General features: G+C 43.7%; 1 protein-coding gene across 1 annotated transcript; it reads left to right on the top strand.

Moving 5' to 3' along the window:
• The first annotated feature begins 109,764 nt into the window (after positions 1-109,764).
• On the top strand, positions 109,765-111,038 carry ARL4C (ADP ribosylation factor like GTPase 4C). Its single transcript, XM_063430012.1, has one exon. The coding sequence runs from the start codon at positions 110,188-110,190 to the stop codon at positions 110,767-110,769; it is 582 nt and encodes a 193-aa protein (XP_063286082.1). The 5' UTR covers positions 109,765-110,187; the 3' UTR covers positions 110,770-111,038.
• The last annotated feature ends 177,320 nt before the right edge of the window (positions 111,039-288,358 follow it).

Raw genomic sequence — 288,358 nt, 5'->3', positions numbered from 1 at the left:
TGTCCAACCAAGTAAGTGGCCACTGAGGGTCAATATCTTGGGGGATTGAGGAGAAACTGCAGCGCTGCAGTGTTTAGAGTCTGGTGTTGAGTTAAGCGAGGATCTCTCCTGTGTCTCTTAGCCTATGCCGCTAACGGGCCAGGTGAGGAAGGGTGTATTGTTACCCGTTTGAGTCCCAGATTTGAGGCTGTGCTGGTCTGTGGTCAGGGACCCAGCTCTCCATGGCTTCCGAGATGTGATGCAGGGCTGAGGCTTGGACTCCAGCAGTTCCCACCTTCGTGTTGCTGATGGCTGTATTGGGCTCTGCTGCTTGTGTGCTGGTATAGCCTTCGCCTTGGGTGCATGCTGTTGTGCCCTCTGGAGCTTGTGTGGGATAGTGTCGAGGTTGGCGGTCGGCCAGGAGTTAACCAGTGCCCTCACGCTCCAGGCCTGTAGCAGGGCCGGCATCTTGTGGCCACGGACTCGGGAACTACTAAAGGCCGAGTCCCTCCCTTTCGGGGTCGGTCTGGAGATCCTGGGATTGGTGGTGTGCCGCCGTCGGCGGATGGGGCTCCACCTGTGTGGTCGATGCTCCGGGGTTGATCCCCTGGTGGCCCTTAGCCCAGATGGGCTGGTGTGGAGATACTTGGGCTGTACTGTCATGGCTTTGCCCGAGGGCAGTCTGGTCCCCCTCCGGTCGGTATCGCCTTGTTGGCCCCCCGTACCTCCGATCTCCGGCAGTTTGGATCGCTCTTCCTTATGTCGGGCCGCGATCTTTGCCCAGAAGCCCTCAAACAGCACGTCCAGGCGGGTAGTGAGGGAGTCGCTTGTGATGGGGCTTTGTAGTGAAGGCCCAGACTGTGCTCGGGACTTCGTGTCCGCCATTTTGTTACTATGTGTTGCTTGCGAGATCGGTGTGTGGATGGGGTCGGTGTCCGCATTTAGAGTCCACAGAGGCTTGCCAGTCGAGGCGATTGGGACCGGGATAACCCCCACCGGTCCTAGGGGGGGGGGGTAGCCATGTGCTGCGGGTACTGCATGCGGTTATGGACCGGGAGAGCGGCCGCCTCTCCCTTGCCCTGCTTGGTATAGGCCCCAGGCCTCAGCTTGGTCATTCCGGCGTTATTTCTGGGCATGTGTAGTATCCCCCTGTTCGCTAGTGTCTGTAGAGCAAGATGCGGTGAGTTGGGGATCAGAATTATGTAGTTTGAGCCCATTTTTAGTCAGAAATCGGCCTTAGAACCAGGAGCTCATGGTTTGTGCGTCTGCACAGCTTCACAGTCAGGCCACGCCCCAATAGTGAATTTTCAAAGACCACCCATGTTGAAAATCATTCATTTCATGCAGCATCCAGAATTTTAATATAGTTAAAAACTGTGACTTTCTCTATAGTGGCTCTACACAATATTTTTTTTACTTTGGGTTGGCCACTTTCATTGTAAACCTTCGTCCCTTCCAATACTCAAATTCCAAAATGGGTATTTTTGAGGAAGGCAGAAAATGAGAAGGTGGGGTGATGGTGGCCTGACCAAGTGCTTGATATTCAGCTCGAAAATTGTATTGATGCCATCTGACATGCACATATATGAATTGCTTGTCCCTTTCTCATTCTATAGTGTCGTCCTGTTTACTTATATGTTTATGTATTTTTCAATTTTTAACCCATCTTTACTCCTGTTACTCTTTTCTATTTTTTTTTCACTTTTACTAATTTTAGTATTTGTTTTCAAATGTGGCTTATTTTTATTTAATTTGGTGATTTGTATACAGGGGGACACTTTTTTTTTTTTTCAAACTGTGGAAAGATGAACTAATAATATCTATTTTTTTCTTACTTGCATTTTATCAACCAGAAACCAATGTAGCATATATAATGCACACACTAAAAAAGGGTAAATCCTTCCTGCAGGATGCTCCAGAAACTGTGGCCAATCCCTGGAGGCATCAAATGGAAGAAAAAATAAATATCCAGGCATACCCGAGGTTTCTTTTAAAAGGCATTCTTTTATTGGGAACAAAAAAGTGGAGACAACATTTTAGCTCCTCTCTGAGCCTTTATCAAGTCTGAGACTATGTTTTGGCTCCTCTCTGAGCCTTTATCAAGTCTGAGACTATGTTTTGGCTCCTCTCTGAGCCTTTATCAAGTCTGAGACAACGTTTTGGCTCCTTTTTGAGTTCAGATGGGAGCTGAAATGTTGTCTCCACTTTTTTGTTCCAATAAAATACTGCCTTTTAGAAGAAACCTCAGGTGTGCCTGGATATTATTATTTTTCTTCCCTTTTAGACAACAAAGGCTGAATTGGAAATATGTTACATTTTAACTAAAATGTGAGATTCTGATTGAATTGATTTTGAATTTCTGACAAATCACAAATCGGGAAATAACCCTACATTTTATTTTTGACATGAGATCAGCCAACATGCTTAAATAGTTCTAGTCTGAGGATATATTTGTAGATTATTGAAATTTACTATGTACTCATTATTGGATTGATAAAATAGAATCTTGATGCCTATGTGTCAGGCCCCGGCTGCTTGCCTGGCACTCCCTCGCTGGGTCTCTCCACGAGGTGATGTGCCAGCCCACTCCTGAGTCCCAGACAGTGGCAGCTTGGCAGGTCCTCCTGTATGATGCTCTTCCGAGTAACTGATGGTAACTTGGAGTAACTTTTTAAAGTGTGTATATATATATTCGAATCTCACATTTTGGGCAAAATATCCAAAATTGAAACCACAAAGAATTTTATGTTTTTTTCAGCATACATTTAAATTAGTTTATAATTTTTTTTCTCACCCGAGAGCACCCACTATTATCTACTTCTCATTTTATGATTTAACCGTCGCATTGCCCTTTGATTGGTCCCATGAGATTCCACACTAATGATCAGTTTGCTGCATAAGACCCTCTAATCTGGTGTTTTCATAAAATTTCATTTAAAAATAAATGAGACTCAACCAAGGTATGATCTTACAGCATTTCGTACAATAACCTGTTCGAGAACTACTTTGTTAAAATAACAGCTATCTAAATAGTACTGTTCTTTAAGCCTGGCAAGTGCATTGGTAGTGGATGAGATTATAAAGCACTCAAAGGCTTAAAAGGTCAATATTTTTGGTCACATCTAGGTAGTCTACAGTCAATCTTCCCATTCATATTCATGTTGTGAATACGATCATTTTTCAGTACAGAAAAAAAAGTAGAACTTTATACAAATTCTATTTAGATGTCTAGAGAACTGTAATAAAATTCCTTTTCTAATTAAACAGTTCTTCCTTCTCCAGGTGTGATTTCACATCTCACTTTATGTGTTATTATCTTACACCTCTCACAAATTCACACCATTCAGAAATATACCCTGATTTTCCAGCACTTTTATAATTTACTGTTCATCATTTATGTTTCTGCTACTGCACCTGGGGAAACGTTCCTATTTTTTTCCTGTAAATCTCACCAAATCAAAAACTTGCTGCAAGTCAAAGAGAGGTTACATAGGAGCTTTCATTTAATTAACCATCAGACATTTTGGGGCATAGTAAAAATAAAAGTGTAGATGTGTATAAGGTTATCATATTCTATAAATACATTTTTTTCCACAGTTGTCATGATTCATACTTTAGATATTTAAATTTTTTTACAATTGAAACAGAAATTGCTGGTGGGGATTTTTAAAAGGAACAAGATTATGCCAGTGGCGTTTTATTCTAATTACATCAATCGTGTTTTTATTGTTAAGTTACAGTTGCTCAATGCTCATTAACCTGTGCAGTCATTGAACTGATACCTTGACATTGAGATCTCTTGTTGCCTTGTTGTAGGTTCTTACTCGATCGCTACACATATCATAGGGATTAAAGGATATGCTTTAAGCTACCATGGAAAATATTGTGAAAGTAACTATTTGCCGCAAGACGGGAAGACCAGGGGGGGAGGGGGGGGGGGGAAATCAACTGTCCTTTCTACTTTCACCTTTTCTCTTTGATGCTTTCCCATCTGATATCAGCTATGGGGGGTGATATTGGTAGCAAATGCCCTCTTGCCCGTTGCATCTGTCTCACTTTTTGGAAGAGAATATAAGAAGGCAACATGAACTGTGGGGTGCGAAACAAAGGATTAACGATGAGAGGGGTTTCAAAATGTGGAACATATGGTGTGGGAACGGAGGGGAGTATTTAAAAGGTAAAGAACGGAAAAAAAGACAGGAAATGTTTTTTTTAATGTTTTGAGGAGACTGTGAAGATGGTTGGAGGGAGTTTTAAAAAAATATAGATGGAAGTAGAAATACAGTGCTGTGTGCCAACATAACAGAGCACTATGAGCATAGTAAGGGGGTTAATTGTTGGAGTTTAAAATTTGGAGCTGGACAGAAGGGTTTTAAATGACAGGTATAGCTTCTGTGGTACCAGCTCACGAGTACAGGCACTGGTGAAAAATAGAAAACTAAATATAGATTTTACAGGACTGTTACTTGCACTGGCAAACCTTTCAGAAGAAACATATCCTGCAAAAGGGCGCTATAGTCATGTGCCCACGTCCCAATTATTTATAGATTATTTTTGTTTTAAAAAAAAGTGTGTATATATATATTTATTTATATATTTATCTCAGTGACTATTTTTTGATTTATTATTTGTTGTTTAACCCCTTAAGGACCGGACTTTTTTTGCGATGTTGTACATTTGCGACCAGGCATCTTTTTGACACTTTTGTGGTGGTTGTGTTTAGCTGTAATTTTCCGCTCTCTCATTTACTGTTCCCATACAAATTATATATTGTTTTTTTCAGGACAAAAGGGGCTTTCTTTACATACCATTATTTATATAATCTCATGTAATTTAATTTAAAAAAAATGAAAAAATATGATGAAAAATTGAAAAAAATACATGTTTTTTGACTTTTATGTAAAAAATCTTTTACTCATCTACAAAAGCGAATGACAAAAACTGCTAAATAGATTCCAAATTCTGTCCTGAGTTTAAAAATACCCAGTGTTTACATGCTTTTTGCTATTTTTTTGCATGTTATAGGGCTATAGGTACAAGTAGGATATTGCGGTTTCAAAACCTATATTTTTAAAATGTATCAATAGTGACATTGTAACACTATTATCTGTCATAAATCGCTAAATAACACCCCACATGTACATCTTTTTTTTAAAGTAGACAACCCAGGGTATTCAATATGGGGTATGTCCAGACTTTTTTAGTAGCCACTTAGTCGCAAACACTGGCCAAAGTTAGCATTCATATTTGTTTGTGTGTGAAAAAAGTAAAAAACTAAATTGAACGCTAATTTTGGCCAGTGTTTGTGACTAAGTGGTTACTAAAAAGACTGGACATACCCCATTTGCAATACCTTGGGTTGTCTACTTTTGCAAATGGTATGCCATCATGGGGGTAATTCTCATTCCTGGGCTACCATACGCTCTCAAAGGCAACGTAACCAACCTGGCCATTTTCAATGTAAAAATATGACCCATATATTTGACCCTGTAACTTTCAAAAACGCTATAAAACCTGTACATGGGGGGTACTGTTATACTCAGGAGACTTTGCTGAACACAAATATTAGTGTTTCAAAACTGGAAAATGTATCACAACAATTATATCATCAGTAAAAGTGCTGTTTGTGTGTGAAAAATGCAAAAAAAAGTCACTTTCACTGACAATATCATCGCTGTGATATGTTTTACTGTTTTGAATCACTAATATTTGTGTTCAGCGAAGTCTCCCGAGTAAAACAGTACCCCCCATGTACAGGTTTTAGGGTGTCGTAGAACGTTACAGGGTAAAATACAGTGATAGCAAATTAAATTCTCTGGACTTTCGGCCTGGGTTGGCAGGCAGGTCCCTTAAATTGCAATCAATAAAATAACTTAATTATGTAAAAATATTACATAAATACGCACGTAGAATTTAAATATATATGCATATTTATATATTTGAAGTCTACGTGTATATTTATATAATTATTTATGTAATTTTGTATATGGACATATGAATAGTTCGTATTCTTTTTATTTATTTATATATACATAGATATATATACAATTTCATTCTAAGTGTATTTTGATATAAATATATATATATTAATATCAAAATACAGTTAGAATAAAATTTCGTATAGATATATAATTTTTTAAAAATTTTTATTATTATTTTTTATCGTTTTAGTTTAATTTAAATTACTTATTATTTGTAGTTTATAATAATATATATACAATATATATAGTTATTATATATATTATATATATACACGTGTGTAATTTAATTATAAGTGTATTTTTATATTAATATATGTACATATTTATATAAAAATACACTTAGTATGACATTATATATATGATATTTAGACGTATATTATATATATATAATATACGTCTATATATCATATATATATATATACACATATATAATTATTATTTTTATTTATTAACTTTAAACTTTATTTTTTTATGATTTTACACTAAGCAGGGAGACTGCCTGTCAGCACAGACAGTCCCCCTGCAGGCAGAGACTAGGACACCTATTGTGACCATGTGGTCGCCCTGTTGGGCGATCACATGGCCACAGGGGTCCTAAACCGCCATGGGGAGACTGTCTGGGCTGCAGGCAGTCTCCCCACACCGGGAGCACCGCCGATCGCCGCCGGGGGAACGACGGCGATCGGGTAAGTACATTGGACCGTTAGGACGGTTCAGGACCGTCCTCGGTCGGCAATGCAAAAATGCCGATGACGGTCCTGAACCGTCCTCGGTCCTTAAGGGGTTAAAGTATATCATCCTAATTTATTTTAGGATAAATGGCATTCTCGCTTGGTATGGCGGTATGGCTATTTTAATGCAAGCATAAGATTTGGTTTTATTTATTTTTTTGTTATTCTTTATTTTAGTTGTGCATAGAGGCATACATGAATTGACTGCAACATTTGGTGTGAAACAAAACAAGTAGGGGGCTGGGCCCGACGTCCACGATGGCAGGACGTGTACCTCTGTGGCTGCTGCTAAACTGAACTATGAATTAGCCTTTAACACTGCAAATCCAGCTTCCAGAGGCTGACAGATGGGAGAAGGCTGATGTTACTGGCTGGTGCCTCTTGTCAAGTCCGGACCAAAGTCACGGACCAAGCAACACTCTTACTGGCCTGTCCGACCTACGAAGCCTGCTCTGGCGGAGTGGAGAAACATCCGATCTGCCGACGTCGTGCTCGCACCCAGAGGTGCCCTATCATAGCCCCATTCCCTCCACCCCCCCCCCCCTCTAGACCGGCGGGGGTTATCCCAGTTCCCACTGGAGTTAACAGAGCCTGGAGGAGTTATTCTTGCGATGGGAGCCTTGATTTCCACGTGACGTGAATATTACCCGCCTAGCAAGCGGGTAATTTCAAGATATTGTCAGATTAATTAGCCATGTTTGCCTGATCATTCGGCTCCCGATTACTTCCTTTGGAGATATCTGATGGAGCGGGTGTCCATGAGAAAACAGCGTACACTTGAGCAGCTCGAGGAGAATATCCATGCAGAAATTTCAGCACTATAGCCTCAAACATTAACCAGTGTTATTAACAATGCAATCGAAAGAGCTTGACTTTGCAAGGTGGCAAATGGAGGTAATTTAAACGATGTCATCTTACTTAGTCAAACAAATCTCCATACATTAAGCATTCATTGTATGTAATATCATTGAAAATGGTTCATTAATAAAAAAAAAAAAAAAAAAAAATGATTGACTCCTCAAACCCTTTGCTGAATTTTGGCACACCCTGTAGAATTGCATTATTTTAATTTTTTTTAATATTCAGATTTTTTGTTTTTTTATTGCATTAGTCTTTCATTCTGTATTTGCATCATAAGGATTGCAACTCTGTGTCTACAATATAGAGTATAAAAGATGTGATTTTGCAACCTTTCACATTAGTTAACTGGTATTCTACTACACATTTTATAGTTGTTATCCGTTGTATCAAACGCCCCTAGGCATTTCAAAGTTTCTTAGCACTAGCTGAGCATCAACAACACCCTCTTATGTGAAAAGAAATTGAATATGTGTTCAAATGCTGTTTTAAAAGTTAATTATATTCAAAGCAGCATACTTTTTTTATTTTTATTACTTTTGAAAAACTTTATAGAACTACCGGCTGAAGAGTACACAAGGTGTGTAATCCCAGTGGCTAATCAACAAGTAGTCAATAGTAGTTCCTTGAATGAGGAGATCAGGTGGCACTTAGATTTAATTTCAGGAACACAATAGTTCTTTCGAAGATATTTTTGTAATCTCAATATAAAACAACAGTATTAACAAATAAGCACAGATGTATTTTCTACAATATTAGTATAATGTTGCAATACAAACCATATTGGCCCCGGAGGCTTAGATTTAGAAACAAACTTCACTACTCAGTATTATTTCACAGTGAGCTGCACAAGGGGTGTAGGAATTAAATGGACCAGCGATGAACTGTTTCCACTCATATTGTACCTAGTGTGCTTGGACCTTCACTGAGAGACTAGGTAGCTCAGTTTCTTCTGAGGTCTTGCATGGAAATGCTTGAAGAGCCCAGGTAGTTCATTGTGGTATAGGAAGGTATACAAGAGGCGGGGAGATTGAAAGACACATGTGGTAGGGGTGGAGAGACATACAAGAGGTGGCGGATTGGTAAAATATTCAAGGTATTACGATTTTTTGCGACAAGAAAGACAGAAGCTGGAGAAATTTGAGAGGAGGTCTTTGACTATAAGACAAAATGTGTTGCACTCTAATTTGATACACTACAGACTAAGTAATTTGGAAAATTAAAACTCAGAAGCTCAGATAAGTAACTTCACCAGAACCGGGATCATGAGGATCTACTCACAGGGATAATTGGGAACAAAATGGCACAGTGGTGAAGGTCAACCAGACTGCAGAATGGCAAAGTGGTGAAGGTCACTCAGACTGCAGAATGGCAAAGTGGTTAAGGTCACTCAGACTGCAGAAAGGCAAAGTGCTGAAGGTCAGCCAGACTGCAGAATAGCACAGTGGTGAAGGTCAACCAGACTGCAGAATGGCAAAGTGGTGAAGGTCAACCAGACTGCAGAATGTCAAAGTGGTAAAGGTCACTCCGACTGCAGAATGGCAAAGTGGTTAAGGTCACTCAGACTGCAGAATGGTAAGTGGTGAAGGTCAACCAGACTGCAGAATGGCACAGTGGTGAAGGTCAACCAGACTGCATAATGTCAAAGTGGTAAAGGTCACTCCGACTGCAGAATGGCAAAGTGGTTAAGGTCACTCAGACTGCAGAATGGCAAAGTGTTGAAGGTCAACCAGACTGCAGAATGGCAAAGTGGTAAAGGTCACTCCGACTGCAGAATGGCACAGTGGTGAAGGTCAACCAGACTGCAGAATGTCAAAGTTGTAAAGGTCACTCCGACTGCAGAATGGCAAAGTGGTTAAGGTCACTCAGACTGCAGAATGGCAAAGTGGTTAAGGTCACTCAGACTGCAGAATGGCACAGTGGTGAAGGTCAACCAGACTGCAGAATGGCACAGTGGTTTTCTACATATCTTTACTTCTCTGAATATCTGTTATTGGTTATCCAGGTAATATATTAGACAATAATAGATCAATTCTGCTTGAAGTGCCCTGGTAATATTGTCTGCATATTGAATCACCCATTAAAGTAAATAATATTGTTTCAATACAAAGTACATACACCACTTGAACAATCAATCAGTTTGTTTATTATAAAGGAAAATACAATTCAGTATAACTAGTTACGAATTAAGTATTGCAAAATTACTCATAAATATTGCACAGCAGTCAATTCAAATACACAATGTCATAGTACTTAAAAACGGTGCATAAAACTTTGTTGTTGAATGAATATTATGCAAATAAATATTTGCACAAAATATTAGCATTAAAACATCAGCATAAACCATATATTTATGGACCTTTAGTCATTCAGATGAGAAACAATGCCCCCTTGCCCCCTCATCCCTCCATCCCCCCCAGTAGGATCTCAAACATATTACTATAAATGGCATACAAAGAACAATACTTTAGCCTAAAGGCAACACTACTGGGACTCATATCTAGCAGTTTATATTCATCTCTGTATATTTTATTACCATAGAGCTTTGTGATACACTCCTAAATATCACATATCACTGAGTTTGATTGTTGCATTACTTAGCTATAATTATCATAAAGGGGATCGGATAACATTATAAAAGCATACACCTGGTACTTACAAATATCTCTGGTGACATATTTATTAACAAGAAAGTACGAATAGGGCAGAAATTGATCTATGGAACTCAGAAAAGATATGGTGTCAAAACCAATAGGCACATAACACTAGCTGGATGTTTCTTTTCTTTTAAAAAAAATAAAAAAAATAAAAATAAGCCGTACATGAAAGATGCTATTAATAAGATATACTGTTCTAGAGAAAATTTGATAATCTGTAGTCAAGATGGACGTTTTCTTCAAATTGTGCTTTACTCTTCAAGACCTGTTATTTGGGCCTCTTTTATTATTCAATTTTTTTTAGAATTTTTTTTTTCAACTGGGGGCCTGCTCTTCTAAATGCTATATGGTAATCCTAAACTACTTAATAGCTTTGCATATGTTAAACTTGGCAGGACAGTCACAATTTCAGGATCCTGTCCTGCAATCCCAATTTTGTTCCCTAGTGTCCAACATTATTATTATGTTATTATTTATATAGCGCCAACAAATTCTGCAGCACTTTACAGTGGGTGAAAGAACAAACATGTAGTTGTAACCAAACAAGTTGGACACACAGGAACAGAGGGGTTAAGGGCCCTGCTCAATAACTACATGCTAGAGGGAGTGGGGTAAAGTTACACAAAAGTTAAGGATAGTTTTAGACTAATGACAGTTGCAAGAGAGGAATCCGTCGGTAGCTATTAACAGTTTAATTGGTACGCTTTTATGAAGAAGTGGGTTTTAATGGTTTTTTGAAGGAGTGGAGACTGGGTGAGCATCTAACGGAGGAGGGAAGTGAGTTCCACAGGAACGGTGCAGCCCTCGAGAAGTCTTGAAGGCGAGCATCAGAGGTGGGACTACAGACAGAAGATACACGTAAGTCTTCATCCGCATATACCCCAGACTCCCTCTCTTCTCTTCTGTCAAGATGTTGCAAAGTAAAGAGATCTTCCAACTAGACATGTGTAAATCTGTCAGGCATGCGCAGTGTACTTTTCCAGCATTCCGAGGGATAGGGCACTGATTGGTTAGGAGTGTGTGTAAAAAGCATGAGAAAGAAGAAGCATGTGAATATAAAAAAATAAAACATTTGAATAAAGTTTCTCAAACGTGATTCATGCCCCTTTAAGTGTTTAACCCCCACCTCCCACACACACACTTTTCAGGTTTAATTGCAGTATTTGATGTTTGAGATAAATAAGTTGGTTTTGTATTGCATTTTGAGCATTAGAGCACACAAAGGTTCACCGTCACTTGCTATAGGCAGACTGGACAGATGTTGGAGTTGTACATGAAAAAAAAGTAGAGACAGAGGCATAACTAGAAACAACTAGAACCCCCTCCCCATGTGTCTCATTCCTCTCCAACCCTTCTATGTATCTCATTCCCTCTCCCCCCAGCACTTCCATTTGTCTCATTCACTCTCCCCCTCAATTTGTCTATATGCCCTCTAGCCCCTTCATTTGTCTCATTTCCTCTCTCATCCACAATTTGTCTCATTCCCTCTCCCCACAGCCCCTCCATGTGTCTCATTCCCTCTCCCCTCCATGTTATTCCCTGCCCCTCTATGTGTGTCAGTCCCTCCCCCAAACTTATCCATGTCTCATTCCCCTTCAGCCCCTCCATGTGTCTAATTTTCTCTTATCCCAGCCACTCCATGTGTCTCATTCCTTCTCCCCTCCTAGAGTCTCTTTCCCCCTCCCCCACCCCTCCACTTATCTCATTCCCTCCCCCTCAGTCTCTCCATTTGTCTCATTCCCTCTCTCCCCCCTATTTTTCTCATTACCCCTCTCACCCCTCATTTAACTCCCTCTCCCTTCCCCCAGCACCTCAATTTGTCTCATGCCTTCTTCCCCAGCCCCTCCATTTGTCTCACTCCCTCTCTCACCCCCCCATTTGCCTCATTCCCTCCCCCAGTCCTTCCATGTGTCTCATTCTTTCTTCCCTAGCCCTCCATGTGTCTCATTTCCTCTCTCGTATCCCCTCCATGTGTCTCATTCCCTCTCCCCCTCCATGTGTCTCATTCCCTCTCCCCTAACCCTCCATGTGTCTCATTTCCTCTCTCGTAACCCGTCCATGTGTCTCATTCCCTCTCCCCCTCCATGTGTCTCATTCCCTCTCCTCCTCCATTTGTCTCATTCCATCCCTCCCCCCAACTCCTCCAGGTGTCTCATTCCCCCAGCCCCCACATTCGACAGCTAAGGAATATAGGAAAGCAGGGTCAAATTATAACTTTAAAACAATTCAGGGAAAGAATGGCAGACTGGGTCATAACACATAAAAATGCAATACATTTTATTGAGACACTTAAAACAAAGAGTGAGGTCTGATAGCACCAAGAACCTATCCAGAAGAAGACTCAATACTTAGTAAATTCCAGACCGATGTTCTTCACCTCTATGGCAGCAGCTCACAACATCATGGACAACAATTTAACATTACTGTTCCTTAAATTTTAAACCAAGCCTCTCCCGCAAAGGATGCCAGAAGGAAGGGCATATTGGCATTAAAAATGCCTCAGTAGTGTTGTAAGCAGACATTCTCATGTGATTGAGTAAAGGCTTAGGGAAACACAGCAGATGTCATGGGGCATGAAGTGGCATGTGATTATTACGCTAATGGTGATGTGGATATTGTATGTCTATATTTATTTTTTTGTGGCCCCACGGGAGTCTCTCTTCTGCGAAGGTCCTCATTACTATAGAATCATTTATACAGCTCAAACCAAGGGCTTTGTGCATCAGAAGAATAAGTACTTCTTCAATATGTCACGCTTGCATATAATGAGAACATTTCTATGTACATTGTGATCCCAATTTTTAACAATTGCTGTTTAGGTCCAAAGCTGGTTAAACAAAAATAAAGACGATTCTTTACAAAAACTAAATAAACTTAACATTTTCATTGACACTGGAGCCCTCTGCTGGACAAACAAACTGCATAGAACCTTGTATTTGTTCACAAGCTAATAACATGCACATAGCACTCAGAACTTTAAATATTTAGTATTTTAGTTTCTTGACACAGCAATTACTAGAGAGTATCTATCAAGCTCTTCATTGGGCAATTCATGAATAATCTGAAGCTGAACTGCAAATTAAAATTCATATCTTCATAACTAAGAGAATTCAGTATCATGTTCAATGTTAACCTGCAATAATGATTCAATGCACGCCTATGGGATGTGTAATAAAATAAAACTGTACTAGAAAATGTCAGAATTTAAAGTATAGCTTTTGGATATTTATCATATATGTATGGCATCAGAACTGACCCAAAAATTGATCATTGGACCTAACCACCCTAGTTCCTTATCTAGTATGAAAGATGAGATAAATTGTTCACAGGACACGGTGAAATGCTGGATTTTCCTGCTAGGAACGGGATCCCCAAGATATTTCTGCAAATGACTATTAAGGAGAGTCATAGGGCTCTTTAAAGAAATTACGTCATTATTGGCATTTTTGTTCATATGACTTAGTACAGCACATATGACAGGATTTAGACTCCATGAGTGGAAATACCCTCTTAAAAACGTCTTAACATCAGAATGGGTGAAATGTATCTGCGGGATTAAATTATTTGGCAAGGACTCCTCTAGAAAGAAATTAGTACATTTGTTGAGATTAGCCAGATTAACCTTTCTCTACGTTTAATCATAAACGCTAAGCTCCCCCCGCCAAATTTATTTTCCAACCTTGAGCACAGGCACAAACTCATGACTGTCATCTATCTTTAGCATGAAAACCAAAAGATACCTGAAGTTATCAGCCACACTGTTGTGTTGGGGTAATCGCGTCACAGGGAGGTTAACATAGATGGAGAGAGAGAGAGAGAGAGAGAGAGTTGTGCATTTATAATTCAATCTAGATCTAGTCATATTACTTTTGGTTCACAACTACTGATCTTCTGGGCAATACTGCCATCCTTGCTAAGCTGTCACTTCAGCTGCCAACTGGTATCAGTGTCTATGGATATCGCACCCATGCAATACCATCAAATCTGTAAAAATACAGACCAACTCAGAAAGACATAGCGATAGGATGATGATATAGCAGACCTAGACAGATCAAGACAGAGAGATTAATATTGGGGAGTTAAAATGATGAAAGTCACTTTTTTTCATCTTATCTCTCATCTCTTTCTTGTCTTTTTTATCGACCTTATCTCAATATCACTGTCTTTTTCTGTCTCGTGTCTCCCCCATTTTGTTTCTCTCACTCTACATATTTCCATTCATCTGTCTTCATTATTATTATGAAACCAAAATATGGGTCAATCCAACTATAGGGAAATAAAAAGTAACAACTCTTATTGATATATGTTATATTGAGATATAACTCTCTTTGATATATGTATAATAGTGATATGTGCCAAATGGATCATTCACACTTTTTCTGTAAAAACAGGGCGTATCACAACTCCTTGTTGTTCTCAGGAATTTCTCTGATTTCAAAATTATTCAATCTCATTAAAGGACCACTCTAGTGCCAGGAAAACATACTCGTTTTCCTGGCACTAGAGTGCCCTGAGGGTGCCCCCACCCTCAGGGTCCCCCTCCCGCCCGGCTCTGGAAAGGGGAAAAGGGGTAAAACGTACCTTTTTCCAGCGCTGGGCGGGGAGATCTCTGCCTCCGATCCTCCTCCGTTCCGCCCCGTCGGCTGAATGCGCACGCGCGGCAAGAGCTGCGCGCGCATTCAGCTGGTCGCATAGGAAAGCATTTACAATGCTTTCCTATGGACGCTTGCTTGCTCTCACTGTGATTTTCACAGTGAGAATCACGCAAGCGCCTCTAGCGGCTGTCAATGAGACAGCCACTAGAGCAGTGATGGCGAACCTTTTTGAGCCCGAGTGCCCAAACCGCAATACATACCAACTTTTTTTTCCTTAAAGTGCCAACACGGCAATTAAACCTCAATACTGAGGTTTAAGTTTAGAAAAAACAACTCGTACTGTTGTCCGAACTAATTAACAACTTTTGTTTTAAAAGAACACAACAGCAGAGAGTTCAATAATACAAATTTTAAATAATGATATAAATAGATCAAATTAAGCTTATATTTATTAGTATCTCCAACAAATGCAATACATACACACAGAGACTGCTGAATACAGAGGCTGCTGAATACACACACACACAGTCTGCTGAATACACATACAGACAGACTGCTGAGTACACACACAGACTGCTGAGTACACACACACAGACTGCTGAGTACACACACACAGACTGCTGAATACATACACAGACTGCTGAATACATACACAGACTGCTGAATACATACACACAGTCCGCTGAATACACACACATACAGTCTGCTGAATACACACACATACAGTCCGCTGAGTACACACACAGACTGCTGAATACACACACACACACACACAGACTGCTGAATACACACACACACACACACAGACTGCTGAATACACATACACACAGACTGCTGAATACACACACAGACTGCTGAATACACACACACACACACACACACACACACAGACTGCTGAATACACACATACACAGACTGCTGAATACACACACACACACACTGCTGAATACACACACACACACACACACACACACACACAGACTGCGGAATACACGCACACACACAGACTGCTGAATACACACACATACTGCATTGAGGCGTGTAGTTTAAGGGGCATTGAGGGGTGCTGTGTGTGTGCTGTGTGTGGGGTGCTGTGTGTGTCTGAGGGTTTCTGTGTGTGCTGTGTGTGTGTGTGAGGGGTGCTGTGTGTGTGTGTGTGTGTGTGTGTGAGGGGTGCTGTGTGTGTGTGTGTGTGAGGGGTGCTGTGTGTGTGTGTGTGTGAGGGGTGCTGTGTGTGTGTGTGAGGGGTGTGTTTAAGGGGTGGTGTGTGTGTGTGTGTGAGGGGTGGTGTGTGTGTGTGAGGGGTGCTGTGTGTATGAGTGGTGGTGTGTGTGTGTGTGTGTGTGTGAGTGAGACAGGGGTGCTGTGCTGTGTGGGAGGTACGACTGCTGTGCAGGGGTAGGGGTGCTGTGCTGTGGGGAGTAGGGGTGCTGTGTGTGTTGTGGGGGTGCTATGTGCGGGGTAGGGCTGCTGTGTGTGGGGGGGTAGGGGTGCTGTGTATGGGAGGTAAGGGTGGGGAGCGATGCTGGGTGTAGGGGAGGGGAGGGAAGCTGTGTGTGGGGGAGGGGTGGGATGCTGGGTGTGGGGAGGGATGCTGGGGGATAGGGGTGCTGTGGAGGGGTGCTGTGTGGGGGGCAGGGGTGCTGTGGAGGGGTGCTGTGTGGGGGGCAGGGGTGCTGTGTGGGGGGTAGGGGTACTGTGTGTGGGCGGTAGGGGTACTGTGTGGGGGGGATAGGGGTGCTGTGGGGGGTAGGGGTGCTGTGTGTGGGGGGAATGGGGGTTGGGGTGCTGTGTGTGTGGGGGGTAGGGGTGCTGTGGGGGGTAGGGGTGCTGTGGGGGGTATGGGTACTGTGTGTGGGGGGTAGGGGTACTGTGTGTGGGGGGTAGGGGTGCTGTGTGTGGGGTAGGGGAGCTGTGTGGGGGGTAGGGGTGCTGTGTGGGGGGTAGGGGTGCTGTGTGTGGGGGGTAGGGGTGCTGTGTGTGGGGTAGGGGAGCTGTGTGTGGGGTAGGGGTGCTTTGTGTGTGGGGTAGGGGAGCTGTGTGTGGGGTAGGGGAGCTGTGTGTGGGGTAGGGGTGCTGTGTGTGTGGGGTAGGGGTGCTGTGTGTGGGGGTAGGGGTGCTGTGTGTGGGAGGTAGGGGTGCTGGGTGTGGGTGGTAGGGGTGCTGTGTGTGGGGGGGTAGGGGTGCTGTGTGTGGGGGTAGGGGGGTTGCTGTGGGGGGTAGGGCTGCTGTGTGGGGGTAGGGGTACTGTGTGGGGGGGTAGGGGTACTGTGTGTGGGGGTAGGGGTACTGTGTGGGGGTAGGGGTACTGTGTGTGGGGGGTAGGGGTACTGTGTGTGTGGGGGGTAGGGGTACTGCTGGGGGGTAGGGGTACTGTGTGTGTGGGGGTAGGGGTACTGTGTGTGTGGTGGTAGGGGTACTGTGTGTGTGGGGGTAGGGGTACTGTGTGTGTGGGGGTAGGGGTACTGTGTGTGTGTGGGTAGGGGTAATGTGTGTGTGGGTAGGGGTACTGTGTGGGGGTAGGGGTACTGTGTGGGGGGTAGGGGTACTGTGTGGGGGGTAGGGGTACTGTGTGTGGGGGGTAGGGGTACTCTGGGGGTAGGGGTGCTGTATGGGGGGTAGGGGTACTGTGTGTGGGGGGGTAGGGGTACTCTGTGGGGGGGGTAGGGGTACTCTGTGGGGGGTAGGGGTGCTGTATATTAAATTAGTCCCCCCCTTCCTCCTTCTTACCTCTAATAAAGGAAGGGGGGGACACAGCCATCCCTGGTGGTCCGGTGGTGGCAAGCAGTCTTCCGGGTCGGAAGGCAGGGAGAGGGATCTTTGCAGCAGCTCCCCTGTCCTCCCGCGCGATGCTGTGTGGAGCGTTGCCATGGTAACGCGCGGCAACGCTCCACACAGCTTGCTCGCGGGAGGACAGGGGAGCTGCTGCAAAGATCCCTCCCCTGCCTCCCGACCCAGAAGCAGAGTAGGCGCCTGCCGTTTCGGGTAGGCAGGCGCCTACTCTGCATTATTGGCGAACCTATGGCCGCGTGCCCACAGAAAGGGCCCGGCGTGCCATCTGTGGCACGCGTGCCATAGGTTCGCCATCACTGCACTAGAGGATTTGGGGGAAGGCTTAACCCATTAATAAACATAGCAGTTTCTCTGAAACTGCTATGTTTATAAAAAAAAATGGGTTAACCCTAGCTGGACCTGGCACCCAGACCGCTTCATTAAGCTGAAGTGGTCTGGGTGCATAGAGTGGTCCTTTAATGGAGAAAAATACAAGAATAAAAGTATGAAAAAGTAGAAAGGCTTATGCAAAGTACAAAAAACATTTATTACTTACACATAGGTAAGAATCAATCAGCATAGGATAAAAACTGCCCACAATGTGTCCAACGCGTTTCTTCCCACTTCAGGGACTTCCTCGGGGACCTTGCAGCAGTGTGACAGGTTTAACAATGAATAAAAAACATTCCCTCTCCCTCCCTCTTAAATACACCCCACAATCAATAAGTAACGTTCATTCACAGGTTCCACCGATGAAGTTCAGCTGTTCGCAATCGGAATGCGATCACTTCCTGGTTCCGGGTATATGACGTCATCACGTTCCGTTGCGTGCGTGCGTCGTGCGTTCCAATTGCGTTCCATAGATTTTTTTCTTGTTTTTTCGATGGATCTTTATTACTTATGTTTCACAATCAGTCTGTCAAAGTGGGACCGTTCAAAATCGATATTTTATGCATTGTATAAGCATGGAGGGGAGAATAAAAGCATGTTTTAAAAGATACTTTGCACATCTCCCCTTCTGTACATAAAAATATGCAATAAAAATATGCAATATAAAGTTCCTACAAGCAACCACACATAAACTTACAAAGAGCAATTTTTTTATTTTTTTTCTTGCTTCAGTCCTTCTTTTTAATGTAAAGAGTTCCGCCTTGCAATCACACACATATATATATATATATAGAGACGAAAAAGGAGACAGGAGCACTCACTTGGATTTTCAAAAAATGTATTTCAATAAATCACCTCCACATCAACGTTTCGACCCTTCAGGGTCTTTATCAAGATAATCATAGTGTCCAAAAATACCATTATATACAGTGCTAATAAATAAGTAACTTACCCCATCTGTGTAAAATGATTTCTATCCGATTCCGTGTTCGGTGTCAGTGCGCATGTACAAAAACGTGGTCCGGTGCGTGATGACATAATCATAGTGCGCCCGGTAAACCCAGCGTGCTGACGTGATAATTGTGCGTCTCGAAAAATAGGGTATCGTAGCCATAGCAACACCCACACCTCCGTGAATGCTCTACAAGGAGAACCCTTAATTGTTAAAAATAGAGTGATAGGACCAAATGTAATCCGCTATACAAAGCGGACCAACAGGACAGGATAATGTTGAAACAGTATTACTAAATTAACATAGATAATGTATCTGATGGTTACCCCATATGTCATGTGTAACAATAAAAATAAGAAAAAGTGCATAAAAAGAATGTATCTAAAGATGTGAAGTGCCTATGCTAACTACAAAAAAATATAATGAAAATAATAATGAAAATAATAATAATAAAATTTAAACAAAAAATAAAAAAATATAAAAAATAAAAAAAGTAGGACCCTTAAAAAACTTTTTTGATGGGTAAAAAAAATTTTCATATAAGATTTTTTATAGAATAGTCTGTTGATGGTAGTTTATTGACATATTTGTTACCATAGGACAGGTTTATTAAAAACTTTTGATAGGATAGAACTCCCTCTTTTCAGTGTTGTATCATCTTATGTAGATTTGATGTCAGATGGGTATTGTATATATTTGGATTAGACATTATTGTAGGGTTAGGTGGCAGGTTAGATAGATACATACACCAGGCTTGCACATCACTATGTTTCATCACGTTTTGCATCACTATTTATTTATTGTTTTTTTATGAGCACTGTTTGTTCTTTACCTTTAGGATTTACACGTTGGGGTTAGGAACCATGTTTATATTTATTTTTGGCATCTTTTTATTTATTTTTTCAATTTTTTCAATTTTTTTTATTTTTTATTCTTTATTTTTATTTTTATTTTTATTTCTATATTTTTTTATCTTTATTTTTATTTATTTTTTATTTTTATATTTTTTTATTTTTTGTTTCAATTTTATTATTATTATTATTATTATTTTCATTATATATTTTTTTGTAGTTAGCATAGGCACTTCACATCTTTAGATACATTCTTTTTATGCACTTTTTCTTATTTTTATTGTTACACATGACATATGGGGTAACCATCAGATACATTATCTATGTTAATTTAGTAATACTGTTTCAACATTATCCTGTCCTGTTGGTCCGCTTTGTATAGCAGATTACATTTGGTCCTATCACTCTATTTTTAACAATTAAGGGTTCTCCTTGTAGAGCATTCACGGAGGTGTGGGTGTTGCTATGGCTACGATACACTCTTTTTCGAGACGCACAATTATCACGTCAGCACGCTGGGTTTACCGGGCGCACTATGATTACGTCATCACGCACCGGACCACGTTTTTGCACATGCGCACTGACACCCAACATGGAATCGGATAGAAATCATTTTACACAGATGGGGTAAGTTACTTATTTATTAGCACTGTATATAATGGTATTTTTGGACACTATGATTATCTTGATAAAGACCGTGAAGGGTCGAAACGTTGATGTGGAGGTGATTTATTGAAATACATTTTTTGAAAATCCAAGTGAGTGCTCCTGTCTCCTTTTTCGTCTATTTATTGCTGGGAAGCACCCGGGTTAAGTTGCATTGTGAATATTGGAGGTTGAGTGCCAGAGATTGGACATTTATATATATATATATATATATATAAATACATGAGAAAAAGAAAACAAAAAAAGAAAGAACCAACAAACTAATATATAATTCTGGTTATAGATTAAACAACCTTACTGATACAGACAAAAAAAATATTTACATTACAATAAATTGAATGTCTGAAATATATCAAGTATATCTCTTTAAATAATAAAATAATTGCTTTTTCATTCTCCCCTCCATGCTTATACTATGCATAAAATATCGATTTCGAACGGTCCCACTTTGACAGACAGATTGTGAAACATAAGTAATAAAGATCCATCTAAAAAACAAGAAAAAAAATCTATGGAACGCAATTGGAACGCACGACGCAATCACGCAACGGAACGTGATGACGTCACATACCCGGAATCAGGAAGTGATCGCATTCCAATTGCGAACAGCTGAACTTCATCGGTGGAACCTATGAATGAACGTTACTTATTGATTGTGGGGTGTATTTAAGAGGGAGGGAGAGGGAATGTTTTTTATTCATTGTTAAACCTGTCACACTGCTGCAAGGTCCCTGAGGAAGTCCCTGAAGTGGGAAGAAACGCGTTGGACACATTGTGGGCAGTTTTTATCCTATGCTGATTGATTTTTACCTATGTGTAAGTAATAAATGCTTTTTGTACTTTGCACAAGCCTTTCTACTTTTTCATTCTGGATGTCTTTTCTTCTTGTATTTTTCTCCATTAATGAGATTGAATAATTTTGAAATCAGAGAAATACCTGAGAACAACAAGGAGTTGTTATACGAAAAAGTGTGAGTGTGAGTGATCCATTTGGCCCATATCACTATTATACATATATCAAACAGAGTTGCACTATGTTACTTTTTATTTCCCTATAGTTGGATTGACCCATATTTTGGTTCATGTTTATATGGAAGATCTGAGGATATCTTCGGGTTAAAATCTACTATTTAGAGGAAAGTCTTTTTATTCATTTACAACACCTGGTGTTATGTCACATTGGTGAAATTGTATTATCACAAAGCTATACAGTGAAAGGGTTTTGTATTTTGTTCTTCGTTATTATTATGTTATTTGTAATGCACCAATAAATTCTGTGGCGCTGTACAATAGGTGGACTAATAGGAACAGAAGGTGATGTCGGCCCTACTCAAACAAGCTTCCATTCTAAGGGTAGTGTGGTAAAATTACCCAAGAATTATATCTGTGTCTATAAGTAATTTTACATCTGTTTATCAGATGTTTCTTTATCATTGTTATCTCCTCTTTATCTCCCATTGTAACCTTTGCGTGTTTCTCCGTTTTCTTCTTTATCTCTTTCCCCCATTTATCACTATTATACCTTTCTGTCAACACTCCACCATTATACCTAAATAAAAGTTACCCTGTTTGGTTATCAAAGCAGACACTTCTTCAGACTCCCTCTGCCAGTGTCCTATCTGCTCAGCCCAAAAAAGTTGAAAGAAATGTATTCCATCTGTGTGGAAAAGGTACCGTCTTGACCCAACTTAAGGGTCTTTGTCACGGCTTATATGACCTTCTAGTTGAGTAGCTTATAGTCTGCCCCGTAATAATATGTTCTGCTAGAAGAATGCATGTACTATCTGCAGAGAATGGAAGTATAGTAGTACGAACATGAAGACATTTGTATCCAGCAGTGTGGAAGGTTTCTTCGAACATGCAGGACATAATAAATGCTGTGTCTCTCTCAACCCAGACCCCCTTGAATGTCACTATCAGCCCCCACTTCATGTCAGGTTTCATATCTCTGTCTGTCCCTGAGGCAATGTCATTTCTCCTTCTGTATCTTTTAGCAGACCATGTATTTAGTATCTTTTGGCCTAGCTCTCTCTTTTGCGTATCCTCCACTCTTTAGGTCTCAGTCCCCTTTCTTCGCATGTATTTATTTAAAGAACCATTAAAACTTTAACTTTTTTAAACTTTATGAGTCCTACTTGACAATGATAGAAATGAGAAAACTTAGGAATCAAATGCACCTTCCCCTTTGGCCACTCTTCCTCTCTTTGTTTATCTTCTTGTCACTCTAAGTGTGACCTTTAAGAATGACAGCACTGAGATATGACATTCATGTCTATCTTTTATCAAGCTGAGGAAAGCATAAAGAGTGATAACTATGCAAAACGAGTGATAAGCGAGGAAGTTCTGGTCCCTTCTCCAGACACTGGGTATATCTGATCTCCTGGCAGCTCTGGGTTGTCTGTACATCCATGTTGTATACCCTCTATACAGCCAGCCACCCAACAGTCAAGCCCAACAGTATGTGTATCGGGGGCAGTATGTGTGTATGGGGGATGACAGAATAATAAATATATATTTTTATTTTGATTTAAAAAAATAAATTATATATATATATATATATTTATGGTAACCGCGGCAACACTCCAAGCTTGCGGGAGAAGAATCCGGCGGAGCTGCCCTGAGGGAGGTCCTCTCTCCCTTCCTCCCCTACCGGCTGCAGCATTTTAGTGCTAGCGGGCCAGTGAGGGAGATCTTATGTCAGGTGTGCCCTGCACACAGTTTGGGAACCGCTGGTCTAGACACTCTGAATGTTAGAGCAGCTATCCCAGCTGGACCAAACTTTATTGAATTTCGTTAACATGCCCTGCATTCTACAAGTCATTTCTTCATACATCTTCATGGCTTGGAGTGGTTGTAACACTAGCGACGCTGAAGGAGCAGTTGTGGTTTTCCAATGTTTTACATTAATTTGGCTGCTGTAAGGACATTGGGTGCTAAGGCTCGGGGTACTGTGTGTAATGACGTAAGTAGCATGTTTAGGATAAATGCTTGCGGTTGGGGAGATAGTTGTACCCCCCCCAAGAGTTTCTGTAGAGTGGTCTGGAGGCCTGACCAAAACAGCAAAACAACTTAACATCTCCAGAAGTAACATCAGCATTTTGTTTTAAGCTGAGGTATAAATGTGCTTTAGACAAGTACCACCTTAAACAGACCTTCTGCTTGTCTTCCAGAGGGATGAGCATTTTGATACAACCTTCATACCTTTCAATGTTTTGGTCTAATCTTCGACTGAAAATTACTTACCGTATATACTCGAGTATAAGCCGACCCGAATATAAGCCGAGGCCCCTAATTTTACCCAAAAAAACTGGGAAAACGTATTGACTCGAGTATAAGACTAGGGTGGGAAATGCAGCAACTACTGGTAAATTTCTTAATAAAATTAGATCCTAAAAAAATTATATTAATTGAATATTTATTTACAGTGTGTGTATATAATGAATGCAGTGTGTGTATGAATGCAGTGTGTGTGTATGAATGCAGTGTGTGTATGAATGCAGTGTGTGTTTATGAATGCAGTGTGTGTGTATGAATTCAGTGTGTGTGTATGAGTGCAGTGTGTGGATGAATGCAGTGTGTTTATTAGTGCAGTGTGTGTATGAATGCAGTGTGTGTGTATGAGTGCAGTGTGTGTGTATGAATGCAGTGTGTGTGTATGAATGCAGTGTGTGTATGAGTGCAGTGTGTGTGTATGAATGCAGTGTGTGTGTATGAGTGCAGTGTGTGTGTATGAATGCAGTGTGTGTATGAGTGCAGTGTGTGTTTGTGATGCAGAGTGTGATGCAGAGCCTTGGTGGGGGGGTGGGCAATTTATTTTTTAAAATTATTATTATTTTAATATTATTATTTTTTTGTTTTATTAGTAATATTTTTTTATTATTTCATCTGATTTTCGTCCCCCTTTCCTGCTTGTTAGCTGGCCAGGGAGGGGGGGTTCTCACTCCCTGGTGGTCCAGTGGATGGGCTGTGTAGGAGGGGGGCTGGCAGAGAGCGTTTACTTACCTTTCCTGAGGAGAAGGGAACTGACAGGAGCTGCAGGAAAGGTAAGTAAATGCTTCCTGCCAGCCCCTTGTCTGTATTATGGCAATGTAAGTTGCCATAATACAGACATTGACTCGAGTATAAGTCGAGTTGGGGTTTTTCAGCACAAAAAATTTGCCGAAAAACTCGACGGTATATACGGTAATTGATTTATGAAGGACGGCTTCTGACGGGTATTCATGTTTAGCAGTGCCTGATAGGATATAAATAGTGTTTTCTTGTGTTTATTGGTTCCCATACAGGATTGAACATACATTGAAAGTTGTCGGTTGTCAGGTAGTTGGAGTTTATGAGATTGAAGTATGTGTTTGGTGCCGAAGTAGATAAAGATTTCCTCATTTGGAAGATGGAATTGAGCCCATATTTTAGGGAAAGGTTACATTTTGTCTTGATGCATCAAACTTCACACCGTGGATATGCCAGGGTGGAGCCAGTTTTGTAGGTGGAGGTCCAGTGTGTAGTTGCGAAGTCTAGGAATTATGCACATTTTTACAAATACATCCTGTGTAATACTATTATGCCAGAAGCGCACCATCATATAAATTACATATATTTATTATTTATAAGTACAGCGTATAATTTGTGTGAATAGGCAGTGATATAGTGCACAAAAAACACTTTCATTAGTTTATTTATTTATTACTGGTATTTATAAAATGCCAACATATCCCACAGCGCTAAACAGTTAGGGGAGAACGTAGAATATACATAGACAAATACAAAAGGTAGAGAGAGCCCTGCCTGTAAGCTGAGATCTAGCCAGTGAAGCTCTTTTATACAAAGATAGCACGTGAGCTTACAATCTAAAGAGTTGACTTGGTTATGGTGCCTAGTGTGCTCTTTTAAGCAATAATTTTCTGCCACAGTTTATGGAGCTATTTATTTATTTGGTTTAAGATTTCTAATTAACAGTAAGGTATACCTTACCTGAGCTAGGAGTCTAAAGCGTAGAGATGTTTGCTCACCCTTGCAGATAAACACCGTCCAAGGTGACCAGGTAAGAAGCCACCTGGACTGTGAATCTGTGCACAGGGGCTGTGCAGGGAAGGTGCTCCAATACACAGTACAGACAAGGTCACAAGCAGAAGGATAGTCAAGGTGTAGCCAAAGTCAGAGGATGTCAGAGGTCAGGATAAACGATGAGTGGAGCCAAGGTCAGAAGCATATTGTAAGTGATACAGGTCAGAGGAAACAGATTGGGTGCAAAAAAAAACTCAACACAAGTGACATCAAGAGCTTGCAAACTTTGACCTCCTTGATGAACTGGAGTGCTACAGATCAAACACGGAGGGAAAGCAAAGCAGGGAGCTGCTGGCCTTGATGCCAAGATTGCACTTCAGGATGTTTTTTTGCACATATGAATTTAAGAGTTTTTAACCAGATGTAATCAATTAAAGCTTTGTCAGTATTACACCATTAGGAACTCTTGGGTTCTTTTCTTATGTCCAACTACTAGAGATTTCTGCATAGGGGAAGAAAATAATCAATCCACATCCCTGGAATATTAAACTGTTTGTGAAATGTGAGTGCATTATTATAAATATTTAACACTCTTGAGTTATGTTATATGCGACAGTGCCACTTTCTTGCACCATATTTGAAGTGTATGCACAGTGTAGAAGTATTGCTATGAGTGCACAAGACTTGGTGTCAAGGTTGAAATGTTACATTCCATAGTTAGTTTTTTGTCTGTCGTCCTCTTGGATCAAAACCAATAGTTTATTTTTAAAAGCATTGTTAAAAACAGTGCTCCCTTGCTCCAAGAGTGCATGCAACGTGAACTCTAAATCACAGTTTCTGCTCATTTGCATGTCAAGCTGAGAAGTCTGGATAATTCTGGAAAAATATATATTATGTATGCAGGGTTTAACCCTTTAGTGACCAAGGACGTATCAGGTACGTCCGACAAAAACGTTCCTTAAAATTTTTTAAACATTTTAACCCCTACTCTCCCTCACCATGTACTTACCGATCGCCGCCGGTCTTCTTCTTAGGGGGGACTGTCTGGGCTGAACCCCTCTACAATTTAGGACCCCCAGGGGTCAGATGGCCGCAATTGGTGTCCATAGTGCTGCCAGCATGGGAACTGCCTGAACTGAACTCCACCCTGGAGTTAAGTTAAAAAAAATAAAAATAAAGTTAATACATTTAAAAAATATATATATATGTATATATGAAATATATATATTGGAAGGCATGGCCTGAAGTTGTGGGAGGGGCTATAGACCTACATAAGGGACTCCCCCTTTCCCTGCTTACCTTTGTGGGTCAGACGAATAGCCCCACCTTCCACTCCCATTGTTCATATTTCCTCTATGTAAGCCCACTTTTTACCGGCCTACAGCATACGTCGGTTTCGGCACATCTCAACCGATTATTCCTAAAGCTACATCGCTACAACCATCTTATTCTATATCATATGAGAATGCCCCGAACACAAATATACATATATTATATCTATATATAATATGTATATAAATATCTTATTTATAACGTCATACTAAGTGTATTTTTTTATTAAAATATACAAATTACACACATAAATATGTATAATATACATACTAACTATATATTGTATATATATATATATATATATATATATATATATATATATATATATATATATATATATATATATATAAAATATAAATTGAAAAAAAATGAATAAATTAATAAAATTGAAAAAACAAATAAAAACGCTAACTTTGGCCAGCGTTTGTGACTAAGTGGCTACTACAAAAGACTGGACATACCCCATTTTGAATACCCTGGGTTGTCTACATTTGAAAATGGTATGCCATAATGGGGTTATTTCACATGACATTATTGCACAGTCGTTATTCGGCATGTGCCAACCATAACCTTAATAACACACAGACACCAAATTTTCTGTTGGAGTATAACGTCCACAGCTTTATTAATTAATATCAATATATAATTTAACAATTTAGGGTCATTGTCAACAGTACTTCTTTCGTTACGCTCTCTCCTGTATCATACCCCCGACAATGACCCTACCAAAATAAACATTAACATAACCAATAATATTTACACGTAACTCAACGGCCTACCAAGAGGCCCCACCTCCATTTGTCTAACTGCAGGGGTGTACCCAGACACCCCTACACCCCTTGGTTCGTAGCCACCGATGGGCTCGAACCTACCTCCATACTTTTAACTTCCGGCCTACTTTTGCCTAGACCTTGGCCTACCAATTTCTTAACCCACCAAACTTCCAGTTTAACCAAGACCTTTTCCGCCACATCACTTGCCTTGACCCCTTAAGGACATGTGCGACCCCCACCACACAGAAACAGGGCTTGTGCTATCCCGTCTTGCAAACCTAAATAAGTGTGCCCGAAAATAACCAGGTAACCGTTCCTCCAATTCCCGATGCCGCACCACCACTCCTCCTAGCCTACGAATGAACACCGACATGGTTTTGTTCACCTTACCCCGGCATCGAGAAACAGCCTTTACATCCCTGGCGTATCTCCAGCATAAACGAGGTACCATCTCTGACCATACCACCTTCACGCCCCCTTAGTTTATCCACATCCTGCTTCATACGTTTAACTAGTTCACGCTGGGGAACCAAGCCTAAATCGTTCCCGCCCCCGTGAACTACCACCACATCCGGTAAGGCCCCTTCTGCTACCTTCCGAAACAGTGCCGTACTAATGTGCTGCCAATCAAACCCCCGATAACCAAACCAGAATAATGCCACCCGGTCCACAGGAAAGCCCAGTTGTGTTCCGTCTCTTCTAACTGCGGCCCTCCTCGGTGCCCAGTGAATATACGAATGGCCAATTATCCACACCGTCCAACCTAAAAGAAAACATAACAGTGATGAAGCAGCACATACACCCCCCAAAACACATCCAATTTCAACCCCCACCTCATACCAACCTATCCGGCCGTACATAAGAGCGAAATCGAAGCGATTCCCATCTCCCGATCCGTTTTATCCGCTCATCCCCTAAGCCCAAGCGAGCCGCTTCGGTCGCTGCACCAATGCGGAATGAATGTGTACCAAACTGCATGGGCTCCAGACCCAACCTCTGTAAGCCCAAACGGAAAACACGCACAAATTGGAACCGCGACAGCGCCGTACCGTCGGCATGTATGAAGAAACATCCGCTCCTTAATGGGCGGAGCACCAAAAACCCATTCCCGCTTGCCACCGGACACAACCCTGAACCCGGCAATTCAAATAACGTCACCGTGTAACCTTTCCCGAAGACGTCCGTCTTCGATCGAACCAGTCGGATCATCACCCTGTCCCCACCAACCGTCACATCCTCCAACTTAAGCCCGCCAACCCCTTTCTTGTTGGCACTAAGCAACTCACCAATCCGAAACGCCCCAAAAAAGGCTCACGAAAAGGCCACCGTAAACAACGCCACCTCGAACCCGGAAAAACATATCTCAGGCAGTGCGCCTAACAACCCTTGCAACACTGCAAACGAGACTGGCCGTCTCGTATCTTTCGTCTTCTTATCCTTCCTAAAACCCCGAACCGCCTGCCTCACTATAAAATGTTTTGTGAAATCCACCCATCCATTAAACTTAAACATAAACGCCAACGCCGGCAAGTGCCTATCCACCATCGATGGCGACGCCTGCTTAGCGAACAACCGGCATAGTATCCATAACAGTACGTCCAGCCGAGTATCCTCAGAGCTCCCTGCCCTAACCTCCTGCATAGTATCCTCCCAAACCTGCCAAACCTTAACATAGGAAAACCACGTCCCAGGAGCCAGAGACTTCTTTCCGTATTCCCCAAGCAGGACGTCCCGAGCTCCCACATCTCCGCAGGACAGGCTAGGCCCTCTTCCTCCGCCTCCGGCGCCGCCTCCCGAAAGCGCTCCCACTGCAAGCGAGACAGCGCTTCAGCAACAACATTGTCGAGTCCCGGAATATGCCGAGCACGAAACACAATATTACATGACATGCACAAGAGGACCAATTGCCGCAACAGCTGTACCACCGGCCAGGAGGAAGCAGATAAACCATTAATAGCCTGTACTACCGCCATGTTATCCGAATTGAACACTACCCTTTTATTGGCTAACTCCGGACCCCATAACGCCACCGCCACCACAACTGGGAAAAATTCCAAAAAGGCTAAGTTCCTAATTAATGGGCTCGCTTTCCATGCCTCCGGCCACTCCTCCGCGCACCATTTACCTGCCAAGTACGCCCCAAAGCCGACGCTACCCGATGCGTCCGTAAATAAACCCACGTCCGCGGAGGATCCCACCGGATCCCGAAAAAACACTCTCCCATTAAACTCACTCAAAAACCTCGCCCATACCCTTAAATCATCCTTCATGTCCACCGAAACTCTGACATAATGCGACGGCCACTCGTCGCCCGTGCCAACCAGGGCCGGATTAACATAGGGGCTGATGGAGCTGCAGCTCCAGGCCCAGGCCCATGGAATAGGCCCATTTAAAAAAAAAAAAAAAAAAATAATTTTTTTACACACTACTCTTAGGTTTGCAATACAAATGCAGGTATTTTTCTCAGAATAAATGGAAATTACTCTGCAATACCAGCACCGGTAGGGGTCACTGTGTGTGGAGAGAGGCAGGTATAGGAAGTTACAGCATATCCCTGCCTCTCTCTACTACTCACTGATCCATGAGGGAGCAGCAACACAGCACAGAGTCCAGACAACAGCTCTACAGTAAGTGAGGGATGGGGGGAAAGATAGTAGGGGACATGGGGACACTGAGACACTAGGGGACACATGGGGACACTAAGGGACATATGGGGACACTCAGACACTAGGGGACACAGACACTAGGGGACACTGAGACACTAGGACATATGGGGACACAGACACTGGGAGACCTGGGAACACAGACACTTGGGGACACTGGAAAACATGGGGACACTAAGACACTAGGGGACACTGGGGACACATGGGGATGCTGAGACACATGGGGACGCTGTGAGACATAGGGACATTGGGAGACACTGAGACATTGGGACATGGAGACACTATGTCCCCATTTCTCCCATTGTCCCCATGTCCCCCAGCCAGTGTCCCAAGTGTCTCAGTGTCCCCAAGTCTCTCAGTGTCCCCAAGTGTCTCCCATGTGTTGTGTCCCATGTCTCTCAGTGTGCCTAGTGTCCCCATGTGTCCCTATATGTCCCAGTGTCCCCATGTCGATGTCCACAACTGTCCCCATGTCTCCTAGTGTCCCCAAGTGTCTGTCTCCCAGCCAGTGTCCCCTAGTCTCCCAGTGTCCCCTAGTCTCCCAGTGTCTGTGTTCCCATGTCTCTGTGCCCCTAGTGTCTTAGTGTCCCCAAATGTTTCAGTGTCCCCATGTCTCTCAGTGTCCCCAAGTGTCTGTCTCCCAGCCAGTGTCCCCTAGTCTCCCAGTGTCTGTGTTCCCATGTCTCTGTGTCCCTAGTGTCTTAGTGTCCCCAAATGTTGCAGTGTCCCCATGTCTCCCAGTGTCTGTGTTCCTAGTGTCTCAGTGTGCCTAGTGTCCCAATGTCTTCCAGTGTCCCTATATGTCCCAGTGTCCCCATGTCTATGTCCACAACTGTCCCCATGTCTCCCAGTGTCCCCAAGTGTCCCCAAGTGTCTGTCTCCCAGCCAGTGTCCCCTAGTCTCCCAGTGTCTGTGTTCCCATGTCTCTGTGTCCCTAGTGTCTTAGTGTCCCCAAATGTTTCAGTGTCCCCATGTCTCAGTGTCCCATTTCTCCCAGTTTCCCTAAATGTCTCAGTGTCCCCATGTCTCCCAGTGTCCCCATGTCTGTGTGTTCCTGGGTCTCTCAGTGTCCCCATGTCTCTCAGTGTCCCCGGGTCTCACTGTGTCCCCAGTATCCTAGTGACATGGGGACACACTGAGACATTGGGACACTGGGAGAAATGGGAAAGTCGAGGCACTCCAAGGTACAAATCAGGCAATTTTATTGAACCCACTCCATCGCAACGTTTCGACCTACACGGTCTTTGTCAAGCTACTAAGTGCATGTATACATTCATTTTTATAGGAATACAAGTGATTAACAATTAACAAGATCCCATCAAACAATTAGTTAAAATTACATCCATATACAACCCCCAGAATGGCCACATTGACAGAAAAGGCTAACAGCTGTGTCACGAGTGTCAATTAACTCAATTGGAAGCCTTCTCAATCAGTACCATCCCTGGGATATGGAGACAGAATTAGAAAAAAATTAAAATGTAAATATCACAGTAATAAACAATAAAATGAATCAAAGCCAGATCGAGTCCAATTTCTCCTCAAGCATTACTATTAATAACTTTAGTATGATAATATTTGATTCTCTGACATATATAATATAGAATATATACGAATGTAAAAAAAGAAAAGAACATATATAAAAGTGCTAAAGATAAACAATCAGTATATGTGTTCCAAAAGTTATATGTACACACATAAAGAGACGTGTTGTATATATAGAAAGGTCTACAGAATTTGGATAGACAGTGTACATGTTAATAGACAGATTCCAAAGCTGTGAGTAGTTCTAGTTCATAATTATATTTTAAGTGTTGAAGTGTATTATATGAAATATCACAATAAAAAGTAACTATATAACCAAATATAAAAAGCAGGTGTAAAACCCATTATTCTAAGATAAAGTGCATAAAGTGAAAAACGATCATATTAAAGAATTTATTCAATAAATCTATCAGAGATCTATATTAAGTAATCAAAGTCATTCAATTTTAAGAGATAAAGACCTGACTGGTCCAGAAATCATTTATGTGCATTTAGTAGATATGTCCCCAGCACCAGTATCACAGACTAAGAATAATCTGCAAAAACAAAAAAATAGTTAAAATCCAAAAATTAAAACCAATATGACAATGTCTATAATAACGGATTGAGATCATAATAATTAGGGCCTATTGAAGTCAGGGTTTTAAATTCCCTAATTTCCAGTGAGCTTCTCTGAATACTAGCCTTATGTGTGTCCCCATTAACTGACTGTTTAACTCTATGACGCAATCAATCCCGTCCAGCATCACTATAACACCACCCCTGTCAGCTGGTTTAAAGACCAAATCCTGCTTAAGTTTAAATATTATTAAAGCTTTATATTATGCTTTCATTAAATTATTAGGGTGTGTATACACACCCTAATAATTTAATAAAACTATTTTTTTGTTTTTGCAGATTATTCTTAGTCTGTGATACTGGTGCTGGGGACATATCTACTAAATGCACATAAATGATTTCTGGACCAGTCAGGTCTTTATCTCTTAAAATTGAATGACTTTGATTACTTAATATAGATCTCTGATAGATTTATTGAATAAATTCTTTAATATGATCGTTTTTCACTTTATGCACTTTATCTTAGAATAATGGGTTTTACACCTGCTTTTTATATTTGGTTATATAGTTACTTTTTATTGTGATATTTCATATAATACACTTCAACACTTAAAATATAATTATGAACTAGAACTACTCACAGCTTTGGAATCTGTCTATTAACATGTACACTGTCTATCCAAATTCTGTAGACCTTTCTATATATACAACACGTCTCTTTATGTGTGTACATATAACTTTTGGAACACATATACTGATTGTTTATCTTTAGCACTTTTATATATGTTCTTTTCTTTTTTTACATTCGTATATATTCTATATTATATATGTCAGAGAATCAAATATTATCATACTAAAGTTATTAATAGTAATGCTTGAGGAGAAATTGGACTCGATCTGGCTTTGATTCATTTTATTGTTTATTACTGTGATATTTACATTTTAATTTTTTTCTAATTCTGTCTCCATATCCCAGGGATGGTACTGATTGAGAAGGCTTCCAATTGAGTTAATTGACACTCGTGACACAGCTGTTAGCCTTTTCTGTCAATGTGGCCATTCTGGGGGTTGTATATGGATGTAATTTTAACTAATTGTTTGATGGGATCTTGTTAATTGTTAATCACTTGTATTCCTATAAAAATGAATGTATACATGCACTTAGTAGCTTGACAAAGACCGTGTAGGTCGAAACGTTGCGATGGAGTGGGTTCAATAAAATTGCCTGATTTGTACCTTGGAGTGCCTCGACTTTTTTATTTTGTTATTCAGCATTTTGGTCTCTGGTACTGAGACTGTCTGAGTTGCACCCAGCTACATACTGCTTAAAGGGATAGAGTGCAGTTCCACACCCTACCATAACTACTGGGAGAAATGGGGACACAGACACTGGGAGACTAGGGGACTGGGCGACATGGGGACACTGACACTGTGATACATAGGGACACTGAGACACTGGGTGACTTGCGAGACTGAGACACTGGGAGACATTGGGAGCAATCCATCTATACAGTAGAATCAAACTGTGAGTAGTTTGTTGGTGATTTTACAGAATTTTTTCTGATGTCACTCCTTGTGAGTATAAAAATGATTAAGGCTGGTATTTTTTCCCAAGAAAGGTGGCAACCCTAACTACTCTTCACATACTCTTGCTTAAAGGAGCACTACAGGGTCAGGAACACAATCATATATTTCTGACCCTATTATGTTAAAACCACCACCCTGGCCCCTTCTTGCCTCCCTAAGTATAGTAAAATATAACTTGTATTCAAGTCTGCAGCTGCTGGCTCTGCCTCTGAACTGACTGTCTGCTGACATCATCAGAAGTGGTGGTCTGAGCAAATTACAATACTTGCCCATAGGATTGGCTGAGACTGTTAACTAGGCAGATCAGGGGCAGAGCCAGCACAAGTCCAACATAGCCCTGGCCAATCAGCATCTCCTCATAAAGATAAATTGAATCAATGCATCTCTATAAGGAAAGTTCAGTGTCTGCATGCAGAGGGTGGAGACACTGAATGGCAATGCTGCACACTAGGCAGTACTGCCACAGGAAGCACCTCTAGCAGCCATCTAAGGAGTGGCCAGTGGAGTTATTTTCTCTGAAAAGACAGTGTTTACTGCAAAAGGCCTGAATGGAATGATTCTACTTACCAGAACAAATACAATAAGCTGTAGTTGTTCTGGTGACTATAGTGTCCCTTTAAGTTTGGAAGCTTAATAGGGATGTATGGGAACAAAACCTGTGTGGACTGGCTGACAAGAAAATTAGTTTAGGTAATGCTGTTGGTCTCTCTAACACTGTGGTATGTCCCCTCCTTTCTTCTACACTCACTACATACACCGTTTCTCTGTCTCAGACTGTATACCAGGAACTTCTGCCTGCTAGTAAGAAGATAAGGAGACAAGTGGACCAGCGAGTGCTAGGGGACAGTCCTTAGAAAGCATGGAGTGAGCGCATCATTAGACGCATTTATGTCAAGCTCAGAATGCTGCCTGCATAGTATGCCCTTAGTTGGCCAGCCTGCAGGATTGGCGGGCAGCCTGACATGCATTCATGCCAGGCTGTCCTTCAAATTCTTTGGACAGACATGCCCCCTTTTTGGGCATGTTCTCCCCTTTTGGCAGGTCTGGTGACGTGATTCGCACCAGTGGCCCACCCTTTTACCCCGCCCATTGACTTCCTGCTTCACTGGACACTGCTGTTAGGGGGTATGGATTTACTTGAAAGATGAAAGCATAAATTAGAGAGAGATTAGCATAGAGTATGCGTTTTCTTATAGCTGCATCCTATGAGTTTCCCTCCAACACCATCTCCATCAGATACATGACGCTTGGGAGGTATGACCGTTTTAGTGTTTTTGGTCGATAAGATTCTGTAAATAGGCCCATCATAATTGTCAGCACCAGGCCCACTGGGCTCTTAATCCGGCCCTGGTGCCAACCACCTGCAGAACACCCTCCCCATCGGAATGACCCGGCACGCAAAGTTCAAGCTACCTATCAACGATTGAAGCTCGCGCAAGGTCACCTTCCTTGCCTTCTCAACCATGTCCACCAGCCGCTGAAGGGCGTGTAGCTTGTCCCTCGGCAACCTACACTCTCTCCTCACCGAGTCGATCTCCAACCCCAGGAAGCTGAGGCACGTGGTGGGCCCCACCGTTTTGTCCTCGGCCAACGGCACCCCAAACGTGTGCGCCACCCACTGAAAGGTCTGTAACACCTGGCTACAGCGTTCCGTGTGGGGCGGGCCAACGCATAGAAAATCGTCGAGGTAGTGCACTATTGCACCCCGAGCCGACTCCCGCCGTACGACCCACTCCAAAAAGGTGCTAAACCTTTCAAAGTAAGCGCACGATATGGCACAACCCATAGGCAAGCATAAATCCACAAAATACCCCCCGTCGAAATAGCACCCCAATAAGTGATGACAATCCGGGTGTATGGGAAGCAGCCGAAATGCCGCTTCCACATCCAACTTCGCCATCAGTGCCCCCTGACCTGCTTTCCTGACCAACTCAACAGCCCTGTCGAATGACGTGTAGGAAAAAGAACACAGGGCCTCGTCGATATCATCATTAACTGAAGCCCCGTGCGGGTACAATAAATGATGTATCATACGGAATTTACCCACCTCCTTCTTGGGGACTACCCTGAGTGGAGACACTCGCAAACCAACCAACGGCGGGGAAGGGAATGGCCCCGCCATCCTCCCCAATTGCACTTCCTTACATAACTTATCTCGAGCTACCCCCGGATGTTCCCCCACGGACCGCAGGTTTTTACACAACGCTCCCGAAGCCCTTTCTTGAAACGGAATCCTGAAACCCTCTGTAAAGCCGAGCAGTAAAAACCTCGCCACCTCCTGGTTATCGTACATTCTTAACCAAGGCAGCATCGCGCCTACCTTCACCGGTGACGCCCCCAGCTGCAGACGCAGCGGCGGATGCACCGGCGCCCCCCCCTCCCACGTTTGGCTTACCCTTCCTAAAGCACCTGGAGACTCCATGATTGCCCCCGCAACCGGAGCACTCATGTGTGAATCTGCAGGACGCACCCCACTTGCACTGGCTCTCATTGTAGAGCCAGCAAAAACCCTTCTTCTGCCCCGCCGACGCGGTACCCGAGCCCGCGCCAGCCGCTCCGAGAAAGGGGGCACTCTTCTGTGCCATCATCAGCCTCATCCACAAAGGCAGGTCCATCTGGTCCCACCGCATGGACGGATTAGCCGCTAAGCGCTGACGAAATTGTTCGTCATACTTCCACCACGCTAAACCCCCGTAGGTCCGATACGCGTCCCCAATCCCGTCTAAATAACAAAAAAGCTGCGAACAGCGATCAGGGTATTTCTCCCCGATCACGCTCGCCAAAATACAAAAAGCTCTCAACCAGTTCCCAAAGGACTTGGGTATCTTCCGATACCTCCGCCTCTTTTCCTCCTCCTCCTTTTTCGCATCCTTCTTATCCTCCTCTTTCAAATCTAAAAACTCCTCCAGGGGAAGCAGGGAAAATATTTCCACAAACTCCCCTCTCCAGATCTTATCCTTAGTCTCCACCTTTAAGTGGCACCCCAGCGGCCCCGCAAAAGACACATGGACATTCTGCCGTGCCGCATCCGTTACCTCCCCGCAGAGATCGACTTGATCTCCTTCCCCACCTGTCGCTCCCTGACCTGGTCTTGTGGTGCCCTCACCCCCTTTTGGCGCTGCAGACGCTGCGGCCTTCGACCCCGCCTCCCGACCGCCCTCCGCAACCCACACCTTCTCAAACTGCGTCGGTGACCCCCCGTCCCCCGACCATGAGTCTAACAGTGATCTTAAACACCCCAGTAAACTCCCCGAGTGTGGTGCAGTTGGAGACTCACCACTCGAGCCCCCGGCCGCTGCTGGCCGCGGGGGCGCCATCTCGTCCACAGCATCAACTGACCCAGAAGGAACCAGTGGACGCCGACTCCTGCCCGCCTGTTCGTGCTTTGCTCCCGTGGGCGTCCTACTCATCGACCTGCAAGGAGAATACAGCCTGGGTGATCTGTCCGACTGCAGTCTCCCCCGCCCCTCATCCCCGTGATCAGACCTGACATCCCCACCCCCACGCCTGTAACGTCCCTCCCGCTCGCTTCTCCTCCTCCTCCGTGCGGCGTAGCTCCTCTCTGACGATCCTGACTCACTGCGCCTGCGCCTCGGCCACCTGTCCTTGGAAACGGACCTCCTCCCCTTGTTCCGATTCCCCACTGGGCTCCTGTCCCCTAGCCTTCTACTGTCTTCAGATCTCCGCATGCTGTCCCTCCAATCTGCTCCTCCACGCTGACGTCCTCCGCTGTTCCCACTGCTAGCGCTCCTCCTATCCCGCTGATCCTGGGAGCGACCCATAATGGCCTCTCGCCCACTGCTGTCCTGGGTGCCACCGTCCTCCCGGCCAGCCACCCGCCGCCCGGTGCCAACTGCGCCTGTCTTCCTCCCCGCCTGCACACCTGCACTCCCGTCTCCACTGCGCTCCACACTGCCGCTCCTTGCTTCACTAGAGATCCCAGCTACACCGCTGCTGCGTCCGTCTCCCCTCCTTCCTACGCTCCTGGTCATGCTCCTCCGTTCCTTTAAATCTGCAGCGCCATCCCTCTTGCCCCTAGCTCCAGCCGCTTCCCGCTGCGCCCTGCTGACCTGGTCCCCCTCCATGTTGTGTGAGACCGCTGCCCTGTCACTGCCAGTACCTCGCAATCCCCCCTGCCCCTCAGCGCTGCCCCCAGGGGGCGACTCACCGGGACGTCTTGGGCTGCTACCGGACCCTTCCGCCGAGTCCTCTCCGGCAGGGGGCGCTCGACAAGGGAGGCCTCCTCCTGGCCTGCAACCTCACTGCCCCGGCGTTGCGCCTAGCTGGCGGTCCCGGCCGACGGCTAGCTCCCCGTCCTTGCTTTCCGGCTGCTGCCACACTCTGCCTCACACTGCCTCCCGCCGAGCTCCTCCTCCGTCGTGCCGCCGGACCTGCTCCCGGACTCAGCCGTTGAGGCGGCCTGGCTCTCCTCTCCGGTCTCCAGTCTGGAAACGCATGGGGGGGAGCAGACGTGCTCGGAACCCCCAACTGCTCCTGCAGCCACGCCATACCCTTCTCCTTCACCACGGACCGCACACCCGACAAGATTTCTTCTAAAGAAGCCATGCTGCACCTGAAAAAGAAGAAAAGAAGAGCCTAGCCGACCTGCAACAATTTACAGGTAAGAAAGGCTCAAATTAAAATGACTTACCCTAAAATGGCCGCTATTTAACCTCCCCTCTAATACACGCCCCCTAGCCCAATCCTTAGGACAGCCCCTTGACCTAAACTTCACCTGCCTACTCCTGGCTCTGTCAAGGCCCACTTCTCCCTGCGTTGCTCCGTGGTTTCATTCCTGGGCTACCATATGGTCTCAAAAGGCAACACAGACCCAGCAAACCAATCTGGCAAACTGAATTGACCAAGCCCTATATTGACCCTATACCTTTTCAAAACACCATAAAACCTATACAGGGGGGTATTGTTATACTCGGGGGACTTCGCTGAACACAAATATTAGTGTTTAAAACAGTAAAACTTATCACGGCGATGAAATTACCATTAAAAGTTTTTGTGAAAAGAATGCAAAAAACAAATATGAAAGCTAACTTTGACAAGCATTTGTGGCTAAGTGGCTACTACAAAAGACTGGACATACCCCATTTTGAATACCGCATGTTGTCTACTTTTACAAATAGTATGCCATGATGGGGTTAATTTTCATTCCTGGGCTGCTATACAGTCTCAAAGACAACATAGGCCCAGCAAACCAATCTGGCAAATTTAAATGTGGAAACATGGAAAATGGAAAAACCCTATATTTGACCCCTGTAAGTTTGCAAAAACCAATAAAACATGTACATTGGGAGCACTGTTGTACTCGGAGAAGTTGCTGAACACATAGTGGGGTGTTCTTTGTCAGTAACACATAACAGGAACTGAGAAAAATAACACAAAAAAATGGCTACCCAAAAGTTTGACAAAGACTGGTGGTAGAATTAGTGCATGGAAAGTGTTAAAATACCACCATTTGAAATACCCTAGGGCAGTGATGGCGAACCTTTTTGAGCCCGAGTGCCTAAACCGCAATACATGCCAAATTTTTTTCCTTAAAGTGCCAACACAGCAATTAAACCTGAATATTGAGGTTTAACCCCTTAAGGACACATGACATGTCTGACACGTCATGACTCCCTTTTATTCCAGAAGTTTGGTCCTTAAGGGGTTAAGTTTAGAAAAAACAACTCGTACTGTTGTCCGAACTAATTAACCACTTTTGTTTTAAAAGAACACAACAGCAGAGAGTTCAATTATACAAATTTTAAATAATGATATAAATAGATAAAATTAAGCTTATATTTATTAGTATCTCCAACAAATGCAATACATACACACACAGACTGCTGAATACATACACACACACACACACACACACACACAAACAAGACTGCTGAATATAGAGACTGATGAATACACATACAGACAGTCTGATGAATACACATACAGACAGTCTGCTGAGTACACACACAGAGACTGTTGAATACATACACACACTGCAGAGTACACACACACACACAGACTGCTGAATACACGCACACACACAGACTGCTGAATACACGCACACACACAGACTGCTGAATACACACACACACACAACCTGCTGAATACACACACATACTGCATTGAGGGGTATGTGTTTGTGTGGGTTGCTGTGTGTGAGTTGTGTTGTGTGTGTGTGTGGGGGGGGGTGCTGTGTGTGTGTGAGGGGTGCTGTGTGTGTGTGTGTGAGGGGTGCTGTGTGTGTGTGAGGAGTGCTGTGTGTGTGTGTGAGGGGTGCTGTGTGTGTGTGAGGGGTGCTGTGTGTGTGAGGGGTGCTGTGTGTGTGTGTGTGTGTGTGTGAGGGGTGCTGTGTGTGTGTGAGAGGGGTGCTGTGTGTGTGTGAGAGGGGTGCTGTGTTGGGAGGTAGGGGTGCTGGGTGGGGGTAAGGGTGCTGTGTGTGGGGGGTGGGGGTGCTGTTTGTGGGGGGTAGGGGGGAGGGGAGGGATTCTGGGTGTAGGGGAGGGGTGCTGGGTGTGGGGGAAGGGAGGGGTGCTGGGGAGAGAAGGGGTGCTGTGTAGAACCAAAATACCAGCAAGTTCTCTCTGCACAAGAGTTCCAGCAACCCAGGATGATTATTTCAGACTTCTTTGGGCCTCGTCAGAGAAGGTAGGGGTACTGTGTGTGTGGGGGTAGGGGTACTGTGTGTAGGGGGGCTAGGGGTACTGTGTGTGTGGGGGAGGGGTACTGTGTGTGTGGGGGGAGGGGTACTGTGTGTGTGGGGGAGGGGTACTGCTGGGGGGTAGGGGTACTGTGTGTGTGGGGGGTAGGGGTACTGTGTGTGGGGGGGTAGGGGTACTGTGTGTGGGGGGTAGGGGTACTGTGTGTGGGGGGTAGGGGTACTGTGTGTGGGGGGTAGGGGTACTGTGTGTGTGGGGGGAGGGGTACTGTGTGTGTGGGGGAGGGGTAGGGGTGCTGTGTGTGGGGGGGTAGGGGTGCTGTGTGTGGGGGGTAGGGGTACAGTGTGTGTGTGGGGTAGGGGTACTGCTGGGGGGTAGGGGTGCTGTGTGGGGGGTGGGTAGGGGTGCTGTGTGTGTGGGGGGTAGGGGTGCTGTGTGGGGGGAGGGGTGCTGTGTGGGGGGGAGGGGTGCTGTGTGGGGGGGTAGGGGTGCTGTGTGTGTGGGGGTAGGGGTACTGCTGGGGGGTAGGGGTGCTGTGTGTGTGGGGGTAGGGGTACTGGGTGTGGGGGGTAGGGGTGCTGTGTGGGGGGGTAGGGGTGCTGTGTGTGGGGGGGGTAGGGGTACTGCTGGGGGATAGGGGTGTTGTGTTTGTGGGGATGGGGTGTGGGGGGGTGTAAACATTTAAAAAAAAATATATGTTAAATTATTATCTTGTCCCCCCCTTCTTACCTTTAATGAAGGGGGGGACACAGTCATCCCTGGTGGTCCGGTGGTGGCAAGTATGGTTTCCGGTTTGGGAGGCAGGGGAGGGATCTTTGAAGCAGCTCCCCTGTCCTCCCGCGCGATGCTGTGTGGGGCGTTGCCATGGTAACGCGCAGCAACGCTCCACACAGCTTGCTCGCGAGAGGACAGGGGAGCTGCTTCAAAGATCCCTCCCCTGCCTCCCCCTGCCTCCCGAACCGGAAGCAGAGTAGGCGCCTGCCATTCCGGGCAGGCAGGTGCCTACTCTGCAGTGATGCCGAACCTATGGCCGCGTGCCCACAGAAAGGGCCCGGCGTGCCACCTGTGGCACGCGTGCCATAGGTTCGCCATCACTGCCCTAGGGTGTCTACCTTTCAAAAATATATGGTTTGATGGGGGTAAATTACATTGGCCAGCTTCAAAAATGTCCCAAATAGGACATCGGTGCATGATGAAATATTTTTACATGGGAAGGGTTATTCAGGGATTCCTGAATTTTCCTTATTCCTTATTCAGGGATTTTGAAAAAAGTGCTACTTAGCCAAAAAAAGATAAGAACATATCAACATTGGGCATTTCTAAACTCCGGACACAATTTAGAAACTATCTAGGTGTTTTTTGGCGGTTGTAGATGTGTAACAGATTTTGGGGGTCAAAGTTAGAAAAAGTATGTTTTTTTTAAAAACATTTCAACATATTTTATAATTTGTTTTTATAGTTAATTATATGATATGATGAAAATAATGGTATATTCAGGAAAACCATTTAATGGTGAGAAAAACGGTATATAATATGTGTGGGTACAGTAAATGAGTAAGAGGAAAATTACAGCTAAACACAAACATTGCAGAAATGTAAAAAGAGCCTGGTCCATAATGGTAAGAAAATTTAAAAAAGGACTGGTCACGAAGGGAACGCCGTTACGGCGTTCTATGCCGTCGCGGCTTTAAAGGGCTTTAAAGCCGTTGCGGCGGGATAGAACGCCGTAACGGCTTGCAGCCCCAGGAGCAGAGGTGCACTCACCTCCGCCGCGATCCTCTTCTGGGGGGCTGTCTGAGAGCCCAGGCAGCCCCCCTCCGGCAAATGAGGCCCCCGGGGGCCATGTGATCGCTCTCAAAGAGCGATCACATGGCCCCCTATAGCTGGCTATGGATCTGCCAGCAGGGGGACTGTCTAAAATATTAGACAGTCCCCCTGCTGGTAGGTAGTGTAAAAAAAAAAAATATTAAAATGTTATAAAATAAATTAAATGCCTTTTTATATATATATATATAATATGTATATATATAATATATATAATATATATACATATTATATATATGTAACGTCATACGTAATGTATTTTAATATTAATATTAGTATATATATTAATATTAAAATACACTTAGAATGACGTTACATATATATAATATGTATATATATTATATATATAATAGATCTACATATATATATTATATATATATATACGCATAATTACAATAATAAATAAATAAAATAATTAAATAAATAAATAAAATATTGAAACAAAATATAAAATAAATTATATATTCATATGTAATTTCATTCTAACTGTATTTTGTTATTAATATATATATATTGGAAACAGAATACACTTAGAATGACATTCTATATATATATATCTATATATAAAATACAAATAACCGCAAATATATATATAGAGATAAATACATATAATTACATAAAAGATTACATTAGTATACACGTAGAATTTATATACCTATAAATGCATATATATTAAAATTCTACGTGTATATTTAAGTAATTTTTTAACATAATTATGTCATTTGATTAATTAAAATTTGATTGACATGCCTGACAACACAGGGAGAAAGTGCAGAGAATTTAATTCGCAAGCACTATATTAGACCCTGTAACTCTCCAAGACACCATAAAACCTGTACATAGGGGGTACTGTTTTACTCGGGAGACTTCGCTGAACTCAAATATTAGTGTTTAAAACTGGTAAATTGTATTACAACGATGATATTTTAAGTAAAAGTGAAGTTTTTTGCATTTTTTACAAACAAACGGCACTTTTATGGACTATATTATTGTTGTAATATGTTTTACTGTTTTAAAACACTAATATTTGTGTTTAGTGAAATCTCCCGAGAATAACAGTACCCCACATGTACAGGTTTTATGGTGTTTTGGAAAGTTAGAGAGTCACATATAAGGCTTGCATTTCATTTTTTTGACATTGAAATTTGCCAGATTAGTTATGTTGCCTTTGAGACCGTATGGTAGCCCAGGAATAAGAATTACCCCCATGATGGCATACCATTTGCAAAAGTAGACAACCCAAGGTATTGCAAATGGGGTATGTCATTTTTAGTAGCCACTTAGTCACAAACACTGGCCAAATATTAGTTTTTTGCTTTTTTCACACAAAAACAAATATGAACGCTAACTTTGGCCAGTGTTTGTGACTAAGTGGCTACTAAAAAAAACTAAACATACCCCACGTTCAATACCTTGGGTTGTCTACTTTTTCAAATGGTATGCCATTATGGGGGTAATTCTCATTCCTGGGCTACCACACCGTCTCAAAGGTAACATTACTAATCTGGCAAATTTCAATTTGAAAATGGAACGTTCTATATTTGACCCTGTAACTTTCCAAAACACCATAAAACCTGTTAATGGGGGGTACTGTTGTACTCGTGAGACATCGCTGATTACAAATATGTGCATTTTGTTGCCGTAAAACCTAACAGTATTATGACATTTACAGCTAAAATGTGAGGCGGAACTACAAATTTAAAAAAAAAAAAAAAAAATCTCAGTTTTTTTTTATTTTATTCATAATAAATTGTTTCAAATACAAATATTTTATATGAAATGAAAGCCCTGTTTCTCCTGAACAAAATGATATATAATAAGTGTGGGTGCATTTAATATGAAAGAGGGGAACTACGGGTGAACAGACATATAGCGCAAATTCCAGTTTTTGTTTACGTTTTGTTTTGATCAGAACGTGTACTATTGACTCCGTCCTGAAGGGGTTAATGTAATATTTATTTTATAGGCATGACTTACATTGCGGTTTTTCAAGTTTCTAATCTCCTCTGCCTCCGTCATCAAAAGTGTGTGTCTTTTGCAAGTTTCTCACTAACCAACACACTTCACAGCTACATTAAATGGGAACTATTACATCTGAGGATTTTTTATAAATAAACCTCTGTTAAAATGACAACTGCAACATTATCACTTTCTCTGGTTTTAATATTTATAGATACATGTTTGAGTAAAATTAACAATTTATTTTACGAACTACTGGCCACACGTCTCCCAAATTCCAAATAAAACTCTTGTCCTATTAAGCATTTACTTGCAGAAAATGATAACAGGGCAAAATAACAAAAAAAGATGCAGTGCAGGAGCGGATTCGTGGGAGGGCACCAGAGCAAGGGCCATGCACCCCGAGAAGCCAAGCAATGACTGTGATGTCAGCTCCTAATATCAAGGGGAATGAGGGAGAACTTGGTCTGTACTTCCAGGCCAAGTTCTCCACGCCTTCTACTGCATTAGAGCGTTGCCACGGGTCATTGTGACAACACTATGATACATTTCCCAGCACCAGACAGAAAGAGCTGTCTCCACCTGCCAGGGCTTTGTTTGATGGCTTGTGACCATCTATTGTTCTCTTGATCACATTGCAGAGGTTTTCAATAGGGTTCAGGTCTGAAGATTGGGATGGCTATGATATGCTTGATCTGGTGGTCCCCCATCCACACCTTGATTCACCTGGCAGAGTGGCGTGGAGAACTTATCTTCCAAGATAGCATTATACATGACTTAATTTGTACATTCAGAATGGCTGCGCGGCAACAGGGAGCAGACTGGCTGAGGGCCCAACTGGGGCCAGTCCTGGCGGCGGCAGCAGATCGGGACGACGGTGGAGGGCGCCCGGCGAGGGCCAGGAGGCCGCCGAGACGTCTGAGCCCGGGCGCAGGAGACGGAGATTGCCAGACCGGAGGGGGCGAGGCGGCTGGCGGTAGCCGCGACAGGCCCGGTGACCGCGTGGTCGAGGCTCCGCCTCCCCATGTGCGACCGGGGCCTCGGCGGGGAGCTGGACGACGGGCGGTTGCCCAGGAGGTCGGCGGCATGGCCCCCGGGTTGGACGGAGCCCCGCCGGATTCGGAGGGTGCAGAGGCGGCTGGACGGCCTACCGGAGTGCCGGGCAGGATGGGGCGGCGGCCCAGGAGGGCGCCCCCTGCATCAGTGGCCGGGCCCAGCAAGGAAGCCGCCAGGTCTACACGGAGCAGACCGCAAGGGCACCAGGCAAGTGCAGGGGGTCCCTCCCAGGCCCCCCTTGGCAACCTACATGGGAGTGGGGGGCGAGCAAAGCCAGGAGAGCGGGTTGGGGGTGTAGGGGGTGAGAGGCATTCCCCTGGGTCACGGGTAGGTAGGGATAGGGGGTCAAGGGGGGGCGCAGGCAGCTTCAGGGGGGCCGGTGAGGGGACTAGTGCCACTTCAGCTGCCAGAGGGACCCTGTCAGGTATCCAAGGGTCGTCTGGGGGGTCCTTGGTATCGCCAGGAGTGGGTGGGGAGCTGGTTAGCATTGCCAGGGATAAGTCAGGAGTGGATAGGGGCCAGGGATAAGTCAGGAGTGGATAGGGGCGGCAGAGCGGCGGTGGGACCACTTCTAAGGGGGCAAGGGTGACCCCATCCCGGGGTCGGGGGGTCGTGGTGGGGACCCTGGTGGCCAACGGGCCCTGTCCGGGGGGTCGGTCCCGGGATCAGAAGGGTGGGGGCCCGGGTCGGAGGTCGAGTGTGAGGTCTCGTTCTGGGTCCAGCAGTGTTAGCCCCATGTCTGTCGGGAGTGGGGGCGAGAGTGGGGGGTCACGATGTAGGTCCACGTCAGGTAGCAGGGCAGGGTCGGGGGGGGTCCGGACCCCCAGGAATGGTTCACGGGGGTGGACGTCCAGGAGGGACGCTAGGAGTCGTAGTCCCAGGAGCGGGAAAGTCGAGGCCTTAGGTGCGCCACGGCAAGGCAGGTCACGGCGGGAGGCCTTGGTGTCGGCAGGCGCTCCCTGGGACGGGACGGGCGGGTGGCACGGGAACAGTTCACCCTGCCCAGGCCTTCTTCTCCTCGTTTCAGGTCTCGGAGCCGCTCCTCATCAGTGTTCTCGAGACACCGGGCTGGCTCCCCGGTTGGCTGGAATCGGGTGGAAGTCGTGCATCCAGGACGACCAGCGGATGGCGTAGCAGCCCCGGGTGCCACTGGATCGAGGGGCTTGGTCGGTGAGTCTGGCGGATCTGTGCATCCCAACGCTTTAGTACACGCACTGCAGTCACTACTCCACTCGTTGGGGGGTGCCACAGGGGATCTAACCCCTGTGAAATTAGGCGCGATGGAACCTTGGCTAAGCCTCTACGGTAACAGGGCGGATGCCGAGTTACTCCGGGCTGGGTTTGGGCGAGGGTTTTTCATCCCCTTTTGGGACAGGGGTGGTACTCGGGATTTGCGCAACCTTAAATCGGTGGCGGAATTCCCAGGGGTGGTACGGGACAAGCTTGCTAAGGAAGTGCTGCTGGGCAGGATGGCGGGACCATTTCGGACACCCCCGATGGAGGGCCTTCGGGTTTCCCCTCTCGGAGTGGTCCCCAAAAAAGAGCCGGGGAAGTTTAGGCTCATTCACCACCTTTCCTACCCCAAAGGGATGTCGACAAGGACTTGTGCTCGGTCTCCTATGCGTCTTTCGACCAGGCAGTCGAGCTGGTGAGACGGGCGGGGCGTGGGGCGCTACTGGCTAAGGTGGACATTGAGGCTGCTTTTCGGCTCCTCCCGGTACACCCGGCGTGTCACCATTTGCTGGGGTGTTACTTTGAGGGACAATACTTTGTGGACCTATGGGTTGTTCCATTTCATGCTCCTACTTCGAGAAATTCAGTTGGTTTCTCGAATGGGTAGTACGGGTCGAGGCGGGGTGCAAAGTGGTCGTACACTACCTGGACAACTTCCTCTGCGTGGGGCCGGCGGACTCACCTGAATGCTCGCACTTGTTGCGGACCGTGGCAGGGTGGCAGGCCATTTCGGGGTGCCGCTGGTGGCGGACAAGACGGAGGGCCCAACCGAATGTCTTAGCTTCCTAGGACTGGAAATAGATTCGGTGCATGGGGAGTGTCGGCTCCCGCGGGCTAAGTTGGAAGGGCTGAGGAGCGTAGTTGCCGTGGTGGCGCGGGCGCGAAAGGTGACGCTACGTCAGTTGCAGTCGCTTATTGGGATGCTCAACTTTGCCTGCAAGGTCATACCAATGGGCAGGGTGTTCAGCCACAGCCTGGCAGCGGCTACGGCGGGGGTGCGTTCCCCGCACCACTTCATCCGTGTGTCATCGCACATGCGGGCTGATTTGGAGATATGGGACACCTTTCTTAGGGATTTCAATGGGACGGTATTCTTCCGGCAAGGGGGCGTATCGACAGACGAACTGGAGCTGTTCACCGATGCGTCAGGTAGTGTGGGTTTCGGGGCATATTTCGGTGGGAGATGGTGCACTGAAAGGTGGCCGGAGGGGTGGGGGCGCTCCCCCCTTATGCGTAACCTGGCCTTTCTGGAATTGTTCCCGTTGGTGGTCGCGTTAGCACTGTGGGGGGAGGGTCTCCGGGACCGCAAGGTGGTCCTTTTCTCTGACAGTATGGCAGTGGTGCGGGGCGGGGCCTGACTGCCGAGCAGACTGGTCGCACTGAACCAGAGCTCCGAGAGGAAAACCGGCAAATAAGCATCATTTAACTATAATTCACTAAAATTATCATCCTGAATCCTCTAACACACAGCAGTGGAGTAGTGGGGTGATCCCCGCGATTCAAATTACCGGGCCGATACACTCGGAGAGGCGACCTGGAGCAGGCTGAAAATTGCGGCCTACCAACGCATGCAAGCGCGAGAGAGGCGGCCGACCTCAGCGCCAGCAGACCAGCGGAACAACGCTACAGTCCTCCAGACCCCGTTTCCCCCCCCCTGGCCGGTGTGGGATATCCCGGCTACATCAAGCGACTGGCACGGTCCTTATTTACCTGACCCAGGCAAACTGAAACTATGAGCACACACAACTCGCATACGAAACAGGGCCTCAGGGGTCCAGCCAAGATGGCGGCTCCGGCACGATCGGCGCCAAACTGCACCCTCACCAAGCCACCTGAACAGATCGGGGAATTCCTCGACCGTCTCTGCACTCATATGCAGACCAAGCTCCACATTAGAGGACGGTCCCTACACGTGGCGCTAAGAGGACTGGCGGCATGGATACGTCCGGCAATCCGGCGCCGCCTAGGCAGACACCTACCTCAAATCCCCAGAGCAACCTCGGATACAAAATGCCGCAGGAGTCCCAGACCTGCCTATCAACAAGCGGCTCCAGCACCGGTCGCACCGCAAGGCGCAACCCGACACGGAGGACCTAGCAGAGCTGACAGCGACAAAAACTGCCTTGCGGCAGCGTTGGTGAGTGACCGGCAATACACCTCCACGCGACCAACCGAAACGAGAAGGCGACGCACAGGGCCCAAAGTGGCGGCAGTGCCGGGTAAGCCCAGCGACGTCCCACAACCACATCACGGGGCACCCCCTGCACAAAAGCCGCGACCAAGACAAGAACTCGCAGAGGCACCAGAGTGGGACTGTGATATACCTCTTGCGGGAGTAGGCTGACCGGGACTCTAGACCCTATAGAAGCCCCACACGGCTATTTGCAAATGTTATAGTTTTTTCTGTGGTTTCTTTTTTTTTATTTGATGTTTTTCCCTTATACTTTAATGTTGTACTCTACAACTCACTGTTTAGGCCACCTCTCCATGCTAGCGAGGAGGAGGAGATGTTAACTGCATGACCCAGTGGATTATCAGTCCGCCATAGTTTCTTAGCAAGTCAACCTAATGTGTCAATAATTACTCATACCTCCATACCTAGCTGGTTATCTGAGTTACCAAACTGGATGTATGCAAGTTAGTTATACCTCCCAGACTAGATCACGTTCGGATCACTAGTAGCCAGATTTGACTGAAATAGCCAATATCTTATGCACACAGGGTATACATGACACTAACATAAGCTTGTTACTTCACCTTACCGGGCAAACTACCAATTCTAAGCGATGACAATACTATGCACACACCTTGCATATGTTTTTAACTATATCGCCCAGCAAATAACGCTTCTCATTTATTCTTTAAACCATGCTGTATCTTGTGTTTATACATGCTATATACACCACTAATTATAAGTTACTGGCTTGTTATTTATCGAAAGTATGTGCAACTTCTTAGCTTGATAAACCTAGCGATTGTATTAAAACAAAAAGAAAAATTGTGCGATTATGCATGCCACAGTCAAACTCTTATATATGTTGTTATACGTTGATACACGCTGTTGTGGCGCTTGAAGTACACACCCGCACTACAAAAATAAAGAATTATAAAAAAAAAAAAAAAAAAAAAAAAAAAAAGTATGGCAGTGGTGCATGCCGTCAACAACCAGTCGGCTGCATCCAAAGCGGTGGTGAGGCTCCTCCGGCACTTCATATTGTTGTGCATGTCTCTTAATATAGTTTTTCGCACGCGCCATGTCCCGGGGTATTTAAACGAGGTGGCTGACGCCCTCTCTCGTTTTCAGTGGTCCCGATTTCGGACGTTGGCCCTGGAGGCGCAAGAGGTGGGCCTGGAGTGCCCGGACGAGATGTGGCGACTGGGAGCGTCCTGCTTGACGGACTTGTGAAGGCTTCGCTGGCACCGGCCACTTGGACCGCATACAGTATAGTCTGGAGTACATGGGAGCGTTCCTGGGAGGGGACGGACCTGGGGTCGTCGGGCGAATTGCCCGTGGACGCTTTCCTGTGGTTCACCTTTCAACTCCTGGCGGGGGGTGCGTCCCCGGCGGTGGTTGACAGGACCATGGCGGCAATGGCCTTCTGGTTCAAGCTGCACGGGAAAGAGGATCTTACCAAGGTTTTTGTCATTCGGCAAGCGCTTAAAGGGTACAGAAAGGGTCGTAGGACACAGGATACTAGGCGCCCGGTGTCGGTACGGGTGTTGGGCAACCTCATAGGGGCGCTGCCCAACATCTGTTTTGACGGTTTCGATGTGGCGTTGTTTCGGGCGGCATTCCTTTTGGCTTTCTTCGGGGCTTTCCGCATAAGTGAACTGGTGAGTGCCACACGGGTGGCGCCGGGAGGTCTCCAGGTGTCGGGAGTTCGCGTGCTAGAAGGTTGTTGGTGCACCTGGCCAGGTTGAAAACGGATATTGAGGGTGTGGGCCACGACGTAGCTTTGGGCGCCCTGCCAGGCTCGACGTTGTGCACGGTGGCCGCGGTGACGCGTTACCTGACCCTGAGGCCGACGGTTGGGGGGCCGTTACTGCTGCACGCAGACGGCTCCTCACTTTCTCGTTTTCAGTTCACTAAGGTCTTCCGCTTGGGCCTGGGCAGGTTGGGGCTGCGGGCATCTAGCTTCGGGACACACTCCTTCCGCATCGTGGCGGCTACGGAGGCGACGCATTTGGGACTAGGGGACGATCTGGTAAAATGGATTGGTAGGTGGAAATCAGCGCGGTTCAGATCTTACGTTCGTTTGGGCTTATTGGACTTATAATGCGGGCCGGGGGGCCTACGGTGGGGGGACCGGGTACTGACACTGTTGTCTCCTTCTTCCCCAGGCCGAGTCGCATGGATCGTGGGCCATTCCTTTGTTTTCTGGTCCGCAAGGAGAGCTGCAGCTCGAGCTCGGGGCCAGCAGCTGGGCTTTCCGATGGACCAGTTGACTGTGAGATGGTTCGGGTATAGGGGATTTTGTTGGGGTGACGTATGCAGGGCAATATTCGGAATGGTGGCGGACGGGGGGGGGGCGGACCTACTGGTCCTTCATGCGGGTGGCAATGATCTGGGCCTCACACCGCAGCGAAGATTAGTGAAATGGATGAAGCAGGACCTCAATAAGTTGAGGGATCTGCTCCCCGGGGTTATGATAGTGTGGTCTGAGATGGTGCCACGTCAGTGTTGGCGGCATGCGAGGGACCCGGTGGCCATCGACAGGTGCAGGGGAAAGGTTAACAGCTTGATGGCAAGCTTTGTGTGAAAATTGGGGGGCATTGTGGTACGGCACGGGGTTAGAAGGCGGGTTGCCGGGTTACTACCATGCGGATGGCGTGCATCTTTCCGAGGTGGATTGGGACCTACTGAACTTAGGTTGGCAGGAGGGGATGCAGAAGGCGTTGTTTCTTCGGAGTGGCTTAAGGGGTCAAGGTCTGAGCTTGTGGCGGGATAGGGAGCATAAGAAGAGGAAAGAGGCTCCCCAGGAAGAACGTGGTGGACAGGAAACATTGTGGTCATTGGTGGTTGGTAGGTTTCGAGTCCTGGAGGTGGATCAGAACCTGGTGGGGTAGGGGTATCCGGGTATACCCCTGCCATGGTTAATTATGTTTGGCACTTTAAGTTATTTATGTAAGAGTAAAGGCGAAATGTATATTTGTGTTATTTATGTGGGGTCATTGCCTTTATATTAAAAGAAGGATACGGATGTGAGGGCAGAGCATGGGGGGCAATGACCCATATTACATGTTAAGTTATTATGGTTATATATTATGTTAATTTATAATTATTCTAATTGTTATTATTGGAGATTATTTAATAAAGCTGTGGACGATTTAACCCATATCCCTCAGTGTCAGAGTGTTATTGGGAGTAGGTATATGGGGGTGTTTGTCCTAGATTCCGACTGCCCATATGGCGACTATACACCGGTCATGTAGCCCCACGTAGCCAAAGCACAGCTTAGCGGAGCAGGGCCTTGACAGGGGTTAGGAGGCGGGCTTAGGAGGAAGTGGCCAGGACTGGTGGTTTGTGGGTAAGGGGGTTTGGCTATTTAAATAGGTAGCCATTTTGTAAATATCACTTTTAATCTCCTACCTGGTTAAGTTTGTCCCGCCCACCCTCCCTAGTTATGTATGGGACTGTGGGGTTATCCCGTTTTGTCACAGCGGCGGGATAGGGAGCCTAAGAAAAGGAAAGAGGCTCCCCAGGAAGAACGTGATGGACAGGAAACATTGTGGTCTTTGGTGGTTGGTAGGTTTCGAGTCCTGGAGGTGGCTCAGAACCTGGTGGGGTAGGGGTATCCGGGTATACCCCTGCCATGGTTAATTATGTTTGGCACTTTAAGTTATTTATGTTAGAGTAAAGGCGAAATGTTATATATATATATTTGTGTTATTTATGTGGGGTCATTGCCTTTATATTAAAAGAAGGATACGGATGTGAGGGCAGAGCATGGGGGGCAATGAACCATATTACATGTTAAGTTATTATGGTTATATATTATGTTAATTTATAATTATTCTAATTGTTATTATTGGAGATTATTTAATAAAGCTGTGGACGATTTAACCCATATCCCTTAGTGTCAGAGTGTTATTGGGAGTAGGTATATGGGGGTGTTTGTCCTAGATTCCGACTGCCATATGGCGACTATACACCGGTCAGGAGCTTTATATTTAATAAATATGTAAAGTGTGAAAAACTAAATGCGATGTAGAAATCCACGCTGTTTTACAACTCTATGCTAGCTCTGTGTCAATCATTACTATATGCTTTGATCTTTTCTCCTGGCATTTCTCCTCCTTATTTGCAACACATGCCCTGGTTGTGTCTGAACTAAACTGGAATGTAAGGTCATTTGCTAAACCTTTACTGAGATTTTAAAAGAAAATGAAGCACAATGCAGTTTAGTCCAGATATAGCTGTGTCATGTACAGTATTGCAAATGAGAAAGGGAAATATACACATTTAATTTCTTCTCTTCTCTGTAGTTATTTCTATGCTGGCTGACAGCTGCAAAACACAGAGCTTAGAACAACGACTGACAGCTAAGAAGTATACATTGGCTTCATTTCTTCATTTCTACATTTAATTTTCACACCTGACAAATACGCTAAAATAGTTGATAAGTAAACATAATATTAAAAGGGGAAATGTTCCTTAACACAAGTAATAAGTGCTTTTTATTTTATTTTTTTCATGAGGTAATTTCCAGAAAAGAGAGGTTTTGCAGTTTTGCAAGAACCCCACAAGTTAACACAGAAATGTATTTCTGTGGAGCATTAGTGTGTGAATGTGGAGATATATTCTGTGGAGCATCAGGGTGTGAATGTGGAGATGTATTCTGTGGAGCATTAATGTGTGAATGTGGAGATGTATTCTGTGGAGCATTAATGTGTGAATGTGGAGATATATTCTGTGGAGCATCAGGGTGTGAATGTGAAGATGTATTCTGTGGAGCATTAGTGTGTGAATGTGGAGATGTATTCTGTGGAGCATTAATGTGTGAATGTGGAGATGTATTATGTGGAGCATTAGTGTGTGAATGTGGAGATATATTCTGTGGAGCATTAATGTGTGAATGTGCAGATATATTCTGTGGAGCATCAGGGTGTGAATGTGAAGATGTAATCTGTGGAGCATTAGTGTGTGAATGTGGAGATGTATTATGTGGAGCATTAATGTGTGAATGTGGAGATGTATTATGTGGAGCATTAGTGTGTGAATGTGGAGATATGTTCCGTGGAGCATTAATGTGTGAATGTGCAGATATATTCTGTGGAGCATCAGGGTGTGAATGTGAAGATGTATTCTGTGGAGCATTAGTGTGTGAATGTGGAGATGTATTCTGTGGAGCATTAGTGTGTGAATGTGGATATATATTCTGTGGAACATTAATGTGTGAATGTGGAGATGTATTCTGTGGAGCATTAATGTGTGAATGTGGAGATGTATTCTGTGGAGCATTCGTGTGTGAATGTGGAGATGTATTCTGTGGAGCATTAGTGTGTGAATGTGGAGATGTATTCTGTGGAGCATTAGTGTGTGAATGTGGAGATCTGTGGAATGTTAGTGTGATAATGTGATGGTGTGTGTTTGCGAATTGTCAGTGGCATAACTAAGGTGTATTTTAGTGAAGCAGCAGTGTACGAATGTGGGAGTGTATTTCTGTGAAGTGTCAGTGTGCGGACAAGGGGGTGGAAGCGTCAGTGTGTGAATGTGCGGGTTTATTTCTGCGGAGCGTCAGTGTGTGAACTTGGGTTTGTATTTCTGTGGAACATCATGTTGGTGACATGGGAGTGTGCTTCTCTGGTGTATCTGTGTGGTAAGATGGGGTTATATTTCTGTGGATACCAGAGAACAAACGAGAGACAGTGCTGGAAGATGGTGCTGTGAATGTGTGTGGAGACTGCCTGTTGTTGTATGTGCAGAGGCTGTGTGGGGGGAGACTACTTCTTGTGTTGTGTGGGGTTATACTGCCTGAGTGTTGTGCGTTGAGAATGTTTGTGGCACACTGCTTGTGGTGTTGCACGTCTGTGGGGACCATGCTCATGATGTTGAGTAAGAGGGAGCCTGCCTATATTATTGTGTGTTTTTTGGGAGGCTGCTTGTGGTGTTGTATGCTTGTAGACGTTGAGTCGGCTTGTGGTGTTGTATATGTAGCTGAGGCTGTTTGTGATGTGGTGTGTGGAGAAGAATGTTTATGATGTAATATAGCGTGGTTGCTTCATCTAAGTGTTGTTTCTAAGTGTGTGTGGTTGGAGATATTCTGGAGAGTTTTACAGAAGCTTCAACTGTCTAAGATTTGTGCTAAGAGTTTTATTTTTTACTGTTACAGGTAAGATGCATCTGTAGGAAAAGGTTACTGATTGCACAAGGTTTGATTTCCTGTTGGTAATTACAAGGAATTTGATTTGATTAGTTAGCTACTTGCTATTGATTGCTGTTTAAATTAGCTATTGTTTGCAAATAAGCAGAGGCATACCCAGGTGTTAAACATTCCTAGTGGGTGGTGATTTTAGGAGTATATAAGGGTTGTTGTCATTAGCTTGGCTAATATAGCTTGGTTGCTTCATCTAAGTGTTGCTTCTAAGTGTGTGTGGTTGGAGATATTCTGGAGAGAAACTGGAGGTAATCTGAGTTATTCAGGATGATAAATAAAAAGTTAAGATTTGTTTGATTTAAATTATTCACCTCATTGGAATGGCAGACTTAGTTCAGTGTAATAGTTGCTATGCATTTTTTCCACGTTCCACATTTTGGAGGTTTGGTTGTTGTCTAATCTGTAGACAGTTCTCTATCTTGCGGCAGGAGATTGTATTTTTGAAGTCTGAGATTTGTAAATTATCTGGTAAACAAACTCAGGCTGGAACTGCTGCAAAGCCACTGCCACAGAGACATACTAGGAATGGCAGATGGATTACTGTAGGATCTGGTAGACTTAGAGTTTTGGATAAAAGGCATATTGCACAGTCTGTTGCTCTACATAAGGCTAGTGGTGTTGTGCAGAGAGGCACTGAGGCTAGTGGTGTTGTGCAGAGAGGCACTGAGGCTAGTGGTGTTGTGCAGAGAGGCTTGAAGACTATGGTGAGGCCTAATAGAAAGCAGTTGTTGTTGGGGGATTCCATCATAAGAGGTGTGGAGATGGACAATGGTGGTCTTGTGAGGTGTCTTCCCGGAGCTACTGCTCACAGAGACAGGAGACGTATCTGTAATTTTGTTAAGCAAGCAAAGCAGGAAGGGGAATTGGATGTACTTGTCCATTTAGGGACAAATTACTTGGCTTGCAATGAGGTTTCAGAGGTTAAGGAAGTTTTTAGTGTTTTTGCCAATGATATACGGCAGGTTGCTTTCACACTGTCATTCTCTGAAGTTCTGCCTGTGCATAACACTCAGAATGACAGGCGGATGCGTATTAGGGACTTTAACTTGGCTTGGTGAATGGTGTCGGGAGCAAGGATTTGGCTTTATTGCTCATGGTAGCTCTGTTTGGAATGGAAATAAACTGTACAAAAAAGATGGTTTGCATCTTTCTCAAAAGGGAACAAATGTTCTCAGTGAGCAGTTCAGAGGTGCAGGACAGAAGGTGCCTGTAGCAAGTGTGTTAAAAAATGATAAGCTTAGAGTCATATCTACAAATGCTCGCAGTTTAGGGAATAAGATCCATGAACTTGTGGCAATAATGGCAACTGATAGTGTAGATTTAGTCGCTGTTACTGAGAAAAATATAATGAGAAAAATGACTGGGACATAACAATACCAGGGTACTCTTTATATAGAAAAGACAGGCCTCTCTTAAAAAAAAGGGGAAAGAAATAGGAAAAAAGGGGAGTGGCTATTATAGTGGCCAATTCAGTGAAATTTTAATTATTAAATCAATATGCAGACAGAGAAGGTAGATTCTTAATTGTCATATGTAATATAAATGAAGTTAAATACACTTTGGTTAACATATATCTTCAAAATTTGTATCCGGTGGTTTCATTGAGAGAGATTCTGGAGTTGGTGGAATCGGTAAAAACTGGAGTGTTTCTGATGGCAGGTGATTATAACTGTGTGTGGGACCCAGTTTTGGATAAGAAACTCCGTCACAATCAGGAGGTGAATAACTCTGTAGTTAAAATAGCAAAAACTCTTAGTAAAATATTGAACGAATTAGATCTTTACGATCTGTGAAGAACTTCTTATCCAGAGAGACTGGATTACACCTTCTTTTCTAGAGTACATTATTCATACTCTCGGATTGATATGGTCTGGGGAAATGTAATGGCTATAGAAAATTTGGTGAAGATTGATATTAGAGATAACACATGGTCAGACCATAGTATTAACATATGGACCATGAAAGATCAATGGAAAATTAAAAACAACACGACATGGAGATTAAATGATTATTTACTATACAATGAAAAGAATTTAGAAAATATAAGACTACAGATAGAAAGATATTTTGCATTAAACGCACCGAATGAAACATCTCATTCCAACAACTGGTGTTCGTTTAAAGCCACTATTAGAGGGCACTTAATAAGCATAGATTCAGATCTCAAAAAATCTAAGAGAGCTGACTTAATTTATCTATATAACAAATTGGAGAAATTATCAAAAGAGAATAAGATTAAGCCCTCAAGAACTAACTATGCGGAGATCGCGGAGATTCAAAATCAAGTCAATCAAATCAACATACAGGGAGTGCAGAATTATTAGGCAAATTGTATTTTTGAGGATTAATTTTATTATTGAACAACAACCATGTTCTCAATGAACCCAAAAAACTCATTAATATCAAAGCTGAATATTTTTGGAAGTAGTTTGTTTTTAGTTTTAGCTATTTTAGGGGGATATCTGTGTGTGCAGGTGACTATTACTGTGCATAATTATTAGGCAACTTAACAAAAAACAAATATATACCCATTTCAATTATTTATTTTTACCAGTGAAACCAATATAACATCTCAACATTCACAAATATACATTTCTGACATTCAAAAACAAAACAAAAACAAATCAGTGACCAATATAGCCACCTTTCTTTGCAAGGACACTCAAAAGCCTGCCATCCATGGATTCTGTCAGTGTTTTGATCTGTTCACCATCAACATTGCGTGCAGAAGCAACCACAGCCTCCCAGACACTGTTCAGAGAGTTGTAATGTTTTCCCTCCTTGTAAATCTCACATTTGATGATGGACCACAGGTTCTCAATGGGGTTCAGATCAGGTGAACAAGGAGGCCATGTCATTAGATTTTCTTCTTTTATACCCTTTCTTGCCAGCCACGCTGTGGAGTACTTGGACGCGTGTGATGGAGCATTGTCCTGCATGAAAATCATGTTTTTCTTGAAGGATGCAGACTTCTTCCTGTACCACTGCTTGAAGAAGGTGTCTTCCAGAAACTGGCAGTAGGACTGGGAGTTGAGCTTGACTCCATCCTCAACCCGAAAAGGCCCCACAAGCTCATCTTTGATGATACCAGCCCAAACCAGTACTCCACCTCCACCTTGCTGGCGTCTGAGTCGGACTGGAGCTCTCTGCCCTTTACCAATCCAGCCACGGGCCCATCCATCTGGCCCATCAAGACTCACTCTCATTTCATCAGTCCATAAAACCTTAGAAAAATCAGTCTTGAGATATTTCTTGGCCCAGTCTTGACGTTTCAGCTTGTGTGTCTTGTTCAGTGGTGGTCGTCTTTCAGCCTTTCTTACCTTGGCCATGTCTCTGAGTATTGCACACCTTGTGCTTTTGGGCACTCCAGTGATGTTGCAGCTCTGAAATATGGCCAAACTGGTGGCAAGTGGCATCTTGGCAGCTGCACGCTTGACTTTTCTCAGTTCATGGGCAGTTATTTTGCGCCTTGGTTTTTCCACACGCTTCTTGCGACCCTGTTGACTATTTTGAATGAAACGCTTGATTGTTCGATGATCACGCTTCAGAAGCTTTGCAATTTTAAGAGTGCTGCATCCCTCTGCAAGATATCTCACTATTTTTGACTTTTCTGAGCCTGTCAAGTCCTTCTTTTGACCCATTTTGCCAAAGGAAAGGAAGTTGCCTAATAATTATGCACACCTGATATAGGGTGTTGATGTCATTAGACCACACCCCTTCTCATTACAGAGATGCACATCACCTAACATGCTTAATTGGTAGTAGGCTTTCGAGCCTATACAGCTTGGAGTAAGACAACATGCATAAAGAGGATGATGTGGTCAAAATACTAATTTGCCTAATAATTCTGCACTCCCTGTAGACAAAAATTTAGAAACTCTGGGGAAACTGAAGTTAAAAGTATATAGTACAGGCAATAGGGCAGATAAACTGCTATCTAAGAAACTAAGAGAAAAAAGAGCATCTAATAGAATAATAAAAATAAAGAAGAATGAGACGGTGCATATCTCCCCAAAATATATTGGAAATTGCTTCAATTTGTACTATAATGAATTATACTCCCTATCCACAAAAAATAAGGAGATAGAAAAATACTTTGAGGATATTATAGTGCCGGAAATATCAGATAGTCAAAAAAACGCTCTTAATTCCTTGATAACGGCCCAAGAGGTGGAGGATGTTATTAAGAAGTTGGATAAGAATAAAACTCCTGGCCCAGACAGCTTCTCTAATTTATTTTTTATTTTTTTATTGAGTTATCATATATGATATACATCATTTCCATTGTATAAGAGAACAATATGTATATGTCCATTAAACAGTTACTGTCCTGGGGCAGCCTTCCGGGAAGCATGCCGTGGGATCCCCCAGTGGCTATCTGACATGGGTGTATGTCTCTGTGGACTAATATGACTATCTGGGCTCCTACTGGCTTAGGTAATGTTATAGTCTCTATGTCTGTGGCTCGGGTGGGATTGGTTCGCTTGTTGTGTTGTAGTGTTTGGGGTCCAGCGTCCTGAGGCTCTTCCTCCTTCTGGTCTGTTCAGACTCTGCACTTTACTGGGGCAGGTTTTCGATCCGCCCGCTTGGTGGCGCTTGGAGGGTGGCTCTGGTGTGGGCCTGGGCTGCAGTCCCAGGATTTTGTAGAATGCCTCGGGGTCGTCTGTTGACGTCAGGGTGTGGGATGTGTCCCCCACTGTCACTGCTAGGGACCCCTCCATTCCCCATCGATACTTTATGGAGCAGTCTCTGAGTTTCCTGGCCACCAGTGCTAGTTTCCGTTTCTCCACCAGTACGGAGAATGGAATGTCTCCATAGATGGCTATGGTGCTGCCATCGAATTCTATGGCCCCCTGCGCTCTGGAGCGGCTCATGATTGCATTTCTGGCACTTACGTCGCGTGTTACCGCTATGACATCCCTGGTGGTCCCTTCTGGTGCTGCTGGGGATTTGCGGACTCTAAATGCCGAGGTTATGAGCGGCTGGGTGGTCCCCCCTTCAATTCCCAGGCTGTCTATGAGGCTCTGAGCGTATAGCAGTAGCCTCTCGTTACCAATCGCCACCGGGATCCCCCTGAATCGAATGTTCCTGCGCCTATGTCGAGTTTCCAGCACTGTCACAGTGCGGTTTAGTTTCTGGACCTGTGCGGTTAGGTCCCCCATTTTTGCCACAGTCTCTTGTAGTTGTGCCTCTCTGGCACCTTCTCTCTCTTCCAGAGCTCGGACTTTGGTGTGGACTGTCCCCACCTCAGCCTGTACCACTTTCAGGTCTTCTCTCCACACTCTCCTGAGATCTTGCAGTTTCTTTATGTCCCCCTTCGTGGAGGGTGCTGAGTCTTCATCAGACTCTGATGCAGTGGAATCTCCTCCTGACCGTTGCGGTGTGGAGGGATCTTCTTCCTCTGGGGAATCTTCCGACCGTGTGTTTTCCACTCCGGCCTCGGGCGCCATCTTAGCTTGCAGCCGCGGTATGGGCCTCTCGAAGGAGAGCCGAATATCGGGTAATCGGGTCGTCTCTGTGTGCTGAGCTTTCCGATTTTTGCGCCCCATGGTTCTCTCTGGTGGGGGGTGATGTGTCTGTCTGATTGCTTTCGTTTTTTTTCGGCCAAAATAGCATTTTTGCTGTAGTGCGATACGGAGCCTCTCACTTAGGCGTCCGCTCAGTCTCTTGGTCGGCCACGCCCCAGCCTTCTCTAATTTATTTTATAAAACCTTTGGAGATATACTCACACAACAACTAGTAGATCTATTTAATAATATCGTAGAAAGGGGTCACTTCCCAAAGGAAATGTTAAGGGCAAATATACTCACAATCTTGAAGCAGAATCAAAATCCAGAAGAGGTGGAAAGCTATAGGCCGATCTCCCTTATAAATACAGATGTTAAGATATTCTCAGCAATAATAGCTAATAGGATGAAAACGTGTATAGCTAACATAATAGACCCCGACCAAATAGGGTTTGTCCCGGACAGAATTACCTCAGACAACACCAGATGTATTGTGGATATCATAGATTTAGCAAATAGAACAAGAATTCCTCTGTCAATAGTTACTGTAGACGCAGAAAAAGCTTTTGACAGGGTAGACTGGGAATTTATGAGTAGGTCTCTGTTGAAATTTGGTTTTCAGGGGTGGATTCACCGTGCAATAATGTCTTTATACTTTGGCCCTTTGGCGAGGACAGTTGGTCCTAATATCTGTGCAGATTGGTTTGATCTTCACAATGGAACGAGACAGGGCTGCCCATTATCACCAATTCTGTATATTATAACCATGGAGATATTGGCGATTAAGATAAGATCAAATCATTTAATTAGAGGTATAAGAACTAAACAAAGAGAGCTGAAGCTAAAACTCTATACAGATGACTTGATCTTGATCCTCACCGACTCTGTTACATCTATCAACGCCTTTATGGAAATAGTAAAGGGGTACAGTGAAATTTCTAATTATAAACTAAACGAAAGTAAAACTACTATTTTGGATATTAATTTGGATAATGGCAGTAAGAATCATATAAAGGATAATTATAACTTCAATTGGGCTAAAACAAGTACCCTATATTTGGGTATCTTGTTAACAAGGGAAGCCTCGGAACTAATGCAGACTAATTTTTTGAATAGTTTTAGAGAAATGTCAAAAGCATTGAATAAATGGAAAAAAATAGAAATTTCGTGGTGGGGTAGAATGAACCTTATTAACTCATATCTCCTGTCTAAATGGGCATACTGATTCAGAATGCTTTCCTTAAAAACCCCTAGGCCATGGTTAGACATGATCCAAAATTCATTCAATAACTTTATATGGAAGAACAAAAGGCCTAGAATTAATAAAACACTGTTGTCTCAAAAGGTTAAAGATGGAGGCCTGTGCTTTCCAAGTATAATGGACACCTACTTAGCGCATGAGTTTTTTCATATATATAGAACCCAATTAGATAGTGTAAAAGAAGAAGGGTGGTATATTTTAGAAAGTGAGATCTGTCAAGTTAAAAATCTTAGCTCTATACTTTGGTATAGATCAACAGAATTAAAAATTTGGAATCTTAGACAATCTAATATATGCATTGATTCAATACTAGACATATGGAAAGCAATAAGGAAGAAAGGTAATATAGAGACTAAAATCCCATATAATCTTAAAGTGGAATTACTTCCATATTATATCCAGGATTTAAACATCAGAAGTTGGATTCAAAAAGGCATAATGCAAATAGACCAAATGCTTGATAATGGTAAAATAAAACCTTTCCAACAACTGATATTAGAATTTCAGCTGCCAACTAAGGAATTATTCACATATTTGAGAATAAAAAACTATTTAAATCAAAATATTATGAGCAATCTTTCCGGTGGAACTAAGCTGATATGTTCACTCTTAAATAATAAAAAATGGGGAAAGGTATCTTCTATTGCAAAGCTTGCAATACTGAAAATAGAGGTTCCTCTGAGGATTAAGGCATGTCAAAAGTGGGAGAATGAGTTAAATATTACAATAGACAGGGGAAAATGGTGTGCAGTATTGCCTAGAGCACGGCCCGCCACACCTCGTCATGTGGCCCGTGTAGCCGCCACCGGCTGCCGTCTCCTCTTACCTCTAGAAGAGGCTTTCCTTATCCACTCGCGAGCAGCAGGTGCAGTAAATAGAACTTCCAATGCTGCTCGCGAGTGAGACAATGAGCAGACAGCCGGCAGGAGCCTGGAGTACCTGCAGGAAGGATGGAAGTCTCTGTCCCTGCCTGACAGCCTTCACACACAGGAAGCATGTGACCTGGCAGTCAGGCAGAGCAGGGCAGCCCACACGGGTCTTCCGATGTCTTGCTTCCTGTGTGTAAAGTGCTGTCAGGCAGGGAGTCCTGTGAGAGAGCTGGAGGGAAGCTGCTGGGAAGGAGCAAGGTAGGCTCAGTGAGCAGAGGCTCCCAGGCATTTCATTTTAATTGTACTGATTCTTAGAGTGTTTATATTTGAGGGTGTAGTTGTGAGTGTGTTTGGTGTGTATTTTTAAAGTGTGTGTGTCAGTATGGATCAATGTGTGTGTCAGTATGGATCAATGTATGTCAGTATGGATCAATGTGTGTCAGTATGGATCAGTGTGTGTCAGTATGGATCAGTGTGTGTCAGTATGGATCAGTGTGTGTCAGTATGGATCAATGTGTGTCAGTATGGATCAGTGTGTGTCAGTATGGATCAGTGTGTGTCAGTATGGATCAATGTTTGTCAGTATGGATCAATGTGTGTCAGTATGGATCAGTGTGTGTCAGTATGAATCGGTGTGTGTCAGTATGGATCAGTGTGTGTGTCAGTATGGATCAATGTGTGTCAGTATGGATCAATGTGTGTCAGTATGGATCAATGTGTGTCAGTATGGATCAGTGTGTGTGTCAGTATGGATCAATGTGTGTCAGTATGAAACAGTGTGTGTGTCAGTATGGATCAATGTGTGTCAGTATGGATCAGTGTGTGTGTCAGTATGGATCTATGTGTGTCAGTATGGATCAGTGTGTGTCAGTATGGATCAGTGTGTGTGTCAGTATGGATCAGTGTGTGTCAGTATGGATCAGTGTGTGTGTCAGTATGGATCAGTGTGTGTCAGTATGGATCAGTGTGTGTCCGTATGGATCAGTGTGTGTGTCAGTATGGATCAATGTGTGTCAGTATGGATCAGTGTGTCAGTATAGATCAGTGTGTGTCAGTATGGATCAGTGTGTGTGTCAGTATGGATCTATGTGTGTCAGTATGGATCAGTGTGTGTGTCAGTATGGATCAATGTGTGTCAGTATGGATCAGTGTGTCAGTATGGATCAGTGTGTGTCAGTATGGATCAGTGTGTGTGTCAGTATGGATCAGTGTGTGTCAGTATGGATCAGTGTGTGTCAGTATGGATCAATGTGTGTCAGTATGGATCAATGTGTGTCAGTATGGATCAATGTGTGTCAGTATGGATCAGTGTGTGTGTCAGTATGGATCAATGTGTGTCAGTATGGATCAGTGTGTGTGTCAGTATGGATCAGTGTGTCAGTATGGATCAGTGTGTGTCCGTATGGATCAGTGTGTGTGTCAGTATGGATCAGTGTGTCAGTATGGATCAGTGTGTGTCAGTATGGATCAGTGTGTGTGTCAGTATGGATCAGTGTGTGTGTCAGTATGGATCAATGTGTGTCATTATGGATCAGTGTGTGTGTCAGTATGGATCAATGTGTGTCAGTATGGATCAGTGTGTGTGTCAGTATGGATCAGTGTGTGTGTCAGTATGGATCAATGTGTGTCAGTATGGATCAATGTGTGTGTGTGTGTCAGTATGGATCCATGTGTCAGTATGGATCAATGTGTGTCAGTATGGATCAATGTGTGTCAGTATGGATCAATGTGTATGTCAGTATGGATCAGTGTGTGTGTCAGTATGGATCAGTGTGTGTCAGTATGGATCAGTGTGTGTGTCAGTATGGATCAGTGTGTGTCAGTATGGATCAGTGTGTGTCAGTATGGATCAGTGTGTGTCCGTATGGATCAGTGTGTGTGTCAGTATGGATCAATGTGTGTCAGTATGGATCAGTGTGTCAGTATAGATCAGTGTGTGTCAGTATGGATCAGTGTGTGTGTCAGTATGGATCAGTGTGTGTGTCAGTATGGATCAATGTGTGTCAGTATGGATCAGTGTGTCAGTATAGATCAGTGTGTGTCAGTATGGATCAGTGTGTGTGTCAGTATGGATCTATGTGTGTCAGTATGGATCAGTGTGTGTGTCAGTATGGATCAATGTGTGTCAGTATGGATTAGTGTGTCAGTATGGATCAGTGTGTGTCAGTATGGATCAGTGTGTGTGTCAGTATGGATCAGTGTGTGTCAGTATGGATCAGTGTGTGTGTCAGTATGGATCAATGTGTGTCAGTATGGATCAATGTGTGTCAGTATGGATCAGTGTGTGTGTCAGTATGGATCAATGTGTGTCAGTATGGATCAGTGTGTGTGTCAGTATGGATCAGTGTGTCAGTATGGATCAGTGTGTGTCCGTATGGATCAGTGTGTGTGTCAGTATGGATCAGTGTGTCAGTATGGATCAGTGTGTGTCAGTATGGATCAGTGTGTGTGTCAGTATGGATCAATGTGTGTCAGTATGGATCAGTGTGTGTGTCAGTATGGATCAATGTGTGTCAGTATGGATCAGTGTGTGTCAGTATGGATCAGTGTGTGTGTCAGTATGGATCAGTGTGTGTGTCAGTATGGATCAATGTGTGTCAGTATGGATCAATGTGTGTGTGTGTGTCAGTATGGATCCATGTGTCAGTATGGATCAATGTGTGTCAGTATGGATCAGTGTGTATGTCAGTATGGATCAGTGTGTGTGTCAGTATGGATCAGTGTGTGTGTCAGTATGGATCAGTGTATGTCAGTATGGATTAGTGTGTGTCAGTATGGATCAGTGTGTGTGTGTGTGTCAGTATGGATCAATGTGTGTGTGTGTCAGTATGGATCAGTGTGTGTGTGTGTGTCAGTATGGATCAGTGTGTGTGTGTGTCAGTATGGATCAATGTGTCAGTATGGATCAATGTGTGTGTGTGTGTGTGTGTGTGTGTCTCAGTATGAATATCTACTTGCCATTATTCTGACTATGTTTCTGCTTTCAGAGCTAGTTATTACTTACATTATTACAAAAAACAGTAATAATTGAATGCAGTGACAATAATTTATGATAATAAAGAGTGGACACATAGTCCTACAGATACAACCGGCCCTTTGAGGGTGACCAAACTGCTGATGCGGCCCCCGATGAATTTGAGTTTGACACCCCTGGCCTAGAGCCTACAAAATTATCCATTGTCTGAATTTATTAGAAACCCTATTTAAAGTTATAAACAGATGGTATCTCGTGCCCACTAGAGTAGCTAGTATGTATAGCTCAAGCTCACCAGTATGCTGGACGTGTAAAAAAACCTTAGGTTCTTTCTTGCATATCTGGTGGGAATGCAAGATTGTTGTTAATATATGGCAGGAAGTATTTGTTAAGCTTGAAAATCTAATAGGTAAACCTATCCCTAAGTCCCCTGAGAATGCTTTATTACACTTAAATATTGAAGCGTTACAGCAGAAAGAGTTGGTTATATACACCCACTTTATGATTGCTGTCAAGATAACTATAGCACGAAGTTGGAAGAACTCACTCCCTTTTTCTTTTGATAAGTTGATACTGCAAGTAATTTTCAAGCTGAGAATTGAATCTCAACTGGAGAAGTTACAAGGGGGACTGCCAAAGAAAAAAGTATATAATGCTTTTTGGTTAGACAAACTAAATTGAGAGTGGAAGAAGACCCTGAGTGAAGATTTCGCAGGAAACAGATGTGAAGAAACTGTTTTTCCTGCGTTTGGTTTAAAAATGACCACAGAACAGTGAGAAAAATACATAGAGCTCCCCCAGATATTCCCGTCGGTATGAGAATGGTTATAATGTTTGTAAACCTCATGATGTATATTTAGAGTAGCACTGGATGGGTAAGCACAAGGATTTAAAGGCAGTAGTGTCCCTTTCAAGTGCCCACAAAATAATAGGGAAGCTAGAGCGAACACTTTGGGATTGTATGTTAATATATGTATGAAATGTTTATATGGCTGTTTATGCAATATTTGTCTTGTCGTTATATGATAAAACAATAAAAAATAATTTAAAAAAGACAGGGAAGGCAAAAAAGGGGGAGGGGTGGCCCTGTATGTGAAGGATAGCATAAAATCTAGCCTAATAAAGGTTAGTGAGGCGAACATAGAGTCCGTTTGGGTTACGTTAGAATTTGGTAATCACACAGTAACTCGTGTAGGTGTGATTTATAGGCCCCCATGACAAATTGAAGAGTTAGATAATCTACTTGTTGAAGAAATAGCTAAAATGACAATGAAGGGGGAAGTTATCATCATGGGTAACTTTAATCTTCCTGATGTGAATTGGAAAACAAAAATAGCTACTTGTGCCAGGAGCACACATATTCTAAACTCCCTACTGGGATTGTCTCTAAAACAAGTCGTTGAGGAGCCAACTCGTAAAGAGGCCATACTAGATTTAGTGTTAACAAATTGAGATTTGGTATCAGATATTACTGTAGGTGAAAGTTTAGGATCCAGTGATCATCAGTCAGTGTGGTTTAATATAAGAACAGTGACTGAGTCACACCACACCAAAACAAAAGTTTTAGACTTTAGAAAAAAAGACTTTTCTAAAATTAGAATATGTGTAAAGGAGTCATTATCAGACCGGAGCATTTTAAATGGAGTCCAAGAGAAATGGGATTATTTAAAAGTTGCACTACGGAAGGCAACAGAAAATTGCATTAGGCTTGTCAGTAAAAGCAAAAAATTCAAGAAACCACTGTGGTACTCCACAGATGTGGCCAAAATAGTAAAAAACAAAAAGTTAGCATTTAGTAATTATAAAAAAAAACCAGAGTGAGGAAGACAGAATGACCTATAAGATTAGGCAGAAAGAGGCTAAGCAAGTTATAAGAGCTTCCAAATCACACACAGAAGAGAAAATAGCACAGTCAGTAAAAAAGGGGGACAACACTTTTTTTAGATACATAAATGAGAAAAGAAAAGTAAAACAAGGATTAGTTAGATTAAAAACAAAAGAAGGAAGGTATGTAGATGAGGATAAAGGTCTAGCTGACTGCCTCTCCAATTAGGTGATTTAAGCACGAGAGATACAGCAATCCCAGCTCCCAGGCAATTATTTTAACCTCATGAGTATAGCTGATACCCCTCAAGGCACAGTCGGCACGGCATCCACATCTGGATTAGCCTTTTACCTTAGAGGAAACAAACTGTAAGAGGGTACAAAAGAATACAGAGAATGGCCAACAACTCAAATATCTTGATTTTTGGTATGTGTGTTATTTACCTTTGACATTAGTGTCTTCTATATCTTTGTCATAGAACAATAGTGCTATCAGTCCCATAATCTGTTTGGGTGTTACTTAAAATAACAGTGACGCATTGAAGGTTAAATTTTTGTGCATAATACATGTGCAAATCACAAGGACCTCTTAGGCATTTAAAATTTTAGGTGTGTGTTGAGCAGGAGCTGCCGAGAGTTGTTGCCCTGCCAGCAATAGGTTGAGAGTCAAGTATTTAACAGTTTTCTATTAAAATATAATTTTATTTTTGCACACTAGTACTCAGGGCTGCCATCAGAAATGTTTGGGCCTCTTATACCGTTGCACAAGGTCTGATCCCCAGGGGGCACCACCCCAGTCCGCCCACAGGGCCCACCCTGAGTCCACCCACACAAGGACACAGTGTGTATGTAGTAGATGAAGTGTGTGTCTGTAGTGAATGCAGTGTGTGTGTAGTGGATGCAGTGTGTGTAGTGGATTTAGTGTGTTTATAGTGGATGTAGAGAGTATGTGTAGTGGATGCAGTTTGTGTAGTGGATGCAGTGTGTGTGTGTGTAAAATGGATGCACTGTATATAGTGGAATCAGAATGTGTGTTTAAATAGTAAATTTAGATTGTATGTTTGTTTAATGTATGCAGTGTATGTGTGTAGTGCATGTAGTGTTTGTGTGTAGTGGATGTAGTTTGTATAGTGAACACAAAGTGTGTGTCTGTGTAGTGGATGCAGTGTGTGTATAGTGAAGGCAGAGTGTGTTTGTGTAATGGAGTTTGTGTAAATAGGGTAAATAGGGGGAGGATAAAAGCTTTTTAAAAAAATGTTTTTTAATAAATTTAATTTCATTAGGCTGGAGGAGGAAAAGGAGGTGTGGGGGTCCAGTGGCATTTTCGGCACTCTTATTCCACTTTATATTAACTTTCCTCGAAAGCTAATATATGTTTTAAAATCTAGAACCTCACATAAGCTAATGGCATTTATATATACATTTCTTCTCTTGAAACTCAGTCTATCCAAAACACAGCTTCTTTTCACTGCTCATACACGAACTAACCCATTCTCTTGGTCTTCTTTCTGGTCAGTAGTACAACCAGTAAGCCTAACCGGGAAGCTTGCGATGTCCTAACCGGGAAGCCTGCGATGTTAGGATTTTGATTTCCCTCCGTTTCACGAATCATGTTTAGTCGATTGCAAAACTAACTCTGCTACATTCTAACTCAAGATGCAACCATACTACTTAATCCTGTTCATCACAAATCGTACCTTACCCCAGTTACAGGAGTCATTCCTCATCTGGTCCTTAATTAAAAATGAATTGTAAAATATCCTGTGGCCCCTTTAATGGGGGCCATTGTCAATACATAAAAAAAAAATATATATCTGGATCGTATGCCATATCCTCTACATGTCCAGCAGATGGAGCTTGTCTCCTTAAATAAAAAACGGTCTTGCGTAAAATAATGCTGAGATCCCAGTGAATATTTAGCAGCTCTCAAAGCTGCAAAACATCATTCAATACACTTGGATAAGCAGCAGAACAGTTAAATGGACAGAAAAATAAATGTGCTTGATATCAAGATCACCCTACCATACTAAACAAGTAGCTACAGCTTGTTGTGTCTCAGAAAAGCACCTCCTCTTACAGAAATACATTCAGACGCCAAGAACAGTCTTTGGAGACAGTTTAAGCATTTCCTACATGTGAAGAAACCTCACACCCTTTCACCTGACTATAATACAGGGGTATCAATAACAAAATTGTTGTCAGAGCAAGAGTAAGGGATCCACAGGTGTTGTCAGAGCAAGAGTAAGGGATCCACAGGTGTTTAGGATCACTGCTTTAGGATTCTTCTTTCATAGAGTTAAAGAAAATGCTTTTGACGTGATAGAGGGGGTCTTGTAATTGATAAACAAAGATAAATAGTTATCCCATCTAAATAGTTTAATCACTTCCAGGACCTTCAATGCTAGTGGGGATCAAATGGCCTTGCTTTCTCAAGACTCCATCACTTGTATATACTATAGGCCCAGGGATTAAAATGCAATTCAAGGGTTGACATTTCATGAAGCACTGAATTATTGACACTGTATTTCTAATAATCCCATACCTCCAGAACCTCATCTTCTGCATATTTTCCTATATAGAGCTGGATTAACCTAAAGTGGCCACCTAGGACTGGAACCATGAATTTCCTTAGTCCCATTCACCATACTTATGTAAAGAAAAAAAGGGGCCCGATCCGGTAACCTGCTTAGGGCCCTGAGGGATCTTAATCCTTCTTTTCTCCTAAAAAGCTTAGTTAGCTGCAGTAGTGCCGTGGCCACCCTCCCAGCTTTCTTGAATGTTCTTCCCCACTAGCTGCTGAGTGATCTATGCCACTGTTTTATGTTTAGTTTGAAACTTGTTCATACAACCTTCAATACAAGAATTTACTATAATAATTCATTAGACCAATATATATATTCATTGAATAATAAATGGAATACCGCATTCAGAATAATGCAAAAAAGTAATATATTAGGAATTTGTGCAAAAGTAAATCAAAACCAATATTTCTAATATAATGGAAGGGGAAAAAAACAGTTACTATGTACACTCATAAAGACCATAAGTCACCGAGTCTCTACCTATAGTACATAATGCACAGTGGCCACTAAGTAGTAGTGCATGTAAGAAAGCATAAGTCAGTCAATACTTATAGGTAATACATGCAAAACGGAAAAATAATCACAGATAATGCGCCAGTCAGAATGAGAAATAATAGCAAATGTTTGGATATGGGAATTGTTTACGCATAAGGAGAATATTATAACTAGAATTGAACAAATATAAGCATGTTGTAAATACCCTAGGATTCCCCACAAGCCTGGAACTTTATTGCGGAAGGTGAACACATCCCTATGCACCGTACACTAGCCAACGCGAACCTGAAACCGCTGCGGGAATTGACTGACGGATCCCCGGCATCAGTCATTCAAACTTTCCGATACGCACAACTCAAAAACTTCTATAGGACACTCCCAAATAGAGACGCACTTCATCGGGACCTCACATGGTTTGAGGGCCTCTGTGATAACAAAACTGCCCCTGATAAAACCCTCTCCCGCATCTACCAACACCTCCTGGTCGGCCGACTCGAAACCAAAAATGCGCACAGGAGAAGCTGGGAAAGACTGCTGGACACGACATTCACCGAGCCTCAATGGGAACAGATACTGATTCTACACCATAAAAGCTCGTCCAGTACGTATTACCAGGAAATAAACTTCAAACTCCTAACCCAGTGGTACAGAACACCAGACAAACTACATAGAATATTCCAGACGATACCGAATGTGTGTTGGAGGTGTGGCACGGGCCCGGGAACACTCACGCACATTTGGTGGGATTGCCCCCTTATCGCACCATACTGGGAAGAAATACAACGTGAAACGGAGGTAATACTGGGAGATATGGGCGAATTCGACAAGAAATTGGTCCTGTTACACTCCACGCCAACCCCCATTGGAACATATCGGAAATCCATACTCCGACACCTCCTGAACGCGGCCAAAGCCCTGATACCGCAGTACTGGAAACAAACCAACACCCCAACCATTTCGCAATGGCTGGAGAGAATAGATGAGATCTACACAGCAGAATCGGTACAGGCCACGCTACGAGGATTGGAAGAGAAACATACGGATAGGTGGCGCCCATGGCTGGTCTACGTGGCGAACCGGGCGGCAGAGGAGGGGAGACACACAGGAACATAAACGGTGCGGATGAGAGGCCGGTTGGAAGACCGCCCCACAACCTGACCTGGAGCTCCGGAGGCAGTATCTAGGGGGGAGCGCCCTGAGCGAGGACGGTCCGGATGCCTTCCCTCAACCCCCTCCCCCACCCCCCCCTCCCCCCTCTCACCCCCCCCCCTCTCATCCCCCCCCCCCTTTCCCCATCCCGACTCAACAAGGTCTAAATAGACCACCACCATAACTGGGATTTCACCACACATCCCATACCCACTCGACACGACACTACCTGTCCGCCACGATACACACCACAAATCATACAATAGACGGAAGCGGGGCTACCACACCCCGACACCGAAGGACGAATACAGCATACTGGACAATATTACCTGAGGCAACCCAAAAATGTCATACACCACACCATCTAAGGGGATGAAACTAACATACACCTCCTGAAACATACACCAAACATACCGCCTGTCCTCTCCAATCTAACACCGTGCTAGGACCCAACACGCCCTACAAACCACAGCTCCGACGTCATGACACACCACACCGACCCGTAGCACCTGACCTCAACACAATGTTTCCGCGATACAGCGGCCCCCAACTTTCACTTCACCAATACCCCAGCTAACCTACATGATACAACTTTACTCTACCACACATCACATCTTCCCCCCCCCCCATACTAATCAATATATAGCACTATCTAAGCCCAATGTATGACCTTTGCTAGAGATCTGAGGACCCCAGAGGGAAGGAGGCCGCATACGCGACATATATCTACTGCACCAACACTGAACCCGATGGGTCACTCACATATAACACCTTCCTTCACTGATACACTACGTAACCCCGCCCCCAGGTTACCTATTTGGAATAAATGTCCTTATACCTGATTGACAAAAACGTGTATAAAAAAGGAAACAAGAACTGGACATAAATTTAGGTGTATACGAATATGTATGTATATATCTGCAGCTATATAGGAGTATGTATAGACTTACGAAGAATGTAATTGCGGAACATAACTGAGGGTCACACCCGAACGCGACTAAAGCTACCAAGTTTGTATTGTATTTCGGGCTTGTTGAATCCCACTCTTTTTTTTTCTGTACCCCCCCCCCCCCCTTTAAAAAATCCTAATAAAAATTCTTGAACAATAAAAATTCTTGAACAATAAATACCCTAGGATGCTAATAGCCCCCACTACTTCATCTAACAAGGGGGATCACTAATTATAATAATACATGGGACTCATTCCCTTTTGTGGTACATGAAAAAGGTACCAAAATACAAAACAATTATATGCAAAAAAAAATCGAAAGTTTGTCACCACTTACCATTTAGGTGGCATATGTGAATATTCCAACTATGGGACCCTGCAAGTCAGGTAGCGGACCACGATGGTCAAAAATATGCCTAGTAAAAGATTCGAACCATGACTGGTCTAGACGGGGAAGTGTATAGAGCATATGGTAAAATAATGTGATAAGCAGCATAATAAAAAAGAGGAATACAAAGTATAACGTCACAAAAAATGTTTCAAGTCGTAGTCCTCATTCAGTCCCATTAAAGAAAGAGTCTCTAACGTAGAGATCCATTTCATCTCCTTTTGTAATAAGAGTCTCTGCCTGTCTCCACCTCTCTGTAATGGGGGGACTCTATCTATAATTTGAAATCGCAGTTGATTCACACTGTGCCCATGGGACTTAAAATGCCTGGGTACTGGGGCTTCACATATGTCCCTTTGTAGTACCCCTAATGCTCCCCTATACGTTCTTTTATAGGTTGTATAGTCTCCCCTACGTAGATAAAACCACATGGGCATTTTAAGATATAAACCACGTAATGGGAATTACAAATGTAGTAGTCCTTAACCCTATATTGTTTACCTGAATGTGGGTGTGAGCAGTGTTCCCCCTTGATAACATTATTGCAGTGGGAGCAGCCCAGGCATGGGAACGTGCCTTTCTTAGGTGCTGGAAAGAATCTGGTCTTATCTCTCTTACTGCTCCCAATGTTGGACTTTACCAAAAAGTCTCTAATATTTTGTGCTCTTTTGTAGGAAAACATTGGAGGATTCTGAAATTCCATGGGTAAGTTAGTGTCCCTTCAAAAACGTGCCAATGGTCTAAGATAATTTTCGAATTTCCTTGTTAAGGGGGGTATATGGGACTACAAAAGGAATCTTGTTTAATTTGTCCTCCTGTTTGGTGGAATGTAACGTCTCCTCCTTTGATAAGTTCTGTACCCTCTCCCTTTGTTTAGTTATTATTTCTGATGGATATCCCCTCTTTCTGAATTTGTTGGACATGTAGTCTAGACCTGGCTGTATCTTATCCTCCTGTGAAATTATTACTTTCCCTCTCAATAGCTGGCTGTATGGTAATCCATCCTTCAAGTGTTTTGGATGGAAACTGTTATAAGTCAAAAGGTTATTTTTGTCTGTGGACTTTGTATACAAATCACTATGTAAAATGTTTCCTACCCTTTGGACTTGTACATCTAGTAATGGAACTGTATATTTGTCACAGAACATCGTAAATTTGATATTGGGGTCTAGACAATGTAATTATTCAAAGAACTCTTGTAGCTGGGCTCTCATGCAGCTCCAACACATCATCTATATATATCGTTTCCAGCTGAGGCATTTCTCAAATAGAGGGAGTGTGTAAATAAGCATCTCCTCCATATGATTCATATATGTTCGCATATGTTGGAGTGACATTCTAGTCCCTGGCGGTCCCTTTTATCTGCCTGTAGAACTTATCCCCAAATAAAAAATAGTTTTACGTTAAGATAAAGTTAAGTAACTGTATAATATATTTCCTTGTGTCACTATACTGTGTGGTGGATATATCTTAAGTCCAATTTATGGCTTTCAGGCCCCCACGTCATGGCTAATTGAGGTATAAAGGGACTGGACATCCATGGTAACTATCCAGAATTCTCTGTCAGGTAGGGTCATGCTTTCTAGTAATTGTAAAAAGGAAGTGGTGTCTTTGATGTATGATTGCTGAGTTGGAACATATTTGATTAAAAATGTGTCTAAAATTTCTGCTGGTATTTGTAAGATGGATCCAGTGCCGCTAACTATTGGTCTGCCGGGTGGAAACTGGGGATTTTTATGGATCTTTGGGAGAGTGTAGAAAACTGGGATTTTGGGATGTTTCTGATTCATATATCTGTATTTCCCTTCTGAAATTACCCCTTTAGTTTTTGCCCATTTGTTTAGTACTTCTAGCTCTTTCTTTAATCTTATAGTAGGGTCACTGTCGATGAGTGAGTAACTGGTAGCGTCCCTCCCTCAGCTGCGCGTCAATCTCTTTAATATAGTACACACGGTCCATGATGACCAATGCACCTCCCTTATCCGCTGGTTTTATTATGATTGTCTTATCTTTCCTCAAGTTTTTAATATTAATCCAGTCCTCTTTAGAGAAATTGGGAGTATGTGTCCTGTATCTATGTGTCTTAGTCTGTTTCTTCCTTAGTCTGTTCATGTCTCTTTTAACCAAGTTTGGAAAAATGTCTTTTTGGTTTCAGACCTGTGTTGAGGGGTAAAACCATGTCGTCACTGTCATTGGATGATTGTGAAGTTGTATCTCCAAGTATCCCTCTCTGAGAGTCAGTTCCCTGTCTAAGAGGAACCATAGCGGTGGTCTCTGCAGTAGGGGGGCATGGTGTAACTTCAGTCATGGTATCTGTCATTCAAACAAAATCACCCGTGAAACAAAGTGATTGAAAAAAACTTAACTTAACTTCTGGGTACACAGCTCCCAAGGTTATTTCCCAGTTGATAACCGTTTAGTAGAATAGTATAAATGATAGGATATTTTAGGGATTCTGCTGGTGTACCTAGAATAGAGGATAAAACATAGTGCAAATATTGTTTGATACTCAAAGGTAGTGTACTGATATATATGCACTCACAAATTCCAAATGGTTTAGCGTTTAAAAGGTGCCTCCCCACGATGTGGATGGGGGGTGTCAATCAGTATCCCTCCTCGAGTGGTAGCCACTGGGGTATCAGGGTCAGCAAGATGATTCAAACAAACTCCGACCAAAAGAATCCTTCCAAGGCAATTTATTCACTCATAAAATCAGGAGGTGTACGGAATAAATAAAAACAAATATAAAAATAAAACAGGTCACCGGTCCTACGCGTTTCGTCCTTGTGCAAAAGGACTTCCTCAGGGACCTTTTCAGTAAAACCAGCAGTAACATGTACAATGGCTGACAATGGCATCCTAAAAAACGCTAACACATGAAATCTTATATAGGGCTAGTCCCTCCAAGTCATTGGTGGAATAGTGGGTGTCTTCTTTCTTCTAAATTTCATTCGTTGCCCGGTATTTTTCTTCAGGTGTAGGCTTTTACCGAAGATTTCAGCTCCCTCTCGTGTAATTTTCTATCATTTCCGCATACGTCACGCGTTACGTTCTGGTCACGTGACCCGTATGCGTTCCACACTCGAAAAAAATAACATGGCCGTGCGTTCCACCATAAAAAGGAATAAGTCCGTTTATTACTTGTGCATATTGATGGTGCTTGAGAATCTAAACGAAAGGGCTGTTAGATATTGCGTACAAAATACCCATAATACTGGTAAAATCATTAGTATATCCTCTATATCTCGTAACATAAAAAGAAAACAAAATTAAAGTTGAATGCAACAACTTCCTATCCAAGTGTGCATACAAATATAATTCTAAAGCTATATATCACAAATTCTTATATCACATACCATTAGTAATTATCCCAAATAGTTTTGTGAATTCTTATGATACCTTGAACCAATGATTAGTGTGAATATATAACTATAATTTTAATTTTAATTTTTAAAGTGACATATCCATAATTGCACGTGCATATTGTGTTCAACATAGTCTATTTCTCTTGCCTAGTCACAAGACTAGTGTACTCAAATCTCAGAAGTGACTTATCCATGTAAAAAGAGAATGTGTATATCTCTCTCTTTAACTCAATTAATCCAAAAAACAAATTATGTCCATATCTACATTCAGTCCCCTTGGTGTAAGGGTACCCAATCTATGAATCCAATATGACTCTCTTTGAGCCAAACGCTTTTCCCTATTCCCCCCTCTCCAGTGTGGTTGAATTTGTTCCATCCCCATGCAACGTAAACCTTTTAAAAAGAATTGTGGACAACTGTTACAATGGAGAGGAACAGAGTGGGTTTCAAGTTTTTTCTTGATGTTGTTAATGTGTTCAAGAAGCCTCACTTTTAAACACCTCTTTGTGCGTCCAACATACTGACTGCCACACGGACACTGAAGCAAATAAACCACAAAGTCCGAGCGGCAGCCAATCCCTGACTTAATATGAAACTCCTTCCCAGTGGTGGAACTGGTATATGACATAACTTTATCTGTGTTGACCTGTGAGCAAGCTTTGCAATTTTTACATCCCTTGAAACCTTTATCACTCTTTTTGTTTTTAAAAACATTTTTTAGGGCATAGCTTGGTGCCAATAGATTTTTCAGATTTTGTTTTTTCCTATATATAATTTTTGGTTTCTTGGGCAGATGTTCTCCCAAAATAGGGTCCTCCAACAGTATTGGCCAATATTTACACAAACTCCTCCTAATTTTAGGATGATCAATGTTGTACTGGGTAAAAAAAGATTGTCTGAAATTTTCTGTCTGCCAATCGGGTTATCTATTAAGAAATCATTTCTGTCTTTCTTAGACATCATGTGGATTTCTCTATCAATCCTCTTTTTATTGTAACCTTTTTGGACAAGTTTATCAGCCACATGTTTGGCCTGTGTATGGAAATCTTTAATGTGGGAACAATTCCTCCTAACCCTGGTAAGTTGTCCTTTTGTAATCCCCTTCAACCAAGGTTGGTGGTGACAGCTATGCTTGTGAACATAGCTGTTTCCATCGGTTGGTTTAAAAAAACATTTTGTCTTGATCTCATTTCCTTCACAAAACAAGGTTAGATCCAAGAAATTAATTTCCCTACGGTTCCATATTGGAGAGAGTTTTAAATTATATTCATTAGAGTTCAAATAATTCACAAAGGTCATGAACTCCAGATCTGACCCCTTCCAGATAATGATGACATCGTCTATATACCGCCGCCATAGGACCAGGTTCTCCACCCAGTCATGCCCCAACCTCACGCAGAGGTCCTCCCACCTGCGCATGTATATGTTGGCATAACTGGGGGCGAACCTGGTACCCATGGCGGTCCCCACCAATTGTAGAAAAAACGACTGATCAAAGAAAAAGTAATTATGTTCCAGTATAAACTGGATACCAAAAAGAACGAAGGTTTTAAGCCCTGGAGAAATATCTTCATCCCTATCCAAATAATGGGCAACTTCCTCCAACCCCAAATCGTGACTGATGACCGTGTACAGCGAGGTCACATCCAGTGTGGCCCAGCTGTAATCTTCCCGCCACTCCAGATTTTCGACCTCTTGTAAAAATGATTTTGTGTCCTTAGTATATGACCATGCCTTTTGCGCATGTTTTTGTAGGTGAAAATCCAGAAAGGCGGATAGATTTGCTGTAATTGATTCAATGCCACTGATTATTGGGCGTCCTGGTGGATTTTTTTAAGTTTTTATGGATCTTCGGAATAAAATAAAAAATTGGAATGACTGGATAAGGATTCCAAAGGTATTCAAATTTTTTTTTAGAAATAATATTCACGGCTCTTGCTTCTTCTAAAAGGGTTTTAAGTTCTGTATTAAAGGCTAGGGTGGGGTCCCTTTCGAGCTTTTTATATGTCTTACCATCTGCCAGAATGTTAAAGGCCTCTTGTCGGTAATAATGTTCCGACATAATCACTATCGCTCCACCTTTATCCGCCTCCTTAATAACAATGTCCTTCCTTGAGGTTAGATTGTTTAGTGCTAATTGTTCTCCCTTAGTTAAATTTTGTGCCCCCTTATCTGTATTTCCCTTCTGAAATTACCCCTTTAATTTTTGCCCATTTGTTTAGTACTTCTAGCTCTTTCTTTAATCTTATAGTAGGGTCACTGTCGATGAGTGAGTAACTGGTAGCGTCCCTCCCTCAGCTGCGCGTCAATCTCTTTAATATAGTACACACGGTCCATGATGACCAATGCACCTCCCTTATCCGCTGGTTTTATTATGATTGTCTTATCTTTCCTCAAGTTTTTAATATTAATCCAGTCCTCTTTAGAGAAATTGGGAGTATGTGTCCTGTATCTATGTGTCTTAGTCTGTTTCTTCCTTAGTCTGTTCATGTCTCTTTTAACCAAGTTTGGAAAAATTTCTTTTTGGTTTCAGACCTGTGTTGAGGGGTAAAACCATGTCGTCACTGTCATTGGATGATTGTGAAGTTGTATCTCCAAGTATCCCTCTCTGAGAGTCAGTTCCCTGTCTAAGAGGAACCATAGCGGTGGTCTCTGCAGTAGGGGGGCATGGTGTAACTTCAGTCGTGGTATCTGTCATGTCTGTGGGAGAAAAAGATCTGAGTTTTAGTTGTCTATTACATAGTTACATAGTTACATAGTTAGATAGCTGAAAAGAGACTTGCGTCCATCAAGTTCAGCCTTCCTCACACCTGTTTTTTGCTGTTGATCCAAAAGGCAAAAAAAAAAAAAAACAAACAAAAAAAAAACCCAGTTTGAAGCACAATTTTGCAACAAGCTAGGACAAAAAATTCCTTCTTGACCCCAGAATGGCAGTCAGATTTATCCTTGAATCAAGCAGTTATTACCCTACATTGAAAGATTATATCCTTGAATATTCTGTCTTTGCAAGTATGCATCTAGTAGCTGTTTGAACATCTGTATGGACTCTGATAAAACCACTTCTTCAGGCAGAGAATTCCACATCCTGATTGTTCTTACAGTAAAAAAACCTTTCCTTTGCCTTAGACGAAATCTTCTTTCTTCCAGTCTAAACGCATGGCCTCGTGTCCTATGTAAAGTCCGGTTTGTGAATAGATTTCCACACAATGGTTTGTATTGTCCCCGAATATATTTGTATAATGTTATCATATCCCCTCTCAGGCGACGTTTTTCTAAACTAAATAGGTTTAAATTTGTTAACCTTTCTTCATAGCTGATATGTTCCATTCCTTTTATTAATTTTGTAGCCCGCCTCTGCACTTTTTCTAGTGCCATGATGTCCTTCTTTAGAACAGGTGACCAAAATTGCACAGCATATTCAATATGTGGTCTTACCAGTGATTTATAGAGAGGCAAAATGATATTCTCGTCCCGAGAATGAATGCCCTTTTTCATGCATGACAATACCTTACTGGCCTTGGCCACTGCTGATTGACATTGCACATTGTTGCATAGTTTGTTGTCTATAACAACTCCCAAGTCCTTTTCCTGAGTTGTTATCCCTAATTCACTTCCATTAAGGGTATACGTTGCTTGTGTATTCTTTACGCCGAAGTGCATAACTTTGCATTTTTCAACATTAAATTTCATCTGCCATTTGAGTGCCCAGTCCTCCAGTCTATCTAAATCCTTCTGCAGCAAAGTAATATCTTGCTCACATTGTATTATTTTACAAAGTTTTGTGTCATCTGCAAACACTGAAACATGACTTTCAATGCTGTCTTCAAGATCATTTATAAAAATGTTAAATAGAAGGGGTCCCAGAACAGACCCCTGAGGGACACCACTTGCCACCTCTGTCCAGCTTGAAAATTTACCATTAACGACAACTCTTTGTATTCTGTTTTTAAGCCAATGTTCTACCCAAGAACAAGCATTTTCATCGAGACCGATTTCCTTGAGTTTGAACACTAATCTTTTGTGTGGAACTGTATCAAATGCCTTGGCAAAATCCAAATAGATCACATCCACTGCAACACCCTGATCTATACTTCTACTTACTTCTTCGTAGAACGCAATCAAGTTAGTTTGACATGACCTGTGCTTCATAAAACCATGCTGATTTTTGCTGATAACCATATTCTTCTCAAGGAATTCTTGAATATTATCCCTTAATAACCTTTCAAATATTTTACCAGCCACAGAAGTTAAGCTCACAGGTCTATAATTTCCAGGCAAGGATTTTGAACCCTTTTTGAATATAGGAACCACATCTGCCTTCCTCCAATCCTCCGGAACACTTCCTGAAAGAAAAGAATCTTGAAAGATTAAAAACAGAGGTTCACTTATTTCTACACTTAGTTCCTTAAGTACACGTGGATGGATACCGTCAGGCCCTGGAGCTTTGTTTATATTAACTTTCTTTAGTTGCTGCAGCACATTGTCTTGAGTTAACCAATTACAATTATTCTGCAAGTTTTTAGTAGCAATCATTTGCACATCTATTGCCATGGGTTCTTCTTTAATATATACGGAGGAGAAATAGTTATTTAGAATTCCTGCCTTTTCTTGGTCTTCATTAACTAACACCCCCGTTTCAGTTTTAAGTGTACCTATACTTTCATTTTTGGGTTTTTTGGAATTTATGTACTTAAAAAATGCTTTGGGGTTTGTTTTGCTCTCTTTAGCTATCATTTTTTCATTTTGAAGTTTAGCAAGTTTAATTGCCTTTTTGCACGCATTATTTGCTTTCTTATATCTTTTATAAGATGCATCTGATTTGTCTGATTTAAATGCTTTAAATGCCCTTTTCTTATTTTTAATCTCTTGTTTTACTTCTCTACTAAGCCACATTGGTTTTAATGTGTTTCTTTTATACTTATTTCCCAATGGTACATACTGAGAAATGTACCTTTCTAATATTTGTTGGAAGATGATCCATTTATCCTCAGTGTTCTTTTCACTAAAGAGTTTATGCCAGTCAATATATTGTAAAGCTTCCCTTATCTTATTGAAATTGCCCTTTTTAAAATTATATGTTTTAGTATACCCCATGTACTTTTGTTTTTTTGAGTTTATTTCAAAGGACACTATATTGTGATCACTATTTCCCAAGTGCTCACCTACTTGATTGTTGGTCAAAAGATCAACGTTGTTTGTTAAAACCAGGTCCAGACAAGCGTCCATTCTAGTTGGTGCTTGTACAAGTTGTGACATGAAGTTGTCATTTAACAAGTTTAAAAACCTAATTCCCTTTGCTGAGCTACTAGTCCCTATGTCCCAATTTATGTCTGGGTAATTAAAATCTCCAATAATTAAAGTGTTACCAAGATTTGCAGCTTTCTCAATTTGCTCAAACAGCTGTTGTTCCTCGTCAATATTAACATTAGGTGGTTTATAACATATCCCAACCAATAGTTGGTTTCCCTTCTTTTCCCCCAAGCAGATATTTACCCATAAAGCTTCCACATTTTCCTCATCGCATTCAATTTGCTTAAGATTTGGCTTTAAATCATGGTTGACATACAAACATACCCCACCACCCTTCTTGTTTTTCCTATCCTTCCTAAATAACGTGTACCCATTTAAGTTAACTGCCCAGTCATGTGTCTCATCCCACCATGTTTCAGTTATGCCTATTATATCATATTGTTTAGTGTATGCTAATGCCTCTAGTTCCCCCATTTTGTTATTTAGGCTCCTTGCATTAGTAAGCATACATTTAATATCATGCGTCTCTTGTTTATTTTGTGAATTACCAACATTACCAACATTACATAGCTTCTCTGTTCTGAGCTTGCCCCTCCCCCCGTCTCCACCCTCTAAAAAACTTATATAAGCTTACATCATATTCGTACCACTCTGTTCTAGGTGTAGGGACGAATTGCAAACCTTTATTGAGTGTGGCTTCCTCCTGTTCTGTTAGTGGCCTACTTAATATATTGTGTATTAGAGATGGAGCCTGGATGACAGGGGTCCCCCTTTCTTCTTTCTGTTCCTCTTGTGGTAACCCCCCCTCCTGGTTGGTCTCCATAACGTGTGCCTCTGGCTAAATAAGTCTACCCAGAAAATGAGGAGGAAGACGAGGAGGCTCTCTCTGTGTCTGAATGCCATCCAATTGTCTGTCTCTCTCTGTTGGAGTTGCGTTGTCTATTATCGTTTCTAAAGTACCAGGTATAACCTGATCCTTCTGGTAGTCTATGGTATCCCTATGGAATTTTTTCTTTTTTTATTCCTCATCCTCTTTTTGATATTCTTTGAGTTTCTCCTCTATCTGTGTTTTGAGGGTTTCTAACTCTGTTTGTGCGGCCAGGGCTTCCAATTCACGTTCAATGGATGCTATTTCTTTAATCAGTTGCACCAGTTCCTTCTGTAAGGAATCTATGGTCAGGTCCCCTTCCATTGTATTGGAAATATTGGTTTTGGTTTACTTTTTGTACATATTCCTATTATATTACTTTATTGCATTATTCTGTGTGCAGTATTCCATTTATTATTTAAATATATTTTGGGGGGTTTTAAGTATAGGGTGACCTCAATACCTGCACCTATTTCCCTGCTTAGTGCCATCATCATATACTTTTTTATATATATTCATTGTACCAAATGTTCTGAGGTGCTGATGATCTGATTAAACGTTATCTTCAATTCTGTTGATGCCATCGTTACAATTAAGAAAATACACACAAAAAGAGAATTATCTCCACTGCGAGGTTAATAAACAGTGATCCACAGCAGCAGAGGTTTTGTAAAGGCACAAAGCAACAGCTACAGTACATGTTGCAGAAAACTCTACCACCCAATAGTTTATGTGATATGTTCTATTTAAATACAACAAGGAACGCCGAGACTGTTTGAGAAATTCAAACACTTGTTGGTTTCTACTGACCCTGGGAAATAGCAGCAAGCAATAGATACTCCTTGTGTACCTTTTTATTACATGGTTTTCTTTTTAATGTGTGAGAAACTGGAATGTCCATGTTCACAAAGGAACCATTTTATCACACTTCACATCAACATTACACAAATGGCAGTCACACAACCTTTATATGTAATGTCTCCTGAAAAGCAAACATGGAACTAAAACTAATTAAAGTCTGCATCATAACCCATCGTCTATTTAATTTGCGTTTATAAAATAATAAGCACATGTATAAAAAATATATACATATTTGAACATTTTTAAGGATTTGGAAAGCATTGGGTGAGATATTCACCATCCATGCTATAGCTTGGTAACCTGATTTGGATTGCTACTGCTGAACATTATGGTACATACTCACTACACTTTGACAGGAGTCGCTAAAGAAGACCAGAGTTGACCAGATTAAAAAAAGATACATGCAAACAGTGTGGAAAGGAGTGTCCCATTGACCTATTTCTCTGTTCTTGACGGGCTTACTAAAATATCTGTTTATCTGAAACAGAAACATAGACATGTAGCATTGTAGACATTGACTACTCTGACACTTTGTCATTAGACAATAACTGACAGGAACGTAAGGTGACTTGGAGGATCACCACCAAATAACTTCTTCCAATCTCATCTTTAATGTATAGATATTTCTATATCTCAAAGGGTCAGGGAGAACAACCTGAGATTGTAAATGTATGCCTGTTGTAGTGGTTATGCTGTAAGGATTACTTGGATGCCATCCCCTAGTTTTCTGTCAAACTGCATTTAAGAGGTTTTGACAAAAACATAGCTCTTTCCAGTACCGAAGCCTGGTCCCTCTGCAGCTGCTAGAACATTACAGAAGTTACTTTTGAGCTTTATCTGTCTAACGTTGGTGGGCAATGATATGCTGTGAGCAGAGCTCTATGCTATCCAACTTCTAGAGCTTTCAGACTAGCGTTCCTATAAACGTTTCAAATCTATTGGGTTTTTAATTTTTTATTAAATATTTTTATTAAAAATAAAGGGGTAAAGAAGGAAAAGGTTGTGTTATTTTCAACGTGATAACATTCTCTGCTGCTCTGTACTGTAGAGATTTTGTTATTAATTTTGTTTTTGACATGCGCTATGAGCACAATCTTCTCAAGACACACTTGGATGAAAAAATATATTATTGTTCTGACACATGATTATAGTTACATACAGCATATTGTATTGCTCTGATGCACAATATTATCAAGTTAGCCTAATATATAGACCAGAAAGTAGGTATGAAGGGCGAATAAATAAAAGAAACTTTGCTTTTTATCTAGTGACTGGAATTTCAAAACAACAGATCCTGCTTTCATCACAAGAACAAAAAGTACAACATTATAACTTACATTGAAGAAATTATGAAATATGCAATGAAATATTTAATGAATAAATATTTTGTTTGCCAAACTGACATAACATAATGCTGTGATTGGAATATCGTACTCCTTACTCATGGAGCAGATCGTCATTATTACATTTTGTGTGTGGGTGTGTTACACTGAGAATCATGTATGTATTCGACACAACTCAATGTTTTCAAGGACCAGTTATTGAGCCCAACACTTTAACAAAAGATAACATTTGTTTGTGGATTACCTTGTTAATGAAATTTTTCTCAATCTGATGATTGTTATCTACTCCAGCTGCCATAGATTTTATTGCACTTCACGTTACTGCATGTTGAACTAATTATTATAAATCACAGACACCAACTACACTCTGCCAGTCCTGACTCGAAAGTAGTGAACATACTTTGTGCTTATGCAACACAAGAATTACTATATCCCTTTTTTGCAGTATTTAAAAAAAAGTTATAATGGACTATTGGGCACTACTTACATTTGTCCACCCTCTTTGTTTATTAAAAGACCTTTTAAATAAGAATAAACTTACCTTGAATGCATCGCCAGACGAGGTTATCCTCTCTTGTTTCCACGCCCCATCTGTCGTCTCGCCATGTCACAATCTGGGGTCCAATCATGTTACAGAGAAGCATTTGATTGAACTGATCTCCGGGTTCAGAGAGCATGTGCATGTTTTGAGACAAAAAAGGGAGGTAGTGTGGTATGAACAAAAGGGTTTGCTTTAAATATATATTAAAGAAACAGGATGAATTTAGCAAATGAGGAAGGCTGGGTGGGCTGCGAGGGATCACAGGAGGGTTTGGTTGATTATGTCTGTTGCCAGCACACAATGTCTGCTGACAACAGACATAATTTTTGCACAGATTTAACATAAGCAGCCTAGAAAGGAGTTCTGGGCTGACTAAGTAGTGTGTCAGGGGTACAACTAGTCCCCAACACAAAAGTGCAGATATAAAATTGTTGAACATACAGTTACATTAACTAAACTGCCCAATTCTGCAAACACACACAGTGAAAGATGGTCCATACAGGCAAGCAGGGCAGTTCCCTCTATTTCTTTTTTTTTTGTGCACAACAAAAAAACCCAAAAAACCTAGTGGCATGGTAAAAACTAATGATAAGTGTGCGCTAGAAAGAAACGTGTGTGTCTGTAATGATTTGTTCTGCAGTTTCCTCCTCCTTACTGATTTCTGGAGATACCTTTAAGAGGCTGAGTAATTAAATTTTTTTTTTTTTTTAAACACCCAGTTTCAGGGTATAAACCTCATAGACATACTTAGCCTGCTCTAACAGGATTTCGGATATCACACATTGTCTTTGGATCAGAGCAATACCGAGTCATGCATTACGTCTGTTTTCAGTTCTATAATAACCCATGGTTTGATGCTCATGTGGTTATAGTACTCTGCCTAGCGCATTTATCTGAATTCTGTTCTTTGTGCCCTGTTCCTTGCTATTGATCTTTATCTTCCAGACCTTTGACAGCAGATTTTGACCTTTGAACCTTCGCTGCCAGCTCTGACATATTGGTCCTCCTGACTAAGGGAATGCCTCGTGCCTCCTGGCACTGCACTTTCAATGAGCCTCTGTGCATTTATTAGCTGTCTTAGAGAACTCCCCATCATCAGCTTCCTCAGTCAGTGTCTCTTTGTACAGGTGTGTATTTCCCTCCTTCTGGCCAATTCATGATCCATTTGAGTATCAACAATTTTATTATTTCAAGACCCAGTCAAAATGTACACAAGACATGCAGGGAAATTCACTAAAGTAAGAATTGTTGGGAATTTGAAATTAATTCTAGGTGAATTTCAAGTTTAGGACAAAACAAGCTAAACTGGACAAATTCTAGTGTAGCCACTTTGGCTGTAGATTTGAATTCACTTTGAATTCCTGACAATTCTGACTGGGATGGTCTCATAAACCAATCTCACTCCAAGGACAAAAAACAATATAGAGATCCTATTGCATTGGCTGTATGTGAACAAAAATGGGAAAAAACAACTATTATCAGGATACAATCTAATCTGGGTGCAGAAACATTAACATTTTGTATAAAACATTTTGACGAAAATCTTTTTTTTTTTTAATGCATTTTTTATTGAGGGTGCCATAAATATGTAGTGATACAAAATAGAGTTAGAAGATAAGATTCAGGTGAGCAATAACCGAGTCAACACTATATAACCTTTAACAAACAGTAACATTGTAGGAACATAGGCATAGATGACAAGTTCAGTAGTTTGTAATATGAAGTTATGCTAATTCTCAGTGTCAGAAGGTACAATTAGAGTCTGGTCTTGTGAAAAAATAATAAAATGGTGCCATTATGTCCTTTCTAACATAAAACAATAAAACTAAGCAAACCAAATCATAAGCACGCTAGCCCACCAGGATGACTCTGCCCTCGTCCTCCCTGCCCACTCAAATAAGTGTGTTAAACACTGGAGGTAAAATCAGAGCAGTCGGTTGGAGATGGGGGGTGGGGGATCCACAAGAAGGATCTGGAAGATGAGTGCAGTCTCAGGCACATAGGTATCATAACAAATTGCAAAAGTTAACCCAACACAAAGAACTAAAAATTGTTGCCAGTCCGCAGAAGACACCACCGGTACAGCAGTTGTAGAGACATCAGATAGTGAATGTGTCAGGTTAGGTTGTAGGGATATTAGCCATGAGGTCACAGCTAGCTATCACTCCGGAGGAGAACCGAGCCATGTACTCCAGTGTACTTTTTATTTTTATTTGGAGGGAGACGTAAAGATATAATCCTTCCACATATGAAAATATTTTCATAAGGATTGGAAAATATATTTCATAAGGATGGTTTTGCAATCCACCGCTGCTATGGTGGTGTGAATTTTTTTTAAAGGAAAGGGAGATGGTGGCAAGAGAGCCCAAGACAAAAAGCACCGGGAAGAAGTGCAAGGGAGCCATGGAAACAGACGTTAAGTAACCCTGGACTTCCCTCCAGAAGGACTGGATAATAGGGCATTCCCAAAGGCAGTGGTACAGGTTGAAATAAGGATATTGGCACTTAAAGTTAGTGGCTGTGTTTCTCAAGCCCATGACATAAAGGCAGTGGGGAGGGCTGTAGACATGGTGTGTGGTTTTCATAACCATGTCTTTGTACAAAAAATGGGCAAAGTATATCTGGAGGAGTCAGGTTTGGAAAATGAGACAGCCAGTTGTTCAGTCCAGTTTTGAGTTGAGACCAGTTTGGAACATACCGTATTAGTGAGTAAACATACCGTATTAGTGAGTAAAGATGGAATACAATGGCAAGGCAGTGGAATGAAGGAGGCTATCTAGAGGGTTAGTCCAGTCAATGGGTGAAATGGTGAATTATGGTTTGAAAGTAAAGTCGTAGCTGAAAATAAGCAAACTACCTCCGCGGAAGGTCAGGAAAATGCTCCTGGGTATTAGAGTAAGGATGTAGCTGTCGGTCTGATAGGTAGATGAGAGGTGCCAGCGTGCGAAGACCGTGAGCTGACCACTGGAAGATGTAGCCCTCAACTCCAGGGGGAAATTTAGGGTTGCTGAGGAGAGGGATGTGAAGTGATTTGTGATTTAAATGCCTTTATAGGGATAGCCAGGAGGGAGTTGAGAAGGACCTCAGTAGCTAGCATATCATGAGGTGTGAAGCAAAACTGGCATGGGAATATGGGAGGGCCAGGTAGGATTCCAGTTCAAAGCTGGAAAAAAAGCATGTCTGAGCTGAGAAGCTAAGCTATATTAGTTGTTTTCGGGTAGATTAAATATCCCCTCAAATTTTGGCTGATAAAGTTTAGTGAGACTAAGACAGACTTTTGCTACCTTCCACAAGGAAATGTCTCAGTTTTTTTTGGTTGAGGAGGCATTCATCAGTTTGTGTAAGAATGATAAGGAGAAATTAGGGGTATAACCAGGGCTGCATTTGCCTCAAGGCAAACAAGGCATTTGCCTAGGGTGGCACCCTCGGAGGGGGCTGTCAAAAACTGTGCCCAGGCAAGTGCCTTGTTTGCCTCACGTCCTGGGGAGGGCATGAGGTGGCTGTCTAGCCCCTTTTGGACACTCCCCCTCCCAGCAGCATTCAGGTGCTTAAAGTGTAGATGGGTGGTGTGGGAGCGCAGTCCTCTGAGCTGTTCCTGCTCCCTCGCCTGCCCTTCTTTGATGCCGGGAGCCGGAATATGACGTCACTCTGGCCCTGGCGGTGCGTGAAGGAGCATAGCAGGAAGAGCTCAGTTCCCTCGCCACCTCCATTAAGCACCTTCTGCCCAGCCTGCATAAGCCAGCAACCCCAGGAGTCTGTCCGCCCAGCCAGCCCAGCAAGGAGTCCAGCCAGCCCAGCATCCATCAGGGACAGGACCCACTCCAGTTCTCCCAAAGTTAGGGAGGCTGGGTGGATTTAAGTTTTAAAAAAAATAATAATTGGTGAGTGTGTGTGTGTGTCTGTAAGTGAATGTGTGTATCTGTCAGTGTGAGTGTGTCTGTCTGTGTCTGTCAGTGTGTGTGTGTATCTGTCTGTCAGTGAGTATGTCTGTGTCTGTCAGTTAGTGTGTCTGTCAGTGAGTATGTATGTGTCTGTCACTGTGCCCGTCTGCCAGTGAGTGTGTGTGTGTCTATTAGGGAGTGTGTGAGTGTGTCTGTCAGTGAGTGTGTGTCTGTCAGGGATTGTGTGTGTGTGTGTGTGTGTGTGTGTGTGTGTGTGTTTGCCAGTCTGTGTGTGTATATGTCAGTGTGTGTAGCTGTCAGTGTGTGTGTGTCTTTCAGTGAGTGTATGCCAGTGTATGTGTATCTGAGAGGGTGTGCCTGTCAGTGAGTGGGTGTGTCAGTGTGTGTGTCTGTCAGTGAAAGTATGGGTTGTTTAAACAGTGTGTGTGCGCCATGACTGTGTATCTGTCAGTAAGTGTATGTCAGTGCATGTGTCAATAAGGGCGTGCGTATGTCAGTCAAAAAAGTGGCCTTGACACAAAGTGGTGGTGCAAAATTAGGGGGCTGCTTGAATTTAGTCGTGCCTAGGGCAGCACAAATCCAAGATACACCACTGGGTATAATTTATGAAGCTGATTAGTTTGTCACAGATGTTTTTAATATATTACTATGCCATCCTAATGCACTGAATCACTGAGATGTGCCATCCATTACAATCGTAACATGCAAAAACATCTTCTGGAATACAGGCAGGAATAAAAATGTATTAGGAATGGAAAAATACAAGTTTTAAAGTAGTGACACACTCTCCTTTGGCGAAATACATAAATTGTAATAAGGAGATAGATTACTATTCTGTTGCCGTAAACACCACTCCTAGTTATTACCTTGAGTGCAGATGGGGAGGTACTCACGTGTCTACTGACTTTTTTTCTTGCAGGATCTTGAAGATTTGCCTGGAACAAGAGAAGACAGATTCTTGATATTGTTTCTTGGAGGAAAGAATTGCCTCATTCCATTGGGGATTAATAATCCTTCAATCTGACAAAACAGCAGACCCATGCAGGTCTGCGTTAATATGTCAGGGAAAAAGAGAGAGAGAAAGTAATTTATAAAAAACACCCCTAGAACTGAATGTATGTGAGTGTATACACATGTGTGCACGTGTACTTGTATTTTTATAAATACGGTACATACAGCATTTGTAGGCAAGTATAAAAACCCATAATATTATTAATACATACAATAGTTAATAAATGGGTAAAAACAGTCCATTGGAACTAAGGTATCAGAAAAGGACAGATCTCTTAACAAACTCGCATAAAATCCATTATTGGTTCCAGTATTACAATTAGATATTGGATATATCTGCACATTATTATTATTATTAATATTTATAGAGCGCCAACAAATTCTTGGGAGCTGTACAATGGGTGAACTAGCAGAGAGGTATTTATAACAGACGGGTTGGATGCACAGGGACAGAGGGGGATGAGGGCCCTGCTCAAATGAGCTTATGTTCTAGAGCAGGCAACCTTCGGCACTTCAGATGTTTTGGACTACACCTTCCACGATGCTTTGCCAGTATTTTGGGTGTAAGAGCATTTTAGGGGATGTAGTCCACAACATCTGGAGTGCCAAAGGTTGTCTATCCCTGTTCTAGAGGGAATCCGTGTAAACAGCCAAATAGAACCTCACTTTATAATGAAGCAGACATGATCAAGAAGTCTAATTGTTATTCAACCTATCATTACAATAGGAAAGACAAATGATATCAGTGGCTTTGAAACCAGTGAGATGGTTGGTGCCGTATAAGGTGGTTCCAGCATCTCAAAGAGCTGTCTCACTATGGATTTCAGGCACGGCAGTCTCCGGGGTGTATAGACAGGTGTGAAACAAACAGGAAAAACAGGAAAAGAAAATCCAGTCCAGTGGGCAGATGGTAATGAGAGAGATCAGTAGTCAATGGCCAGTCTCTCTCAACATGTCAGAAAGGCCTCATATATGAAAATAGCCACTCTTTACCATACTGATATTATTATGATTGGCATTTATTAAGCACCATCAAATTTCAAGCAGTTTACGATATTATTAAGGGAACTTTAACCACAAATAAGACATACTTTTACAGATTTTGCCAGAAACAATATGGTGATCCTCCTCGAACAAGCTTACAATGAAGAAGGGCTTCTCTGGACCCAAGTGTGGAACATTTAAGCAAATAGGCTTCAAAAGCAGAGACCATGCTGGGTTCACTTGTACTCCTCTCAGCTAAGTACAGGAAGATGAAGCCGCAAAGGGGGATCATGATGATGATTGTAGGGACAGGATGCGATGCAAGCTGTATTAACCCATTCTGCATTATGTCATTGGTAAAGCCAGTTGTGCCAATGTTGTAAAGGTATGGCTAATGTTCTCTTGACACACAATATGCCCCTCATAGGGTCCATAACAACCATGGCCAGCCATGGTGCCCCGTTTAAAAACATACCTCCCTACCATTCCTGTGATGCTCAGCCTGTCCCAGTATCATGGGATCAGCAGTCCATAGGCATCTTTAAAGGACAAAAACTGGATAGGTTTGCAAACTACAATTCATATAACACCCAAATACATCTATGGACATGATAAAACTTGTAGATCACATATATTATTAAATATCAGGCATTGCACATTTGTGAATTACAATTTCCTAACATCAAGAATTATTGATCACATTAATCTTTATCATTAGCTGCTGACGATGTTCAGGGAGAGCCATTTTCGTGATGTTTTTCCTGCCTTATTTAAACTATACACATGTAAATGAACACAAACTGATTATTTAGTGTAAATATAAATATTACTACTATTTACATTCTTCTTTTACCATAACAGAAATAAAAAAAAAAACATGAACACAGCAAGACTTTCTAAGCTCCCACCCACAATATAGATCTTGCCACCCTTTGAATTCTGCTTCCCCAGTTCCTTGACCAGCACTCAATCAGAGCTGCTCTCTTCTCCAATCTTCCTTCCTAGCTTATGATAAGAGGTTTCCTGACTCACAGCTTCAAATGAAAACACACTACTTTCTTAAAGCGGCAACCGATCAGTGATATTAAGGAAGGGCCCACCCTCCACAAGAAGCAGTGTTTGTCACTGTCATTCTAAGATGCAGATTGTGTCCTTTGCACTATTTGGCCTGCAGACTGGCTCTTAAGGAAATAATTACGATTAAAATGAAAATGTTTGTTTAACAGTGGCATTTTTCTTTTACAGAACACTTAGACAGCAGTATTTGGGAGATAAAGAACTCCTTTGTTTGGTTTTTCTTACATACGCTCTCTCATTCCAATGCAGGAACCTCTGTAGCTGAAGGATAGAAGTCCCCCACAGTTGCTTATTATTGCCTCTGGGCACTGTATGAAACATGCTTCTGTGTTATCTGAGCTGGTAACTACAGTGCTCTGTTTTATGGTTACACTGGCAGTTACAGAGTAATCCACCTTAAAAAAAAGACTCCAATTCATCAAGTTCAACTTTTCACAAATCTCTGTCTCTTGTATAATAATTGGACAGGGGCCCAATGAATGACCCATACTTCTTCCTCCAATCATGGCTAGTGCAGTTGAGGGCAATAATTTTATATGGAGGTCCTCAAACTCCCTACCCAATACTAGCCCTAGAGAGTTTTCAATCTTTCAAATCAAGCTAACTAACTATAGGGCAAACAAAGTTAGTGGCAGAACTAACATAGAGAAGGGTCCTGGGGCAATCATTTTTTGGGCTCACTCCTATGGCAATGGTGGCCAAGTACCACAATGCTTTGCTAGCTGGGAATCTACCATTTGCCCATCATTGCAGGGTTGTACTTAGCATTAAGCAGTGTTTGTGTGTTTGAATGTAAGCTTTTGTTTTGTATGGAGTATGTGCAGTGGTGTATCCTGGTTTTGTGCTGCCCTAGGCAGGACAAAACTCGCACCCCCCTCCCCCCGCACCACCCAAACCTTCCCCCCTGCCCCACCTTCTAAATACACACACACTCACTAACATACACTCACATACAGTCACTAGAAGACACATACATTCACTAACAGACACGCATACACTCTCACTAACAGACACACTCCCTGACTTACACACACTCACTAACAGACACACACACACACACACTCACACACACACTAACAGACACACACACTAACATACACACACACACACTCACTAACAGACACACACACTCACTCACTAACACACACACACACACACACACACACTAACTAACAGACACTCACTAACAGACACACACACTAACACGCACTAACAGACACTCACTAACAGACACACACACTCACTCACTAACACACACTCACTCACTAACACACAATAACAGACACTCACTAACACACACACACTAACACACACTCACTCACTAACACATACACACTCACTAACAGACACACACACACTAACACACACAGACACACACTAACACACACTCACTCACTAACACACACTCACTCACTAACACTCACTAACAGACACACACACACACTCACTCACTAACACACACACACACACTAACACTCACACACACACACACTCACTAACGCACACACATACACACACACACACTAACACACTCACTTGTGTTGTTTTTTTTAATTCAACCCTCCTCCCTCCCACCAACATACACTCACATACAGTCACTAGCAGACACACACATTCACTAACAGACATGCATACACTCTCACTAACAGACACACTCCCTGACTTACACACACTCACTAACAGACACACACACTCACACACACACTAACAGACACACACACACACACACTAACATACACACACACACTCACTAACAGACACACTCACTCACTAACACACACACACACACACACTAACTAACAGACACTCACTAACAGACACACACACTAACACGCACTAACAGACACTCACTAACAGACACACACACTCACTCACTAACACACACTCACTCACTAACACACAATAACAGACACTCACTAACACACACACACTAACACACACTCACTCACTAACACACACACACACTCACTAACAGACACACACACACTAACACACACAGACACACAATAACACACACTCACTCACTAACACTCACTAACAGACACACACACACACACTCACTCACTAACACACACACACACACACTAACACACACTCACACACACACACACTAACACACACTCACTCACTAACACACACATACACACACACACACACACTAACACACTCACTTGTGTTGTTTTTTTTTTAATTCAACCCTCCTCCCACCCCCCCAGCCTCCTTACCTTTGGGAATACCCAGACTGTGTACTCAGCAGTCTTTCTGTGTGTATACTCAGCAGTCTGTGTGTATATTCAGCACACACATTGACTGCTGAATACACACACCAACTGCTGAATACAGACACAGAGAGACTGATGAATACATACATACACACACAAAGACTGCTGAATAAACACACACACTGACTGCTAAGTACACACACACTCACTAACAGACACACACATAGTAACACACTCCCTAACAGACACACTCCCTGGCATACACACACTCACTAACAGACACACACACTCACACACACTAACAGACACACACACACTAACATACACACACACTCACTAACAGACACTCACTAACAGACACACACACTCACTCACTAACACACACACACTAACTAACAGACACTCACTAACAGACACACACATTCACTCACTAACACACACACACACACACACACTCACTAACACACACTAACAGACACTCACTAACATACACACACACTCACTCACTAACACACACACACTCACTAACACACACAGACACACAAACTAACATGCACTCACTCACTAACACACACTCACTCACTAACACACACACACTAACAGACACTCACTAACACACACACACACACACACACACACACACTCACTAACAGACACACACACTAACACACACAGACACACACTAACACACACTCACTCACTAACACACACTCACTAACACACACACACACACTCACTCACTAACACACACACATACTCACACACACTCACTCACTAACACACACATACACACACACTAACACGCTCACTTGTGTTTTTTTTTTTAATTCAACGTTCCTCCCCCCCCCCCCCCCCCAGCCTCCTTACCTTTGGGAATACCCAGACTGTGTACTCAGCAGTCTTTCTGTGTGTATACTCAGCAGTCTGTGTGTATATTCAGCACACACATTGACTGCTGAATACACACACCAACTGCTGAATACACATACCAACTGCTGAATACAGACACAGAGAGACTGATGAATACATACATACACACACAAAGACTGCTGAATAAACACACACACTGACTGCTAAGTACACACACACAGACTGCTGAATACACACACACAGACTGCTGAATGCACAAACAGACTGTGTATTCAGAAGTCTGTCTGTGTGTATATTCAGCAGTCTGTGTGTGTGTATTCAGCAGTCTGTGTGTATACTCAGCAGTCTGTGTGTATAGTCAGCACTAGTGATGTCGCAAACATAAAATTTTCCGTTTGCGAACGGGGAACGCGAACTTCCGCAAATGTTTGCGAACGGGCGAACCGGGCGAACCGCCATAGACTTCAATAGGCAGGCGAATTTTAAAACCCACAGGGACTCTTTCTGGCCACAATAGTGATGGAAAAGTTGTTTCAAGGGACTAACACCTGGACTGTGGCATGCCAGAGGGGGATCCATGGCAAAACTCCCATGGAATATTACATAGTTGATGCAGAGTCTGGTTTTAATCCATAAAGGGCATAAATCACCTAACATTCCTAAATTGTTTGGAATAACGTGCTTTAAAACATCAGGTATGATGTTGTATCGATCAGGTAGTGTAATGGTTACGCCCGCTTCACAGTGACAGACCAAACTCCCCGTTTAACGCACCGCAAACAACCGCACACAGTCCATTTGCACAACCACAAACCTCTAAAACTAACCAAACTACTCATCTATCCACTATACCACTTTATCCCACCTAGAACTAGTGCCCAGTTAAAATACTTGACTCTTACTTACCCACACTCAGTCATGCCACACACATTTCACCACTACTCTCACTGAATCCCTCTGACTATGGCTAAATTCATCTTCTACATCAGAACACTACTCCTAAGATTGGGTTGTATCCATGTCTCGGGTCTTTCATTTAGAATAGGGGCAGCTTCGGTCTCCTTCAACACTGACACTCCAGTGCATATTATTAAAAGATTGGGCAGATGGAAATCCTCAGTCTACAACTGATATATTCCTCATCCCGAGAAAGAAATGAGGAACGCTTTTAAAAGTTTGGCTTTGTAAATTTGATGCAATAAGTGAGTTTTTCTTTAATACCTTTTCAACCTCTTTGCATGAACCCGATTTACATATATTACTAATATGTTTCTGAACATATATATTATATTATTCACTCACTCACTCACTCACTCTCTTGGCCGGCCTAAGACATCATGCTGTCTAGGTCCAATGATAAATGACTATGGGGGATAATGTATAATAAACACAGGTTACTGGCTATGGGGAGGATAATGTATAATAAGCACAGGTTACTGGCTATGGGGGGGGTAATGTATAATAAACACAAGTTACTGGCTATGGGAGGATAATGTATAATAAACACAGGTTACTGGCTATGGGAGGGATAATGTATAATAAACACAGGTTACTGGCTATGGGAGGGATAATGTATAATAAGCACAGGTTACTGGCTATGGGGGGATAATGTATAATAAACACAGGTTACTGGCTATGGGAGGGATAATGTATAATAAGCACAGGTTACTGGTTGTGGGGGGATAATGTATAATAAACACTGGTTACTGGCTATGGGGGGGGATAATGTATAATAAACACAGGTTACTGGCTATGGGAGGGATAATGTATAATAAACACAGGTTACTGGCTATGGGAGGATAATGTATAATAAACACAGGTTACTGGCTATGGGGGGGATAATGTATAATAAGCACAGGTTACTGGCTATGGGAGGATAATGTATAATAAACACAGGCTACTGGCTATGGGGGATAATGTATAATAAACACAGGTTACTGGCTATGGGGGATAATGTATAATAAACACAGGTTACTGGCTATGGGGGATAATGTATAATAAACACAGGTTACTGGCTATGGGGGGATAATGTATAATAAACACAGGTTACCGGCTATGGGGGATAATGTATAATAAACACAGGTTACTGGCTATGGAGGATAATGTATAATAAACACAAACACAAAAAAATAAAAATTAAAATAATAATAACAAAAAAATAGAAAAAAAAGAATGCAGCTTCAGAATGAATCTAAATTGTATGCTGTCTAGGAGGTGGGAGGGTCTGGTAGGGAGGGTATGCTGCTGATTGGCTGGAATGTGTCTGCTGACTGTGAGGTACAGGGTTAAAGTTTACTCAATGATGACAAATAGGGGGCGGACCGAACATCGCATATGTTCGCCGTCCGTGGCGAACGCGAACAAGCTATGTTCGCCAGGAACTATTCGCCAGCGAACCATTCGGGACATCACTAGTCAGCACACACATGCCGACTGCTGAATACATGCACACACTCACCGACTGCTGAATACACACACACAGACGGCTGAATACACACATAGACTGCTGAATACACGCACAGACTGTGTATTCAGCAGTCTGTCTTTGTGTATAGTCAGCAGTCTGTGTCTATACTCAGCACACACCGACTGCTGAATACACACACACCAATGCTGAATACACACACACCAACTGCTGAATACGCACACACACACACAGACTGGTGAATACACACACAGAGACTGCTCAATATACACACACCAATGCTGAATACACACACATTACCTGTTGAATACACACACACACAGACTGCTCAATACACACACACCAATGCTGAATACACATGAATACACACACACACAGAGTGCTGAATACACAGACTGCTGGATAGATAAACACAGTCGGCTGAATACACACTGACTGCTGGATACACACACACAGAGTGCTGAATACACACAGACAGAGTGGGCGTGGGGGTTCTGTGTATGTGAGGTGTCCAGAGTGTGTGAGGGGGATGCTGTGTGTTTGTGAGAGGAGCTGTGTGTGGGGAGGGGAGTGCTGTGTTTGTGTGTGGGGTGCATAAGGTTAAGAGAGCATATGTATTTTTATTCTAAAAATAAAAAAACATTAGTAAAAGCTTTGTGTCCAACCCCCTTCTTCTTACCTTTATCGAGGGAGGGGGACTCACTGCCAGCCCCATTGGTGCAGTGGTGAGTAGTGTAGCCTGTAGCCAGAAGAGCTGCACTTCTCCTGCGAGCAATGCTCCAATCAGCATTCTCGCGGGAGGAACTTCCTCCCAGCTCCCTCCTCCCTCCCTGTCACGGGAGAGGGGGATTCTTGTTCCTGCTGCTTTCCCTAGTGGTCCAGTGGAGAGTGAACTCTAGCCCCTGTGGGGCTAGAGTTCCCTCTCGCGAGATCTGAGCGTTGCCACGGCAAGGCTCAGATCTCGCGAGAGGAACCCGGCAGAGCTGCTGGTTGAGCTCCCCGGGTCCTCTCCTGCCTCCCTCCATGCTGCAGTGGGGATAGAGGCTGAGATCTCCCCTCTCCCCTGCCGGTCTCACTCCGTAGGTGTGCCACGGGAATTAGGGTGTGTCCAGGCACACCAGGCACACCCCGTGCGCACGTCTATGAATGTTGGTACTTTAATAGAGGTGTGCATGTATGTACTGTTGGTGCTTGATTGCTGAGACGTATGCACATATACACATACACTGCCACATACGCACACACATTGATACACATACCTACACTGACACACATGCAGATACACAGACACACAGATATATGGTAGCTGCGAGAAAATGACAGGCACTCACTTCCTCAGGGTATATTAATGATGATAATGATGATGATTAATGTTTTCTGGTGGATAATGTACATCTATTGGGAGCTGACAATGATATATTTAGTTTATGTCTGCAAAGTAAGGGGGAGAAGTTGTTCTGGCAAATTTTCCTTGCTTACTGCTTCTCCTTCATTTGTTTGTTCGGTAACTTTTGAACATTTGGTTGCGTATTTTTAACTTTTGGTATGGTCTGGTGGTTTATTTCTTTATTATTTATTAATTTGTTTTCTTTCTTTCTTTCATTTTTTATTGGTTTAGAGGCTGTCACTCCGTCACTAACTTCGGCCCTGTAGAGGTTTAGAGGCTGTCATCAATAATCTATTTTTGGCATCATAGTAGGAACACCAAATCACCTGTATCGTTTTTTTGTGAGACGTCCATACGCTGCTTTGGCATTACGGAATTCGTATGATTCGCAGATCGGCCAGAAATGCACAAATCTAGTGTTTGTTGTGGTTTAGTAACAAGTAACATACTCTAAGTTTGTGTTGTTGGTTGTTCTGAATGCATGAAATCTGAGCAGTGCAGACATATAGCCAGTGCCTGTGTAAGTTGGCTCAGGCTGGACACGGCTTGATGGCTAAGGGTATGATTAGGAGACTGGCTGGAACTGATGACTAACCAGAAAAGCGCCCATAAAGCTGTGTTGTGTTGCATTCTTCAGTTCACTTCTGCTTTTAGGATAGGAAGTGGGAAGATGTGAATTCCAGGCAAGACACAATGATGTCATGAGGCATGATGAGAGGGCAAGCCAATAAACCCCCCTTCCTGACTAAATTAAACATTATTTGAAAACCAAGTCCAGGTGCTCCTTAACCAAGCACTATGGTTAAAGGTTAAGGTATTACGGGTGATAAATTATCCCCAAATGCTGCTGTAAACCTACAACTCTAATTATGCCTTACCAGCCCTATAGCTAGCATAATATGGGAGCTGTAGTTTTAAAATAGCTGGGGGGTTAAAGTATAGCAACCTGCGGGTTAAAAAGTTATTCAGTCACCAGTGATTTGTGGTGAGTTGGTAAAAAACAAAAAGAAATGTAAACTCAGTACACTATTTTTAAAATCTTAATCTTTGGCTTTATTTTCATAATAACAGTAAAAGTGAGGCCTTAGGTTTATTTATAAAACAGCATGTGGTGATGAAGTTAAAACCAAACTGTAGTGGTCATGGTGCCACACTCCCCCCATTTCCTAATGGTTTGAGTTCTTACCTGTAGCTTGTCGCATACTGGTCACTGCATCAGACAATGAGCGGGTCACTATGACATGCTCTCATCCAATGAGCTGGCACTGCATAGCAAGGCCTAGCTCAGGAGAGATTATGGAAGCTCCTAGCATGAGTTTATTGATCTCCATACAGGAAGTGGCTGGCACCTAGTGGACCCAAGGTAAGTAGTCAAACTGTTCGCAAATTAATTGACTACTTAAATTGCTGGGATGCCAGGGAACTCGTAGCACAATAACACTACAATGTGTTGTAGTGGCTCAGGCCCGGACTGGCCATCAGGCACACCGGGCAAATGCCCGGTGGGCCGCGGTGGCCATGGGCCGAGGCCGGCAGGGGAGGTCCCAGTATCTCCCCTGCCGGTCTATGCAGGGCCGGCACGATCCGAGCGCCGGCCCCGCTGTTTTCCATGAAGGGCCGGTGGGGAGATCAAAGATCTCCCTCACCGGCTCATTTAAATAGACCTGCGGCTGGGGAGGGAGAGGAGGACCCGGCGGAGCTCTATCTTGCAGCTCCGCCGGTGTTCTTTTTTGATAGAACACCGGGTTCCTCTCGTGAGATCCGGCGCGTTGCCATGGCAACGACCGGATCTTGCGAGAGTGAACTCTAGCCCGCAGGCTAGAGTTCACTCACCACTGGACCAACAGGGATGATGTCACCGTGCCGGTCCCCCCTCTTCCACTCACCAGCGTGCCGGTCCCCCCCTCCCAGGCTAAAGGTAAGAAGGGAGGGGGGGACATAATGCCTGCTTAATTCTATTTTTATTTTTTACACACCCCCCCCCACACACACACAATCCCTTCTAACAGTCACACTCAGCACTCTCACACACATCAACCTCAGCACTCTCACACACATCACACACAGCACTCTCACACACATCACACTCAGCACTCTCACACACATCACACACAGCATTCTCCCACCCATCACACACAGCACTCTCACACACATCACACTCAGCACTCTCACACACATCACACACAGCATTCTCCCACCCATCACACACAGCACTCTCACACACATCACACACAGCACCCTCACACCCGTCACACACAGCACTCTCACACCCAGCACCCTTACACACATCATACACAGCACCCTCACACACAGCACCCACACACAGATCACACACAGCCCCCACACATCACACAACAGCACCCCTCAAACACAGCATCCATCGCACACACATACTGCACCCTTCACATACACACTACATCCCTCACAGACACCCACTGCACCAAACACACACACACAATACTTCCGAACATATTTACATTTTATATATATATATATATATATATATATATATATATATACTACAGCACCCCTCACACACATACTGCACTCCTAAACACATTACGTTCCAGACACACACTAGATCCCTTACCCAACTCTGGATCATATACGCACACTAGATCCCTTTAAACACTCTGAATCCATTATATACACACACTCACTAGATCTCCTACACATTCTGGGTCCTTCAAACATACACCAGACTATTGTATACACACACACTGCACCATCTACACACACACACACTCTGGATCCCTTATAAACACACTAGATTAATTGTAAACAAACACATACTACACCCCGAAACACACACTCTCTCCAACCCCTACAAACACTACATCACCTATATATACACACACACACACACTCTAGCTTGTATGCACACACTTACTACATCCCCTACACACACATTCTCTACAGCCCCTAGCCACATATGCATTACATTACACCAAAAACACAACACGACTAAAACCGACTGTGGCGGAACCAACCTCGCCACTGTGCACTGGAGAAGCCTGGTTGCTCGCCTGCTCCCTTTAGACTATGGCCCTGCAGTTCAAACCTGTTATTTTCCCTGCTGAAAGGTTTATTCGTGCCTTTCTGCAGGGGTGTTCGGTAGATTGAACAATGGACCACCTGGGAACTGGAGTGTGCCGTCAATTGACTGCCCAGAAGCTGCGGCTAACCGCAGCTTAATTGACGAACGCTGGGTGGCCTTTATTCGTTTGCCGAACACGTGGCAGCGGCCATTTTAACTCCTGAACGACCATCGGTGTTCAGCGCCCAAACTATGGAACTGAAAATGGACACTTTATTGCGCGAACACCGCTAGGCCACCAGCCTCCTTACCTCTGCATTCGGTAGTGGAACCGACTGACTGTTCATTTGATAGTTTGACCATATGAACAGCATCACCCCAGATAGCCATGCCATGGAGCCTATTCGTGTAACGAAAGACTATGGGAAATACTTTGGCTCCATGGCGATTGAACTGTATGTATGTGATCTGAGCGCCATTCGGTAGTAATGTGTGGGTTTTATGTGATAAAAGCAACCGTGTGTAATTTTATGTCTTTTTACTAACATGTGGTTAATGGAGTTTTGCCTCTGTCCTTGGAGATAACTGGATTACTTCCCAATTATCTCCAGGGCAGAGAAGAGGGATTGTAATGCATTGTGGGATTGTTGAAATGTGTAAGTCTGTGATTGGTTCTTGTATCCTTTGTGTCTCAGTCTCCCATCTGGTCCCCTAGGGGAGTGTCCACCAGGTGGGAGACCTGCATAAAAGCTGGGCAGTTAGCCCCAGTAAACCAGATTCTGCTTGACCTTCAAAACAAAGTGTCGTCTCGTTCTTGGGGGGGAATTGGAGTGTATGCTGACTGCCAGGAGTGTAAACCTTTCGTATGGTTATTCCTGTTCGGCTGTTTCTTGTGTTCGTGTGCTTCCTGTTCGGGAGTTGGAGGATTCGTGTAGTTTGCAGTTCGGGAGATTGGTGCTTGCAGTAGCTACCTGTGCATCTGAAAGGGAAATATCGCCTAAACGGTTTTTAACCTCTGGTGAGCAGATCGGTCCGTTACATCGACCTTATTACACAATACCACACGACAATCAGCTCACTCTACACACACGCAATCCCACAAGCAGGCTCCAAACACATGCACAATACTCTAAACTGGCCCTTTTGTCTCAGAGTATCCATTTATAGAGACACCAGAGACATGTTGCAAGGAAACAGAGTGCAAGCATGTTATTAAATTTGATTGCGCTGTGCAGAACAAATACAGGGCTTTTTTCTCATGCTAGAGCTCTTCGGCAGAGCTCTGCGCGTGGTCTGCCCTGGAAGAGCATTGAACCAACATGTTCACTTTAAGAGGGGGCGTGTTTGTCATTGGTGATGACAAAACACACACTCTCTGCCCCACCCCCTTCTTAGTGGACCGCTGTGATAAAAAAAATGCCCGGGACGAATTTTTCTCCCAGTCCGGCCCTCGTGGTCCATTAATAGGTAAGTTGTTCTAGTAAGCTGAGACTTTTTGACCTACATTTTGCCATTTGGTTTTCAATTCACTACAAGTCACTGCTTAGTGATTGAATCCCTGAAACATTGAAGTGATTTATTCACTAAGGAAAGAAAACTGAATTAGTAAAATGTATGTAAAAGTAGCTGGCTGTGATATTTTCCAACCCTTCAGTTTCCAGTCTCGCTAGAATAGCCTACATTTAGCAAATTACTCGTATTCAACTTCAAATTGTACTGATTATTTCAGTTTTGAAGATTATGGTTTTTTTTGTATATGCAAATAATGGGTGGGAGCACTGTGAGCCATTTCTTAGCAAGTATTCTTTTCTTTTCTTCTTTTTTTTTTTTTTGAGGTCAGTTGAACTGCACGTGGATAAATTTATGTTATGTCCTCTGCACTTACAGAACCTTCTGTTTGGACAAAGACAGCGTCATGCAGCTATGCCTCATGTGTGTCACTCTCCACACGCCTGTAGCGTTGAAAAACAACTGCCTGTTCTTTGAACTGAGTCCATCCTGTCCGAGCCCTGAAGCATGGAGACGTGTTACTATGAGCATAGAAAATTACTGTTCAATTAGGGGAGCATGTCATCAAGCATGCAATCAGCTGACATGAAACAAATATCTATTTTCCCTTAAAAAAAACCCCTCCCTTTTTTACAGTAAAATTAAGGCAACAATTGTGTATATTTCAGCCAATATACACCTTCCGTAAGTTTTAAAGTGCACTTCACATGTAACATGGTATCTATTGCATGTTAGCCACAAATGTTAAAGAGATAGAATCAACAAATATTCACAGCCCATGCAAGATATTGTGGAATGCTGCAGAAATAATGGAATGAGAAGGTCTAATTCAATCACAGCGGCCATCTTGGAGTAAATAGCAGCAAACCAGGTAAACCTTTTAGCATAAAATGGCAAATCTACTACATGGATGCCAACACCTAATTTTTTATAATAGCACTCCGTATCTTCCCACATGGTAGCCACCAATTATGTGTATTGGTTTATCTATGATGAATATGTGTTTATAAAAATAAGATTGTGGTGGAATAATTGGATTTGTGGGGAACGAGTTTGTCAGAGATAGGTTAGAACACGCTTCCCCAAACTCCAGCCCTCCAGATGTTGCTGAACTACAACTCCCATGATTCTATGAATGAAATAGATAGGCTGAGAATCATGGGAGTTGTAGTTCAGCAACATCTGGAGGGCCGGAGTTTGGGTATGCCATTGCCTGGGTTAGAACATCAGTGAAAAACAAAGGGAGCACCAGGATTGGCTGGGAGGGTTCATCCGCTTTCTAGTGGGAGAAGAATTTGTAGCAGAAGCTGCAAAAACAGGGTTAAGGGAATAACATTTATTTGTAATATATTTAGTGTGTTTGCATTTTTATTGCTTTTCAATAAAATGCATTAAAATGCAGAATTAAATTGGGGTCGGCTCCAGAGGATCTTTGTATGCAAAACTGATGTGATGTATATCATTATCAATGAATATGCAGTTTGATGTAAATATGGGACACATATTAGGTTTACAGATCCCGTATTTTTTCCAGTACATATAATTTCTTCAAGCTGAAAAAAAAACTGCCTAGGAAAATTGCAAACTCACATGTTGCAGGAGGAAAATCAATCAGCTAATTAAGGCAGTACTTTTGGGATACATCCTTGATTGATTGATTGATTGAATAGATTTGTCTCTAGCTGTATAGAATATATATAGTTAGCATGATTGTATTTTTTATACGTAGTAAGAATGCCAATTTTAAAAAATATGGCAAGCTTCATTAGTGTGACTCAACAATGACCCTGCACTTATAAGTATGCAGAGCCATTATTAAACATTTTACAATGTTTTGAGCTTTTACAGCACATCTGTGCTAGCAGTGTACAGGCACATAAGTTCCTACCCATCCATATATCTTATGTATCCCGTGTATCTGTGTGCTGGGTGGGTAGGGACTTATGGGACACCCTGTATATGCACGGACGTATTAGCCGCAAGGCAAACAAGGCATTTGCCTTGGGCGGCATTTTCCAGGGGGCGGCAAAAAACGCCGCCCCCAAATGCCCAGGCAAATACCTTGTTAGCCTTGGGGCTAACTGACAATCCGGGCGGGCTGCTGATCGGGCGGCGCTGGCGAGGGAGCACTTCCCCTGAGCTCTCTGCTCAGCTCCCTCGCGCGCCGCCTGCAGAGTGATACCGGGAGCCGGAAGATGATATCTTCCGGCTCCCGGTATCACTCTGCAGGCGGTGCGCGAGGGAGCTGAGCAGAGAGCTCAGAGGAAGTGCTCCCTCGCCAGCGCCGCCCGCCCGACTGACCAGCAGCCCTCAGGGAAAAGGAGACCCCCCCCCCCCAGCATTCCCAAAGGTAAGGAGGCTGGGGGGGTTGAATTTTTAAAAGAAATAGTGTGTGTATATTAGTGTGTGTGAGTGTGTGTGTCTGTTAGTGTGAGTGTGTGTGTATGTTAGTGGTTTGTCTGTTAGTGTGAGTGTATGTTAGTGTGAGTGTGTGTCTGTGTCTGTTAGTGTGTCGTTTAGTGTGTCTGTTAGTGTGTGTGAGTGTGTGTGTGTCTGTTAGTGTGAGTGTGTGTCTGTATGTCTGTGAGTGTGTGTTTGTCTGTTAGTGTGTGTCTGTTAGTGAGTGAGTGTGTGTCTGTTAGTGGTTTGTCTGTTAGTGTGAGTGTATGTTAGTGTGTGTGTCTGTGTCTGTTAGGGTGTTGTTTAGTGTGTCTGTTAGTGTGTGAGTGTGTGTCTGTATGTCTGTGAGTGTGTGTCTGTTAGACACACTCACTCACAGACACACACACAGACACACTAACAGACACACACACTAACAGACACACACTCACACTAACATACACACACTCACACACACACACACACACTAACAGACACACACACTCACTCACAGACACACTAACAGACACACACACTGTTAGTGTGTGTCTGTTAGTGAGTGTGTGTCTGTTAGCTAGTGTATGCGTGTCTGTCAGTGAATGTGTGTATTTGGAAGGCGGGGGAGGGGGTGGAGTGTCGGGGAGGGGGGTCGGTGGCGGGGGGGGGGGTCTGAGTTTTGTCCTGCCTAGGGCCAGGCCAGGCCACACCATATTACACATTTACATAGGCGGAAGACAGACATACGTCTATCAAGTTCAGACTTCTAACATCAGTTTTTGCTGTTGATATAAAAGAAGGCAAAACCCCAGTTTGAAGCGCTTTCCAATTTTGCAGCTAAGTTGGAAAAAATGTGACCCCAGAATGACAAACAGATCTCTCCTTGGATCAAGCTTCTAATCCTAAATAATATGTTTTTGCAAGTGTTCATCCAGTTGCTGTTTAAACATCTGTACATATTCTGATAAAACCATATCCTTATTGTTCTTACTTTAAAAAAGCAAAAACCTTTAATTTGCCTTAGACTAAATCTCCTTTATTCCACTCTAAATGAGGGACCTGGTTCCCTATGCATAGTCCTCTTTATGAATAGATTTCCAGTTTTTACACCAGTACGTAAATTAACTTTATTTTTCTGCTGCACTCTGTCTTTTTTTTTTTGTAACAACAGGGTTATAGGACACCTGGAGGGGAGGGGGGGGGGGGGGGCGGGGGGAGAGGGAGAAATGGTACACAGGGAGGGGAGGGGGAGAGAAAGAACAATGGGACACAGGGAGAGGAGTGTGGAGAGAGGGAACTATGGGACACAGGGAGGGGAGAAAGGGAGGGTATGGGAATGGGACACAGGAAGGGGAGAGAGATGGAGGGTATGGGACACAGGGAGGGGGTGGGAGGGAGAAATGGGACACAGGGAGTGGAGGGGGATTGAGGGAACAATGGGACACATGGAGGGGAGAAAAGGAGGGTATGGGACACAGGGAGTGGAGGGGGGGGGGAGAGATGGAAAGTATGGGACACAGGGAGGGGAAGGGGGAGAAATTGAGGGTATGGGACACCTGGAGGGAAGGGAGGGAGAGAGGGAGAAATGGGACACAGGGAGGGGAAGGAGAAGAGAGGGAACAATAAGACACAAGGAGAGGAGAGAGGGAGGGCATGGGACACAGGGAGGGGAGGGTGAGAGAGGTAGGAATGAGTCACAGGGAGGGAAGGGGGGGAGAGGTAAATGGTATGGGACACAGGGAGGGGAGTGGGGAAAGATGGGGGGTTTGGGACACAGAAAGGGGGGAGAGGTAGAAATGGGACACCCGGGGAGGGGGGGGGGAGAGGGAAGAATGGGACACATGGAGGCGAGATGGAGAGAGGGGGGTATGGGACACATGGAAGGGAAGGGAGGAGGTAGAGAGGGTATGAGAAACATGGAGGGGCTAAGGGGAGAGCAAATGGGACACATGGACATGAAAGGCTGGAAGAGGAGACTATGGGACACATGGAGTGGCTGAGTGGGGAGAGGGAATGGGACACATGGAGGGGCTGTGGGGCAGAGGGAATAAGGTACATGGGGGGGGGGGGCCCTGGGTACAGGAATGAGACACCGAGGGGGAGGGGGATGAGACAAATGGGAGGAGGGCCCAAGGGCAATTTTCGCACCGTGGCCCAGTGGATTCTATTTACGCCTCTGTTGCTAACCATACTTTATACAATGGACACTACAAGCACCAAGACCACTTTATCTCATTGAAGTGGTCTGATTGCAGTGTCCCAGTCCCCTTAACCCTGCAATGTAAGATATTGCAGTTTTAGAAAAATTATTTTACATTGCAGGGTTAAGACTGCCTCTAGTGGCTGTATTGTAGACCGCCACTAGAGGCGCTTTCTGCTGTTTCACTGAGTTTAACTCTCTAAAACGACGCTGGACATCCTCACACTGTATATGAGGATGTACATCGTCTTCAAATGTGGGAATCCTAATGTGCGTGCAACGTTCACTACGCATGCGCATTAGGTTCCCCCTCGCGATGACGTTGGAGGAAGTGGAGATGGAGCCAGCACCAATTTACTTCGATGTTGTAATAGGGGAAGTGTTTAAAGATTTTCTAGCCCTTTTATTGGGGCGGAGAGCGGGATGCCCAATGATAGAGTGACACTATAATGTTAGGAATACAGATTTCCTAACACTATAGTGTTCCCTAACCCAGTGGTTCCCAACCCAGTCCATAAGTACCCCCTAACAGTCTGGGATTTGGGGATTACTCAATTGTGTTTAAGGTGTTTTTAGACAAAGAGAAAAAAAAACACTTTAGAGTTAGACACAACAGGGTAATTCATAAATCCTGTACTGGTAGGGGGTACTTGTGGACTGGGTTGGGAACAACTGCCTCAACCCTATAAATAAATGGTGCAGTATGAGAAAGCTCTCTCTGAATGCAACACTTTTACATTGATAATTAATTATGAATACACAGCACCATTATAGTGTTGCTCAAATTACGATATTAAAAAAAAAAAAAAAAACACTTAATTGGTATTGCCAAACCGCATGAAGAAAAGCTCAGTGTACAAGAAATCATGGTGAATCTGGCAAATTTAGGGACATGGCCACTCATTTAATAAATTTAAAGAAAAATGTCCTATTTTTTTTGTAAAGAAATTATACAAATGACTTCATTACTAATAATGTATCCATAGATGAATAACTCCTCAATCACCTTTAAACAAATTGTTTACCCCACAAAAACAGATTTGTGTTTCAGCAGGCATAAGCCCTCTCTAAAATAGAAACGCTGTATACATAGTATACAGACCATGGGAGCAGTCTACTTGTGCGATAACTGTAGTATGTCATATAAAAAAAAAAAAAAATTGTGCTCCTTGTTGTGGGAGCAATCTTTCCAGTGTGAAAACAATTTTGGCACAAAGTGCTAAATAAGGAACAATCACCATGGAAACTAATTATATGTATTTGAATCTTTAGCACTTTGCCCCCAAAATAGCCCGTTTTGCCTTTGATAAATATCTCCCTGTTGGCATTGCTTCGCAATATTCACAACAAGCCCTCGTTTGTCAGGACATTGTGCAGCATTTTGTGTGTTTTTTTACACCATACCACACAGCAAAATCCCAGTTCTCACATAGGATTATTGCCCTTTTAAGCCTCCACCCCCACCCTTTCGTGGCTGGGCTGGAGCGGTGTGAGGAGGGAGGGGATTGACGGCTGAGAATGCATATACATTATCATGTGAAGAGCTGGAGGAGGGAGATAGATACAAGGTAACAAGGAGAAGAGAGCAGACACGGAGGAGGAGTGGGCTTTCGAATGTGGCAGACACCCTTCTGGTCTCACTCAGGATTTCCCACTGCACACTCACCAACGCCTTCCCCACTGCTTGACCTGCTGGAGCCTCTACCAGAGCTTGGTAGTCCCAAGGACCCATTGTGGAGCTGGCTCCCGGTTTTCAGACATGCACCTTGGGTGAGGCTGCCTGGGAGGAGGGAGCAGACACACTGCACTAGGGGTTTCTCCTCTTGCAAGGGATTCTCCATCCCTCCTCCCTTCTATTGAGAGTGCCCATTGCCCACACTGCCAGGACATGCATGGGGTGACCATCACTGGAGGGCATCACTTACAGGGCATACATTTGTTCTGCTTTTACTGAACCACTCAGCATGGGGAATATTTCATCCAACATTTCTTCCTTCCAGTCCCTGCACATTGTCATGCTTGGACTGGACTCTGCAGGGAAAACCACCGTCCTTTACCGACTCAAGTTCAACGAGTTCGTCAACACTGTGCCCACTATTGGCTTTAACACCGAGAGGATTCGACTGAGCAACGGTGCGGCCAAAGGGATCAGCTGCCACTTCTGGGATGTAGGGGGGCAGGAGAAGCTGCGTCCGCTCTGGAAGTCGTACAGTAGATGCACAGATGGTATCATTTATGTGGTGGACTCTGTGGACGCAGACCGGTTGGAGGAGGCCAAGACCGAATTGCACAAGGTGACCAAGTTTGCCGAGAACCAAGGAACCCCACTTCTGGTGATTGCCAATAAGCAGGACCTACCCAAGTCTTTGGCAGTTACCGAGATTGAGAGACAATTGGCACTGCAGGAGCTGAGCCCATCTACCCCGTACCATGTCCAGCCAGCCTGTGCCATCATTGGAGAAGGGCTGACAGAAGGCATGGACAAGTTATATGAGATGATATTAAAAAGGAGGAAGACTCTAAAACAGAAGAAAAAGCAGCGATAACACTGGACAAGGAGAGGGTTGTACGCAATGCCTACCAAAGATGTCAGTGTTACGTGCCCACCTCATAGTGGACACCACTATTTTTTGACATGTTTTGCCCTTATAGGACACCAATGGTAGGGATTTACAAAAAAAAAAACGTGAAGGGCCTATTTCTACTATGGCTGTGCAGGGCAGGACCCTGCCATTCATTTTCTGTAATGCTGAAGGAGATACTGTGGCATTGCAGAGCAATATATGCAGTCTGATCCTTTAGAACCATGAATATATATATATAAAATAAATAAAATAGAAATGGAATCATGGATGGAACATAACTAACAGATACATTGTTTGAAGAGACAGATGCATAATTCACTGTGTATAGTTAATCATCCTGCCACAAAATAAGGAAACTTGAAGATTATCACTGCAGACTGTTGACATGTCCTTTAAGGGATGGTGCTTGGTTTGCAGGGGCCAATGTGGCTTCCTGCTCTGAACTGATTTCAGCCCCTCTGACATCTGTGCCTGGTGTTCATTTTAATATCTTCACAATCTCTGCACTGTCTCTCCCTCCCTCCATCTCTTGTTAAATATTCATTAGCAGAGCAATATAGTGCTCTGCAAGCATTTTCTCACAGGGAATGGGTTAATCTTGTTCTGAAAGGGATTATGGGTGAGGGGTGTCCATCATGAAATCTTCCTGTGCTCATTCCGCTGCATGAGATTAATATGTGAGATTATTAAGGCTGGCTGCACTGAGCCTCCAATTTCTTTGCAACAAATGCTAATATGACTGTTACATTTTAATTAATCTGTCTTGTCTTTTTAATGTTTAATTCCATTGTTACATCTTTGCCATTCCAATGACACGGGGAACCAGAGACCCATGAGATGGGCAACCTCCATCACTATAGCTCTTACACTACAATTCCCATCATGCTTCAGACATACATTGTACAGTAGCTAAAGGATGTAGGTTGTCTCTCCCTGGACTAGACATTCTGGTTATTTCATTTTTTTTTTTTTGGTTACTGGGGAGGGTCAGGAGGCCTAGCATGGAGCCTGTGCATTATTGGCAGCTGCCTTTTCTCCTCAGTCTCACGTGTTCTTTCTATATGAATGTGTTCAGTTCATTTGGGAGGTGTCAGAGCTGTGCAGCCTCTCCCTGCGTCCATGCTCAGCCTATTTTAGGCAGTGTCAGCAATCTTTCTACTGTGTCCCCTGTGTCCAGGCACAGTCCATTAAGGCGATATCAGTGGTCTGTCTGCTGTGTTTTTATGTCCATATGTCCAGCTGTGTTTACACTGGTGATGAAATAAATAAAATATGTTTTACAAAACAAATCTCTAATTTAAGTACGGTATGTGAACTGCTTCAATGATAACAGGTGAGCATTGCTAAAATGGCTGACTTCAGCATCTTTCATGGTAAAGATTAGAGTGGGGTTTTTCAGGGCTCTTAATATTATGTGTGCCTGAGGTGATAGGGCTCTCAAGTATTAATATTAATGCTTTACCTATGAGTTATGTGGACAATCATGCAGGATTGTGTCATATCAACGTTCCATTCCAAAGAGTATATTTCATCAAGCAGTATCGCTGACTGAGATCTATGTCCTGTTTACATTGTAGGTCGTAGATTCAGCAATGTTGATTCATTTCTGAAGAATTCCAAAATTGACAAACTAGGGATTGATCTAGACGAGGTTATGGTTGTTGAGTAAATGTTAATCAAATCTGATAAACACAATGAAATGAGTATAAAATACATTTAGCAGTTGCCAAGAACAGTGTTTCGGGTTTTGTTTGTTGTAGAGAAATTTTTCCAGCTGAGCTATTCTGGGGGAAGATTTGCAATTCACTTTGAATTCACAATTAATCCCAATTAATCCCTAAATCCTGGACTGGTAGGGGATACTTGAGGACTGGTGTGGGAACCCCTGCTTTAGTGAATATCCCTGGTTACAAAAAGGGTAAATGGACATCTATAAAGGGATGCTAAAGTCACCAGAACCACTACAGCTTAATATAGTGGTTCTGGTGTCTATAGCCTGTCCCTGCAGAGTTATAACTATAAAGACTGACTTTTCAGAGTGTTTACATTACTGCCTAGTAATACCTCTAGTGACAATCACTCAGACATCCACCAAAGTTGCTTCTCTTAGCCTAGTGCTGCACAGCATGCAGCACTGGCATTCAGCATCTCCATACTGCTTGGAGGTGCCGAAAGGTCTCCACAGAGACATAGAAATGCTTTTATTCAATGTATCTCTATGAGGAGATGCTGATTGGCGCAATGCTGCATTTACCACACATGCGCAAATGCCTATCAATGCTTTTCTATGGGAAGGAAATCTGATGATCTCAGCCACGAGGCCAAGGTGAGACCGGTGTGCCGCTATAAAAAAGGCAAGTAAAATCACCATTTTAAAAGGGGGCGAGAGGGGCCGGAGACTTAAATACATACATGTTTGTATTCCTGACACTATAGTGTTCCTTTAAGTTCTGATGTTAGGCTTATAAATTATTAATACTCCTGTCCTCCAGCTCAAGAATTCCTTTCAGCAGCAAACTGAGAAGTGGCCAATTGAAGAACCATAAGGTTCTACATTTGGATTTAGATTTGTACCATATGCTTACCACAGTTGCCTTGTCTCTATATAGGATCTTCATGACATTTGGCTCCTGCTTTCAACTGCTTTAGTAATTTCCAAGGTGCAATTGTTAGGGGCCCACACTCACGGGAGTCCAACAGAAATCTAATGTCAACCTGAGATCAGAACCACTCTTTACTGAAGCAGGAGTTGAGACTGGTTATATGGAATATCGGGTTATATCTGTCATCCACTGGTTCATGGACCATGAAGGTTAATGTTGTAGAAAGTCATTTAGTATAATCTTTCTTCTCTTCTAGGAATTGCCTGCAAAATTGTTGACCATCTTTTCACAGTAGCCTTCCTTGCCACCACATCACGTTTGTCTTCTCATACAAAACAGACCCCTTTTCAAGTTCTAGTGCAGGCATAGGCAACCTTCGGCTCTGCAGATGTTTTGGACTACACCTCCCATGATGCTTTGCCAGCATTATGTGTGTAAGAGCATTATGGGGGATGTAGTCCACAACATCTGGAGAGCCGAACGTTGCCTATCCCTGTTCTAGTGCAATGGATGACATCATACACATATTTTGGTGCATATTTATTCCATAATCCTGGCTATTATGCCTTGCCTCAAAAAAGATATTGTTGACATCTACCATCAATGACTGATAGCTGATAAAAAGGGCAGGGCTAAGAGTTAATGTGCCTTCTTCTGCCTCGTTCCGAAAAAGCCCTACTTAAGACTAAGTAGTAATTCTAAACTCAGAATTATGGTGAACTAAAAACAACAATTGTAAAATTTAGGCTAAAGCAGCCAAACTGTCATTATAGTGGAGGTGGATTTTTAATTTTTTTTATTTCAAAATAGCTGTTGTTGCCTAAATGTTGCTACTTAATTTTTAAATTCACTACAAATCCGTGTTTAAAGATTAAACTCCTGTGTTTATATCTCTAAATTGGGAACAATGGAGATGTGACAAGAGAATAGAAAATTCTAGACTAAAGTAGCCAAGCTTGAAAACAAAAAAGTTTAGAAATTTGGGGTTATTTTAACCAAACTGTGTGATTCCTTTTGTCAGTTCTTGTGAATTACTTATGCCTTATCCCTTATGTCCCATTTCTGTGTCAAAAGGCACAACAGTCTGTGTTCATTTTCCTGTTGAGTGACTTGATTGTCCTGGACTTGGCAGGACAGTCCGAACATTGTTCAAGTGTCCCATTGTTCAGGGTTCTTTTTTCTCCTCCTTCTCGGGAATAGAGTATCACTAAACTGTACATGTGTGTGGTTATTCCAGGGCATTTCAACCCATATGATAATGTTTCAGTAGCATATGAATTGGAAACCTCTTAAACATGAATTTTCCAAATTTGCCTCTTTACACTTTAAATTTACTAAATTTCTCCTAGCAATACAGTTTTGTGATTAGTAACCTAGTATGTTGAATAACATTTAAATAATACACAATATGTATTATTTTTTTTTAAATAAAAAGAAAAAACTTTAATTGGCAAAAAAAAAAAAATCCAAGTGAAAACTATTTTTTAAGGTTTCTGGGTCTCAGGGCATTATTTCTTTTCTGAGTCTTGGTGAGAGCTTTATCCTATTATTCATAGTCCCTCTCTCTTTTTGAAGGGACATATTGTCTGCCTGCTCAGGATAGAATCTACAACCATAGCATTTTTAAGAGCAGGGATCACAGAAGGGAGAGTACTGAGCCCAGAGGAAAAGTTAATTAAAAGCTTCAGTGAATAGACCCCTGCAGCTTGTTTTCAGGAAATCATGTTGTACAGACTGGGGAGGAGCAGTCCATGTGACGGTTACAAGTTTGTACAGCACTTTCCTGGACCTTAATTACTAATGATTCCCCCCGGGGTAGCAAGCGCACTCCAGGTGTGCAAAATCTGTCGGAAGAAGCATTGTGACATTACTTAAGACTGGAAAGCCAATGCAGGAAGTGAGAGGGGAGAGACTGATGTTCTATAGTGGATCAACAATAACTCAATCACAATGAGTGTGTTACACTGCAAGTCTGCTGGCTTTGTGAGTGCCAATTATTATTCTGTAAATGCTGCAGGGCTTTAGCAGGACCTTCTATGAAGCCCTGAAGCCACGTTATAACTATGGTAGTGACTTTATTACAGGGAAACGTGGCTCACTGACAGTGTGTGCTCTGCTGATGGCTTGCATTAAATGAGTCAATGGATGGATACATAATGAGTGCAATATACCAGTGTGTGCAATAAGACCGGATTTATTCACTGAACCAGGAATTGTGGAAACTGATGAAACAATAGACGTTTTGGGAAGAAATATATCTCTGCTGTGTTTTTTTTTTCCTTTCTAATTTGGTTGTTTTGGCCTATAATTTGCAATCTTAGTGTCAAGTTTCCACAAATCCTATTTTAATAAAATGTTCTAATTAATAAAATGTTAAATTAGTAGGTTGGTTTACTTTGCAGTTGCTTACATAGTAATGTGAACAATGATGTAAAACAGAGAATGATTGTGTTTATTCAGCTTTTTAAAAATGTGTTTGTGCCAGCTCATGAAAGGTTATCCTAGCTGCACCTTTTAAGGGTTCACACAGTTCTGCGCTTTCTGCGCCAAAGGTTTGTCGTTCTGCGCTGGCTGCAGCTTGAGGAGGGCTGTGCATCTGTTGCTCATTTTTATTGTAGGAAATTAAATAGCGCCAACATATTCCACAGTGCTTTACAATTTTACTGCATTGTGATATGAGAACACAATTTAAAAAAACAAACAATTACGAATGTTAACAATAAACAATATGTTACTGGGGACCCTACTTGAAGGAGCTTACAATCTAGCTTTTTGTATGTTTGCTGGAGCAGTTGGGGGGGGTGGGGGTGGAGGTGATGGCCGTGCTCTATGCTAACTGGTTGCAGCATTGCATGTTTGCCCCCACCAGTTCTGTGCTGATCGACTGTAAAACTTGAGTTGTCTCTGTTCTGTGCAGGATAGCTGCAATACGTGAGAACTTACCCCTGGTCAGTGATCACAGGCTGCAGCACATGCAGGTTTTCCCCTGTTCTGTGTTGAACTGACTGCCGAACCTCAGGGTTCACCCCATTCAGTGCTGGCTGCATCATATAAGAGGTTGCCATGTTCCATAATGGCTGGTTGTAGCACTGTTAAGGAGGCCTTACTCTGTGCTGACCGGTTGTAATGCATGGTTGGTTTCTGTATTTGGCTTTTTCAGTGGCTATATTTTTGCTGCAACATAGTTTATCTGCTTGTTGCAGCCTAGGCATGTTTGTTCTCTTGTACTGCAGCAAAAGGAGGGTTCCTCTGGGAGGCCCTTGCTGTAGCTTAAATAGAGAAAATAGAGATACTGATTTCCTCCAGCTGCTACTTGTATTTTCTTTGTTCTGTTTGGATGTAGCTTCTGGGGAGCTCTTTTCTGGCAGAAGCAGACTGCAAACTTGGTAAGTGGTGTACCTCAGGGTTCTGTTCTGTGACCACTTCTACTCAACATACTTATAAATGATCTAGAACTAGCATTGAAAGTCATGTTCCAGTGTTTGCAGATGACACAAAGCTCTGTAAAGTACCGTATTTTTCGCTCCATAAGACGCACCTCACCATAAGACGCACCTAGTTTTTAGAGGAAGAAACCCAGAAAAAAAATATTCTGAACAAACTGTCCCATAGTGTTTCTTACTATGGGACAGTTTGTACCGAATATTTTTTTTCTCCCCTGTCCCATAGTGTCCCCCCCCCCTCCCATAGTCTTCTCCTCTCTCCCATAGTCTTCTCTCACCCCCTCCCCATAGTCTTCATCCACCCCCTCCCCATAGTCTTCATCCACCCCCTCCCCATAGTCTTCATCCACCCCCTCCCCATAGACTTCATCTCCCCCCCTCCCCATAGACTTCATCTCCCCCCCTCCCCATAGACTTCATCTCCCCCCCTCCCCATAGACTTCATCTCATCTCCCCCCCTCCCCATAGACTTCATCCACCCCCTCCCCATAGACTTCATCCCCCCCCTCCCCATATTCTTCTCTCCCATACTGTCCCCCTCCCCTTGTCCCATAATTACTTACCTGTCTTGTAGCGTTGGCCGGCAGCACAGGGCGCACCGCGGTAGTGGAACTTGAATTTCATGTTCCGGTTTCCGGCGGGACTGAAAGGAAGTGCGCACTCAGCTTGTGCACACTTCCTTTCAGTCCCGCCGGAAACCGGAACATGAAATTCAAGTTCCACTACCGCGGTGCGCCCTGTGCTGCCGGCCAACGCTGCAAGACAGGTATGTAAAGCTTCATGTTCGCTCCATAAGACGCACAGACATTTCCCCTCACTTTTGAGGGGAAAAAAAGTGCGTCTTATGGAGCGAAAAATACGGTAATACAATTTGAGCACAATATTACTTTGCTGCAGAGGGATTTAGATAGATTGCGGGACTGGGCACTCAAATGGCAGATACAATTTAATGTAGATAAATGCATTATACAAATATATTCAGAGCTAATAAAATCCATTGTCTGGAAATCTATTCATAATCAGAAATATATTCACGTGGGTCCAGCACTCGCTTTCACGGTCTTGTATTTGCCTGGGTGCTTACTACAGCCAAAATATATAATCTCACAGGACTCCGTAGAAAAGTTTTCAAACTTTTATTGTGCAAATTAATACACCAAACGAGTGTCCTAATAATCAGAAATATTCATAGGACACGAGGTCACACATTTAGAGTGAAAGAAAGGAGATTTAGTCAAAGACAAAGAAAAGGTTTTTTTTCACAGCAAGAACATAAGGATGTGGAATTATCTGTCTGAAGAAGTGGTTTTATCAGTGTCGGGACATGTTTAAACAGCAACTAGATGAAGACTTGCAGAAATATAATATTTAGGGATGTAATTTTTTCATATGTGGGGTAATAACTTCTTGATCCAAGGAGAGATCTAAATGCAATTTTTGTGTCAAGAAGGTTTTTTTTTCCTGGTTTGTTGCAAAATTGGAAGCGCTTCAAACTGTGTTTTTGTCTTCTTTTGGATCAATAGCAAAAACATGTGAGAAAGCGCTTGTAACTAGTAAATATATGTGTTTGTATGTTGTAAATTGTGGGCTGTGAAGATTCGTCTCTGCACTGGGCTGGCCCAATGTTAATTCTAATGCAGACTGCATTAGGGTTTGACATTCTTTGAGTGCTTATTATTGTAGTGCTTGTTTTACCGTAGCCCTCACGTTACTTGTGTAAACTTGCCCAATCCTGAACAAGCAATGTTGCATACATATGTTTTCATGCAAAACATTTTTTTTTTCAGCTTTCAGCTTCACACAAATAAAACTTAATGAAAACCATAAAAAAGCTTATTTTCCAGAACAGAACGTTACATTAAGGTGTAGGATCAAGTCAAACTTGATAACATATCCATATTTAAACAGAGCCATAAGCGATATTATGATTTTATGTTTCAATTTTATTTATTAATTTAATGCTTTTTGTCTGTGTAGGCATGTTGCGTAAGTCTGTTGATATTGCGTAAGTCTGTTTTGAGTTAATTTTGGTTATTGATGCTGACATGAATTTGTTTCCCATCCCAAAAACTCACCTAAGTGGATGCACCTACTTTGACATGAGAGCAAGATTATTCTAGAATTAAATAAATACTTACATTCATCCATTTTACAATTCCTTACACTGATACAATAGAATTAAACAAAGTACATTGACATTATTTCTGATTTTTGATTCAAAAGGTGAATAAATTCTCTCTTGATTTCAAAGTGGCAACCTAATTTCTTAATATCTCAACAAACTATTGATAGCAGAATGTAATGTTAAAGCATTGTATACATTACTATTTAAAGAACCCAAACCTTTCTTTTAAAAAAAAATATATGTAATGGATTGACGTCACAACCTCTAGGCAGTGAATTCCAATTTACTTGTTTTTACTGTCAGCTACCCTTTGAATTGCCCGTGGTAAAAAAATGAATTACCTCCGTTATCATCCTATGACCTCTGGTATTTTATATAATTGACGGGTTAACAGAGAACTGTTTTCTTTTTAATTGGTCTTGTATGTATGCTGTCACAATTCATCTTTCAAAACACCTGTAATGTAGGGTAAACTATTTAAATTTAGCAACACCTTGTTCACGAAATTCTCTAAATCTTATTTCATTTTATAGACATAACTTTTTCCACTCCCATTATATTATTTTTTGGCAATTGCTCAAAAACATATAAATTGACACCTCTTACTGATTTATAGATGGGCAAGGTATTCTCAAACTGTTAGGACCAATTTAATGCATAAATTTGACTAACAGTTTGATGTAAGAGTGTTGGAAGGATGAGAGCTTAGAACAGGTAAGTCCATAATGATTTAGTGGCCTTGATTTTATATTTTTGGAGAAGCTTTCCAAATGATTTAATTATTTTAAATACATGAAAAAATATATTTTTTTTAATAAAAAAAATATTAAAATATCAAAAAATATATAAAACAATATTGCGATATACCAAAATCTGTCATTTAAAATATTTTTTATAATTTTGCTTCATTTTAAAGGTTTATCTAAAAATATTAAATCAATTTGAAAGTTTATCCAACAACATTAAATCGAGGCCAATATTAGATCAAAAGGAACAAATGTGGAATTTTGAAAAGAGAACATTTTCAGACTCCTGTATGCGATCCAAAAAAAAAAAAAACCTTCATGTAGTTCTGAGATGTTATATTTTTTCATGTAAGAACTTTGGATGTGCCTTAAAATGTGTACCTGAGTTTCAGGGTTGAGCTACTATTGGAGTCTCCTTTGAATTTGACTGGGTTTCACTTAAGGAGTACATGTGAAAAGTCTCACCTCAGAAGACCATTTACTATAGTATATATTTTTTTTTTTTTTAAATTCTTTATTTTAAAGGTGCATGGTAAGATTACTTGCATTACAGTGACTACGACATTGTTACATACAGAAAGAAAAACAGGTTAGTGGTTCGTCATTTGAGTCTGCACACATTTTCAACTTTTTCAAACAGGTTACGTTACTGGCGAGGTCCCTAGTGTAGGACTGTGCACCCATGTCGTTTGCCTAGCTGCGTTTAGGTACAATTCTGTTATGTGCCCTAGCTCATCTCTTGGTTATTCTAGCATTTTGCAGGTTTGTGACGAGCAGGGTAGGCGCTATAGCCTAGTCTAGTTCGTGTCTGGTTGCCATGGGTTGCTATGTGATGTGCGTTGTGGTGTTGTGTTACGCGTTGGTAGGTACCCCTAACCAAGGGGGTGGCAGGGTGGGGGAAGGGTGAGTGTTGTGCTCTGCGTGTCCCTTCTGAGGCTAAATGTGGGCTGGTGGGCCCAGTCTCCTGCTAAGAGGTATAAACCGACATAAACAAGTGTGTGAACGGGAAAACAAATTGAATACAAAGGAAAAATTGCAAAAATAAACAGTTGCAAATCAAGAGTCCGTTAGGACCTAGTGGACCATGTCCTTGTTGTAGGTGGCTGAGTTCTCATCGATCCGGCTATGGGGTACCGGTTTGCGTCAGGGGGTTGTGTGTGAACTCCCCGAGGGTCGAGGTACAAAGGAGGACGCTGTGGCAGGGTCCCCCATCTGAGACGGGCCTCCTCTATTCCTGTGTGTCTCTGTGAGTCCTAGCGTAGCCAGTATAGCAGGTATGTCCGCCTCCGACGTGGCCTTGTAGGTGTTGTCATTGTGCGTGATTGTCAGGACCCTGGGTGCCCCCCAGCGATACTGCACTCCTGTTGCCCTCAGGCGGCTGGTTAGTGTGTGCATTGTTCTCCTCCATTGTAGGGTTGCCCTTGTCAGGTCCTGGAAAAAAAGTAATTGGGCATTTTCAAAGCTCAAGGGTGTCTTGCCTTTTACTGCCGTTAGTATGTTTATTTTATCTTGTGTCGTGGTGCAGCAGATGATGACGTCTCTTGCTCCCGTGGGAGGCGAGTTGGGCCCAGGTGGTAGGCGGTAAGTGCCCTGTAAGGTGATTTTTCGGGCAGCTTGGGGTGATAATATCGTGTTCAGGAGCCTCCTGATGTAGTGAGGTATTTCGGCTTGGGGGATTGTAGCGGGTACCCCTCGGAGTTTGATATGGGTGCGGCGCAGGTGGTCCCCCTGGGCGGATATCTGCGCTGCCAGCGCCTGTTGGGTCGTTTGTAGGTCATGCAAGGATTTTTGGAGGTGGGACATGTCACCTGTGATTTGTGCTACGTTCTCCTCCAGTGTATTTACCCTGGTTGTGTTTTGCCGTACCTCTGTCTTTATGGTGCTTATGTCCGCGGTTATGAAATCCTGGAGTGCCTGCATCCATATTTGGAGGTCCTGTTTCGTGGCCAGGGTGTGTTCCCCAGTTTCCGTGGCGGATTCTTGAAGGGTTGGGAGTTTGACCCGTTGTGTCCCTTCTGTTGTGGCCGTCTGTGGTTGGGGTGAGGGTGCAGGCTGCATATTAGGTGTAGGTGCTGCCTGTGTCTGGTCAGTGGGTTGACGCTGCGTCGTTGGTTCAGAGGTAGTCCGTGGTGAGGCTGACAGCGTGGGCCGCTTTAGTGCAGTGGAGGGCTCCTCCGCCGCCATCTTAGGTGGAGCCTTGCGTTGCAGCAGTTCCCCGATGCCGGGTTGTTCTGCTGGGGAGTTCTGCCGGCCTTTCTGAGAGCAGCGCGACATTGTTGTTGAAGTGTCCGTGGGTATCGCAGGGTTCCCCCTTTCCTCTCTTGGCTCGTAATGTCCCCAGAAGCCGTCGAGGTAAGTCTCCAGGGTGTGGAGTGTGGGCTGGCGGTAGGCCTGAGGTTTGCGTTTGGCCTTACCGGTTCTCGTGGGCTGGAAGAAGGGCATCAGCTTGTTCCTCCCGGCGCCCTAGATCAATCGGTGTTGTTTTCAGGTTGGTATTTTGGCGTGATTTTGCCTTTTTTGTCGGTTAGAGTTAGTTTTCAGCGGGAGCTAGCAGAATGTGCGTCTTGTCGGGATCAGTCCCTGGCTCCGCCCCCACTATAGTCTATTTTGAGTTAGGATTTAGGTGCAATCCAGTTAAAGCAGACTCAACTGAATTTTAGGTTTATACTTCTGCGTCAAGTGCTTACTTACCTCCAGTGGCCTTTCTGGTGTTGCCTATACGGTACCTCCACTCATGTTTTCCAACAAAGTCGAACTATTTAACTGCATTTTCATGTATTCCTTGTTTTTATTTTATTTTTCTTTCTAGCCTTTGAAATGGACTTTTAATCTCTGCTTTTATTCTAGTTATTACATACTAATAAATACATTTTAAAAAGACTCAAGTCCATCCAGTTCAGCCTTTCACACATTTATTACTACTGATCTCACGCTTCTTTGACCCTGGCTAGTTTCTAAGTTTATTTGTTTTTCTAGTTCTATGACTCTCATCTGTTTACTGACCATGCTCGCCTCTTGGTGGGTATTTTACCTAAAAGTAAAAGAGGAATTTTGTTAAGTCCAACCATTATATGGAGTAATACTGAATTATATGTATTTCAATACCTTTGCTCTGTTTCTTAAAGGGACACACTAAGTGCCATAAACACTAGACTTGTGCATTCAGTTTAAAACTAATCTCGAGTCATCTGAATTTTGGGAGATTGTCGATTCATCTGAATTCCACAACTCTGGTGAGGGTGAATCTTTAAGTGGGGGGTATAACTAATATAAGGGTGTTTGCTAATGACTGGGTAGCATTTTCTGCCAAGTCACTAGAGCTCATTACAGTGAACAGCTGCTGGCTGCTCACTGTAACCTTACAAAGGTGCATTTTAGCACCTTTTTGGTCTGTCCAAATAGTTTTTCCCCGAAACGATCACATGGACAAAATTAATTAGAACAGAAATGCCATATGGATGAAATTTGGTTTGTCTAAACCAAATTTTTTTTGTCAAATCAATTTGCATTCACTTTTCACAAGTCTAATAACCACTACAGTGTCCTTTAGTGGTTATGGTTCCTGGTATGACCTGGTCCCTCCCACCCCAATGTAAGTAGTCAAATTGTTTTAGAACAGTTTGATTTCTTACCTGGGGTTGGCTCATTGACACCACTACAGGTCAGTGAAAACCAGATCCATGTCTGAACCCAGCAGTGCAAAGTAAGAAAACAAACTGTTTTAGAATGTTTGCATATTAACAGTGGGGGGATTCCAGGGAAAACCTGGCACCATAACCACTACAGTGTGCAGTGGTTAAAGTGCTTGGTTTGTTCCATTAACTCTCTTGTTAAATGTGTCATTTCTCAAGTTAAATTTAATGTAGCAAAAATGCCGAAGGTGATAAATCTAATTATTGAATGTTTATTCCAAAGGTCTATTGGACCATTAGCAATATGTATCCATGGCTATCCTTAGGAAACATCTGGTAATTTCAGAAGGGTGCTTGTCCTGTAAACAATGAATAGCTGCATGCAACGTCTTCAGGTGTGATTTCCTAATAAAAAAAAAAAAAGTGTTGAGTGAAACCTAATTTACTCAATGGATCCTGTGTTTCACATTTCCATTAAGACATTTCTCTGGTTCCAGAGTAAAGGAAGAGGAAAATAAAATATAATGTTTTCCTCCTTCCCACTTCTTGAAAAAACAGGGCTTGAAAACATAGGTGATCATTTTTTCGTGTCCACTTTAACAATGGATGTTTATACTGTTGGAATGTGAAGAATTCATAAATTAAATTGCAAATGATACCCTAAATGACCTATAATGGAAAATATATTTGGAAATATTTATTTTTATTTCATAAATTGGACTATTTACCGGTAGGTTCATTCAAAATCTACACAATTTCTTGTTTATTGAATAACCTCTTATGTCCTCCTTCTGTTTTAAAAAAAAAAAAAACACAGCAGCTTGCAGGCTCAGCTTTCGATTGGGTGACCTGAAGTGACCTTGCAGCAAATGGCTTTTCATTTTAGTCTCTATGTGCTACTTTTCATGCACATGGTAAGAATAGAATTCTGTGCAAAAATGAAAACAAGGGTGTCTGTTCTCTAAACCGTGAGTTATGGTTTCTTGAGAAACCAATGTGCAAAAGTAGCTGAGAGGTAGAATTTGAATTTCTGCTGAAATGTGAGTTTTTAAAAAAAATAATTATTTCTCACACATAACAATTTTCCATGTTGAACTCAAGGTCTGCATAATTCACTCTTTCGCGAAGAGGTCCCACTATATAACTGTTTCTGTTTTCAAATATTTGTTTATTTAATTTTTTTTAAATAAAACCTTCCATTGTGAGCATTTTATTTTTAATGAACCAATATTGCTTTTAATGTCTCCCCACTAACAATCTGCTTAATGCCTATGTATATCAAGCATATGTGTGGATGCAATCGTTAAAATGCTAAAGAAGCAACAACGATTCCAAATGGATATGTGAAAACTGCCTTTTTTTTAATGTTTTATCATTTAACAGATTTTGTTATGTTATTTACACAAAACAAAAGAAAATCAGTGAGTTAATTATGCCAAAGAATTCACGCGTGGGCATAGAGGATAGCGTACGCTCTTGGACTCTAGCTACCAGTGAAAACTGTATGGAAAGCCCGACAGAGACGGCGTCTACATTATTCGGTTTTGACATGCTGCCCTTGTATTACATTTTGTTTTATTTTGAAAGTTTTAAAAGAAGTGGGTTCTGCATTACTACCTACCTTCTGCTGGATGTCAGTGTACAGAAAGCCGCCATTACTGTTAATTGTAGATTATACTAGCTTTAGTGTAACTATAATCTTAATTTTATTAATGACAGGAGGCGAATATTTGCTTAAGTCTCTCTTTACTTGAACTCCACAGCAGCACATTAACATAGAGAGATAAACACCAAAGACAAAAACATAAGGTATCTGGATAAGGCTCCTCCTAAGCCACCATTTCCTCTTTCATGCTGCGACAACGTAACGTACACAACAATGACAATAACTAAATAAAAGAACAATATAACGTAACAATGAATGCCATCTTGAAAGACTTCGGATAACGGATGATCTTGATCTTCATCCTGCCAAACAGTCGATTCTATGAACTGAAGTCGAACCATTAAACTGAAACGAAATAAACAGAGTCGAAAAACACTGATTAGTGAACGAAATGTACTGATAAAATATAAATCCCACGATCCAGTACTGATAGGATAAAAAACATGAAATCCAACTCTAATTACCGTCAATACAATATAACAGACACTTCCCCCAACTACCCCCAAACATCACCCCAGACTACCAGACCTAGCCCAGGAACCAAACAATTCAACTGAAATACAATAATCGCAATCCATCCATATAAGGGGGGGGGAAGAAACCAAACTGGGTGGGAAATATTCGCCTCCTGTCATTAATAAAATTAAGATTATAGTTACACTAAAGCTAGTATAATCTACAATTTTATAGCATGACAGGAGGCTTCATATTTGCTGTTTTAACGCTCCGACAGCAAAGCAAAAGAAGCATGGTCCGATGGTCTAAAGTAGAATTGGCGAAAAGTCTCTTCACGGGACCAGTCCGCCGAACGCAAAATGTCCTGAAGGGCAGCACCCGCCAAAAAAGCTCCGGAAGCTGCGGCGCCCCTAACCGAATGCGCTCCGAAGGTCGCATTCACGCCCGCCAGAGTCAAAAGCCATCTTATCCATCGAGCTAGTGTAGGGGACGAGACCGGTTTGTGGGGTCTGACATACGAAATCATCAGCTGCCCAGAATGAGAAGAGCGCAAAGGAGCGGTAACCGCAACATAACGAGCCAGTGCCCTTGGTACACAAAGCTTAGGTGAGTCCTTGAAGTAAGGGTATGATACCACCATCGAATCCGACTTGGTATGTCTAATCACCTTGAAGGAGACCCCCTCTGGAGAAAACGAGAAAGCGTCGACATCGAATGCCCGGACATCCGAAACATGTCTGAACGAGACCAGACACAACAAGAGGGCAAATTTTGCTGAAAGCTGGCGAAGAGAAAGGTCCTGGTTATCAGGCCAATCCCGAAGGAACGCCAAAACCAAACATACGTCCCAGAGGGAAGAATACTTGGGCGCCGGAGGGCGTGCCAGTCTCATTCCACGCAGGAGTCTGCAGACTAGCGGATCCTGGCCAATGGGAAAACCTCAAAGCGGGACATGCGCCGCCAAGATAGCTGATCTAGCCACGTTAACCGAGCGGTATGACCGACCCAGGTCAAAGAGATGAGACAAAAAATTCAGCACACTAGCTACAGGACCCGTAAAGGGATCGGTATCCCGTTCCAAACACCAGCGACACCAGGAACCCCTGAAAGAGTCCAGGCCACCAAGAGTAGGTGGCCGTCTCCCACTAGTGGATGAGGGTTGCCCCGGGAGTCCGAGAGGAGCAGTCGAGAGGACGGTAACAGAAGAGGGTCCCGACAGGAGAGATCCAGGAGCTCCGGAAACCAGGCTTGACTCTGCCACAGCGGAGTCAGCAACACCAAGGACACACGTTGACGTCGAACTTGTAGTAACACCCTGGGAATCATAGCGAACGGAGGAAACGCATATGCTCCCTGCGAAGGCCATTCCTGGAGAAAAGCGTCCACCGCTGTGCACGTCGGATCCGGGAGCCAACTGAAGTACCTCTGGGTCTGGTGATTCGTCCTGGAGGCGAATAGATCCAAGGTGAACGGGCCCCTCTGATTCTCGAGTTCGAGGAAGACGGATCGCAGGAGTTTCCAGTCACTGGCATCCCTCCAATGTCTGGAGAATCAGTCCGCCATCAGGTTCGACTCCCCCGGGAGATATTCCGCCTGTAAGGTGATGTTGCGTTGGAAACAGAAGCTGTAAATCTCCTTCGTCACCTCCGATAGCACTCGAGATCGAGCACCCCCCCAAGTGGTTGATGTACTGCACCGCGGAGACATTGTCCATCCGAAGGAGGATGCAGCAGTCCGATAGGTGGTTTGCCAGGCTCCGAATCGCAAATGAACCCGCAATCAATTCCAGGCAATTGATGTGAAAGTCCGATTCCTTGTCCGACCACGGGCCTCCCGTGGACCCGATCACGCACGTGGCACCCCGGCCCCACAGACTCGCATCTGATTCCAGCACAAAGTCTGGGGTTGGTCCGAATATCGCCTTGCCGTTCCAGGCGGACATATGCAGGAGCCACCAGCGCAGTTCGGTCTTCACGTCCGGAGACAGGGAGATCATCTGATCGTAAGAGGGTCCTCTGCGCAGAAAATGAGCCTTCAGCCGTTGCATGGCCCTGTAATGTAGTGGACCCGGATAAATCGCCTGTATCGAGGCCGAGAGGAGACCTACCACGCGAGCCAACGTCCGGAGGGGAATTCGGTCTTGCTGTAAGATCCGTCTTATCTGCTTCCGAATGGTCGCTATCTTCGCCAAGGGTAGTCGAAGAACGCATTCTTTCGCATCGACTTCGAAACCCAAGAATTCCACCATCTGGGAAGGCTCCAACGCCGATTTCTTCAGATTGACCACGAACCCCAGGTGTTCCAACAAGGAGATCGCATAGCGAGTTTGATATCTGAGCCTGGAGGGGTCCTTGCAAAAGATCAGCAAGTCGTCCAGATATATTATGCAGCGGACACCCTCCGATCTGAATCGGGCGACCACCGGCTTTAGGAGCTTGGTGAAGCACCAAGGAGCCGAGCTGAGGCCGAAGGGGAGGCATGTAAATTGTCATGGAATGCCCTTCCATCGGAAGCGAAGGAACCTGCGACAGTCCTCGGCCACGGGACAGAGAGGTAGGCGTCCTTCAGGTCCAGTCTCGTGAACCAGTCTCCCGGCCGGAGAAGGTCCCGCAGAAGATGAATGCCCTCCATCTTGAAGTGGTTGTAGACCACGAAGGCGTTCAATTCTCGTAAATTGATCACTGGGCGGAACTCCTCTGACTTTTTCTTCACTAGGAAAATCAAGCTGAAGAAACCCCCTGAATCCGGGGCTCTTTGAACCGCGCCTTTGGCGAACAGTGCCCGAACCTCTGTATCTATCAAGGACTGTTGGTCTCTTGCAACGACGGGGACCCTCAGGGGTCCAACCTGTGTTGGAGGGGAGTGGAAATCTATGACATATCCCCGTACTGTCTGAAGGACCCATACATCTGAAGACACCTCCCGCCACCTGTCCCTGCAGTGAAACAGCCTGCCCGCATGCATAGTAGGGTGAACGAAAGTGGGAGGAGGTGTACTCACCTGTAGGAAATCTCGCCCGTCCTCTGGCGCGGTATCCGCGACCTCTATCCGACCTCTGAGCGTAGGGGGCTCTGGAGTGGTAGGATGGGAAGAAGGACGGACCACGGGATCTGTGGCGGCCCGAGGACCAGCCGCGGCTGGAGACACGACTCCGCTGTCGTCCAACCCTTCCAAAAACCTGGGATGTTTGTTACCGAAAAACCTTCTTAATGGAAGATTGAGCTTTATCCAGGGAGGTAAACAGGTTGACGTGTTCCTGTAGCTCCTTAATGAAGGGTTCCCCGAACAGTAGACCCTTAGCCATGGGGCCCAATTCCTTGGAGCCTAGTTCCGACAGTTTGTTGTCCATACGGAACAGAGCTGTCTTCCTGCGCTCAGTGCAGAGGGCCACATTGGCATTGCCTAGTAGGCAAATGGAGCGTAGTGCCCAGTCCCGCATGGTGGCCGGATCCAGGGTCGTACCTTCCGTGTAGGCCTCGTCTGCTTAGGCCAACATCCTGCATAGGGGTCCCAGCACGTCCAGCTGCTTATCCTGCGCGGACCGGAGGCTCCGCTCCACCCCTTTCTTGGGGTCCCGACCCGTCCGCGTCAAACACGTGGCCACCAAGGGGTCAAACTCCGGGGTCGCTGCCACCTTGTCCGGCAGGACAGGTCTTGGGCATTCCGCCCTCAGTTTCTTGCGGGCCTCCCCTTCAAGGGGTCTGCGGACCCAGTAGTGCACAAACTGTGCCAAGTGGTCGGGCAACGACCATTCTGAAGACCTGGGGTGTCGGATAGACCGAGGGTCAAACAGGGGTTCTCCCGTAGCATCCAGAAAAGTGTTGTCTCCCGGCACCGCTGAGGGAGCCTCAGTCCTTGGCGCGTCTTCGTCCTCCCAGCGCCAACTGTGGTCATCCCCACGGTCCTTGTCCCAATCTCCATCCTCCTCGGAAGGCGACTAGTCTGCTCGCCACTCATCCAACACGGCCATAGTAGGAGGGGGTAAGCTGGCCTCTTCCCCTGCGCCCGACATACGACGGCGCCTGGCCGGTGAGGTTGATAACCTCGAACCATGTCGCTTCGCCGGAGCCTTGCCCTTCCGGGAGCGTGGTTCAGGGCCTTCACCCTTCCAATAGCGCATTTGCGCACTTGCCTCCTCTCTTTCCTGAGAGTCTGACTCAGCCGAGTCGTCTGCCAAAAGGGGGGTTCCTCTCGCACCCCTGTCAGTATGAGGTTGAGGCAGAGCCCTCGCCAGGGCTTTCTCCACAGAGGCAGCCAATGCCTGCAGATTTTGTTCCTGTGCAGCGGCTTCCATGACGCCTGAGATACGGTACGTGATACCTAAGGGGACAGAGAACAGGTATCAGTAGCAGGCAGTAGGGGCAGCACCCCTAGTATGGCAGAGGCAAGTATTAACGCATGCAGGCTCAACAAATCTCGTTCCCGGGAAGGAGCTGTCCAGTCAATAGCATGCGTAATATGCCACAGACAAAGCAGGCCAATCACGGGGCACTGACAAAGCAGGCCAATCACGGGGCACTGACAAAGCAGGCCAATCAAGGGGCACAGACAAAGCAGGCCAATCATAAGGGCACAGACAAAGCAGGCCAATACATGGGCACGGGCAGCACCGGCCCAGTGGCAAGCAAAGCAGGAGCGTAGTTCTCTGTGGCAGACGTGCGGGTATATCTTGACATGCAGTGTGTGTAGGGCAGAGGTGCAACCGGGTGCAATGACAGCACATGTCCCATGCAGGAAGCTTGTAGTGGAAGGACTATAGCCACTCATATCGCAGGGGGCATGCAGCAAAGGCGCCCCCAGCAAAGGCATGCAAAATTAGAACATGCATTAAATAAACAGGCTGCAGGCAGGGGTATAGAACCCTAAACATGCCCAGAGGAAACCAGAAAAAAAGGCCCAGAAGAAAAGGACCCCAAACAGGGGCTGAACAGCAAGCCCAACATAAAATAAAATAAATCAAAATAAAAAATAAATGTAATATCCAATGCAATTAATCTGTACAATAACCACAGTAGAAAAGAAGAAATTGACAGAAGTTCCTACATAAAAGAAGCAAAATTGGGGACTGCGCCCTTAAGGGGTAAACAGTATGTGCGGCAGAGACTCAGCCGCAAGCCGTGAACCCCCGTGGTCGGCCACGCGGTCACGGGGGAGGAAAGGCGCCCAGCAGCGGAGGCACCCGCTGGAACGAAGCCCGAAACCCTGCTCCGTCCCCACGCAGCTCAGGAAGCAGCAACGAGTGAGCGGGGATGGGGGCAGGGTAGGGAGGCAATGATAGGATTCCCGCTCGGCGGACGAAGCCGGCGGGCGGGAATCAATACAAGGGACACGTGGGACCGCTGGAGTCTTTCTCCGCGGTCCCGACAGTCAGCACGGGAAGCGGTCAGAAAAACCGCTTCTCGGCGACCGCAAAAGAACACCAGTCCAGGTACAAAATAAAGGAAAAAATAGCCAAAAAATATACTAATGGATCTTTCTTGATGGTAATATTTCCTTACCGCCCACCAATGCTGCAGTAACTCAAATGTTTTAGCGCAAGTGCAAAATATTTTTTAGAATGGAGGGCTTTTAAAATAATATGTACTTAAATGTATCTTTTATTTCTACTTTATGCATGTTTATACAGGGAGTGCAGAATTATTAGGCAAGTTGTATTTTTGAGAATTAATGTTATTATTGAACAACAACCATGTTCTCAATGAACCCAAAAAACTCATTAATATCAAAGCTGAATATTTTTGGAAGTAGTTTTTAGTTTGTTTTTAGTTATAGCTATTTTAGGGGGATATCTGTGTGTGCAGGTGACTATGACTGTGCATAATTATTAGGCAACTTAACAAAAAACAAATATATACCCATTTCAATTATTTATTTTTACCAGTGAAACCAATATAACATCTCAACATTCACAAATATACATTTATGACATTCAAAAACAAAACAAAAACAAATCAGTGACCAATATAGCCACCTTTCTTTGCAAGGACACTCAAAAGCCTGCCATCCATGGATGCTGTCAGTGTTTTGATCTGTTCACCATCAACATTGCGTGCAGCAGCAACCACAGCCTCCCAGACACTGTTCAGAGAGGTGTACTGTTTTCCCTCCTTGTAAATCTCACATTTGATGATGGACCACAGGTTCTCAATGGGGTTCAGATCAGGTGAACAAGGAGGCCATGTCATTAGATTTTCTTCTTTTATACCCTTTCTTGCCAGCCACGCTGTGGAGTACTTGGACGTGTGTGATGGAGCATTGTCCTGCATGAAAATCATGTTTTTCTTGAAGGATGCAGACTTCTTCCTGTACCACTGCTTGAAGAAGGTGTCTTCCAGAAACTGGGAGTTGAGCTTGACTCCATCCTCAACCCGAAAAGGCCCCACAAGCTCATCTTTGATGATACCAGCCCAAACCAGTACTCCACCTCCACCTTGCTGGCATCTGAGTCGGACTGCAGCTCTCTGCCCTTTACCAATCCATCCATCTGGCCCATCAAGACTCACTCTCATTTCATCAGTCCATAAAACCTTAGAAAAATCAGTCCCTGCATCCCTCTGCAAGATATCTCACTATTTTTGACTTTTCTGAGCCTGTCAAGTCCTTCTTTTGACCCATTTTGCCAAAGGAAAGGAGGTTGCCTAATAATTATGCACACCTGATATAGGGTGTTGATGTCATTAGACCACACCCCTTCTCATTACAGAGATGCACATCACCTAATATGCTTAATTGGTAGTAGGCTTTCGAGCCTATACAGCTTGGAGTAAGACAACATGCATAAAGAGGATGATGTGGTCAAAATACTCATTTGCCTAATAATTCTGCACTCCCTGTAGTGTTTTTAACGTTAAGTTAAATGTGAAAACAAAAATAAATAGAAATTACTTTTAACTGGTGATTAATGAGATCCTTGAGGCTGATGCTGCGAGACTAAATATTTAATATCCGGTTCGATTTTCGTAAGGAACAAATGAAGGTCTCCTCTTTCGGTGATATTCAGACGGTTTCTCTGTTTGCTCATAATATGATTAACAGCACTAAAGCCTGATTCTACAAGAAATGTGGTAGGGAAAGGTATCAATACATTGAATATAATTTTGAAAATATATTTGGATATAACGCAGGCATTTTTTTATTTTGCCAGAGTTTTTGGTATCCACCACTGCCGAAATTACATTTACACTCTTCGTCATATTTAAGTTCTAATAGTTCTTCTTGGTAAGTTATATCAACCTCAGCAACATTTGCTGTAAAAGCAAATGTTGCGCACCAGTTACGCACCTTTAAGTTCAAAATATCTTGAAATCGTTTTTCCATTTCCAATTTGAGTTCGTTGAGGTGGCTACTGAACCTTTCAATTTTCCCCGGAGTTACATCATCTTTTATAGATGACAATTCAGGAAACTGATGAAATTCTCTCTTGAAAATATTATGACGGAAAAGATCAAGCTTTTCGATAAATAATGACAATATTTTTGCAACTTATAAGAGTTATATTGGCTCATTGAAGCTGCAAATTTATTTCATTAAATCTCTTGAAAATGTCTGCCAAATAAAAAGGCATCATTCTTTACTGTTTGTAACTGTTCATAGAGACCAGCCTTATTATTACTTTCAAAAAACTGTATGACACTATTATATAATGCAACAAAACGAGACAAGCATGTACCCTTTGAGAGCCATCAAACTTCTGTGTGTAAAAGTAACCTAATAAACTGCTCGTTATTGTCCTGGCACAGCTGTCGAGTGGCACAGTAAACACATTGGAAGCTGTTTATTTGTAACAGATTCAATGAAACCCATCTTAAGATACTCTGGTAAAAAGCCACAAGCATATTTCTTCTTTTCAGACATGGGTTCTAAATGTGTTGCACAATTTAACAAATGCAAAGGCTTGGCCTGCAGTTGTGGGAGGGGCATGTTAGCCTACTTAAACCCCCCTACTCACCTTCCTCCGTCCCGTACGTGCTTTTAGCGACTCGCATGTCGCTATTTCCGGTCGTCGTTGCCTCTCCTTGCCTGGTCCTCGTGGTCCACGGTCCTCCTGGGTGCTGCTCTGGCTCTCTTGTTGCCCCAGGCGCTCCGGCCAGATCCAACGGGCGAGCTTGGCCACTTGTTTGCCGGGTTGTGAGGGAGCCGTGACGGGTCCAGTGTGGAGGTGGGCTCCGTTGGTGTCCTGGCGCGCAGCTCGTCGGTCCCTCCCTTGTTGTCCGGTGCGGTTGCGGTGATCCTAACGGGCATCCTGCTTGCTGGAGTCTTGGAGTGAAGGCGGCGATAATTTTGTACGGTAAATACATTGGACGTATGGGTGGTCCGTTCCATGGGCTAGCACGGTTTGTGGAGCGATGTGTGGGGGGTTGTGCTTTCTGTCCGGAGGGGTGGGTCTCGTCCTCCGCGTCGCACCCTTTGGCCGTGGCTCTCAGGGAGTCGGGCTCTGCTGCGGCGCTGTTCGCCTCCGCTGGTAACACATTATATATAACAGCTAGCTTACCATCCCTGGGGAACTCCGCTAGCCACATCAGGATACTGATAGCCTTTCTCCCAGCCACCGACTGATCTGCACAGATTTGTCCCTTAGCTCATCCCATGACCATGCTGTCATGTGAGTGTCTGTTTGCTGCCTACACTTGAAGTAGGTCGGGTGTCTAGTGCTCACAGTCCCTGTGTTTTTTACAAAGCACCGTGCATACCCATTACCCCTTCTGGCTGGGTCTGTGCATGTACATTAAGCGGTTCTGGGATATTAGATATGTTTTTCTGTTTTTATACATTGACCTGAAGCAGTTATTACCCGTGGGCTTTTCACCAACACGAATTCTATTACCAATTGCCGGGCATGCTCCTTTCGGCCTGACCGCCTAGACTCTGAAGTGCTTACTCTGCATTTCAGTTACGATCGGTCCGGCAGTACTTCCTCGTTCACCCTCACGTTTTTTCGATGCACGTTCATCAAATCTGTCCTCTCTCACGCTACCTTCCCTCCCCTCTTAGTTAGCTGTGGCTGGCTGTCAGGGTCCTAGGTGTCCACTAGTTCTTATTCCCCCTGGCTTCTTCGCCTTAGGTTAGTGGTCCCACGAGGCCAACACCCATCCTCATACTCGGAGGTACTACGCACCTCGGGCTAAATCATAGTTAGTCGCCTCGCAGCGTGGCATAGAGAGGGCCTCACCTGTCACTCCCATTCTATCTTATGTTTAATTGTCACCGGGAGGTCGACACCCCGCCACAATGTTCAGTGGCCAAGTTATCCCCTCGCGCCAACGCATAGATAGAGCCTTTCATGCCGCTTGGCAACTAGCAGGGCCTCACCTGTCACCAAACCTAGTTTTAATTGTTTCACCTTTTTGGCATTAGCTAGTAGGCCAGCACACACTCACACTCCCACACACACACACACACACATCGGGTCGCTTATGCGCTGTTTATTCGTCCCTTTTTCTTGCAGGTCTCCGCTACTAAGCGTGGGCGTGGTATTGTTCCGCCCAGGCTCTCTGGCTAGGTCTGGTACTCATCACACTGTGGAGTTTCGGCTACTCCTACCTTCTTTTTGGGTCCTGGGCTCTTCCTCTCTTCGCTGTGGTTCTCGCGAGTCAACTTATTCCCTCCCTGTCCGCCTCCACGGGTTGAGCTGTTGCTGGAGGGGGTCCCGAGTTCACTCTTGCTTCTCCGTTGTTCGCCCCCCTTGGTTGTTTTCGTTGCTGTCCTCTATGGGGCGGTTTAGGATGGCGGTTTGGGTGACTGCCAGCTGCCGCTTTGGCTGGATCCGAACCAGGCTTCCGGCACCTTTTTTGTACAATCTGTCCAGTACCTCCTCTACGCATTCCTCGTGGCTCTGTCTACGGCCTCTTCCGTAGCCGCTGCCATTCCCTGCGTTTCGGGGGTCTGCTCGCGGGCTACCAGCCTTGTTAGCTCGTGGTTGTCGTCTTTCACGTCTGGCTCTTTCTACTAACACTCACGGTACCTGTGTTAGAGCTTTTCTTCTCTTTTTTGCATATACTGTTACTGTCTCTGTTGCTATGTTGTCAGTGATTGGTTAACGCTTCTTTTGCCACCTCTAACTTGCATCAACTCTACCTATCCGGTTTACAACGTCACATGCTGTACAGGTTTATGCAGTTTTCATGTCCTCATACCAGATTATTACCAAACTCAAGGCGTTTCAGGTTCCTGGGAAATTTCTAATTTTTCAGATTCCCTATCAGCATCCCAGTATTTCAAACTCTATCAGACCCATTAGATGCCTGTCCTTACGAACCGTGCACCAACTTTCAATGTTGGGCTATAACTGCTTGATCCAAGGATAAATCTGACTGCCATTCTATGGTCAAGAAGGAATTTTTTACCTAGCTTGTTGCAAAATTGGCAGAGCTTCAAACTGGGTTTTTCGCCTTCTTTTGGATCAACCGCTTAAAACAGATGTGAGGTAGGCTGAACTTGATGGACGCTAGTCTTTTTTCAGCTACGTAACTATGTAATCTAGTTGTTGAGCCGCTATACCTGCCTTCACGGTTTCTTTGGGTCCCTCATATTTCCCACACCACCGCGTCCATCCTGCAGCATTGTCTCAGGAAGTCTCACCTACTCATGCAGTCTATTGTTTACCTTCTCTACCCCACACTTAGTCTGCTCTAGATGGCCAACACGTTTAATTTACCTTACTTCTCCATTAAGTAAGGTAAATTAAGGTAAAGAGTACCGGTTAAAGCGCCAGGCACCTATTTACTAGCGCTTTCTAATCAAACCTCACAATCACAGACATCACTACTTGGGCCAGTCCTCACATTACGACATACCTACTATTCTTTGGTTCATTGGTCTTGAGGCCAGATTTAATCCGTCCTACTATTCTAGTCACCTCTCTAGGATAGAGTGGTATCCATGGCTTCAAATTAGTTCATTTTGGTTCGTATATTTAATCTCTAGGTCAATGGTAGTTCTCAGCATATTCCTCATTTGTACCACGTACCGTCAAGATCTTTGACAGGCATTTACCATACAGCTAGGCAAGTAAGGTTTTGTTGATTGTTCTACATTTTGGGCATGTTTCTATTTTTGACATCTTTTATCACAGGTCTACCACGACGTCGGTTCCGGCACACCTCAACCAACTTATTTCCCCCTTTACTATGCTACTCTTTGTACACTTCCTATACGGCCTTATTTGCCCCTCACACAACTACTTTTACTCTTACGTTTTGATCTTCGCTCTACACAGTGCTTTCGCCCCCCCTCTTTTCCCTTTTATTACAAACACCAAAAACAACGCTGTATTAGCTGCCAATTTTTATTACGTGTCACCTTAAAAAGAAATTCCCCCTTTTTTTTCTACTTTTCCTGCCTTCTTCTTCTTTACCTTCCTTATATTATATCAATATATCAGGGGTCTCTTTTTCCCCTTTCTCTTTATTCTCTCTTTCTCCTTCCCTTACTTCTTTTCCTTTTTTCTTTCTTTTATTTTATAAGATGACAAAACTTAACTTGCCAAAACATGAGCCCCTCTAAACACTGCTTTCACTCCTCCTTTAATTTATCCCCTTTTTTCTATTTTTCTTTCTTTTTTTAACCCCTTAAGGACACATGACATGTGTGACATGTCATGATTCCCTTTTATTCCAGAAGTTTGGTCCTTACGGGGTTAAAAAACTTTTTTTCATCTTTTCCTTTTTATCTCCTTTTTAAAATTATTTTCTTTTACCTTCCTTATGGCAATGTCCAAAAGTAAGGCTGAGCTAGTTACCTGACTTATTATTATTAGCCAACTACAAGTCTCTCCTTCTCCTGCCTATAACTTTTCTTTATCCTATTTTACAAGTGCTCTGTTCTGCTTCTGCCTGTCCCTGCTATTGTGCATCAGCTCCCACTCCTCCCCTTCCTCTTCTCATGTGTTACACTTGCTCGTGTTGGCACGCTCTTATGCGTTCTCTTGTTCGCGCTCACATGCACGTGTTCTCTTGTTCGCATTTATGCAATCGCACCTGCCCGTGCACTCTCTCGATGGAAGGAGGATTCAGCTTGTTGTGCCGCAGAACCCCATACCACCCACCTGGAATCCTGAAACGCCCACTAGTGGGCGGTAGGGACCAGGTTGACGACCCATGATCTACACCCCTTATAAGAATCAGCTGCAATTTATTTGCAAGACTCTTTCGACACTTGCTTCCTTTGCTAAGGGTACCCTGGTCATTGGTCAGGATTTTAATGCTCTACTGGACCCTAAACGTGACTCTTCTGCTATACACAGCAGCATTTCCCAACATGGTGTCAGATTAATTAGGTCTCAAGGCTGACCTAACTCTAACATACAAACCTAGGTTACCTGGGGGTGACTAAGCTAAGATGCATTGTAGCATTGGCGTCAGGAGAGACTGACTGAGAGACAACCTCAGCTGTCACTTGAGAAGCAAGGTTCTCTAGCTGGGGACAAGGTGTTCTAGTACAGATGTTTTGCAGAAAATTGATCCACCCTGTGATTCATGCCTTCCATACGTGTTTTCAGGAAGCAATCTGTTGCCCTGGGTTTGCTGGGTCCATGGCCTATGTAATGTCAATACCGACATGACCCTAACACACAAACCTAGGTTAAAGCTAAAGTATGGATGTGTACCAGTCCTTTAGAGTGGCAAAGCTAGTACTTAGAATACAAGTCAGAATGTCTGTAAGAAGAGCCAGAATAAACGTTAACAGGCCGAGGTCAAGTATAACCAAAGTAAAAACAAGCAAAAGTAAAAAAAAAAACACAAAAAAACAAAACAGGTAAGTATAGTCAAAAACACATGCTCAGGTAAACAGAAACGACAACAGGGTAAGGAAACAAGGCCAACCAGGAAGTATATATACCCTATATTGGGTTGTGGTTGGTTACACAGGGTGATAATGTCACATGTGAGTGCACATGATCAAAAAGCACAAAGACTGACAATAGTTGTCTAGGGTGGAATTAATGGCCTCTGAAGCTTTGATAGTTCATATAAAATAACATCTAAGTTGGGGTTTGCAACCCAGTGACTCGTGAGAACTAACTATCTGGTATTCTTTAACCATTGATACTTTCTTATTGGGTGAATACAGAAAGACTGGACCAATTTCACCCCCCCCCCCCCTCCCCCAGTGGTGTTTTGATCTTTCCTGCTCGTGATGGGATGACTTTTGTTTTTGCATGTCCATTGCATACTGGTCATAAACAGTGTTGATGGGGTGTTGTTGTAGATTGTAGTATATCTTTTCCTCTAAATCCTATCATCTTATTCTGTTTGTCTTCCTTAATTTTAAAACTAATTGCATCATACTTTATTGAAATTTGAATGCAGATGGGGCCTGCTGACCAATTTATTGCATACACTACTAATCTATTGTTGTGATGATAACGTGATACCCTGCAAAGTTTTATTTCTCTGGGTCATTGTGATGGTTTACGTTATCCCGACGCATCTTTACTGTATATGAAAATTGAAAAGCCTTGAAACAAAAACCTTACAAAAAAAAAAATGCTAAAAATAATTTTGTTCATGCAAGCTTATTCTGGTTCATGTACTAAACTTCACTTTAACTATAATCCCAACACGAGATCAAAGGAAAGCTGTCACCTAGTGATAAAGGAATCAGGAAATCTCATTTGAGATAGCATTGGTTCTAAATTCCAAAGTGTAAACAGAGATCCCACCTAGTGTCATGTACCACTGTTTATGTTTTTATAATATTATCAGTAATTAAGGTACATCAGATTAGGTGTGCCAGAGGAGACAAATGGCTGTTTTGTAACAGTCAACACAATTATTTACATCAAAAAGAAAAAAAATGATGTGCATTAAAGGGATATTTCATATTTAATATTCCACATTTTAGCTCTCTGCATTGAGTAAATGCATCCTAAAAACTCTCCTCTCTGCATGGCCATTGTTGTAAATCAGTGAGTTCTACTCTTCCTTAAAACTAGGGACTGTCTGAGATCTTTCAACCAATCCTAAGATTAACTCAATTTTTTTTCTCTGTATTTGTCACTGTGAATGAAATCAACATTTTATGTCTATTCACTAACCATAATTCATCTTTTTTACTATAAAATATCTATTATTTTTTTGGCACCTTGGACGGAACTCTAGACTGTAAGCTTGTCTGTGAAGGGTCCACATCTACCTATTGTTTCTGTATCATTTTGTAAAAGTCTAATTTATTGTTAAATCTCACAACTTCTATTTCCTTTAACAACTTTTTTTCTAGCGCTACATAGCAATAGTTTGTAGTTTAGTCAAGAGGGGACAGCCAGGTACCCCTAATCCTAAACCCTTAATCATATACCTGTATGCAACAAAGTCTTTAATTCTTTACTTCATTAGCAGTACTACGTTCAGAAACCTAATAAGAATCAAAACATTGTGATGTAAACTAATAGTTATTATAGCATTATTAATCTGATCTAATCCAGGGACATTATTTTTGGATCTCCAAACTGCTGACAAAACTGAGCAATTGTGATCACACCTATGTGTTTTCTTTTATGAGAGAGCTGGAACTGACCTGCATTGAATACAATGGGTGTAGGGTGCACACCAAATTACTAAATTTAGCAATAGCATGCTTTGTCGTGATTGCAATAGGGTGTGAGTGTGTTTTGGAGAGCATGTGGGGTGCAGCCTGTCTTATATCTGTGTAAGCAGCTCTGAGTCGGCTGAAATTGTGGCTTTATGTTGGAATACCGAATTTGCTGTTTAGAGATCACAATGTAGCAGCAACAGAGGAATGTTCATGTAGAGGGGCCTACAACAAAATGCTAATGAGTAACTAATGATGGAAACTGCACATAAGACAGTTTCAATTTTACTCTGTAGGCATTACACCCAGCCTAAATCTGGGAAGGACTGGAGATACACAGGGTTACTGCCCTCCCACGTTGGAGAGAAATTGCCCATGATAAGGATACTGCTCAAATTAAAGCATGCAACGGATATTTCCAAGCCCAGATCAGTGATACTTCTAGTAGAGCATCTGCAATTTAATCTGTAACTCTTAATCTGTAACTCAGTGCTGAAAAGTAACTGTTACGGGGGGCGGGGCCCGGCTGCAAAACTGAATGGTCGCATGCGGCACGAGCTCCATACGAGAAACCAATATTTCAGCTAGATACTCTGATTTTGCACATGTTAACCTCCGCATACTACAAGCTGAGCATCCCCTGACCCAAAGCCTGCTTCACTCCAGGTTTTTCTCAACACTTGTCCTGCGATCTAACCCTGAAGCGTTACTGCGGACTACCTGGAGGTGCGAGAGGGGGAGAGGCCCATTAAGCCTGCTCAGATTTTGCTGCCTAAGCCCATTAGGCCTGCTCAGATTTGCTGACATGCTCTTATCTACTATCATCAGTGATTTCAGCTGCTCCTGAACCCAGTCAGCTCCCTTCCCCTGAGTTGCTCTCTTGATTCCCTTCAGTATGGCTGCAAACACTGTCACTCCTGCCGCCAAAGGATTCCTGTTCCACATCCTTGCCATGATGATCAGTGGATCTGCTATGCTCAGATTCGCTGCCTAGGCCCATTAAGCCTGGTCAGATTTGCTGCCTAGGCCCATTAAGCCTGCTTAGATTTCGCTGCCTAGGCCATTAAGCCTGGTCAGATTTGCTAGCGAGGCCAATTAGGCCTGCATTGTCTGCCATAAAGCCTCTCGGCTCTGCTGTCATCAGTGATTTCAGCTGCTCCTGAACCCAGTCAACTCCATTCTCCTGGACTGCTCTCTTGATTCCCTCCAGTATGGCTGTAATCACAGACCCCTTGATGAACCTGCAAGAGAAAAAGGAATTATTTCAGGCCTAAAGCCACACCAACAGTGCTGGCAACAACAACAAGGTCAGTGAGAAAGCATTAGAATGGGAACATTTTAAGATGGCTGCCCTATATGTATACGCCTGACCATCCCAGATAGCTTGCCAATCCAAACACACTAACTATGAATGCCCGCCTCCTAGCTCTTTCAAGGCCCTATTCAACTAAGCTGTGCTGATCCATGGGCTACAGGACCACAAACATGTATTCCTGACCCTATTGTGTTAAAACAACCATCTAGCCCCCCTGGCCTCCCTAAATATAGTAAAACCTTACTTGTATTCAAGTCTGTAGCTGCTGGCTCTGCCCATGTCTGCTGACATCATCAGAAGTAAAGGTCTGAGCCAATCACAGTGCTTCCCCATAGGATTGGCTGAGCTTGTCAAGTAGGCAGATCAGGGACAGAGCCAGCACATGTCAAATACAGCTCTGGCCAATCAGCATCTCCTCATAGAGATGAATTGAATGAATGCATCTCTATGAGGAAAGTTCAGTGTCTGCATGCAGAGGGTGGAGACACTGAATGGCAGTACTGCAAACTAGGCAGCACTGCCCAAGGAAGCAGCTATCTAAGGAGTGGCCAGTGGAGTTATCACTAGGCTGTAATGTAAACACTGCATTTTCTCTGAAAAGACAGCAAAACGCCTGAAGGGAATTATTCTACTCACCAGAACAAATTCAATAAGCTGTAGTTGTTCTGGTGACTGTAGTGTCCCTTTAACATTATTTTATGAATATATTTGCATAGATATTAAAGTTAAAAACAGCTCCCAATTCGATTAATACATGTTTTACTACAGGTAAATGTGAAAATAATGAGGCGGTTTTTAATTATTTTGACATTTAGCATTTCCAGATTATGTTTTGGTGTCAGTCTGTAGTCCGCAATCTTGAAATATCCAAACCTATGGCCGGGCAAACCTCAGATTTTATTAAAGGACACGGAGGCTCCTGTTATGCTATTCTCTTTCTTTTATTCCTCAGCAGCAAAAGAGAGAAATACTGTAAATATTCAACAAAATTTAAATAATATCATTTACCCCAAAGGGTTAACCATATATAACACATTAACCAATGAGAGTGTTCCTATCCTAATAATGTCCCATGTGACCTTAAGCCACTCCTCTTTCTTTTGCTGCTGTCTCCTCAGCTAAGTACAATTTTACATCTCTCTACATATTTGGAAAATTATCTATTTATCCAGGGCCGTCTTTAATATTGATTGGACCCTGGGCAAAGCATTTGCTTGGGCCCCCTGGTACCCTCTCCCCAGGTGTGCAATCACGTCCTCCACCCCAACGCAGTGGCAGACCTAAAGTAGAGAGGTGCAAGAATTTTTTTGAGCCTCCCTATTGCACGGGTGATTGAAAGGTAGTTCCTCATCTGTCGTGCAACTCCAGCAATGCATTGACAGCTGGGGCTCTACCATTTACCCGTGTTTGAAGGTTTGCATTTAGCACTAAGCTGTTTTTATGTGTTTGAATGTAAACAGGTTTTTGTATGGAATATGTTTGTATGTGGTGTTGGCGTACTTGCATGCATGTATTTATGTGTAGTGTTGGTTTTTGAATGCAGGGGTGTGTTTACATATAATTTTGGTGTGTAACACAGACGTGTGTTTGTACGTAGTGTTGGAGTTTGAATGCAGGGGTGTATTTATATGTAGTGTTAGTGTGTGAATGCTGAGATGTATGCACATATACACACACACATAGATATATATATATACACACACACACACTGAAACACATGCAGACACAGAGATATACACACTGGCACACATGTAGATATACAGACACATATACACATATGCAGATACACAGACACACACGCAGATACACCGAAACACACAAAGACAGCATACAGATACGCACTGATACACATACAGACACACAGATATACAGACACATATAGACAGACAAACTGACACAGACAAACTGACATATGGACACCGACACATACACTGACAGACATGCTGACACACACACACACAGACACATACCGAGACATACTGACATACATTCACAGACACACACAGACCTACTGACAGACACACACACAGATCTACTGACAGGCACACAGACAAACTGACACACACACAGACCTATTGACAGACACAAACACAGACAGAAATAGTGGCACACACACACAGACATACTGATACCCAGGCATACATACTGGCACACACACACACAGACCTACTGACAGACACACACACAGATCTACTGACAGGCACACAGACAAACTGACACACACACAGACCTATTGACAGACACAAACACAGACCTAGTGACAGACAGACTGACACACACACACACACAGACACACACACACAGACTGACACACACACACAGACTTACACACACACACACACACACACAGATCTACTGACAGGCATAAACACACACATACTGACATACACATGGGCAAACTGTAAAGCCCCCCTCCAGTTTCCTACCTTCCCTGGGGTTCAGTGTGCTGCCTCGGGTAGTGGTTGGAAGTTGGGGATTGGCTCTCTTTGCTCAGTCCCCCTCCTCGCTGCCTCTTGGCTCAGCCTCCCTCCCGCGCGGCTCATCATCTCTGAGGGAGGAAGTGACTCGTGGATGTCACTTCCTCCCAGGCTGCCGTGAAGCAGGAGGCCTGGTCGTGCTGATAAAGGGCCACAGCATCCGACCGGGCCCCTGCTGAAAAGTGCTCACCGGGTGGCCCTAAGTGTATTGGGAACCCGGTGAGCCCCCTTAGAGTATGGGCCCCGGTGCAGCCGCAATACAAGCACCGCGGGCCCATGGGTGGGGAGGGAATTTTTCTTATGCAGGCAATGGGCGGCGGGGCCACGGGGCAGCTGCTTTGGGCCCCCCAGGAGTAACTGGGCCCGGGGCAGCTGCCCCGTTTGCCCCGCATTAAAGACGGCCCTGTATTTATCTCTGTTTAGTTTGGTACATTTGCCTTAATTTAACCTTGTTGCAAGGTAAGTTCTATACCTCGACATCTGGCTTCACTAACTATGGTAGGGGGCAGACTGTGTCATTTTGTCACTGCATGGCGCAAGCTCACTGCAGATGCATCGATCCTTCACACTGTTCAGGGATACTCTATAGATTTTGTACACTACCTTGTTCAAATACAACCCCCCAACGGCATGGTGTTTCCCACTCACGACCAATACCTAATATCTCAAGAAATACAAGCCTTAGCCTCCAAGGGCGCTATTGCAGAAATCCTCCCTCTCACACCGGGTTTCTTAAGCAACCTCTTCCTGGTTCCCAAAAAGGGCGGAGGCGTCCGTCCAGTCATCAACCTATGACCACTAAACATGTTTGACACATACCACCACTTCAAGATGGAAGGCATCCACTCTCTAAGAGATCTCCTGCTTACAGGGGATTGTATGGTCAAGCTTGACTTGAAGGATGCGTGCCTCACGGTTCCGATGGCCGAAGAGTGCCAAAACTTCCTACAATTCCAAAGGGAAGAGACCTTATGGCGATTCAAATGCCTACCGTTTGGCCTATCGTCGGCACCATGGTGCTTCACGAAGCTCATGAAACCAGTGGTCGCCCTCCTACGCAGCAGAGGAGTTTCGACCCATAATATACCTGGACGATATCCTCATAATGGCGCAAGACCCTCATCTGCTCCACAAACATTTCTCGTGGACGAGGACTCTACTAGAAAACCTGGGGGTTTCTAATCAACTGGGAGAAGTCGGCCACCAAACCCTCTCAGTCAAAAGAATTCCTGGGATTCACTATAGATGCTGTGAACGGAGCACTCCTACTCCCGACAGCCAAAGTCAAATCCATCAAAAAGGAAATCAGGCGGACTTTAGCATGTCCCATTCTTATCTTGAGACAACTGGCCAGGATTGTCGGCCTCCTCTCAGCGTCAATCTAAGCCATATTCCATGGGCCTCTGCACTACAGGGCACTCCAACGACTGAAAGCCAAATACCTTCGCTCAGGGCACTCATACTCAAACTCTGTTCCTCTCGACTGCACCACCAAAGAGGAATTAAAGTGGTGGCTACAACACATGGAAGCATGGAACGGCCGAGCGATCTTCAGGAACCACCCCAGACATCAGAGTGGAATAAGATGCAAGCATACTCGGCTAGGGAACGCGCTGTGGAGCTATCTACACCGGAGGAAAATGGTTCCTAGAGGAACAGAAACTACATATCAACTGCCAAGAAATGCTAGCAGGATCGTTTGCTCTACGGAGTCTTTTAAGTATATCGACCAACTGCTCCATTCTATTACGCATGGACAATATATCAACGGACGGTATATCAACCACCTTGGGGGCACAAGGTCAACAATACTAGCAGAACTGGCAATTCTGTCTGGACCACAACATTTCAGTACAAGCAGAGTACATTCCGGGGATGTCCAACGTAGTGGCGGATTGGAACTCCAGACACCTACGAGATGCCAGCGACTGGCGGATGAACCCGGTTATCTTCAGCCACTTACAATCACTTTGGGGGCCCCGGACATCGATCTCTTCGCATCACGTTTGAACACACATTTGCCAAAATTCTTCAGCTGGAGGCCGGATCCGGAAGCTCTGGCGACGGACGCTTTCCTCCAACCATGGTCGAAAACCCGCCACTACGTTTTCCCTCCTTTCTCCCTCATCGCACGAACCGCATCTCAGACATCACCGAACCTCCCTGATCCTCATAACCCCCTTTTGGATGTCTCAACCCTGGTCCATAGATCTCCCGAGATTACTACCGGTGACAACCGACCTCATACGGGATTGTGACGGGAACTCACACCCCCTTTTACTTCAGGGACATCTCAAACTCTTGGCATGGCTCCTTTCAGGGGACCCTATTACATCACAAATGTTCCACAGGCAACTCTGGATCTCCTGGCAGGAGCTTGGGCCCCAGGAACAAGGAAGTCATACCTACATGCCTGGAACGCATGGAATGGTTGGTGCATGGAACAACACATGGATCCCATATCTGCAAATGTGAGTCAGGTTCTGAGTTTCCTGACTTCACTTTACGACTATGGTCTGGCATATCATACAATTAACTTGTATAGATCAGCGATCTCGGCGGGCCATCAAGGCTGGAATGGACTCCAAGCTTTCCACCCAGTGGTGTGTCGACTTCTGCGTGGCATCAAGTTTGGACGCCCACCGAGACCTAAATATGCAGCCTTATGGGATGTTGGCCTAGTTCTCAGACTTTTCGAAAATTGGCCAAGAAATGAGGAACTCTCGGTCAAGCAACTCACTACTAAGTTGGTTTCACTATTGTGTCTAATCTCCTGTAAACGTGTCTCAGATGTCGTTTAAACCAGAAGGAGTCTCCTTCAACATATCGAGACGTACGAAGACATCCATTACATCAGTCTTCTACCCAGCCCTTCCACATAACGTTAAGTTATGTCCAGTAGCCTGCCTCAAGGAATATGAGGCAAGGACCGTCTTGATTTGTGATTCCCGGTATCCAGATCGGTTTCTGGCACTCCGACAACCTCACCATCCGGTTTCTACTATCACCATATCTCGCTGGGTTAAATGGATCATGGAGTCGGCGGGCATTGATACCTCCGCGTACGGAGCACATTCTGTAAGGGGTGCTATGGCACCAAAAGCCGTTTCTCTAGGTGGTAGGCTAGAAGACCTCCTCCGTGCAGCTGATTGATCCAGAGAATCTACGTTCCGAAAATTTTATTTCCGACCAATTTCTTATTTTTCAACTTCAGTGATCACGCAGCTTTGAACTAGCATAATAGGAGCCTCCGTGTCCTTTAATAAAATTACCAAATTTTACTAATTTCATGACGTAAAGTCATGATTTTATAAAGGACACAGAGGCGAGTATTATCCCACCCAATCCAGGTAAGTTACGCCCTCCCTGTGAATATACTGTCATGTAATGGGGCACGAGTTGTGTAATAATGTGATATATTCTTTCACCTGATGACTAGTACTGAAATGACAAATTGGTTTTTGGTACATAGGATCGTAATATAATATGGAAATAAGATCCAAGAACGTATTTTACCATTTCATTTCTTTGTTTTACAGCCTCCTAATTGGGTTGTCATTCTGGTCCATGCCTGCCCATACAAGTTCAAGCAGAAGGTTGCCTGTTTCATCTGGAGCCCGTTGCTATAAGTTTCTGGAAATCACGGTTCTTCACTTTATTGACTACATCGTTTTTTTGTTTGAGGAAGTGTTCATCGACAACATCAAAAGAAAGAGGAGTGGCTTAAGGTCACATGGGACATTATTAGGATAGGGACACTCTCATTGGTTAATGTGTTATATATGGTTAACCCTTTGGGGTAAATGATGTTATTATTTAAATTTTTTTGAATATTTACAGTATTTCTCTCTTTTGCTGCTGAGGAATAAAAGAAAGAGAATAGCATAATACTCGCCTCCGCGTCCTTTATAAAATCATGACTTTACGTCATGAAATTAGTAAAATCTGTTAATTGTCCATTCTAAAGGCTGGCAAAGCTTCATGGCAGTAAAAATTCTACTAGATGCTCAGCCCTATGGCACTCCAGCTAATGTAGACTGAACATAAAGGGAAAGGCGGTTTACAATTGCAGCGGTGCTAAAGAGTAGCCATTGTCGTTTTAGAGTCTTGTTCCCTTCCTTGGTGTGGAAAGAATGATGCTGTAACCTGTATTCATCTCACTGTCAATTGTGCAGATAAACAATCCCATGATGCACCTCCTAATCACTCCCCCCTGCATTCCACACAGAGCTGTCAGTATCTACCTACAAAGTCAACAATTATATTGCTATGAGAGAAAACAGGTTCTTCTACCATTTGTGAGAGTGTCCTGAAAATGTTTTTTTTCCGAGCTTTTTATTAATCATTTAATTGCCAGAAATGGGGATCAGGTTTTAGTAAGCCAGGTGATTAAAACATTGGCATTGTCATCTTTCGATAAAGTAATATTATACATTGCTGTAAAACCTGTTACCTAATATTCTGTCTTCTTCTGAATCTCTTATCATGCTCCAGAATTGCATTCTGGATGTGAAATGGCTGACATTCTCTGAGTTTGGACATTTTTCCAACTGTGTAATTTAAATTGTCAATCTAAACATCACAACACTATTGCATGATTGCAAAGTTAAAGGTTTAAAGAACATGTACCGCGCTATAACTGCAGTGATTTTTTTTTTAAAATTGCTGCAGTTATGAGACAGCCCCTCAGAGCAGTCAGTCAGGCTGCCAATATTCTCCGTTCCAGGCTGTTTGATATCAGTTTTGTCCAAGTTATGCATGAGGCGTGATCTATCTCTGAACTGCTGCTGAAATTGTGGTCTACTAAATAGTTGCAGCGGCATGTCTACCAGGACTGGATTTCCCATTTGGCAGAGTAGGAAACTGCCTACAGACGTATGCCTGGTAAAAGCCTCTTCCCTGCCTTTTGCCTGGTGACGACTGTTTGCTGACCGGAACAAAGGCTGCTGGACCCTGGGGTAGGGGTATTCAGTCTGAGGAGCCTGATCTGGGCATGGCCTCACCCCCTAAGAGTAAACACAGGATCTACTGTAGGGAGAGTGAAGAGGACTGGGACAAAAATGGGCAAATCATAAACAATAAATACACACAGCAAAACATACTGTGCACACACTGCTTTCTACTCTGTTAAACACACACACACTGCTAAATAAACTAGTACAAATGCTGCTACCCACACTGCTACTAAGCACTGCTGCACATACACACTCAAAAACAATACTCACACTTCTAAACACATATACTGCTACCCATACCGTCCAGACACACAAACTACTGCAGATATTTCTTCCCACACTGTCCCCACACACAAACTACTACACATGCTGCTACCCACTCTGTTACAAACACACACTGCTGCCGATACACACACTAAACAAATGTACAAACATAAACAGAAATACATACACACAGACATGCACAAAGACATTTACACACACTGCTACGCATGCAAACACTGCTGACAAACACTCACTTTTTTTATTATATGTAATTGTGTCAATTTTTCTTTCATTTGGAAGGTGGGGGCATTGGGGGGCAATTGAGAATTCTGTGCCTACGGGTGCTCTCATTTAAATCTGGTCATGATAGCTAGCAATATATAAAGCAGTTCTAATCATCTTATATTTCGTGCTATAAATTCTCTCACTTTCTACTTTTTATATAGATTGTGTACTCCACTCCACAGTATTATTGAAATAATTAATTAGAGGGTAGTATTGTTTAAAGGAACACTATAGTCACCTAAATTACTTTAGCTAAATAAAGCAGTTTTAGTGTATAGATCATTCCCCTGCAATTTCACTGCTCAATTCACTGTCATTTAGGAGTTAAATCACTTTATTTCTGTTTATGCAGCCCTAGCCACACCTCCCCTGGCTATGATTGACAGAGCCTGCATGAAAAAAAAACTGGTTTCACTTTCAAACAGATGTAATTTACCTTAAACAATTGTATTGTATAATTGTAAATACAGGAGGCTCTTGCAGGGTCTAGCAAGCTATTAACATAGCAGGGGATAAGAAAATCTTAATTAAACAGAACTTGCAATATAGAAAGCCTAAATAGGGCTAAGTTTTTATGGAAGGCTGTGCAGGTCACATGCAGGGAGGTGTGACTAGGGTTCATAAACAAAGGGATTTAACTCTTAAATGGCAGAGGATTGAGCAGTGAGGCTGCAGGGGCATGTTTTATACACCCAAACTGCTTCATTAAGCTAAAGTTGTTCAGGTGACTATTGTGTCCCTTTAATAGACCATTCCATCCACTTTGCAAAAGTTTTCCTTTGTTCTGCTTATTGTATTCTGGTTTGGGAAGGGCATCTGTCAAATGTGCAGCAAGTGCACATTGTTCATTTGTTTGTTAGATTGTAAGAAGCACTGGAGCACTTTTATTACTTATAATATTAATTTATAAAGCAGTTCTTGACTGAAATTGCTCCTGGTATATAACCCACTCATCCCATATGCCACTGCTAGAAAGAGATTAATTAAATAAAAATTAATCCCATCGACCAGAAAAATCAAAGGTTTGCCAGAACCGTAATGATTTCAGGGTCCTGTCACGCCGTCCTAGATTGGTCCTCAGATGTTGGAACACCAGGGAACTGCCACTAATTCATGTAGTGTGAACACATGACACTCTCATGGAGCACCAACTAAACTTGTCAAAAAGAATGCTTCAAATGCGCACTGTATATGTGCTGCCCTGAGTGGGGTTAGCCACTTAGGTTGTTTATCAAGCTGACATGCATCATGCCAGGCTAGCACACAATTTTGGGGCATCACCAGTTACGCAAATCACATCACTGGCACTGACTTAGACATGCCCACCACCTGTTCTGATTTCATACCTAATAATGTTGGAAGTAGTAGCATGCTACGAGAGAGTGAGTGTGTGTGCGCAGGGCTGGTGCGTCCTTTCGGCGACTTAGGCAATCGCCTAGGACGCACTGGCCCGGGGGCGCAAGATTTTAGTGACCCGGCAGGAAGGAAGCGCACAGCAAAGGGGCTTGGGGGGAGTAAGACATATAAAAAGGGTTGGGAGGATAAAGGAGACATACAAAGAGGGTGATAATAGACACACAAGGGGCTTGTAAGAGATAAACTAAAGGGGGTGTAAGACACAAAACTTATTGAAAAAATATACAAAAAAGTATATAAACAAAATAAATATAATAATAAAAATAAAGAGCTGCTCCCCTCTCAGCCCCTATCCTACCCCACAAATCCTCTCTTTCACACTACACACAATACATCCTTACACATACACACATGCACAGAAACATACAATGCATCCCTACTCAAACAGAAACACACAATGCTTCGCTTACACACACAGAAACACACAATGCATCCATTACACACAATGCATACCTCACACTCACACAATGTATCCTTTACACATACACTGCATCCCTTACATACAAAAACAAACAATGCATCCCTTATGCACACATAGACTGCTTCTCTTACACACAAACAGAAACAAAATGCATCTCTTACACACACACTCAATGCACTCCTTACAGTCCTATACACTGCATTACATACACACACAGAAATATACCCCTTGCATCTCTTATACATACAAACACAGAATCACACAATGCTTTCCTTACACACACACACTACATCCCTTAAAAAATTGGTATCCCTGTACACTACATTCCATAAGAACACACACACATTACATCCTCTACAATAACACACAACACATGCACTACACACATACACTCCACTCCCTGTGAGTGAACTCATGGGTGGGCTATGTAGGTGGACTTATGGGTGGGCCTCGGAGGCATACTCACGGTCAGGCCCTAGGGTGCCCAGACATTGAGCTGTTTAAGGGGCCCCAAAAAATAGAGCTGCTTCCTGTTCGTTGATTTTTGTTAGCACTGTTACAAACAGCCTCCAGAGAGCCGGTTCAACACTAGACTAGTGGAGCCAGATGTGTGTCTGTGTATGTGTCCACATTGGGGTGGTGCAGAGGGAGACACAAACTTTTTTTTTTTTTTACAGTTCAGTGGGCAAGGGGTTCCACAATTTGTTTCTATCCTGGGTGCTATGTACCCCTCTGGTTGCATGGTATGTTGGTAGAGCCTTATCCTGGTCTGGGAAAGACCTGCCTGGTGCCTTCTTATTCAATTGTCACTAGCTTTAGAACATTTTAAAAATAATTTTCTTTTAAAGCACTACCTGTAAATTGCTTTAAAACTGATGGTGATCTAAACAGCTCTTTGTATAAACACTTCAAATGGTTAAGGTAATCTTTTATGTATACCATTAAATGGTTTGTATCCATATTTCATACTGAAACATATGACTGGTGATGTCTTCCCATCTTAAATGCATCCTTGTGTAGCGATAATGAGAGTCTGCCTGTCACTGCCTCTCATTATTATTTGAACTTCATGTAATGTGAAGGGGAAGTCTCCAAGGACCTTAGATAATAATCTTTTCAATTTTCACATGCTGAAACCCTACAGGACATGAGGGCAGACAACACATTTACAGGCATGTTACATCAATCAGCAGGAACTATACCAATCGTATTTAAATCATCCGGAAGTGTACTTCTCACAAGAGAAGAATGTAAGCAGTACACCTGTTACAGGTTTATTTACCAAACTGAAAGAAATACCCAGTAACCAAGAATGTGTCCAGTGGCACTATTCTGACATAAAATTGGGCCATTTATTTACAAATACCAGATCAGCGAGTAAATCCTAAAAAGAGGCTAGTAATGCACCTATCGAAGCGTAAGCAGTGATTTCCAGTTTAAATGTGTAATCGCATACTAATATAATTATCATACTATTATTTACTATTCAATAGATTACTCCATGCTAAACCAAACCTATTAATATATAACACTGATAGATGGAACAAACGTGGAATGCCTGGCATGTTATGGCCAAGTCAGATGAGAAAAGGAAAACTCCAAACACCATAACCACTACAGTTTTTTAGTGGCTAGGAGCCCATCTCGCCCTCCACTAGTAACTCTGGAGAGGCGGAAGTTTCTAAGCAGGGCTTAAGTCATTGGCTGGGAGCGTCAGCTGAGCTGTTCAAAAATAGCTTGACTACATACAATGTGGACAGGCGCCAGGGCCTTCTGGCACCATAACCACCACAGCTGGTCATGGTGTTTGAAGTGTTCCTTTGAAACATAGTTTTAATGTTTCAATATTTCAAAACATTATCCCTTGTATGTATTATAGGGGTCTGGAGACTGAGAGACAAAACTAGCTTGCTTTTCCCATCTGATGTTGCAAGTGATGTCCAGAGGGAAATTAATCTTCCCAGGTGATGTGCAGTGGATGCGTATGGAACATGATGATGCAAAAGAACTGAGAGTGACAGGTCCACTTTATAAACCCATTACATGGTTTTGTAATATAGTTACTGTAACATGGAGTGCACTCTGTTTTCTTTATCATAGCTATTGAATTTTGATTAACAGCGCTTTTTCATTTTGTGCTTCTATTTTGTTTTTGAATTGTTTCTTTATCCCTGATGTCTCGTTCATTTGCTTTTTTAAACATTATTTACAATTATTAAATAATAAAAGTGAAAGTAGTTATTCTCCAAACATTGTCATTCAAGCAACACAAGCATAATCAATATTCCAGTTTCTCACTGGTCTCAGTTGAGACAAGGAAAATCCTTTAAATAAAAAAAATATATATTTTTTTAAATTTTAGATGTTAAAACTCATGAGAGTAATACACCCTGCCTGGTTAGGTGGGAGTACTCAGACATTACCTGTAAATAACCATTTATACAACTATGTAAAATTTACTTTAATAAGATACAATTGAACAACGTATCTTATTTACACAGAATGATTTCTAAACACATTTATTGTAATTTAAAGACACATAACTGGCAGTATTATTGCTGTGGAACTCTGTTATTCACTCAGATACATGAAGAATGCAGAGCTTCTAGAAAAGAGGGACATTAGGATAGAAAAGTGGGACAAACGGATTTGGGCCCAAAATAGGGACTGTCTCTGCTAAATAGGGACACTTGGGAGGTATGCTTACATATTTCTATAGAAAATGCACCCACAAGCGTTATTACATTCGTGTGAATACATCCCTCTCACTGTATCTTAAAAAACTTTCCTAACAAAAAAGACAAAAATGTATTCTTTCTGCTCCCTGTACTGTGTAAATAATGCAAATGTCATCTTTAGTACACCATACATTCCAGCTGATTATTCTTTACCTTCCAGAACTAGCATCCACTCCCCCTATGTAGACAAAGAATCACCTCCCCCAACCAAATATCCACTCAATTACAAAGACAGCAGATACAAAAAGAGAGTCACAGAGGCCTGCCCTCCTTGAAACAGGGGGAAACATCCATTATAATATCTCATCAGAAGATTAAACGAGTCACAACATTCTTTTAGTCTATGACCAATCTGAGTTTTAAAATTGTTCACCCCCCATCACAAGAGCAAACAGCAAAACATTTAAACCTGGTTTCCTAGATATTTCTTGGATTTTAATAGCAATTATACAATCTAAGTAAGTGAAATCATTCAATGGCTTTCACCAACACACAGAGATACCGATGTTGCAACTCGTGAAGAAGACCTTAAATTATCGCTTCAACTTTTTTGATCTCTAGAAAGTCTTCATCACTCATATAACTAAAAAATATCTAATTATAAAAAAAATAACAAGGGATACTCTGCTGCCAAAATAAAAATCACCATTAGTAGAATTAGTAAATTACTTGCAAAAGCTGCAGATCTCTTGTCTGAAGCCTTTACAAGCTCTCACCTACTAACTCTGTCCAGACTGTATGTGACTGTCCAATCACAGACCATTCTATGTAGTTCAGTGAGAAGGCAGGTGATCTGGGCAATTGCTGCCTCTTGAGTTTAGATCCACTGAGCTAACCAAAGCAGGAAGTAACATGACTAGTTGTTTGATTGACAGCTGGAGGGGTGTAACAAGGTTAATTTGTGTCAATATCTATTGAAAGCTGCACTTTTTGTAAAACCTGGAAACTGTAGAGAATTGACAAGGGAATTGCAGGTTTCTTAGTCAAAATAACTGAACTTGAAAATAGTTGGAGAATCAGCTTGTCTATATTGGCCTAAATTTTGCAATTCCTTTGTCTGTTCACCATAATACCTAGTTATCCCCATACATTATTTAAAAAGCTAGGGAAAAAAACACATTTGTATGCTCTACTGAACAATAAAAAGGTTATGTCTTTGTGGCAAGGCTACTTTAAGCAATAAATACGTTTCTATTTTGAGAGATACTTGTCTTTGATAAACATGCTTTCTACAACTTTGTTTAAAGTCTGAGTTAAATCTCAGCTCTCCCATTGCCTTGGTCTAGGCATTTGTAAGACTCCCTCTTCCTACTAGAACCGGTTTAGCTCCTGTGCAATCAGTCTCGGTTACACCCAGTGGCTGACAGCCAGGTCACCTGTGGGTCCTTACAAAAAACCTTTGTATTCAAGAGGACCCTGGTTGGGGACAAGATGACATTTCAGACTCTTGCATGTCACACTATACCTGTATTGATTACATTATTATTTTTAACTTGCGATATTTGTCCATTAATGCAGATACAATAAAACTGAGTATTGCAGTATTCGGTAATACCTTTGTTTTATTTAACTATTAGAATATTGAAACAACAAACTTTTAGGAGTTGATCTCTTTATCAAAATCTTTTATCAAAAATCTCTAATCCAATTAACAAATGTATTACAAGATTGTTTGATTTATATTAATTATATATAACAGGACAGACTACCAATTAAGAGAACTTTGTATACTTCCAACATTCCACCCACGACTAAGTATCAAGATTGAATATTTTCCTATACATGTTAGTCCATTCACTGTCAGCAAGGAATTGAAAAATGCATTTAATGTTATTTAATTTATTACAGCTGTGGGAAACAGTTAATTGCAAATAATCTTTATTTTATGGTATTCCCGCCATTAGTTTGTTTTTGATTTTTCAGTGGTAATATATTATTTCTACACAGAAATCCTTGCACCAGCCCTGTTTAGATCCACTGAGCTAACCAAACCAGGAAGCAACAGGGCTAGTTGTTTGATTGACAGCTTGGGGTGTGTAACAAGGTTAATTTGTTAAAGTGTTAATTTCTATTGAAATCTGCACTTTTTGTAAAAGTGTACTTACAAATACCTAAAAGTATATGAAATATTTATGTTTCACCCAGCCATGTGTTGAAGGTAGGTGTCTCTGCTACGAGAATGATCAATTTGGCAGCTGACTGATGAAAGTTTGAAATACATTTATCCACGCCTCCCAATATTTTGAATAACTAAAGGTCTCTTTCATTTTAGATTATATGGTTGGGTGATTGACTAGCAATATACTTACCTGGAATCCAGCGCTAGGCGAAGATCACTGTGCTTGTTTCCACACCTCTTCTGACATCACCGGTCTGTCACGCTGTCCAATCAAATGCTTTCCATTCAATGACACGAGGGAGAGAGGGAAAGTGGGGCGATGTATACTTTCCTTTACAGGAGCTGAATGCAAGGACAGACTTTATGTTTGTTGCCAGTGCACTGTGCGTGCTGACGACAGATGTATTTATTTTTTTTGCACATAATTGATATTGAAGTCTGTTCTGGGCTGCCTAAGTCACATGTACCAGGGGTGTAACTAGCCCTTGGCATAAAAGTGCAAATATCTCAAGCTGAAATACTGCACATACAGATTGCTACTAAAAGCAGAAGTTGTCATGGAGGTTGGGGTAACTCTTTACATTTGAAATTCACTTTGAATTTTCACTTTAGAAAATGATACTGTGAACTTATTGGGTCAAGCACACTTCCACGACACTTAAATGTCAGAGTGAGCTATCAAGTAATTCTCTCCAGCTGAGTTTTTTTTTAGTAGACATATCATAAGAAATCTGCTCAATTTAGTCTTGATTTTGCATTGGGGACGTACAGATGTGTATAATTGGTGATTCCAAGAAAATCAAAATTAAACACTTTCTTTAGAGTGTGGTCACAGCCCTTTAAAGAGAGTATGTGGAGGATGACTTGATTTTTTCTTTGTATAGTGAATAATTGCATACTGCACTATGTTCTAATTCATATTTTTGAAGAAGTTATGAATTGCATTACACAATTCTTTAAGCAGTTAAATTTCCTCTTGCACAATACTTTGTTCCTAATTTGTCTACTGTAGCAGGTGGTCATATTAATATACATGCCTGTTGCAACCAGATGAGACATCAAAATGACATGATAACCCAATTTTAGGTCCCAACACAGGGGTCATGTATCACTAATGTAGATAATGGATTAAAAATATGCAGGCACATGAGTGATTATAGCCTGAGTGATTACTGTATAGCAGGCTCACCAAAACACTAGCCGAATACCCTAAACTTAGTGTAGGGTGAAGAAGAGCTGTTTTTATTGAATGAGTGGACCTGGGTCATCAACAGGGGGGTCACCAGGAGAACAATGGATATTGAAAGATACCGGGTGCTCAGGTGTCTATACCTGACCAGATAATTTTATTAGCGGCCAGACACCTTGGCGCTGAAGGGTCTTTCTTTGATTTTACATTTTAACTGTGGTTCCAGAATCACATCCACAAACAAGTGCCACTACGGATAGCCCTCCCTGGAGTGCCCATGCTTTCCAAAAAGTGATTGGATCGAAGGTGTCTAGCTCTAATAATCTAGATGTAAAGTTTGGACTGGCCTACAAGCATCCACTGATCAAGCGCATGGTTCCATGGTGCTGGGTGGAAAGTCCCGGTTACTTTTAATGATGTTGCTTTCTGTTGTTACATCAAGCTCCCTCAAGTCCATGGTATTGTTCAATGCCTCACAACCTCATCTGTTGCCTCTCCAAGTAGTGCCCTGTTTGGTGGTCCAGGGACCGAGAGCGATCTCGGAGACGCTTTACTGGACAGCGGCAACTCCGCAATCTGACTTAGAGTTCCAAGTGATTAGTAGGTTGCTCCCGGTCAGGTGCACAATGCCTCTGTGGGTCTCATCCGGGGTTGGATGTCTCTGGGATCGCTGGAGAAGGTGTTGAGCTGGAAGGCTTGGTCAGGAGAGGGAATATGTGAGTGATTATAGTTTAGGGGGGAGGTGGTGGTTGGAAGCTCTGTACAAGGGGCCAGGTGGTCAATCACACACAAACAATATTTGAAATAAAAAAGAGATACTCACATTTTCATAAATGCGCTCTCACCAAACCAGAATGTGATTGATGAGAACTTGCATTTCAGCAGCACTGATGAGCTTATCTCATAAGTAGTGTTTAATTGGCACAGCAGGGGTTTCTGAGAGTTGTAGTTACATTCAGTGGTGTATCCTGGTTTTGTGCTGCCCTAGGCAGGACAAAACTCAGGCGCCCCCCTCCCCATCCCCGCACCACCCCTACCCAACCCTTCCCCCCGTCCCGCCTTCTAAATACACACACACACATTCACTGACAGATACGCATACACTAGCTAACATGCACACACACTCACAGGCAAACACACTCACACTAACAGACACACACTCACTTACTAGCAGACACACACACTTACTAACAGGCAAACACACACACAGTCAGAGACACACACACACAGTCAGACACACTAACAGACACACACACTCACTAACAGACACACACACACACACACACACACACACACTAACAGACACACACTAACATACACACACATTAACAGACACACACACACACACACACACTAACAGACACACACTAACAGACACACACACACTCACTAGCAGACACACACACACACTCACTAGCAGACACACACACTCACACTAACAGGCAAACACACACACAGTTAGACACACACTAACAGACACACATTAACAGACACACACACACAGTCAGACACACATACACACGGTCAGACACACAAACACTAACATTAACATATATATATATATATTTTTTTTTTATTTAACCCCCCCCCAGCCTCCTTACCTTTGGGAATGCTGGGGGGGGGGAGGGGGTCTCTTTCTCCCTGGTGGTCCAGTGGCTGCTAGGTGGGCGGCACTGGCGGGCTATCTGCTAGGCAGGTGGGCGGCTAGCGAGGGAGCTCTTCCTCTGAGCTGTCTGCTCAGCTCCCTCGCGCGCCGACCGCAGAGTGAGGCTGGGAGCCGGAAGATGACGTCATATTCCGGCTCCCAGCCTCATTCTGCGGCGCGCGAGGGAGCTGAGCAGACAGCTCAGAGGAAGAGCTCCCTCGCTAGCCGCCTACCCACCAACGCACAGCAGCCTGCACGCCCGCCTAACAAGGCATTTGCCCTGGGCATTTGGGGGCGGCGTTTTTTGCCGCCCCCTGGAAAATGCCGCCCAAGGCAAATGCCTTGTTAGCCTCGTGGCAAAAACGTCCCTGGTTACATTGTCCCATTTTATACAGTAGATATTACAACTGGAATACAAGTGGTCTGGGTGCCAGGTCCAGCTAGGGTTAACCCATTTTTTTTATAAACATAGCAGTTTCAGAGAAACTGCTATGTTTATAAATGGGTTAAGCCTTCCCCCAAATCCTCTAGTGGCTGTCTCACTGACAGCCGCTAGAGGCGTTGCGTGATTCTCACTGTGAAAATCACAGTGAGAGCACGCAAGCGTCCATAGGAAAGCATTGTAAATGCTTTCCTATGCGACCGGCTGAATGCGCGCGCAGCTCTTGCCGCGCGTGCGCATTCAGCCGATGGGGCGGAACGGAGGAGGATCGGAGGCAGAGAGCTCCTCGCCCAGCGCTGGAAAAAGGTACGTTTTAACCCTTTTCCCCTTTCCAGAGCCGGGCGGGAGTGGGACCCTCAGGGCACTATAGTGCCAGGAAAACGAATATGTTTTCCTGGCACTATAGTGGTCCTTTAAGTCATGACATGGAATTTTCTGAAATCAATAAGGAACGCAGTGCTGATTGTGAGGTTAGCCCAGAATAATTGCCATAACTCTAGATCAGGGGTCCTCAAACTCCGGCCCCCCAGGTGTTGCTAAACTACAACTCCCATGATTCTTTGAATTACATGATAGCCAGAGAATCATGGGAGTTGTAGTTCAGCAACATCTAGGGGCCAGAGTTTGAGGACCCCTGATCTAGATTAATATACACATTTCTCCTAATAGTGTGGGCGTATGGAGTGCCACTTTCACATGCTCAGTCTAAGGCTCATCTAACTTCTTTACAAAATAATACAATGGTCCTTGTCCAGATAGGTATGTCATATAAATAATGCAGAACAAAGAGTGGGGGGTGGGTGGTTGCGGTTCATCTGGCAGCTGATTCTTGCAGTTAGAAGAGCTTTTTTCATTCCTCTATATCTGACTCAGCTGGTAACTAGATCCCAGAGTCTGGGAGAAACGCAAATATTAACCCTTAACTCCAAAAGAGGTGGATATAATATAATTACTGGATACGTGGTGCAGAGCTTTCATTTCTAATGTCTTCTATAGGAATTCTGACTTTCTCTAATCGTAAAGCAGAGATGTCTATTCACAGCAGCCCAGATCTTTGTCAACGTTTCATTTAACAACCTGAAATGTTGTTTATAAGCACATACTGTGAATTTTATTCATTAAAATTTGACTTGTCAGAAACATTCACGGCTGAACTGGAAAATTTGCAAATTTTCACGCTATCAGTGTTTTCAGTTGGGCTATATTCTTAGCCTAGAATCTAAAATTCACTTTGATTTACCAACATTTCACATTTTAGCGAATAACTGCTGGTTTTGCTAAGCTATAAAATCTACTCCATGTTCTTGCAGGATTCTATTATTCCTTTTATTATTAGCATGGGCGTGCGCAGGGTTAGGCCCACCCTACAGTATGACCAAATTGTCCACCCTCTCCCCATTTCTCTCTGGGTAATTCTACAAGAATTTGGGTAAGCTTGTAAAAATCCTGTCTCTGAACGCAGAGTTTTTAGAGCAAAATGTGCATTTTGTAACTATTTTGTTATTTTAGAATTAGTAAAGTTGATATGTTATTTCTCTCTGGGTGCACACCCTAATGTAATGTACTAAGCAAACCTATCCTAGTTAGTAATAAATTAGTTGTAACATTTCCCAAAACCCTAACAGGAGAGTCTTTGAAAACTATTATTGACCACAGGTACCAGGCTAAGGTCTGGGTTTTGGTTGTTAAGAGGGAACTTTACCAGAGACACATTAGAAGGTCAGAATTTAACCTCTATGTACAAACAGACCTACAAATCACAGGGCCCAAGTCCTGATAACAAATGTTTGCTCTGGGAATTCCTTATGGATTACACATCAGTGCCCCCTCCCCTCTCCCTGCAGATGGACTTAGTATCACCTTCCCCGTAGTGGAGGCTTTATTAACTCTTTCTTTACTAACCAGTTCCAGTCTGTTACACAGCTAATAAGTAGTTTCATCAATCAGTTACAAAACAAATGGTACTTTTTATTTAAATAACACAGAGGACCTATGCTGCTGGTAGATAGGTGTGAGGTTGTTGGGGTACCATACTGACATTGTTTAGAACTCTTCTGAAATCTACAATATATCAGGAAAGATTTGAAAGTTCTGTTCAGCAATAATTGGAATCCTTGTACTCCCAAGTCTGAAATCAATAATTAATGACATAGATTCCTTTGGGATGCTGGCCATGATTAGTAAATTCATTTGACATTGTGAGTAAAATATTAAATCTAGAGTTGCCAGATCTGCCATGTTTCCTGCTAAGGTTGGTAGATCCACCATGCTTTCCTGGACGCGTATTACATCATTATATTGGTGAGCAGCATTAACAAAATCTGATGTTTAATATGTGTTGAAAGAAAAGTTCGAAGCAGCAAAAAAACGACAGCACACTGGAGTGCCCTGTCACCCCCCTTACACACGCATTCACACTGTATGTACGGAATTGTCTCACTTCTTTCCTGGGGTTGGTTCCTATGTGCATGGATTTGCGGTAAGGCAGTGTAGTCACCTGCTTACCTACACTCAGCCAAGCCCCTCACAGAATAACACTCAGCTACCACACACATCCAACTCAGGTGTATTGCTTAGCGGGAACAAGGAGGGGTTATAACAAGGGCCTTTCTTTGATTCTTGTGCTGCTCACCCACAATATCTCAGCTCCACTCCCACACTTTCAAACTCTGCCTCCCTAGGCCACAGAGTGGCACTCCTCCATGACAGCCCTCAATTCCACTTCTACATGACTGAGGGAGAAAAGGAACAGTGGGCATGCGCAAAACTATTGATGCAGGGAGGAGAAAGGGCACACAAAGACAGAGACCATACGTCACTGTCAGGATCATAAACATGGCAGCGGCTTAGATAGAGATCCAACAACGCAATCAATTACATAATAAAAGGAAACAAATGAGCAAATAAGAAGAAAAAAATACATGGAGGGGATTTAGGACTAAGAGAGTCAGGGCAGACAGTAAAACAAAATAGAGTTGGTCCATGACAGAGCCACTTTAAAAGAAGTTCCTAAGCAGGAACCTCTGGCTCTTTGAAGGCTATAGTGAAGGCAAGGAGTGATGCCCAGGTAAAAAGTCAAACCATTCGGAAACAATTTGACTACTTACAGCAGGGGGTGCAAGGACACTCCAGGCACCATAACCACTGCAGCGGTTAGAGCATTGAAGTGTTCTTTTAACGTGGAGTGTGACCTTTAGTATGATTTATAAATAATGATTGTGGAATTATAGGATTAAATTATTCCTTCTATCATTAGCATAGAAGGCACTAATACTTTTCCTTCTTTTTCAGCATACTTATCGGTGTAGCTGGATGTCTCCTCCTTTGTTGTCCCATTTGGAGTGTATCTATCTAAGTCTAGAGGATTTTTGAACTTCTGAAGACAACTGACACTATTAAAATCATTTTGCATCTCAAGTGCAGAATGCTCATGCACCCCTTCCTCCCTCCAGAAAAAAAACACAATTCTCTGTTGCTGGCTCTGTGAAATGGACAGAGCAGTCCTACGTACGGTGGAAGGGTCACAAATTTGGTTCTATCCTGCTGTCATTATTTTGCTCTTTCTTGTCCTGCATGTGGGGACACCAGAGACCAAGTCACCATAAGTCAGAGCACTTTTCAAGCAGACTTTACCCGTTCGGTATCATTAGTGCTTCAACTCAGTGGCAAAACCACTGAGGTCTGCTCCTTGTCTACTTCTATATCTCCCATGATGGGAATGTCTCTGAAGTGCTGTAGGGTTTAACAAAGTTTTTCTCTCTCGGTCACTTTGTAAAAGTGCAAATTTCTAAAGAAATCAGCTCTTTATACAGGGACAAGACTGCACCGTTCCGTCATTCAGAAAGCCAGACTGACATTCTTCCTAATTGCTTTGTGCCCCAGCACAAAGCGGGATGCTATGCTTCTTACAGAGAAGCATTGAATTCAAGGCTCCTTCATGAGAAGCACTTCATTAGCAGCACAACCATTGTCGTGCATGTGCCCTGCGTCCCAATTCTACTGGCCTAAAGAGCATCAGCATTGATGGTCTTACATTGGACAGAGCTGCTGGAAAGAGTCCTTCTCACCGCTGGATTACAGGTAATATAATGTTTTATTTTAGGGGGGGAAAGGTGGGGTCCATTCATTTAAAATAGTAATACAACACTCCATCTTTACACATAAATGTATTTTTGAACAAGCCTGGGATGTTCCATTAACGTTCAGCTTCAACGGGGGAATATGTCCTTACCAGTAAATCTTGCTTTGCTCAGGGCAATATTGATAAAGTCGTAACAATAATAAATAGTTAATTGATAATATGATGTATTGCCAGATTGCCCAAACTAACAATAAGGTTGTTGCAGACAACATGTCAACAGGGTTTCGGTGAGCAGAACAAGCTACAAGTCAGGTTGCAACAAATCACGCTGGACGCTTCTCAAAGTGGTACAAAGGTTGCATGGAATATAATGACAGCAGAGAATTGGCAACAGCTTCACGTTTGCTGGGGCTCACATTGGGATAATGATTACCATAACTAGACATGGGTATTCATAAGAGAACTATTTGTGTAGAGTTTACAATTATATTTAATAAAACTATGCAGGTCATTCTTTTTATTATTATTATTATTATTATTATTTAAAAAAAATATATATGTTAGACGGTATAGCCAACTAGCAAATTATAAACTTAACAATGAAAAAACAGTCGTGATGAGTATTGAATTGGATAAAAAGTCAAGAGAGGAAATTAGTAATCTCTATGCATTTACATGGGCACCTCAGAAGTTTGACTGCTTAGGAATAACCATTACGAAAAATATAGAGAGAATGATGGAAGAAATTTTTTTACGTTTGTTAAAAAGTACAAACTTACTACTCAAAGATTGGAGAAATGCGCAGATTACCTGGTGGGGTCGTATTAATGTCATCAACTCCTATATTATCCCTAAGTGGAACTATTTATTTCAAATGATTCCACTCAGGGTTCCAGATAGTTGGTTGACAGTATTACAGAATAATTTTGAGAACTTTATTAATAAGAAAATAAGTAAGTAAAATAAGTAAGAAAAAATAGAATAAACAGGAAAATCTTATCATTAAAAACCAAGGACAGTGGATTAAATTTTCCCAATATAAGAGTTATATACTGGGAAAACGTGATTACACATATGTACAGGTCCCAGACGGTGACGGCTAGGAAAGAAAGTTGGTTTTGTATGGAAATGGAAGATCTAGGTCTAAAAAGTTCAGAGGGCATATTATGGAATACAAAACCTTTAATGAAAATGGAGATAGATATTAAAAATAATATTATATGGGCTCAAATGGTGCCAGTTTGGGAGGAAATTAAAATGAAAATGTCTCTAAAACATGCGATTTTGGATACAGCAAACCTGAGAACAATAGAAGTTAATATGAGGGACATCTCTCTAGATAGCTGGCGAACCCAGGGAATATATAAAGTCTCGCAGATATTAGGTGCAGTTAACATATTGCCTTTTGATATTATTTTACAGAAATTCCATCTGTCCCAGCGAGAAGTATTTACGTACCTGAGACTTAAATATTTCCTGCAGAAACACCTTAGTAAAGAACTTGGAAAAGCGTCTATGATGATAAAAAATATTTTCTCAAACCAGACTGTACCAAAAGTCTTAGCTAAAGCAATAGAAGCTATAAGAAACATGAATGAAGTGGTTAGCTTCCCTCAGAAAACTAAATGGGAGAATGATCTGAAATGCCCTTTAGATCAGGATGAGTGGTGTAAAGCTATAAATATTACCCGTCGACAGGTCCAATGTTTAAATCTATTAGAATCTTACTATAAGGTCATCTATAGATGGTATCTAGTCCCTAGTAAGCTGTCCCAGATGTACCCAGGGGTATCCTCTAAATGTTGGAGATGCGATAAAGAAGTAGGCTCATTTATCCATATCTGGTGGAGTTGTTCAAAAATCCAGAGCTCTATAAAGAGAATGCTAAGATTCATAAAAGAGATAGCCAGAATAGAGTTAGAAATGAAACCTGAGATAGTCTTGCTACACATGCACTGGCCAAAGATGGTCTATAGTATCAGATGTTTTGTTATTCACTGCTTTATCGCATTCAAAATTGTCTTAGCACGGAATTGGAAATCAAACCAAACGATCAATTGGGATATGATTAAGGACCAAATCCGTCTTCAGACAATGATGGAGAGAGATCTGAGCATCCCATATTTGAATGCTCCCAAAAGAAGAGACCTATGGCAAAGGTGGTTTAACAAAATTGAAAATCGGCTATAAAGCATATTAGGATTTACCTGAGCTCAGAAAGACACCTCCCTGGACTGACAAGGAAGGGGGGACATGACTGCAGCTAGGATAAGGAGTCTTAAAGGAAGAGCAGATGGGAGGGGGATATATGGATACATAGTTGCTAAGATGGAAGACAGTTATAAGGACAGTGAGGGGAGGGGACTTACCAGTCAGCTCTTGGAAGTGCAGGGATCCTGACTTTCAGATTTTCAGATTTGCATCTGTCTTTCTTTGCTGACCCCTTAAAAAAAAAAAAAAAAAAAAATATTATAGACATTATTCTTAAAAAGTTTTATACTTACCTGTTCCTGAATTTTGAGAGTGATGGACGTTTCCCAGGAATCGTTGGTGGCCCTGTTGCAGGCTTATCGGGCTGCACATGGTGCAGGCTCGTTAGCAGAGGTGTTGGCCGGCATGGATGGCGTCCCCGGTGAAGAGGCTCGACCTGTGGAAGGTGGGCGGCGGGCCAGGCGTTCAAGGCCGCCGTCGCGACTGTCTCCCAGCCCGGTGAGAGGAGGTCGTGAAGGCCGAAGAAGCCGGCGAGCTGGAGTGGCTGGGAATGTGGAGCCGAGCCTGGTGTCGTCCCCCCGAGCGATCCGGTCCCAGGTGAGAGCTGCGGCTGCGTCCGGCAGCCATTTCCAAGATGGCGATTCGGCGGGAAGATCCAGGAGCCCTCCACCTTCTCTTCCGGCGCGGCCGGAAGTGACGTCACGACGCCGGTCGCGCACGGCCGGCGCGCCGGATATGACGACAGCAGCCGGCGACGGGCAAAACCCGGAAGTGGGTGCCCGCGCCGGAAATAGGACACCGGGCGCCCGGAGACCACAAGCGCCGGCGGAAGAAGGCGGCAATAGGGGTGCTGTGAGCCGGACAGCAGCCCCAAGGAGATGGGAGTCCCCAGGACCGGCCGGTTCATGGGGTGCCGCGGATCAGGCGGCAGCCCCAAGATTGCAGTACTGCCAGGATGCCGGCGGTCGGGAGGCCGTGTCGGCTGCAGCCCCTCTGGGAGCTGGGAGGCTCCAGGGGGAGTCCGGTGAGGAGGAGGAGTCTGAGGAGGAGCGAGAAGGTGAAGGAGGACGGCCCCTGCGCCTCCCCTCATTTGGTGAGTCAGCATGCGCAGGCGCCTGGGGTGCTGCAGGGAGTTCAGGTCAGGATAGCGAGGTGTTGCGCCTGCTGAGGATGTTAGTGGAGGGGCAAGCCAGGGGTACTGGTCTAGGGGCTCAGGGTCCCGGTAGTGCGGATAGTTTGAGGGGTCATGGGGTTGGGGTGGGTTCCTTTCTCCCAGGGTGTGAACTGGCTCCCCTAGGTTTACATGTGCCAGCGGAGGTGCAAGAGAAGATTATTCGTGGTGAGTATGTGGATCTCCTTTCTCTCGTTCCGCCAGACAAGGAGTCCGTGGACAGACCGCGACGTGGCGAACAATTGGAGGGAGAAAAGGGTAAGGCTATCCCGCGTACGTTCGGTAATTGGCTGCAAGGATTTAATATCTTTGCCAGCGTACTAGTGCGCCGTTTCCCTGAGAGGGCCCCCTCTTTATTTGGTTATTTGGACTTAATTTGGGGCGCCTACAAGGTTTATGGAGGGCAATGCTGGTTCAAATACGACCAGCAATTCCGCCAGAAGATGGCGGCGTGTCCGGGTATGGGTTTTGGGGTGCAGGACGGCAGCCTGTGGCTGCTACTTATGACCCCGTGTAGACCCTCTCCCTTTTCGGGGGCGGCCGGCGTCCCCACGGGTACGTCGGCAGGTCAGAGGAAGGGAGTCTGTTGGCTCTTCAACGAGAGCCACTGTAAGTGGTTTAGCTCCTGCAGATTCCGGCACGAGTGTGCCCACTGTGGGGGAGCCCACCCGGCTCTCCGTTGTTTCAAGAAGGGCAGACCATCTGCCTCCAAGGGCTCTGGTAGGGACGACGTTCCTCGCAGAGAGGACTCCAGTGAGCGTGGAAAAGATGCGTCCATGGCTCGTCCAGTATCCTAAGAGGGACGTTGCTAGCCTCTTGTTCGACGGTTTCACAACGGGTTTCTGGATTCCCTTTGTGCTGTCGGACGAGGGCCAGTTCGCGGACAATCTTCGGTCCACGCGGGGAAAAGAGGTTTTGTTACAAGAAAAGTTGGAGGCGGAGATTCAACGGGGCCGCATGGCCGGCCCCTTTGATTCCCCCCCATTCCACAACCTGAGGGTGTCTCCGCTGGGTCTGGTACCCAAAAAGGATCCGGGAGTTTTTCGATTGATTCACCATCTCTCGTACCCTTCGGGGTCGTCGGTCAATGATGACATTGACAGGGATGCGTGCAGGGTACGTTATGCGTCCTTCGACTCGGCATTGCTCCTCCTGCGGCGGGCCGGTCGTGGGGCGTTATTAGCAAAATCGGACATTGAATCGGCCTTTCGTTTGTTGCCGGTTCATCCGGATTGCTTTCACTTGTTGGGGTGTTTCGCTAACGGTTGCTTCTATTATGATATGTGTATGCCCATGGGCTGCGCTATCTCTTGTTATCATTTCGAACTGTTTTCTTCTTTTTTGGAGTGGGTCACGTCCAGAGTTGCGGGTTTGTGTTCGTTGACACATTACCTGGATGATTTTTTGTTTGTTGGTCCGTCGGGTTCCCAGGATTGTACAGCGTTGCTTCAGGCATTCCGGCGGGTGGCGGCTGAGTTCGGGGTTCCTGTGTCCGAACAAAAAACGGTTGGCCCGGTGTTGGTCCTTTCATTCTTGGGTATCGAAATCGATACCGAGAGAATGGTTTTCCGGCTTCCGGAAGAGAAGTTGGAGGGGTTGCTGCGGTTGGTGGACTTAGTCAAAGGTTCCAAGAAGGTTCAGTTGCGTCAGATGCAGGGCCTGTTGGGGCACTTGGTTTTTGCATGTCGGGTGTTACCGATGGGTCGGGCATTTTGTCGTAGATTGTCCTTGTCCACGGTGGGGGTGAAGGAACCTTTCCATTACATTCGGATCACGAGGCGCCTTCGGGCGGATCTGGCAGTGTGGAGCTCCTTCCTCAGACGTTACAACGGGCACTCTTGCTGGTTGAGGGAGGCCACCACCAATGCTGCCTTGGATCTGTTTACCGATGCCTCGGGGTCAGTTGGTTTTGGAGCGTATTTTCGGGGTCAGTGGTGCGCGGGGGAGTGGCCGGAGGAATGGCAGTCTTCCCCATTTCGAAGGAATTTGACCTTTTTGGAACTGTTTCCGATAGTGGTCGCCCTGGAACTGTGGGGTGAGGAGCTGAGAAATCACACGGTGGTCTTTCACACGGACAACATGAGTGTGGTCCATGTGATTGCCCGATCGTCCTCCTCGTCCCCTCCAGTGTTGGCTCTTCTCCGTCACCTCGTGCTCCTTAGTCTTCAGTTTAATGTTTGGGTGCGGGCGCAACATGTCCCGGGTGTGCAAAATGTGGTGGCTGATGCATTGTCTCGCTTGCAGTGGGAACGGTTTCGCGAGGCAGCGCCGGAGGCGCGGCGGACCGGTCTGCAGTGTCCGGACTCCTTATGGAAGCTCGATTTCGAGGCCTGATGGGCTTGGTATCGGACTCCTTGGCGGAGGCTTCCTGGAAGGCATACCGGGCAGTGTGGAAACAGTGGCTGTCGGCAGCACGGGACGGGGATGTATCCACGGAAATGGGACGTACGGAGGCGACTCTTGTGTTGCTGGATGACTTGGTCAGGAGAGGTAGGTCTTGCGCAGTAGCGGAGAAGGCGCTGGCTGCCCTGTCTTTCTTGTTTCGATTTATGGGCTGGCGGGATGTTACTAAGGAATTTGGGATCCAGAGGGTGGTGAAGGGGTGGCGACTGCGGCGTCGCCCGGATCGTCGTCGTCCGATTTCGGTGGAAATGTTGCGGCGGATTCTTTTAGTCTTGCCGCGGGTCTGTGGCTCGGATTATGTATCGAAGTTGTTTCGCGTAGCCTTCTCGGTCTGCTTTTTTGGAGCCTTTCGCATCGGCGAGTTGGTAGCCCCGAGCAAGGGGAAGGCCTCGCCTTTGGCATTGTCGGATGTGCGGTGGTCTACTTCCTCCGTTGACATTTTTGTGCGGCGCTCTAAGACGGACCAGGCGGCCCGGGGTGCCTGGGTTCGTTTAGGGGCCACGAGGGATGTCGTCTGTCCTGTCGGGGCTTTTCACGATTTTCTGGAGGTGCGCCCGGAGCGGGGAGGCCCTTTGTTGGCTCACGCGGATGGGTCTCCCCTAACACGCTATCAGTTCTCGGCAATGCTGAAGAGAGCATTGGCCGCGGGTGGTATGGAAAGTCAAGGGTTTTCGGCCCATTCCTTTCGGATTGGGGCGGCTACCCAGGCAAGTGTTTTGGGTTACTCGGCTGCGGGCATTAAACGCATTGGAAGATGGGAGTCGGGGCGTTTTAAGTCTTATGTCCGACCTCATATGCTGTAACCCTCTTCTCGTTGTAGGTGGGCGGCCCCGGTACGTGTGGATACTAGGGCATTCCTACGTGTACTGGGCAGCTAGGCGAGCTGAAGACCGGGCCTATGGACGAAATTTGGGGTTCTCAGTGGACTTGGCCCGAGTCAGGTGGAAGGGCATTAGGGGCCTCCGATGGCAGCAAGTATATCCTGAGTTCGTGGAGCTCCGTAAGTTTGTGTCAGGGCCGGTGGTGGTGGTGGTCCATGCGGGCGGGAACGACTTGGGGGTTTCCAGGACTGTGGACCTTCTCCAAGCGATTCGGCACGACTTGGCGAGGTGCATGGCGCTGTTTCCGGACATGACCTTGGTTTGGTCGGAGGTGGTTTCCAGGCCGTGCTGGCGCGCGCTGCCGCACTCGCGCGGTTTGGAGAAGAGCCGGCGCAAGCTGAACATTGCAGTGGGGAAATTTGTCCGGCGGCTAGGTGGGGTGGTCGTTCGACACGTGGAGCTGGAAGGGGAGAACCAGAACTTAATGAGGAGGGATGGGGTCCACTTAAATGAGATAGGTTTGGACATCCTGAACACGGGTTTGCAGAGTGGGATTGAGGCTGCGCTGTCGGCGGGGGGCGCGATGACGGCAGGAGGCGTGAGGGGAAGTCGTCATCGCGGTGGCGGGAGTCCTGGCCAGCGCAGGCAGAAGTGATGGAGTTGCCGAGGAGGCTTGGGGAGTCGCAGCCTGTTGGGAGCTGATGGCGGAGGCAGGCTGCTCATGGACTCATGGTTTGTGGGGATAGACCTGTCTGTTGGGCAATCACCCCAACAGCTGACAGTATTTATGTTGCTGGCATGGAAAATTAATAAAGCTGTGGCCGATGCCCTTACCCAACTTTATACGGTCTCTGTGTGTCATTGGGAAAGGGGGGCACCGGGTGGGTGGTACAGTCATCTAGACAGCAGTCAAGACACCTCCCTGGACTGACAAGGAAGGGGGGACATGACTGCGGCTAGGATAAGGAGTCTTAAAGGAAGAGCAGATGGGAGGGGGATATATGGATACATAGTTGCTAAGATGGAAGACAGTTATAAGGACAGTGAGGGGAGGGGACTTACCAGTCAGCTCTTGGAAGTGCAGGGATCCTGACTTTCCCGCCCTCCCGCCCTTAGGACATTTGGTTATTGAAGGAATGTGGGTTTTGTTTCTGGTGCTTGTTGTTGGTTGTCTTTTCTTGTTTTGTCACAGCATGCGGGAGTCCTGGCCAGCGCAGGCAGAAGTGATGGAGTTGCCGAGGAGGCTTGGGGAGTCGCTGCCTGTTGGGAGCTGATGGCGGAGGCAGGCTGCTCATGGACTCATGGTTTGTGGGGATAGACCTGTCTGTTGGGCAATCACCCCAACAGCTGACAGTATTTATGTTGCTGGCATGGAAAATTAATAAAGCTGTGGCCGATGCCCTTACCCAACTTTATACGGTCTCTGTGTGTCATTGGGAAAGGGGGGCACCGGGTGGGTGGTACAGTCATCTAGACAGCAGTCAAGAATTAGAGCCATGAGTTAAGGATATATCCCCTCTCAATGCCTGACCCGGCAGATAACACCGTATTGTGTTTGTATTTTGTATTTTGTATTTTGTATTATGTAAATGTGTTAAATGTGTTAATTATGTTAAAACAGTATTGGACTTATGTAGTCCTAGTGTTAAATGTATGTGTGTAAGAAATTAAATAAAAGAATTTATACTGGAAAAAAAAAAGGAATATAATGACAGCAGAGAATTGGCAACAGCTTCACGTTTGCTGGGGCTCACATTGGGATAATGATTACCATAACTAGACATGGGTATTCATAAGAGAACTATTTGTGCAGAGTTTACAATTATATTTAATAAAACTATGCAGGTCATTCTTTTTATTATTATTATTATTATTTAAAAAAAAATATGTGTAGGTCAGTATTTGACAATGTCTTATCAATTTTCCTTAATTAGGACTTGATTGTTACCCATAGGGTGAAGGAGTAATGTTGATATATGATTGCTCCTACTGGTGAGATTATTGTGTACTTTTCGGTAATATTATTAACTAAAACCCCTTAATATTATGTTTACTTAGAGTATATGACAACCATATGACCTTCAAATGTTCGACTATAGACTCCAACAGCTGATAATCGTAAGCAACCTTTAAGATAACAGTTGTTCACTACTGTTACTATAAAAGACTCCACAATAATAATTCAGAATGATGGAAGTTGCCTATTGAGGTAATATATTGTCTAACCCTGAGCTAAAAGGTAGGCTAAAAGGTAGGCAATTTAAAAGAACACTCCAAGCACCATAACCACTAGAGTACACTGGGTCTGCCAGCAGATATTTTGGGGTCCTTGCACAGCTCAAGGCCTGGACCCCTGGGGCCTGCCCCGAGTCTGCCCACAAGGTTGTATCGCCCACCACTCATTCCACCACCATCTTGCATGTACATAAGGCTGCAGTAGGTGAGGTAGTGTGTAGAGGGTGTAATGAGTGACTTTAGGGAATGTATTGTATGTGTTTAGGAAATTCAGTGTGTGTAGGGATGTAATGTGTGTGTAGTGGATGATGTATAGGTGTGTGTCAGGGAGGAAGTGTACGGTGGATATAGTATGTGTATAGTGGATGTAGTGTGTGTGTGTGTAGTGGATGCAGTTTGTGTGTTTGTAAAGGGGAAGCCCAAGTGTGTGTAAGGAGTGCAGTGTGAGTATATAGTGGATGCAGTGTGTGTAAGTGTAGTGGATGCATTGTGTGTTGTGGGTGCAGGGTGTTATTAAGGGATGCAGTTTGTGTAAGAGATACAGTGAGTGTAGAGTATGCATATAGTGAATGCAGTGTGTGTATATTGGATACAGTATATGTTTGGTTAGTGGATGCAGTGTGAGTGTAGTGTATTCAGTGTGTGTATATTGTGTATGTAGAGGATGTAAGGGATGCAATGTGTGAATATAGTGTAATTCAGTTTGTGTGTACAGTGATTGCAGTGTTTCTGTAGTGGATGCAGTGTGTATGTTTGTACAGTGGATGCAGGGTGTGTAAGTGATGTGGTGTATATAGTGTATGCAGTTTGTATAAGTGATGCAGTATGTGTAGTGTATGCAGTTTGTGTAAGGGATGCAGTATGTGTGTAAGGGATGCAGTGTGTAGTGTATGCAGTGTGTGAATATAGTGCAAACAGTTTGTGTGCAACAATGCAGTGTTTATAGTGTATACAGTGTGTGTAAGCGATGCAGTGTGTGTATATATAGTGTATGCAGTGTGTGTGTGTCAGGGATGCAGTGTGTAGTGTATGCAGTGTGTGTATGAAGTGTGTTGGGCTGAGATTGGAGCTGCGTTTTGGGGTTAGGGAGGGTCAGAGTAGTGATTTATTATTTTCTCTTTATTTAATGTTCCCCCTCCTTGCTCTTACCTCTAGTCAGGGAAGGGGACACTACATTAACTGGTGATCTGGTGGTTCGTGGAGGCTGTCTGTCTGCTCCTGCCAGGTTCCCATGCTCCCGGCAGAGTGTAGCGTTGCTATGGAAACCCTCAGCAACACTCTGACAGCAAAAATTAGAGGACCCGGAAAAGTTCCAGGGCTCCCTCTCCAGCGCTGAGAGTGTGCAATGTTCAAGGATCTTCATCCCAATGGCTGGATGTAAATATATATATATATATATATATATTTATATATTATTGTGGCCTTGGCCTACCTGGCCTCTTACAGGTGTACTAACTATACCTCTGTGATGGTGGCACTGAGTACACTATCATTTTAAACAGCTTGACTTCTTAACTGTGGCCCACCAACCAGCATCATACAGATGTACATTAATATGTAGTTGTTTTGGTGCTTAGTGTCCCTTCAACGTGCCAATAAATCACAGATATGAGACTGTCCATGTTTGGAAGCAGTAAGCAGTTTGGTATTTTACCAAATAATTTCTGTCTTGGCTGACAGTCAGAATGTCACACCAATTTCCACCTAAAAGTCCAGACAGGATACACACTGTGACAGACAACAAAAACTAGGTCTGATCAATTTTATATTTTACAGAAAGTAGGGGGGGGGGGGCTATTAACTAAACGGTCCCCCACCCACACTCACAGGACCCTTACATAGCACACACTAACAGCACCCTCACACTAATAACACCCACAAAAATACATCACCCTTACACACACATCACATACACACTAACAGCACCCTCACACTAACAGCACCCACACACACACACAGCACCCTTACACAGCACACACACCACCCTTACACACACAGCACCCTTACACATACAGCACCCTCACACATACAGCACCCACACGCATTACCCTTACACATACACACAAAGCACCCTTACACACACAGCACCCTTACACATACATACACACACACACACACACACAGCACATACTAACAGCACCCTAACACACACAGCACCCTTACACATATACACACAATAACAGCACACACACACACACACCCCCACAGTGCCCTCACACACACAAACCACCCTCACAAATACACACACAGCACCCTAACACACAGCACCCTTACACACAGCACCCTTACACATACACACACACACAGTGCCCTCACACACAGCACCCTTACATACACACACACACACACACACACACACTAACAACACCCTCACATACACACACACCACCCTCACACACACACCGCACCCTCACACACAGAGCACCCTTACACTCACACAGCGCCCTCATACACACACAGCACCCTCACACATACAGCACCCACACGCATTACCCTTACACACACAGCACCCTTACACATACACACAAAGCACCCTTACACACACAGCACCCTTAAACATACACACACACAGCACACACTAACTGCACCCTAACACACACAGCACCCTTACACATAAACACACACTAACAGCACCCTCACACACACACACACCCACAGTGCCCTCACAAACACGCACACAGCACCCTAACACACAGCACCCTTACACATACACACATACACACACAGTGCCCTCACACACAGCACCCTTACACACACACCGCACCCTCACACACACAGCACCCTTACACTCACACAGCGCCCTCACAAACACACAGCGCACTCACACACACACCGCACCCTCACACACACAGCACCCTTACACTCACACAGCGCCCTCACACACACACAGCGCACTCACACCGCCCACACACACACACAGCGCCAACACACACACAGCGCCCTCACACACACACACAGCAGTGTGTGTGTGTATGTATATGTATATGTATATAAAGCACATACACACACGCCCTAAAGCACAAACACACACGCCGCATATATATATGCAATAGGCTGCGCACGCCGATGCAGAGGGGTCTTGGAAACCAGAGCGGAGAGCTTCTCTTGGCACTAGATTTCAGTTACATTTATTTTATAATTTTATAACCTCATCGTGGGGGAGTAGCCCTTCAATTTTGCTTGTGGGTCTTCCAAGATAGTGATTTGTTTTCCTCCTGAATCACTACACTCACTTTACCTAGTTAATCTTTTCATTGAAAATGTTACATTATACACAGTTTTATCATATAAGCCGGTAATGGATACTGTCTCCCTTCTTCACTTGTTGTACTAATTGTTTTATGACTACAATTGTTTGTTAATGATTTACAGATAATGAAATAGCCCTCTCCCCAGTGAGATTAAACCCTCCAGGCAGGGAAACTACAAACCCTGATCTTAAAAAGCACCATGCAGTCCGTCATAGCAAAGCATAGTAACAAAACGCATAATTTATTTTTCAAACAAATATTTTCAGTACTATAATTCCACCATCTTTGTATCCAACAGGAAGTGAGAATCAGAAAATAATAAATAGTAAAATAGGTAAAACACAGAATAAAAGGTGCTACAATCACTGTTTTTATCACTCCAAACACATAGAAAACAGTGAAATATACAATAAATAGTGGTGAGAGCACACTGTAAAATATACAATAAATAGTGGCGAGAAGACTTTTTAAAAATGTCCTTTATTCCAGCTAAATTATATCATTTGAATTGACCAAGTTGTGTCAAGTGAGTGGAATTTGCTCATGGTATATATATACGTTTTTTATATGAGACCCCCATTTATTTTTTAGGTTAATTACTCGGCATATAGACATGTAACATCATACTCAGTAATTTTGCCAAGGTGAAGAATGGAAGGATGAAGATGGGCTGGGACATCCGACAAACACTTCCTGATTAAAGCAGGGATAGACTTGGGGGGTGGGGCAGATTCCTTCAGGGAACTCAAAAACTATAATGAAATTAGGGGTTTAATCTTTTGTTGATGAATGTATTTATTTTGTTTCACAATGCACCTATTAACACCCTGGCTTTTTATTGTTTACAACAATGCTGGAAGATAAGATTTTGTTAATTTGTTTAACAGATTGAGATAAGATAATTGGATGATTGTTTTATACATAAATAAACAACACATAAATAGATGAAAATTAACATTGTATTTAAAATAAAGAAATAAACCAGTTACAATTAATTTGAATATCACATAATGGGACTTCGTATGTAAATTCTATTTACTGATTTGTACATCACAAATACAGCATTGTGCTGTGAACTGTAGTGGTTATAGTACCAAGAGTGTTCAGGCACCAATTCAAAGTAAGGAGCCAAACTGGTTTCACTGGGGCATTGAGATCAGGAAGTTCAAGGACGGGAGGGAAGAGCAAGGCACTCATGGCACCATAACCACTACAGCAAGCTGTATTGTTGTAAACAATTCTACAACGCCTCAATCACAGGGAGACCATATTCTGATTTGCATCCATGTATTCTCAGGGATATTTGATAAACTGTAAATTGTTGGGATTAGTGAATTTAAAATCAAATTCTTTAAAGTCTTCTGTTTCACATGGAGAATTTAAAAAAAATGTAATTAATCTTACAATCCATATTTGAATTCATCACTATTCACAGTTTACAAAATATCCCGGAATGAGTCATACAGACTTTGAGAATGTCAGTGCAGACTTGCTGTGTAAACGTTTTATATAACGATTGACTGTTGTAGATAAAGTTTAGGCCTGAGCCATATATTTAAAGGAACACTCCAATCAGCATTACCACTACAGTTCCTTGTGTCAGGAGTGCCCCAGCATCAACCCACTTTGTGAGTAGTCAAACTGTTTTTTTGATTACTTGACTTCTTACCTGTGGTCTGGTGGATGTTGCTACTCATCTCCATTGCTACTGCCAGAGAGTCAGAAGTACCTAAGCAGCAACAGTAGCATAGTGGTTATGGTGTCTATATTGGACATTTGCTATGTGGTGCAGTTATGCGTTGTGGTAAGTTAGGCATTTATTTAAGAAGAGAGAAATATAATAGTGTATACTGTTTCCCATGATATACAATCAAACACACAACAAAATACAATTAATTTACACACATTTAAATCTTCCCGCATATGCAGAAAAGACAGTCACACGGGATCCCTTTCTTCAATAATAGCCATAATCCGCTACCCATGACGTTGGGTCTGGAACTAATTTCTTCTAGTTTGCCTTGGTAAGTTATTGCACATCTGAGGATTCAGTCCATTGCATCTTCTCGAGTAGTTCAACTATAGTCATCCCACTGACTACGTAACTCCACCTTTTCCACATTACTGCAAATTTTCACGTATCTTCCATGTCACATGATTTGATGTCCTTTGTCCATTACTTGCCCTTTTAATGATGTTAACGCTGAGTTAAATTTCCCATAGGATGCAACGCTATTGTTCTTTACCCTTTGTATTGTAACCATGGAAACCTTTTCTGTTTACAATCCAATATCTAATTAAGTGTAATTACAATAAACATCATATCAATTTAAAAAAAAAAAAAGTTATATTAAAACTCTTGTCAATTCTGGTTTTCCTACATCCGTCACATATTAATAATGTGAGTTTTCAAGGTTCAGGCTGGTTGGTACTGTATATAAACCAAAAGACCACCCAAGTGCAGCAATATATGAGGGATACAGATTAATTACTTCCCTTTAAATCTAGGCTGTAACAAAGGATTCCTCAAATCCTCCCAAACAAATACACAAAACAAGATACACCTAGAAAAAACTAAAGCAGAGAACATTCATAGGGAAACACCGTTTAGTAGAAGTGTCCCTACTGTAAATATTGCACTCACAGAATAAAGGAGTAATTCAAGCCCATCAAGGTTTCTTTAGGTCTTGCAATGAAATTCCTCAAGGGTACATTCAAAAAGAAGAACTGGACATAGTGTAAAATCTTAATAATATAAAAAACACGCTTTTATTGAAAGACACAAGAAGTGAGAAGTAAAAATGCCCATCAAAGATCTGTATCCCTCTCTCCAGAATGGTAAATGGAAGAAGCAGGTAACAGGAATTGCAGGCAAGCATCAAAACAGCTCGTCTATGCAATAGACTTCATCAGGAGCAGCAATAACAAAGCATATAATACAATCAAGTAAAATACATTCATAAAAGTCCTATGTCTTCTGTCTTCTTTTAAAAGTCCCTCTCGTCGTGTTCCACGCCCTGTCCACCAATCCGTGTGCTCCATAACACCTGTTGTGGGTTCTCTCGCGTCCAAATCCATATATGGACCTCCGCCTAGTTACTGTGGAACGCACATGCGTTCCACCGATCCGGAATAGATCTTCCTTCTGTACGCGTCCCTCTCAATGCGTCCTCAATCCGCGGCTGGAGCGCACGTGTGTTCCACCCAAGCAACTCGGTGAAGAAAAAGGAAATAGGGAACGAGGAAATACAAAAATATGTATGAATATATGTCAAATCATAATTACAACATGTAAACATACTAAGCCCACATATATACAAACAAAATTGTTTGTAAAAAACAAAAAAAAGCCTAAAAAGTCCCATTCTACAAACACAGTAACCATTAACATACAGAAACACGTTAGTAAACTGGCAGATGTTGAGATTTCAATCCATATTAGCAATTAAGGCAAGACCAGTTATCACACCACAAAACAATATGGGTAACTGCTATTCCATTTATTTGAATAACATTTGTTACTCAGACCATTTCATTATTATATTTATTCCACATACATTTTGCTACAATGAATTCCATAATACTTTGTTTCTCTTATTGGCCCATTTTCTAAATATCTAGGTGAAAAAAAGGAATAATTAGTAACATAAACCCTCTCATAAACAAAAATATCTGGTGTTTCAAAGTGAAAAAAAAAGTTAAATCTTTATTTTTCTCTTTAAAGGTAATTGTGATCTCTAATTGAAAAAAAATATATATATACAAATACAATACAAATCATACATTTTTTAATAATAATAAAACGATAAAATCTTTACCAAATATAGTCACACCCAGGTCTTATTGCTTCAATCAAAACACCATAAACCCCCCTGGTATTTTCCCTACTCGTTTCTCAGTTTTTAGTTTTTTTTTAAATGAAGGGTATTTAGAGGTGTTCCTAGGCAGCAATGTAAACACTGCCTTTTCAGAGAAAAGGCAGTGTTTACAGTGCTAATACTGCAGGGACAGGCTATAGACACCAGCATCACTACATTAAGCTGTAGTGATTCTGGTGACTATAGTGTTCCTTTAATAACAATATACACAGTATTAATTCCATGCTGATACCTATAGGACCTTTCACAAATCTTCCCTTATGGTGTTTATGTTGTTACTCAACAACTCAAACTGGAAATATTTTAGTATTTTGCACATTTTATACAGAGCCATAGTGTACCTGTGTTTTTATTTCAATTTTATAAAAGAACATTGTACTCCTAGTACCGTACATGTATTCAGTAATATTTATGTTGCTGTGCACATTACTTAATGGGGAATTGCTCATATAATTGCTTACTTTTAAACACCGAGGGATGGCCTTGGTTGAATATTAAACAATATCTTGCCCTGGTGGATTATGGGAGAGGTGGCCAAGCAGGTTTCTCCTCCCTGTCTTTTTTCATTTTCTGTTATTTAATGTATTTATATTGCTTGAGTTGATCTCATCTGTCAGTGTGTTCTACCTCTTAATACACTACGCATCCTAATAAAATACAATGCACTGTTTACAAACATAATAATTTTACATATTTTAGGCTATACAATAAAAATGAAAAAATATCGACCAGCTCCCAAAGACAGAAGGATGAGTCAAGTCTTGCTGGCAATCTTTACCTAGAGACAATAATTTTCAATAATTCTATCCTTTTCCGTAGATAAGGTTTTACATCTGTAGGGATGAAGACACACCTGGAACATCATCAGAAAAGAATGGACACATGGCATGAGTCAACACTTGTGGTCACAATGTCCTGGGTCTGAAGGTTCTGCTGCCTTAAGTTTACATTCCTGTGGATTCTGAGAGCCTCTTCAGCAATTTAACAACAATGTCTGCACTGTGGTTTGAGTAGGGAGGGAGGAAGAAGTGGGTAGAGTGATTAATCTGGCTGTATTATGTATAGATCATTTTTCTGACAAACTATCAGATTACATTGTAATCCAGTATCATCTGTATGTTGAGAACACATTCATCTGCCTTTCCTTTACCCAAACATACTGCCCTCTCCCTTAATTTGTACTAGTTACTGTCTGTGCAGTCTGTTCATAGATGGCATATTACTACTTAAAGGGTCACTCCAAACACCATTACCACTTCAGGGTTTTGAATGGGTCATGGTGCTTGGAATCTGTGTGTGCAACATTTTAGTATGAAATGTTGCACAAACTGAAAGCACTCATCCAACATTCTCAGCAAATACATAACCAGCAGGATCAACATCCGGCTTCTTGAACTCTGTCAAAGCCCGATGCACGCCACTGACATTAGAGGAGAATTGGCACCTGATGGGTCCCAGTTAGGAGGGCAAACCATTGCAAAATGTTTTGTTCCATATTCAGGGAACGGAGTGAGGGCATATAGGCAAGCGCCTACTTTGCCTCGTGGCAAATCTAGCCATGATCGTCACCATGCGCATGTATGGCTTGTCCTATTTTCTGTCCAAAAATTATACCTCCCAGTTTTGGGAGGTATGCCAAAATCCTTACAGTGCCTTAAAGATGTTGACTAGGAATTAAGTTACAGCAGATGTAGCTTCCACATGCAGTTGTATAATATATTCCAGATGCATCCATTCCTTACACCATTTGTTTGAAATCTACACACCAGCAATATCGCATATGGAACTTATCACTTCCTCCCATCCCTCTCTGGTACTGTATCTATCCTATAGATCCCCTTACCTTAACTGTCTGACCCTCCAGTACATGAAGAGAGACTTAAATATTCTATGAAACTTCACCTTCTCAGAGATTTTTTCACACAGGTTACTAAAAGCTTCTCATTTCGGGCTACCTCTACCATTTGTGAACCTTGGGCAAGACACTGTGCAGCCCCTCTGTCCACATAAATACATACTTGTTTAGCCTCACATACATAAGTAGTCACTCACACATAAGTTGCCGTACATCAACCTAATTAATAACACGCATATTCACATGTTGACACACTTGCACATGGAACATTTATAAACAGACAAACACTAGCACACAAACATAGACACACATACATACACTGAATATAGTGGAGTATACTCTATAGGTGATGAGGTAAAATAAGATAAATGCCACTTACAATTTTCTGTAGCTCCAGATATATGCGAATGGGTGGTATGATCCCTGCCTGTGAATATGTCTCTCAGTTTGGTTCATTGTAGATGGTAGGTCAGGGTCAAGGGCCAGTTGAGGTGTCAAGCGTTCACAGGTATTTCCCTCCAAGTTGCAGTATTACAGATATTCACCAATTACATAGAATGAAAATAAAAACAGAAATAGTGCTCTCTGTTTTGTTGGTGTAAACGTAAAATATAAAGAGAGCAAAAAATTAGGTTTTTGCTTAATCCTGTGTAGTGTAGGTGGTTTCCTCCCACACAAGGAGGCATCAATACCTAGTTACAGCCAGATAGAAGAGACTCTGGTTTGGGCAGTGGCGGATCCAGAGCCTGATCTCGGGAGGGGCACTTGTAGATTATTTAAATAAATAATCCAGACACAATAACCACTACAGCTCCGTGTAGTGGTTATGGTGTCAATAGTGGCGGGACCCCCTCCCAGAGTAAGTAGTCAAACCGTTTAAGAACAGTTTGACAACTTACCTGAGTTCTGCTGGGAACTGGGGCTGTAGTAGGGCGTAGGAGCAGTGGTGTGTGTGAGTGGTGCAATGTGTAAGGGGTGCAGTGTGCTTGTGAGGGGGACAGTGTGTGAGCAGTGTGTGTGTGTGAAGGTTGTAGTGTGTGAGTGAGGGCGGCAGTGTATGTGTGGTGCAGCGTGTGTGTGTGAGTATTGCAGTGTATGTGTGAGTGTGGGCAATGTGTGTGTATGGGGCAGCAGTGTATGGGGAGCAGTGTGTGTGTATGGGGGTAGTGTATGTATGTAGAGTGTGTGTGTGTATGGGGGAGCAGTATGTGTGTATGGGGGCAGTGTGTGTGTATGGGGGCAGTGTGTGTGTATGGGGCAGTGTGTGTGTGTATGGGGGGCAGTATGTGTGTATGGGGGGCAGTATGTGTGTATATGGGGCAGTGTGTGTATATGGGGGCAGTATGGGGGCAATGTGTGTGTATGGGGGCAATGTGTGTGTATGGGGGCAGTATGGAGGCAATGTGTGTGTATGGGGCAGTATGGGGGCAATGTGTGTATATGGGGCAGTATGGGGGACAATGTGTGTATATGGGGGCAGTATGGGGGCAATGTGTGTATGGGGGCAGTATGGGGGGCAATGTGTGTGTATGGGGGCAGTATTGGGGGGCAATGTGTGTGTATGGGGGCAATGTGTGTATATGGGGCAGTATGGGGGCAATGTGTGTATGGGGGCAGTATGGGGGGCAATGTGTGTATATAGGGGCAGTATGGGGGGCAATGTGTGTGTATGGGGGCAATGTGTGTATATGGGGGCAGTATGGGGGCAATGTGTTTGTATGGGGGCAGTATGGGGGGCAATGTGTGTATATGGGGCAGTATGGGGGGCAATGTGTGTGTATGGGGGCAGTGTGTGTATATGGGGGCAGTATGGGGGGCAATGTGTGTATATGGGGCAGTATGGGGGGCAATGTGTGTATATGGGGGCAGTATGGGGGCAATGTGTGTGTATGGGGGACAGTGTATGTGTGTAGAGTGTGTGTGTGTGATAAGGGAAGGGGGGCTTTTCTTTTTTAATAATATATATATATTTTTTAATTTAATTTAAATAAATATTGATGTCCCCCCTCCCTTCTTACCTTTACCGGGAGGAGGGGGGACATTTCTTGATCCCTGGTGGTCAGATGGTGATTCCCTGGTGGCCCAGTGGGGAGAGTGAACTCTAGCCCATAGCTCCCGGGCTAGAGTTCACTCTCGCGAGATTTGGAGCGTTGCCGTGGTTACCGCGGCAACGCTCCGTGCTCGCGAGATGAGGACCCGGAGGAGCTGCTGGCAGAGCTCCCGGGTCCTCTCTCCTCCCTCTCCCTCCCCTGCCGGCTGTCAGCATAGTGCCTGCGGACCGGGGAGGGAGATCTCTGATCTCCCCTCCGGTCCACAGGCACATTGCAGGGCTGGCAGGGGAGAGGGAGACCGTCAATTTTCTCGGGAGGGGGGAGGGGGGGGCAATTGCCCCGTTGCCCCCCCCCTGGATCCGCCACTGGGTTTGGGAAGTACCAGCTGCCATACCGGATCTAACAAGCGCTAGAAACCTTGCCATTGCACGTGTACACTGGCATGTGTACATTTACATACTAGCACACATGCAGACATTCACACATATAGAAATGCTAAACATTTTGTTGGGATCTTTCAAAAAGCATAGTAAAGTACATTATATTAAAACACTGTGACACTCCAAAAAGGAGACATACAATATTAATGATATTTCAGAAATGACAACACTTAAGCCTAAAATTAGGCATGAAGAAAGAAAAAAAAGAAAAGAAAGGTATTTAGCCGAAACAAAAAACATATGATCAATAACAAACAATTTGTTTGGGAGCAAAGGAAGGATTTATACTCAACAGTGGTTTATTGCCTTTAAAAAGGAGGAAAATCCCCACAACGGCAGCCAAAATAAAAAATGCTTCAGGTCAAGATCAATCAAGTTATGGGCATTCCCACTGTATATGATGTGTAATACCCATCAGGGCCCTACAGATGCAGACACATACAGACACACACTAGCACACACAAACTGAGACAATCACATACAACCACTCTAACATACCTACATAGACACGCACTCATATATGCATAGACACAAACTAGCTTGCATGCATAGACACACACTGACACATATATACACACATACTAAGACATGTATCTACACCTGCCTGCAACCCTACAAGTGTCTTATAACTTCAGTAATGTGAAAAGAATCACTGTAACTATAAACCATCACCTCACAAATATATTTTTATAGAAAGCAATGCTTGCCGCTGCCCTTTTGCATACTTGCACCTACTATTAGAGTCAGCACAGCAGAGGATTCTGGGAGTTGTAGTTTAGCTGTAACTTACATAATCATCTGCTGTGTGCAGAGGCCTGTAGTGCATGGGTGGTAATGGAATACGCTTAGCACTGCCGTAAACACTTACGGGGGCATCATTTGGGAGTGCTGTCATTTAAAGCTGGTGCAAGAACTGTAAATATGAGCATCTTTTTTTATTTATGGTTACTTACATTGTATTGTTTTTGGAGATGTATACATTTAATTCACTATATTTTATAATGCATTAAAAGATGTTGGTTTTGCTCCCATCAGTGTCCTTTAGAGGCAGTGTCCTTTACAATTCCAACATGTGCTCCAGATGTCAACGATGATCGGTTATTGCTCAAAACAAGGTGAAAATGATCCAACTGGATCCTCCTAATGATACCTTCTCTACTTTGTGTTTTTATCATGCACACCTCATAGTATTTATACTAGTAATAGTTTGTGTACACTTGGTTCTGTATAATTAATATAGGACAACCAGATTGATTCTAGAGCAAGGAACATGTAGTGACAAACATGCGTCGTGCAGCACTGATTTCAGTTATAGCACAGCGTACGAGTCCCTGTTTAAGGGAGCCATCTGGTCGTGGAAATTTAATGGATAATAGGATTACTTTTCATATTGATATGCTTCAGGTGTCCGCTACACCCCTCCCCCCCTCACCCCTCCCCAATGTGAGCAATATTCTTTTTAAATTTACATTCAGACAGGCTGGAGTTCAAAAAGGTAATTACCCTTTTTCAAAGGCTGGGATAGGGTATTTTTCATGTGATGACATGTAGGCCATTAGGCCAGTAATGTAGGACATTAGGCCAGTAAGCCTAACTTAGGCCAGTAAGCCTAACTTAGGCCAGTAAGCCTAACTTAGGCCAGTAAGCCTAACTTCAGTAGTGGGGAAAGTGATGGAAACCATGTTAAAGGATAGGATTGTTGAACATCTAAAAACACATGGATTTCAAGATCAGAGACAACATGGGTTTACTTCAGGGAGATCATGCCAAACTAATCTTATTGATTTTTTTGATTGGGTAACTAAAATTATAGATCAGGGTGGTGCAGTAGACATTGCTTACCTCGATTTCAGTAAGGCTTTTGACACTGTTGCACATAGAAGGCTTATCAACAAACTACAATCTTTGAGTTTGGATTCCAATATTGTTGAATGGGTAAGGCAGTGGCTGAGTGACAGGCAACAGAGGGTTGTAGTCAATGGAGTATATTCGAAGCTTGGGCTTGTCACCAGTGGGGTACCTCAGGGATCTGTACTTGGACCCATTCTCTTTAATATTTTTATTAGTGATATTGCAGAAGGTCTTGATGGTAAGGTGTGTCTTTTTGCGGATGATACTAAGATATGTAACAGGGTTGATGTTCCAGGAGGGATAAGCCAAATGGAAAATGATTTAGGTAGACTAGAAAAATGGTCAGAGTTGTGGCAACTGACATTTAATGTGGATAAGTGCAAGATAATGCATCTTGGACGTAAAAACCCAAGGGCAGAGTACAGAATATTTGATAGAGTCCTAACCTCAACATCTGAGGAAAGGGATTTAGGGGTGATTATTTCTGATGACTTAAAGGTAGGCAGACAATGTAATAGAGCAGCAGGAAATGCTAGCAGAATGCTTGGTTGTATAGGGAGAGGTATTAGCAGTAGAAAGAGGGAAGTGCTCATGCCATTGTACAGAACACTGGTGAGACCTCACTTGGAGTACTGTACACAGTACTGGAGACCCTATCTTCAGAAGGATATTGATACCTTAGAGAGAGTTCAAAGAAGGGCTACTAAACTGGTTCATGGATTGCAGGATAAAACTTACCAGGAAAGGTTAAAGGATCTTAACATGTATAGCATGGAGGAAAGACGAGACAGGGGGGATATGATAGAAACATTTAAATACATAAAGGGAATCAACACAGTAAAGGAGGAGACTATATTTAAAAGAAGAAAAACTACCACAACAAGAGGACATAGTCTTAAATTAGAGGGACAAAGGTTTAAAAATAATATCAGGAAGTATTACTTTACTGAGAGGGTAGTGGATGCATGGAATAGCCTTCCAGCTGAAGTGGTAGAGGTTAACACAGTAAAGGAGTTTAAGCATGCGTGGGATAGGCATAAGGCTATCCTAACTATAAGATAAGGCCAGGGACTAATGAAAGTATTTAGAAAACTGGGCAGACTAGATGGGCCGAATGGTTCTTATCTGCCGTCACATTCTATGTTTCTATGTTTCTAGGCTACGTCTGCTAGGGAGGGTATTGCTCAAGGTTGCTCATTGCATTTGGTTTAATTTGATTTAAAATCAGCTCTATCTGATTAGATTTGTTAAAAGATAATTCTAAACTGTGTTATGATTCTTAAACAAATCATTTTTTTTGTCAGATAGCCCGTGAACATTCTCCGTTAAGCAGTCCTCTGTCTACACCCAACTTCCATCTCCTTCTTATTAACCCTATTAACCTGGTCCCCCTACTTTGTATCTCTACTGACCATCAGAACTCACAGGTTTCTTTATAAAACCACTTCCAGCAGGACATCCTAAGTCCCACTTGTCCTGCTATCCCAGGTTGGTTGCCTGATGTCCAGCATCTGGGGACACTAGAGAAATGTCCAAAGCAAGTGCAATATAAGTGGACGATAAGAACCAATTGTACTGTCCTGAATGGTTACAAGACATTAGGGCCTGGGCCTGTCTTTGGGGTGTGTGACCGCACAGGGCAACATGGTAACAGGGGCGCCAGATGGACGTGCCACTCACTCAATCCAAAGGCAGTCAGCTCTGAGGAGCCTTTGGAGAAGTCCTGTGGCTAGAGTCATCATGAGGGAGCGAATAGTGACAACTGACAAGGTCCCTACAAACACAATGCAACAAGCAACCTCCCCTCACAAAATACCACAAGCAGCGTCCCCCCACACATGCATCCACATATACATTCAACACCACAAGCAGTGTCCCCACACACCACTGGCATACACTTTTTCATACACAAAATTACAAAAAAGGTCAATAGAATATTGTGTAAGATGACAAGAACATAGAAAATGCCCATTTTAACTATTTTGTCTTTATATTGAAATTCAGTTTGAATTTCCAGCAATTATCATTTTTTTAAATGGTAGGTGATATTTGATTAGAGGGTGTGGCCATGGAGGCCGCATTGAAGAGTTTTTGCACAGGACGCCTAAAAGCCTAAAGACGGCTGACTAGGGTCATGCACATAGTCCAGCCAGACAAGCTGTCAATCAGCCTGGTGTATGTGTTAACACCAGGCTGACATGCCTCTTCTCTGGATGGCCTATCTCCCTTTTCAGGTAAGAGTGTCCATTTTGGACATTGCTAGTGGCACAAGTGGCGTCACTGACATGCACCAAAGGCACGCAAGCCACCTGTCTTGATTTCATACCTGCCAAAGTTGGAAGGTATGACTTTGACATGATCCTCACTTGACAGCCTTATCCAGACACACTTACAAACACACATACATATATACCTGCAGACATAGATGCAATGCAACAAAATCAGAGAATATGAGAACTCTGAGAATGGGCAAAAGCTTAGAAATACTCAGTAGCTTGCCCTTCGGTTAGTCTCTGCTAAGGTATCAACATACCTTCCGAATTTCGGAAATGCCGAATTTTGGAAGTGCCGAATTTCGGAGGTGCCGAACCGAACCGAATTGCTGAAGTGCCGAATTTTGGAAGTGCTGAAGTGCTTTGGATTTCTGAAAAGTGGCAAAACAGGAGAGGGAGGGAAAATTAAGGAAATGATGGCAGGAATCTAACCCTACCCCAACCCCTAACCCTACCCATAACCTAATCCAAACCATAACCCTGGTAGGGGTAGGGTTGGGGTTAGGGCTCGGGGGTAGGGTTAGGTTTAGATTCCTGTCATCATTCCAAACCGAACCAATTTTTTTGCCCATGCACACCCCTAATCAACATGTTTTGCTCACCTATGCAATTGCAAAGGTAACCTATACCATTGCATATTAGGCTAATCTTACCCATATGGGCAGTGCAGAATCAATGTGCTAGCATCAACCTTCTTTGGGCCTAGCCAGCAAGGTGTAGCTGATACTTCTCTAGGCACAGTGAGCACGGGTTTCACATCTGGATTACACTTTCAGCTTAGGGAGGGTTCAAGCAAAATCATTGCAACAAAAACAAAGAATATGAGTACCCTAAGAATGGACAAAAGCTTAGAGAAACTCAGTATTTCACTGTGCCTATAGGGCTATCACTACACCTTGCTGTCAAGGCCCAAAGAAGGCTGACATGACGAATACCAAAATCTCAGACTACTGAAATGCCCAGTCTTCTGGTCATAAGTTCTAATCCACCTGACCAGACAGATAGATACAGGCCCAGATTGGCATCAGCCAAGGCCGACAGGGAGATCAGAGGATCTCCCCTGTCGGCCCAGTGCAGAGCTGGCACTATTCAAACACCGGCCCTGCTGTGTTTCATGATGGGCCAGTGGGAAGATCAAAGATCTCCCTCACCGTCCTATTTACACCCTACTGCACCCTGGGTAGCTAGACAAACAGATATATACAACAGGCAGAACGATAAATATTTCATTTTTTCTTACAATTACACATATTGTACACAAACAATAGGTGGAGCTAAAAATACTTCCCTCTCTTCTCAATAAAGCCAACAATGCTAAAACAGAAACAGAAGGATACACAATAGTGCAGATTATCCTTATTTAAGCATGCACATATAAGGATCTCAATAAAGCACACTCACAAAAATAGAGCCATATACAAAACATGGCTCTGGTGTGTATTTCCTTAGGATCCTTTCTGGGAGATCCAAAGCCCACTGCAGACGGTGTAAGGATGATCCAATATCCTCCCAAAGAATGATGAATTGCAGGAATCAGGTAAATGTAAACAAATTTATTGATATAAATAAAGCAATAAAAAGTGAGCATAAAACATAAGTCCAATAGTCACCAAAACGCGTTTCGCCAAGTGTGGCTTCCTCAGTTGGTGAATATAATGTTGCTGGGTCCATGTGTCTTCTTTTATACATCCTATATTCCGTTTTCGCTGTGTTTTGTGTATGGTGGAACGCATCTTGCGTTCCACCCGCCTGTCATAGTATTCTTTCTGTTGCTGCACGTCATATCCTGTTACGGGAGCGGATCCGGCAGCCATGGAACGCACTCTGCGTTTGACCCCTCTCTCTGACAGATCATATATGCATGCAGACGTAAAAAAGTCTCTAGTGAAACGCTACATGTGTTTCACCTTCGTCCATTACCAGCTAATATCATTGTGTTAACACAAAGTATATACATAAAGATATTTATCACAAATCTAAATGGATAATTAAAATAAACCTAATAGGAAAAAGAAAATTACACACATTGCACTGTGAAATGTGAAAATATGCTTCTGAGTTTCCCTCCATCCAGGTGAAGTGAGAGTAGACTGAAAAACATGGGTAAAAAAAATAAAATAAAATTTTCTTTACATGTCTTTATTTTCCTGTCTTATACTTTCTCTCCCCCTATGCAATTACATCACTCTCCTTTTCTGATCCACTGACTACATAATGTGGTGGACAACTCGTTAGGGGACCCACATGTCACCGTAAAGGCTCTCCTTTCCCGTCCAAAGTCTTTCTCCCAGCTCATATATCAGTGATTATAGCTTCAGTGTGTTATCTTTTTATCGGCCTCACCCAAGCACTAGTCGAAACTTAGTGAGGTGTGAAGAACTGGTTTTATTGTCAGACAATTTCACTTTTAAATCATGGGGTCTCAACAGGAGGTCCCCAGGGAGAACAATAGGATTGCAACATCCCGGCGCCTTGGTGTTTATACTTCAGCTGGTTATTTAAATAGCGGCCAGACACCTTGGCACCGGGGCACAAAATACAGAATAACTTCAATTATTCCTCTGGGAAGCTTGGCTCAGAGCGCCTACTTAGATCCACCCGGAGGCTAGCCCAAAATAGATGGATGTTAACATTTTAGCGGGTTGTGGCTAGTTCCATTAACGCCTGGTGGTAGGTCCCAGGTTACCAAAATTCACAGTGTTGTTTTGTGGCTGCATGGGGCTCCCTCAAGTCAATGGTGTTGTTGGATACCTCACCACCTCCTCTACCTTCCCTCCGAAATGTGCCCTGCTAGCTATTCCTAGGACTGAATGCGCTCACATTAAAGTTTTAGCATATTATGGTTAGTGTCCGATCCGAAGTATCCGAGTTCCATGATATCTGGCTGTTACTCCCAGTCCGGTGCGCTGTATTCTGAAGCCTTCCAGGGGTCTCCTTATGGTCTGGGAGGCCACGGTGAAGGACACTAGGCAGGGAAGAGAACTTTGGAGGGGTAGTTGAAGTGAATTATAGTTTCTTTGAGGTGGTGGTTAGGGAGCCATGCACTTGTTTGAGGTGAACGGGTGGTCTGTCACACATAAGCTTTGCTTTTTTAAAAGTAAACTTTTATCAATATAACAAATATATTACTGCAACACTAGTTTATTTGCCTGTAGAGAACAGAGCCAGAGTGTATTTTTTTTCTATTTTTCTATTATGAGCTTTGCTGTCCTTTTATTAAGGAAGGTATTACATCAGAAACACACAGGAAAGAATGATCAAATGATTCATAAAACAAAACACACTGAACTCAAACACAAGCATATAATATTAGTATGAGTCAGTAAAAAAACGACAGATGAGATAAAAAGTATAAGCTGAGCAGGCCTGCAATGTTTTAGCATGCAGTATTACACAATACTGCATCTCGGCAATAGGATTCCTAACATGTGCTATCCATTTAAAGGGAAAAGCAAACTATTTCTTGGAATTGGAGATCCTTATCAGCCATAGACAGGCACAGGGCTCCAGGAAGGTTGCTAGTTTTTGGGCTCGGTTTCATCTTCATAAAGGGATGGTAAATTGGGCCAACCAAATTCATGGTTTCACAGCCTCAGTCTAACCCCTGGGTCCTAGGTACCCCCCTAAGGTTGCCTTATTGTTAATCCTGCTCTTGCTTTAGTCGGAACGGCAATGTGTTCATATTTTAACCGATCGGGTGATTGGTCGAATTCATGAATTTCTAACTGAAATATACCTGGATAACAAACCAGTGGCTGAGCATGTTCGTTTCAGTTCGGGATTCTAAATTCTGTCCATGATACCAAAAGAAGACGAGATTGATTGGGAGAAAATTATGAATGATGGCTAGGGGACAGTAACTAAATGTTGATTTTATTCACAGGTCAAGTGAGAAGTATGCAATAGAGTGAAAAGGAGGAGCAGCAAAAAAAACTTTTAAATTAATAAATATATAATATAATTGTTTGTACTTTTCTTTCTATTGCTTTCTTTTCTCACTTGATCTGCTAACCAAATGGCAATCAGTATACTTCGATCAGTATAAAATTCATACATATTATTTTATTTATTTATTTTTTTATTCAAAATTTTTATTGTCATTTAATGATCAGAAGAAAGGTAACAATGTTCACATGAAAATGTACAATGCTTGACAAATTGAAAAAGTATACAATTCAATACGAGGTTCATTAGTATACAAAGTATGCATGTCTGTTCGTGCAACCAACACCCTTAACCGAGGGCCACAAGCGCTTCTGTTGTATTGACTATGCGGTTACATTGCTTGGTAGAAATTGGCTGCAGTAAGCAGTGTCAGTGGGCTGCATAGTTCTGAGTGGATGTAATAGGGAAGCATAGAACGTAACCGTCAGGGAAGAAGAGCGAAATCTTTTAGCTTAGTACGTCCATACCTGCTCGGTAAGTAATGGGTTGAGTGGGGAATCTACGGTCAGCGGGTCTATTTGTGTCATGATACGGAGGTCTGTCACTGGGTGGCTTCACTGTTTGGGGGGGATTTCCATAAAAGTCTTCCCAATCCGCCCGTGAAATATTGAGATACGATAATTTGACCGCTGGAGGTAAGCTTGCCTTTTCATAGTGGTGATGCTATTGGACTTTATATGTTTTTGTTATTGTTCAAAGTTTAGTGACAGAAGTCGCATTCGTTTAGAAAATATCACGTGTCGGGAGAAAGCATATGGAGCAGAAGGTTGTTACGGCCTCTGAAGAGATAGATATGTATTTAGGAGTGGCAATATAATGGTACGGGTGATGTCATGGAGGGATGGAGTATAGATCCCAAACGTGTATCTGTAACTAATCTATATCGGGGCCTGCAGGCATGTGGGTCGGGTTTCACTAGGGTATCATTACCCAACTGTGGGTCATTTGGTATGTCCTGTAAGTATTGTGTCATTTAGGCCGCGTGACGTGATGTGACGCGATGTAGTTGGCGTCATCGCTCAGCATCAGGGGGCTGGTTATCGATCTAGCAGGTCAGGTTTCCAGTATCGCCAGGTGGCTGGGTCCATATGTCAGTCTCCAGTGTGGCCCGAGTAGACATACATGTTATTTTATATATACAGGGAGTGCAGAATTATTAGGCAAGTTGTATTTTTGAGGATTAATTTTATTATTGAACAACAACCATGTTCTCAATGAACCCAAAAAACTCATTAATATCAAAGCTGAATATATTTGGAAGTAGTTTTTAGTTTGTTTTTAGTTATAGCTATTTTAGGGGGATATCTGTGTGTGCAGGTGACTATTACTGTGCATAATTATTAGGCAACTTAAAAAAAAAACCAAATATATACCCATTTCAATTATTTATTTTTACCAGTGAAACCAATATAACATCTCAACATTCACAAATATACATTTCTGACATTCAAAAACATAACAAAAACAAATCAGTGACCAATATAGCCACCTTTCTTTGCAAGGACACTCAAAAGCCTGCCATCCATGGATTCTGTCAGTGTTTTGATCTGTTCACCATCAACATTGTGTGCAGCAGCAACCACAGCCTCCCAGACACTGTTCAGAGAGGTGTACTGTTTTCCCTCCTTGTAAATCTCACATTTGATGATGGACCACAGGTTCTCAATGGGGTTCAGATCAGGTGAACAAGGAGGCCATGTCATTAGATTTTCTTCTTTTATACCCTTTCTTGCCAGCCACGCTGAGGAGTACTTGGACGCGTGTGATGGAGCATTGTCCTGCATGAAAATCATGTTTTTCTTGAAGGATGCAGACTTCTTCCTGTACCACTGCTTGAAGAAGGTGTCTTCCAGAAACTGGCAGTAGGACTTGGAGTTGAGCTTGACCCGAAAAGGCCCCACAAGCTCATCTTTGATGATACCAGCCCAAACCAGTACTCCACCTCCACCTTGCTGGCGTCTGAGTCGGACTGGAGCTCTCTGCCCTTTACCAATCCATCCATCTGGCCCATCAAGACTCACTCTAATTTCATCAGTCCATAAAACCTTAGAAAAATCAGTCTTGAGATATTTCTTGGCCCAGTCTTGACGTTTCAGCTTGTGTGTCTTGTTCAGTGGTGGTCGTCTTTCAGCCTTTCTTACCTTGGCCATGTCTCTGAGTATTGCACACCTTGTGCTTTTGGGCACTCCAGTGATGTTGCAGCTCTGAAATATGGCCAAACTGGTGGCAAGTGGCATCTTGGCAGCTGCACGCTTGACTTTTCTCAGTTCATGGGCAGTTATTTTGCGCCTTGGTTTCTCCACACGCTTCTTGCGACCCTGTTGACTATTTTGAATGAAACGCTTGATTGTTCGATGATCACGCTTCAGAAGCTTTGCAATTTTAAGAGTGCTGCATCCCTCTGCAAGATATCTCACTATTTTTGACTTCTCTGAGCCTGTCAAGTCCTTCTTTTGACCCATTTTGCCAAAGGAAAGGAAGTTGCCTAATAATTATGCACACCTGATATAGGGTGTTGATGTCATTAGACCACACCCCTTCTCATTACAGAGATGCACATCACCTAATATGCTTAATTGGTAGTAGGCTTTCGAGCCTATACAGCTTGGAGTAAGACAACATGCATAAAGAGGATGATGTGGTCAAAATACTCATTTGCCTAATAATTCTGCACGCAGTGTATTTTGCAGAACATTGTTTGGCCCATTTTCATGGAATTTTGTTTCATTTGATAAGACTCTCGAATTGGGTTTTCGCTACTGAAATACTGCATTCAGATGCACTGAAACTTTCTGTTTTCAGAAAAATGGTTCAGACCTACTTTTCTCGTCCTTCACAACTTGAATATTTTTAAAAATTAGATTTCATATACTTCTGCTATTTGAAGTTCTTACTGGGCAATGAGCTTTGTTACTCCAGTTGCTATGACATTCCTTTTCAGTGATGCGACTAGATTTCTGTTGTGTTTGTTTGCCAACTACAATTTTATTTTTCAAAAAAGAAAAAAAAAATTGGAACAATTCAGCTGAACAATTTCAGAGAATAAAGACGTCGACCAAATTTTGCAAAACAACTTCCAAGTTAATCGGAATGACTCCTAGATTAACTCTTGTCCAAATTTATTTGAAATCATGAAAATCCCAAAATATCCAAGAGACAAGCTGATTACCTGTAAACTACCAACATCATGCATACACAAAGTGATACAAAAAAAAATAGATCACAAAGCTTAGCTTCTTTTTCTTTTTGGTATAGAATGGAAAATAATATGGAATGTCACCGACTGTCGTCATCTATATATCTCTTAATGGGAACTTGGCAGGCTGTGTATAGTACAATCGTTAAATGCAAATGTGCTTTTTATGTATATGAACATATGTATATGCATTATTTGCACTTACAGACATTATTTTACATTTTTTATGAAGCTGCATTGCTAAAATGCTACCAGGTTACTTGCTAGCACCCGTATGTAAGATCTTTGACAATTTACATTTAACTATTTTTATTACAACTAATATATGTGACAGAAATTAAATCATGATTTGTGCTGGATGGTCAAATTAGACTAGTTAAGGGGTTAATTCAGGATGGGAAAATTGTAAGCGAGACCTAGGTAAATTGTCTTGAGCTTTGAAAATGAGAAAATGTGAGAATAAACGTAGTTGACAGACGCCGTTTTTCTCCTTTGTGCCTGTAAACTGAAGAGACAGCATTGCAAGAAGAAAAAAAAAATACAATTTAGAAAATGTCACGAGTATTTAGTATTTGTTTATTTGTAAACACCTGAAAAACGTTTGGTTCTCACAAAAGATGGACATTAGGGAAACAAAAACTGCAGCCAAAATAAGGACTGTCTCTCTTACAAAGGGTCACTTGGGTAGTGAAATAATACGTGTATTTCTAGATTTATTATTTCTATCCCTTTACCATCTGTCTTTCTGCCCAGGATAGTTCACTTTCCTCCAAAAAATCAGGTTCTGGGATCAATACTGTGTGACTCAATAAGAATTCACCCCTTCATATGCTGTGTGACTCAGAGCCTGCTCCCCTTTCACTGCGGGATGTTTAAAGAGAGGATTAGTTCTGGTTTGTTTAATAGGGAAGACTAAAGAACAAGGAATGATAACAGGGGAAGAGAAATGACAGAAGGAAACAGGAGAGAGGCTGCATTAACTCAGTGAAAGAAATATAATCTGGACAACATATTGCTCATTGGTAAAATACACATCTACAAAGTGGTGGTGGTTTGGCTAAAGCTACTCCACACTCCCTAATGTATCTTGAATCACCAACTACAAAGCTCAACGCTGCCTCATTGCACAGACACATACGTGCCTTCTGAAGTAATCCATTGTAACAGAATACACTCCCTATAAATGAATATGGCCCCTCTCATGTGCTCATGGCTTGTTTTATCCGACCACAAAACAAACATTGTTAAAACACTTGCAGTGCCAGGCAGTCACCTCTAATAAATGATTGCTAGGCCGTACAACTGGTTAAGAGTAAAACACTTAGCCATGCCACGAGTGTTGGTGCAAGATTTAAATTGTTTGCAGCACAGTAAAAATACGCCTGTTCCTAATAGTCTAACGTCTAGCCCTTTGACACTAGTAGGGTTAATACTGTGAGGATGGGGTTAATGCAGCATCGTGTAAGGCTAGTGCTGCAGATATGTGTGTGTGTGTCTCCAGAAACGTGAACTTGTCAGTGTCTGGTAGTATGACTTTGTGTGTGAGTGTTAGGAATATGGATCTGTGTGTGTGTTTGGAGTACGGATCTGTACGTGTGTGTTTGGGAGAGTGGATATGTGTGTGTGTTTGGAGTACGGATCTGTGTGTATGTGTTTGGGAGTGTGGGTCTGTGTATGTGTTTGGAGTACGGATCTGTGTGTGTGTGTGTGTTTGGAGTACGGATCTGTGTGTATGTGTTTGGGAGTGTGGGTCTGTGTGTGTGTTTGGAGTACGGATCTGTGTGTGTGTGTTTGGAGTACGGATCTGTGTGGGTGTGTTTGGGAGTGTGGGTCTGTGTGTGCTTGTGTTCTAGAATATGTGTGAGTATGTGAGTGCTTTGGAAAGTTGATCCTAGTTTGATCTTAGTTGAGTTTCACATTTTCTTCTCACTACCAGCCTGTCTCCAAATCCTGCATCTCAAGATGCAACTAATTCACTTGTTTGTGCACTTATCATTTTCAGTCTTGACTACCACAAATCCCTGCTCGAAACCCTTTTCTGATGCACTGTAATTATTAATAATTCCTGCTGCTGGACTAACCTATCATGTACCTCACCTATTTGCCAATGCTTCCATTGGCCAACCTTATTCTTCAGGATGAAATTTAAAAATACAATTTGCCACATGGGCATTATTTATTGTCCATTGTAAATCTTACTCAGACTCTTTCGAAGTCTGATAAACAGCATGAACAATGTCCGGATTTTGCAGCCCGAATGGCCACGTGTACAGCCGGATGGTTTAGCCTCATTCGGGAAGGCACCACTTTAGTGAACAACCTAGTGCGGATGCTCCTGCCTCAGGTCATCAGTTAGTTGCAAACAGTAAAAGGGCTTTTCTCATTCTCATCCAACTAAAACTAATATCATATTAATTGTATATTGAAGAACATGCTGCTAAAACAGATTTTCTCATTGCACACCTACACCTAATGGGTTCTTGGATTTTATGTCCCTTCTCATTGCAGTAGTGTTGTCTTTCAGCACACTAGCTGTGATAAATGTCAAGCAATGAACATTATTAGTGGCTGTGATGAGGCAGACGGTTTGATACCACCCACTGCTAGAAATAGTATACAGGTTTAGCATCATCAGCTGCAATTGGTGTTTCCACATCTGTCAGGATTGGGACCAGCCTTCAGGGACGTGACACTCATTAAGCGAGCACGAGGTTTGATTGATTGATATCATCACATACATGCAAGCAGCTAGGAGACTTGATAGGCCAACACCCCCTGAGAGCTTAATATTGACACTACAAAAAATAGATTTTTTTTTTTGCAATTTTTTTTTTTTAAGTTGAAAAAAATAAACCGTAACCAAACAAGATAACACATTATCAGAGTCTTGGAATATTTACTTTTTGCAGACTCATTCATGATCTGCATCAGTGGAGGCTCATCCGTAGGGGCACTTAGGGCAGCAATTTTTATGTGAGGAAAAAAATGATTTGCAGTAGTTTAGTAACACTGAGATTCTTTTTCTAAATGGAGGGTGGTACGCCCAAAAATATGGGAAAAATATTAGTGTCTCTTTAATTCTGTAATAGGTTCAAGTTCTGCAGGGCACCTCCCTTCTCATTGGTAGCTGCCTGGAGAAGCTTACTTAAGAGCATCTAGGCATGTAAAAAAAATAGACATGTGTGAAATTTATCCTGTTTCAGTAGGTTTTGCACATGTCTAGTGTTGGGAATTTGGGAATTTCCATTGACTTGCCATTCCGGCAGCAGAGCCATCATTCTAGGAGTGGAGGCAAACTACTGTCCTCTCTATTCAGGAACCATCATTGGCACAAAGCAACAGGAGGTGGGGTTACCGTGCCCACAGGAGAAAGAAACAAGACGTCATCAGCCTCAGCTCCTGGCCCCTGCCAAATGTAAGTGTATCATGTTTCTTTTTCTCCCCCAGTTGTCCTTTTGACTGCCTCAGGGTTGATTAAGCAGGGGAATACACTCAAATATATAATTAACATTTATAAAGCCCAATTGACAAGGAGCAGGAGACATTTCTGTGTTGCCTGCCACTAATAGTTTTATTAACTCCAACCGCACATACCCACCATCTTCTTAAAGTACTCAGTCACTCTACAGCTCAGACCTGGGATACTCATGCTGTGGCTAGTTGAAAAGATGTAAAGCCTCAAACTGCAGGACTGGGTCTGTGACTCTGATTCTGTTTTGTATTCTTAATTTATACCAAACTCCCTGCTTTGAGAAGTGTTTGAAGTACACATATTGACAGTTGAGTTATACTGCAGTAGGAAAGAAATAATAATAAGAAACCATATACAGTAGCGACAATTGTAACAGAGACAAACTGAGGATTTTTATATGTGTGACAGAGCTATTGTCACGATTCCGGGGAACCCAACACGCTAACACACACACAGACACACACACAGAAAGTGTGCAGTACCGGTCCTTAGAGTGGCCGGGCTAAGCACACACAGAATAGTCAGGAGACAAGCCGAGTAAGGGGAACCAGAAAACAGAATAACGAGAAACAAGCCGAGGTCAAAGGGTAGGAGAAAGTCACAAAGTCAGTATAACAAGCCAGAGAGTACGTAACCAGAAAGCACACGTTCACAATCAATACTATGAAGCAAAGACCACAACAGGGCACAGAAAGACAGGAAAGGTAAGTATTTAAATCCTAGCCTGAATCCTGATTGGCTAACAACCAATCAGTATTAACAAACACACGTGGGGGATATCTATACCCCCCACTGTGTTTGTTGCACTGTAGCTTTAACGCCGGGTCACGTGAGTGACCCCGGCGCTTAGATAATAGTGCCGGCTCCCAGCGTGCAGCGTTAGACATGCTGCCGCTGGGAGGAGGAGAGGAGGACGCGAGCGGCGTGTCAAGAGGAGAGGACGCCGCTCGCTTATCGGTAAGGGGAGAGGGGACCGCGGGCGGCGACGGACCGAGGGTGAGTGCTGCGAGAGGATTGCAGCCTCCCCTCGCCCGCGGAGCCCTGACATAACCCCCCCCCCTCGAAGACCGCCCAGAGGGCGGGAAGCCGAAGGCTTCAAAGGAAACCGCACATGAAAGGAGCGGATTAAGGAGGGGGCGTTCAAGTCAGAGACTGAAACCCACGACCGCTCCTCCGGGCCGTAGCCCTTCCAATCAACCAGATACTGCAACCGACCTCGAGAGAAACGAGAATCAAGGAGAGCAGCCACCTCATATACGTCACTAGAGACTGCGCGAAGGGTATCGGAACGCCTGAGAGACCCAGAGAACCGATTACAGAGCAAGGGCTTCAAAAGGGAGGTGTGAAAGGTGTTAGGTATGCGCATGGAAGGGGGTAAGGCCAGGGAGTAGGATAAGGGATTCACCCTACGCAACACCTTATAGGGACCAAGGAACTTGGGCGCGAACTTCATCGAGGGAACCCTAAGGCGGAGATTCCTAGAGGACAACCAAACCCTATCACCCGGAGCATAAGAAGGAGCCACACATCTGCGACGATCAGCAAATCTCTTTTGAGTAGCAGCAGCACGACAAAGAGCAGCAGGGACCTGATCCCACATCTTCCGTAAGGAGGCGAGGTGCTCGTCCAAAGCGGGCATTCCCTTGTCGGAGAACACACCGGGAAGGACAGCGGGTTGGAACCCATAAGCCACCATAAAAGGACTTACGCCAGTAGAAGAATGAGACACAGTGTTTCTGGCAAACTCAGCCCAGGGAAGGAGATGGGACCAGTTGTCCTGGTGTGCATTCGTGAAACAGCGTAAATACAACTCCACAGACTGATTTGCTCGTTCGGCAGCTCCATTAGATTGCGGATGATAGGAGGAAGTAAATGATAAGGAGACCCCCATCTCAGCACAAAAGCCTCTCCAAAACCTAGAGACAAACTGAGGGCCCCTGTCAGATACGATATCTTGTGGTATACCATGCAAGCGGAACACTTCTTTGGCAAACACCTGAGCCAACTGAACCGCAGAAGGTAGCTTCTTAAGCGGAATGAAGTGCGCCATTTTGGAGAACCTATCCGTTACAGTCAAAATTACTGTCTGCCCATCAGATGAAGGAAGATCCACAATAAAGTCCATGGATAAGTGTGTCCACGGTTTCTTGGGTACAGATAGGGGCATAAGGAGTCCCAGGGGTTTAACATTAGGGGACTTACACTGTGTACAGACACGGCAAGCCTGCACGTAATCTACCACGTCTTTTTTGAGTGAGGGCCACCAAAACTGTTGGAAAAGACCCTTGTAAGTCTTGGTAACCCCTGGATGACCAGCCGTTTTGGCTGTGTGAAATAAAGTTAACAACTTCTTTCTGTCTTTTACTTTCACGTACAGCTTACCAGTAGGAGTCTCAGAGGGTGCTTGGGATTGGTATGACTTGATACCATCAAGAAAAAGAGACGAGATAACCAAACGGGTAGTAGCTATTATTTTAGTTGTGGGTACAATGGGCTCAGGAGTGGAGGTAATAGAATCTACAGGTTCGTACTGGCAGGAGATGGCATCTGCCTTGACATTTCGATAACCAGGCCTGTATGTGATTATGTACTGAAAACGTGAGAGAAATAAAGACCATCTAGCCTGACGAGAGGATAACCTCTTAGCATCTGCGATATAGGATAGATTTTTATGATCGGTTATAACCAGAATCTTGTGTCTAGCTCCCTCTAACAAGTACCTCCATTCTTTAAATGCCATCACTATAGCTAATAATTCCCTGTTCCCAACGTCGTAATTCTTTTCAGACTCTGACAAGCGTTTCGAAAAGTAACCACAGGGAAGGAGGGGTTCGTCATACGATTGTCTTTGTGACAACACTGCTCCTATACCTGATTCAGAGGCGTCTACTTCCAGTACAAAGGGAAGGGAAGGATCAGGATGGTGTAACACAGGGGCAGTGGCAAATGCCTTTTTTAGAGTCTCGAAGGCCACAATAGCATTAGGATTCCAAACCCTGGGGTGTAAACCCTTTGTCAGTTTAGTGATAGGGGAAATAATGGATGAGAAGTTTTTAACAAACTTTCTATAATAACTGGCAAACCCTATAAATCGCTGTATTGCCTTAAGTCCTTGGGGAAGGGGCCAGGACAGTATAGCTTCCAATTTTGAAGGATCCATGCTGAATCCTTGTTCAGAAATAACATAACCCAGGAATTGTACAGAAGTTTGGTCGAATAAGCATTTCTCTAATTTACAATAAAGACCGTTCTGCAACAACCTTTTAAGCACCATCCTAACATGAGTATGATGTGTCTCCAAATCTGGAGAATATACCAGTATGTCATCAAGGTAGACTACGGCACAGACATGCAGTAGGTGTCTAAGGACATCGTTTATGAGATCCTGAAATACGGCAGGAGCATTACACAATCCAAAAGGCATGACTAGATACTCGTAATGCCCACTGCGTGTATTGAACGCCGTTTTCCATTCATCGTTCTCTTTGATACAAACAAGGTTATAAGCCCCCCTGAGGTCTAGTTTTGTAAAATATTTAGAACCTTTGACACGATCAAACAACTCCGTAATGAGAGGGATCGGATAGGCATTTTTAATCGTTATATTGTTTAGTGCTCTGTAATCTATACACGGTCTCAAATCACCCTCCTTTTTCGCCACAAAAAAGAAACCAGCACCAGCCGGAGAGGAGGACCTTCTAATAAAACCTTTAGTTAAGGCCTCCCGTATGTACTCCTCCATGACCTGGTTCTCTTTCTCAGAAAGAGGGTAGACCTTACCCCTAGGAGGCATAGTACCCGGTAATAGGTTAATGGCACAGTCATACTCACGGTGTGGAGGTAACTTATCTGCCTCCCTTTTTTCGAAAACCAATGCAAGGTCTGCATATACAGAAGGGACAGAAACAGAAAGTGGTTTAGCTGTGGGCACGTTGAGTAAACAAACGGGACGTACCTGGGCCATACAGTCTCGTTGACAAGATTCCCACCAGGAGAGTATATCTAAACAACCCCAATCAAGTACTGGGTTGTGTTTAACTAACCAGGGAAAACCCAGAACGATGGTAGCAGTAGGGGAGTCAATTATTTGGAAGGTTAATCGTTCCTTGTGTAAAGCACCCACAGACATAACTATATCTTGGGTTTCATGGGTCACCAGAGGTTTCTCAAGTGGTCTACCATCTATGGCCTCAACGGCCAATGGTGTGGCCTTTCCGATCAAAGTCAGGGCTGCGGTTTTGGCAAAGTTCTCATCCATAAGGTTATCTGCCGCACCTGAATCGATCAAGGCTTTGGTTGTTATAGTGGTTTTATTGACCAAAAGAGAAACCGTAATAAACGGTCTGGAGATGGACACATGAGGGGACAAGGTCATAACACCCGAGGCCGACCCCTCTCTGGGCCTTAGGTGCTGTAGTTTCCCTGTAACTTAGGACAGGTATTACAGTGGTGACCCCTCTTACCACAATAAAGACATAACCCCTCCCTTCTAGGATACGTTCTTTCAGCCTCAGTTAACCCTGTAGCACCCAATTGCATGGGTTCGGGGGATGATTGTCTAGGAGCGGGTAACGCTAGTAATGCAGTACTGGGTAGAGCAGGTAACACCCGTGTATCCAGCCGTCTTTGAGTACGCCTCTCTCTAATACGGTTATCAATAAGGATTACATAGTCTATAACATCATCCAGAAGAACAGGCAGTTCCCTGGATGCTATTTCATCCAGTATGTAAGCGGCCAAACCCTCCTGAAAGGCTATTACGAGGGCGTCATTATTCCAAACTACTTCAGCTGCTAGAGTGCGGAATTCGATAGTATAATCCGCTACAGATCTGTTACCCTGTCGAACCCTAAGCAGAGCTTTGCCAGCAGAGGCAACCCTACCGGGTTGATCAAACGTGCGTTTGAATGCTGACAAAAAATCTGCAAAGGACATAGGAGACATATTTTCCCACATGGGGTTTGCCCATGCTAAAGCTCTCCCAGACAGGTGGTTTATCAAAAAGGCAATTTTGGACCTGTCGGTGGGATAGGAACGTGGATTCATCACCAAATGGATGTCAATTTGATTGAGGAAACCACGACACAAAGCTGGGTCACCACTATAGTGCTGTGGCGGTGTCATAAGGACTACATGAGCAGGAACGGGTATTGGAGTGGCAATGGGTTCGGGCACAGCAGCAACCGCCTCCTGGACGGCAGGCTGCAGGTGTGCAGTACGAGCCAGTATGGTCTGCAAAGCCTGAGCAAACTGATCCATACGGTGGTCCAAGCCTTCCATTCTAGCCTCCTGATTAACTAGGAGCTGTGGTATGTCAGCAGGTTCCATTATGGCCCTGTTTTAATGTCACGATTCCGGGGAACCCAACACGCTAACACACACACAGAAAGTGTGCAGTACCGGTCCTTAGAGTGGCCGGGCTAAGCACACACAGAATAGTCAGGAGACAAGCCGAGTAAGGGGAACCAGAAAACAGAATAACGAGAAACAAGCCGAGGTCAAAGGGTAGGAGAAAGTCACAAAGTCAGTATAACAAGCCAGAGAGTACGTAACCAGAAAGCACACGTTCACAATCAATACTATGAAGCAAAGACCACAACAGGGCACAGAAAGACAGGAAAGGTAAGTATTTAAATCCTAGCCTGAATCCTGATTGGCTAACAACCAATCAGTATTAACAAACACACGTGGGGGATATCTATACCCCCCACTGTGTTTGTTGCACTGTAGCTTTAACGCCGGGTCACGTGAGTGACCCCGGCGCTTAGATAATAGTGCCGGCTCCCAGCGTGCAGCGTTAGACATGCTGCCGCTGGGAGGAGGAGAGGAGGACGCGAGCGGCGTATCAAGAGGAGAGGATGCCGCTCGCTTATCGGTAAGGGGAGAGGGGACCTCGGGCGGCGACGGACCGAGGGTGAGTGCTGCGAGAGGATTGCAGCCTCCCCTCACCGCCGCCCGCGGAGCCCTGACAGCTATGCAATGATTAATATCGGCGTGCTAGTCACTGCCAGTTAAAATAATGATATTAGGCTAGAATTGCCACACTATAGCTTGACATATAAAAGAAAGAAAGAAACGTGATAGACTTGAGAACCAGCATACCAGCAAAACCAGAATGTAGCCCCATGTAGCTAGAGCACAGCTAAGCGGAAAAGGGCTTTGACAGGGGTTAGGAGGCGGGCAGAAGAGAAAGGAAGCAAGGAGTGGAGTTATGGGTAAGTAGGTTGTACTATTTAAATATGCAGCCATCTTAGGTAAGTCATTCTAATTTCCTACCTGGTCGAGTTTGTCCCACCCTCCCTCCCTGGGTTTTTTTCTGTGTAGGGGTTATCTTGTTTTTTCACAGTTGCAGGATAGGGAGCTGAAGGAGAAGAAATAGGCTCCCTAGGATGAACGTGATGGAAACAAAAAGTGGTGGTCATTGGTGGTTGATAGGTTTCGAGTCCTGTCGGTGGCTCAGAACCTGGTGGGGTAGGGGTATCCGGGTATACCCCTGCCGTGGTTAATGGATGGTTGGCACTTTAAGTTGGTGTGTTGGAATAATGTTGGTGTATGTTATATATATATATATGTGTTATTTATATGGGGGTCATTGCCTTTTATATTAACAGAAGGATGCGCATGCGAGGGCGGAGTATGGGAGGCAATGACCCATGTTCTACTTGTTAAGTTATTATCATTACTATTATTATTAAAACTGTTGAAATGGTTATTAATTAAGATTGTTTAATAAAGCTGTGGACAATTTTCCCATATACCCTAGTGTCTGTATGTTATTGGGTTAGGTATGTGGGTTGATTGTTCTGGATTCCGACTGCCCAAATGGCGACTATACACCGGTCAAGAGAAACTTAACTTCTTATGGATCAAAAAATGGAAATTATATTTAGAAACCATACCTAGGAGGCGGAGAGCCATGAGAAAATTACGCCTCAAGGCCTATTGAAGCCATAGTGTCCATGTATAAATTGATATGACACGGGAGGGATGCTGGACATTGAAACAACTCGTCTGAAAGCAGGGTAGATATCAGCGTATTTCATTAAAAACGAAAATGTTAAGCGTACAAAATTAAAACAAACTTTCTACAATCTTGACATATACATTTTTGGCTAATGGTAGTAGCCATAGCATAAATGTCTGAAGAGTTCAGTTGAGGAATAAATGGAGTGATATTAGCTAGATCCAATCTATTGAATTGGTAGATTGGTAGATTGCCGTGGCCAAGTCTGACGAAGAGATTCCCGTGGGAAGCCAAGGAGTGCCACTGCTCCTTGTAGATCTTGAATTGGGTATGAAAAGTCCCCATGCAGGATCAGAAGAGTGCGGGATAGGCGCCCTGTATACTGAATGCCATGATCTCTGAGTAGCAATGTAAAGGGACGAAGAGATCACCCCCACACCAGTGTGCCACTGGAGAGATGCACATAAAAGGTTAGCTCCTTGAGGGCAGCCTAGACTGTAGCTTTCCCTTTACTGGTTAAAAAGTGCATTACCAAGTCTCTCGGTACAGCCTTTTAGGCCTTCGGTGACTCTTGAAGGTGGCCTAGACTTCAGCTTTCTCTCTACTGGTTATCAACCACACCACACTTCTCTCTACTGGTTATCAACCACACCACCAAGTCTCTCAATACTGCCTCTGGGGCCTTCTGTGGCTTGGGGAGAAGTAATAGCTAACGGCACAGTCAGGGCTGCTGTCGTCACTGGCCTGAAATCTGTGCTACGTGGGACTTTGGACCATCTGGAATTGAACAGGCAGCATTAGGAATTTGGGAATTCTCTGTGCTGTACGACAACTCCTCCTCCGAGTCAAAACATCAATCAATATCAATATAGGCGGCCATCTTGAACCCAGACTCACCATGTGCCTGTTGGAGAAGATCTACGATATTCATTCCCAGTCTGGGTTTGTCTGACTTCTGCTTCTTGGCCTTCCGATCCATAAAAGCCAAGGCTGCAGCACCATCCAGATTAGGCCTTTCAAACATTTCAAAATCAATTGTAATAGCAATCAACTTCGGAACTCGGTGCGTCTGTCCTCTTCAGCCACTAAGCTCTGTCTCTGTATTGTACTCAGCTCTATGTATTTTATAGATATCTTTATGTTGTGTCCAGCTTGCTTTATTGTATGAGCAGCTCTGTATTATGCTCAGCACTCTGTATTGTATGAGTAAACTTCTGGGGGAGAAGACTGGCGCCCCACCACCTTAAAACTTCACCAGCTCCTGTTGATCTGCAGCATGTAGCACCAGTGATGTCTATTTTGTATTGCTTAATCAATACATAGGGGTATTACGTTCTATATCTAAAGATACTATCTCATGTTTGCTATCTCATGTAAGTCATTCCTGAGATAAGATAATACAGTGTGGGTCTTTCCTTTTTATTTACCTTTTCTTTCATCATTTTAATGTATGTAAGAAATTAATATCAATAAAGTTTTCAATTATTTACTTTAATTAATTTAGTGGCTTCCTCTATATGTTTCTCTTTTATTTAGGGGTATATTTTCCTCAGGGTTATGCCATTTATCTAGAGGGATTCCTGTACAACTAGCTTTTCCACTCCCTTATACGTAGTTATTTTTCTTTTTAAACAGAAGAAACATTCTTCATTCTCGGTATATCAGGAAGACCTTATTTTTTTTTTTTTTTGGCATTCAATCGCCTCAATTCACTAGATCAGCAAGTTAGATCAGCAAGTTGGAGGAATGATGTAACATTTGATGACCAGAATTTTTATTTCACTTTTTGGGGGATAGGGGAGAACTCTGAAAACAGCCCCCTTCTTCTCACTGGTGGTGAGGAACTCTGGGTACAGGAGAGCTGGTCCTTTCTCTTGACTTCTTGGTCTCAGACAACTGTAATGTATTTAGATGTGATACTGTCTACTCATTCTGGAATGAAGCCTGACAGCTATATGATGAGGGACACTAGTTTAATGCTTCCCTCGTTGACAAGAGCGTTTCTAACCCCCCACCCCCCAACAAGGTCTGACGACCACAACTACACCACATTGCAAGCAAGAAATTCAGAAGAGAAGTAAGTAGCCGTAATATTGGGAAAAAAACAGGCCTCCTTGATGTAGACATGTACACGTATTAGTGATCTGAACACAAACAGTAACTACTAGCAACATTACCACCCGCCTTACCTCTCTGTTTCGTACAATGTTACACATTTCCATTACTTTCTCTTCCTCGGCTATCACAGACATACTAATCTAAAACAACTGGAAATATTACAAATGACTGAAAATAATTAACCTAATGAAAAAAAAGTAATAATATGATTTATAAACTGTGCAGCGCAGAGAGTAGCTTTGTTTCAAAGGCCCGTGAATTTAACTACTCAAGAGTTAAATTGGACATCTGTTCTGCGGCATTCCAATGTCTGAGCCAGAACCGGCGGCTGTCACATTGTCACCGGTGGCTGTCATGTTATTACCAAACAGATTTAATAAAATGGGTGCCAGGAAAAAGCTTATACAACACAGATGGCATACACAAACAGACGTGCAACAGTTTGATGACACCATCGATTTAATGGGTATCATTAACTAATGCTAAGCAATGTTTATTTACAATATATATACATACTAATCAATGCATATCTGTAACATACAGGTTAATTTTTGTTCCCATGACGGATGTCCCAAAAGTCAACTTAGCCAATGACCACTGATCAACTACCTCCCCACCCAAAATACACTAAATGGGCAAAATTATTTGGCCCTTCTAATTAGTTGATTAGGTGCTTTAAACAGAATCCCTTCTTAACAGGGATTTAAAGTTAAGCACAGTCATAGAAGGTCACATTTCTATGAAGTAATTTTATTGCAATCAAACATACATACATACAAGAAAAAAATCGTATCAATGGTATAAAAGCGCTAAAGGAAAATTGCCCAATATACAATACAAGTGCAGGGTGGGAGAGACAAAAATGTGTGAACAATCCCTCACCACCCAGATGTAAGAATATCTTTAGTATTTTGATAATTGTTAGCTGCTACACACCTGTGTGTACCCAAACCACACACAAATAAAATGAACAATATACTTATGCAGGTGGAGCGCAAAATCAAATCCAAACTCCCAGAAGGATCTTGGGATTATTTCAACTCAGACGTATATATGGAAATAAAAACATATGATAGTGAAGCACAGTGCACTTGCATAAGTATATTATACATACATACAAAATTAAGCCCTGCTCTCAAACTACCATTACCCCTGGGTGGCAGCAATATTACCTGGGTGGCAGCAATATTACGGCTGATCAGGGCCGGTGCAAGGATTTTTGCCGCCCTAGGCAAAAGTAAAGTTTGCCGCCCCCCCCCCCCCGTGACATCACAATGCCCCACCCATATGACCTGCCATGTTAACTAACGCTAGTGCTGCAGTGCCGCCGTGTTTACATTAAAAGGCCTGCAGGGACAGGCTATTGACAACAGAACCACTACATTAAGCTGCAGTGGTTCTGGGGACTATAGTGTTTCTTTAACGTGAGGTAAATTAGAGATTAGTGCCACAAATAATATACTAGATTGCCTACTTACAACCAGATGAGGATGATGACGGGCTCTAGCTGCAGTCTGGCTCCACTGGTCTGGTGTAGGCTGTTTGTAACTGTGGTCACAAAAATCAATGTTCTGGGAGAACGGGAAGCAGCTCAATTTTTTGGGGGCCCTTTACACAGCTCAAGGTCTGGGTCCCAGGGTCCACCAATGAGTTTGTTCACAGGGGGTGGAGTGTGTAGGGGATGTCCTGATTTGTATGTAAGGAATGCATTGTGTGAATTTGTGTTTGTATGTGTAAGGGCTGCAAGGTGTGTTTCTGTGTATGTAAGGGATGAAGTGTGTGAGTCTGTAAGGGGTGCATTGAGTGTGTGTAAGGAATGGATTGTGTGTTTCTGTGTGTGTAAGGGATGCATTGTGTGTAAGGGTTGCATTGCGTGTGTGTGTGTGTAATGCATTGTGTGTTTTTCTGTGTGCAAGGGGTGCATTGTCTTTGTGTGTAAGGGGTGCATTGGTTGTGATTGTGTGTGTGTGTGTGTGATGAATGTCAATCTCTCCCCCCTTCCTTGTCACTCTCTTCTCCCCCCTCTCCCTCCCTGTTTCGTTCTCCCCCCTGCCCTGTTTCTTTCTCCCCCCCCTTCCTCCCTCCCTGTTTCTTTCTCCCCCTCCCTGTTTCTTTCTCCCCCCTCCCTGTTTCTTTCTCTCCCCCCTCCCTCCCTGTTTCTTTCTCTCCCCCCCTCCCTCCCTGTTTCTTTCTCTCCCCCCCTCCCTCCCTGTTTCTTTCTCTCCCCCCCCTCCCTCCCTGTTTCTTTCTCTCCCCCCCTCCCTCCCTGTTTCTTTCTCTCCCCCCCTCCCTCCCTGTTTCTTTCTCTCCCCCCCTCCCTCCCTGTTTCTTTCTCTCCCCCCCTCCCTCCCTGTTTCTTTCTCTCCCCCCCTCCCTCCCTGTTTCTTTCTCTCCCCCCTCCCTCCCTGTTTCTTTCTCTCCCCCCCTCCCTCCCTGTTTCTTTCTCTCCCCCCCTCCCTCCCTGTTTCTTTCTCTCCCCCCCTCCCTCCCTGTTTCTTTCTCTCCCCCCCTCCCTCCCTGTTTCTTTCTCTCCCCCCCTCCCTCCCTGTTTCTTTCTCTCCCCCCCTCCCTCCCTGTTTCTTTCTCTCCCCCCCTCCCTCCCTGTTTCTTTCTCTCCCCCCTGCCTCCCTGTTTCTTTCTCTCCCCCCTGTTTCTTTCTTTCCCCCCCCCTGTTTCTTTCTTTCCCCCCTCCCTGTTTCTTTTTCTCCCCTCCTCTGTTTCTTTCTCTCCTCCCCCCTCCCTCCTCTGTTTCTTTCTCTCCTCCCCCCTCCCTCCCTGTTTCTTTCTCTCCTCCCCCCTCCCTCCCTGTTTCTTTCTCTCCTCCCCCCTCCCTCCCTGTTTCTTTCTCTCCTCCCCCCTCCCTCCCTGTTTCTTTCTCTCCTCCCCCCTCCCTCCCTGTTTCTTTCTCTCCTCCCCCCTCCCTCCCTGTTTCTTTCTCTCCTCCCCCCTCCCTCCCTGTTTCTTTCTCTCCTCCCCCCTCCCTCCCTGTTTCTTTCTCTCCTCCCCCCTCCCTCCCTGTTTCTTTCTCTCCTCCCCCCTCCCTCCCTGTTTCTTTCTCTCCTCCCCCCTCCCTCCCTGTTTCTTTCTCTCCTCCCCCCTCCCTCCCTGTTTCTTTCTCTCCTCCCCCCTCCCTCCCTGTTTCTTTCTCTCCTCCCCCCTCCCTCCCTGTTTCTTTCTCTCCTCCCCCCTCCCTCCCTGTTTCTTTCTCTCCTCCCCCCTCCCTCCCTGTTTCTTTCTCTCCTCCCCCCTCCCTCCCTGTTTCTTTCTCTCCTCCCCCCTCCCTCCCTGTTTCTTTCTTTCTCCCCCCCCCCCCTCCCCTACCTGTGTTGTAGCGTGGCCGAGTGCGGTATGGTCCGCGGGTACAGGGAGCTTTTGTTTCCTGTACCCGGCCGGACTAAAAGGAAGTGAACACTCAGTGTTCTCAGTGTTCACCTCCTGTTAGTCCGGCCGGGTACAGGAGACAGATGCTCCCTGTACCGGCGGACCATACCGCGCTCGGCCACGATACAGTGAGGGAGTGACAGGAGGGAGCGCTGAGCGCTTCCCTCCTGTCAGCTCCTCTCCTCTGGATGCGCCCGGGCGGTGCGCCCTCATGGATGCACCAGCCTGGGCAGAGCTGCAGCCGCCTGAGGCTCTTTACAGAGCGCTCGGGCGGCTGCAGCATTAGGGGGGCCGGCGCTCCTGGCAGCACCCCTTCCCAGGGGGCGCCCTAGGCGGCTGCCTAGTCCGCCTAACAGGTAGCGCCGGCCCTGCGGCTGATGTGTACTGTAGTCATTGCTGCTGCTCAGGAGTAATGGGAGTTTGAGCGAAGGGCTTAATTTTGTATTAATATTGTAAAGCACTGCGGAATTAGTTGGCAATATTTAAATACCAATAATAATTATAATAATAATTAATAAACCTAAGAGGTTTTGCCTTGATGTGGCAGGTGAGCTTACACACTTTAATGGCCAGTAGTGTAAACTAAAAACCTCCAATTATTTAATTGTGCATTGAGACTTAGTGGTAAAGCGCGCAAGTAACTTTTTTCTTTGGTCTTTAATTTTATCACATGTGGTCCTACTATACATGTTAGCTGTAAGAGCTGTTATGAGAAGTGGGATATATAAGAGCCACAAAGTCCTATGACTGCACACAAAGCAGGATTGTGCAATGAGAAAAATAGTCATTGATTGTAACCGAGTCCCAGACTGCCTCAGGCAATAATGCCCATGCAGCACTGTACACTGAGAGATTGATGACATTACTTTCCATGGCTGAGCAAGTCTAACGTTACTACACACAAAGCCAAGCATTTGATGGTATGGTGGAAAGCTCGAGGCCACTGGTCGCTCTTCCACATAGTTTGGCATAGTCCCTTCAGTTCCAGTCAAAGGACACCCAGTAGCCTACAAGGATATTCTAAATGATTAACACATTGTGAAAAAATATGATGTAAATGGGAGAAGGCAAAAATTGTAGTGTATGCATTTGTGGCGGACATAAAACCACTCTACATAGCAAACAAAATTGTTAAACGGTGGTGCGGAGAACATGCATCTGAACACTACTTCTTATTGCACTTCCACTTTAAGGAACACTTCCTTGGAATATATACATAAAAACTCAAGAAAGCTTTAAAGACAAGCTGTCAGTCAACACACTGTATATCTAAATTTAGGTGGTAACAAAGCTGTATTCCTAATACTATGGTGTGCCTCTGCCTCCCTGTCGCGGCTATTAAAGAGTTTAAAAACCCTTTAAATACTAATCTGTTTCCAGCACCGAAGTCCCGCTGCGCTGGCTCTATATCTGCCTCTTCCAAAATCAACGCCTAGGGCATCCTAAAGCGCATGCGCGACAAGCGCCACTCACACATTGTTTCAATGTGGGGGATTTGAAGACGCTGGATATCCTCATGCAAAGCATTAAACACTGTGAAACATTGCAGTTTCTCTAAAAAGTGCAATATTTTACATTGCAGGGTTAAGGGGACAGGAACCGTGCACCCAGACTACTCCATTGAGATTAAGTGATCTTGGTGCCGATAGTGTCCCTTTAAGAACTCTGGGAATCAAGTTTACTTTTGGAACACAGACACATAAAACTTGACCATTATCTTGTGGATATATGCAGAATAAAGCACACGATAGATGCACCCACTAGTGCTTTGCTAACCTTTCGATTTTGAGTCTTACATAGATATATTTAATGACAAAGGTGACACTCCTCTCTTTCCCCCCGATATTCAGCAGGACTCAACTGTATAACATTTTTTGTTTGCTGTTTTGGTGTATCACTAAGGGAGTGACGTGCTCACGTGTGAAGCAGCTTGGGGGTATTCTTTCACATTCAAAATAAGCATCTTGTATAGTTTTGTTTCCATTTTTGCCACTTCACCCATACACATTTGGAAAATGATAGGAAGGCTGAGGATTTACCACTATATTAATTTTGAACCATCACTTCACATCAATTATATATTATTTTTATTTATCCAAAATATAGCAATGAAATTAACAATAAGAGGAAAAAAAAATTTTTTTATCACATGTACAATCATTCAATTTTATATAAATAAAAACTTATCAATAAGTCATCATTATGGTGCTAAATGTAACTCTGAATCCACAACCTTTATATACAGGGAGTGCAGAATTATTAGGCAAGTTGTATTTTTGAGGATTAATTTTATTATTGAACAACAACCATGTTCTCAATGAACCCAAAAAACTCATTAATATCAAAGCTGAATATTTTTGGAAGTAGTTTTTAGTTTGTTTTTAGTTTTAGCTATTTTAGGGGGATATCTGTGTGTGCAGGTGACTATTACTGTGCATAATTATTAGGCAACTTAACAAAAAACAAATATATACCCATTTCAATTATTTATTTTTACCAGTGAAACCAATATAACATCTCAACATTCACAAATATACATTTCTGACATTCAAAAACAAAACAAAAACAAATCAGTGACCAATATAGCCACCTTTCTTTGCAAGGACACTCAGAAGCCTGTCATCCATGGATTCTGTCAGTGTTTTGATCTGTTCACCATCAACATTGCGTGCAGCAGCAACCACAGCCTCCCAGACACTGTTCAGAGAGGTGTACTGTTTTCCCTCCTTGTAAATCCCACATTTGATGATGGACCACAGGTTCTCAATGGGGTTCAGATCAGGTGAACAAGGAGGCCATGTCATTAGATTTTCTTCTTTTATACCCTTTCTTGCCAGCCACGCTGTGGAGTACTTGGACGCGTGTGATGGAGCATTGTCCTGCATGAAAATCATGTTTTTCTTGAAGGATGCAGAATTCTTCCTGTACCACTGCTTGAAGAAGGTGTCTTCCAGAAACTGGCAGTAGGACTGGGAGTTGAGCTTGACTCCATCCTCAACCCGAAAAGGCCCCACAAGCTCATCTTTGATGATACCAGCCCAAACCAGTACTCCACCTCCACCTTGCTGGCGTCTGAGTCGGACTGGAGCTCTCTGCCCTTTACCAATCCAGCCACGGGCTCATCCATCTGGCCCATCAAGACTCACTCTCATTTCATCAGTCCATAAAACCTTAGAAAAATCAGTCTTGAGATATTTCTTGGCCCAGTCTTGACGTTTCAGCTTGTGTGTCTTGTTCAGTGGTGGTCGTCTTTCAGCCTTTCTTACCTTGGCCATGTCTCTGAGTATTGCACACCTTGTGCTTTTGGGCACTCCAGTGATGTTGCAGCTCTGAAATATGGCCAAACTGGTGGCAAGTGGCATCTTGGCAGCTGCACGCTTGACTTTTCTCAGTTCATGGGCAGTTATTTTGTGCCTTGGTTTTTCCACACGCTTCTTGCGACCCTGTTGACTATTTTGAATGAAACGCTTGATTGTTCGATGATCACGCTTCAGAAGCTTTGCAATTTTAAGAGTGCTGCATCCCTCTGCAAGATATCTCACTATTTTTGACTTTTCTGAGCCTGTCAAGTCCTTCTTTTGACCCATTTTGCCAAAGGAAAGGAAGTTGCCTAATAATTATGCACACCTGATATAGGGTGTTGATGTCATTAGACCACACCCCTTCTCATTACAGAGATGCACATCACCTAATATGCTTGATTGGTAGTAGGCTTTCGAGCCTATACAGCTTGGAGTAAGACAACATGCATAAAGAGGATGATGTGGTCAAAATACTAATTTGCCTAATAATTCTGCACTCCCTGTATGTATCTGGTCAGGCAGAAATCATGGAGCAGGATCATGCTTAAGTCTGATTTTTTATTTTCATATAGCCCATTCATGTCGTAAAATATTAGTTGCTGGTGATGGCTAATGATAGGCCAGGTTACGTTTGCTTTTGAATATAGAAAATGATAAAAGACTAGTAAGGGAAACTTTGGAAAGTATATTCATCCTGACCGAATTAATCCTGCCTACCTAAGAAATTTCTAGATTACACCATCTCTCCATGTCGTCCCTAAGCACGGGCCAAATCACCATCTAGCCCCCATGCCCCCCTAAATATAGCAATAGGTTACATGTATTCCAGTCTGCTGCCGCTGGCTCTGTCCCTGATCTGCCTGCTTGGCTGACATCATTAGAAGTGGTATTCTGAGCCAATCACAATGCGTTCACATTGGATTGGCTGAGCTTGTCAAGGAAGCAGATCAGGGGCAGAGCCAGCACAAGCCAAACACAGCCCTCAGCATTTACTCATAGAGATGAATTTAATCAATGCATCTCTATGAGGAAAGTTCAGTGTTTCCATGCAGAGGGTGGAAACACTGTGCAGCACTGCACAGGAAGCACCTCTAGTAGCCATCTGAGTAGTGGTCAGTGAAGGTATCTAATGTAAACACTGCAGTTTCTCTGAAAATACAGTGTTTACTGCAAATGTCTAAAGGGAATAATTATACTCACCAGAACAAATACAAGTTGTAGTTGTTCTGGTGACTGAAGTGTCTCTCTAAAAAATAATATATACCAATAGATGAAGAATGTAGGCTGCACTTTCGGACTTTAAATTTCGAATAAAGGTGCTTTTATTCCATAAATAAGAAAATCGATGTTTCGTCCACGCAGGGACCTTCATCAGGATCAAGTGACTCAAATGCTAACTGTAAAAAACGTCAAATATATAGCTATAACAATTATGCATAAGTGACTTACCCCAGGTGTACTTGTGATGGGCATTGCAGACCGCATAATACCAACTGTTCATCTAGAAGTACATTACTATGACCTGTGCAATAGTTCTCTTTATTCAAACAATGTTTAATTCCTGGATACTAATCCATGGCAGCATCACGATAGGGTTAGCTCCCCCTTGGCTGTTTAGGACAGGAAATACTTACAAATAGGCCCTCCTTACCTGGTATCATCAGTATTTTTTCCTGTCCTCTTGGCTGTGGACATGATTCAGGTAATTACCTTACCTTTATTTTATTTTAAGTTTACCTCTTTAATTCCCAGGAGAGTTCAGCCTCTCTCTCCTGGAAGAAATGGAAATTTTAAATGTTATTAAAACAAGAAAATATACAAGGCAGATATCCTTAATATTAGAAGAATTCCGCAATAAAAGCGGTAATATAATTTGTATTATGTGATGGAAATTGTACCGCAGTGATCCTACGGGTAGCGTTTTTTGTTAAGTGATCTCACGCATAAGAGATTAACCGCAGTGATCCTATTGGTAGCGGTGCGTGGAAGTATACACTTTATACCTATGATAAGTCCGCAGTGATCCTAATGGTAGCGGTCATAATGTGTGACTCATGCTTTTCCTTTCAGGGATTTATAGCCGCAGTGATCCTTATGGTAGCGGTGCATGTAGTATACACACATTGAATATATATATATATATATATATATATATATATGTAATCCGCAGTGATCCTAATGGCAGCGGTATAATGTATAAACATTTCTGCAAAATATATGTTACCTGCATTCCTTAACAGTTTTTGCTGGTAATATATTTAATGGGAGACCTTCTTATGGGCTTCTTTGACTGTGTTCTTAGTGTCCATTCGTTTGGTAGCTGCGTTCGGCAGTTTCCCACCATTTTCGCCACTTTGGTCGGCGTTTTCCTTATAGGCTCGGGTAGCATTCGTTTGTTTCTGAGTTCGTGTGAAAATTTCATTCGGTTGAATTTTCCTGTCTTCATATGCTTAGTATGAGTTCGGCAAACTAAAGGTATGTTAATTTTTATGGAAATTTAATGTTTTTTATTCCCTTATTAATTCGGCTGATTGGGCATGCGCATTGATGGTAGTTCAGGGTAATGTTCATTTGGTTGTTGCTATTTAAAGAGACAGGGTGTTCCTTTTCTCTCTCCTTGGATTTAGCTGAAAATTCTTAAGAATACTTTCTTTGGCGTTTATTCTGTGTTAGTGCAGGTAAGAAGCATTCTTTTACCTTTAACATTTAGGTTTGTTCTTTGAATAGGTATGTTTCATTTTTTAATTCTTGGGTATTCCTTCATACAGCTGCCCTAATGTCAGCGTCTAGGTCTTCAAGAGGGTCTCCTTCTAGGCACTCAAGGTAAACTTTTTCCTTTTTATTTTTTTTTGGATTAAAAGAGCGCAAGAAATTGTATTTTCAATCCTCCTCTTTCCATTTGGTTTTAGTATCCACGAGTTTGACACATCGGAAAGATCTGCTGGAGGAAAGAAGTCTCACAAGTCTGCCCGTTGTATTGCATGTGATGCTAAGGCTTTGGAAGGAAAGAAGCTATGTGGCACTTGCTTGACCGAAGCAGCTGGTTCTCCTAAGGATCCATCTCCAGAGATTATGAAGTGGATCCAGATGGCAGTAGATACGTCCATGGAACAGCAGAGAGCTAATAAGAGGCCAAGAACAACTTCTCATAGAGATAGAGAAGATTCCGACTCTGATGCCTCATTTATGGAAGCTCAGTCGGAGGAGGGTGAAGAGATGTATTCCTCAGAAGATTCGGACTTAGTGGAAGAACACATGGATGTTAAGACCATCGAAAAATTAATTAAGGCTGTCAGATATACACTGAAGCTGGAAGAACCTAGTACCTCTAAGCCTTCCTCATCTATATTTCCAGAATTGATGAAGAAGGAACCTTCTTTTCGGAGTCATGAAGCCATTAAGGAGCTAATGCTCAAGGAATGGAGAAAACCCCAGAAAAGGGTCTCAGCTCAAGGGAAGTTATCCTCTATATATCCCTTTTCTGAAGAAGACACTGCTGATTGGGAGAATGCACCCAAAGTAGATGCGGCCATTATTAGACTGGGAAGAAACACAGCCCTACCACTGGATGAAGTAGCCTCCTTCAAGGATGCTATGGATAGAAAGATTGACATCAATCTTTGTAAGAATTATGTTTCTGCTGGAGTGGCCTGTAGACCTGCAGTAGCTATGACTTCTGTCTCTAAGGCACTTATGAAATGGCTTTGTCTTCTAGAAGAGGATATTGAGAAGGGTGTAAGTAGGCCTTCTCTATTACAGTCTCTATCAGAAATTAAATGGGCAACTGAGTTTATCTCTTACGTATCTCTGAATATAATTAAGAACCTAGCCAGAAATATGGCATTATCAGTTTCTGCTCGTAGAGCCCTATGGTAAAAATCATGGAACGCGGACCTATTTGCAAAAAATAATTCCATATCTTGGGCAATTGTTGTTTGGCAAGCAGTTGGAGGAGGCCATCAAAAGAGTTGCAGAAGGCAAGAAAGTCTTTCTTCCCCACTTTCGCAGAGGTAGAAGGTTTTCCCAGAACTGGCAGGACAGAAGATCCTTTCGGGACAGACATTCCTTTCGCGAATCTAGATCCTATAAACCAGGGAGAGAATTCACAAGAGGTTCAACATGGAGAAGTGGCCAGTCTGGAAGAATTACCAGAGGTAGATCCTCAACCGGTTCTAGAGCCTCAAACAGACCTTTCTGAAGGTTGGAGATCCCAGGTCTCGGGAGTAGGAGCTCGTCTCCATGCCTTTTGGGAAACCTGGGCTCAAGCAGAGTTGGATCCATGGGTGGTTTCTGTCCTCAAAGAAGGATACAGACTGGAGTTCAAAGTATTTCCCTGTCAAAACAGATTCATGATTTCAAGAACTCCAAGGTTGCCAGAGAAAAAACAAGCCTTGATAAGAGATATTTCCAATCTTCTGCAAGAAGGAGTAATTACAAGAGTTCCTCAAGGAGAAATTAGTTTAGGGGTTTACTCGAATCTGTTCCTGGTTCCAAAACCATCCGGAGATTGGCGTCCGATTTTAGACCTACACAGTTTGAATCTTTCCCTCAACATCCAAAGGTTCAGGATGGAATCCTTGTCTTCCATAATAGCAGTAATTCAGCCAGAAGATTGGATGATCTCAATAGACCTGAAGGACGCCTATTTCCACATTCCTGTAGCAGATCATCATCAAAGGTATTTGAGGTTCGCAATTTTGGGAGAACATTTCCAGTTCAGGGCAGTTCCCTTTGGACTAAGTACTGTTCCAAGAACATTTTCAAAGGTCCTTCTGGCTCTGATAGCTATGATGAGACTTCAGGGCCTTCAGATATATCATTACCTGGACGATATGTTATTGGTAGAGAGATCAAGGGCAAGACTTCTGACTCAAAGAAACCAGGCTATAAGAACTTTGGAAAGATTTGGTTGGGTTGTCAATTACCAGAAGAGTCATCTGGACCCCTCACAGAGTTTACGCTTCCTGGGAGCATGGTTCGACACAAAGTTAGCCATGGTTTTCCTTTCAAAAGAAAGAAGAGTTCGGGTTATGTCAAAGATACAGAGGGTGATGGACTCAGAATGGGTCACGGCCGAAGTGTATATGAGCATGTTGGGAAACCTTTCGTCAACAATCGGTCTAGTAAAATGGGCTCAGTGGCACCTACGTTATCCTCAGAGGTATTTCTTGGAAAAATTCAATCAAGACAGAGACAGGTGGTCCAAGAAGATAGTCATTTCTGCAGGCCTCCGGAAGGCTCTGGACTGGTGGAGAGATCCTGTTCACCTCCGCAGGGGGTTTCCTCTAGGAGAAATAGATTGGCTGAACATAACTACAGACGCCAGTGGTACAGGTTGGGGCGCTCATCTCCTTCAATGGAATGCCCAGGGCAGATGGGTGAAAAGAGCATCCCATGTTCCTGCCAACCTTCTGGAACTAAGAGCAGTCTTCTTAGCCCTGACACATTTTCAGGATGTACTAACAGGAAGATGGGTGAGAATTCACTTGGACAATCGTACCGCAGTGTCCTACATAAACAAGCAAGGCGGTACCAGGAGCAAAAATCTTCTTCTGGAACTGGAACCCATTATGTTGTGGGCTCAAGAAAAGATATTGGGTCTGTCGGCTGTATATATTCCAGGACCAGAAAATTCGAGAGCAGACTTCCTCAGCAGAAATTATTTGGATCCCAAGGAATAGCAATTAAATCCAAAGATATTCCGTCAACTGGTCTTGAAGTGGGGACGACCAGAAGTAGATCTAATGGCTTCAGTGAAGAATGCTCAACTTCCAAAGTTCTTTTCAAGGACTTTTCATCCCAGAGCTCTGAACACGGATGCCCTATCCAGGCAATGGGAGTTCAAGATGGCATATGTGTTTCCCCTGTTTCCTCTCATATGGAAAACATTGAAGAGAATCAAGAAGGAACATCTCCGAGTGATAGCGATTATTCCATTTTGGCCTCGCAGACCATGGTTCCCCCTCCTCAGGTCTCTTGTGATCGCAGAACCATGGAAATTGCCGGACATTCCGAATCTCCTGATTCAGGGACCAGCCAAGGACTCTACATTTGATGGCATGGAAACTGAGAGGAGGTGTTTAGCAGACAAAGGCTTTTTCGTCAGCAGTAATTGACACTCTCTTGAAGTCTAGAAGACATTCTACCTCTTCTACGTATTACCGCACTTGGACAGTATTTGCGGATTGGGCTAAGATCAATAAAGTGTCTTGCTTGTCTCCCTCAGTCTCTAATGTTTTGGAATTTCTGCAGACAGGTCTGGATAGGAGTCTAAGCCTCAGTTCTCTACGTGTTCAGATTTCGGCTTTATCGGCCCTTACTGGCTACAGGTGGGCTCTGGACAACATGGTGGTCCGGTTTCTAACTGCAGTGAAAAAGTCTAGGCCTTCTATCTGATCTTTAACACCCCCCTGGGACCTTCCGTTAGTACTAAGGGCTTTGTCTCTTTCTCCATTTGAACCTCTTTCAGAGGCCTCAGATAGATTACTTACTCTTAAAGTTCTTCTTCTTGTGGCTATTACATCCGGGAGAAGGGTGTCGGAAATTCTGGCCTTATCTACGGAAGAATACTACATGAAATTCTATCCAGATGGAGTGGTACTAAGAACAAATCCGGAATTCCGGCCCAAGGTTATGTCAGAATTTCATTTCAATGAAGAGATTCTCCTTCCATTGTTTTTTCAGTCTCCTTCTACACCAGAGGAAGAGAGGTGGCACACTCTAGATGTCTCCAGATGCATTTCTGTTTATCTGGATCAAACAGCAAGTTGGAGAAAATCTCCTACCCTTTATTCTAAACTTTACGGGATTCAGGAGAGGATTGGCTGCATCAAAAGCCACTTTGAGTCGCTGGATTGTTTCAGCTATTTCTTCTGCATATCAGTATCAGGAATCTCAAGTCCCGGAGGGATTGAAAGCGCATTCTACTAGATCTCTCTCTACTTCATGGGCAGCTGCTACTAACACTCCTATAGAAAGTATTTGTAGAGCGGCTACTTGGGCTTCAGCTAATACCTTTATCAAACATTACGCCCTGGATGTGAGATCTAAAGCAACCACTGAGTTTGGAAGAAATGTTCTTTCATCGGTCTCTTGACTCTGAATAAACATACACTTCTTTGAGCATGAATACCTTGTTTTTGTTTTAATTCACCCTCCCATAAAATTAGCTTTGGTATTACCCTATAGTGATGCTGCCATGGAAAATTTCCTCATACTTACCGTAATTTTCTTTTCCTGGATACGTCCATGGCAGCATCTATTTCTCTACCAATTTTTTTTTTTCGAGCGTGTTACTTGACTGATGATATCAGGTAAGGAGGGCCTATTTGTAAGTATTTCCTGTCCTAAACAGCCAAGGGGGAGGAGCTAACCCTATCGTGATGCTGCCATGGACGTATCCAGGAAAAGAAAATTACGGTAAGTATGAGGAAATTTTCTGAATTATGCAATAGGTATGCGCCTCATTACTATGCAAATAGGTCTAGTTCTTTATAATTTGTTAGCTTTAATTTAATTAATCACAGTTGTACTTCTCAGAACTTAGGATAATTCATCATAGATGTAAGGGTACCTTGGATCTAAAATATTTATTCTTAATAGATCAAGTTTTTGTATAAGCATGTATTTACTTTTCAATAAGCATTTAAAGTTTGGATTTGCATTTTTTATATGTGCAATCTTTATATTTGCAGTGCTTTATATACATGATCTGTATGCTATACCCTGTTTCATATGCGGTCTGTGTGCTATATCACTTGATATCTTTTATATATTTTCACATTCTTATAACTTTTTTCTTTAATATTACTATCTCACCCACATTCACTGGGGTCACCCTCTCGGCACTCACTTTCATTATATTCACTTTTTTGATTCCCAGTGGTTCCCATAGAGATGTTGTCAACGTTACCGTGACAACGGCACCATATTGCGCCTTCACGTGTGAACCGTGGCTTAAAGTCCTTTCGCAATACTTCCGCACATGCGCGGTGAGCTGAAGGGAATTATACACAACACCTGGGGCAAGTCACTTATGCATAATTGTTATAGCTCTATATTTAAAGTTTTTTGCAGTTAGCATTTGAGTCACTTGATCCTGATGAAGGTCCCTGCGTGGACTGAAACGTTGATTTTCATATTTATGGAATAAAAGCACCTTTATTCGAAATTTAAAGTCCAAGAGTGCAGCCTACATTCTTCATATATTGGTATGCATCTAGATCCCTAAAAGGATTTGCACCCGGCAACTACACCACTGCAAAAAGGCAGTAGGTCATTTAAGCGTGAGTGCAAGGATTTTCATTGTCAATATATATATATAACCACTTGCGGCAACGTCCACTCAACCAACAGCCCACTGACGATAAGGTGACGACCCAACACATAGGCGCAGCTGACCTTAACTGAGCATGTTCCTAATTGAACACCCACAGCTTACCTGCCAGACGCGACAACCTGGCCAACAAAGGCGATAGGCGTAATGGTACCCGGCAGTGACCACCTGGCGACGTCATGTATCGCCTTTTACATTACAGTTAGCCTACAGCAGGTACCCATTCTTTTCTTACCACACGGGAGAAGCGGGACAAGGACAAACAGGTTCATACCACCCAAGCTTTTCGCCAGTAACTGCTCACCTACACAAGCGTTCATCCCACGCTGACACCAGTGTACATCCTACCCTAAACACACGTTACCAATCAATGACGGACACGACCCATATACTGTTATCCTTTGAAGTACATAATCTGTGCAGAGTTCCTCGCAAGCATGTTTATTATTATAAAAATTTGTGCACTACTGACCTATGCCATATGTTGTCTAAATCTTGAATTGCTAGTATCTGATGTTGTGGCACTGTTGAAGCATATGTACCCTAAATGCACAACAAAAATAAAGAATTAAAAAAAAAAAAAATATATATATATATATATATATATATATATATATATATTTGTGGTCGGTTAATATAATATTGTGAAATACCTTGTGATTGGAATTAAGTCGGCGTGGTGTGCCGGAACCGACGTAGGAGGTAGGCCTGTAAAAGAGGGCCCCCCGAATGAATTGTATAAGAGGGAGAGGTGGGTGGGGTGAACAGCGTGCATATACGGCAAGGTAGGAAGGGGGGAGTAGCATTTATATAGGAACGCTAACTCCTCCCACAAATACAGGCCTTACGGCCTTAAACATATACAAAAATATTTAGCCTTTTTTTAAATTAAAAAAATACATAAAAAAATATTCATCATTTGCAAAGCATATCGAAAAATATCAGATAAAGGCCCAAGTACTTCTTATTCATAAAGGTTACTGCTAAAAATGTAAACACATTTGAATACCCCTCCATATTCTTGGCATCCACCATGATGCCCATCTAAACTTTTCTTTTAAGCACTCCTATTTCTCATGTAAGCTTCTGATTGGGATACACAACACGGTGTGTGTGTGTAATTTGCAGAGTAATCACATATCTGAGGCACTGCACGATGTGCATCATCTGCATATATAAGGCACAAAGCATTGTGCATCTGCAATCCGCAAAGCAATATTTAATTAAGACAGAGTAATATATAATTGAGACACAGAGCAATGTGAGCTGACTGCACTGAGTTTTAGAAATATGCAAAGCAATGCAAAATTGTCAAAATTGCATCTGGAACTGCTGGGAAAAGGATAAATTAGTAGCACACATAACATTGTGAATGAATAAAAAAAATCAGTGCATTGTGTAACTGCATGTTCAATGAGAACATAAGTCACTCAGAACCCTGGCTTGCATTTGGCAGTACAAATGAATAGCTGGGAATGAGAGGGAGATCCAGCTGTTGCATTAATAATCACTCCTTGAATTGGTAGATCGGCTGACTCAATTTACTCTGATTGCAAAGATGCCTCCTGGTAAATATTCTTCTGTGAAGATGAAGAGACCAATCATAGTACAAACTCGGTATAAAAAGTAAACATTTCACAAACTCCCTAAAAAATAAATAAAAAAATATTTAGACTGCCCATTCTGAATGACACACTGTTAAAGGACCACTATAGGCACCCAAACCACTTCAGCTCAATGAAGTGGTCTGAGTGCCAGGTCCATCTAAGGCTAATCCTGCAGTTGTAAACATAGCAGTTTCACAGAAACTGCTATGTTTACATTAGGGTTAATCCAGCCTCTAGTGATACCGGAGAAACTGACGGAAGCCAAGCACAGAGAGATGGACACAGGTTTCTTCAGGAAGGAAGAGATTCTTTATTGGATCACCGATCGGGACTCAGAGGGACTAGTGTCACCAAAATACAACAAGTTCTGAGCCCCGGACAATAGTGCAGGCTCCTTATATAGGCACATAACTCCTCCCATATTAAGCTCCACCCGCACATTCTCTTGACCAATCAACACAAATAAGAATTAACTTCCTGCTTGACCGCATGGCCTGTCCAGCATAATGGAGGAGGGGAATACTACATCCTGTATTCTTGCACATGCTCCGTACACTACTGATCGTATCTTGCCTCGTGCACCCAACTGATCGATACGTCAGCATATGCACGTACACATGCCACGTGGTAATCTCGGCCTACTAAATTTATTTTTACCGAGATTCCACCACATTCCCCCCTTTGATGCCTCTTGATATTTTACAATTACTTGAGGCATCACTTAACCTTAGTTTGCATACACCGCAAGTTACCTTGAACCAGACCAGACTTAACTTATGATGTGAATCTTCAACATTCATCTTCCTGCATTGGTTCTCCCTGATCTAGAGCCTCATATTTATAAATTGCCATTATCTGTGCAGCAGCCTTCCTCTCTGCTATATTTTCTATCAGGCTTTGCACAGACCTGACTACTAAGGGTATAAGACACGGCAGGAGTAGACACAACATTAAAATCAGTAGGACTCCACCTACCACTGCCTTAAGCCCTCCAAACCACTCATACCAGCTACCAAACCAACTACTTGGATTGTACCCTTTCCATACCTGAGTAGGCACATGCGCTAGTTTAACCATATGGCTAGTAAGCTCAGCTATTGCTTGCCCTTCGTCATCTATTTGAAGACAGCAATTGCTCAGGTTAAACTTCCCACATACACCTCCCTCTACTGCCAAAAGGTAATCCAAGGCTAATCTATTTTGGTAGACTGCTGTCCTCATCCTGGTATTATGCTTCGCTAGAAGATTGAGCGCTTGTGATGTCTCGTTAGTGATAATCTCAACCACCGCCTGTAATCTTATAATACGGTTGAGCATATAAATAGGGGTTCTATAACCAAAGGTACCATCTTCTGCCCACGTGGCTGGCCCATAATAATCTATAATACGCTGGGGAGGCCATTCATCATCTTCCCAGGCGCCTATCTCTATGGGTCCCCTTTTCTTCCTATGATTCACATCCTATACTTTAACACCTAAAGTCTCACCTGTTTCAATAGGTAACAAGAAGAAGGATGGTTTGAGCATACCCAACACACATGCCCCTTCCCAGTCCTGTGGCAACTCTGAATAGGCTTTCTTACCACAGATCCAGTACAAATTTGCTGGGGCTCTCCAAGTAGATGTGATGGATAGATCAAACCACACATCCTTTAAATTGGCGTATCTAGCAAACGGGTTAGATGGTTCTGAGACATTTGAAGCCGACCACCAAGTTGTATTCTTAGTATCATCATCATAAGCTTTTTGCCCTAGACAAGTTAATTCTCCTACAGAAGTATTATACATTATTCCTTTCCTTGCTATGCAAACATAACCTATGATGGAGGTCTTTAATCTCCACTCAGATTTACCTCTAACACTCGTATGATAATCGGCTAGTGTAGATATTAATTGGTCAACTGCCTCAGAACCGGACATTACCTCCTTTGCTTCCCAAGGCCATTGGTCTCCCATGTTAGTACCTCCACACACATAGCAGTTGGTAACATTAAGACTACCGGCAATACTTTCAGCTAAATCGATTAACAGGTTTTTAGCATTATGGGGGATCTTATTATCTATGCTCATCTCTTCATAAAATGAATGGTATACTTGATGAGTCTGGGAGGATACCGTATCAGTCTCTATCCCTATAAACAATATTGTCCCAGGATCTAAACCCGTCCCATATATTTGAAACCCAAATAAATTACCATACTTGTCTAAGAACTTGTCGGGGTTATTTATAAGTATATGGACTGGGTTGCATTCCATAGACTTACAATATGGGCTGGTAGGCAACTTAGTCACTATCATGTCCTTGTCTACTGTCTGTCCCCAAGTTGCCCACCCCACACAAGACCAATATGGGCAAAAGTTATATTCTCTATTTGGGCATTTAGGACTCACATATTTATTTTTACTACTGGGACAAATATATTTATCGTTAGACCCATACGTCCTCTCCCATCTAAGATCCCCACATACATTCCACGGCTTTCTACCACTTGATATCGCCTTACATGCATCAAATAGCAGAACACCCGAAGAATATACGGATTCTAACACCGTCTTATTAATTAGGGTCCCCTGAGGATCTCCATTCCTGAGAGTCAACCAAATTGTACGAGGTTGATACTCCGGACTGAAGCACATAGGTTCTCCTACTCCTAAATGGCACACACTATATTCTATATTAAGGTATCTACATCTTGATACATCTCCTTTACACTCGTATTGTGAATGCCAAATTAGGGTTTGGGAAATATGGTTACCTGTTCTCGTAGTCTTAATGCATACCTCACAGCTAGGAGTGTCGGTACCACTACCTTCCTGAATATAAACACACACATAAATAAACACTATCAAAAACACATCTTTCGCCGTCATCCTCAGTCTTCGTCCGTGCGAAGGCACCTCAGCTTCCAGGATGTAAGGGCTGCAGGGAATGGAGTTCTGCTCGTCTTCACAGGAGTCCCTTCGAGACTTTCCCTGGCTTATACACTATATGTTGGTGAGCGGACAGGCTTTATTATGGCCGTCTAAACACTCACTTCACCAAATCCCTGTAACAATAAAATTTATAATCCACAAGGTTCCTCGTCACTCCGACTGAGTAGTGCGTTTTAACCGGATCTTGCAGGGATTCTCTGGATCTGCTGTAACTTGCCAAGAATCGACTGCTGCTGGTTTAACCCTGGAGTGATGTATCCACGGAGTCACTTCGGCTACTTTTATTGCTGTAGGGGTAGACAAAAAAACAACATAAGGACCTCTCCACTTGGGCCCTAACGGTACATTATTCCACTCTTTAATCCACACTTGGTCTCCTGGATGGTAACTATGAACAGGGGGATAAATATTCACAGGTAATCTATCTTGTACCCATTTCTGTACCTCCTCCATAGTCTTACCCAACTCTACAACCTGCTGCCGGGTAATTCCTTCTCCCAACTGACTCAAATCCCCCCTTAAGTTACCAAGTACGGGAGGTGGTCGCCCATACATGATTTCAAAAGGAGAGAGGCCCATCCTTCTGGTAGGGGTACTGCGGATTCGCAATAGAGCTATGGGTAAGAGAACGTTCCACTTAAGTTGGGTTTCCTGACACATTTTAGCCAACTGATTCTTAATAGTTCTATTCATTCTCTCTACCTTACCAGAACTCTGGGGTCTATATGCAGTATGAAGCCTCCACTTTATACCAAGCATATGAGTCAGTTGCTGTAGGCACTGGTGAACAAAAGCTGGACCATTGTCCGATCCTATAGAGCAGGGTAGTCCATATCGGGGTATTATTTCTCGTAACAGGAATCTCACAACTTCTCCTGCTTTCTCTGTACGAGTAGGACATGCTTCTACCCAGCCTGAATAGGTGCACACAATTACCAGCAGGTAACGATGTCCACCCGACTTAGGCATCACTGTATAGTCAATTTGTAAATCGGACATGGGGAGTCCCCCCATAAACTGGACTCCTGGTGGCTTTACTGGTCCTTGTCTTGCATTATTTTTAGCACACGTTACACATCTTCGTACAATGGCCTGAGTCAAGTTGGACAATCTTGGTATGTAGAAATGTTTTCTGAGAGATTCTTCTGTACTGTCTCTCCCAGAATGTGTCCCGTTGTGATAGTTTTGGACAATTTCTACCGCTAGTGATGCTGGTATGACTATTCTTCCATCTTCTAGCTGATACCACTTGTTCTCCAAATACTTTCCTGGTTCAGTCTTTAACCACTCCTCTTCTTGAGCTGTATAAACTGGAGTCCATTGAGACAGTGGGGTTGGTATTAGAGCAGCTATATGCCCTACATACTCCTGTCTTCCTGATTCAGCGGCACGCTTAGCTGTACTGTCTGCCATCCGATTTCCCTTGGTTACATCACCATCTCCTCTCAGATGCGCTCGACAATGTATGATACCGACTTCTTTCGGCTCCCACACTGCTTCCAATAGTTGTAGGATTTCAGCTGCATACTTGATTTCTTTGCCTTCTGAATTCAATAGTCCTCTTTCTTTATACAAAGCTCCGTGGGCATGAGTGGTTAAAAACGCATACTTGGAGTCCGTGTAGATGTTCACTCTTAAACCTTCAGCCAATTGTAACGCTCGTGTCAGTGCTATCAATTCTGCCTTTTGTGCTGATGTTCCTTTCGCTAGTGGCCGAGCTTCTATCACCTTGTCTATTGTTGTTACTGCATATCCTGCATAGCGGATCCCTTCTTTCACATAACTACTGCCGTCGGTGTAATATTGAACATCGGGGTTCTGGATGGGAAAATCACGAAGATCTGGTCTACTTGAAAATACTTCATCCATTACTTCCAAACAATCATGTTGACTTTCAGTAGGTTGTGGCAAAAGGGTAGCTGGATTTAAGGTGTTTACAGTCTCTAAATGCACTCTTGGGTTTTCACACAACATTGCTTGATACTTGGTCATACGGCTGTTACTAAACCAATGATTTCCTTTGTAATCCAACAACGTCTGTACTGCATGTGGGACTCGTACATAAAGTTCTTGACCCAGAGTGAGTTTATCGGCTTCAGCTACTAGCAGGGCGGCTGCAGCTACTGCTCTTAGACAAGGTGGAAGTCCGCTGGCCACTGCATCCAGTTGCTTAGACATATAGGCAACAGGTCTTTGCCATGATCCCAAGTACTGTGTCAATACTCCCACAGCCATTCTTCTTTGCTCATGTACATACAGGTAGAATGGTCGTGTGTGATCAGGTAGACCTAATGCTGGGGCACTCATCAAAGCCTTCTTCACATCTTCAAATGCCGTTTGCTGTTCTTGAGTCCATAAGAAGGGGTCGTGCTCTGTACCTTTGATAGCTGCATACAGAGGTTTTGCCAGTATCGCGTAGCTGGGAATCCATATCCTACAGAAGCCTGCTGCCCCCAAGAATTCTCGCACTTGTCTTCTATTCTTGGGTATCGGTATTTGGCACACAGCTTCTTTTCTCTCTGGCCCCATAATTCTTTGACCTTCAGAGATATGGAATCCCAGATATTTGACAGTTGGCAAACACAACTGAGCCTTCTTTCTAGACACCTTGTATCCTGCCTTCCAGAGAATATGTAGTAGATCGTGCGTTGCTTGCTGACATATTTCCTTTGTAACTGCTGCTATCAACAAGTCATCTACATACTGTAACAATACACACTCTCCTGGGATGGACTCGAAATCCAGTAGATCTTGACTTAGAGCTGAACCAAATAGGGTAGGTGAATTTTTAAACCCTTGGGGCAGTCTTGTCCAGGTCATTTGGCGTTTTGAGCCCGTTACAGCGTTTTCCCATTGGAAAGCGAAAATACATTGACTTTCTGCAGCAATTCGGAGGCAAAATAAGGCATCTTTGAGGTCTAAGACTGTAAAGTAAGTAGCCCCGCCCGGAATTAAAGCAAGCAGGTTATATGGATTGGGCACGACTGGATGTATACTAACAACCGCATCATTGACTGCTCTCAAGTCCTGCACAGGTCGATACTCATCTGTACCGGGCTTTTGAACAGGCAGCAATGGGGTGTTCCAGGGGGAAGTACAGAATTTTAGGATACCATACCGTATGAACTTATCCAGATAAGATTGGATGTTCTTCTTAGCCTTCTGCGGGATGTGATATTGCCTTAGGCTCACTGGATAAACCCCAAGTTTTAGTTCGATTTTAATAGGTGGAATATTGCGGGCCAGTCCTGGTGGGTTGTTCTCTGCCCAAACTCCTGGTATGTTGAATAAGGATTCATCACTCCTAGGGTTTTGGATAGTCAACGCTGTATAAAGTCGCCACTCTTCTTCCTTTGGTACGGATAAAGTCATAATACCTGAAGGTCCATTAAACTTTAAAGATGTTGTTCCATTTGGTAGGAACGTAATCTGCGCTTGTAATTTAGATAGCATATCACGTCCCAGCAATTGGACTGGACATTCAGGCATATAAAGGAATTGATGTTTTACTACGTGGCCTCCCAATGTACAGAGTCGACTTTTAAGAACCGGTTTTTCAGCACTTCTTCCAGTTGCTCCTATCACAGTAATAGTCCTTCCAGATGGAGGAGCAACTAGATTAGTCACCACCGAATGTTCAGCACCAGTGTGGATCATGAACGCACTCCTTTTTCCCCCTATTGATACATCGACCATAGGCTCCGCTCGACCAAGGGGGATGGAGCCCGGTCGGTATCAATAGTCCTCCATGACCGTGTCAGCCAATCCTACAAAGTCCCTACCTTCTCTATCGCGGGACCTTTGCGCTGCTGGGAAATACCTATCTTCCCTAACACTTCCTCTGTTCCCATTGCTCCCTCTATTACCATTACTCCCTCCGGGGCCTCCTCTACCTCTCGCTCTGCCTCTAAAGTTTCCGTAACCTGCCCTGGGTTGGTCTCTCTCGTACTGCTCTCTTTGTGGACATTCGTTCCTCCAATGCCCTTCTTCCTTGCAATACGCGCACTGATTCCTACTCAAAGGCTCCCTATTCCATCTACTATCGCCTCTATCTGGGCCCCGTCTATCTACGCCTGCGATCGCTACCGCTAGCATATCAGCCTTTTTACGCATCTTGCGCTCTTCCTCTTTCTTACTTTCTGTTTCCCTATTCATATATACCTTATTCGCTACCTCCATTAGTTGGGTGATAGACATACCTGCAAACCCTTCTAACTTTTGTAGCTTGCGCTTAATATCTCCGTAAGCTTGGCTGACAAAGGCGGAGTTCACCATTCGGGAATTATCTGCGTCTTCCGGATTAAAGAGGTATACAAGCGGTATGCCTCCAATAATCGGTCATAAAAGACACTGGGCGCTTCATCACTTTTCTGAATCACCTCAACTGTCTTCGACATATTAATGGCTTTCTTTCCTCCGGCTTTCATGCCAGCAATTATAGCGTCTCTATAGGCTCTGAGTTGAACCATATCAGCACCATTTACATTCCAATCGGGATCGGTGTTGGGATAATGTGTTGCGGCCCATGCTGATGGATTGGCTTGGTTCAAAGTACGGGCTTTATCCTCTAACGCTTTAATGGCCGCTTGATTTATTCTTGTCCTTTCCTCATTGTTAAACAAAGTCATTAATAACTGCTGGCAATCAGCCCATGTCGGATTATGTGTCTGAACTATCGAGGTGAACAGATCAGTCATAGCTTGTGGTTTCTCAGTATACGAGGAATTGTGGGTCTTCCAATTTAAGAGATCGGTTGTTGTGAATGGGACATATACAAAGACTGGGTCAGCATGTGCCATTTGACCTGCGGCATCGATATAGGCTGACCCGGGATTCAGACGAAGAGGCATCTGATAGTGCTTTAATTGTTGGGTACCGGTCAGTTGTCGGGTTTGTATGGGGCTACGTAGAGGGGCGTCAGTTATGGGTTCCGGTCGGGGAGAGATAGGGTATGAGGATGTGGGAGCTTGGTTTTGGGAAAAGGTAGTAAATAAAACACTTCGGGTCGAGCTAGAAGAAGCTTGACCGGAAGTCTGAAGTGGCGCCAAATCAGGATATTCAGACCTAATGGGGGTTGGCTCTGATTCCGGAAGGGGAGATTTAGTACGAGAGGGGGTGGATTCTGTACTGGAGGAGGAAGCGGAAGTGGATGAGGGCAATGAGGGGAGGGTTGCAGGACTTCCTGCATTTGCGTCACTTCCTCTTAAAGGAAAGTAAGGGGGCGGCAAAGGGATCTCGGACTCAGGGGGCGTGTCCAAAATGGGCCTAACACCAGTCCTAGTGGACAAACAAGTTCTAGCCACCATGAGGCGACATTGCTCCTCGTGGCATGTCTGAATCCATTTTGGCGAGTCATTTACGGCCTGTCTCCAACAATCAATATAAGGAAACTGGCCGTAAAGTTCAGGCCTACCCGATACAGCCACGTGTAAGCGCTGTACCAGAGTTGGATCCAAACTGCCACGTGGCGGCCATGCCGCAACCAAAGTAGGCCACTCCCTAGTACACAAAGTGACCAAACGTACAGGAGACATTTTAACCCCAAAATCACAAGTTTTGAATCCCTTTTTAAAATTCTTCACCATACAACCTAAGGGATCCGGAATCGTTGACTGCGACGCGCCCATACTTAACAATGGAACGTCGCTGACAACGAATACTATGCACGCGTACTATTCAACAGTCACACCCGTTTCCTCTGGCAACAGCACCACGTGGTACGGTTACCAAGTGAAACGTATACAATAACACAATAAACACTCAGGGAATTCCCGTACACACACAGCTGTTACACCAGTCACTAGATAATCAATATTATGCCCTTTGGCGAAACTATACAGTCACCCACGCTATAATTCTCTATATACGAATTACCCGTCTATAACACACCCCAGTAACATCGTCTTTTACAAATAGCGGTTACAGTACGGTTAGCATAGGTCAAAGCACAAGTTAAGGTCACAATACAATTATTAGTGGTTATGGTGTTAAACATGCAATAGACGACAATGATTAGTACTTATATACAGTGTCAGTAAATATACAGGGTTATGGTACCGTGCACTATAATACAGCAACACACTATTAACACTCTCGCTAGACGGCTGAGCTCGCGCTATCTAACAAGATATACACTTTACTAAACAATCTTTATCACATTTACAATTCCCAACTAAACTATTGGCCAGTACCTTGAATGGACTACCTAAAACTATATACACCCGTTTTGGTTAGCCACACTGCCCAAGCACCACATATAGCGAGCTAGAGGACCGAATTTACACAGGCGCCTCTTAGTCGATTACTATCAAAAGTCTAGTGGGTTCCAAATTTACACGCCTTCCCACTTAGCCAAGATAGGTTGAGAGCTAGCGAACCGAATTTACACAGGCGCCGCTTAGTCTCCCGGTCCCTCCGACCTAGCGAACGTAATATACACCCTAGAACGCTAGTCTAGACAAGACACCGGTGTCCGGCTAGGGCTATTTACACAGGACCCCGCCTGACTAACAAAATCAAACGGTCTGACTAAAGAGCGTTCGATCGAGCGGTGCGCCTTCGCTCCTTCCCTCCGACAGAGGGGGCAGATTTCATACACAATTCAAACCCCTTTTGGGCCTACCGCACAATCGGTATACCCCTAGTGGGTCTGCCGTCTAAAACAGCAGTTGTCTTACCTCCTCGTTCCTGAACCTGAGTTCACACTCATCGACGGGGACACCCCAGCACTTCTTACGTAGAGGCCGATGATCTCCTGGACAACAGACCAGTGGCGCCGAGACGAAGGGAGGTCCACGCAGAAGTTCAGGGGTGCAGCCGTAGAGAACGTGGGCAAAGATAGACCGTCTCACGCCTCTGCCTCTCAGCTACCGTTGAACGATGAGCTTCCCGGCCAATGCACCAAATGATACCGGAGAAACTGACGGAAGCCAAGCACAGAGAGATGGACACAGGTTTCTTCAGGAAGGAAGAGATTCTTTATTGGATCACCGATCGGGACTCAGAGGGACTAGTGTCACCAAAATACAACAAGTTCTGAGCCCCGGACAATAGTGCAGGCTCCTTATATAGGCACATAACTCCTCCCATATTAAGCTCCACCCGCACATTCTCTTGACCAATCAACACAAATAAGAATTAACTTCCTGCTTGACCGCATGGCCTGTCCAGCATAATGGAGGAGGGGAATACTACATCCTGTATTCTTGCACATGCTCCGTACACTACTGATCGTATCTTGCCTCGTGCACCCAACTGATCGATACGTCAGCATATGCACGTACACATGCCACGTGGTAATCTCGGCCTACTAAATTTATTTTTACCGAGATTCCACCACACTAGTGGCTATCTCATTGACAGCTGCTAGAGGCGCTTCCGCGCTTCTCACTGTGATTTTCACAGTGAGAAGACGCCAACGTCCATAGGAAAGCATTGAGAAATGCTTTCCAATGGACTTATTAAATGCACGCGCGGATGACATCGGAAGAGGGAGGAGAGTCCCCAGCGCCTAGGGAGCCCGGCGCTGGAGAAAGGTAAGAATTTAACCCCTTCCTCCCCCTTCAGCCTGGCAGGAGTGGGACTCAGAAGGTAAGGGGACCCAAAAACCCTTTAGAGCCAGGAAAACGAGTTTGTTTTCCTGGCACTATAGTGGTCCTTTAACCCCTTAAGGACCAAACTTCTGGAATAAAAGGGAATCATGACATGTCACACATGTCATGTGTCCTTAAGGGGTTAAGTATCATGTAAATTCTACCTATCATGGTGTAGGATACACTACAGTATATGAAAGAAAACAAAAAATAATCTACACATTGTGTTGGAAGAAATTCTACCAAAAGTATAGATATTAAGTAAAACTGGTTCATCTCCCAGTTGTTGGTATAGAGATATTTCGAACCCTTGAGTTCCAAGGAGATCAGGAGATCCTTTGTAAAAGGTAGTTCTCTTAATCTGCATTGCAGCAAGTACAGCATTTGCTTGATTATGGAAAGGGAATGAAGGAGGACAGTTAAGCCATATCAAAGTAATAAAGCATTGCAGTCGAGGTGTTTATTAACATTATATATGATAGATGGATACATAGATAGATATATACACAGATAAATAGATAGATATTGCAATTGCTGCCAATTATACATTGACCCTTTTAGTAAGAAAGGATCTCTGAATCTGAACATTTGTTGCTTTATGTCCATCAATACCTCCTGGTAGTATATTTGGTGCACGCATACGCATTATTCCTGTAGCACTTTTTTCCTTATTTAATTTGCATATCCATTGCTAACCACTGCTAGAGTTACAGTAGCCAGGGTTATAGAGCAGCTTGGAGGTTACATTAAAATTTTTCATAGGTACTGCAGTTTATTTTTTGATCTTTATTAAAGGGACACTATAGTCACCAGAACAGCTATAGCTTTATATAGTTGTTCTGGCGAGTATAATCACTGCCTTCAGGCATTTTCATGCAAACGCTGCCTTTTCAGAGAAAAGGCAGTGTTTACATTGCCTCCTAGGGACATCACCAAGTGGCCACCTGAGGTGCTTCCTGGGGAAGTGCTGCACAGTAGGCAGCACTGCTGTTCAGCATCTCCACGCCCTGCATAGGGACTCTGAATTTTCCTCATAGAGATGCATTGATCAAATGCATCTCTATGAGGAGTTGCTGATTGGCTAAAATGGCATTTGACTCCACCCACATCCCGCCTCCTTGCTGATTTCAGCCAATCCAGTGCTTTCCTTATGCAAACGCATTGGATTGGCTAAAAATGCTAATGATGTCACCAAGGAGGCAGATCGGGGGTGGGGCCAGGGATGGAAGACCCACGCGGCGCTTCTTATAAGGTGAGTTTTCAATGGTCGATTAAACCCGATAGGATCAGAAATACATGTTTGTGTTCCTGACCCCATAAGGTTCCTGTAACAAGGGTTGTGATGTTCACAGCCATTCTTTGTACTGGGAAGAACACTGTATATGTTATGAACACATTTAGAGATATCGTAGAGCTAAGGCACTCATCTCTGAATGTCTCCCTTCTGTTGCAAATGTTCTGGTACCTTCTGTCGCTATGTCCTCTTTATTTTGCAAATGTCTGAGATCTCTCAGCCAATCCCTGTGCCCTATAGAGTGCTATAATCAAGTTGTTTGTTTCTCACAATATTAACATGTAGACTTTTCTTGATAACAGAAATATTGGAGGATATTATAAGCAAGAAAAAAAGCTCTCTGCAGAAAAAAATTTGATTAGGACTATGTAATTGGAGGGTGGGGTGCAGATTCAGTGACCTTTAGGTGTGGATTTCTAATTAGGCAGAGTAGACACTGGCCTACAGGCACCTGTTCTGTATAGGGTGCCTGTTTTCAGCACTTATAATGTGCTTTTTCCAGAGCTAAGGTGGGCTGATGGAGCGAGATATACGCCAGAGGCCTTTGCCAGTGTCCTCTGTAGTCCAACCTGCCTGAGCTGCTTGATAGAGCTACACAAACAGTTAAAAAGAGTGTAAAGCTCAGTGCTGTCCCAGCTCCTCCAGTGTCTGTGTGTGAGCTGGACAGGAAGTGGAAGGGATCATTTCCCATCTGCCCACTAACAGTCTCTCACACAGTAAATGCCTTGCAGGAGGAGCAGGGACAGCACCGAGTGATACACACTGTATAACAGTTCCTGCAGCTATACTATCAATCACAGGAGGATGACTGGACGACAGGAGACACAGGAGGGTGAGTATTTTGCAAATAACCCTTCAATCTCTACATTCCCTAAGCACCCTTTCTCCTAACCCTAAATTTATCTCCTTCCAAAATCTAAACAAACCCTTTCTTTAGCCCCCAATTTAAAGGACCACTATAGGCACCCAGACCACTTCAGCTCAATGAAGTGGTCTGGGTGCCAGCTCCATCTACGGTTAACCCTGCAGCAGAGAAACTGCTATGTTTTCACTGAGGGTTAATCCAGCCTCTAGTGGCTGTCTCATTGACATCCGCTAGAGGCGCTTCCGCGCTTCTCTTTGTGAAAAGCACAGTGAGAAGACGCTGACGTCCATAGGAAAGCATTGAGACATGCTTTCCTATGGACTGATGGAATGCGCGCGCGGCTGACGTCAGAAGCGGGAGGAGAGTCCCCAGCGCCAAGGGAGACGGCGCTGGAGAAAGGTAAGAAATTACCCCTTCAGCCCTCTAGAGCGGGATTGGCACCCTGAGGGTGGGGGGGGGAGGGGGGGGGGGGACCTAAAGACCCTATAGTGCCAGGAAAACAAGTTTGTTTTCCTGGCACTATAGTGGCCCTTTAAGTATCATTTAAATTTTACCTATCATGGTGTAGGATACACTACAGTACATGAAAGAAAACAAAAATTAATCTACACATTGTGTTGGAAGAAATTCTACCAAAGGCATAGATATTAAGAAAAACTGGTTCCTCTCCCAGTTGTTGGTATAGAGATATATTCGAACCCTTGAGTTACAGGGAGATCAGGAGATCCTTTGTAAAAGGTAGTTCTCTTACTCTGCATCGCAGCAAGTACAGCATTTGCTTGATTATGGAAAGGGAAGGAATGATGACAGTTAAGCCATATCAAAGTAATAAAGCATTGCAGTCAAGGTGTGTATTAACAAGTTTGTTTTCCTGGCACTATAGTGGTCCTTTAAGTACTGAAAGCCTAACCCTGAAAATAAAACTTGACCTTAATCCTAGATCTCAAGGGTTACTCTAACAAACATAATCACTATAGTCCACTGAAGTGCCCTGGCACCATTCCCTGGTAATGGGGCAAATAGTTTTATAACAGTTTGTCCTCTTACGTGGCTCCCGCTGGGCTACAGATCTTCTTTGTAGGTGGATTTACTACATTAAGCTTCTGCAGAGCTGAAGATCGGATGCTGATCCTGCTCACTGATTGAATGAGAGAATTGGTTGACCACTCTTAGCCATTCAATGAATGAATTGACATTAGCCAGCGTGGAACTCTTTTTCTGGGCTAGATGATGATGTCCCCATTACACAGATGAAGGTGGAGTTACACCTCTGGCAATAAAGGGTTTATTATTATTATTATTATTTTATTATTATTGGTGTCTGTAACGGACCGTTTCAGCAGACAAGGGGTTAAAATCCGTTTAGGCGATATTCCCCTTTCAGATATAAAGGCAGCTACTGTAGAACACCAAACTCCCGAATTGAATACAAGTGAATGCACCAAACTCCCGAACTGCATACAAGGGAATAAGGTAGCACTCCAAACTCCCGAACTGAAACCTCACAAATAGCTGCCAGCAGACGAACAGGAAAAGCTCCCAAGTGGCTTACACTCCTGGCAATCAGTCTCTAACAGCATACAGTGAATCCCCCCAAGAACGAGACAAGGCTCCGTGTTGAGGGTCAAGCAGTGGTCTGGTTTATTATGGGCTACCCGCCCAGTATTTATGCAGATCTCCCACTTGGTGGACACTCCCCTAGGTGACCAAATGGGAGACTGTAACAAAAGACAGACAGGTATCAGTTTAGGACATACAGTCACAATACTTTCCCACAATGCATCCTGGCTTCCTCCCTTCTGCCCTGGAGATAATTGAGAAGTAATTCAATTATCCTCCAGGACAGAGGCAAGACTCCATTATGCACGTGGTGAGCACAAAACATTAAAATACTTAAAAATACACAAAGTCACATTTTATACATAAAACACAGACATGTCACATATCCCCAGATAGCTGGGATCTGAGCGCACAAAACTACCGAATAGCGCTCAGATCCTATTCACACAGTTCAATTGCGATGGAGCCAAAGTCTTTAATTACACGAATAGGCTCCATGGCATTGCTATCTGGGTTAACACATTTACATAACAAAAGTACCGGATGAACATGTATTCGTTAGATCTGTACGAATAAGAACCAGGCGGCGGACGGCTCAGCGGTGTTCGTGCAAATAAGTGTCCGTTTTTAGTTCCATAGTTTAAGCGCCGAACACCGCTGGCCGTACGGGACTTTTAAAATGGCCGCCACCACGTGTTCGGTAAACGAACAAAGACCACCCTGCCTTCGTCAATTAAGCTGTGGTTAACCGCAGCTTCAGGGTGGTCAATTGGCGGCACACTCCAGCTCCCAGGTGGTCGCGCCTTGGGTAGTTTGTTCGGTACATAAAATCTACCGAACACCCCGGCAGAAAGGCACGAATAAGCCTTTCTGCAGGGAAAATAATACTTTTAAAAGTCTGGTCCATAGTCCAAAGGCAGCAGGCGGGCAACTAGGCTTCTCCAATGCAATGTGGCGAGATTGCTCTTGTCACATCTCTCCCCTTTTCCAAACAGACTAACAGGGTATCTGATCTCCTGCCGGTCAGTGCCCTTGTTAGTCCAGCAGCCCACCCAAAAAACACAAGCAGTAATACAGCCCACCCACAATAACTGGTTACTACACCTGGGTAGAGGAGAAACTTGTCCATGTCCAGGTGCCTCACCACGGCTGTGTGGGTGACTGGTAGGCTGCCTTGGTGTGTTGCTGAGTGGACAGAGACCAGCGGTATTCTGCCCTGGTGCCCTGGTGCCAGCACTACCACGGGAGTAGTCTGGTTGAAGCCTGGTTGCTGGAGACCGACTGTCTCCCCTTTAGCTGCACAGCTCTGCTGCTGGAGACCGACTGTCTCCCCTTTAGATGCACAGCTCTGCTGCCGGAGGGGGGTCCCGACTGTCTCCCCTTTGGCTAAACAGCCAAAACCAGGCTTCTCCAATGCAATGTGGCGAGATTGCTCTCGTCACAGTGTCTATATAGTGCCAACTTATTCCGCAGCACTTTACAATATTTATATTTTTTAATTTAATAATAAATGAGACAAATACAACATTTTACAGGATCAATAGGTTAAGGATCCTGCACAAACAAGCTTACAGTCTAGATGAGGTGGGATATAAAAACACAATAGGTAAGGCTTCGAGGTGGGATAACAACCAAACGACAAGGTGGGAATGTAGCAGAACTGGAGGTGTGAGTTGAGTGTTGTCCTTTAGGAGAGAGCAACCGACAGGAGAGATGCGTTTTGAGGGACTTAACATATTGAAGACTAGGGGAGACTCTGTTGAGGTTGGGCAGGCTGTTCCAAAGGAAAGGAGGCACCCGCAAGAGGTCCTGCAAGCGCAAGTTAGCTGTAAGGGTGCGATCAGCGGTTAGGAGAAGGTTGCTTAATTTTCATATGGGCAGCATGTTATAGTGGGAAAAAACTGCCAAAACTGAATTTCATAGTGAAAAAAACTCCAAAACTGAAGTCACTATAAGTTGCATTTTCATTTAAATTTGGGGAAACCACTTGAAGCATTCATTCAGTTGAGCCATTTCAATTGTTTTTGTTTGGTTTGTCCATTACAAACAGCTGAAAGTCTTTACATTTTGACAATTACCCTGATTTTCAATATTTTGTCCCCAAAATCTTTTTTAGATGTTTTTGTTCTTACTTAATTCTGTAATCTCACCTTATCTGCTGTTTTATTTTTTTAAGGAGATTGGGGGTAGAAGTGGGATCCTTAGAATTCTGTACCTGAATTCTGTAATTGTGGATGTAATTACAGTCCTAGCGACACTGGACGTACATGTACACAAAGTGGAGATGCGTGAATATTTGAGCAGGGGCAATCTGTGGGGGTTTGTGTGTGAAGGTGGGTAAATGTAGGAATATGGGACGTTAACTATAGGAATTTGGTGTGAGAGATCATAATATGATAATACTGTGTTACAACTGTAGCAAGTATGGGCATTGAACTGTGGAAGTGGAGTCTCAAGTAGAGGCTTGCCCAGGGCCTCATTAAATTTAAGATAACCTGTCCTAGAAAAATCCTCATACTTAGAAAACATTCTGATTTGGCTTATAATCTCCCTCTAAGCGCATGTCAAATTCCTGATTAATATGTGTGTAAATATCCATAGTTCATCTTTTATTTAATTGGTGATGCCATATTTGCATAAAATATCTATGTTTCTATCTGTTTAGTGTCTCTATCTCCCCCCCCCCCCTTCCTACTCTTAAGGACAGAAACCATAAAATGTTTTTCCTGATGGAATCCTGCCCTGACAGCAAGCTGTATCACACCCTGCCAGCATGGCAAGCTACACACGTTTCTGCCAGCACAGCAACATCCTTACATCCTCCTGACGTTCCAACTAGAATAGCAAGCATTACCAAAAAGGCAACAGAGGAGGAGAGTGATTAAGAGGAAGAAGAGAGAGGGAATAGAGGGAAGAAAAAAAAAAAAAAGAAGGTCTGATGCTCATTTTATCCCTTTAAGGACACTCCGGGCATCAGTATAACTTCAATGTTTTTATAGGTTTTGGCCTCATTAGTATGTTGTGCTTATTGGCATGCTGAAATCTTTAACATTTTTGCACACAAAAAAAATAAAAAATGTTTTTACAGAATTCAATATAAAATACACAAGACTGCCTCATTATCTTTGCCTTCTCCAGAAAAAATTTTTCCTCATGAAATATATGTGCACAGATCATGCACTGACAGTACTGATTGATCTGTACTACAAAACAACCTGCATTAGAAGGTGAGGACACCCAGGGAGACACATAATAAGGATATCATATCACTTCCCGTTTGTAGTGTCTCTGACTGTCTGCAGCCAGGCTGTCAGAATATATTGATAAGGAAATCTTTTTCTGGAGTGAAGGCGTGTGACTAAGGATAAAAGCTTTTTTTTTTTTTGGTGTGAAAACTCAAGATATGACCTTGTTAGAACCTATGAAATGCATTAACATTGTATCAGTGTCCTGAGTGTCCCTTTAAATTGTTAGGATTGCAATGAAATGTCCTGCAAAATTCACTTAGGGGTTTTAAGATCTATGTTTGCCAGTCAGCTGTCTTAAGCGTTCTCAGTTTGTTCCTTTTAATTCTATGTATGGGGTTTAGAAAGAAACAAAACAGAATTTAAGAAAAACAGAGGAGGTTTAAACGTAGTTTGTTACGCATAGTCCATAACGATTATCTATGTGATGCCACTATTACTGAAAGCATGTTTTATAATTGAAAATGTTGGTTAGAGCCGCATGCCTGGGACCGAGCTTTATATAACCGATATCGACCTTTAAAAATGCCACCAGACATGCTAGACGTATCTTGCACTGTTTAATACTGTACCACAAAAGTGCAGGACACTCTAATGCCCTGCACCTGTCACGCTTAGCATCAATCCTTTAAACATAAAATGAAGCAGCCACTCATAAGAGTGTATGTCAATGTCACTGGCTAATACATGTAAGTGTATACTCGCTGATATATACTCTTTTTTTTCTTCCTTTCTGTAACAAATTCACAATGCTTCAATAAAATAAAGATTGAAAAAAACAAACAAAAAAAAAACAGAATTTAAGTTTAAGTAATTAGTGAGGTTGATTGTCTACCATGTGAATTTACAAAGGGACATGAGGAACCTACCACTTAAAATAGTCAGTGACTAAATTGCAGACAAACTGCATTGCCAAAAAGGAACAGCTGTCTCTCACTGTACCTACCTCCCAACATTTTGAATGGCTTAAGAGGGACAATTTAATTTTAGGGGTGTAAGTGGGGGCTGTGGCCAGGGGAGGGGCATTTCGGAGAAATTTTTGAGACCTACTAATAACAATTTATACAACTAAAATGTAATTTAGATTTAGAACACGAAACTTGTATCTTATTGACACAGACTGATATCTAAACACATTTATTGTCATTTATATACTCTTTACTGTGAGTATTATTGCTATGGAGCTCTGTTATACATGTATGTACGCAGTGGGGAATCGCGATGCAGCCTAGAACTAAGTCTAACCCCATTCAACCCCCCAATAACGACAGACCACTTAGTATGGATGAAACAGGCCACAGCATTTATTATCACAAACTAAATTACTGCATAACACATCCATAACTTTATTTATTAAATCTCTTCTTTTTCTGTAACCAAAACGTTATGTTACCGAGTAAACTAGCAGAATCCAAACACAGAGAGATGGATGCAGGTCTTCAGGAAGTAAGAAGTCTTTATTAACATACCGATCGGGCCTCAGATGAACTCCTGTTCCAAAAATATCTGAGAGGGCAATCAATTGTGCACAGGACTTTTGTTAACAGCATATCCCCTCCCATACAGTATAACCCCTCCTATATTCCTCAGAACAATCAGCACACAGGATATTCAGGATCTCCTTATATGGCAGACCACATGGCTTATTGAAGACAAAGGAATTTTCTATCCACTTCCACACATGCTCAGTATACTGATGACTCATCCAACTGTTTGTAACCAGATACAAATTAGCATATGCCATGTGGAGATTTCGGCCTACTAAATTTTGACCATGCTGGATTCCCATCACAGTTAGACATAAATAAGCATAAATTAACATATATACATATATAACTCCACACATAGTGTTATACAGTGACCCAACCGTCCTTGCCAATAAACATACAGTGGTTCCTAATCACCACTTCCTCTCACCTCCCCCCTCGTCATAAAAATCATATCTTTCCAATGCCCGCCATCAGCCGACCTTATCCACGCTCGATGGGCACGACACCTCAGGCAACCTAATGTTAACTGTTTGAAGCAGGGGAGGTTGAGACCTTAAAAACTTGTTCATCTCATTCCATATACTTAAACATAACCCCTCAAACTCAATTGGCAAGGGCATACCCCTTGCTAGCTGTGACTAAATATACCAATAGGGGGGGGCGGGAGGGAAGCTGTTTGCTGGCCCGAATCCCAAGTGGCACTGAGGTAAGAACACACCAGTCTCCACACTAACTTACACAGAACATAATCCCACCCACACACTCTTTCCCAACCAATCCCATGCATCTATCCCCACACTGCTACATGTGCCCTTGTCCGCTTAGCTGCGCTATCTCCCCAGGGCCTCTCAGGCACAACAATGAAATGGATCTCCTAGAAAGAAGGGGGCCCAAAATAAGGATTGTCCCTCGCAAATTAGGACACTTGGTAGGTATGTTTTAGTACACCAACAGGATAGACAGACACTGAAGTACAGTCTTATCAACGATTACAGAATTAAAGCAGTACTTATGTGACCCTGTGCGATAAAAACTGTACATTGTGGACTTCACGTAAGGAAATTTGCTGTTGATGCACAAGCATGCCTTACATGGGGTGAGGATATTAAAAGCTGAACAACTAAGAAATATACAATGTATTCTATACATTTTTTTTTTTCAATGCATGAATGAATTTATATTCTGCCAACTGAGACCTGCAATGATATGAGCATTGTATCTGTAAAGGCAAAGGATGAAGATAACCGTCTCCCATGGGCTCCCCAGTCACTAAATGTAAACAATACTGACTGTTTAAAGCTGCACTGCAAACCTAGGTTTTTATAAGATAAAATCTTATGAAATACTCATATTTACTGTGTTGGAATTTCATTGAAATTCCAACAAAGTAAAAAGATATACTGAGACAATGTAAGGACTCAGTATTTTTCCTCCACCTGACAAAGCTTGACACTGGGCAGAGCTTCCCCTTTCAAACCTTGTCATTTCCCCCAGCCATCACCATGACGGCTGCAGGGAAATTAGCTCATTCTATGGAGTATCTCACAGGGTCCTCCATAGAAATCACTGCTGCACCCTTGTGCATGCAACACACTAGGAAAAGAGGTGGAGTGACAAGGAGTATCCGCAACAGGTTCCTGTAAGTAACACTTATCTTTGCCTGCGACATCCAGCAGTGATGTCACTGTTGTTTTTTGTGTGCAAATTATTCAAAGTTCCCAGATGGTGACCGATCTGCTTTAAGAGCAGTTATGGAGCACAGGATGCAAAGTAGACTTTCACTCTCCTCAGCTTTGAAAGATCCTTGAAGAGTGTTGCAATTTAACACTGCACACAGTTTAATACACACAGTGTTCCAATTAGGACTAAATTTGTTTTGAGATCAAAGGTCCTTGTTAGGTCACGCATTGTTTGGGGTTTCTGATATTTTGTCCACACCCAGTACATGTCCTTGTTGGACACTGGAGCTGGACAATAACTGAATATGACGAGAAAGCTTCAAAACGTGCAAAGATAGCAAATAATTACTTTTGGATTGTGTTGAATATTTATTATTTTTAATTAATATTTAAAATTGCTTAAACCTTCACTTACTAGCCAGGATCCAAGGAAAGGCAATAGCACCTCACCCATAATTTATTTAATGAATATCTCAACAAGTTTATTTTTATTACTGTGTTATTTTCTCCACAATAGTGTACTCCTTGAATGTTCCTGAGGGCAGCGAAAGGGGTCATGGGAGACACTGTGTGCTGGCTGTGTTGGAACAAGTGAGACATCATAGTAATTACATGTTGCAAAATACATTAAATCCTGAGATATCTGCAATAAACTAGGTCAGAGTTGTCCAACTCAGACTGTGGGATACAGACCACAATGGTTTTACTATGGCTTCCAATCTGTATATCATTATTTAAAGGGCAGCTGCTACTTTCCATAATTTTTTTATATTATGTTGACTTACTCCCTATATTTTACAGATATGAGTTTGTGAGGTCTTAAAAATAAAATGTACGGTAATATAGAAATACACACTGCTGTATCTGCCTCTATCCTGGAACAGAGTGCCTCCATTTTGGCTGCTTGTTGATCATTGTTATAAGCTTTGCCCTTTTCTGTCATTAAAAAAAAAAAACAGAGAGAAGCTATCAAGCCGAGCAGACACGCTTTATGAGAGCTCCTAACTATCGAGGCAATTATAACCCTGTTTGGGACACAACGCCCCTCAATCCCTCAATACCCGCTCCAACAGAACCCCCTGACACTCTATTACAGAGATGGGTCGGAAAACTAAAAAACTAAGACCAGACAAGCCATGTCAGAGCCTGCATATCGGCGACCTCCTACGCCAGGCCAGCCGCGCGGCAGGGCCCAAGATGGCCGCCTACCCCGAGAATTACTCGGACCTATCCGACGACTTCTACCAGGAGGATGAAGAAGTAGTAATGCCCGCGGTGCAACCCACTAAACCGATCCCTACGGGGCCCGACACCTCACCGGTCACCACCGAGGTCCTCACGACACTCTTGATGACCCTCCAGAACACTATACTGGCGGACACGGCAAAGATCCGGGAGGACATACGAGGCCTGTCGGGCAGGCTGGGCAACTTGGAGGGAACCACCAGGGAACAAGCCACGCAATTTACCTCACTACGACATGAAATTGCCCACTTACCGCAACAACATAAAGTCTATGACCAACGTTTTGCCATAATGGAAGATACGAGACGCAGACTGAACGTGAAAATAAGGGGCGTCCCGGAGGACATACCCGCCGAGGAAATACCTACCTCTTGCGGCGACTATTCACAGGACTCCTGCCCCCAAGACAGGGAAGGGCGGTGTGCCTGGAAGAATCCTTCCGCATCCCCAAGTCACCCAAAGCCCCAAAGGAGACCCCCAGGGACCTGGTGGTTCGCCTAATGACCGGAAAAGACAGAGCTGCAATACTGACCGCAGCCAGAGATCGCACGCCATACGACTTTGAAGGCATGCACCTCACTTTCTACACAGATCTGTCCGGATATATCCTAGCATGGCGACGATCGCTGGCATTTCTTACCGCCATGCTCAGACAACACAAGATACAGTACCGCTGGCGGATGGCGCACAAGCTCCAATTCCTACAAGACAATGTCACACAGGACATTCATGATCTCCAAGAAGCAGCCGGGCTACTAGCTGAACTTGGCCTGCCTCAGGACTCACTAGCTGCCAACGGACAGGACATGACAGGGCAAGCCTACCATAGCTGGAACCCTGCTACCGCAAAACCATTCATACCCCGGGGACAGCGGCTAGCTCCCGGCACGGCGGACACTAACTGAACTTTACCTGAGCACTCTGGGTAGAAGGAAGACCACACCGGAGCGAAGGACCTAAACCCACACGGACACCCATATGAGGACTGTTACCCATTAACCACTGCCTATAGGCACAGTTTACTTTATGGTTTCTTTCAGGCCGTTAGCTACCTATACTTTTCTTTTAACAGGTATAGTGAGGCATAAGAGGCTACTAGATTACCCTTTTTGGTCTGGCGGCCGCCTAGAAGGCAACTGCAATCTATACAACTGCAATACTTTAAGTTTTTTATTGTTCGATTTGTTATTTATCACTTTTATGCTCCACATGCTCCCAGATAGCTAATTTACATGAGCCCATACACCGCAACAGACGTCCACGGGGGCCTGAACTCAGCCCCTAAACCCCCCCCCCCTGCCTCTATAACCTAGACAACCAACCAACAACCCCTAGCAACACACAGAGGCGTAAACTAAGCGACACTATCAACCACCTCTCCCACATCCCAAGACACACGCCTAGACATGTAGATTACTTAATGAGAAGGGCTGGCTACGCAAGCTTGCACACTGTGCATATGTCTTAGCATGTTTATAACTTAATGTCACCCTTTTAGCTCACCTAACCTGCTATACCAAAGCTGGACTAGCCAGACATGCTCGATCATTGTTACTTGCCCTACACTAACTACACATATTCGGCAGATTTAATTTCCTTTACGGAGAGGCAGTTTAGCAGGCGTCTCCAAACTCAGCAAACTAAGCAAGCCAATATCTTAGTCGATCTAGCTTAACTATTATATTAACACTATCATGTCTGCCGCCACCTAAAAATGATGCATCAGTCATGTTTCCTGTATTATAAACATGTACTATTTACCATTCGGCAATGACTGTTTCTACCCAGACTTGTAGGTTAAAGCTTATACTGTACGGTGAAAGTACAAAATAACTTCATTTTAAATCATTTGCATGCTAGACTACAGTACAGCAACATTTACCATTGTTCAGCCTGTTATATAAAATTTGTTTATACCCACAAAAAAATAATGTGCACTTACTAATGCCACGAACAAACCTGTATGCATGTCTATATGAACGCTGTTGTGGCATATGGAAATGTCATGTACCTCCCTGCACAACAAAAATAAAGAATTAAAAAAAAACAAAAAAAAAAAACGGAGAGGGGGGCGGGGCCGGACCGCCGAGCTGAACGGTCGCAAGTTTGAGCAGCTCCTGCAACTCACCAACTTCTTAAGCCTATAAACATGGAATACGAACTAACCATAGACCGACAGCAATGGCCCTCAGTACTAAGGGCACACTGGATCCAGGGCGAGGCCGGCTCTTCGAGTTTCAGTCCCCTGGAGGTGAGGTCTTCAATGTACCAGTGGGGGCCTTCGCCGGCGGTGAGTAGGGCGGACGGCCGCTGCCCCGCTATCCTGCCTGCCAGTGCCCAGCCAGAGGCCCAGCACCAGGTGGATCCGGCCCTGTTCCCCCCCTTATGGACCCGTGGGGGTGATCCCGGTCCTCACCCAGTGGCCATGCAATCTAGGCCCAACGACCCCACCGCCCCGATTGGGGGCACAGGCGCAGCACACAAGATGGCGGATGCCGAGGGCGATGTGAACGGCTGCTCTCTCAATGAGCCCACAGCACTCAGTGAGGCTTCTGAACAGAGACTCAGGGATCGGAAGAGTCTGCGTCCCGCATACCCTACAAAGCAACCCACCAAGAGAGCCCTTACCTGTCCCATCGACGAGTCAAGCAAACAGAGATGGAGACACAGCCGAGCCGACGACAGCCGTGGCACTGGACGGTCAGAACACCAAAAAGCGACTACCCCCGCCAGGGACTTACGACTATGCCGCCAAACAAGGTACTCCTCACAGCGGGCCCGACCACATACCTACCGTACACATGTCCTGCAGCGCAGCAGCCCCAGAGAGGGGTTCCACGTCGCACCCGGCAACAAGCTTTCCTAGAGTACGCTAAGCTAACTACCCCAACGGATCCAATCCTCCTGATGCCCAGACTTGGCGGTCTTGGTCCAACACGGCTTTGGCCCACAAGAAACCAGCAAACTGGACTTTGCCCGGATCCCTACCCTGGTGGACAATCGTTCCCTGCCATACTGACACGACCGATTGGGCATCGACTAACCGCAAGTCGGCTCATATCGGCGATATATCACGCCCGCCATACAGATGACTCCCAAAGCCTGTACCAGAACGTGCATATTAGACCAGCCAGGGTGACACTGACATACCACAAGCAGCTTACTATTCAGACCCAGCATGCTAACACTCAAAGCTTAGGGGTTCACTATACCAGCATTATCTCTTACTACACACATTAGGCGTATCAGGCATATAAGCAGTTAACCTGGCTACTACAAATTGTTTACTGACACAATTACTAGCTAAGCAACCGATTAGCTTACTCATAGGACGCACCAACATCACTTCTTTTACAAGCTACTAAACTGTGCACATGCGCAAAATGTCAGCCACCACTGGTTATTCTTCATGCCTAGCTCTTAGTGTGCCCCACTTTACTTTCCTACATGTTTCCTACTCTGAGAGAAAAAAGAAAAAATGTGTAATGTTTTTCAATGCCATATCAGTATTGTTATATGTCTTTATATGTGTGCTTGCACCAGCTGTTGTGCCAGTGCAGACGCAGATGTTCATTTCATGCACAAATAAAATAAAGAATTAAAAAAAAAAAAACAGAGAGAGTAGGAGAAGAAACATAAAGCATGCAATGTGTGCCATGTCTAAACTGAAACTAAAATAGACTGGTGGTAATTGCTAAATATAATATGCATTTAAAATAAAATGGAACATTGTATAAAAAAAATTAAAGGACCAGTTTGGGTACCATAACAACCTAGTTGTTTAACCTTGTTGAAATGAATATTGTTATGGTGTTAGGCGGTCAGCTTAACTCTAGGGTTTAAACCGTTCACAAATGGTTTAACCCCAAAGTTTGTATTTGGGTTCTTCCAATATCTGAAATCCTCAATGGCTTGGGAAGCATCGAGTAGAGATGCTGCTGATTGGCTTAGAGTGGTCTGCTGACACTGTAAGCTAAACAGTACCTCCCCATTCATGAAATATGTATGTACCATAACAACTTCATTTCAGGCCCAGAATGTTTCTTTAACAAAAGTTAGAGGTTATTTTCTGTATTTCACTCTGTGGGGTCATTTCCATAGAAGTGAAAGATCTCCTTTAAGCTTTTTTTAACAGACTTCAATGCAGGTAGTTTAATTCCTAATATAACGTTATTTTCCGTAATGCTCTAGTACAAAAATAAAACAAAAAAAGTTACCTGTGCACCCAAATCGCTATGCACATTTATATAACTGGAGATTATTATCACTCCAATGGCCATTAAAGTGTAAGCTCACCTTCCAAGCCAAGGCAAACCTCTTCGGTGAGCCCTACACCAACAATTCACCTTACTTCTTTGAGCTAAAAGGTAAAAAAGAGAGGGGTATTTTTTTAACCCCTTAAAGGGACACTATAGTCACCTGAACAACTTTAGCTTAATGAAGCAGTTTTGGTGTATAGAACATGCCCCTGCAGCCTCACTGCTCAATCCTCTGCCCTTTAGGAGTTAAATCCCTTTGTTTATGAACCCTAGTCACACCTCCCTGCATGTGACTTGCACAGCCTTCCATAAACACTTCCTGGAAAGAGAGCCCTATTTAGGCTTTCTTTATTGCAAGTTCTGTTTAATTAAGATTTTCTTATCCCCTGCTATGTTAATAGCTTGCTAGACCCTGCAAGAGCCTCCTGTATGTGATAAAAGTTCAATTTAGAGATTGAGATACAATTATTTAAGGTAAATTACATCTGTTTGAAAGTGAAACCAGTATTTTTTTTTCATGCAGGCTCTGTCAATCATAGCCAGGGGAGGTGTGGCTAGGGCTGCATAAACAGAAACAAAATGATTTAACTCCTAAATGACAGTGAATTGAGCAGTGAAATTGCAGGGGAATGATCTATACACTAAAACTGCTTTATTTAGCTAAAGTAATTTAGGTGACTATAGTGTTCCTTTAAGGACACATGACATGTATGACATGTCATGATTCCCTTTTATTCCAGAAGTTTGGTCCTTAAGGGGTTACACTCCTGCCCACTTATTGTAACATGGCTGTGTAATACAAAAGGAAATACAAACTTTAAAAATTAGGCCCTGCGCGCAAACTCTTACTACTCCTGGGCAGCAGCATTGACTATAGTACACATCAGCCATAATACATAGAACAAAAACCAAGTGCTGCGGAATTTGTTGGCGCTTTATAAACACCAGTAATAAATAAATAAGTGATAATAAATCTATGCAATTATTTCTGTGCAGACATGTGGCAGTAACCTCAGTTAAAAGCCCTTGTGTAAGATAATATATGAATGAGATTTGGTTAATAAGGGTGGTTAATAGTTCCTGTAACCTGGTATAGTAATAGGATAATTCACCATTGAATTAAATTGCGTAGGGAAGTGCAAGGGGCGGCACCTCCTCAGGCTATAATGATGAGAATACTTTATTATTATTACACAAACTACATGACACACCCAATCATCACAGTAAAAAACACCAATGCTAACATTGCAGTATTTTAATTTTGTGAGTCATGATTCATATACACCTTATCTCATTAATTTGTGAGAACTGATGTTTTTTTCCTGATGGATTATTTAAATGCACCATGCAAAAAAAAGAAATCAGTGTCAGTGTTCAAGAATCATTTGTGCATTTCTTTGTAGGCTCAACAGCAAAAGTTTACATTTTGTTCCATATTTTATGAACTTTAATTTGAAAAATCTATCATTGGATTTCGTTCAAGCCCATGGAATAGGCACGTTGTTTGGAAAAACACGGGAAAGAGCACATGGTTTTGCTCTAAAATGATGTAAAGATTAAATGGAAAATGGGAACGTAGGAGCGCTGCAGGGGAATAATATGTTTGTGGATTGGCACCCTAAAAATAATTAAATTAAAGCTGGCTGAGTCCTGTGCATTCACTTTTACTACTTCTATCTCTCTAACAGCCTAACATCCTGTTACCTGTTGCTGAAGAAGGGTCGTTTACTAGATGCAAAACGCATCCAGCTGTTGTTTTGTTCTTTTTAGTGTCCCACCCCTAAGCATGGCCAGATGTATGGATCTTATATTTTTAACATTATTATTATTGCCATTTATATTGCGCCAACAGATTCCGTAGCGCTTTACAATATTTATGAGAGGGGATTTAACTATAAATAGGACAATTACAAAAAACTTACGGGGACAACAGGTTGAAGAGGACCCTGCTCAATCGAGCTTACATTCTATAGGAGGTGGGGTGTAAAACACATTAGGACAGGAATTTGCAGTCAAATAAGGTGGGCTGCCCTTTAGGAGAGAGCAAGAGACAGGTATGTGAGGTAGAGGTTAGTCTTGGAGGCCATAAGCTTTCCTAGAGAGATGGGTTTTAAGGCACTTCTTAAAAGATGCAAAACTAGGGGAGAGTCTGATGGCGGTAGGCAGGCTATTCCACATGTTTATTAGCACGTATTACCTTGTGCCTCCATTTGTTTACATAATAAATGAGCATAGTAAGGAATATGTTCCTGTTGATCTTTTTTTATGAATGAAGGCAGTACCTTTTGTTTGTATCATTCTTCTGTTATCATGTCGCATATCCCTTTTCTGCTGCATTCACTACATCCACCTCTTTCTCTGTCACAAGCTGCATGCCAGTAGCCAGCTTAGTCCTGCTTGTAAGACTTCCTCCAGCAGATACAATACACTCGGGAGCAACGGCTGTTTTAGTGTTTTATGTTTATAAGATCCTGTAATTGGGCCCAGCATAATTGTCAGCACCAGGTCCACTAGGTTCTTAACCCATCACTGATTTAGGTACCAGCCAGTGGCGTACTAAGGGGGGGGCGGGGGGGGCGGGGGGGGCGGTCCGCCCCGGGTGCCATCAGGCAGGGGGGTGCCACCAGGGCTGGCCAGGCTTGCTATTCTGTGAGCTGTGTGGCTGCACCGGGTGCCGTAGCAGCAGGGGCGCTGGGCAGCCGACACAGCTCACACGCAGGGGCTGGAAGCAGGAAACCTGCACAGAGATTTGGGGGCGGAGCTAAAACGGCCGTGGGGGCGGAGCCAAGCCGGATGCGGGGGCGGAGCTACTTACTGATCACACAGAGGGGAAGCAGGAAGGAGTCCCTGCTTCCCCAACTACAGCACAAGAGGGACTGAATCCACTCCTACTCCAGCCCAAGCTTACAGTAAGTGGGAGAGTGTGTGCTGTTTGTAACTGTGATTGTGACTGTGTTTGACTGTGTGTGTGCTGTGTGTAACTGTGATTGTGACTGTCTTTGACTGTGTGTGAGTGTGTAACTGTGATTGTGACTGTCTTTGACTGTGTGTGCTGTGTGTAACTGTGATTGTGACTGTCTTTGACTGTGTGTGTAACTGTGATTGTGACTGTCTTTGACTGTGTGTGAGTGTGTAACTGTGATTGTGACTGTCTTTGACTGTGTGTGCTGTGTGTAACTGTGATTGTGACTGTCTGACTGTGTGTGAGTGTGTAATTGTGATTGTGACTGTCTTTGACTGTGTGTGAGTGTGTAACTGTGATTGTGACTGTATTTGACTGTGTGTGAGTGTGTAACTGTGATTGTGACTGTCTTTGACTGTGTGTGAGTGTGTAAGTGTGATTGTGACTGTCTTTGACTGTGTGTGAGTGTGTAACTGTGATTGTGACTAGGGATCGACCGATTATCGGTTTTACCGATATAATCGGCCGATATTCGGTATTTTCGGCAATATCGGTATCGGCCAATATAGCTACCAATATTGCCGATAATACCTCCTAGGACCGCCAGGCTCATTACAAGCCCGGCGGTCCTGGGGGGGCCGGCAGCAAGCATTGACTTACCCTCCCAGCAGCTCCTGCAGCTCCATGTCTAAATCTCGCGAGACCCGCGGCTGCAGAGCGTTGCCACGGGTTACCATGGCAACGCTCCGCGCGGCACTAAGGGCCGCGAGATTTACACTGGGGAGCTGGAGGAGCTGCTGGGAGGGTAAGTCAGCGCTTGCTGCCAGCCGCCCCACAGTACTTAACAAGCCACCGGACCACCAGGGAATACTATATCCCCCCCTCCCTGGTAAGAAGCAGGGAGGGGGGGGACTAAAATATTTAAATATTAAAAAAAATAATAATAAACATAAAAAAATCCCCCCCTCCATTTTACACAAATTACATCACTACACAAACACACACACACACACACACACACACACACACTGCATTACATACATACACACTACACAAACACACACGCACACTGCATTACATACATACACACTACACAAACACACACACACTGCATTACATACATACACACTACACAAACACACACACACTGCATTACATACATACATACACACTACACAAACACACACACACACTGCATTACATACATACACACTACACAAACACACACACACACACACTGCATTACATACATACACACTACACAAACACACACAAACTGCATTACATACATACACACTACACAAACACACACACACACACTGCATTACATACATACACACTACACAAACACACACACCCCATTACATACACACTACACAAACACACACAAACTGCATTACATACATACACACTACACAAACACACACACTTCATTACATACACAAACTACACACACTCAAACTGCATTACATACATACACACTACACAAACACACACACACTGCATTACATACATACACACTACACAAACACACACTGCATTACATACATACACACTACACAAACACATACACTGCATTACATACATACATACACTACACAAACACACACACTGCATTATATATACACACTACACAAACACACTGCATTACATGCACACAGACTACACAAACACAAACTCTACACAAACACACACTGCATTACATACACACACTACACAAACACACACACTGCATTATATACACACACTGCATTCACTTTACCCACACTACACACACTGCATTCACTATACACACACTACAAAAACACACACTCTGCATTCACTATACACACACTACACAAACACACACTCTGCATTCACTATACACACACTACACAAACACACACTCTGCATTCACTATACACAGTATAAAACACACACTCTGCATTCACTATACATACTCTGCATTCACTATATATATATATATACACACACTACACAAACACTCACTGTATTCACTATACACTCTGCATACACTATATATACACACTACACAAATACACACTGCATCCACTACACACACAGCTCCCCTGTCTAAATACACTTCATCCACTACATGTGGCATGTATATTTTGTGCATTTACCATTAGAAAGAGTTTATTTTTTCAAAATGGTAAATGTACAGAATATCGTCAAGTTATCGGCTATCGGCCTGAAAGTTCACAGCTTATCGGTATCGGTATCGGCTCTAAAAAATCAATATCGGTCGATCCCTAATTGTGACTGTTTTTGATTGTGTGTGTGTGTGACTGTCTGTGATTATGTTGTGTGTATGTGTGACTGTCTGCCTGTGTGATTGTCTGCCTCTGATTGTGTGTGTGACTGTCTGTGACTGTGTGTGTGTGTGTGTGCCCCTGTGTGTGTGACTGTCTGACTGTGATTGTCTGTGTGACTGTGTGTGACTGTCTGCCTGTGATTGTGTGTGTGTGTGTGACTGCCTGTGATTGTGTGTGTGTGTGTGTGTGTGTGTGTGAGTGACTGCCTGTGACTGTGTTGTGTGTATGTGTGACTGTCTGCCTGTGATTGTGGGTGTGACTGTCTGTGAATCTGTGTGTGTATGTGTGACTGTCTGCCTGTGTGATTGCCTGTGTGTTTGACTGTCTGCCTGTAACTGTGTGTGAGTGACTGTGTGTGGGACTGTTTGCATCTGACTGTGTCTGACGGTCTTCGCCCTGCAGTGAGCCGGCAGCCAGGATATGATGTCATCGCGGCCTCTGCATCATTACAGGGCGTGCGATGGAACTGTGCAGAAAGAGCACAGAGATCCCAGCAGCAACCACTGACCACCAGGGACTGAGGATCCACTCTAGCCCTTCTAGAGCAAGGTAGGGAGGCAGGGTGGACCTCTTAATGATTAAATGTGTGTATGTATGTAATATTTGTGTGTGTATGTGATTGTGTGTCTGTGATTGTATGTGTGTGGGTCACTGATTGTGTTTGTGTAAATCTGTGATTATGTGTGATTGTGTGTATCTCTGCGTATGTGTTTAGTAGATAGCTACCTTATTTCCTGTCCTTAAATATTGCAATCCCACATAAGGATAACAAATAAGGGATTTATCTGCTAAACAACTGAAAATAAGAAAAGGGCATTTTTTTATCCTTTAGCTGTTTAGTAGATCATTCCCTGAATTGGTGCCCGTATGTGAGATTTCCATATTTAAAGATACTAAATGAGGGTGCTGTTTAGCAGATAGCACCTTATTTGGTGTCCTTAAATATGGCAATCCCACAAAGGATAGCAAATAGGAGTTATCTGCTAAATAAAGATTGAAATTAAGAGGTGTCAGCCAGCCCACAACAAGAAATCTGGGTGGCTAATGTGAATAATATGCAAATGTGTAGTCAGATGCCAGCATGCAGAACACAGCATGCTGGCATCAGACAGCCAATGGCAGCATATTACCCCATCTCCTAGTGAGAAGTTTTACTGCTCCCCCTCCCCCTCCTATTTTGACTGTGGTATCTTATGTGCCCCCCCATATATATTGTTCCTAGAGTCGCCACAATGTCTGCATGTGTGTCAATGTGTATCTGTGTGTGACTGTGTTTGTGTGTATATGTATCTGCATGTGTGTATGTCCGTGTATGTGTATATGTGCAGACATCTAAAAATCTCGCCAACACTACACACAAATACACTCATGCATTTCAACATCAACACTACATACACACCCCACCATTATATATAACCATACCACTGCATTCAAATACCACACAACACACAAATGCATGCTTGCAATCAAACGCCAACACTACATACAAACACACCGCTACATTCACTCACATATACTCCATACAAAAACATGCATACATTCAAACACACAAACACTGCTTAGTGCTAATTACATAAGAAAAAAATTGGTTGTTTTTATATTTAAATTTGAGGGGGGGGGGGGGGCAGGGGGGGTGCCAAAAATAGGACCCGCCCCGGGTGCCAAATGCTCTAGGTACGCCCCTGGTACCAGCATCTCAACCTTCTGCTTTCATTTGCAGGTTTTATTTCAAGGGACACTATAGGCACCCAGACCACTTCAGCTCATTGAAGTGCTCTGGGTACAGTGTCCCTTTTGCACTTAGTGCAGAGAAACGGCAGTGTTTAGATTGCAGCACTAATTCTGCCTCCAGTGGCTGTCTACCAGTGTGGCCCATGTCCTATTTAATTCAATGAATTCTAATTAATTATTTCCTATGGGGAGATCTATAGCGCATGTCTGCTCGTCGCGGGACATCGGAGGGGGCGGAGAGTCGACCCAGCACAGAGGAACATCAGCGCTGGGATCAGGAAAGTATTTAAAGGGTTTTTAACCATTTATTATTGCGGAGGGAAGGGCGCGAAGGAGGTAAGAGGCAGGGGAAGCAATAGTGCCAGGAATACAGCTTTGTATTCCTGGCACTATGGTATACCTTTAAGCAACATAACCACGACAGCTCATTGTAATGGATAAGGTTATATGGGTCTTCGAATTTCAGCTCACCATTTTCTCTTGAAATCATTTTAAAATATTTGACAAAAAAACTGAGGTTTTTCCAGAATGTCCAAGATACACAAGATAACATACAGAATCTGGGAAAACATGTGGCAGAGCCAAGGCAAAATACCAAAACCATTATTCAGCTTTTTATGGTGGTGTAGCAATCACTATACACACTGCATCCATTGTGTGTAGTGGATGCAGAGTGTGTAGTGGATGCAGGACATTGGCCACATATTCTGTGGGCAAAAATTATTTTTTTAGTGATGAAGAGGGGGCCCAACATACTTTATCTTCAGCATCTGGCAGGTACCGTCTTAAACTCTCCTTAGCACGGCATGTTTGCTGTGCGGAACGTTTCCATGGTAACCAGTCGCAATGTTCTGACGGCTGGGCGCTCGTGAGAATCGGAGAGAGAAAATGGCATTTGCTGGGCCCCCTCTACATTATACATGCAGCTGGGGGAAGCAGGGGCACATATATATATATATATATAATAAATACACAAGATCCAGCGCACTCTCCTATCTACTAAACAGCAACTTCAATGTTGACAGATTTTATTAGTTTGTAAAAGTTTTTTTAAAAACACCTAATCTAGGCAAAAAAAATGGGGATTTAGTTACATTATATGATCATACATTGCATAAGCCTGCCACAACGTCAATGTACCCCATCTTTGGCAGGTCCTACTCTCACAGTCTAATGTCTGCTCTTATGAGATTAACCACTTACTTGGGAAAAAATTCCATCTGAGGCTCTCTGCAGTACAAGGCTAAATAGGGACCTGAGATGAGGCACCTGTAACAGGGAGGGGTGCAGAACCAAGGAGTTGGCTAGACTCCCAAATATATATAGGAAACATGGGGGGATGGTTGCACTCACCTAAACATGCTTAAATGGGGTGCTGCTGGGGGCCATATTATACTCAGATGGAATTTTTTCCCAAGTAAGTGGTTAATCTCATAAGAGCAGACATTAGACTGTGAGAGTAGGACCTGCCAAAGATGGGGTACATTGACGTTGTGGCAGGCTTATGCAATGTATGATCATATAATGTAACTAAATCCCCATTTTTTTTGCCTAGATTAGGTGTTTTTAAAAAAACTTTTACAAACTAATAAAATCTGTCAACATTGAAGTTGCTGTTTAGTAGATAGGAGAGTGCGCTGGATCTTGTGTATTTATTGTATAATATGGCCCCCAGCAGCACCCCATTTAAGCATGTTTAGGTGAGTGCAACCATCCCCCCATGTTTCATATATATATATATATATATATATATATATATATATATATATAGTAATAATGAATCCAAATAGTTACATCAACGTTTCAACCCTCCTGGGTGTTTATCAGGATATATACAGTGTGATAGTAGTTCCAATATATAACAAAATACAAGTAAATTACTTATTCCATCTGTGTGAAGTGACTCTCCAGCCCGATTGGAGCAAGCCCTTGGCGTCAAGTGCACATGCGCCAGGGGCTTGCTCCGATCGGGCTGGGAAGTCACTTCAGGCAGGTGGGGTCAGTCATTTACTTGTATTTTGTTATATATTGGGGCTACTTTCACTCTGTAAATATGCCCTGGTCCTCGGGGATAGAAGATATAAATGAAAGTTTATCAATATCACTTCTTCAGTAAGAAAATGTATTCAGGACAACTGATAATTGGACCTGGCAGATATGTCTTGTGAACAAAATGTATATAAATATATTGAAATATATATGAACATAGTTTTGATCCTAGTGTCATACATAAGAGATACTAAATTGGAATGGAACACTAGCAAAACAAGAAAAGTGAGAACACACTTCAGGTTTAGCTGTGCACCCATGTGCAACCAAAGGCGTGCACTGCACATTTCCCAAATTTCACTGAAATTCTAACCCAGTCAAAAAATATACTGAGACAAAGTAGAGACTGCGTTATCTTAGTATTTTTTTATCTACACTTGACGAATCCCTCCATTGACCAAACACACACACTGAATCCATAACACAAATACTCTTTAACCACTCTACCCACACTCAATCCTTGTGGGCGGACTTGAAGGCGGGTCCTGCGGGCAGACTTGGAAGCGTGCCCCTGGGGCCCACACTTTGAGCTGTGTAAGAGGCCCCACACTTTCTGATGGCAGCCCTAGAGCTGATATTGGCCCTTGGCGGCTGAAGCACCAGAAGCTGAAGAGAACTGGCAAAATTCTCAGTTAAGTGATGTCTATGAGAGGGTTATTCTCTATAATGTTAATAATCTGCCAAAATAGTCAAAATGAAAGATTCTTCAAGTCATTGTTTCCAGTTTGGCTTTGATGGCCTAAAGTTTGAAATTCACTTTTAATTCCTGACTATTCAAACTGTAGTGAAATCATTAGTGTATCAGTTCGGTAAGGGCCATATTTACTCTCCATGTTGACACAAGGCCAATGCACGTGTAAGGGTCTGGCAGGACCGAGACCCACAGTTGGCCCAAGGAGTTGTTACTAGTACTGTACTAATATGGAAAGAACTCATTGGTTTAGGTTCCAGACAGGGACTATAATTTTTTCACGGGGCAGGGCTTCCAGTTTTGAGTGAGGGTTGAGGGATCATCAACTGCAGTGCAGAGCTGGACAGCATTTGGACCAGTGTAGCTTGTAAAAAAATGCCTGGTGGAGTGGTAGTAATGAGTCTCTAGCCCTTCCTGCTCTTCACATTCTCTTCCCAATCCATTCTCCTGAAGCAGCAGCCCACATATTCTGCTTCATCAGCCCACTCCCTGTCTGGTAGGTGAAGCTACTGGACCCCATTCACGCCTACCTTCTACTATTGCAGAAGATTGTAAACTCATTTGCGCATGGCCTTCTCCACTTTTGTAAAGCACTGCAAAATAAACTGGCTGTATTATGTTAACCATAACACTACCACAGAGCTTTAATTCCAGACACCTGTTTTGATCATCTTAACATGAAAGATCACATAGCATTTGCTGTATAGCTCCCTCGCGCGCCCTGTAGAGGTCCTGGGAGCCATATTCTGACTCCCAGGCACCACTTCTGGGCGCGAGGGAGCTATACAGGAAATGCGAATCTGGGTTGGAGCTCCCTCAGAGTAGCACTGCGACACCCCACTGGACCCATGCTGTGGATGCACTCCAGGTCTCCAGAAAGTAGGAAGACTGGGTGGATTGAAAAACGTGTGTGTGAGTCTTTTCCACAATACTGTCCCTCCCTCCCACCATTGCCCCGGTCCACCACACTGCTGCCCTGCTCCCTCAATACAGTTACTATAACCCCTCCCACCATAGCCCCAGTCCCCCACAATGCTGCCCTACCCTCCACAATACCACCCCTGCCCCCATACTGTTCCTATCTCCCCAACATAACCCCAGTTCCACCACAATACTTTCCCTATCCCCCCTCCCACCATAGCCCCTGCCCCCACAATACTGTCCCTTCACCCCACAATAGCCCCAGTCCCCTGTAATGCTGCTCTGCCCCTCAAAACTGTTCCTATCCCCTCCACCATAGCCCCAGTCCCCCACAATGCTGCCCTACCCCCCACAATACCGCTCCTGCCCCACTATACTGTTCCTTTCCCCCTCAACATAGTCTCCCACAATACTGCCCCTGCACCCCCACTAAAGCTTCAGCCCCCAAAATACTGTTCCGATCCCCCACCATATTTTCATTTCCCACAATAGTGTTCCTATCTCCCCCCCACCATAGACTCATAGACCATAGACTCAATCCCCCACAATACTGTTTCTATCCCCTCACGAATGCCCTTGTCCCACATAATACTGCCCATATCCCACCACACTAAAGCCAAATTACCCACAAGTATGTTCCTAACACCTACCCCTATCCCCCCACACTAAAGAATCAATCCCCCACAATATGGGCCCTGTCCCCATACTAAAGAATACATCTGCAACAATACGGCCCTTGCTCGATCACAATAAAGCCCCAACCCTCACAATACTGCCCCTATTCCACCCTCGCTAAAGTCACTATCCCCCCCCCACAATACTGCCTCTATTCCCTGATACTACTACTAAAGCCCCTGTCCCACACACAGTACTGCCCCTATCCGCCTGCTAAAGCCCTTTTATACAGCGCTACAGAATTTGTTGGTGCTATATATATTATAATAAATAATAAAGTCCCTATCCCACACAATTCGGTCCCTATCACCCACACTAAAGCACAGTGACACAGAAAGGGGATGGTGGGCAAGTAAGAGACATGGGGTGGGGCGGGGGGGGTGTAAAAGACTAAACGGGGATATAATATACTAAAGGGGATGTAACACACACAGGGATAACATATTCAAGAGGGGATATGTACACTAATGGGAATAAAAAAAGAGGGGTTGTGAGGCGCACAGATGAAGATACATTTTAATTTCTCTATTTATTATTGGTTTATATTTGTAACATATTCCAGCCTCCGTGTAGTAATAATCTGTGTTTTGAATATTTTGCTATCTCGCTTTACTGATTGCCTTCAACAGCAGCAAAAAGTACATCATAGAAAAAACAACCAATAAGAACAGTGAAATGAGGCTATATAAGACAGGACCTCACATTATGCTTCCTCTTTCTTTGGTCCTGTGCCATGGTTAGAGGAAGGTGTCTACTGTCTCACAGTCCAGATCTGGGAGCCAACTGAATAACTGAGGAGTCTGATTGTTCACCCGGTTCGCAAACAGATCAGGAACACAGCCCTGAATCTCCCCAGAGTCAAAAAGAGCTTTATCCAGTTTCCAATCACTGGTATTTCTCCAATGTGTGGAAAACCAGTTGCCTGTGAACAGATCCTTGGTGAGTTCAGAGAGACAACTAAAACGAGCACCACCAAGTTTGTTGATATACTGGACTGCCAAGAAATTGTCCATGAAGTATCCAGCGATCAGCTTGACCCACCTCTGAAGCTCGCCTTCAAGACTTCTCCAAGGCTGCACCTTTTCTGTGAAACTCCCTTCTCCGTTAAACTTTCACCCAGTCTCCAAGCCTTCAAAAAAATCATTAAAAACTCACTTATTCAGGAGAGCGTATTAATTAAACTGTTAGCAAGTTTTAATCCCCCTCTCCTACAACTGTCAAAAATAACCTACTAAGCCATCAGTGAATACTTTTCTAGCAACTAACTTCATTACCCCTACTTTTACCCTTTAGGTCACTATACCCCACTTCCTCTAGCATGTAAGCTCATTGAGCAGGGCCCTCAACCCCTCTGTTCCTGTGCATCCACTTGTCTGGTTACAATTACGTGTCTGTTAATCCACCCATTGTACTTTGCTACAGAATTTGCTACATAAATAATAAAATAATAATAATAATGTGCATGGTTGACACTTCTGCTGATCAAACTACTTCTGTGGTAAGACCCATGCAGGTGATGCCACAGCCCAAAAGGCTGGCATCTGACTCCAGTACGAAGTTCGGGTGACAGAAAAAAATGTCCGACTATTCCAGGCTTGCATGTGGAGGAGCCATCAAAGTAGCTCTGTCCTGACCTCCTTTATCAGTAACATTCAGTGATTGTAAGTGACAATTGCTGTGGTTGCGTAGAAACCATGTTTACTTCCTGCAGCAATGCTACACATGGGAAGAAGGAGGTCTACAAACAGCGTTTCCATTGGAGAAATTTACATCGCACGCCCTCATTGCATGGAGGGGGGCAAGAGTCTGGTACAGTGGTTCCATTGGGGAAGGGACTATTGGTCGACCTAGGGTAAGGGTGGGAGAGGTATTTAAACAAGGGATTGTGCTGGGCTAACGATAGGAGACATGTGGCGGCAAGCAGGCTACGCAAACGGGCCCAACATGGCGGCTCTCCATGGCGGCTGCTCCGACTTTTCGGATGAACTGTCGGAGGAAGCAGAGGACGAACACTTACCTGCTCCTGCCCCAAAGCAAACGCCTAAACGCAGCAAACAAGGCACAGACTCTGAGCCGGTCACCACGGCGATCCTCAAATATCTATTAGCTGACCTGCAGAAAAATATCCTGGCGGATGTCACGGCGCTTCGAAACGACCTTCAGGGTCTGACAGGCCGCATCGGCACACTGGAGGGGTCTACACAGGCCCATGCACATGACATTGCCACGCTACAACAGGCAGTGCACAACCTCCAATTACAGGCCCAGAAGCTGAAAAAGCGCTCCGCGGCACAAGAGGACTCCAGACGGAGACACAACTTGAAAATCAGAGGGGTCTCCGAGGCAGTACCGGAGGCCGAGCTACCACATGTCATGAAACGCTTGCTTACAACCATCCTGCCAACCAGGCAAGCCACAGAGATCAAGCCTGCAGACCTCTTTCGGGTCCCCAAGCCCGCAAAAGCACCAGCCACAGCAACCAGGGACGTCATACTTGCGTTCCGAAATGGTCGAGAAAAAGCTGCAGTACTCACGGCCCTGCGAGGGAAAACGCCTCTTCAATTTGAATCCATGGAGCTGACATTCTTTGCCGATTTATCCAATGGCACCTTAGCCTGGCGTCGGTCGCTCCGACCCCTAACCACTCTACTTCAACGGCATAAAATCGGGTACCGATGGCGACTCCCCCGAGCTCTCCTAATCCAACAAGGGGCAGAGACACACCAACTCCACGACATTCAGGAGGCCGCAGCCCTACTAAAGACCCTGGGCTTACCGCAGGACTCACTCGAACAGGGGGGACCTCCTACCCCTATCTCTACCGCCTGCAGATGGGACCCAGCGAGGATCACGCCATTCTTCCCCACAGGCGCAACGCCGGACTCATATGCTACGGTCACCACCTAGAGGCTGCAGACACCCCTAGCGGCTTGCTGGAGGGCCCCAGGATGCCTCATTTAGTAAGGACACGGCCAACCACACACCCACGCCCGGACCATCACAAGGGCATAGGTTGATAACAGGACAACTCTCCGCAGCTCTGCGATTCACACTGCAAGCCCTCGCATACTAGAGAACACGGACTAACCCCTGCTGAACTCACTTACCTGTTTTTCAAGTATTAGTTTAAGTAGAACTTTCGATACTACCTTTCTCCTCATTATTTTATTTTACTAAACTATCTAAGACCTGCCTTCCCTATGGAGCATCTAGGAGGTCCCTGGACCTAAAGGGGTTTAAAAATGTTTATTCTTGTGCAAAGCCTTATTAACACAGGTGCATGCAGCAATACACCACACTAGGATACGAACCTGCAGGCGATACACTATGCCTACACATACATACCTACGAATGCAACACTGTTAACCTGCCTAGCACGTCCTATGAATGTTAAATTAGCTTAGACTGTTGAAACACAAACGCTCACCTCATTTACCTAGCAGGTGTTATAATGTAAATTGTAAAATGTCCTGCTCTAGATGTTAGTGGCCTACCAGCTACTTACTAGAATGTTAAACGTTTACCACACACAAGTGGAAGTTACCAGGTTAGCTTATTGAAACTCACTAATTTGGGCTACGTGAGCCCCCGTATAAAACATATGTTCCGTTTAGCTTGTTTGTCGGTTGCAATTTCGGCTGTTATGTGACACATGCGCTCTTCCCACATCTAATTTTTGACACTCCTGATACCACTGAAGGGCTGTATTCCCAACGATCTGTAGTAGCTTGGCATAACCGAACCATACTGCAGCAAACATGTGGTATCTCAACTAGGCTAGCCTGTTTTAACACAACCCCACCTCATTTCCGATACACATAATCGCGCCTTACTACACTGACATACTGTACTACGCTATCTATACGACCTATGCTTACCCAGTCTAACCAAACTATACCACGACACACACGGTATGACCCAACTCATCCTGTGGTTAGCGTAGCAGGTTGAACCAAGCCCGAGTCTCACTCACGACATTATCATAATGCGCAGTTCCCAACTAACCCACATTAAGACACATCGCTCAATATACATCCCACACGCAGGCCAAATGCATCCACGCAACACAGCGCATCCCAGCGCACCAACTGTTTTAACATCGCTTATGTATCTAGCCCAACATTAACACATGAGGAACACAGTTCCCTCTTGATTTTCTCTCTTTTTATGTGTGACAGACCTTACTATTTAGCAAAAGTGACTATTTAGCGCAGATTACCACAGTAACTTTCTCTGTAACGAGTAACGCAATGTCGAACCATGCTTGTTCTTGCAATCATATATATAAAAAAGGTGCACTGTAAATGCTTAGCAACCTCTCTTCTGAGGTCGATGTTTTGGTTATTACTTATTTGGTTTGGTTATTATAGTTATTGCATATTTTAGTTTTGTCACCACTGTACTCTAGCAACTGACAATCTAGCTTGAGCCCTAGCCTAGCATAGCCAGCAAACATGTACCGCCTGTTTAGACTGACAAAAGCCAGGCTTAACCAACCCACTAGATTACCTAACATGTCCTCTAATGTATGGATTAATCTTCACTATGCCGATACACAGGGCCGGCCTTAGGCATTTAGACGCCCTGTGCGAAAAATCTTCACAGCGCGCCCCCCCCCCCCCATGTATCCATGTATGCTGTAATGTTTGTGTTGTCTGTGATAGTAGGTATGATGACTGTGTGTGATATGTATGCTATGTGTGATATTTGTAATGGGTGTATTAACAGTGTGTGATATGCGTGTATTGGTTGTATGTGACACACACACACACACACACACAGTCAGACGGCCATACACACACACAGGCAGACAGTCATACACACACACACACAGAGTCAGACGGCCATACACACACACAGGAAGACATCCACACACACACACACAGGCAGACACACACAGAGTCAGACGGCCATACACACACACAGGAAGACATCCACACACACACACACACACACAGGCAGACAGTCATACACACACACACAGACACACAAAGGCAGACAGTCTCACACACACACACACAGGCAGACAGTCAGTCATACACACAGACACAGACAGTAATACACACAGACACACACAGAGGCAGACAGTAATACACACAGACACACACAGTCATACACACAGACACACACAGAGGCAGACAGTCATACACACACACACACACACACAGACACACACAGGCAGACAGTCATACACACACACACACACACAGGCAGACAGTCAGACACACAGACACACAGAGGCAGACAGTCATACACACACAGACAGTAATACACACAGACAGAGAGTCACACTCACCTGACAATCCCACAGTTACCTGTGGAGTTCATTGTGGAGGCAGTGCAGCTCCTGGTGACTGTTTGGTGGGGAAGCAGGGACTCCTTCCTGCTTCAACAGCAGCAGTTTTCCGGCGCTTTTAGCTCCGCCCCCGCCGCACGGTAAGCTCCGCCCCCGCTGCAAATTTAAAAAAAAAAATTTTTTTTTTTTTTAAATCCCAGCCGGCTGTGCCCTGCTACATGGCGCCCTGTGCAGCCGCACAGCTCGCACACCCCTAAGGCCGGCCCTGCCTATACATGCCTTGTCTCTCATCTCTATTACTCCGCTGAATATGCTTTCCTGATATACTCTATGTACTCGCTTACTTAAACAAAACGAGAAACCAACCTGTTGAACTACAGCTCACCTTAACTTCTAAACTGTGCCTGATCAATGTTTGTGAATACTCACTGAACCAACTTGTTTATATAAAAATTGTGCAGAATATTACACATGCCAGCCAACTGTTAAATGTCTGTCTGTATGCTTGTCAAAGCTGTTGGGGCATGGCAAGCCCACTTAATGTATTTTCATGCACGCTAAAAATAAAGAATTAAAAAAAAAAAAACAAGGGATTGTGCTGGTCATTTTCATTTTTTTTATTGTTTATATATTTATACAATGAAAGCCTCACTTTTATGTAACAGAGCTCTAAGCTGAAATGTACCAGAATCACAAATCATCTGGAAAGCGCAATGGCCAAATGTTTGGTTCGGGCTGTGATTCTGAATTCCACACTTCACACCAAAAAAATAGATATTGATGAAGTAACTATCTTGGTATTTGGTCTCAGTATCTTGTTCCCTTTGTCTTTGGCACAACAGGATTGGGGAGGGAGAGGTTAGTGTAGTGGTTGAAGTAGGTATTAGTTTATGGGATCAGTAACCACTGGGTTACAGATGTATGGTTTTTTTTATGTCGATTGTGGTTAATTGGTTAGATTAGCCATATGGACTCATAGTAATGGTTGGGAAAGATGATATATAAATGTTAACTTCAAAGGGAAATTAAGTTATGGTTATATCGAAACTGTTTTCTATATGGCTACAAAGACAAATGAACACATATTAACAGTGCTAGAAAACACATACAGATAAAAACTTGGATGAAACAACTTGCAAAAGTTTAACTACTTCTCCAGTTTTTGTAGTTGTGCTCATTATCGGGTTATCCTCTAATTGTGTCTTTGGGGTTGAGTACTCTCATGGGATTTCTCATGTAAACTTTAATGATTTAGTTCCTCCAGCTCTCTGAGATCAGAGAGATGGAAATTAAATTCCCACATCCCCCTCCGAATATAATAAGCACACTTGTGAGGGCTAGCAAGGGACACCGACTTCTCTCATGTCAATAACTTCATAAACTTTAACTGAAACCTTCTCTACCTATTAAAATACACAAAAAAACTTCTGAGTTTTGAAAAGGATCACATGTCCATCATCCAAGGGCGTGAAGTTTTATCTCACAATTGTCCTGATCTAGGAAGTATAGTGCTATTGTGGGGTAATATGGACTGTAGTGATGGTTACAGACTATAGTAGGGGGACAGGGGCTGAAGAGAGGGGTAGTGCCTGTATTAGGGAATAGGGGCTCTAGTGGCAGAGTATATAGTGGGGACATAATGGCTACAGTGGGTGGTGGATAGTGGCTACAGTATATGAGGATAGTGGCAACAGTGGGGGGGGGGGTAATGGTAGTAGTAGCAGCGGAAAAGTGGCAGCTCCTTGCTGCTCTTTCCTGCTCCTTGCTGCCCTTTCCAGCTCCTTGCTGACCCTTTCTGCTTCTTTCTGTTCCTTTCTGCTCCTTCTACTTTACCTTTGTGCTGCTTTACTTTCCAGCACAAAGGTATAGTGGGGATGATAGTAACTGTAGTGGGGAATAGGGGCTGTAGTGGGGGCTAGGGGCAATAGAGGGGGGTAGTAGCTGTAGTGGGATATAGGAGTGATAGCGGTGGGATTCAGACTGAAAGGCTGAATGTGTGTATCTGTGGGTACACGAATGAGTCACTGTGTGTATTTGAGTGTGTGTGTGTATTTGTGAGTCAAGATGTGTGTATGTGTCACTGTGTGCATCTGAATGTGTGTGTGTCTGTGTTTCAGTGTTTGTATCTGTTTTCCACTATGTGCCAGTGAGTGTATCTGTGTGTCAGATACATACACACACACACACACACACACACACACACAGATACACACTGGCACATAAAAACACAGATACACACACAGTCACACACAAACACAGTGTGTGTGTGTGTGTGTGTATATCTGTGTGTCAAAGTGTGTGTATCTATGTGTCAAAGTGTGTGTATCTGTGTTTGTATGTGCCGGTGTGTGTCAAGGTGTGTGTATCTGTGTTTTTATGTGCCAGTGTGTATCTGTGTGTCAGTGTGTATCTGTGTGCCACTATGTGCCAGTGTGTGTGTGTATCTGTGAGTCAGATTCATACACACTGGCACATACAAACACAGATACACACACCTTGATACACAGACACACGCCAGCACATACAAACACAGATACATACATACACACACATACATACACACACACATACACACACACACACACAGATACACACTGTGTGTCAAGGTGTGTGTATCTGTGTGTCAGTGTTTCTATCTGTGTGCCACTATGTGCCAGTGTGCATCTGTGTGTCAGATACATACACACACACAGATACACATTGACACACAGATATACACACTGGCACATTCAAACACAGATACACACACCTTGATACACAGACACATACCAGCACATACAAAAAAACAGCGCAAATTATTTTTTTACGGAGGGGTTTGTTGATACACTATGTTGAAGGGTTCCACGGGAAAAAATAATTAGGAACCCCTTCGTCAAAGGCATTGAGAAGTGCTGGGGGAGGACTGCAAGGGAGGAAGGAATGCCTATATATATATTTATTAGTAAAACTGCCACTTGACTGGAAATTACACCTTTAAATTAAATCATTGACCCATGACATTCATTTTTGTGTGCTGCTTGGTTTTCTTTTAAAATGTATATTAAAGATTTAGCATCACAATCCAGTTCAGTCCAGGAACAGTCAGAGCACACAAAAAAAGGAGTAGGAGAGGAACATTGTTTAATTTATCTTCTTCCACTAACTACATTCAGTGTCAGAAAAGAACAACCTTTACAATATTGAGTGACAGGCATGGGCGTTCACAGGAAATTTTCCAGGGGGGGACATAATTGTAATAACATCCATGCTTGGTACCTTTTTGGCATAGTCATTATCACATAAAGCCAGGGTGTTTGTATTCCTGACACTATGGTGTTCCTTTAAGCAAATTAAAAGAACATTCTGTTCACCATAACAACTTAATCTAAATTAAAATGCTTTGATGCTAGGAAGCCCCTGGGTGCTCTCTTTCCTTTAAGTGGTATTCTGCTTCTGAAACGGAGTGTCAGGAAGTGCAGAATGACGTCAGGCATGGGTGCCGCAGATTGGCTAGAGTGGTCAGTTGACGCTCTAAGCCAATCGCTAGTTCGCGGTTCATAATTTTTTAAAACTTTTTTATAAATGGGGAGCTACTGATTGACTTAGAGTGCCAGCTGACCGCTCTAGCCAATAAGCGGCACCCCTACACAGCGGCACTCTGTGCTTCCTGACACTCTGTAAATAAAAGTGAACACATTAACTGGTATTTTTTTTTTTTACCTGGGGAGATGAGAAGGTCCAAAGTTCCCCTGCCATGCCCAGGTACCAAAGCCTTATGATGTGGTGTCCAGAATAAAGTGGAGGGATCACTTCACTTGTCCTTCCTACTCCAGTCTCCTTTTCTTCTCCTTCATTTGACACAGTCTTTTTTTTCTTCTGACACTGTCTTCTCTCCTCCTTGGCTCCTTCTGCTCCTTTACCTTTCTTCTACTTTCTGCTCCTTTCTCTTTCTGCCCCTTCCAGCTCCTTGCTACCCCTTTCTGCTCCTTCTCCTACTTTACATTTGTGCTCCTTCTGATTCTTTCTGCTCCTTTACCTTTGTGCTCCTTCTGTCCCTTCCTGCTCCTTGCTGCCTCTTTATGCTCCTTGCAGACTCTTCCTTCTCCTTGCAGACCATCCCTGCTCCTTGCTGATCCTTCCTGCTAATTTCTGCACCTTATCCTTTCTGTTCCTTGATGTCCCTTCCTGCTCATTTCTATTCCTTCTCCTTTCTGCAGGCTGCCACCCCATCCATCACTTACCTGATCAATAGGCTGTCTCCCCCCCCCCCCATCCCTTACTTAACTGTAATCTCTAAATTTACCTGCCCTGTGGGCTACATGCCCCCCATCTCTCACTTACCTGATCTGTAGGCTGCCCCCCCATCCCTAACTTGCCTGATCTGTAGGCTGCCCCCCCATCCCACAGTTACCTAATCTGTAGGCTGCCCCCCCATCCCACAGTTACCTAATCTGTAGGCTGCCCCCCCATCCCACAGATACCTAATCTGTAGGCTGCCCCCCCATCCCACAGATACCTAATCTGTAGGCTGCCCCCCCATCCAACAGTTACCTAATCTGTAGGCTGCCCCCCCATCCCACAGTTACCTAATCTGTAGGCTGCCCCCCCATCCCACAGATACCTAATCTGTAGGCTGCCCCCCCATCCAACAGTTACCTAATCTGTAGGCTGCCCCCCCATCCAACAGTTACCTAATCTGTAGGCTGCCCCCCTGTGGATTCAGTCAGGAGAGAGAAGCAGGGATAAGATGTCGTTTCCTATCCCTGCCTCTCTCCACACACAGCGCCACCACCTGCTAGCGCCGGTATTGCAGTGAACATGATAAAGTACTCAGAATACTGTGAACTATAACCTAGGGATAAATATTATATATATATATATGTATGTATATAGCTAAAGATATCCAGCACTGTGATATATATATATGTTGTGGCAGGCTTATGCATTGTATGATCATATACTGTAACTAAACCCTCATTAATTTTGCCTAGATTAGGTGTTTTTTTTTTTTTTTTTTTTTTAAACTTAACAAACGAATACATTCTGTGAGCTTTGCAGTTGCTGTTTAGTGGATGAGTGAGTGTGCTGGATCTTGTGTGTTGTATAAATTGGTCCCAGCAGCACCCAATTTATGCATGTTCAGGTGAGTGCAGCCCCCTGGTTTCATATGTATATATATTTGAAAGTCAGGCCAACTCCTTGGATTGGCACCCCTCCCTGTCACAGGTGCCTCATTCCAGAGCCCTATTTAGCCCTGTACTGCAGAGAGCCCCAGATGGCGCTTACATGCTAGAGGGAGTAGGGTATAGTCACACAAAAGGTAAGGGTAGGAGTAGAGAAGTAGATTGGTAGAATAGTATTCCCTGAAGACTTAGTGTCCTTTTTAATGTTAGTTGCAGGTTAGGAATCTAGAATAGCAATTAACAGTTTAATTGATACGCTTTCGTGAAGAAGTGCGTTTTTAATTATTTTTTAAAAGAATGGAGACTGGGTGAGCGTCTAACAGAGAAGGGAAGGGAGTTCCACAGGAATGGTGCAGCCCTAGAGAAGTCTTGAAGGCGAGCATCAGAGGTGGGAGTACGGGCAGAGGATAGGGGCCTAGACAGGACATACTTGTGTATTAGGGATGATAGATAGGTTAGAGAAGCATTATGTAGAGATTTGAAAGCAAGATTTAGAGTTTAAATTGAGCCCTATATCTTACGGGAAGCCAATGTATTGACTGACAGAGGGGTGAGGCGTAGGAGGTGCGGGCGGACAGGAAGAGAAACCTCACCGCCGCATTCATTATAGACTGTAACGGGCAAGTTGGGAGCATGTAAGACCACTGAGAAGCCGATTGCAGTAGTCAAGGCGAGAGAGGATAGTGGCATGGACCAGCACCTTGTCTGTTGTTAAGTAAGGGCGGATGCGCACAATGTTTTTGAGATAGAAGCGGCAGGATTTGATGACTGGCCGGACATGAGGGCGGAAGGAGAGGCTGGAGTCAAAGAGAACACCTAGGCAATGAGCCTGAATGGTGGAGCTGATGGTAGTGCGGTTAATGTGGCGGGAGACAGACACGAGAGTAGCAACACCTGAAGGAGAAAATACCAGAAGTTATGTTTTGGACAGGTTGAGTTTAAGGAAGTGGGCAGCCATCCAGTTAGAAATAGTGGAGAGGCAGCCAGAGACATGAGTCAAGAGGGATGGGGAGGAATCAGGAAAGGACATATATTTGTGTGTAATCCGCAAAGAAATGATACTGGAAGCCAAAGGAGCTGATGAGTTTAGCAAGGGAGGCAGCACAGATAGAGAACAGTAGGAAACCAAGGACTGAACCTTGGGGAACACCAACAGAGAGGGGTTGGGGAGAAAAGGCAGAGCCAGAGAAAGAAACACTGAAAGAGTGCTGGGAGAGGTAGAAGGAGCACCAGGAGAAAATTATAAAAGAATAGTGACCACAAGATTTTGCAGCAAGTAGAACATTAGATACTTTGGTCAGAGCCATTTCCACAGAGTAATATGCGTGGAAACTAGACTGAAGCCGGTCAAGCAGAGAGTTGGATTCGAGGAAGTCTGTCAATCTCGAATACACAACTCTATACAAGGATAATTGGACACAAAAGGCAATAGAGAGATAGGGCAGTAATTGGAAGGTGCGAATGAACATAGAACAGCAGAGCGAGTTAGGTTAAGGGAAGTATTGTTAAGGGAAAAAGAGAGATGGTAGATCTCTTCCCTTATTGGAGAGATCTTGTTAGTGAAGTGAGTTGCAAAGTTAGTGGTGGTCACGTTGGTAGGAGGAGGAGCAACAGTGTGAAGAAGAGAGTTAAAAGTGTGAAATAGGCGTTTGGGTTCGTGGGAGAGTGAGGAAAGAGGTAAGCTATATGAGCTCAGCATACATTTATATTAATGTGGAGAAAGTCGGATGCAGAGTGAGACTTTTTTCAGTGGTGTTCAGTAGTTTTGGAGCATTTTTGGAGGTATCGAATCAGCTTGGTGCCAAGGTGGTAGTTGGGAAAAAGAGAAAAAAAACTAACCGCACTCCAATCAAGGTTGTAGTTGGGGGCACTTGCTGCATTTAAGTGTAGGAGGTGCCATGATGTAAATTTGAGAGGAGAGGGTGGAAGTGCAGAAGGAGGTTGCAGAGCTAGGACAGGTGAATTTTGATATAGGTAAAATTAGAGTTTGGAGGTTAGTGGAGAATTGCACTAGGTCAAGACTGTAGCCCCATGTAGCTAGAGCGCAGCTAAGCGGAAAAAGGCCTTGACAGGGGTTAGGAGGCGGGCTTAGGAGGAAGTAAGCAAGGGTTGGATTATGGGTAAGTAGGATTGGCTATTTAAATGAGCAGCCATTTTAGGTGAGTCATTCTAACTTTCTACCTGGTTGAGTTTGTGTTCACCTCGGTGTGCGCGGACTTTGCTTGGCGGATTTTCGTTTGTCTCCTCTGCAGGGCCAATGGACGACGTGGAGCGTCTGCTGGAGGGGATCAGGTCGGCAGCACGGCATCAGGGTGTGGACTGGCTACGGGCACAGCTAGGCCCTGCCCTGGCGGAGGCGGCGGATCGGGACGGTGATGGCGGGAGACCGGTCAGGGCCCGGAGGCCCCCGAGGAGGCTAAGCCCGGGCGCGGGGCCCGGTGAAGTTGTCCCCGGAAGCAGTGGGGTTTCGGTTGCGTCCGGCAGCAGGCCCGGGAGCCGCGTGGTCGAGGCCTTGCCTCCCCGCGTGCGGACGGAGCCTCGGACGAGCACTCGGAGGCAGAAGGATGTCGTGGACGGGGGCGCTGCTGCTGTCGGGTCGGAAGTGGCCGGGCGGCCCCCTGGCGTTGCAAGATCCACGGAGGGGAGGTCTGGGCGGGCTTCCCCCCCATCGGAGAGTACCGAGGATGACGAGGCCGGATCCGGGAGACCGCATGGCCGGCCTGGGAGGCAGCAGGCAAGTGCAGGGGGCTCCGGCCGGGGCCCTCTTGGCGGGAAGGTTGTTAGGGGGAGCTCTGCCACGGAGAGAGGCGGGAGTAGGCCAGCGGGGGGTGCCCAGGCCATAGTCCTAAGGGGGAGGGTCCCGGGGCCCCTAAGCGTAAACGTGGATCGAAAGGTGTGAGTTCCAGGGGCGGGGGGGGGTCTCGAGAGGTGGCCAGGTCAGAAAGCGGGTCCCCCGTAGGGGGGGTGGGTAGGTCCGGGCTGTCGGGGTCTAGTCAGAAAGGGGGTAAGGGAAAGGGGGCGGTGGGGATAGGCGCAGGAAAAGGGGTTCCGGAGGCGGTCAGTCGGAAGAATGCAGGAGGTCGGGTATCGGGATCCTCGGTAGTGGTCGGGCGGCGGGGGGGCCCGGATTCTGGGAGTGGTAGCGACAGTCCATCACCCGTTAGATCGCAGGGGTCCCGGGAGGCGCGGGGGAGGTCGGGTCGGCACTGCTCCCCCTCGGACAGCTCGGCAGGGGAATGTGCGGCAGCCCCTAGGTATGGTCGGCAGGGGCGGCCTACTAGTAGAGACGGGAGGAGTCGTAGCCCCAGGGGTTCCAGGGTGCCACGTGGTGGTAGAGGTCAGCGGGAGGCTTCGGTACAGAGCAGGCGCTCCCGGGGTCGTGACGGGAGGGGTATTGATGTCCGTTACACCCTACCCAGGACTTCTTCTCCTTGTCCTAGGTCTCGGAGCCGTTCCGCCTCCTCGCAGGCTGGTCACCGGGTGGGCTCCCCGGTCGGCGAGACAGCAGCGGAAGTTCCTCTTCCTGGATGTCGGGCGATCTGCACTGCAGCCCCCACCGTCCCGGTTTCGGGGGGCTTGGCCGGTGAGTCCAGTGGGTCACTACACTCTAACGCTTTAATTACCACACTTCAGGCACTACTCCACTCATTGGGGGCGGGGGGTGACACTAGCGGCATTGGTCAGGTGTGGGCTCCGGGCGTGGTGGCTTCAGGCTCTCGGGTTGGGAACTCCACAGGGCCTAGTGCGGGCGGGGACATGGTGTTGCCGCAGGACGTAGGGGAGATTGGGAGCGAGAGGGCTGAGTTGATAGGGGGCATTCCCGACGCGGCTAGACAGCACGCGTATGTGTCGTTTGCGGGCCCGTTGGGGGTCCATTTGAAGCAGGAAGTGAAGGATAAGATATGGAAAGGGGAGTTTTGCGAGATCTTCTCCCTCCTACCCTTGGAGGATTTTATAGACCTCAAGGAGGAGGATAAGAAGGACGAGAAGAAGGAGGAGGAGGAGAAGAGGAAGCGGTATCGCAAGATTCCGAAATCCTTTGGGAATTGGCTGAGGGCCTTTTGCGTGCTGGCTAGCGTGCTCGTCGAGAAATCGCCGGGGTTATGCTCCTCGCTGTTTTGTTATTTGGATGGCATTTGGGAAGCGTACCGGACTTACGGAGGGTTGGCGTGGTGGCGGTATGATGAGCAGTTTAGGCAGCGGCTGGCGGCTAACCCGGGTATGCGGTGGGACCAAATGGACCTGCCGCTCTGGATGAAGTTAATGATGGCGCAAAAGGCGCAGCCCTTTCAGAACTCGGCCGGCGCTAGGGGGCAGTCCGCCTCGTCGGCCGCCTTACCAAAGGGCTTATGTTGGCTCTATAATGAGGGCCAATGCAAATGGGGGACCACCTGTCGCTTCAAGCACGAGTGCTCCGGCTGCGGAGGCGCTCATGGGCTCAACCGCTGCTTCAAGAAAGGGAAGTCCGGTGGCGCCGGTGCTGCGGCTGCGGCCGGGGGAGGGGGAGCATCCGCTTCCCCTGGGCTTAACCCCAGTGAGGCTAAGCGCGATGGAGCCATGGCTAAGCCGCTTCGTTAACAGGGCGGATGCCGCTGTGCTCCGGGCGGGTTTTGAGAAGGGGTTTTTCATTCCGTTTCAGGAGCGGGTGGGGGGATCGGGAAGGCTGCGCAACCTGAAGTCTGTGGCTGACTTCCCGGACGTGGTTAGGGAGAAGCTGGGCAAGGAAGTCGGGCTAGGCCGCATGGCGGGCCCGTTCGCAGTGCCTCCGCTGGAAGGCCTGCGGATTTCCCCACTCGGGGTGGTTCCCAAGAAGGAGCCGGGTAAATTTAGGCTCATTCACCATCTCTCGTACCCGAAAGGAGAGTCGGTGAATGACGGTATTCATAAGGACTTGTGCTCGGTGTCTTATGCGTCTTTCGACCGGGCGGTCGATTTGGTCCGGCGGGCCGGGCGTGGGGCTCTGATGGCGAAGGTGGATATTGAGGCCGCGTTTCGGCTGCTGCCGGTCCACCGGGACTGTCATCACCTGCTGGGGTGTTTCTTCGAAGGGGACTACTTCGTGGACTTGTGCCTGCCCATGGGTTGTTCCATTTCGTGCTCCTATTTTGAGAAATTTAGCACTTTTCTCGAATGGGTGGTACGGGTGGAAGAAGGGAATCGTTTTATTGTACATTATTTAGATGATTTTCTGTGCGTGGGGCCGGCTGATTCCTTGGACTGCCTGCGCCTGCTGCGGACGGTCGAGTGGGTGGCGGGCCACTTCGGGGTTCCGCTGGCGGCGGATAAAACTGAAGGCCCGACCACGTGTCTGAGTTTCCTGGGTCTGGAGATTGACTCCGGGTTGGGTGAATGCCGGCTGCCTCGGGATAAGCTGGACAGGCTTCAAGGGGCGGTGGCTGCTGTGGCGGGGGCGCGCAAGATTACTCTGCGGCAGCTCCAGTCTTTGATTGGGCTGCTCAATTTTGCGTGTCAAGTAATCCCGATGGGAAGGGTCTTCAGTCGCAGCCTGTCGGCTGCTACTGCGGGGGTTCGGTCTCCGCACCATTTCATTCGGGTGTCGGCGGCTATGAAGGAGGATTTGGGCATTTGGGATGCCTTCTTGCGGGATTTTAATGGGACAGTGTTGTTCAGGCAGGAGGGCCAGTCATCGGCCGAGCTTGAGCTTTTCACGGATGCTTCGGGCAGCGTGGGTTTTGGGGCATACTTTGGTGGCTGCTGGTGTGCGGAGAGGTGGCCGGACTCTTGGGGTTCGAGCCCTCTTATGCGCAACTTGGCTTTCCTTGAGTTATTCCCGTTAGTGGTTGCGATGGCACTATGGGGCGACAGGCTGCGTGATCGGAAAGTGGTCTTTTTCTCGGATAACATGGCGGTGGTGCACGCGGTGAATCGTCAGTCTGCGGCCTCAAGGCCGGTGGTTAGGCTGCTTAGGCGACTGGTATTGCTGTGTATGTCTCGGAATGTTGTTTTTCGCGCGCGGCATGTTCCCGGTTATTTGAATGAGGTGGCTGATGCTCTGTCTCGTTTTCAGTGGTCCCGATTCTGGCTGGTGGCGCCGGGGGCTTCGAAGGACGGGCAGGCTTGCCCGGACGAGATTTGGCAGCTGGGAACATCCTGCTTGGAGGACTTGTGAAGGCTTCCCTGGCACCGGCCACTTGGGCCTCATACAGTAAGGTTTGGGGCCTGTGGGAGCGGTCGCTGGACGGGCTGGCCACGGACAGCGGGGAGGCCCTGCGGGATGCTTTCCTGTGGTACACTTGTCAGTTGCTGGCAAAAAGGGCGTCGCCTGCCATGGTGGGCAGGTCCATGGCGGCAATGGCGTTTTGGTTCAGATGGCATGGGAAGGAGGACTTTACTAAGACCTTCATTATCAGGCAGGCCCTGAAGGGCTATCGCAAGGGACGCAGGTCGCCGGATACCAGGCGCCCGGTGTCGGTTCGACTACTGGGGGATTTGGTGGGTTTGTTGCCCGAAATCTGTTTCGATGGGTTCGAGGCTTCACTGTTCAAGGTGGCGTTTATTTTGGCGTTTTTTGGGGCATTCCAAATTGGGGAACTGGTGAGCGCTAATAAGAGGGTGCAGGGGGGCCTGCAGTTTTCGGGGGTTCGCGTCTTGGATGGTAAGGTGGTGGTGCACCTTGGCAGATCCAAAACGGACGTCCGCGGCGTGGGCCGGGACGTGGCACTGGGGGCCTTGCCGGGCTCGGCTTTGTGCCCGTTGGCTGCTACGGCAGGGTACCTGGCGCGGAGGCCAGTGATGGGGGGTTCCTTGTTGGTGCATGCCGACGGATCCTCCCTCTCTCGGTTTCAGTTCACGAAAGTTTTTCGGTTGGGCTTGGGCAAGTTAGGACTTCATGCTGAACGAATTGGAACGCACTCGTTCCGTATTGGGGCTGCCACGGAGGCGGCTCGGTTGGGATTGGGGGACGAGGTGGTGAAGCGGATCGGGAGGTGGGAATCAGTAAGATTCCGTTCCTATGTCCGATTGGGTCTGTTGGAATGATGAGTTTGGGGACCGTTTTATGCAAAAAAAAAAAAAAAAAATGTATATATGTTGGGGATGAGAGACTCGTAACTGGCGGTACTGTAACGGTTCACTGTGTTATTTGGGCTGGGGTGGGGGTCTCTGTCGGACTTCCCTCATCATTTGTTTTTCCCCCCAGGGCGTGAGGCATGGATCGTGGGCCATTCGTTTGTCTTCTGGGCCGAGAGGAGGGCCGCAGCTCGAGCGCAAGGCCAGCAGCTGGGTTTTCCGAGGGGCCAGTTGGCAGTTCGCTGGTTTGGGTATCGGGGTTTCTGTTGGGGGGATGTTTGTGGTAAACTGTTTGGGATGCTGGCGGCGGGATACACGCCTGACTTACTGGTTCTGCATATTGGGGGTAATGACCTGGGCCTTACGCCGCAACGACGGCTGGTGAAGTGGATGAAGCAGGACATCAATAAGTTGAGGGGCCTGCTTCCGGGGGTCATGTTGGTGTGGTCGGAGATTGTCCCGAGGCGCCGGTGGCGGCACGCTCGGGATCCGTTAGCTATGGACAGGTGCAGGAAGAAGGTGAATAGCTTGATGGCAAGCTTTGTGCGGAAGGTAGGGGGTGTGGTAGTAAGGCACCTTGAGCTGGAGGAAGGGTTGCCAGGATACTACCGCTCGGATGGTGTTCACCTCTCGGAGGTGGGTTTGGACCTGCTCAACTTGGGTTGGCAGGATGGTATACGGATGGCTCTGTTTCTTCGGGGTGGCGGAGCTCAGACAGCTTAAGGGGTCAAGGTCTGAGCTTGTGGCGGGACGGGGAGCCGAAGGAGAGGAAATAGGCTCCCCTGGATGAACGTGAGGTGGAATAAACAGATTGTGGTCATCGGTGGTTGAGAGGTTTCGAGTCCTGGAGGTGACTCAGAACCTGGTGGGGCAGGGGTATCCGGGTATACCCCTGCCGTGGTTAATGGTTGGTTGGCACTTTGGAATATTGGTGTATGTTATAAATATGTTATAAATATGTATAGGTGTTATTATATGGGGGTCATTGCCTTTTGTATGGTAGCCGAAGGAACAGGATGCGAGGGGGCGGAGTATGGGGGGCAATGACCCATGTTAAAATATGTTAATTTATTATTGTTATTGTTATTATTATTATTATCATTATTATTATTATTATTATTATTATAATTATTGGTTAATAAAGCTGTGGACAAATTTCCCCATAATACTTAGTGTCCGTGTGTTATTGGGTTAGGTTATGGGGGTGGTTTGTCCTGGATTCCGACTGCCCAAATGGCGACTATACACCTGTCAAGGAGATTTCTGCGAGACTGATGTGCTGAGGGTGGTGTAATTTGGGTACTGGGTATGCCGATGTAAAAAAAAAAATATATATATATATATATATACACACACACACCGGTATATATATATATATAAAAACTAAAATAAAAAGACGAGTTGGACGTACAGGAACAGAGGGTGTTGCGGGCCTTGCTTAAACAAACTTACATTCTAGAGGATATATATATATATATATATCACATCCTGGTATGGGCTTTAATTTGCATACTTGTCTTAATTGACAAAGACACCGATATCTGGCATAATCACACGTGTCTCTGTTAAGAGATGTGAACACATCACATTCCAATGGCATGTTCGCTGAAGACTTGCAGAAATGATTCTGGAATATTCCACTTCAGGGACAGAGCTTCTAATTTTGTGTTTTCCAGTTGCTCTGGGTAACAGATAACAGTGTTATTCATACGCCTTTCTACCATTGCAGGGTCAACGTCAGGCCTCACTACCCCTTTCTCATTCCTCCTCTCCTCTCCATCACCAAGGAAACTGCCATGATTAGCATGCACCAGGAGATCCCAGACAGGGGGGGGGTTATGGGGACTTGTTGATGTTTAACCTACTCCCTCTTCATTCCAAACCCCCAATTACCCTAACATAGAATAAAAAGGAGAATGTCACATGTGTCTAAGACAATCCTCATCCGTGCCACTCTGTTCATCTGTAGACATCAAATTATATTTCATGTAACATAACAAGTGATCCTCACCAAGAATATCACAGACTAAAGATATATGGTTCTACAATAATAATAATAATAATAATAAAATAAAAAAATACTCTGAAAGGTGTGAAGTTAGCAAAACCCTGGACATTAGTCTGGTGTTTCCCATAGTAACCCTTTCAATGCCACGGGTGTTGATGACGCATTGCGGAAGGTCTGATTCTCTCCTTTGTAATACAAATATAAATCTAAATTCTTCTTGGTGAAATAAATTGTTTCCTGAAATGTATTCATTCATTTATTCTTTAATGGAAGTCAGGGGTTCAGATGTTTTTTTTTTTTTTATCGAAAGCATAAAACAGAAAAATATTCACTGGAGAAGTTGATCTGGTAAAAAAATATTTTTCACATATAAGAAAAAATATATTTTATGGTATTTCTACTGGAACTAGAAAATACATTCTCACCTTGTCACGTCTCAGAATGTTCTACTAAATGTGCAAATAGACTTACAATACTCATTTCAAGAAAGCAGCGTTATCCATAATCCAATACTTTATATTCAGATTAGAAATTGTATTTCTGACACATTTTTACATAAACAGCAGCAACAACACTGTTATTCGTGTCTTCTACATGCATTAGGAATGTTAGGTCCAGCCGTTTTTTGGCTTGAAGACGTAGCAAACAGGTGTATTTAAGATTTTGTTGTTTATTTGCTAACGTTTAAATGAATTATCCTCCTGTATTCACCACCCAAATCACCTCACAAAAAGCAGTCAATGTCATGAATTGATGAACAGGGCATTGCAAGCATAAAACTGTCCTAAAACCATATATCATTCAATTCCGATGGCTATGTTGGAATATATATGTATGAATAAGTATATGTGTATAAATATATATATATAGAGAGATATAACGCTGAATATATAAATTATATATATAAAATGTATGCTTCTCCAGTAGTGTCAGGGGATGTCCATAAATTCCCTGCTTAATCCCTATACATCTAAACCCAGTTGAGTATGACGGGTATATTCTCTAACTTCTATTGGGGAAATCGCATTGTTAATACCCATAGCTAAAGTGGAACTGCAAGTTCAATGATGCCCAGTTAGACTTTATTTGCCACTCCGCTTAAGAACTTCATTCCAGCGCTGTCTTACCCAATATTCACTGGCACTTTCAGCCTGTCACTGGACATCCATTATGAGTAATAGTACGTACCAAATCTACAACCTATTAACACCATTGGGTGTGAAAATACGTTACTATGGGGTTGGAGAGTTCCTTTAAGGCTGACTGAACAGCAGGGAGACTGTAGTGCTACTACAGCTCAGGTTACCGATAGATGTAGGGGAAAAATGTGTTTATTCACCAAATTTAATGTATATTGTACTAATTTTTTCTGTAAGTGCTTCGATTTATTCTATTATCTTATATTGTGTGAATTACACAATCTTCCATATCTTTGGTGTTATTTTTGTACATGTACTGGGAGAATCGTGGAAATTGTGACGAAATATTAGTTTGTTATACTTTAGATTTTTTAGATTTAGATTTTTTTTTTACTATTTTAGATTTTTCACATATTGTAATCTGTGTCCTACACTATTTATTGTTTTTTGTTTTTTTACTGTGTATTTAGTATATCTTTTTGGGGCATATATTGATGGTGGCTGTGTTTATAAAGGCATCCTTTATAAAATAAAATAAAAATGTCCACTCATCTACTTTGTTCGTTTTTTTTTTAATTTGACAATTTTTATTGTTTTCAGCATAACAAGGGGGTACAGAAGAGAAGGGGGAGGGGGGAACAAGTAACATTGTTATGATCCCCACATTCTTGTGTTTCGGGAGGGTACAGAAGAGAGAGGGGAAGGGAGGCAGGGGAGCCCTATATTTGTACCAACGTGTTAACCTCTTATTTTTCTCCTGTGTATATATGTGCTTGATAGTGGGAGAGAGGTATAATCAAAGAGGTTGCGATTTAGAACGAGTATCTGACTCTCCTCCTTATGTTTGTGTCGTGGTATATGTTTGATGGCGTATTGCCCGTAACTTGTAAGTGTTGGTGCAGCAAACTTTGTTCGTTTTTTAAGACAGCTTTCATTCTGAAAGTTATATCAGGGAATCAGTATGCTTTTTTTCTTTATAAATTTTACTTTTGTGATTGTTTAGAGAGAGGTGGTCAGCTACCGCAACCCTTAACCCTCACAATTTTCAAAGGAACACTATTCCTAGTCACAGTTTGGGTGACTGCCCCCCCATAAGAGTTATAAAGGTAGATTGCTTACCTTTTATCGAATGTCGCGCTGCTCTCCACGGTGGCCTCACCTTCTTGGCTAAGATAATCAGTTTTGATGATAGCTTGTCCTTCTGTAAATCCCAGCTCAGGTCACAAAATAGTAACGTGATGACATTTCTGTTCTAGACTGCTCTTATGGGTGGGATCAGTCTGATGCGCAATGGAATTGGTTCTCTCTGTAATGGCACAAGTGAGCAAAAACTATTTTGAGACCCGAGCGGGGATTTACCGAAGGGCAAGTTATTACATAGTTACATAGGTTGAAAGAGACTTGCATCCATCAAGTTCAGCCTTCCAAATATTAGTTTTTTGCAGTTTTTTGATGTTTTATTTCTATTTATTTTTTATATATATATTTTATATTTTTTATATTTTTATATATTGTTTTCATTTTTTGTTTTCATCTCTTTATTTTCTACTTTTTATATTATTTTATTTTCTCTAGTATATTTTATTTCCTCTATTTCTGCTCATTCTAACATCTTCATCCACAGTTTCCTATGATTCAGTATTATTCTGCATGATTGATACATGCTTACAATAAGCCTTATTTGGCTTATTATCTATGGTTAGGGTGTTTATATTTATTTTGACCTGAGATTACATCTCTTGTTCGTGCCCATGTGCGCACTTTAATTTAGTGCTGTTCGTGTGTTTTAACATACGAACAGGCACTTATCTTGATTGGCGTATAGCCCGTTTGTGCACATGTCTGCGCGTTTCCCCGTTCATGTGTTTGGACACACAAACTGCTATTTGGTTTGACACCTACATGGATTCGTAGAAGGGGCAGTCCCTTTGCGTTCCAGAAGCCCTTCTGCGTTTTAACTAACCAGAAATGATTCCCTAGCACCCTGACAAGCGTCTATTCACTGTAGACTTCCATTTATTCTATTTTTTTTATTTTTTACACTTTTATTTTTTCAACTATGGTCTCTCCCTCCTTTGGCACATAAGGGTAAGTTATAGATGATTGTGTATAGTACATCTATAGATATATTTTGCATGATCTGTACTTTTCTGTGTTATTGATTTGTGCTAATAACTTTCACTTAAGTAAATTATTGTTTGACCTTTCTTTTGGCATTACTTGCTATATATGCACTGATGTTTGGTTTGTGGTGATAGCTTGAAAAAGACCTCTGTGAAGGTCGAAACGTTGCTGCTTTTTTTGTTCCATTAAAATCTGCCTGCGGCTTTAACACTTTGAGTGCCTGGAAATGTATTTTTTGCGTTGATCTAAAAGAAGGCAAAAAAAAACCAGTTTGAAGCACTTCCAATTTTGCAACAAACTAGGAAACAAATTCCCTCCTGAAGCAAAAATTCCAAAGAACTTTCCCACGCTGTATAAAATGACACAGAGCATTCTGATTGGTTGGATTTCAAGCCAACCATACAGAGTGCTGTGACAGGTAAATGTAGAGACTTACATGTCAGTCTCTTCATTTACCTGTCAGAGCACTCTGATGGTTGGCTTAAACCAACCAATCAGAATGCTCTGAGCCTAATTGCAGGGTGGGGCAAGGCTTTATAAGCCTTCCCCCGCCCTGCGGAGCTCAGTCTGTGTGGTGTCCTCCATGGGTGAAGATGGATGACTTTTTCAGCATCTGGGATTTTTTTTCGTCTGATTTTTTTTTTGCGCTAGGGTTTTTTTATTATATTTTTTATAGGGCGACGGGCATTATGTTTTTTTATTTGTACTTAGTTATTGTTCCCCCCTCACTATTTTTAGGGTGAGGGGGTAGGTAGGGGTTTATAATTTTTTTTCGGGAGGGGGATGACTAAGGGTTTGGGGACCCATAATCACCTGGGGGGGTAACATTTTTATTTAGGGCCCCCACCCGCCGGTGGGGGTGGTGACCAGGGGGACACACGATAGGTTTCCCCCCATTGTCATCCAGGGTCCCCACCCGCCGCTCAGGGGTGGGGGCCGGGGGGGCAATATGTCCCCCTTTCAGTTTAAAAGCCCCCACTCGCTCGGCACTGTTGGGGGCTAGGGAGAGTGGAAAATTGGGTTTTTGTTCGTTTTTTTTTTTTAACAGTGAGCAACCACAGGCTGCTCACTGTTAACTAGGCATGCCCCTACTTGCGGTATATCGAGTAGGAGCAAAATGTACTAATACTAAGTAATTTTTACTTAGTATTAGTAAATTTGGCTGAAAGACCAATTTAGGTCTTTCAGCCTTTTGGTAGATACCTCCCTAATACCGTGGGAATTATGGAGTTATCTACTTACTCATTCCCAACCGTTGACTGGCTAAGTAACTTACATTTTATGAACGTGCTACTTGATTGTTGTAAGTCTTGCAAATGCTTACAGCTGAATCCTGGCCTTGTGTGTATACTTTTTATTTAAACTGGTATACAGTGTAACATTATTCACTCTTCCACTGGGTATATTAGTACTTAGGCAATTCTGTGCTTCGGCTATTCTGCAAACCCGAAATTCGGCGCTTCGTCTATTCGGTCATTTGGTGCTTCGGGACTTCGGCAGTTCGGTTCGGTTCGTCAAATCCAAAATTCGGCACGTTGACTATTTGGACATTCGGCGCATCGGGACTTCGGCAGTTCGGTTGGCACTTCTGAAATTCGGCGCTTGTGGTCTTTGTAAATTCGGCAATTCAGCTATTCGGACATTCTGAACTATCCGAATGTCCTAATTGCCTGAAATTCGTCCAAATTTACATTCGGAACAAAACGAATTGCACATGTCTAATATATAGTTGTTATGGTACTTTTTCAGTAAACCAAAATGTTTAAAATGTCTATCTGTTCCTGTCCAAATTAAAAAGAATTGAATTGCGTATATACGCTGAAGTAATTCAGTCTGACACACGGAGTTCAGGTTAAAATAACTTCGAGGAAATTTATTGGCAAGTGAAGAATCAGAGGGCGCGCAGGCCCTTTTAAGAGACATTTTCGTCATCATTGATTATCAAGATATCAGTGAATAAACATCATTAATTGGATTAATTGTTAAGTGTCTGGATTAGTGTCCACCTATCAATATAATTAATTGGGTCAAAAACTAAGTGGTTAGCTCCGTGTCCACCCACCAAGAGGTGGTATTATTTTAGACACGGGTGGGGACAAGGGGGTCTTGAGCGTCATTTTACTCGGTCGGTGATGTCAGATCTCGTGGTTAGGTGCAAGGTCTCTTATGAATAGAACATTTCATTACTACTGTGTTCTCATGGCCTTTAAATTATACTATGTTGCGATTTAGGGGAAATTCAACAGTTCCTGGGTTAGTCATATCTTTATGGAGAATACAGTCTTTGTCTATTGTGTTAGATGTGCTGAGAAATTCTGTCATGTAATGTAGTTTTCATATGGAGAAGTCAGGTTATGAGGACAAAATGGAGGATTTGTCACAGTATCAGGTTAAAATGGAGTTAGTGCAGTAATTCAATACAAGTACAATAAAGATTTTTTAATAATTCTACATCAGTCCCCCCTATGAAATGTTAAATTCTAAGAGATAAAAACTTTATTTGTTAATACCAGAAGACGTGTTAGTCCAAAGACACAGAAACCCCGTGGCCGCTAGCTTGGTGTTAATGCAAAGTGCAAGTCTGTCCCTAATTCTGACCCTAATAGGCTAACTCATCTGTCAGTATGGCTCTCGAACACTTCACACCCATGGGTGGCCCATGGCGGCTAACCCACCACTTCTCCACACGGGGCCTTTACCATTCACTGACAGATGCTGTCCCTAAGGTGGTCCCTTCCTAGAACTCTCGCACTTTATCATCAAAAGGGATAGATTGCAGCGGCAAACAGGGTGAGTTGAGATCCTGGAAATCTTGGTCATCAACTTCAAGATGTGTGAAAGTGGGTGCCGTTTGGTCAACAGTCTTCGTGAGGGCTTTTCTCAGACAAGGGAAGACACAACAAAAGAGAAGAGCAAAGATAAAAAGGAAAATTAGAATTGCCATACCAATATGCATTAAAGCCTTTTGCCAACCCGTCATCCAACCAAACCATCTGTCCCAGGGATCTTTTATCCCAGAATTTCTTTTTAACTCTTCAGAGAGGTCATTTAATTTTTCTATGGCTAAAGTAACTTTACCATTAGGGCCTGTGTTTTCTGGGATGTAGGTACAACATGTCATGGTGTCGGGCAAACTTTTACATACCCCTCCTTTTTCGGCTAGGATCATATCTAGGGCTATTCTATTCTGGAAGGCCATTTGGGATGTGGCCTGTAACTGTTCGGCTAATCCCTGGAGGGCGTCTCTGGTGTAATTAACAAAACGCTGTTGGTTGTAATAAATATAATTTATCCAGTTTAAATTCTTGTTTGCGGTAACTATGGTAAAAATTGATTCAAATCCTGCAGCAACCTCATCTCTTGCTTTAAACTCATTGGGTACCCCCCTAGGCACCCCAATGGCATCAATGTAAATGTGAGGGTCAAAACTTCCTTTTACTGGGGCTTCACGCTTAACCTTAGTGTGGCTGGGCTCATGGGTGTTGAGGTGTGTGTCAGAGATAATGTGTATAGGCATAATGGCCTTAGTCAAAGTACACTCCCCCCACCACTCTGTGTCCATTCTGGATCTTAGCTGTAAATCCCCACACAACCAGTAAATATCTCCTAATGACCTAGTGTGATGCTGCAGTAAACGTACAGGAACAGTTCTATATGTAGCACAATAACCTTCGGGAAAGTTACCCACAAATTTACCAATCCCATCGTGCATGGCATAGCAAGTGTAATTACCTTTATATATTGTAATACCATTAGGAGGTCTGACATTTTTGGCTAGAAGAGGATACTCCGCTGTCCATGCTTGACATAGAGACCTGTTGAAATTATATTGGTAGGCAAAAAGACTTAAAACACAATTTTCTGCATCTACTGGCAGGGTTAAAGGTACAGTGCCCAGATGAGGCCGGGCACCACCACACACATAGCATGCGGTTCTGTTATGCTTGTTGGCATTATATTTCATCCATTCTAACCATAGGTTAACATCATTAAAACCTGTTTCAGCGGCCATGGTATCTTCAAAGGTGGGGTTAGCAA

This window comes from Pelobates fuscus, chromosome 8 (assembly GCF_036172605.1).
Source record: "Pelobates fuscus isolate aPelFus1 chromosome 8, aPelFus1.pri, whole genome shotgun sequence".
In the NCBI taxonomy this organism is placed as follows: domain Eukaryota; kingdom Metazoa; phylum Chordata; class Amphibia; order Anura; family Pelobatidae; genus Pelobates; species Pelobates fuscus.
Note: the sequence above shows the minus strand (reverse complement) of the source record. Positions and strands in the feature narration are given on the sequence as shown.

Coding starts and splice junctions, on each gene's coding strand:
- ARL4C (XM_063430012.1), top strand. CDS start 110,188: ATGGGGAATATTTCATCCAACATTTCTTCCTTCCAGTCCCTGCACATT.